General features: G+C 42.6%; 3 protein-coding genes across 6 annotated transcripts; 1 reads left to right on the forward strand and 2 right to left on the reverse strand.

Moving 5' to 3' along the window:
* The first annotated feature begins 4,084 nt into the window (after window positions 1-4,084).
* On the forward strand, window positions 4,085-84,771 carry ALMS1 (ALMS1 centrosome and basal body associated protein). Its single transcript, XM_063457546.1, has 19 exons — window positions 4,085-4,125; window positions 32,733-32,870; window positions 41,178-41,337; window positions 46,631-46,751; window positions 47,030-49,121; window positions 49,508-49,667; window positions 50,175-51,407; window positions 52,434-52,570; window positions 59,385-60,807; window positions 62,574-62,690; window positions 62,884-63,036; window positions 64,004-65,193; window positions 66,137-66,236; window positions 72,663-72,833; window positions 73,498-73,751; window positions 74,615-74,789; window positions 77,097-77,160; window positions 78,271-78,370; window positions 84,538-84,771. Exons 1-19 carry the CDS (start codon window positions 4,093-4,095, stop codon window positions 84,580-84,582), a joined length of 7,866 nt encoding a protein of 2,621 aa, XP_063313616.1. The 5' UTR covers window positions 4,085-4,092; the 3' UTR covers window positions 84,583-84,771.
* Window positions 84,772-85,103: 332 nt separating this feature from the next.
* AP5S1 (adaptor related protein complex 5 subunit sigma 1) lies at window positions 85,104-166,060 on the reverse strand. 4 transcript variants are annotated; one of them, XM_063459782.1, is made up of 3 exons: window positions 166,038-166,060; window positions 87,231-87,420; window positions 85,104-86,093 (listed from the first exon to the last, which is right to left on the reverse strand). In XM_063459782.1, the coding sequence occupies exons 2-3, from the start codon at window positions 87,410-87,412 to the stop codon at window positions 85,667-85,669; spliced, it is 609 nt and encodes a 202-aa protein (XP_063315852.1). In that variant the 5' UTR covers window positions 87,413-87,420; window positions 166,038-166,060; the 3' UTR covers window positions 85,104-85,666. The 4 variants fall into 4 exon arrangements, with proteins under 4 accessions (XP_063315852.1, XP_063315853.1, XP_063315851.1 ...); XM_063459783.1 differs by lacking the exon at window positions 166,038-166,060 and adding an exon at window positions 165,317-165,335; XM_063459781.1 differs by lacking the exon at window positions 166,038-166,060 and adding an exon at window positions 91,472-91,548.
* A 2,134-nt stretch (window positions 166,061-168,194) lies between these two features.
* Window positions 168,195-183,200, reverse strand: CDC25B (cell division cycle 25B). The gene is made up of 16 exons (XM_063457548.1): window positions 182,826-183,200; window positions 180,302-180,396; window positions 179,726-179,777; window positions 175,345-175,386; window positions 174,928-174,964; window positions 174,676-174,786; window positions 174,246-174,368; window positions 173,852-173,992; window positions 173,485-173,559; window positions 173,182-173,364; window positions 172,662-172,757; window positions 172,271-172,333; window positions 172,052-172,150; window positions 171,729-171,862; window positions 171,374-171,485; window positions 168,195-170,839 (listed from the first exon to the last, which is right to left on the reverse strand). Exons 1-16 carry the CDS (start codon window positions 182,978-182,980, stop codon window positions 170,699-170,701), a joined length of 1,659 nt encoding a protein of 552 aa, XP_063313618.1. The 5' UTR covers window positions 182,981-183,200; the 3' UTR covers window positions 168,195-170,698.
* Window positions 183,201-288,358: the final 105,158 nt, after the last annotated feature.

Below are 288,358 nucleotides of genomic sequence, written 5' to 3' on the forward strand. Positions count from 1 at the left end.
ATTAAGGACGCGTCTCCTGTTCGCATATCGGGAGGTGCACCAGGTATCCACAGGATTCTCTCCGTTTGAATTAATGCTTGGACACAGGGTTAGAGGACCCGTAGACCTTGTTCTGAAGCACTGGGAGGGAGAGGGGGAGCAAGAAGGGACCCCCATCGTCACATATGTGCTAGAGTTTCGGGACCAGCTGGAGGGAACCTCCAGGTGGAACAGAGGCGACAGCGCACATGGTATGATTGGGGAGCAGGAGCTTTCATGTCAGTCAGAAGGCTTTGAAACCTGTCTGACGCTACAGGCTACAGGCTGCCTGGCAGGGCCCATAACGGATAGTGGAACAGAAGTGTGACACTACCTATGTAATCGATCCTTGCTCGGGTCCAGGGGTTAGACACCTGTTACATGTTAACATGCTGAAGCCCTACCACGAACTGACAGAGGATGTAGCCACCATCTGTGCGCCCACCTCGGAGGATTTTGGTCATCTTTCCCTGACAGACCTCCTGGAAGATGGAGCTTAAGCAGGGTCCATAGATGAGGTCCACTTGGGGGACCGACTAACCGAGGAGGAACGCAGACAGGCACAACAGATGCTGGCTGCAAAGCGGGAGACGTTCTCCAACTTTCCTGGGTATACCTCACTTGCCACCCACCGGATAGAGACCCTACCAGCAACCTCTGCGGCAGACCCCATACAGAATACCAGAGTATGAGTCAAGAGATCCTAGGGCTCATCGAACCGTCCAAGAGTCCTTGGGCCTCCCCAGTAGTACTGGTAGCGAAACGAGACGTAGCCATGAGGTTCTGTGTAGACTACAGGAGGTTTAATGACAAGACGGTATCAGATGCGTACCCCATGCCCCGTACAGAAGAGCTGCTGGATAGGAAGGCCTGGGGCCGGTACCTCACCATGATAGATGTGTGCAAGGCATACTGGCAGATTCCCCTAGCGGCAGATGCTGTCCCCAAGTCGGCATTCGTCACCCCATTTGCTCTGTACTAATTTAAGGTAATGCCATTTCTCATGAAGAATGCCCTAGCCACTTTAAAGAGGATGGTGGACCGGCTATTGGATGGCCTCCACGACTATGCCTGTACATACCATACAGCGACACTTGGGAGGAACATCTAGTACATGTAGGAACTGTACTACACAGGATTAGGGAGTTGGGATTAACTCTAAAACCCAGTAAGTGCCACCTAGGGATAGCAGAAGTACAGGTATTAAATTGATAAGGCTGTATTAACATTAATAAGGCAGTATCAACATTGATAATGAAGTATTAACATCGATAAGGCGGTATTATCATTGATAAGGCGATATCATCATCAGAGCCGTCTTTAATGCAGGGCAAAAGGGGCAGCTGCCCCGGGCCCTGTCCCTGCTGGAGGGCCCAAGACAGCTGCTCTGTTTGCCCTCTGCCCGCAAACTATGGGGGCCTATTGGGTGGCCCATGCACTTAAAGCCACCCAGTGGGCCTGTGTCAGCAGGGGCCCAGTCGGGCGCTGTGGCGCTTTAACAACGCGACCGTGCCCTTGCTTTTTGGCAGCACTGGGAGGAAGTGACAGCCGCGCGTCACTTCCTCCCACAGAAAAAGGAGCCGCGCGGGAGGAAGGAGGACCAGCTGCTCAGGAGGGGACCAGGCCGAGAGAGCTTAACTCCCAGCCACCCCAGCCAGCCCACTGGACCCCAGGGAAGCCACCCTCCAGGAAAAGGTAAGAAACTGGAGTGCATGAGTGCCTGAGTGTGTGTGTCAGTATGTCTGTGTGTATGTGTGTTTCAGTATGTCTGTGTCTGTGTGTATGTGTGCCAGAATGTCTGTCAGTGTGTCAGTATGTCTGCGTGTGTGTGAGTCTGTCAGTGTCTGTGTGGTTCAGTATGTATGTTTCAGTATGACTGTCTGTGAGTGTCAAAATGTCTGTGTGGCGAAACCAACTTCGCCACTGTGAACTGGAGAAGCCTGGTTGCTTGCCTGCTTCCTTTGGACTATGGACCAGACTTTAAAAAGCTTATTTTCCCCGCAGAAATGCTTATTTGTGCCTTTTCTGCCGGGGTGTTCGGTAGATTTTATCTACCGAACAAACTAACGAATGCGGGACCACCTGGGAGCTGGAGTGTGCCGCCAATTGACCACCCTGAAGCTGCGGTTAACCGCAGCTTAATTGACGAAGGCATGGTGGTCTTTGTTCGTCGACTGAACACGTGGCAGCGGCCATTTTACAAGTACCGTACGGCCAGCGGTGTTCGGCACCTAACTTATGGAACTGTAAACGGGCACTTATTTGCACGAACACCGCTGAGCCGTCCGTCTCCTGGTTCCTATTCGTGGGGATGTGGCCGAACAGCCGTTCATACGGTAGTTTATTTCATGTGAATTGTAGTAACCCAGATAGCTATGCCATGGAGCCTATTTGTGTGATTAAAGACTTTGGCTCCATGGCGATTTAACTGTATTCGTGTGGTCTGGGTGCCATTCCCCTAATAATGTGCACCCAGACCTGAGCTATCTGGGGATATGTAACATGTCTGTGTTTGGTGGAATAAAAGTGACTTTATATATTTTAAAACATAATACTGCATTTAGGTCCCCACATGTGTAATGGAGTTTTGTCTCTGACCTGGGAGATAATTGGATTACTTCTCCAATTATCTCCAGGGCAGAAGGGAGGAAGCCAGGATGCATTGTGGGAATGTTTACTGCTGTGTGTCTGTAATTGGTTTATGTCTGTCCTTTGTTACAGTCTTCCATTTGGTCCCCTAGGGGAGTGTCCACCAGGTGGGAGACCTGCATAAATACTGGGCAGGTAGCCCTGAGTAAATGAGTTCCTGCTTAACCCTCAAAGCGATGTGTCGTCTCTTTCTTGGGGAAAGGGGACTGTATGCCGATTGCCAGGAGTGTAAGCTGTTCGTATTGCTTTTCCTGTTCGGCTGCTTGCAGGGTTCGTGTATCTGCTGTTCGAGAGTTGGTGAATACGTGCAGTTTGGAGTTCGTGAGATTGGTGCTTGCAGTAGCTGCTGGTCTATGGAAAAGGGGATTATCGCCTAAACTGGGTTTTATCCTCTTGTAAGTGAAACGGTCCGTTACAGTCTGTATGTGTGTATGTCTGTCTGCCTTTGAGTATGTGTGACAGAATGTCTATGTGTGAGTCTGTCAGTGTCCGTGTTTGTCAATATGTCTGTCAGTGTATGTGTGTTTCGGTATGTCCATCTGTCTGTGTGTATATGTGCCAGTATGTCTGTCAGTCTGTGTGTGTGAGTCCGTCAGTGTGGTTCAGTATATGTGTATGTGTGTATGTGTGTTTCAGTATGGCTGTCTGTGTCAGTACGTCTGTCAGAATGTGTCTCTGTATTGGTATGTTGTCCATTTGTGTGTGTCAGTGTTTTTATCTGTATATCGTCATGTGTGTCAGGTTGTGTATCTGTGTGTATGTATGTGTGTCGGTGTATCTATATGTAGTCAGTGTGTGTACCTTTGTATCTGCATGTATGTCAGTGTTTGTATCTGTGTCTATGTGTGTATCTATATGCGGTCAGTGTGTATCTGCATGTGTCAGGTAGTGTATTTGTGTGTATCTATATGTAGTCAGGGGGCCCAAGTAAATGCTTGCCCAGGGTCCAATCAAAATTAAAGACGGCCCTGATCATTGATAAGGTGATATTAAATTGATAAGGCGGTATTATCATTGATCATGTGGAACTAGAACGCTCTGATATGGACACCACGGGCGTACTGCACAGACATTCCTGGAGGTGGCGCGATCCAACTATAACGTTGTGACACCTGTAGATGGCGCTGTACTAGTGCTGCAGTTCCTCCGGTCTCCTGAGGTTGTCGCTGTAGTACCAAGTTCCCGCTCTGGGTTGGCGGGAGCGCGCGGTGAGTTCCCGCTCGGGGCTGGCGGGAGCGCGCTGTCGGTTACCAGGCTGCGTCCCTAGCAACAGTCCGGGACTGCGGCCTAGCAGGCGGGAGAGACCGGGCTCTGAGTACACGGAGAGACAGACAGACGGAGCCCGGGCTGTGAGTACAGAGACAGAGACAGACAGAGAGCCCGGGCTAGGAGTACAGAGACAGAGAGAGCCCGGGCTGTGACAGGATGGAGGGAGAGACACCAACTAACATCCCCCCTGTGAGTAACATACTGAATATACCGTGTAATATTATATTATATACAGACTGATATACTGTGTAATATTATATTATATACAGACTGATATACTGTGTAATATTATATTATATATACTGACTGATATACTGTGTAATATTATATTATATACTGACTGATATACTGTGTAATATTATATTATATATACTGACTGATATACTGTGTAATATTATATTATATACAGACTGATATACTGTGTAATATTATATTATATATACTGACTGATATACTGTGTAATATTACATTATATATACTGACTGATATACTGTGTAATATTATATTGATGTGGGATTATTTAAAAAACCTTATTGTATTTGTATTCAATTATTGCACTAACTCCATTCTAACCTTATACTGTGACAATCCTCCATTTTGTCCCCCTAACCTGACTTCTTCAATCCTCTATTTTGTCCTCATAACCTAACTTGTTTATTTTAAAATCACCTTACATGACAGAATTTCCCAGCACATCTAATACAATAGAACAAAGACTGTATTTTCTATAAAGATATGATTAACACAGGAATTGCTGACTTTTCCTTAGATTTGCAACAAAGTATAATTTGAAGGCCATGCGAACACAGTAGTAATGAAATGTTCTATTCATAAGAGACCTTGCACCTGGCCACGAGGCCTGAGATCACCGACCGTGTAAAATGACGCTCAAAACCCCTTGTCCCCCACCCGTGTCCAGAACAATCCCACCTCTTGGTGGGTGGACACGGGATTAACCACTTAGTCTTTTGAGCCAATTAATAATATTGATAGGTGGACACTAATCCCGACACTTGACAATTAATCCAATTAATGATGTTTATTTACTGATATTCTAATAAGCAATGATGACGTAAAATGTCTCTTAAAAGGACCTGCGTGTCCGCTTTTTAATCACTTGCCAATAAATTTTCTCGAAGTTATTTTAACCTGAACCTTGTGTGTCAGACTTAATTACTTCAGCGTATATACGCAATTTATTTTATTGATTTGGACAGGAACAGATAGACATTTAAACATTTTGGTTTACTGCAAAAAGTACCATAACAACTTGGCTGCCCAACGTGGGGCACCGGGCTATGTCTGGCCGGTGAGCCGTCCTAAGGAAGACGCTGTTGGACGGAGGAATCCAGGGGGAAGGAAGGGAGATTGATCACCTCCAGATACACGGTAGAGACTTCTGCAGAGCCACCGGTACGTTCCGGCCCCTTTGATTGACCCGTCCACGTGTCTGTGACTGCTTCCCGGGAGGACATCAAAGACAGGTAATATCTTGCCCGGTGTCTCGTTACTCATTTGTTTACCTGCATTTTAGTCTATCTGTTGCCTGGGTGTGTTTGAATTGTGTTTGAATTGTTTGCCTGTTTCCCCATTTTGAGATAAAGGGGGGGTGGACCTGCAGGGGATTTGCCTGGGGTTCTGTCTTGCTTGTTTTCCCCTTTTTGGGATAAAGGGGGGTGGACCTGAGGGGATTTGCCTGGGTCTTCTGTTTTGTCTGTTTATCTGTTTGTATTTTGCCCCTTTTGGGATAAAGGGGGGGTGGACCCGAGGGGATTTGCCTGGGTCTTCTGTTGCCTGTTTTACTCCTTTTAGGAACCACGGTGCCGTGGTTGTAGGGAAAAAGGGGGGTTGACCTGTGGATGCGTTCCTGGGGGTCTTCTTTGCCTGTTTACCTCTTTTAGGAGCCTCGTGGCTGTGGCTGTAAGGAAAAAGGGGATTGTTGGAACTGTGGATTTTGTGTAGACTCATAATTTCCTGTGATCCTTCTCGTGACACTCTGAGAGCTTAGCTAGCCTCATTGTGCACGTGGTAACCCACAGTTTCGAGTACTGGGGCTAGTGGAATTCCAATTTTGGTAACCACTGTCCCGAGTACCGAGGCTGGGGGGATTCCAGTTTTGGTAAACCTCAGCTTCGGCTGGGGGGGATTCCAGTTTTCTCTTGGTAACCGCCGCCCTGAGCGCTGGGGGCTGGTGGAATTCCAGTTTTTCTGTTTATTTGTGGTAGTGAGACTTGTAAGTGGGTTTTATAGGGGCACTACGGGGTTGAGGGAGGTGACTTTGGAGTAAGCACATGAGTAAAGGAAAGGAATTACTGTTGATTTCATTTGAACTGTGATGCATACACTGTATTTCAACTGTATTGTTGTCTTGTTTGTTTAATGAGGAGTCTCATGTACTCCTGTGTCTGTCTCTAAGGATTTTTCCTTGCCTTTCATCTTTTCTACACTTTCTATATTATTATACTATCCACTCCCATTCCTCTTAAAAGAGAAGTGATTGGTCACACACTTCTCACCTCGCTCCAATCCGTGTCTACCACCCCGGGTAGGCGGATTAAGTGACTAGTCTACGTTTTGGGAAGACGCACCTGAGAAAGTCCCAAGATTCTCGGGTGGCAGTCGAGCATTGTAGACGTTCTTGTTCAAATTTCCCTCTCTCTCTCTATATCTAGGACGCTGGTATAGGGGTAAAGGGACTATGGGACAGGATTTAGATAAGCCCAGCAAGGGCTGGTTAGCATGTGATTTGGTAGAGAACAGAGAGGGTGAAGAGATGGTTAAAGGTGTTGAAAAGATTGCAAAAGTATGTAAAATTGCTGTACCGACATGTGGGAGATTGCAACCAGAAAGTTGGCGCAAGTTACTAGCAGAAATGAAAGGCAAGCTTACAGATAATGGTTTATTAAAGACTGCTGAAGCATGGTACAGAGTAGCGAAGGCTATTCAGTTAGAAGGTTGGGTTGAGGAAGAAGTAAATCACAAAGGTGTAAAATTGTTTGTGTATCATAAAAATTGTGTTGCTGGGGTTTACCCTCAGCCAGCGCCCCAAAATGGCGCCCAGGGGATGTCCGTCCCCAAGGTTCAGTCAGCCATAGGTGATAGCCAGCTGACTATGTTCCCCACTCCCGATCCTCCCGAATCCCATCCCATCACCTCCCCTGTCTGCCCGGTCCTGAATTCTGATGGATCTTTCTTTACCCCTTCCCTTTCTCTAACGGTCCCATCATCCTCAGCCATCCCCACGCTTCCTTCCATGCCTAATCCTAACATCTCATCTGCCGCCTCCTCCCTGCAATCCCTCTCTATGGTTAATCCCCTTCCATCAGCACCCGTCCAGCTAACTACCCCTCCCTCCCATGCTACGAATCCTCTTTCTGCATCCATCCCTACTAATCCTGTCCTGTTTCCTCCGATAACCAGCTCCGCCCCAGTCCAATATCCTACCTCCTTAACCGTACCTGCCCACCCTACTCTTTTGCCCTCCCCTGCCTGGCCCTACCCCTTCCCATATCCCATGGCCCTGCCCTACCCCGGTTACCCTCCCTTTCCCCAAGCCACTCCCCAGGTTCCGGTCATGCCCAGTCCGGCCCAATCTACCCCGGAAGTGCCCATATCAAATATGGCCGCCGCTCCTTCCCTTAATCCTGAAGCAACTCCTTTCCCCGCCTCCAATATGGCGGCTCCCAGTTCAGCCCTGATGCCAGTAATTCCCGGCGACTACCTGTCCCCAGGTTACGACTCGCTAGCCACCCCTGCATCTGGGGCTCATTCCCAGCCACCGACCCTTTCACCTCACGCGGGACCTGCACCGCGTAGAAGAGTCAATATCATAGAATTCGATGATGACGAGATGGACAGGGTGTCCCATGTCTCATCGGAACTTGCTGCAGGAGCCCCATCTCATCGTTCTATCGATGATCCCTTCGGCCACAAGGGTCGGGGAGAACAGGCCCCTCCTAAATATGTAGCTTTTAACCCCACTCAAGCTAGTGCTCTGATGAAATCACTCCCGGACCCAGAAAAGCAGCCCATGCCCTTCTACCGAGGGATAGTTCAAATTCAAAAGACTTATTCAGCCGCATGGCGTGATCTATTGAGCATTTGTGCTATTAAAGCAGGGGATGCATATTGGCCAAGTATGGCCCGACACCTCAGTACAGATCAGCTCAACAGTGATGTTGATTACCCCTCTGGAGTAACTTTTTGCACCCAATTAAAAGAATGGGCTAAGGACAAACTTGCAGATCAGGCTGCTGGCCTTACTGATGTTATTCAAGATAAAGGAGAATCAGTGGAAAGGTTTCATGCAAGACTGTATCAAATGTTTACAGATTTGGGGTTTGATCTTACTGACAAAATTCATTCACAAATGCTGTCAGGTGCGTTTGTCCAAGGTGTTAAGGACTCTATACGCAAGGGAATCATTGCTGCACGCCCTGAATATAAGGTTGTTCCCCTGGACACCCTACTTTTAGTTGCTAGAGGTTTGGAATCCGCTCAGACCCCAAGAAGATCCACTTCAGCGCCTCTCATGGTATCCCGCTCCACCCCAGTCCCAAAAGGTACTAGACCGGAGGAGGGGGGACATTGTTTTAATTGTGGAGCCAAGGGGCACTTTAGAAGTGACTGCCCAGAACCTAAAAAGGAGCCAAGGGAGCCCAGAAAGCCCTCCAAACCTGCCCCAGCTCCCAAAGCCACCAAACAGGTTCCGATAATTGAGGAACCAGATGATTAGGAAATTGGCAAGCCTGTGTCTGCAACCCCTGTTATGGCAGTGTCTACAGGGGATAAGGGGGGGCCACTTGCCACAGTGACTTTGCCCATTGAAGGCCACCCTACCACATTTCTAGTTGACACAGGTGCAGCCCGTAGTGTTCTGCGAGAACAAGACCTGCCAGACCCATCCTTTCTGTCAAATATTGACGTCTCTTGTGTTGGAGTGGATGGCCAGCCAAGACATAGCCCTTTAACAACTCCATTACGAGTTGGCTCTAGCCTGCTTGCTCGCTTTGTGGTATCCTCCACATGCCCAATTAACCTATTAGGTGCTGATGTTCTTTCACGCCTGCAAGCATCCATCACCTTTACCCCGGATGGGCAGGTAGAAATGTCCACACCTCTATCTGAATCAGACACCTCAGCCTTGTGCTCCTTGCCTCTAATGCTGCATTTAGAAAAGCCCCGTGAGAAAGCAGCAGAATTAAGGTCCAATTTCCCAGAGGCATTAAAAACACAGGTGCCCGCCAAGTTATGGTCCTCAGGCCCAGAGGACATAGGTCACCTAAATGTTCCCCCTGTGGTGGTAAAGCTTATTCCAGGGGCTAAATTACCAAGAAAACCACAATATCCATTAAAACCAGCACAGGCTGCTGCCATTTCTACCCACATCAAGGCACTCTTGGAGAAGGGTGCCCTAGTGAAATGCAAATCTGAATGCAACACCCCATTATTCCCTGTGAAAAAGAAAACTCCAAAAGGTGAGCCAGAGAAGTACAGGATGGTTCAGGATCTCCGTGCTGTTAATGAAGCTACCGTCCTGGACACCCCTCTTGTACCAAATCCCCATACTCTGCTCTCTGGAGTCCCACCATCTGCAAAATTTTTCACAGTCATTGACCTAGCAAATGCCTTTTTCAGTGTTCCACTGGACCCATCCTGCCAATACCTGTTTGCTTTCACCCATGAGATGCAACAGTATACCTGGACTGTCATGCCCCAAGGGGCACAAAATTCACCAAGTCAGTTTGCAAAGGCCATGGCCACCATCCTTGACCCATGGCAAGCCGAGCACCCAGAAGTTGTTCTGCTTCAGTATGTGGATGATTTGCTGCTCTGTGGAGATGATATACCCACTACTGAAAAGTGCTCAATTAGCCTGCTTTGTTATTTGGCAGAACAAGGATGCAAGGCTTCCCTCATCAAACTACAGTTCTGCCAACCCTCAGTAATTTTCCTTGGACATTGCCTATCTCAAGGTACCAGACATCTTACCCGGGACCGGGTAAGAGCCGTTCTGGATATTCCAACTCCAAGAACTTCAAAATCTCTCCATGCCTTCCTAGGCCTTATTTCCTACTGCAGAGCATGGATCCCAGAGGCCTCCCTGCTCATGCAACCTCTCTATGACGCACTTAAGTCTGACCCTTTCTGTTTAACTAATGAAGCAATAGACAATTTCAATGCTCTAAAACGTGCCATTGCTTCTGCTCCTGCCTTGGGCCTGCCTGATTACTCCAAACCTTTCAAATTATTTGTCTCTGAAAGACAAGGCCATGCAACAGGAGTTCTCACCCAAACTAATGACTTAAGAGGCCGCCAAAGGCCTATTGGATATTTCTCATGTCAACTGGACATTGTGGCCAGAGGGACCCCTTCCTGTCTCAGGGCTGTTTTTGCTGCAAGAGAGCTCATAGAAAGAACCTCAGACCTGGTCCTTGGCCACCCTCTGGTTGTTTTGGCCCCTCATGACATCTCTGCCATCATCAACCAAGTCCAGCTCAAGCACGTGTCTCCTGCCAGACACCTACGCCTACAGTGTCATCTTCTTCTACCTGACAACATTTCCATTCAAAGATGTCAAGTTCTTAATCCATCCACTCTTCTTCCACTCCCTGAGGGGGGTATCTATTATGGATTTGTCACAGATGAAACCTACATTTACCTGCTTTGTGGATGTATCAAGAAAGTCATGCATCCACATTTGACATTTTATGAAGATGAAAAGCCTCTCTGTGAAGGCCCAGATTACGCCTTCTGTACCATGTGGTACAAACCAAACATTACTCCCGAACCTTGCTATGAAGATGAGCTTTACCACTGGACTGATGTGAAGCTCACTGCTCAAGATTTCTATTGTGACTCTGAAGGCAATAGCATGGTCTTGGTCCAACTACCTCAACAACTTATCTACCTCTACCGCCATTGGGATACTGCTATCCCACATATTCCTGTTACCAAATTGAAGACAAGGTCATGGAATGACCTTGGGCCCATGGCAAAGCTATGGGCCACCATGGATGAAGAACAGCTACAGGAAAATGGTATCGTCAAATACCCAACAACTGACCTTCTGGAAGCATGGCCGCGCCACTTCCTAGAAAAGGAATTCCAAGATCTGGTCATAGTGAATGATTATGACCCCGAAACACCTCATGACTGTTTTGAACAGATGAAAATGGAGACAGTACACCTACCAACTGTGCATGAGAATCCATTACAAGATCCAGATTTTACCCTGTTTGTGGACGGCTCAAGATATGCTGATGAAGAAGGAAGATATCATACAGGATATGCCGTAACCACAACAGACGAAGTTATCAAATCATCATCCTTACCGCCAGCAATGTCTGCGCAAGAAGCTGAATTACAGGCTCTGACTTCAGCATGCAAAATTTCCGAAGGAAAACGTGCCAACATCTATACAGATTCAAGGTATGCTCTAGGCGTGGCACATGACTTCGGCCTCATCTGGAAGACAAGAGGATTTCTTACCACCGCCGGTACGCCAGTCAAGCATAGTACTGCAATCAAGGAACTAATGGATGCCCTCCTACTCCCTAAAGAAGTGGCCGTTTTGAAGGTAAAGGCCCATGGGAAATTGGATACAGATGAAGCAAAGGGCAACCATTTGGCTGATCAGGCTGCTAAGCTAGCAGCCAGGGATTTGCAGGAAGTGGATGAAGACGTGTCCGGACAAGAAGAAGAAGAAGTCCCTATTTTTACTCTGCAAACTCTTCCTACTGATTTGCGAATTTTGCGAGAACAGCAAGCTGTAGTCACTCCTGAAGAAATCCAGAAATGGAAAAAGAAAGGAGCCGTCCAAAAGGATGGAGTATATTACAACAACTTCAAATTCTGTCTCCCCAAAAACTTATATCCAGCAGTGGTCCAATGGGCACATGGGCCTGCACACTTGTCAAAGGAATTAATGGCCGCCCTCATACAGAAGTATTATGAAGCACCCGGAATCACAACATTGATCAGCAGCTTCTGTAAGGCCTGTGTCATTTGTGCAAAATGCAATCCAGGAAGACCAATCAAGGTGCCTGCAAAACACCTGGCAAAGCCCATGTACCCCTTCCAGCGAATCCAAATTGACCACATCCAAATGCCCAAGAGTGGGCCCCATGAATATGCACTAGTCATAGTGGACATGTTCTCAGGATGGCCAGAGGCCTACCCAGTGGCCAATATCACTGCAAAAACAACCGCAAGACGCCTACTTACAGAAATAGTATGTAGGTTTGGACTCCCAGAAGTCATTGAAAGTGATCAAGGCCCAGCCTTTACAGCAACAGTGACTAAAGAAATTTGGACTGCTCTAGGGGTGACCCTAGCCTTCCACACCCCTTACCACCCACAAAGTAGTGGTAAAGTAGAGCGCATGAATGGCACTCTAAAAGCCAGAATGTTAAAAATGTCACAAGAAACAAAGATGCCCTGGCCAGAAAGCCTGTCAATAGCTTTATTCAGTGTTAGGCACACACCTAGAGGGAAGCATTCACTGTCCCCATATGAGATTCTATTTGGGACAGCACCCAGACTAGGTTGTTATTATCCGCAGCAGTTACAGCTCCAATCAGATGTTTTAGTAGATTATGTAACTGAACTTGCAAGTGCCTTAAACAAAATACATGCCCAAGTTTTCTCTTCAATTCCAGATCCCGAATTGGATACAGGTGCTCATAACCTGCTCCCCGGAGATTGGGTTCTGGTCAAGAAGTTTGTGCGGAAAAATACCCTGGAACCAAGATTTGACGGTCCATTCCAAGTTCTCCTGATTACCGCAACTTCCGTCAAACTGGCCGGTAGGCCAAATTGGATCCACGCTTCCCACTGCAAGAAATCTCCTGCCCCAGAGGAAGCAGATACCGCACAAGCATGTACCTCTGGCACATCTTCTCCTTAATCAGCCTCATAAAGGCCCAACAAGTAGCCATCACCAAAGATATTAGTGGGTATACCTTCTGGTACAATTCATCATGCACCCATGTGGCTACTTACACCTTTGACTATTGTGATATTGTAGAATGCCCGTTCCCCACATCACAAATCCAGAGTATTTACAGAGATATCCCTCATTCAAAAGATCCATATGTTTGTGTAGTTGACAAGCAATGGGGGCACAATTGTAATCATTGGGGGGCGGCGGGATGGAATGCCGGGCCTGCCTGGGGTTACAAGCCAAAAAGTGCCTTATCTAAAGTAGATGATCAAGGTAGATCCCTTCTCCAGAGAATGACTTTAAGAAAGCCTGGGGGGGGTACACCAATGAAATTAATCCGGGGGGGTACACCAATGAAATTAATCCTTAACATTGAGCATCCAAGCCCAACGGATGCAGACCAGTATGTGATGGGAATGTATTGGAAAAAGGGTTCCTACCGTAAATTAGGGCATTTCTTCTTAAAAGATATGTGCAACTCTTCTGAGTGGCAAGGGGCCACCCACATGGTCCCTAACCCATTAAAACCTCACATCCAGACCTTTCAAGACATGATGGCCATTGCTAACCCCACCTTTGAAGATACCATGGCCGCTGAAACAGGTTTTAATGATGTAAATCTATGGTTAGAATGGATGAAATATAATGCTAATAAGCATAATAAGACTGCATGTTATGTGTGTGGTGGTGCCCGGCCTCACCTGGGTACCGTACCTCTAATCCTGCCAGTAGATATAGAGGAATGTGTTTTAAGCCTTTTTGCCTATCACTATGATTTTAACAGGTCCATATGTAGTGCATGGACAAAGGAGTATCCTCTCCTAACCAAGGATGTCAAACCCCCAGACGGTATTACCGTGTATAAAGGTAATTACACTTGTTATGCTAATTATGATGGAATTGGTAGATTCTTGGGTAACTTCTCTAAGGGATATTGTGCTACCTACAGGAGTGTCTCTATGGACTTGTTGCAGTTTCACACCAGGTCATTAGGGGATATCTACTGGTTGTGTGGGGATTTACAGCTGAGATCCAGAATGGACAAGGAGTGGTGGGGGGAGTGTACTTTGGCTAAAGCTATTATGCCTATACATATTATCTCTGACACACACCTCGTCACCCATGAGTCCAGGCACACTAAGGTTAAGCGTGACGCCCCAGTAAAAGGAAGTTTTGATCCTCATGTCTATATTGATGCCATTGGGGTGCCTAGGGGGGTGCCCAATGAATTTAAAGCAAGAGATGAAGTTGCTGCAGGATTTGAATCACTTTTTGCCATAGTTACCACAAACAAGAATTTAAATTGGATAAATTACATTTATTATAATCAACAGCGTTTTGTTAATTATACCAGAGACGCCCTCCAGGGATTGGCCGAACAATTGCAGGCCACATCCCAAATGGCTTTCCAGAATAGAATGGCCCTAGATATGATCTTAGCCGAAAAAGGAGGAGTTTGTAAAATTTTGCCCGACACCTTGACATGTTGTACCTATATCCCAGAAAACACAGGCCCTAATGGTAAAGTTACATTAGCCATAGAGAAATTAAATGACCTGTCTATAGAGTTGAAAAGGAATTCTGGGATACAAGATCCCTGGGAAAGATGGTTTGGTTGGATGACAGGATGGCAAAAGGCTTTAATGCATATTGGTATGGCTATACTAATTTTTCTTTTTCTCTTTGCTCTTCTCTTTTGTTGTATTCTCCCATGTCTGAGAAAATCCCTCCTGAAGACTGTTGACCAAGCGGCACCCACTTTCGCCCATCTTGAAGTTGATGACCAAGATTTCCAAGACATCAACTCACCCTGTCTGCCGCTGCAAACAATCCCTTTTGTTGATAAAGTGCAGGAATTCTAGGAAGGGACTAGCTCAGGGACAGCATCTGTCAGTGAATGGTAAAGGCCCCATGTGGAGAAGTGGTGGGTTAGCTGCCATGGGATACCCTTGGGTGTGAAGTGTTCGAGAGCCATACTGACGGATGAGTTAGCCTATTAGGGTCAGATCTAGGGACAGCCTTGCACTTTGCATTAACACCTAGCTAGCGGCCACGGGGTTTCTGTGCCTTTGGGTTAACACGTCTTCCTGGTACTAACTTAATAAAGTTTTATCTCTTAGAATCTAACATTTCATAGGGGGGACTGATGTGGGATTATTTAAAAAACCTTATTGTATTTGTATTCAATTATTGCACTAACTCCATTCTAACCTTATACTGTGACAATCCTCCATTTTGTCCCCCTAACCTGACTTCTTCAATCCTCTATTTTGTCCTCATAACCTAACTTGTTTATTTTAAAATCACCTTACATGACAGAATTTCCCAGCACATCTAATACAATAGAACAAAGACTGTATTTTCTATAAAGATATGATTAACACAGGAATTGCTGACTTTTCCTTAGATTTGCAACAAAGTATAATTTGAAGGCCATGCGAACACAGTAGTAATGAAATGTTCTATTCATAAGAGACCTTGCACCTGGCCACGAGGCCTGAGATCACCGACCGTGTAAAATGACGCTCAAAACCCCTTGTCCCCCACCCGTGTCCAGAACAATCCCACCTCTTGGTGGGTGGACACGGGATTAACCACTTAGTCTTTTGAGCCAATTAATAATATTGATAGGTGGACACTAATCCCGACACTTGACAATTAATCCAATTAATGATGTTTATTTACTGATATTCTAATAAGCAATGATGACGTAAAATGTCTCTTAAAAGGACCTGCGTGTCCGCTTTTTAATCACTTGCCAATAAATTTTCTCGAAGTTATTTTAACCTGAACCTTGTGTGTCAGACTTAATTACTTCAGCGTATATACGCAATTTATTTTATTGATTTGGACAGGAACAGATAGACATTTAAACATTTTGGTTTACTGCAAAAAGTACCATAACAATATTATATATACTGACTGATATACTGTGTAATATTATATTATATATACTGACTGATATACTGTGTAATATTATATTATATATACTGACTGATATACTGTGTAATATTATATTATATATACTGACTGATATACTGTGTAATATTATATTATATATACTGACTGATATACTGTGTAATATTATATTATATACAGACTGATATACTGTGTAATATTATATTATATACAGACTGATATACTGTGTAATATTATATTATATACTGACTGATATACTGTGTAATATTATATTATATACTGACTGATATACTGTGTAATATTATATTATATATACTGACTGATATACTGTGTAATATTATATTATATATACTGACTGATATACTGTGTAATATTATATTATATACAGACTGATATACTGTGTAATATTATATTATATACAGACTGATATACTGTGTAATATTATATTATATACTGACTGATATACTGTGTAATATTATATTATATACTGACTGATATACTGTGTAATATTATATTATATATACTGACTGATATACTGTGTAATATTATATTATATACTGACTGGTATACTGTGTAATATTATATTATATATACTGACTGATATACTGTGTAATATTATATTATATACTAACTGATATACTGTGTAATATTATATTATATACTGACTGATATACTGTGTAATATTATATTATATACTAACTGATATACTGTGTAATATTATATACTGACTGATATACTGTGTAATATTATATTATATACTGACTGATATACTGTGTAATATTATATTATATATTGACTGATATACTGTGTAATATTATATAATATACTGACTGATATACTGTGTAATATTATATTATATACAGACTGATATACTGTGAAATATTATATACTGACTGATATACTGTGTAATATTATATTATATATACTGATATACTCTGTAATATTATATTATATACAGACTGATATACTGTGTAATATTATATTATATACAGACTGATATAATGTGTAATATTATATTATATACAGACTGATATAATGTGTAATATTATATTATATACTGACTGATATACTGTGTAATATTATATTATATATACTGACTGATATACTGTGTAATATTATATTATATACTGACTGGTATACTGTGTAATATTATATTATATATACTGACTGATATACTGTGTAATATTATATTATATACTAACTGATATACTGTGTAATATTATATTATATACTGACTGATATACTGTGTAATATTATATTATATACTAACTGATATACTGTGTAATATTATATACTGACTGATATACTGTGTAATATTATATAATATACTGACTGATATACTGTGTAATATTATATTATATACAGACTGATATACTGTGAAATATTATATACTGACTGATATACTGTGTAATATTATATTATATACTAACTGATATACTGTGTAATATTATATACTGACTGATATACTGTGTAATATTATATTATATACTGACTGATATACTGTGTAATATTATATTATATATTGACTGATATACTGTGTAATATATTATATACAGACTGATATACTGTGTAATATTATATTATATACAGACTGATATACTGTGTAATATTATATTATATACTGACTGATATACTGTGTAATATTATATTATATACTGACTGATATACTGTGTAATATTATATTATATACAGACTGATATACTGTGTAATATTATATTATATATACTGACTGATATACTGTGTAATATTATATAATATACTGACTGATATACTGTGTAATATTATATTATATATACTGACTGATATACTGTGTAATATTATATTATATATACTGACTGATATACTGTGTAATATTATATTATATATACTGACTGATATACTGTGTAATATTATATAATATACTGACTGATATACTGTGTAATATTATATTATATACTGACTGATATACTGTGTAATATTATATAATATACTGACTGATATACTGTGTAATATTATATTATATACTGACTGATATACTGTGTAATATTATATAATATACTGACTGATATACTGTGTAATATTATATAATATACTGACTGATATACTGTGTAATATTATATAATATACTGACTGATATACTGTGTAATATTATATTATATACTGATATACTGTGTAATATTATATTATATACTGACTGATATACTGTGTAATATTATATTATATACAGACTGATATACTGTGTAATATTATATACTGACATACTGTGTAATATTATATAATATACTGACTGATATACTGTGTAATATTATATTATATACTGACTGATATACTGTGTAATATTATATAATATACTGACTGATATACTGTGTAATATTATATTATATATACTGACTGATATACTGTGTAATATTATATTATATATACTGACTGATATACTGTGTAATATTATATAATATACTGACTGATATACTGTGTAATATTATATTATATACTGACTGATATACTGTGTAATATTATATAATATACTGACTGATATACTGTGTAATATTATATTATATACTGACTGATATACTGTGTAATATTATATAATATACTGACTGATATACTGTGTAATATTATATACTGACTGATATACTGTGTAATATTATATTATATACTGATATACTGTGTAATATTATATACTGACTGATATACTGTGTAATATTATATTATATACAGACTGATATACTGTGTAATATTATATTATATACTGACTGATATACTGTGTAATATTATATACTGACTGATATACTGTGTAATATTATATTATATACTGACTGATATACTGTGTAATATTATATTATATACTGACTGATATACTGTGTAATATTATATTATATACTGACTGATATACTGTGTAATATTATATTATATACTGTGTAATATTATATTATATACTGACTGATATACTGTGTAATATTATATTATATACTGACTGATATACTGTGTAATATTATATACTGACTGATATACTGTGTAATATTATATTATATACTGACTGATATACTGTGTAATATTATATTATATACTGACTGATATACTGTGTAATATTATATTATATACTGACTGATATACTGTGTAATATTATATTATATACTGTGTAATATTATATTCTATACAGACTGATATATACTGTGTAATATTATATTATATACTGTGTAATATTATATTATATACAGACTGATATACTGTGTAATATTATATTCTATACAGACTGATATACTGTGTAATATTATATTCTATACAGACTGATATACTGTGTAATATTATATTCTATACAGACTGATATACTGTGTAATATTATATTATATACAGACTGATATACTGTGTAATATTATATTATATACTGACTGATATACTGTGTAATATTATATTATATACTGACTGATATACTGTGTAATATTATATTATATACAGACTGATATACTGTGTAATATTATATTATATACAGACTGATATACTGTGTAATAATATATTATATACAGACTGATATACTGTGTAATATTATATTATATACAGACTGATATACTGTGTAATATTATATTATATACAGACTGATATACTGTGTAATATTATATTATATACTGACTGATATACTGTGTAATATTATATTATATACAGACTGATATACTGTGTAATATTATATTATATACAGACTGATATACTGTGTGATATTATATTATATACAGACTGATATACTGTGTAATATTATATTATATACTGACTGATATACTGTGTAATATTATATTATATACAGACTGATATACTGTGTAATATTATATTATATACAGACTGATATACTGTGTAATATTATATTATATACAGACTGATATACTGTGTGATATTATATTATATACAGACTGATATACTGTGTAATATTATATAATATACTGACTGATATACTGTGTAATATTATATTATATACAGACTGATATACTGTGTAATATTATATAATATACTGACTGATATACTGTGTAATATTATATTATATACTGACTGATATACTGTGTAATATTATATAATATACTGACTGATATACTGTGTAATATTATATTATATACTGACTGATATACTGTGTAATATTATATTATATACTGACTGATATACTGTGTAATATTATATTATATACTGACTGATATACTGTGTAATATTATATTATATACTGACTGATATACTGTGTAATATTATATTATATACAGACTGATATACTGTGTAATATTATATTATATACTAACTGATATACTGTGTAATATTATATTATATACTGATATACTGTGTAATATTATATTATATACAGACTGATATACTGTGTAATATTATATTATATACTGACTGATATACTGTGTAATATTATATTATATACAGACTGATATACTGTGTAATATTATATTATATACTGACTGATATACTGTGTAATATTATATTATATACAGACTGATACACTGTGTAATATTATATTATATACTGACTGATATACTGTGTAATATTATATTATATACAGACTGATACACTGTGTAATATTATATTATATACAGACTGATATACTGTGTAATATTATATTATATATACTGTGTAATATTATATTATATACTGACTGATATACTGTGTAATATTATATTATATATACTGATATACTGTGTAATATTATATTATATACAGACTGATATACTGTGTAATATTATATACTGACTGATATACTGTGTAATATTATATTATATACTGACTGATATACTGTGTAATAATATATTATATACTGACTGATATACTGTGTAATATTATATTATATACTGACTGATATACTGTGTAATATTATATTATATACAGACTGATATACTGTGTAATATTATATTATATACAGACTGATACACTGTGTAATATTATATTATATACTGATATACTGTGTAATATTATATTATATACAGACTGATACACTGTGTAATATTATATTATATACTGATATACTGTGTAATATTATATTATATACAGACTGATATACTGTGTAATATTATATTATATACAGACTGATATACTGTGTAATATTATATACAGACTGATATACTGTGTAATATTATATACAGACTGATATACTGTGTATTATATTATATACAGATTGATATACTGTGTAATATTATATTATATACTGACTGATATACTGTGTAATATTATATTATATACAGACTGATATACTGTGTAATATTATATTATATACAGACTGATATACTGTGTAATATTATATAATATATATACTGTGTATTATATAATATATACTGATATACTGTGTAATATTATATTATATATATACTGTGTATTATATAATATATACTGATATACTGTGTAATATTATATTATATATATATATATACACTGATATACTGTGTAATATTATTATATACAGACTGATATACTGTGTAATATTATATTATATATACTGATATACTGTGTAATATTATATTATATACTGACTGATATACTGTGTAATATTATATTATATATACTGATATACTGTGTAATATTATATTATATACAGACTGATATACTGTGTAATATTATATTATATTATATACAGACTGATATACTGTGTAATATTATATTATATACAGACTGATATACTGTGTAATATTATATTATATACTGACTGATATACTGTGTAATATTATATTATATATACTGATATACTGTAATATTATATTATATACTGACTGATATACTCTGTAATATTATATTATATACAGACTGATATACTCTGTAATATTATATTATATACAGACTGATATACTGTAATATTATATACAGACTGATATACTGTGTAATATTATATTATATACTGACTGATATACTGTGTAATATTATATTATATATACTGAGTAATATTATATTATATACAGACTGATATACTGTGTAATATTATATTATATACAGACTGATATACTGTGTAATATTATATTATATACTGATATACTGTGTAATATTATATTATATACAGACTGATATACTGTGTAATATTATATTATATACAGACTGATATACTGTGTAATATTATATTATATACTGACTGATATACTGTGTAATATTATATTATATACAGACTGATATACTGTGTAATATTATATTATATACTGACTGATATACTGTGTAATATTATATAATATACTGACTGATATACTGTGTAATATTATATTATATATACTGATATACTGTGTAATATTATATTATATACAGACTGATATACTGTGTAATATTATATTATATATACTGATATACTGTGTAATATTATATTATATACAGACTGATATACTGTGTAATATTATATACTGACTGATATACTGTGTAATATTATTTTATATACTGACTGATATACTGTGTAATATTATATTATATACAGACTGATATACTGTGTAATATTATATTATATATACTGATATACTGTGTAATATTATATTATATACAGACTGATATACTGTGTAATATTATATTATATACAGACTGATATACTGTGTAATATTATATTATATACTGACTGATATACTGTGTAATATTACATTATATACTGTGTAATATTATATTATATACAGACTGATATACTGTGTAATATTATATTATATACTGACTGATATACTGTGTAATATTATATAATATACTGACTGATATACTGTGTAATATTATATTATATATACTGATATACTGTGTAATATTATATTAAATACAGACTGATATACTGTGTAATATTATATTATATATACTGATATACTGTGTAATATTATATTATATACAGACTGATATACTGTGTAATATTATATACTGACTGATATACTGTGTAATATTATTTTATATACTGACTGATATACTGTGTAATATTATATTATATACAGACTGATATACTGTGTAATATTATATTATATATACTGATATACTGTGTAATATTATATTATATACAGACTGATATACTGTGTAATATTATATTATATACAGACTGATATACTGTGTAATATTATATTATATACTGACTGATATACTGTGTAATATTATATTATATACTGACTGATATACTGTGTAATATTACATTATATACTGATATACTGTGTAATATTATATTATATACAGACTGATATACTGTGTAATATTATATTATATACTGACTGATATACTGTGTAATATTATATACAGACTGATATACTGTGTAATATTATATTATATACAGATTGATATACTGTGTAATATTATATTATATACTGACTGATATACTGTGTAATATTATATTATATACAGACTGATATACTGTGTAATATTATATAATATATATATATACTGTGTATTATATAATATATACTGATATACTGTGTAATATTATATTATATATATATATATATACTGATATACTGTGTAATATTATATTATATATACTGATATACTGTGTAATATTATATTATATACAGACTGATATACTGTGTAATATTATATACTGACTGATATACTGTGTAATATTATATTATATATACTGTGTAATATTATATTATATACAGACTGATATACTGTGTAATATATTATATACAGACTGATATACTGTGTAATATTATATTATATACAGACTGATATACTGTAATATTATATTATATACAGACTGATATACTGTGTAATATTATATTATATACTGACTGATATACTGTGTAATATTATATTATATATACTGTGTAATATTATATTATATACTGTGTAATATTATATTATATACAGACTGATATACTGTGTAATATTATATTATATATACTGATATACTGTGTAATATTATATTATATACTGACTGATATACTGTGTAATATTATATTATATATACTGATATACTGTGTAATATTATATTATATACAGACTGATATACTGTGTAATATTATATTATATTATATACAGACTGATATACTGTGTAATATTATATTATATACAGACTGATATACTGTGTAATATTATATTATATACTGACTGATATACTGTGTAATATTATATTATATATACTGATATACTGTGTAATATTATATTATATACAGACTGATATACTGTAATATTATATTATATACTGACTGATATACTCTGTAATATTATATTATATACAGACTGATATACTCTGTAATATTATATTATATACAGACTGATATACTGTAATATTATATACAGACTGATATACTGTGTAATATTATATTATATACTGACTGATATACTGTGTAATATTATATTATATATACTGAGTAATATTATATTATATACAGACTGATATACTGTGTAATATTATATTATATACAGACTGATATACTGTGTAATATTATATTATATACTGATATACTGTGTAATATTATATTATATACAGACTGATATACTGTGTAATATTATATTATATACAGACTGATATACTGTGTAATATTATATTATATACTGACTGATATACTGTGTAATATTATATTATATACTGACTGATATACTGTGTAATATTATATAATATACTGACTGATATACTGTGTAATATTATATTATATATACTGATATACTGTGTAATATTATATTATATACAGACTGATATACTGTGTAATATTATATTATATATACTGATATACTGTGTAATATTATATTATATACAGACTGATATACTGTGTAATATTATATACTGACTGATATACTGTGTAATATTATTTTATATACTGACTGATATACTGTGTAATATTATATTATATACAGACTGATATACTGTGTAATATTATATTATATATACTGATATACTGTGTAATATTATATTATATACAGACTGATATACTGTGTAATATTATATTATATACAGACTGATATACTGTGTAATATTATATTATATACTGACTGATATACTGTGTAATATTACATTATATACTGATATACTGTGTAATATTATATTATATACAGACTGATATACTGTGTAATATTATATTATATACTGACTGATATACTGTGTAATATTATATAATATACTGACTGATATACTGTGTAATATTATATTATATATACTGATATACTGTGTAATATTATATTAAATACAGACTGATATACTGTGTAATATTATATTATATATACTGATATACTGTGTAATATTATATTATATACAGACTGATATACTGTGTAATATTATATACTGACTGATATACTGTGTAATATTATTTTATATACTGACTGATATACTGTGTAATATTATATTATATACAGACTGATATACTGTGTAATATTATATTATATATACTGATATACTGTGTAATATTATATTATATATATATACTGATATACTGTGTAATATTATATTATATATATACTGATACACTGTGTAATATTATATACAGACTGATACACTGTGTAATATTATATTATATATATACACTGATATACTGTGTAATATTATATAATATATATACTGATATACTGTGTATTATATAATATATACTGATACACTGTGTAATATTATATTATATATATATACTGATATACTGTGTAATATATATATATATATATATATACACACACACACACACACACCATCTTCGTGTACAGGCTCTGGGTAGCCATGGTCATTTACTAAACTTTGAATTGCCGTGGATTTCATATATCAAGCCATAATGGCCAAGTCTTAGCTATTTTGTCCTAAATCGGATGTTGCACTGCAGAATCTTTTTCACCATGCTTGACAGACTGGCTAAACTGTACAAGTGTGATCTGTGTAGAGCTCACTACATTGTTTTGTTCTCCTTGTAGACACAGTGTTAAAGACCCAGCTTGGATTTTGTTTCCTAGGTTTCCAGGTTGAGCAGGTTCTCACATGGCTTGCAGTACTAATTAATCCCTGTAGATTATAAAGCGGGCCCTCTGTTTGGGATCCACATCAGATCAATACACCTGACCATGTGTCTGTAATAAAACACACTACATATCAGGACTCTCCTTGCACATGTTCAGTTTGCAGTTATTTCACTTGTGCGATTTTTGCCAGAAGGCCCGCTGAATAGAAGCTTTCTTGATTATCCATCCTTGTACAATTGATGTCCTCTCTCTTTCTGAAGAAGTTTTGTGATCTCCCGATGGTAGCTGTTCATTGTGTTAGGCTGGCAAAATGAATATATATTTATTGAAATGTTTAAACCTGTGGTTAAATTGTATGTATGGGATGGGAAGAAGTAGCCGACCTCCTCTGTTCTAAGTGAAACCCGCCAACAACTAGAATACATCTATCTGTCCATTACCCGGAGCTAAGCAGCAGACTAGTGCATTGGTAGACCAGTCTACCAGTTTTAAGACAAACTGCATAATACAATATGTTTGATTACACCATAAGCATGTATCCGTACTCTGTGCCGCACTATGGGTCAGACATGTCTTTACGCCTCACATACTAGGAACTTTTCTATCAAGGTACTACACACTGAGAACTTGTAATGCCTTATTAGGCCAATGTGTGTTGTGTAAATAGAGTACACCATAAAATATAGTGTGGGTATTCAGGAGCTTAAATATAGAAGGGATAAAATACAGATAATTGGTTCACAGATAAAACAATCCAAAGTAATATAAAAGTCCTTGGTGAAATAACCATAGCATAAATAGAAAAGTCCTATGTGGAGTACCTATAGAATAAGTGCTTGTGAAAACAACACAGGGCTGATGGTACTTATGTCAGATAAAATACGGTATATAAAAGATAATTATGATATGTAACAGAGCATATCAGTATAAGGAACTAATTGCAATAGTGCCATATGAGTAATCCATGACCTTGACCATAATTGACCCCCCCTGCCATTGCGGCTGTCACAGCAGCTGTCACAATAGTTTACCATTACGTGTAGTTAAGAAAGTCCACCCTATGTGTAGGTCTGCCATGGCTTGGTTGTCTAGGGACAGCCCCTGATCATCATGCGGGAGTGTGGAAAAAGCAAAGTGGTCTGAGATGAAAGCGCGGCCTGCGGTATGATGCGCATGGCAAAATGTAAAGAACCTGGTAGGGATTGTAGTTCCATGCGGTTGCAAGTACCAAGCAGGAGGTGGTAATTGGTGTTGTTGCGATTGTTCCTATTTCTCTCGTGGTAACTTGTTGGCATGGATGCAGAGTCAAGTTGTATGCCCAGGAATGTAATGATAGTGTCTGGGTTTTCTGTGACCTTAGGGTATACTGGGACACCCAAGTGTTCAGACATACTAATGGCTTCCTTGAAGCTTCTAGATGGAAAGGCGTTCCCTTTGACCAACAAGAAATCATCTCGGGAATGTATGACTGTGGGGCATCTGGATATGTTTAACCACAACCAGCAAAGAGTTCAACGAATATATTGAAGATTGTGGGCTGCTCTTGACCTGAAAGTTAAGTGGGAGAAGAAATATTAACTGCTGCCCATAAATGTCCTGTAAGTGCCAGTGTAGGGTGGATGGTGGCAGTCTGATAGCTGTAATGGTATGAACAATGGTGGCATACTGTAATGAAAACTCCTCGGAGGGTATGAGGGAGTTGAGACTTGGGGTAGCCGAGGCGTGAGGTGCAAATACGTCTATGATCACTTACAGTGTGGGTGAAGATTTCCTTTGACAATCCCAATGGGATTGCGTCACGCTGTAAATGGTGTAGATCGGAGAGGCCCAGGTAGAAATCTTTCTGCCATTTCTTGGGCCATGAGTGTATTGCTAGCTGTTGGATGCTGCTGTGATGACTGCAAGTTAGGGCATTCTAGATTCCCTCAAAAGTATATGGCAATACCTGTCCGGAAGGCCTTTAAAATCAGATTAGGAAATCAACTAAATGTCTGGAAGGGTGATGAGTTAGAAAGTACTGGAAAGGCATAATGTTTACAGAAATGAAGTAAGGTTCAGGGTACATTTATTGGGACACATGGTTTTTGCATGTGCCCTGACATATTGAGAACATGTCTGCATGCACTGAAACTACATGTGCCAACATGGAAATTGATGCAAATCTGGGATTTGCCACAGATAATGAGACAAACCCAATTTGTCTCTGGTTAAAAAAAAAAAAAAAAAGTGATCGTCCGCTGTGTTGGGACAAAATTGTCGTGTGGGACTAGCAACATCTTCTCCAAGTGAAAGTGTGTTTTCTCTAGCTGGAGTGTTAGGTAGAGAGAAATCCTTACCACCTGCTTGATACATACTAAAAAACATGAAGATAGCCATTATTACAAATGGAAATTACACTTTTAGATGGTGTTAAACGGAAATGACGTATCGGCCTGAATACCGGAAGTCACGTGACCAGCAAGAAACATCCGGATAGCGCAGCCATCATGAGAAGGTCGACTTCTACAGACTATATGGGAAAAGGACTCCATATTGGGAGGGAAGGAAAACGGGAACTCCCATATATGGTATTGAGGGGCGGGTTTTTGTATTTTTACACATGTGTTTGGAATTTTACAATTTTGTATTTGATATATAAGCAAGTTATTGTTACATAACATTATTGCACCTGAGGAAGACCAAGAGAGTGGTCGAAACGCGTTGGTTGTGCTTGTTCAGCTTTTATTTCCAATAAAGTATTTTACTTTTTGCATTTTTTATTTTTGCAGTGACATACAGGCAAGTGGTACCCCAACGGCATTCCACTTTGCAGATAAAACATTGGTAACAGTGGGGTATGAGATATGTCTTGCACATTTTTTAGTATATAGGTTGCGGTTGCATCAATAACATGTAAAGATAGGTTGTGGGTTTTCAGTGGTTTGGGATAAGCATGCTAGTTAGGTAGTCAGAATACATAAATCAACGTTAGTTATACTTTAGCTTAAGTTATAGTATGTAGAGTACATGCTGTAAAACATAGCAGCGATAAGAAGAGAATATAACATTTGCACATCATATAGCTTGACTGTTAATTATAGGGTTAAATATTGGCTGTGCTTGTGTCTTGAGACTTCTGGAGTAGTTAGGGAAAGGCAGGGCATTAGGGAGCAATAATTCAGGTTATGTGAAACAAGTGTAAAAATTGGGGACTGTGTTAAACTGCGGTGGAATGAGTCCCTGTAGCTGCTAATCTTCACCCGATGCCTTTTATGTGCTTGAGCAGGTAGTCCCTTTTTTGACCCGTTAGGGGCACTCCGCCATCTCGCCTTGCTATGGAGGCGCAGAAGCCTCTTCTGTATGGTCTCCGGGTCTGGCTGAGGTTATAAGGCAGGCGATTAGGGGCAGCCCGGTGGGATTGTGGCAGGTTAGTGGGTGCTTTTACCACTTTTCTTGCGCAGGGCTGCCTGGCTGCGTTCCGGTGGGCCGCGTGTGAGCGTCGTGTGGTCCGCCATTTTCGGGTTCTCTGCACCTTGGTCAGCTTGGGTTTGTCACTGGATCGGGAGGGTGTCTTTTGAGGTGAGTGTTCTGGCTTGCCTTGTGTCTGAGCCTGTTGGTGACTCATTTCTAGTTTTTCCCCAAAAAGCTGTAAGCAGGTTGTTAAGTTTAGCATTAAAGTCCCAGCATGTGGCGGCGGCCATGTTGCTTAGCTGCATGTTTTCCGGCTGCTCCCATAGTCCTGGGGGGGGAGGGGGGAGCAGGGCTTTGGTGGGGTAGCACCTGCAGTGCATGGGCGAGGAGAGCGGCCGCCTCTCCCCGTTTCCATTATCCCGTTTCCATCGTGGGTCCCCGAACCTCCAGACTCTCGATGTGGGTCTCAGGTTTATCACCAAGTCGCTCCTGTTGTAGGTGGCAGGTCCCGGTGTGTTTTTGTCTCGCTTTCGGCAAGTTTTCTGTCGGGTTCTTGGAGTTTTAGCGGGAGCCCAGCTTACATGCGACTTCTCGGCTTGCTGGCTTGACCCTGCCCCCCAAAGTATTTTACTTTTAAATGTATTTTGGTTCCTGATTGCATCCAGACGAAATTTGATATCCGTTTCTGGGGGACCATCTTTTATACAGCATCTTTTTGGAAATATTCTACATGCCTTTACAGTAGAGAGCAGACTTATATGGCTCTCTAAAGTATGAGTGCTCCAAGTTACTTTTTATACTATATATTGGTTTTAACATATTGCCCTATGATAGCCGTTTATGTTACAGATCATATCATTACTCATCCACCGTGTGCGCAAAACCTCTTCTTTTATCCAATTATTATATGAACCCACAGTGTGCTAGTACTGGCTTGCTAGCTAAAGCCGCATGGCTAAACAATTAATCCTTTGTTTGGTGACAGATGAGGCCCTGCTAGTTGCCAAGTGGCTTGAGAGGCTCTATCTATGCAATGGCACGAGGGGATTTTTGTGGCCACCAAACGTAGTGGCAGGATGTTGGCCTCTCGGTGACTAACCAGAAAAAGGGGAAGAGAGTGACAGGTGAGGCCCTCTCTATATACCATGCGAGGCGGCTAGCTCACGAGTGGCCCGATGGGTGTTTGCCTCCGAGCGTTGAGTCTGGATGTTGGCCACTATACGACAGGCGTAGATGCCAAGAAAGGAGAATACCTATAGTCCCTAATTGCCAGTACGCTAAGGATATACCCAGGGGGAAACAGAAAATGTATGTATATACAGGTGTATGTACCTGGTAGTATGATTAGATACCCTTACTGGTCGTAAGGGTTATTAATACCTGTATCCCAGACGGGTAAAACAATGTATGAAAATTTAATATTGACATTTAAAAGCGTATACCCATATGTGTGTTATGCAAGTTTAATAGAGCAAAATGGTCAGTCCCAATGTTTATTGTATGCTTGTAATGCCCCTGTTTGAAGAAAATTAACTTGTCGGGAGTGTTATATCATCTGTGATATGGAATACAACTGTACCCCGAAACATGAGTGTAGTGAACCATGACTGGCAGCTGAATAACCGAATATGTGAAAATACGTAATTGGAAGGACTTATATTTTAAGCGTGCAAAACATGCAAATATTCCGTATTAGCCTCTGGAATCCTGCATAGTGCATTCTTGGGTAAATGTATGCGCATTGTTAGTAAATGTAACTAAATGCCTATGTAGGCAGGTATGATTATATCATAGCAAGCATGAGTTGTAAGGAAGTTTTATTGTGTAATTATAATTATAGTGGGAATGTAATGAGGGGAATAACCATATGTCTGAAAAGCCTGTAGTATACCGTTTGACAGATAGGAGTCAGTATAAAAGTGAAAATGCTATAGTTTGTTTGCTTATGAAGTGAAATAATGTCCAAGAAGCCTGTAGTACACCGAATGACTGATAGGGGTCAGTGTGTAGGTGAAAAATGCAGTGGTTCGTTGGTTTCTACATGAAATGCAATAATGTCTGAGAAGCCTGTAGTACACTGAATGACCGGTAGGGGTCAGTGTGTAGGCGCAAATGCAGTGGTTTGTTGATTTGTACATGAAATGCAATAATGTCTAAGAAGCATGTAGTACACCAAAAGACCGGTAGGGGTCAGTGTGTAGGCGCAAATGCAGTGGTTCGTTGATTTGTACATGAAATGCAATAATGTCTGAGAAGCCTGTAGTACACTGAATGACCGGTAGGGGTCAGTGTGTAGGTGAAAAAAAAGCAGTGGTTCGTTGGTTTGTACATGAAATGCGATAATGTCTGAGAAGCCTGTAATACACCAAAAGACCGGTAGGGGTCAGTGTGTAGGCAAAAAAAAAAAAAATGTATTTCGTTTGTAGTTTTAACCCAACAGATTTGAACCAAAACAGATTTTAAACAGATTTTACATGAACAGCTAGGTGAGTATAAGGTAACGAAATAACCGTGCAAAACGTAAGGAAACCGTAAAGTGAGGACCTGTGCTGTGCTGAACGCCGTGGGAACTAATCCTGGCGCAAAAGGTGGGTCAACTTACGGTTTGAGAGTCCCTGAGACACCAAATGCGATGCTGACTGGAGAGAAAGCCACTGGATTAACGGAAAGCCCTGCTGCAGGATTCCTGGACACAGCTTTGAGTAGGAGACCTCATGGAGCAAATGTGAAACCAAAATGGCATCTTGTATGACCTGGAAGTGGATCTCATGCAAATGCTGACCTTGAACAGTTTTTTCGTCTGACCAACAAAGGTAAGTAGGGAAAGGGGGGGGGGAGTCCCTTTTATAGGTCTATAGCCCCTCCCACAACTTCAGGCCATGCCTTCCAATGTATACAAGTATATTATCTGACATAAGTACCATCAGCCCTGTGTTGTTTTCACAAGCACTTATTCTATAGGTACTCCACAATGGCAGGGGGGTCAATTATGGTCAAGGTCATGGATTACTCATATGGCACTATTGCAATTAGTTCCTTATACTGATATGCTCTGTTACATATCATAATTATCTTTTATATACCGTATTTTATCTGACATAAGTACCATCAGCCCTGTGTTGTTTTCACAAGCACTTATTCTATAGGTACTCCACATAGGACTTTTCTATTTATGCTATGGTTATTTCACCAAGGACTTTTATATTACTTTGGATTGTTTTATCTGTGAACCAATTATCTGTATTTTATCCCTTCTATATTATTTTAGCTCATGGATACACACACTATATTCTTTTTCCAGTTTTAGAGCTAATCTATTAACTTTGTCTTATTCCCTCTTACTTTTCTGTAATATTCAGTTTTGGAATACCAGAATGTGTATTGTATAACTGCTAAGAAATATCATTGGTAATGGAAGGGTGTCATATTCCCTCTTTACAGGAGAATTCTTCATTATTTGTGCCATTTGTGGTTCTGGGTATCTAGGTAAAATCTGCAACCTTCTATCTGATGGGGCCGTTCTACCCCAGAAATTCAGTTGGCAGAGACCAATGAGGTCTAACGACTTTGTTGGAAATGTGATAAAAAAACCTCTGGGGTGCCAAAGTTAGCTGTCACTGGCATATACATGAGCTCTTGCATGTGTATCTGTTCTGCTGAACACTACTGAGACAGATATGTTTAAATATGTGAAAATCATCTTCCATGTATTTCTTTTTTCTTTTAGCCAATTGCTACTACACCTCCAGCTTCTAGATTAGGAGCCTTGGAGGACCTTCATAGTCAGACCAGCAGCCCTGGGACCCATATCTCCAGCACCAGTGGCATTTCTTTGGGCGAGACCATACGGCACACAGCCATCCAGGTACCACCTGCTCATACCATACCATTGTGGCACAGTTCCCTGTGAGATGTCGCACATAGAGGTCGATCTGTTTAAATTGTAGCTGTTATTCTGGAATTTACACCATTTAATACAACATTGAAAATCACTTCTAACTTGTGTTGTAACATACTCCTAGGTGATCATCAGATTTATAAAGTATAGGTCTATCTCGACTGAGCCACACCAGGAGTACTCATGGAACAATCAATGATTAGACTATACAGTGTAGACAAGGCAAAACATGCTCAAGGTTTAGTAAACAGAACAAAGGTTGTAAGCAATAAAGAGGAGTCTAGGGAAGTATCAATAACTACCGATCAAATATTGACAATTATTAAAGGAACATTATAGGGTCAGGAACACAAACATGTATTCCTGACTCTATAGTGTTAAAGCCACCATCTAGCACCTCCAGCACCCCCTCCCTAAATATAGTAAAAACTTACTCGTTTTCAACTCTGCAGCTGCCTGTCTGCCTCTCACCTGCCTTCTGTCTGCTGACATCATCAAAAGTGGTGGTCTGAGCCAATCACAATGCTTCCCCATAGGATTGGCTGAGACTGTCAAAGAGGCAGATCGGGGCAGAGCCAGCAAATGTCAAACACAGCCCAGGCCAATCAGCCTCTCCTCATAGAGATAAATTGAATCAATGCATCTCAATGAGGAAAGTTTAGCGTCTGCATGCAGAGGGTGGAGACATTGAATGTCAGTGCTGCTCACTGTGCAGCATTGCCCCAGGAAGCACCTGTAGCAGCCATCTAAGGAGTGGCCAGTGGAGTTATCACTAAGCTGTAATGTAAACACTGCATTTTCTTTGAAAAGAGCGTATTTACAGCAAAAAGCCTGAAGGAAATTATTCTACTCGCCAGAACAAATACAATAATCTGTAGTTGTTTTGGTGACTACAGTGTCCCTTTAATGAGCAGAATGGACAGCTCATGCAAGCAACATGGTGAAAGCTTGTAACGGATGATAGCTCTAACGTTTATCGTAACCCTATTAATGTGTGTTAACCTTTTTCACAAGATGTTTACTTTTACATTTAAATTACCGTAAGGGTTTAGCAAAGGCAGAGCAAACAATAGAAATACTGGTTAATTTAATGTATTATTTCTCTGTGCTGATGGCCAAGTGCAAGGAACAGAATTTATAACAATAACTAACATGGAAGCGCCAGTAGTAGGATGAAGAATTGTACATTACTATACAGGCTGGCAATACTGGGGAAACATAGTGGCACACACTGAAAGGCTCTTTTATACAAACCATGTGACCAGCATTGAGAGTATTGCACTGGTAACATCAAGTGAACTTTCTCGTTACAGTGCTCTATGGAAAAATATTGCACATAGAATGGAACACAGGAATGCTTTGAGTTCTTGCACTGTTCCCAGTGCAAATGTTTGTGTCAATATTTTCATCTGCTTTCAGAAGAACTTTGTCTTATGCAAACGTGGATAATTCCCATCATACATTTTAAGGGACACTATAGTCACCAAAACAGCCTTAGCTTAGTGAAGTGGTTTTGGTGTATTGGTTGTGACCATGCAATCTTACTACTCAATTCTCAGCCATTTGGGAGTTAAACCACTTAGCTTATACTGCCCTAGCCACACCTACCTGCATGTGACTTTCACAGTCTTCCTAAACACTTCCTGTAGAGATAGATCTAATGTTTAATCTTCCTTTATTGCTTATTCTTTTTAATTAAAAAAATCTTATTTTCTGATCTGTAAATAGCCTTCTATGCCCTGCAGGAGTCTCATGTATGTTATTAAAGTTCAATTTACAGAGCAGGAGATACAAACTTATAAAACAAGTTAACATCTTAAAATGAAACATGTAGCTAGGGCTCTATGGACAGAAACAAAACTGATCTAACTTCTAGATGGCACATAATTGAGCAGGGAGCCTGCAGGGGCATCTATACACCAAAACTGCTTAATTAAAGGCAAACTATAGTGCCAGGAAAACAAAGTTGTTTTCCTGGCACTATAGCTCCAAACAGTGCTCCCCCCCCACCCTCCACCGGTTGTGCAGAAGGGGTTAAAAATGATTTCTGTCATGTGCCGATGTCCCTTGGCGATGGCTGGGCTCCGCCTCAGCTCCCCCCTTCCGACGCCAACCAGCGGGGGAGACCTAATATGCATGTGCGTCAATGGCCATGCTCGCATTAGTACTTCCTCCATAGAAAAGCATTATACAATGCATTCCTATGGGGTTTCATGTGTTGCTGGATGTCCTCATGCATAGTGTGAGGACGTCCAGAGTCAGTTAGGCAACCAAAAGTCGCTTAACAACCCGGAAGTCCCTCTAGTGGCTGTGTGGTAGAAAACCAGGGACCCGGTCACAGCAGACCAGCTTAAAAAGATGCTGGCAGATCTACGCAAGGACCTGGTGCCTGACATGGCCTATTACAAAGGAGCTATTGAGAGAGCCACCTCTAAGATCACACAGCTTGAGACCTCTACAAGCACGCAAGACACCAGAATCACTAAGGTGGAACAACAGGTGGCAGACTTCATAGGCCAGCAACTCGCCACCTCTGGCAGATTGGACGCACTAGAAGACCAAAGGAGAAGGTACAACCTGAAGGTCCGGTGCATTCCCAAGTCGGTTGAACTCGCTGCCGCCTAAAAAGGTGAAATCCCTGAAGCTGGATGGAATGTTTTGGTTACCAAAAACGGCTAGGGTGCCAGTGTCTGCCACTGTGGATCTCATACTCCTATTTCAAGCTCATCAGGACAAAGCCTCACTTCTTGCTGCTCTCCGAGGGAAAGCCCCTTTGCTCTTTGAAGGTTCCTAGCTATAAATATTCCCAGACCTCACGAATAGCACTCTAACCTGGGCGAAAGTCGCTGCAACCGTTTCTGCAAACTCTTTGCACTAGAGAAATTGCCTACAGGTGGGGGACACCACGAGCACTACTATTTACGCATAATGGGACTATGTATAGAGCACATCGTTTTCAGGAGCTAGAATCGAATATAAGCTCTGCGGGTATTTTGAGGCCCTCGATGACCACTGGAACAGGCCTGTCCCAGCTGAATCCAGCCAAAATGTTGAAATATACTGCTATAACACCTCAGCGAGTCTCAGCTGCCAGATTGCCCACCTGAGGGAATAGATGCCGATTTTTTTCAGAAGACTCCAACTTCCACCATTATTAACTGCCATGTCTAACATAGAGATTAGAGATTGTTTTAATTTTCTTTCCCACCGATTACTGTTACCATGGTTTTTTTTCTTTCTTTATTTTTATGCTATTCTGTTTTCTCTTATTGAGCTCCGTGGCAGACCAGTGAGTACAGGATCTCACAATACATTTTTACCGCCCCTCTATAGCCAACCTAGATATCCACCCAATACAACTGGATACTATCTTGCCATACTTGTTAGATTTCCCCCAGGGAGGGGTGCAAAACCAAGGAGTTGGTCTGACTCCCCCCTGAACATGCATAAATGGGGTGCTGCTGGGGCCAATTCATACAATACGCAGGATTCATCCACTAAACTGCAACTTCAAAGCTCACAGATTGTATTAGCTTGTACTGTACCTACCTTTTACTGCAGAGACCCCCAGATTAGGCTGTCAGAGTAGGACCTGCCAAGAATGGGGTACATAGATGTTGTGGTAAGCTTGTCCAATGTATGATCGTATACAGGGCCGGTGCAAGGATTTTTGCCCCCCTAGGCAAAAGTAAAGTTTGCCCCCCCCCCCATCACAATGCCCTACCCATATGATCTGCCATGTTAACTAACGCCAGTGCTGCAGTGCCGCCGTGTTTACATTAAAAGGCCTGCAGGGACAGGCTATAGACACCAGAACCACTACATTAAGCTGCAGTGGTTCTGGGGACTATAGTGTTTGTTTAATGTGAGGTAAATTAGAGATTAGTGCCACGAATAATATACTAGATTGCCTACTTACAACCAGATGAGGATGATGATGGGCTCTAGCTGTAGTCTGGCTCCACTGGTCTGGTGTAGAACAGGATCTCTGGAGGCTGTTTGTAACTGTGGTCACAAAAATCAATGTTCTGGGAGAACGGGAAGCAGCTCCCTTTTTTGGGGGCCCTTTACACAGCTCAGGGTCCACCTTCATGTTCCAGCAATGAGTTTGTTCACAGGGGGTGGAGTGTGTAGGGGGATGTCCTGATATGTGTGTAAGGAATGCATTGTGTGAATCTGTGTTTGTATGTGCAAGGTGTGTTTCTGTGTATGTACGGGATGCAGTGTGTGCGTCTGTAAGGGGTGCATTGAGTGTGTGTAAGGAATGCATTGTGTGTCAATCTCTTTCCCCCCCTCCCTCCCTTGTCACTCTCTTTCCCCCCTCCCTCCCTTGTCACTCTCTTTCCCCCCTCCCTCCCTTGTCACTCTCTTTCTCCCCCCCTTGTCACTCTCTTTCTCCCCCCCATCCCTCCCTTGTCACTCTTTCTCCCCCATCCCTCCCTTGTCACTCTCTTTCTCCCCCCATCCCTCCCTTGTCACTCTCTTTCTCCCCCCTCCCTCCCCACTCTCTTTCTCCCCCCTCCCTCCCCACTCTCTTTCTCCCCCTCCCTCCCCACTCTTTCTCCCCCCTCCCTCCCCACTCTCTTTCTCCCCCTCCCTCCCTCCCCACTCTCTTTTTCCCCCTCCCCACTCTCTTTCTCCCCCCTCCCTCCCTCCCCACTCTCTTTCTCCCCCTCCCTCCCCATTCTCTTTTTCCCCCTCCCCACTCTCTTTCTCCCCCCTCCCTTCCTCCCCACTCTCTTTCTCCCCACTCTCTTTCTCCCCACTCCCCACTCTCTTTCTCCCCCTCCCCACTCTCTTTCTCCCCCCACCTCTATTGTAGTGTGGCCGAGCTCTGTATGGTCCGCGGGTACAGGGAGCTTTTGTTTCCTGTACCCATCCGGACTAACAGGAAGTGCACACTGAGTGTGCACTTCCTGTTAGTCCGGCCGGGTACAGGAAACAGATGCTCCCTGTACCCGCGGACCATACAGCGCTCGGCCACGCTACAGTGAGGGAGTGACAGGAGGGAGAGCTGAGCGCTTCCCTCCTGTCAGCCCCTCTCCTCATGCTGCGCCCGGGCGGTGCGCCCTCATGGACGCACCAGCCTGGGCAAAGCTGCAGCTGCCTGAGGCTCTCTACAGAGCGCTCGGGAGGCTGCAGCATGAGGGGGGGGGGGGCGGCGCTCCGGGCGGCGCCCCCTCCCAAGGGGCGCCCTAGGCAGCTGCCTAGTCCGCCTAACAGGTAGCGCCGGCCCTGATCGTATACCCTAACTAAAACCCCATTAATTTTGCCTAGGTGAGTTGTTTTAAATACAACTGATATTAATTGGCCCCAGCAGCACCCCATTTATGCATGTTCAGGTGAGTGCAGCCCGCTGGTTTCAAATTTTGTTTTATCCCAACATATTTGGTGTAACACGCATGCAGTGTGACAAAAAATGATTGGATATGTTTGAATGCATAGTCCTGAGACCACATTTATCGCTAACATCTGTTGCATTCTGCTGAAATGATGGAGCCGATCTGTGTTTGAAACTTGATGATATCTAATTAATTAGCTGTTTTCTGACATTTCACACTCTACATCAATTCTTCCATCTTTATTATTTTGGCCTAATGAGTCATGCTTTTTATAATAGGTTTTTATTATTAAACCATAGTGCTTCTTGGCAGAAAACATTCTGATTTCCCTCAACAAATGACAGCTCCATGCAGTGTGTCTGTGTGTGGTGTTTTTTTTATGTTTTTGTTTTTTGTATTGTATAAATTATCAACTTATGTCATGTTTAAAGAACAAAGAAAGTGCAGAGAGCCGCATTGACTTGATTGTTACAAAAGAGTGAGTTAAAGTGTAGTTTGAAGTTCTGACATAGATGTATCTATTTGTAGGACCCTCAGACATAACATATTATTTTATTACATAATAATTAAAAAAAAAAAAAAAAAGGCTTCGTTAAGCGTCATCTTTTAAGTACCACTTTGTTCTGGATTTTGAATTCACTTTTACATAACCTTAACACTCAGGTAATAGGAATGATGTGTTTGGCAGATACACAAGTAAAATTACGTACTCTGAAGACATCAGTGTGATCATAGTCGAGTACTGAGCCAATCTCGTACAATGATTCTTTATTAGTTGCCACAGCAAATATATTCTGCTGGTGCATGTTAATACAAAGAAAAAATCTTTAGTTACGTTTTTTGCTTTTTGTTTGTTTGCCTTCCTTTCACCTGTGATTTGTTCTGTTTGTATTGATGTGTTTAGAACATGTTATGCTCATCCCAAGCATGCTTGTCAGACTTTGTTCTCTAGCGCAGCATTCATCTCGGATTCACTGTTGCTGTTTTGGCATTCTTTTCAAGACTACAAACTTTGATTGTGCTTATGGAAAGACCCAGGTGTACTGTATAATTTAACAGATGCCTCGTCCATGTAAGGCAGCATTTGTATTTTATTTTTTTGTAAGGAAATCTAAGATATAGATTTTTACTGCCATTTGAAGTTTGCAGTTAGTGGCGCTTATTTACTACGTTTTGAATGTGCATTGCCCACTTACGGTAAATTGAGAAATAATACCCACATTAAATTACTAAATCCTTTTAAAATATTTACTAAAGTCAGCTGGTTAAATGTTTAAAGAGTGGCCCCAAATGTACAGATTATGTAATGAACAAATCTGTGTCAGCTAATTTAAAGTTGGCATCCCAAGCAAATTATACAAAATTAAGCAGTGCATCAGGTACCTGCCTCTGAACTGGGCAGTTTTGTGAATTTCAGTTTTTATGCTTTTAAGCTACAACCATCTCCCAATATTAATAGTTGAAATTGGTGCCTGGGATTATAGAGCTAAATAATAAAAATACGAACTATAGATGAACTAGTAGTCATCCCCCAAAGCCTTGAACAGCAGTTTAGTTGGATATAACTACTTCAGGGGGTTGGGTAGAAGCTCTTGGTTGTTGTAGGGGGTTGGTTAGAGGTTCAGGATGGCTGTAGTGGGGTTGGACAGTAGTTCTGTAGGAGTTGGGTAGAAGCTCTGGGTAACCATCAGGAGTTGAGTACAACCTCTAGGTCACCGTGAGGGGTTAGATGAAATCTCTGGGTCGCCGTGAGGAGTTGGGTACAAGCTCTGGGTCGCTGTGAGGGGTTAGGTACAAGCTGTGGGTCGCCGTGAGGGTTTGGGTACACGCTCTGGGTTGCCGTAAGCGGTTGGTTAGAAGCTCTGGGTCGCTGTGAGGGGTTGGGTAAAAGCTCTGTGTCGGTGTGAGGGGTTGGGTAAAAGCTCTGTGTCGATGTGAGGGGTTGGGTAGAAGCTCTGTGTCAGTGTGAGTGGTTATGTACAAGCTCTGTGTCGGTGTGAGGGGTTGGGTAGAAGCTCTGTATCGGTGGGAGGGGTTGGGTAGAAGCTCTGTGTCGGTGTGAGGGGTTGGGTAGAAGCTCTGTGTCGTTCTGAGGGGTTGGGTAGAAGCTCTGTGTCGTTCTGAGGGGTTGGGTAGAAGCTCTGTGTCGGTGTGAGGGGTTGGGTAGAAGCTCTGTGTCGGTGTGAGGGGTTGGGTAGAAGCTCTGTGTCGTTCTGAGGGGTTGGGTATAAGCTCTGTGTCGTTCTGAGGGGTTGGGTAAAAGCTCTGTGTCGGTGTGAGGGGTTTGGTAGAAGCTCTGTATCGGTGGGAGGGGTTGGGTAGAAGCTCTGTGTCGGTGTGAGGGGTTGGGTAGAAGCTCTGTGTCGTTCTGAGGGGTTGGGTAGAAGCTCTGTGTCGTTCTGAGGGGTTGGGTAGAAGCTCTGTGTCGTTCTGAGGGGTTGGGTAGAAGCTCTGTGTCGGTGTGAGGGGTTGGGTAGAAGCTCTGTGTCGGTGTGAGGGGTTGGGTAGAAGCTCTGTGTCGGTGTGAGGGGTTGGGTATAAGCTCTGTGTCGTTCTGAGGGGTTTGGTATAAGCTCTGTGTAGGTGGGAGGGGCTGGGTAGAAGCTCTGTGTAGGTGGGAGGGGCTGGGTAGAAGCTCTGTGTAGGTGGGAGGGGCTGGGTAGAAGCTCTGGATCTGTGTAGGTGGGAGGGGCTGGGTAGAAGCTCTGGATCTGTGTAGAGGGTTGGCTGCAAGCTCTGGGTCTGTGTAGAGGGTTGAGTGTATATAACATTAAACATATGCAGGATGCCAAGTACACAACCACGTGTTGATGTGATTAGAAGTAAAATTCAACTGCATGAGAGACTCAAATATCAGAATATGTTGCTTAAAATAAAATGGCTGGTGATTAGAAATAATGTTTTCTGATGAATAAATATTATTTTCATTTAGGGCATGGAGTCTTGGTACCATCTCCCAGCAGAGGAGGATGTCAGTGGCTTTTTACCGCCATCTTGTGAATCAGTATCACCGGCTGAGCAGACAGAGTTCCCAACGATGGAAGGAGGAACCTTGCATTCAGAAAAAGGAACGGCTAACTCAATACAGCTTGGTAAGGCGAATTCCATGATACTCTATGTTCTTTGAATACAACCTTTAAAGAGACTAATTTAGTTGCATTCTTTCTATAAATCTCTGGGATTTAATCTCTTTCAACTAAGCCATACTATGGCAAAACTATCAAACTCTACTACTCTCCCAATAACACCAAGGTGAGAAATGTTGCTCAAGCACACAAATATTGCAACCACAAAAAATAATTGTAACATTTTAACGCTCTATGCAGCTTCAAGACAGGAAGGACAGGTAACTATTGGCAATTATAACTCCTGCCCTTGCTTCAACCTCTGGCTACTATAAAACAGAACCACACTTTAAACTCCCAAGTATCTGCCTTTCCCTCCTTCATTTTTCTGTCCAGCAGTGATGGAAACGTTGTTGCGTTCAGAGGAAACGCTCTACTTCTGGCTTTCTACCAATGTCTGCAGCACTCTGTGGTCTCTGTTTCCTCCATGCATGCTTGGCGCCTACGTGCCGGTCCGCTTAGCCAAACTAGGTGCTGGAAATGGAGTGCAATGAGCTTATTTCATTACATGCTGATCAAGGAGTGCAAATGGGCATGCAGAAATCGATCACAACACAAATTTGACAGGTTTCAGGATTCAGGACATTTGAGGCCAAAACTGCTGATCAGGCTGCCAGGCGCAGTTCCTGTTAGTTGCTAATGTGCCACCATCTTCTCCAAGCACACCAAGTATATTTTTAAGGTAGAACTATGCTGCCCTATTATTTAAAAAAATGTTTACCATACTTTCTTGACCTTTTTTTTTTTTTTAGCTTAGCTTTTCTTTTGTAATGCACCTGAATCCCCAGGAAATATAAAGACCGTTGGTAAGACCAAACACATAAGTTGCTGCATAGCTGAAAAGAGACATGTGACCATCAAGTTCAGCTTTTCTCACATCTGCTGTCAATAGAAAAGAAGGCAAAAAAAAACAATTTGAAGCACTTCCAATATTGCAACAATCTAGCAATCAGGGCCGTTTGAAGGAATTTGGGGGCCCCAAGCAAAATAGACATGGAGGCCCCCCCCCCTCCACGCCCTCCCCACCTTACGCACGCAAAGCCTACAGGAACCACAATAATTAACATACACCACCCCATAATTAATCCACCCCCATAATATACACCCCCCATAATTAATCCACCCCCCCATAATTAATCCACTCCCCCATAATATACACCACCCCATAATTAATCCACCCCCCATAATTAATCCACCACCCCATAATTAATCCACCCCCCCATAATTAATACACTCCCCCATAATTAATACACTCCCCCATAATTAATACACTCCCCCATAATTAATCCACTCCCCCATAATTAATCCACCCCCCATAATTAATCCACCCCCCATAATTAATCCACCCCCCATAATTAATCCACCCCCCATAATTAATCCACCCCCCATAATTAATCCACCCCCCATAATTAATCCACCCCCCCATAATTAATACACTCCCCCATAATTAATCCACCCCCCATACTTAATACACCCCCCATAATTAATATACACCCCCCATAATTAATATACACCCCCCATAATTAATATACACCCCATAATTAATATACACCCCCATAATTAATATACCCCCCCATAATTAATATACCCCCCCATAATTAATATACCCCCCATAATTAATACAACCCCCCATAATTAATACACCCCCATAATTAATATACACCCCCATAATTAATACACCCCATAATTAATACACCCCATAACTAATACACACCCCCATAATTAATCCACCCCCCATAATTAATATACACCCCCATAATTAATATATACACCCCCCATAATTAATATACACCCCCCATAATTAATATACACCCCCCATAATTAATATGCACCCCCATACTTAATTTCCCCCCCCTCCATAATTAATATACACCCCCCATACTTAATATACAACCCCCCATAATTAATATACACCCCCCATAATTAATATACACCCCCCATACTTAATTCCCCCCCCCTCCATAATTAATATACACCCCCATAATTAATATACACCCCCCATAATTAATATACACCCCCCCATAATTAATATACACCCCCATACTTAATATACACCCCCCCATAATTAATATACACCCCCCCATAATTAATATACACCCTTTAATTAATTAAATAACATTACATAAATTACAAAAACACATAAATTACTACTCACGTTTTGATGATGCCTTCCCTCCGAGACCGACCACTGGATCCTTGCGCTGAAGATCCGTGAAGGCGGATTGACGGCGGCGCTGCGTACGGCGTCATCACGCTGCGTCCCAAAGACTCCTCCCCCTTCTCAAAGGTGCGGCTGAGGCTGAGCGCAGCGTGATGATTGGGGCTGGGGGCGACACATGACACGTGAAGTCATGGCACCCCCCTGGACAGTGGCACCCGGGGCGGGCCGCTCCCCCCTTAGTACGCCACTTTCTCGTCGAGAAAGGAGTGCTGCAGCCGCCTGAGGCTCTCTATAGAGCGCTCAGGCGGCTGCAGCCTTATAGGAAGCACCGGCTCTGCTTGGGGCCCCAGGCCAGCTCAGGGCCCCAAGCAGTTGCTTGGTTTGCCTGTTGGCTAGCGACGGGCCTGCTAGCAATATATTCCTTCTTCACCACAGAGTAGCAGTCAGATATCTCCTTGCATCGAGAAACTGTTACCCCACATATTAAAAAAATGATATCCCTGTATATTGCTGTTTAAACATCTGTATAGACTCTGATAAAAGCACCTCTTCAGGCAGAGAATTCCACATCCGTATTGCTCTTACTGTGAAAAAAGTAAAAGGTAAAAAGTTGGTTATTTCTAAAATTGTTTATCCATAAAATACAAAACTGTGTCTTACAGCATGTTTAAAAGGAACATTTCACTTGCCAGCATTTTTAATATTCCGTTTTCTTATCCATATAGTTTATGTGATGAATATGGATTTGTGAAGTGTGGGGGAAAGGGGAACAACAGCACTGTAGCCTGTAACTAGGTGCCTTCATTTTGTCATTTATCGTTAAAAGTTCTGTCCTTTAAATAGGAATCCGTTTGTGTGCCTTGATTGAACTGGATTGTGATGTAATTTGTAGGATCTTGAATATAAATCTAAAAGAAAACAGAGTACCACTTGAACAAGTGAAAGGGTTTCTCTGAACTTTTTTCTTTCTTTCTTTAAATCTGTTAAATAATGCCTTATTGGCATTGTTCTCTAGAGTCCTCCCCCAAAAGAATGCTTGAAGGTTTTGGAATTATCCAGTGCCGGGTACAGCTTCTGGCGCTGCTTAGCACACCCCATCTGACATCACAGAAGCCGCACCAAGGTCCAATCAAAGACTTTTCATAGAGAGAGCCTGCCCGTCCATAGGACAGGATGGGGAGATGGCCCCAGGCGGCACTTATGGGCGCAACTAATGGGGGGGCAAGTGCACAAGCCCAGGGGTGCCCCCAGAGCGGCGCCTATTCCGCAAGGCCTATTCTGCTTACCCCACAAAGCAGGTGCCTACTCTGCCGATACATAACAAGCCGGGGGAGAGGAAGGCGGCTTGCAGCGAGGGAGCTCTCTCAACTTTGAGGTTCTTCTTGCTCCTCTCGGCTACCTCGCGCGCTCTCTGTGATGATGCCGGGCATCGGAATGTGATGTCATTCCAGCTTCCCATCACTAAACAGCGCGAGGATGGAGAGAGGAGCAGGAAGAACATGAAAGCAACTAAACCCCAGGGAGAGGACTCCTAAAGGTAGGGAGGCCTGATGGTCTAAAAAAATGAAATAAATCAACATAAAATTAATTTGTGAGTGTGTCTGCAAGAATGAGTAAGTGTGTCTGTCAGTGGCTGTGTCTGTCAGTAAGAGTAAGTGTGTCTGCCAGTGAGTGTGTGTCTGTATGTCTGTCAGTGTGTAAAATCAATGAGTGAGTATGTCTCTATCAGTCAGTGAGTGTGTGTGTCAAGTAATTGAGTGTGTGTCTGTCTGTCAGTATGTGTGGGTTCCCCTCCAATCACATGAGAAAAGGTGTTTTTACACATTTTTTTTCCCAGGCCGTGCCGGTCTTGCCGTTGCTGGCCCCTCCTCCATGGCTGAGATCATAAATTTTGATAATTTTAGCCAAAGCCAATGCTTTACCAAAGGAAAGCATTAGGAGTCTATTGCGCGTGTGCGGAAAAAACGCACGCTGCGACAATCATCATCTCCATATAGAGATGCATTGAATCAATGCATTTCAATGGGGAACTTTCAGCTTAGAGACTCTAAATGTAGGTTATGCACACTGCAGCACAGGACTCTGCCAACATAAGACTGGCGAAGAAAGATGGGATTCGTAGATCCACCATACTGACATTTGACCACCCTTGCCTTTAAATCTATATCATACATATAACAACTATAGTTTCCTTTTGGAAGCCCATTATTGAGTTTCATTTTAGTTTTTATTATTATGATCTAACATAATGGATATGGGGGAGGGGGAGAGATGTGCAGCATTTCATCCTTGGACCCAGGCAGCACAATGTCTTGGGCCAGCCCTGCTCATAAAGAAGCCTTTGATTTCATTATTTAACCAGATCAGGGCACATGCGCGTTTTCTGAGCTGGCAAGAGGAGGAGAATTGAGGGAGCGAGGTGGGAAACAAAAAATATTGGTTGAGATAGAGAGGTGGGAGGGCTGCCATTAAGGAAGGAGAGAGGTGAAAGAGGGAAGATTTTTAAGTCCGCAGCATGCAATGCATGCTGACAATAGATTTTTTTTAATGCACAGAATTGGCAGTGGGCAGCCTGGTACAGAGTTCTGAACTGCCTAATTTAGGTGGGCCAAGGGTGCCAATAACATGGATGTGCAGAAGTGATTCCACTGGTTTTATTCAATAGTGTAATTCTAGCAAAAGTCACATGCTATTTTTGGACGAATGCCATTTTTGTTATTACAGTCTGGTCCCTAAAGTCTCTATAAAAGAATGGCTTATTAGAATGGTTAGCAACTTTTATAATCAATGCTCATTCATTAGGCGCCATTGTGCAAACTCACTTTGCCTTACCCCCTACCTAGCTACAAATGGCCTCTCTTTAGTCCTGCCTGCTGTATTGGTTCTGGTATTCAGGGTGTCCTTTTAAATACCATTTCCATTATATGTTAAACCCTGTACAGTGCTGATTTAGGCGCTAGACCTATGTTAATATAATATTTTTTTAATGGTGCTATAAATGAACAGACTGGAAGCTTGTTTGTGTGATATATGTATCGTTTTCCATCCTTATCTCACTATGTTGTGTAACTGGGGATATCTATGCCTTTATTCTAACAGAAATGCAGGACAGTGTTTTGTCTCCATGCCTCCCTCTGCTAACATCCGCCTCCACTCAGGGACCAAGGTTTTTTGATGAGACATTGTACCAGCAAACAGAGATGGAATTTGCTCCTTTGAGGTATCTCATACTTTGTATACACTGTAATTTTCTAATTCATATTGTTGGGGTGATAAATCGTAATGAAACTGGTAAGAAATTGTAAATATTGCATGATTGCTCCTTGTAAGAAATAAAATGTCATCTATAAATTTTGCTGACCAAGATGTATAGATTCAGTTGCGCTTTTTTATTCAAGATATAAGTTTGTATTGATTTAGGTAAATATATTACAAAGCTAACTAAAGTTAGTGTTTTTGCACAGAATTACAGGCTTTTCTTTCTTTTCATTTTTCCAGCGGAACCCTAGACATGTCTGAATTTCCTGGACAGCCTTCCCTGCAGATGAGTGATGCAGTGGCACTTGCGAGCAAAGAGGTGTCTCTGGATTTAATTGGTGGAAGCCTCGCTCAGCCCATTTCTGCACTGGATGATGATGCCAGTGGCATGCACGATTTGACACAGCACCCACTTTTTGAGAGCCACACGCAAAGTGCACGATCTGCAGAACCAGGTTCCCAAGATGTTGCTGATGCAGATCACCCTGATTTAAGAAACATGAAAGTGGGGTCTCCTGGTGACCTGGACAAAGTTTTTAGTTGTGGAGATGGTTCTTTCTTGGACAGCAGTGTTCCTGCACCTGTCCTCATTGAGCTCTTAGAAAAAGAAATTGTCCTTTCTGGCAGTAGTCAAATGTCTTCTAGAAGTTCTTCTTCCCAGACATTATCCAGCAAAGAGACAGAAAACATTAATATGCCACAGCTGCAAACACAGAATATCTCAGAGCCTTACAAGCTAAGTGAAACTGCTAAAATGACGAATATTTCAACTGTGCCGGAAGGAGAGTCTTTTAAAGATTCCAGTGAAGTAGATTTCTTCAATGCAGAATCCTTTGATGACTATGAGAGGGGAAGTGGAGAGTTTAATAGATCAGGCCCATTAAATAACTCTGGTATTACTGTACGCTCCACAAGGCAGTCATCAGAGATTTTTAAAGCCGACCTTCAAAATCAGTTGTGTTCTGAAATCAAACAGCGATATCGTGAAAAAGAGATATTAAAAATTAGTGAAAGTCTAAGCATGAACGAGCAGAACAACATCCTTCAAACACAATTCATTCACCCTGAGTCTTTGACAGAGCCACCCCAAGATGAGACAACGGTCTTAGAAGGCCCCTCAAGCATTTCTAGGGATGAGCTGACAATTTCTTCTCATTGTAGCATAGAACGTGGCCACAAAGATACAGAAATATCACCTGCTGACAGCTTCCCCACAGGGGAGGCTTCATTTATGGAGCGCTTAACTAATCCTATTTCCCAGTCTACTCCTGGTACTTTGACAATCACTAATACAAGGAAGCAGCTCACTGGTAGGTTAATGGAAATAAAAGCCAAACTTACAGAGTCACACATGTCTTTAAATGAGGAACCTTCCAACAGTTCCACTACAGGTTACATTGATCCTTGTGGAGCACCACAGTCCGTGCAAAGCAGCCAGGGTTACCCTGCAAGCAGTGATTCTCAAAGGTCGTCTTCTCCTCCAAAGCGAAGAATACAGTCTCTGCCAACCTTAAATTATATAGAGAAAGTTGGAGCTTGGAACATAAACCAGTCTTTTGATGCCTTGGTCTTGCGTGGTTTAACAGGGATATCCCCTAAAAAAAAGGCCTACAATGCAGTGGCTGATTCTTTAAATCGTATTCTGTCCAAACAGACAAGCAACAGCTCACCTAAGAGAGGGCTTTCAGCCTCCTTTGCCGGACCATCTTCTATGACCAACTTGAATATCATTGAAAAAGAACATTCTAGCAGTTCACACCTAGCCAGGTCTCAGTCTTACAATTCCGTGATCACTGTGGGTATAGAGAGCACCACAATTAAACAGACAGATGCAGCTATTCAACCTGCAAAAGAAAGGGATGAAATAGACAGATCCAGTGCTACTCAAAATAGTGAAAACTTGACCAAGGCTGGAGAAATACAGAGTATGGACTCTTTAGCAAGTAGCACAGAGGTGGATAATGATACGGTGAAGCACGAACTGCAAAATCTGCAGGAGAATACGCTTTCTGAAGGCCACAAACACACAGTGACTAGTACGAGTGGGGCACGGCTGAGCACTAGACTGGATGTTGATGAGGAGGCACATAACATTCATCCTGGCTCTAGTAACCTGACAATCGGTCAATTCAGTGATGTGTCTCTTGACAATGACTTCACTATTAGTAGTGCTTCTCATTCTAGTGAACCCATCAACCAACTTTCAATGGATTCTGCAACGGCTGCTTCAATGCACTCTCTAACCAGTTTAGAAGTGGATAACTTTGTACCTTATTGGTCACCTACACAATCAATAGATAAGAAAGAGATCAACATTGAAGAAAGAATACCTGTAAGTAACAATTTATTGTCTTTTTTTTTTTTTGGTAGATGATTTCTGTGGACCCTTCTAAATACTCCTCTTATCCTACTCTAACACATGCAAGGTTGCAGACTTTTAGGGTGGATGATTCAGTAAACATTTTGGGGTGGATTATTATTCTAATGTATGTGTATTACAGGGCTTGACAAATTTGCTTAGAATCTAGGAGCCAGCAAAAAAATGTAGGAGTCAAAAAAATAAAATTCTTAATGGGACACTATAGTCACCTGAACCAGCTTAGTATATGGGATTTGAGTGCATTATGTGATGTCTCCCCCAATGATTTGATTTACTAGAATAATTCTTGCTAATATTTTTCTGAAGATTGCTTAATTATATATATATTTTTCCCACAGACTTATCTTCGCAACCTTGGCATTGATCAGTCTCCAACTACAATTTTAACACCTTTTGCTCCAAAAGGACCAATAAGAGAACCAGAGTTTTCACCATCTGAATTTAGAACAATTAAAGGATCTACAGCTACCCCTAGTAAAAGCATGCGGCTGTCAGAAGGTGATCTAGATTGTTTAACTATTTTACACTAAACGTGTTCAAATGTAATGTGTTGTTATTGAGAATTATGGAGATTTTAGAGACTATTGAGATATTGTGTCCTGGTGCTTTAAATAGGCATTTGCTTGCTCTCATTCTATCTTGTTAGAATACATGTTATCCTCATGATAGCTGCACTCTGTCACAAATTATCACTCTCAGGTGCCTGATGAGGAATCAAGCTTGGAAGACTGCTGTTTAACCCACTAGGAGATTTGTTCACAAAGTTCTTCTTTGTGCAGTCTGGCTATATAGTGTAGGGAGAGAAAGCTGAAATATAACAAAGCACACTCAGGTGTATGTTAAATGGTATATCTCCATTCCTCTATTTAAATAAAAAAAATAACATTCGATGCAAACTGTCTTATGTGAATAAATGCACTTCTAAGATGAAGTATCTAATGCTGGTTTAACCTTGTTGGGATGTATGACGCAAATTGAGGTTGTGTTTGTATTTAATTATTATAGGAGGCTCCCAGAGTGCTGTAAACATCTCTCAATCAAGCATTTATTCAACAGCATCGACCACAAGTGTCTCTATACCCATGGGATCTGATGCTGAACAAGAATCCCTATTTCCCACAGAATTATCGCCTTCATTCAGCTTGAAATCTGCTGGTGACAGACCAATTAGTCAGTATGATGTGAGTTCACACCCAGCTACATCCAGCTCACAGCTTCCTCCCATAGAAAAAAGTAATGAAAATGCTTCAGAGATTGTGTCCCACGAGCAGGAAATCAATGTAGTTCACACAACGCAGTCTGTACTGCCAGAAGTACCACCTGAGCCAGGTGAAGGTTGTGGATCAGAGCTAAAATATGTTAAAACATTGATTGAGCAGTTTGAATCTGGAGACTTCTTCTTGAATAAGGGGAATAATTCTTTAGATGAAAACCAGTTTGGTGTCACATCAGTACCTGAGTTCTCAGAACCAAGGCAAGCTATGGATTCCACAAATGATTCCTTCGTTGGGTCCAAAACCCTTAAAGAAATCCGTAAACTATTATCAGAAGCAGATATTGTTGGCCTTGGTCAGTCTGGTGCCACTTTCCCCCCCTTAAAAGATGTTTATGGTCTGTCACCTACAGTGAGGCTAAATTTTGATGATTCGCTTAAATCAGACGGTCTACATAACATATCAACAAGTTCACTCGATCGTCTGGTGAAGGAGATGTCATGGGATGGTTCATTAAACAGTAGTATGGAAAGTGACAGCTCGGTATTGAAAGGGAGAGCAGATTTAAACTGGGATACTTCTTCAATCCGTAAAGAACCTGGAAAACATGTCTCTCATTTAGAGGAATTTGTGGAGAACCACAAGCAGCCGGGAGTTCCAGTTACCATACAGAGGGACCTCGGCAGGTCTGAACCGGAAGGATTTAATGAAGCAATAGAGGCTGTGACAATATATGATGACCAACAGACGAACGAAACAAGCCACGACAAGGGCAGCCCTAGAGCATCGTCTCAGGAAGCTGGTTACAATGAAGAGTTATTGAATAATGTTGCCAATGCAGTCGGAGGTTTGGAGCAAACCTTGACCAAGACTGGTTTTGAATACTTAACAGGAAGACAAGAAGTTCCAGAAAGTGATGACAGCAGTGCCGATTCTCTTGCTGCACGAGTTACGAGTCTCTTAAAAAGTAATGCTCCATTGACCCAAGTTGTTCAGGGTGGAGAAGAGGACAGGAGAGCACGAAGTAAGTGTGCCAATTCATACTAACATCGGCATTGTTTATGTTGTGGCCTGCTGTTTGCTTTTCATGAACAAATCCTGTAGTTTCCTTTAAAATAGATGAATATGATTACTTATTGCAGATGCTGGCATTGCAATTCAAATGTAATAATGTATTTGTCTCGAATACAAAATATGTTAAAGGGACACTCCACTGCCCAATTACAAAATAAATAAAAGTCACACCTCAAATAAAAACTTGCATGCATTTAATTATGTATTTTATCATTGGAGATATATCTAAAATCAGCTTCCCAAACCTGCAGATCTCGTCTGGTGCCTTTGCAAGCTCTCCCCTTCTAACCCCGCTCAGATTTTCTGTGGCTGTCCAATCACAGACTTCCCATTGCAGCTCAATGAGAAGTCTTTGTAAGACAGGTGCTCTAAACAATTGCTGCCTCTTGAGGTCAGCTGCCTTGAGAAAACAAAACCAGGAAGTAACACTGCCTGTTGTCTGCTTGAAAACCAAGGATGTGTAACCAGATTAATTTATAAATGTGTCAATTTCTACTGAAAGCTGCACTTTTTTGCAAAAAGAGGACACACTCTTCACACATAAAGCTTTTCAGTAAGCTAAAGTTGTATTGGAAACTGGAGTGACCCTTTAAAGGAAATTATTGCCAAACAACCCAGAATCTTTTACTGATTGTAAAAATGTTTTCCAGGTAATAGTGATTGGTAGAGTACATTCTATACAATACAATAACAATGATTGTCTCATATTGATTGTCACTTTCCATGCTCTGTTAATTCGCAGTGTATTTTTCACAAATACAAAGATGTGCTGTTTACCAAAGTAGTTTAGAGATTATGCAGTTTTATTGAGTACTTTGTGGTTAACACCTTGTTACATTGATTGGCAGAGTACTTTGCAGGTTATTCCAATTTACATTGATTGGAAGGTAATATTATCTAACATTGATTGACAGAGTATTGTTAATTGTCTATTGGATTATGGACTATGTTTGCAGTAACTGCATGTTGTTAACAGGTTCCTTGAAGCTGAAGTTGACTAGTCAACCTGTGCTCGCAGACACTGACCTTAATGAAGAAGATCGAAGGCGAATTGAAGAGATCAAGCGAGAATTACTTGAAGGGACAAAATCACCTGCCGTACATCTTGAAAAGGTGTGTACAGTGCTGTATTTTGGATTTATGCTGCCCTAAGCAGGATGGTGCTCGGGCACCCCCTCTAATTTAAATTGCCCTCACCCCTTCCGATCAAGGCCGCACTTTGACTGACAGACATACACTCTCACGGCAGGTAGGGAGCGGACAGACTGAATAGGTGGCGAAAGAGCTCTGATTTTCCTGCTCAGCTCCCTCGCGCGCCGCTTAGTGATGCCGAGAGCCGGAGTGACGTAATATTCCGGCTCCCGGCTTCATTAAGCCGCGTGGGGGAACTGACCAGGAAGAGCTCAGGTGAGCATGCTCCCTCGCTGCTCGCCACCCCCGCCTCGGGGGGGCTCAAAAGTGGGCAGCTCTTGAGCCCCCCAGGACACGAGGCAAACAAGGGATCTGCCTGGGCGTTTGGGGGCCGCTTTTTTTGCCACCCCCTGCAAAGTGCCGCCCAAGGCAAATGCCTTGTTTGCCTCACGATGGATACATCACTACGTGTGTATACTACAAAACAAAGTGCCTGCTTTCATCTTCAGAATACACATGGATAGTTTTACTAATTGTTTTGTTGCTTCTAAAATATATCACAAACCTGTGATTGTAGTTGATGAGTAGACTCCTCATTATGCTGGAGCCCTTACGGTCAGTATGTTAAGCTAAAATGTAAGAGATACAATATTTAATGACTGAGTGCAAATGAGCTCTCACCAAGAGTTTAAAGGAGAGACCGTTTACCACCCTGCACCATCTTATGTCTAAAAGCCAGTTCACAAATGGGTTACAGCAGCTGGCAATATTGGCACATAATTTGAACAATGGGCATGTACCCTTTGCTACAAGACACGTTGGGTTGGATTGTGTGCCTGTGTGTTGGTTTTTCTTTTTACTGTCCTAGACTGCTTGGAGCTAGCAGTTTTAGATGAAAACCCCCACACACATATCACTGGCTAATTTGATACCAATGTACCATAGCAATGGAGTTTGCAAACTGTGATTGTTCATCCAGCTTCCTGTGAACTAACCTGTTTGATTCATATAGAGCCAGACCGGTTCACTGCTGTCCATTAGAACCATTGCAGTAAAAGCTAAATTTTGGCAATACCATGTTACTTCACACTGTGATGTCATTGTTTTCCTAAATGCTCTGCAAGGGTATATTGATTTCTTAGGTTTAGGAGTTACGAACAGTTAGAGGAAACTTAATAATATAAAGAATTATTAAGGTTGAGGGACTTTGGGATCTATCGATATTGGCTTAAAGGAACACTATAGCATTAGGACAAAAAAATGTGTATTCATAATGCTTTAGTGCCCTAGTCACTGATGAGGTGACTTGGACCCCGATGCCAGTGGAGAGCAAAAAATGGGGCGCAAGAGAATACTGAGAACAGGCAGCAGGGTTAAATAATGTATTTAACTCACCTTTTTGTCCTTCGCTGCACGGTCTCCCTGCTCAAGCTGAACCTCTTTGGTATGCTGCAGTGGTTGTGGTGCTTGGAACATTCCTTATATTATACCCAGTAATTCAATCTAATCAATGTATTCTATACTATCTTTATTGCCCTTCTAATGGCATGTTGTGTGCCATCTTGTGCTCTTCATTGTGCTTGTATTCCACCTACTAGGGGTTTCATGTAGGCCAAATGATAACAGATAAACTATGTGCAGCTCTCTAAGTGAGTGCTGCACATAGATCTTTAAATTCATTGCACTCAGCTGCAGTACAATAAAACTTGCTTCTAGGCTTTTATTGTCTTTCCCCACCCCTGCAGTATCTGAAAATGAAATATTTTGTCTAAACTTTTTGATAAAATATTTAAAGGGGACCTATTGTGCCCCAATTCTCATTAAATTGAGCATTGTGCTAGCAGTTCTGCTCTCCGCTCATAACATCAACAGCACATGTGCTGTGGCTGTTCTGGAAACTCCGTAGCCAGTGCCTGCAAGGAGTGAGGTGGCGTTACTCCGTGCAAATTGAGGAGATCAAGTGAGAATTACTTGAAGGGGCGAAATCACCTAATGTATACTAAAAAAAAAAAAAACAGTAAAACAGTCACCTAGCGCATGCACTATGGTTGTAATGGAAACTCCCTAGCCAGTGCCTCTAGTGCCGGCTAGGGAAGTAGAGGAACGGAGTGATGTGGCAACGAAGCCAGAGTGCTGACATCACTGGAGAAATGTGCCCTCCGTGGGGATAAATCCAGAGCAGGGCAAATCAGAGTGCAGGTGGGGCGGAGTAACACCCACAAAGTGGCGCTGGAACAGAGGAGGAGTGAGTAAACCTCTATATTTTACATTGAGTACACCATGGATCTTTGTGATATATTGCGTATTCAGTGTACATGGGGAGCATAATTCACTCTTTGCATTATTTGTTTAATAACTTCTAAAAAATTTATTGAAATTTTAACAATCTTAATTTTAAGATTTAACAATGACTTATCTATTTTGCGTTCATTTTCTTTAGCTGCACTTAGAAATTACTGAATGTAAAACTTGGAAAAAATGTTTGTTTTGTTTGGGGATTTTTTCACCATTTTTTCAACATATTTTATTCAAATTTAATGTAAACATCTAGGGTATAAAAAGAAAGCAATATTTCTCCTTTACAGAATAAATGTACGGGCGCACTTAAACAGAAAGGGTAGTAAAATAAACTCATGGCAAAAGTGCCAAAAAGGCTTTGGTCACAAACACGTTGCATCTCAAAAGAGCCTTGGTTCTTATTGGGTTAAATTAACATAAAGAGGAATTTAGAACAATTGCCACTTTAACTACAGCAAGGGTCACTGTAAGCACCTTAACGTGTTTGCCCCTCTGAAATACTGTATGTTAACACAATTATTTGTATTTATTTATTTGATATCGGGTCATTTTCAGCATGTTTAGAGTGAATTCACTGGAATGAAATGGTACTTTGTTACCAATTAATTGAGCTATCTGGTTTAAACTCCATCCCATTCCATTTGGTAGGTACTCTGTGTATACATTTTGTCAGACCGTTAATATGGAACGAATCTGCCTGTATAACACATTCGGACCGCATGTTCAGAATTTTTTTCTTCTGCCAGATAAATCCTCTGATTTTACCTCTGAACGCACTGCTTATGTGAAACTGTATCTCTATCCAGTACATTTTTTCCAGGACCAGTAAATTTGTTGGCTTTCACTTTAATTATGTCTCAAAATGTCTTTATTGGGCAATGTAGCTGAGCAAATAAGGTCTGTTGTTCTTGTTATTCAGGTCTGTTGTTATTTGTGTATGTTTGTGTATGTTTTACTTGACCAATAAATGTTTTAATAAACCGTTTTATAATTGTTCCATCGCAGCGATCTGCCAAAGGCTAAGTAAAGGTGAGTTATTGTGTTGAGCTGTTGGCATGTTCTTCGTGTACACAAGTCCAGGCAGGTCATATCGCAGGACTTTATTGTCCTAAGAATAGCCATGGAGTGGGATCCATGCTTGAGTAGGTTCTTGGCATTCTCAGCTGGAATCCTGGGCAGTAGGAACCAATAAAAAGCACAGTGAAACTCCTTGGATACATAAGATTTTAAAATTAATTAAACTATTCCTTTGGGGAACATGTAGGCATGATATACTTTTAGTTAAATACATGAAAATCCCCTACTCTTGCCTGAAACAAGTGAAGAAATGGCAAATAAGTGTTATTTTCAGACTCTTGCTGGCAGTTTTTGTAAAGATGTTGCTGATAATGAACATTTCTACATCACATGCGCTATATAGCCACTCCAGACACAGCAGCGTCCCGCATCGCTCGCTGGGGAGATTATGTGTTAAAGACATGACTTGGAGCTCTCATTACTCCTGCTCGTACACTGTATTTTATCTGCTCTTCACACTTTCCACATGAAGCATGAAGTGCATACTGCTGATAATCGCTACCTTAAAAAAAAAGAAAAAAAAAGCTGTAGTTTTTCCATCTGTTTTTTGAAAATTAATAAAAAATGTATTAAACAAACATAATAATCATCAGCAACATAAGTCTGCTTTAAACAAATAATTTTCATAAATTTCCCTGCACTGATCACATATCCTGCATGCTTTGTGTGCTGTGCTGTTGATGATATTTTACCTGTGTTCTGCCTTTCTCTGTGTGAATCCATTGTGTGATGTATTTAAGCTGCTTATTTGCAGGTGGCGGGGTTATCAGGCACACAATAAGTGGCGGCCCTGAATCTTGTGTTGGGTGCCCCTCCTGCCCCCACACTCCCTGTCCAACCAGCATTCAATTTAAACTGAAGTTGCATAGAACGTCCAACATAATGAATAATGGTCATTTAGCAGGCTGGACGAGGAGCAGAGACTAGCTAAACCACATTGCCGACTGTTCATGTGAGGGAGCGCAATGGAGCTCAAACAGCTACACTGGTAGATTTTCCATGCTAATGGACAATGGAGTCTTAGCTCCGTGTCAGGTGCCCTTTCTGTCCTATTTTTGCTGCAGCCTGTGTTTGCCTCCCATCTTCCCACACAGTTGTTTGATCAGCAAACATTGGGGATGTCGAGGTCAATGCCCATTAATCTGTAAATCTCTGCCAAAAATATGAAACGTGGTGTCAGGGAAGGAGGTTATTCATGTCATCTTAATGTGTTTACATAAAATAGCTGGTGTAGGAGCGACGGGTTCGAGGATAAAGCAGCCAGCGAGGGAGTAGGCGGATGATAAACCAAACTTTATGGTTGTAGAAGGTAACGGAGTCAGTGAGGGGGCAGGGGTGAAAAGCTTCTATCGAGAGATCAAAATGTATCTGTGCCCCCTCACTAGATAACCAGGCAAGTAGGGGGGTTGCATGGCCTACGATCCTGGCTGCACACATCTTTTGATATTTCTGCTAAAATGTTATGTATTCATTGAGCCATTGGAATCACCAACATGTCTGTAGATAGTATATATTTACCTGAAGCACACTCTGCAGCAAAGGATTTTGGCAAAAAGTTTGGGATGGGAAGATCTATGCAGAGTAGCATGCTAAAACACTGCTTGATTTGTGTGACGTGCACTCAACAAAGACATTTGGAGGACAGCTTCTTATTTTAGGAATATCATTTGTTTAATTTAATTAACATGATAAAAAAAAGTTTAGCTTCCGGATTCGACAGGCATCCAAGGTAATGAACTCATTTTGTGCGTAAAGCGACAAAGTTTGCGAGATGGGTCTTTAACCATCTCTATAAACTGACGTTTAGTTGACGCTTTCATTATTTATCCAACGCCGTGTCTCTTAACTAAATGGATTTTTCTAAGCATGTAAGCATTGAATGGGGTATTCTCTAACATGCTCTATATAACAATGTCCTATTTCAGGCACATTCAGCCACAAAGCACACATAAAACAGGAATTTTCTTAGCCTTGGCACTGTAAGCCCGGAAGTGCTATTTTTAGCTATTTCATTGATAGATGAATTTATGTGTTTTCTGTCACAATATAACATCTCTGTGGTTTCTGAAATAAATACATTTTTATTAAACCTTCAGGAAAACATATATATATATATATATATACACATAGACAATTGTGGTTTACTTTTTAAACCTCTATAGTTATTACGTTTAGAAAAGCAGGACCTTGAATACAGGAGAAATAAAACACAGCTAGCGTAATAGTCCTTGATGTTGAACAAGTGGGTGGCCATGAGAGTTTCTAGTCTAGAAGCGATGATTGTGTGAGAGGTAGAAGGTGAAGGAACTGCCTGCTGAATGGTGATCAGGGAATGGCTTCTATAATTTTGTGGGGAGTACGGTTTACCGAGTTCACATGGATATAGACTAGTGATTCTTTATTGTATAGACAATAACCCAAAACTATAACAACTAACAGATGTGGATCCCTGAGAGAAGGAAAGAGACAGCTTGAAATGTGTATGTTTTATGTATACTGTTTTTAGGAATGGGGCATACAGCATAATTGAGTCAAAGGTTCTGTAGGGACTGGATGTATGTATGGCCTGTATGGCCTGTATGGTACTGTGTCAGTCTGTATTTATAGCAGATTCGTGGTAATCCAGGAAGCAGGGTGTATTGAAGCCTACGATGGGCACATGGAGTGGCAAATGAGCTACTGCAGGCGATTCCCATAATGATAATGACAAAATCCTGATATAGGACAGAGCGTGCAATCAATCACTTAGAATATAAAAAATAAATAACCCAATACTCTGTGCACTTCTATACCTTCTGCTATATTTGGTAAATTGTTTTTAATTTTACCACATGATTCAAAATCTTCCACTACCTAAAAAGCCTATGGATATCATCTGTCAAGTATCCAATAGGAAAGGAAAACAGACAGGAACAATGTAGACTTCCCCTCTCTACCTGGTATTAAACCTCAACTTTCTACAGATCCTGGTGGAGCAGGTACCACTGAGCTATATGTTGTTTAATAAAGTGTGTGTATATATATATATGTATATGTATGTATATATGTATATGTAATATATTTGTGTGTGTGTGTGTGTGTGTATTTTTGCAGTAAATAAACACGTTGAAAAATTCCAAAATTGTGAACAAATATATCTTGTTCTATGTGTTTTTGTCTTACATCCTGATAAATACATTACAAGTGTCCCATGCATTGTGTTTTACAAAATACAATAGTGGGGCGATTTCCCAGAGACCCACAGAGTTAGTGGTTTACTATTTATTTATTTATTCTTTCCTTGTAAAATGTGTGATATAAAACAATCTGGTCTGTAAAAGCATATATTTTTCTCTTTTTTTATTATTTATTGTGAATTAAAGAATGACACATTAATAAACATATATTAAAGTTTGTTTTAGCTAATGTCTTTTATTTGCAGAATCCATGTCGCACTGGCTATCGGGATGATCATCGTGGAGAATGGAGGGATGTCAACTCATTCAGATTACAGATTACACCTTCACCAAACCTTAGTCAGTCACGTGACCTGAGAACCACTGCACAATTTTTGCCAGCAGCCATTGGTGGAGAGTATGACAGTAAGGGGAATATCAAAAGGTTTAAACCTGCATTCTCAGAACAATCTTATTTGACACAAGATTTAGCGCAGCTAAAGGAAATGGACGATTTTAATAGTGTACACTCTGGCATAAAAAATGTCTTTGACACAAATATTACATTTCTTCCACCCAAAACAATTGAAGACTCCAATAAGCCAATAACTTCCATTACATTTGCATCCCGCAAGCGGTTTTCACCTCTTTTGTCATCCATTGGTTCTGAAAGCGAGTATCAAGAGCAGTTTCCAAAAGTGGCACAGTCTGCAAGGTCCAGTGAAACTCCTCTGACCGACACACATATGAGAACAGAAACTACTGATTTCAAATCCATGTCAAAGGACAAGCCTAACCTTCATTTCCCCCCAAATACTCCAGAAGCACATTTAGCTCAGCAAATTGACATTTTAGATACGACTCCTGCCTTTAATTCTGAGGAACACCAAGAAACAAGTAATGCCCCAAGCAGGCATTTCCTTTCTCCGTCTGCTGCCTTGGACCAGGGGGAAGATCCTGGGGATAATGTAAATGTTAGACAGTCTGGCAGACCCACACCTGTGAAATATCAGTTGGAACTAGAACCATCACGTCATACTATTTCAGAAGAGGTGTATTCTAGGGCTAGTGTCGCAGATCAGAATTTCATAAATATTGAGAGCTGTCCTAGTTCACATCCCACATGTAAATATGGTGAAGTGAGTATGGATAGAACACACCAGTCTTCTCCAAACAATTGTGCAAAAATTGAACCTCCCACTACCTCTCCAGGGAGGAAAGCACTTTCTTGTATCCATGTCAAAATATCCCCCAAACAAGACAAACCTGAGCGAATTGAATCTGTACCTGTAGTGCCAGTTACTGTAAGTGTGTTTGCTAACAATGGGCACTGCGCAGGGAAAAGTGAAATGTCAGAGAATAAAGTGTCGCCAGGCTTTCAAGACCTCGCTGGTCATAAAGGAGCAGAGTCTTCTGCCACATCATACTTTTTAAATTCTCCTACAAATACTGATGGTGAAGGACATACTCAAGAAAGTGCGTCACGTGTGACACGGAAATGCATTCCATTGTCAGATGCTACAACTCAGATCACCACTGAAAGTCCTGTGAAAACAACTTTTTCTGCAGAAATTTTCATTGACAGCAGCCAGAAGGAAGAAAAACCTAGTGTTTCACATGTAAGGACTCGGGAATCTCCTGGGCAGTCTTCTTATTATCCTCAAATTTCTCAGCTTTCGCGGGCAACTGGTAAGTGAACATTTAAATCAAGGCTTCAATATTAATTAATATTGGCACATATTCAGAAAGTAAGCTTTTTTTATATTTATGGCCACATAGCCATAAGGTTGTATTAACCCTTTAAGGACTGCATGACTTCCCAAGCTGCCATTGCAAGTCACACATTTAGTGTCCGAGGACAGCATGGAACCTGCAGGACTAGGTCTAGAGACCAACACAGACTGATACATTCACACAGACCTTTAAACTGCCATTGAACCTCCAAATACAGCCATGGACTAATGTTGTCATTGGGTTATCCCTTTAAGAGAATGGAGAACTGCAGTGTCTAAATACCCCAATAGGGTCCCTCTGCAGCCAATCACACATCGCAAGGGTGACAACAGTATGTGATCAGGCTGTCAAAGTGCTTTAAATCTTACTGCGACAGCTTGTCATAATTCTTAGCAGCTGAGAGGGAATTAATCCCTTGCAGTGAGTGAACAGTGCAGAGCACACAAGTAAAGGGAGAGCTGTCCACTCATGTCATCCCTATAACAGCAGTTTGTTTTGGTTAGTGTTGGTATTCGTATATTTAGTATTTGGAGGTTATTTAGAGTCAGGAAATGCCCCCTAACCCAAAACCCTTAATCTTTGTAATATACCATACCATGTGCCATTAATGCAACAAGCATGGCCTCACAATAAGGCTGTTAAGTACTATATGAGATAACCTGGAGTGCCTCTTTTCCATGTTTTACATTAATGGATTCATTAGATTCTGTGAGGTGCTTTATATGCTCCAAAATCTCACATTCCATTTTCTATGTTTATTAGTAGCTATCTTTACAAAACTTGGCTAAACTATATGTAGGGGGCATCGTATACGGGAGATATAGATATTACCATAAACTGTTTTGTTTCTTTATTATACTTTATTTTACTTTATTATATATTAGGAGTTAGTTCTTTAATTTAAAGTGAAGTACCGTATATCTATTTGTTCATTAAAAAACAGTATTAAGTATGTGTGGGTGCAATGAATGTGAAAGAAGAAAATTAAGGTTGGACAGCGACAAGCATGCCAAAATTGCTGTGGACCTTAAACACTAAACAATCAAAATAAAAAGTTTCACTAACGAGTTAAAGTGGAAATCTAATCACTAAAACCACTACCGCTTATTGTATTGGTTATTGGCACAGTCCCCCAAATACGTGTTTTTAAATTTCTGCAGTGTTTATGGTGCCTTCTCGCAGTAAGTACCCAAACCATTTAAGAAAGGGCACATGTCCCTGCCCCCACTTGAGCCACAAGCTTCTTCAAGGAGCTTGTGGCGGCCTGTCAGAGTATCACCGCCAAGTATGTCCTTTTCCCATAATAACATACCAATAATCCACGAGGTATAATATCGCCGGTATCACATAATCCTCACAAACTTGAGCCAAGGTTTAATGCTGGGAGAAGACTGTTTATTGGCAAATGTATGCAGTCAGTAAACTCTAAGCTCTCTCAGCCAATGAGAGCCTCCCTGCACCACCATGTTTTGTTCACTGGCAGATCTACTGACTGAGCATTGGACATTTTTCTTTTATTAAAATGTTCCCAACCCATTCCAGGATTTTCAGTATTTGCTTTGGACCATCAGTTGTAAATGCCTAAATCCTGGAATGTTGAGATGCTTTGAGAAAAAGTGAGCCAATGCTTTAGAACAGAATGCACGCAGTGCCAGGCAATGTGACATTATGTGCATGCTATTATTTTTCTACGTTTATTCACTTTATTCTGTCCGAAACAGATCAACCTTTGCTCCTGCCATACAGACCTGCTGGAAGTCCTGAACTGTTCTATGTCCCGTATCTGGAAGGAGCCTCCAGAGTTTCACCTACAAGCACTGTAGAGAGTTCCCATCCAGGTAATACAGGTGTACTCTGAGACCAGTTCACTTATATGTCTTGTGTTACGTCATGGTTGTATTGCTGTATTGAGTGCTGGCAGTGCCTGTGATCGGCTGCCTTGTAGTGATTGAATTTAGCTGCTGGCAGTACTTTGTCTCTCGTCTATGTGCAGCTTCTTGTGATATACCTAATGTTTGGCTGTGTCCATAGGCTCCAACGATGCAGTTTCACCCAAGTTTCCAGCTGAAGTCCTGGGCTCTATCAGTGAAAATACAACTGAAGCTTCAATCCCCAAACACAAGGAGGGCATATACAGCAAGAACAAGGGGCCCGACACAGCATGGAGACAGTCAACTTCTGCAGGTCAGGAGCCTCCATTAATTATTTATTATAACTGTTACGGCAGCTACACTAGTAAAGGATAAAATATTACTGGCATATCGATATGGCTTTCAACTAAAAAAAAAAAGGTTTTCACTTCTTCTCTGGAAAAAAAGCAGCTTTCTGCTGAAGAAACAGATATATGTTTAATACAAATAGTACACAAACACTATTCATATAGCAAAGTCCCAGGAAAATCCGCTTTATTTCACATTGTGCCAGGCAGACAGCAGTTACATGTATAAGTCATTAATTGCATATTTTGTTTATAGTTTTTTTTCTTTCACTTGCACTTTTGGCTGCACAAAACCATACTGTGATGGTTCCAGTTCGCAGGATAGACCATACAACATGCATTGTTAAGAAATGCTTTAGCCTTGAGAAACGGAGGTTCTCCTGGAAGCTTGTCATTACAAAATTCCTTTAGTCCAATAAAAAAGGTATTACAAGATACGATTTTCTTCTGTTATTTTACATCTGCAACACTCTGGACTAATACAGCTACAATCTCTACTCTTATAATGGGTGTCAGCAAATAAGGTAACATGCACACAGACAGCTATCATCTAATATCTTGTCAATTTGTCAGTATCTGTGAATATTGCACAAGAAAAATAAATAGTGTGGTGCAAAAAATAAAATTGGGCAAAACTTTGATTGATTCGTTTTCTGGGAGCAGGTACTTACTATGTGGAAAGAGTTTGCCACTTGTAAAAGCTTGCAGAGAAACAGAGGATTGTAGTACTTGTGGACATCCCAGAGTTTATTCACTAAACACCCGATTGTAATAAACTAAACCCTCGCTATAGTTATAGCTTGACTATTTTACTATTATACATTGCAATGTATAGTCCACAACAATTAATTTTTTGTGCAAAGTTAAATAAATATTTACGTAGTTGAAGCAAACATTTTGCCAACTTTTCATGTGTGTGGTTTTTCTTTTAAGGATTTATAAATGGCTTGAAATTACCTACAAAACTCCATTCTCCGTCAGTGGTAGCGGAAAAGCGCACTTTACAATCTGATCCAGAGCATCACTATGGTTCCTTCATTGAACTATCTGTGGACTCACTCCATCAAAGAGGCTCTCGACAATATTCTAGAAATAGACCGGATAATTTGAGAGAAAAGACTGGCCAATCTTATTACCGGGAAGACAAGCAGTTCCTCCCCTTAAAGCCTGAATTTGATGATAGCATGGATAATGTAACACTTATCCACAAAACTGATGATGAGAGGTCTCAATGGGAACAAACAAAGACAAATTCGAACTATGTGAGTCTTCATACCGCTGGTGTCACTAGAAGAAATGAGCAGATCCAGACTGATCTGAACCACAAACCAACTGAATTCCAAAAATCCGATCTCCATGAGAGTCATAGAAAGGAGAAAGGTACGAGAAATGCCAACACCAGCTTTTCTAGATCTCTGGCATGTGATGTTCACAAAAGATTGCAGAAAAATGGGTCAGTCTTAACCCAAAGTACAGCTTCCACCGAGAGCTTGGATGATCTTTGGGCACGTTTCACAGATCGTAGGAAGAGCCAGCTCTCCGAGTCCAGTAACAAAGAATTATCGTTGGTGGATCGTCTGGATCGACTAGCAAGACTTCTTCAGAGCTCTCCTTCCCAGTCACTGGTGTCTGAAAAAGATTATCGTATGCAGAAGGGAACCAGAAAAGAGAATGGTGTAACACTGGAAAACAAAACAAGAGAAAGGGTGTACCAAAAGAAGGTTGCAGAAAGACAAGAAAGCTCCAGTGTGGATGAAACAGAAATCTTTGCACACCCACTGAGGAGGACATTGCATCAAAGACATTATGGAGACCGATTTAGTGAAGGATCCGTTGGCTCAGATGTTACTCCTGAGGTCAGAAGCTCAGAAGTAGAAATTGCTGTACAAACTGACAGTGAAGCTACAACTGAAACAGCGGCAAGTGGTTCCATATCGACCATCGATACAGTGCGACTCATCCATGCTTTTGGTCCAGAACGAGTCCGCCCATCTTCCAGACTCTCTAAACTATATGACACTATCAACGTTCAGAAACAACGCACTGAAAACAGACCAAGGAAAGCAGGCAGGCAGTCTTTGGCCACGGGAGAGAGGAATGAATTTCAGAAAATCCCCATTAAGGTACAAGTACCAAAGTTGTGTATTATGTAATGGGTACAGTGTCCAAATCAGGTGCCAGATATTTGTGTATCAGCACGCTATAAACTGCCACTGCTATTTATTGTTTGTTAAACCGTTTGATATATTCTCAAATTTGGTCAAGCACGGAATTTAGTTTTCTCCATAGTATCATCATTTTTGCCAGTTAAAGTTTAACCCTCCAGTGCTGAGAAAGCTAGTGAGATGATAAGTAGTTGACTTCTAACAGCATATATGATTTTAGAACCGTTGTATTTAGCTCTTGATGGCTGTATTTGTAAGTTCTGTATATTTTTCCTAATTAAAGGGGCACTCAAGGCTCTACAATGGTTTCATGTCATTGGTAATTGTGCCTGGAGTCCACTGGCACTGCCCATCTAATCAGTTTTAAATCATTTTTGAGCAGTTTAACTCTAATTAAGGTTCCCTGGCCACCCATAGCCTGACCTCTACTGGAGCTTATTGCTAAGGCAGAGATTACACACTTGCAATGAGCGCTGTGATAGGCTAAATGCAGTCAGCTGACACTGGCAGCCACTCATTAGCCCAAACAGCACAGATAAAAATTAAACATAGTTTAAAGCTGAATGGAAGGATGTGGCAGGGAACTGTAGACACAATATCCACTTTAATGGAGATAAGGCAGTAACAATGCCCCTTTACCTTCCGAACATATAAATCCATGATTATATACCCTGTGCTAGATTACATATTAATATTGTCACTCAATAGGATGATCAGAAGCAATGATATAAAGGGAGTGTGCACATTTACCACAATTAAGTATGAAGCATGTATCTTTTGCAATATATATAATATACAAACTTTCTGTGGGTTCAGTCCTTTGCAGTTGGTTGGTGCTTTGCTGCTGTCTGTCAGATCAGGAACAGGCAGTTTTTTAAAATGTGTCATCTTTGTTTTTAAGATGACTGATTCGGAGTCCTCATCAAGCAGCTGCTGGGAGACAAGCTCAGCTCTGACACACAAGAGGAGCAGCAAATTACTGAACAAGGGTATTCAGGCAGGTAAGTTATCATATACTGCACTAGGCATGGGCAGCAAATTAGAGGGGTAAGGATTGTTGGATAAGATGCCTGTGTCGAAATAAGCTAGTAAGAGTAGTATGTGGAAGAAGCAAACAGTGGCTGCAGGGAGAGTGGGCTGTGCTATGGAGACGAGGGCAGTGATATGAGCGAAGAAACACCCAGGAGCCTTCCTAAAGAGGTAAGTTTTCAATGATTTCGTGCAGGACTAGAGGCGAGGGGAGAGTCTCATGACACAAGGAAGCAAATATCAAAGGATTGAGGCAGGCCTTGAAAAATCTTACACATGAAGGTTGGGAGTAGCGGTGAGTCAGGAAGATGAGCCTGGTTGTAACATTCATTACAGACGGAAGAGGGGCAGTGTGGGTATGTGAAAGGCCAATGAGTAGTGAGTTATAATAATCAAGTCGAAAAATGATGAGTGCATGATTACGTGCTGTAGTTGTATTTTGCATTAGAAAAGGGATGAATGTGGGCAATATTTTAAGATTTGGAGACAGACTGCATGTGAGGAGAAAAGGTTAAACCTGAGTCAAAAGTGACACCTAAGCAGCAACCTTGAGAGGCTGGGGTAATAGGTGTCCCATTGACTTGCAGGGAGATTTATGGAGGACTATGTGAGGGCGGAAAGATGAGGTGTTCATTTTTAGAAAACGTGGCATCAAGTTAGAGATAAGAGAGGCAATTTGTGACGCATTCCAGAGAGGGGTAAATCTGAGTATCGTCAGCATATACAGTAAGGGAAAAAAGTAAAAACCAAAGAAAAAGTTACCTGCACTCTCTCCTATATCCCTATTTATATTTAAACAAATGGAGGTCATTTAGTAATGCCAATGGTCATTGGAGGGAATGCTCTGACCATTCAACTTGCTTCCTTCAGCTTCTGGCAATTATGTCTCTGAGACAGAGAGGGGTATTTTTTATATACACCCCTATATACTTATTAACCCTTAATTATACAAAAAGTGGCCAACTACAAGAAACATCTGGCCTCTGTGCCTCTGTGATTGGCAACAAGGGTTTTGCCACCAAGTCGAAGGGGTCAAATACTTATTTCACTTATTGACATGCAAATCAATTTATAACTTTTTTGACATGCATTTGCGGGGGGTTGTTATTCTGTCTCTCACTGTTAAAATACACCTACCATTAAAATTATAGACTGGTCATTTCTTTGTCAGTGGGCAAACGTTCAAAATCAGCAGGGGATCAAATTATTTTTTCCCTCACTGTAGATGGTTATGAAATCCAAAGGAATTAATATGGTATAGATGGAGAATAAAGAGGGCCAAGAACAGAGCTTGGGGAACACAAACTAATAATGACATTGGGGAGGAGGTGGCAACAGAGAAATAGGCACCAAATGTACGTTAAGAGAGATGGAAAGTACAGAGTCCAAGGTTGTGGAAGGTTTGAAGAAGAAGAGATTGATTTGACCGTATCAAAGGCAGCAGAGACATTGAGAAGAAGTAAGAGAGATTGAACAGTGATTAAGTCATTAGTTATTAAGTTGCTATGGGTAGTTACAGTAGAATGGAGGGAGCCAAAGCCAGGTTGAAGAAGGTCAAGGAGAGAAATAGTATTGAGAAAGTGAGTTAGACGGGTAAATACAACCTCGAGCTTAGAAGTGAAGGGGAGTAGTGATATGGAGGAGTAGTTAGAAGCAGAAGTAGGGTCAAGATTTTTTTTTTTTTTAGGATTGGATTAACTATTGTATGTTTTAGAGAGTTGGGGAAAATACTAGTAGGCAAAGAGAGGGTGAAATGATGCATTAGGGATGGCACCAGACTAGGGGAAAGCTATTGGACAAGGTTACAGGAGAGGGGAACAATAAGTCATAGGAGAAGTTTAGAAACGTATAGCTCAGAGAAAAGGAGAAATGAAAAGGGGTAAAAAGTGGAAGAAGGTACAGAATTGAAACCAAGTATTGGAGGGTAGGAAGAAAGCGGGCAGACTACATGCCTAATTTGGTTAGTCTTGTCAGACAAATGACATGCAATATCACAAGCTGTGAGCTAAGTTAATGGTGGGGCTGCAGTGGGGTAAAGAAGGGAGTTAAAGGTATGAAAGAGCAACTCAGTTTCCATCCTGAGCTAGATGTAAAGCAGTTACCATATAGTGTGCAAGATATAGGGCAGATAATGACTATACCCCAAGTTAAATACAATGGTGTGTAACTTACCATACACTGAGTCAGATATAGTGTGAGTGATATTGGACAGGTAACTTACCATACACTGAGCCAGATATAGTGTGAGTGATATTGGACAGGTAACTTACCATACACTGAGCCAGATATAGTGTGAGTGATATTGGACAGGTAACTTACCATACACTGAGCCAGATATAGTGTGAGTGATATTGGCCAGGTAACTTACTGTACACTGAGCCAGATATAGTGTGAGTGATATTGGCCAGGTAACTTACCATACACTGAGCCAGATATAGTGTGAGTGATATTGGACAGGTAACTTACCATACACTGAGCCAGGTATAGTGTGAGTGATATTGGCCAGGTAACTTACCATACACTGAGCCAGATATAGTGTGAGTGATATTGGCCAGGTAAATTACCATACACTGAGTCAGATATAGTGTGAGTGATATTGGACAGGTAACTTACCATACACTGAGCCAGATATAGTGTGAGTGATATTGGACAGGTAACTTACCATACACTGAGCCAGATATAGTGTGAGTGATATTGGCCAGGTAAATTACCATACACTGAACCAGATATAGTGTGAGTGATATTGGACAGGTAACTTACCATACACTGAGCCAGATATAGTGTGAGTGATATTGGCCAGGTAACTTACCATACACTGAGCCAGATATAGTGTGAGTGATATTGGCCAGGTAACTTACCATACACTGAGCCAGATATAGTGTGAGTGATATTGGCCAGGTAAATTACCATACACCGAGTCAGATATAGTGTGAGTGATATTGGACAGGTAACTTACCATACACTGAGCCAGATATAGTGTGAGTGATATTGGACAGGTAAGTTACCATACTCTGAGCCAGATATAGTGTGAGTGATATTGGACAGGCAACTTACCATACACTGAGCCAGATATAGTGTGAGTGATATTGGACAGGTAACTTACCATACACTGAGCCAGATATAGTGTGAGTGATATTGGACAGGTAACTTACCATACACTGAGCCAGATATAGTGTGAGTGATATTGGACAGGTAAATTACCATACACTGAACCAGATATAGTGTGAGTGATATTGGACAGGTAACTTACCATACACTGAGCCAGATATAGTGTGAGTGATATTGGCCAGGTAAATTACCATACACTGAACCAGATATAATGTGAGTGATATTGGACAGGTAACTTACCATACACTGAGCCAGATATAGTGTGAGTGATATTGGCCAGGTAACTTACCATACACTGAACCAGATATAGTGTGAGTGATATTGGCCAGGTAACTTACCATACACAGAGCCAGATATAGTGTGAGTGATATTGGCCAGGTAAATTACCATACACTGAGCCAGATATAGTGTGAGTGATATTGGACAAGTAATTTACCCTACACTGAGCCAGGTATAATGTGAGTGATATTGGACAGGTAACTTACCATATACTGAGCCAGATATAGTGTGAGTGATATTGGACAGGTAACTTACCATACACTGAACCAGATATAGTGTGAGTGATATTGGACAGGTAACTTACCATACACAGAGCCAGATATAGTGTGAGTGATATTGGACAGGTAACTTACCATACACTGAGCCAGATATAGTGTGAGTGATATTGGCCAGGTAACTTACCATACACAGAGCCAGATATAGTGTGAGTGATATTGGCCAGGTAACTTACCATACACAGAGCCAGATATAGTGTGAGTGATATTGGCCAGGTAACTTACCATACACTGAGCCAGATATAGTGTGAGTGATATTGGCCAGGTAAATTACCATACACTGAACCAGATATAGTGTGAGTGATATTGGCTAGGTAACTTACTATACACTGAGCCAGATATAGTGTGAGTGATATTGGCCAGGTAACTTACCATACACAGAGCCAGATATAGTGTGAGTGATATTGGCCAGGTAACTTACCATACACAGAGCCAGATATAGTGTGAGTGATATTGGCCAGGTAACTTACCATACACAGAGCCAGATATAGTGTGAGTGATATTGGCCAGGTAACTTACCATACACAGAGCCAGATATAGTGTGAGTGATATTGGCCAGGTAACTTACCATACACTGAGCCAGATATAGTGTGAGTGATATTGGACAGGTAACTTACCATACACTGAGCCAGATATAGTGTGAGTGATATTGGCCAGGTAACTTACCATACACAGAGCCAGATATAGTGTGAGTGATATTGGCCAGGTAAATTACCATACACTGAACCAGATATAGTGTGAGTGATATTGGCCAGGTAACTTACCATACACTGAGCCAGATATAGTGTGAGTGATATTGGACAGGTAACTTACCATACACTGAGCCAGATATAGTGTGAGTGATATTGGCCAGGTAACTTACCATACACAGAGCCAGATATAGTGTGAGTGATATTGGACAGGTAACTTACCATACACTGAGCCAGATATAGTGTGAGTGATATTGGCCAGGTAACTTACCGTACACAGAGCCAGATATAGTGTGAGTGATATTGGACAGGTAACTTACCGTACACAGAGCCAGATATAGTGTGAGTGATATTGGACAGGTAACTTACCGTACACAGAGCCAGATATAGTGTGAGTGATATTGGCCAGGTAACTTACCGTACACAGAGCCAGATATAGTGTGAGTGATATTGGCCAGGTAAATTACCATACACTGAGCCAGATATAGTGTGAGTGATATTGGCCAGGTAACTTACCATACACTGAGCCAGATATAGTGTGAGTGATATTGGCCAGGTAACTTACCATACACTGAGTCCGATATAGTGTGAGTGATATTGGCCAGGTAACTTACCATACACTGAGCCAGATATAGTGTGAGTGATATTGGCCAGGTAACTTACCATACACTGAGTCAGATATAGTGTGAGTGATATTGGCCAGGTAACTTACCGTACACAGAGCCAGATATAGTGTGAGTGATATTGGCCAGGTAAATTACCATACACTGAGCCAGATATAGTGTGAGTGTGTACGGTAAGTTACCTGGCCAATATCACTCACACTATATCTGGCTCAGAGTATGGTAAGTTACCTGTCCAATATCACTCACACTATATCTGGCTCTGTGTACGGTAAGTTACCTGGCCAATATCAGAGCCAGATATAGTGTGAGTGATATTGGACAGGTAACTTACCATACTCTGAGCCAGATATAGTGTGAGTGATATTGGCCAGGTAAATTACCATACACTGAGCCAGATATAGTGTGAGTGATATTGGACAGGTAACTTACCATACACAGAGCCAGATATAGTGTGAGTGATATTGGCCAGGTAACTTACCATACACTGAGCCAGGTATAGTGTGAGTGATATTGGCCAGGTAACTTACCATACACTGAGCCAGGTATAGTGTGAGTGATATTGGACAGGTAACTTACCATACTCTGAGCCAGATATAGTGTGAGTGATATTGGACAGGTAACTTACCATACACAGAGCCAGATATAGTGTGAGTGATATTGGCCAGGTAACTTACCATACACTGAGCCAGGTATAGTGTGAGTGATATTGGCCAGGTAACTTACCATACACTGAGCCAGGTATAGTGTGAGTGATATTGGCCAGGTGACTTACCATATACAGAGCCAGATATAGTGTGAGTGATATTGGACAGGTAACTTACCATATACTGAGTGAGATATAGTGTGAGTGATATTGGACAGGTAACTTACCATATACTGAGTGAGATATAGTGTGAGTGATATTGGACAGGTAACTTACCGTATACCGAGTGAGAGTAGTTCTACAACATCTGTGGATCTACCTATTGGGCAACCATGGTGTACACGGAGTTATTTAAAGGCCTCTAGTTACTGACTACAGTAAATTTAAAGGACTAATAATGGCACCCAATGAAATGGTCTGAGTGGGAGGGGTCCTGGACAAACAGTGTAAGTAAATCTAAGGTAATCAGGCTTGTATTCCTAACATTATAATGTCTGTTTAACCAGTGTTGGAAAGCAGTCTGTCAGGGGTATTTACTAAAGTGAGAATTCCCAGTGAATACAAACTGAATTTCAAATTTCAGCCAAAATAGATGACCTTAAAGCATAGGTAATTTAGAAAAATGTTCTAGTTTGGCTATTTTTCCCATAGATTTATAATTCACTTTGAATTCTCACTATCGTGAGTAGCCCTGTGTGTCTCCTGAATTCCCCATGTCCCTTTCATCTGAATACACCAGCTGGCATGGAAACTATAATTTGTCCTGTGATTCTTGTAGGAGACCTGGAAATTGTGACCAGTGCTACAAGGAGAAACACCAGGGATGTTGGCACCACTTTCCCCTCACCTGGTGGGGAGCAGCAGAGGATCCAAACAAAGAAAGAGCCCTCCTGGATCAATGGAGTCCTGCGTCCTAGGGAAAGGAAGAGCAAGGCGTATGTCTCTAAAGGTATGTGATATGAGGACATATATCAGATATGTTAGGAATACACTGGGTGAAATCATTTTCAGATACTCTGTGCTTTTAATGGGATAAATATACAAAATATCAAAACCAGAAACAAATAGTTGAAAATGTCTTGTCCATTCATCATCGACCTAGAGTTTTAAGCCAGGATTGAGTGACGGGAGAGCAGGAGGTCCCTCCAACAGCCTGTCCTGCTTTCCATCACAGATATTCTCTCAGCAAATTCCAAAATTATTTGAATGCATAGTCTATTAGAATTGTCAATGGTGCTATAGGAGCTGTCATATGGTAAGATTATCCTTTGATGACAGGTAACTTTTATTTAAAAGCGGGTAAAATTTGTATAATCATAATCACCATTACACTGTGATGTGAATTTTATTGAGGGATGTATAGAAAGATATTACATATGACAACAGAGTGTACTGTTTCAGAAATATGGAGAGCTAATGCAATCTGTTGGCATCTGATCACATTTGGGGCATTAAAGGACCACTAATGGCACCCGGATCTGTGTGAAGCGATCCTTCAGTTTTATCCCTGCAGGGTAAAGCATTACCATCTAATAGATGCAGACAATCTGGTGTGATCAAAAATAGTGCATTCTGTGAGTCCTATCTCCAGAGTCTGCCTTTACTTTCTGCAGGCCTGAGCTGGTTTGTTCCTGCAGAGGATCTAAAATCTGACTCCAGGAAGGAGAATGAGAGCTGCTCGCATAGAGGACCATCTGTAAATTGGTATGAACCCATGACAAATGCCAGGCCTTGGAGAGAGCCACTGAGAGAGAAACATCTGCAAGAACAGCCCGTGAGAAGATCTGGCAGTCTGCTGAATAGGTCTCACAATGTCACAGACACAGGGGACAAGTCACCAAGTCTGTTTATTAAAGTCACCCTGCAGGTGAGATGATGCTGTGTGCTGCAGAAAAATATCTAACATGGTTCAAATGTAGGCTTAACAATTTCACTGGATAGATTAACAATCTCACTGGATTAATTGGATAGATTAACAATCTCACTGGATTAATTGGATAGATTAACAATCTCACTGGATTAATTGGATAGATTAAGAATCTCACTGGATTAATTGGATAGATTAACAATCTCATGGGAGCTGCATATGACTTTTCTAATGTTGGAGAGACCCAATCCCAGTTTTAACTAATGTAGTCCAAGCACCACTTACTTTTCTTTAGGCCTCATAAGGAAATAATTTTAATGGCTCAGATGAAAATTGTATTATCCCAGTGTACATCTTTATTATCCTTTAATGCTTTAAAATTGTTTATAGATAAATAGACACTCAGTGGACCCGTATTCGGTACGTCAGCTCGTTAATGCAAATAGGTAAACAGTGAATCATGTAGTAGATATACAACATGCAGACATCACATGAAGTTTAGCTGTAATTGGCAAACAAAAGGCTCCAAAAAACAACAGGGCATTATTCGAATGCCACAGTGTGCCCACGCATTGTTGCTAACCAGCAAAATAAAATTTAGCAAGGGCACAATTTATGAGAGTGCTTCTATGGAGCTTCTTTCTTAGAGATAAATGTTTCTAGATTAATAGATACATCTCTTTGGTATGTTTCTGTGTACACACAGTGCTGTAATAGAAGATTTAGGTTTCCTAATACAATAACCAGAAATGAGAACATGTGACATCGCATCAGCAGGAGGCTTGCCATTTCTCAGCTCTGCGCTCGGTTTGGTTTACATTAAGCAGCCCATAGTCTGGTATTTAATGGATCTTTTATTTTAGGAATCCTTGCAGACCCGGAGACCAGATTTCATCTTCCGCTCTGGGGAGAGGGTAAAACGCTTGCAGCTGCTGGCCAGAGAACGCAGACTCCAGGCCGAGTTTCAGGAGGAACGAGACAAACTATTCAACTTGGCAGAGAACAGAGGGGGCAAAAATTACACTAAATCTTATAATGGTAATAGGAGCAACATAGCAAACTCGGCACCTGTTCTCTGACTTAATGGCTTTCATAATGGGGCCCGTTTCTGTTACAGTGGCTCTGCCACCACTAATCAACATTCTCTAATCTGCTACTATATAGTTCACTGTGTCTGGATCTCTTTGGGGTTTTCTTCATTTTGACAACAACTGACAATGGGTGGATCTTAAAGCAAGGCTCTGTTTCAGTTGCCAGAGTTTACCCAGAGTCCATTTGTAAAATGAGTAATGCGCATAGGAGAACAAATCACCCAGAAATTGAGACCCAGCACAAGGAAGAAAATATATAAATAGTTGCAAAGGGAAGAGTTTAACGTCTTTACGGCGTTCAATGCCGTCCCGCATTAATTGGGCTTTAAAACCATTGCGGCGGCATAGAACGCTGTAACGACTTTCCGCCCCTGGAAGTCTGCGGTACTTGCCTCCACCGCGATCCGCTTTGGGAGAACTGCCTGGTAGCCCTCCCACGGCAATTCACGTCCCTGGGGGCCATGTGATAGTTTATAGTTCTCACAGGGCGATCACATGGCAGACATGGCTGCCTGCAGAGGGACTGCCTGGGCTGTCAGGCATTCCCCATGCTGATGGGAAAAGTAAAAAAAATATATATATTATTACACAAACAAATATAACTACATGCAGATATTTGTGTGTGTGTGTATATATATATATATATAACAAAATACACTTAGAATGACATTCTATATATATCTATTTATAAATAAATACAAATAATTGCAAATATATATATGATTACATATGTTTACACAGAATATTTAAATACATATATGTATAAAAATTCTACATGTATATTTATGTAATCTTTTAACATAATTATGTTATTTTATTAATTAAAATTTGAGGGACGTGCCTGACAACCCAGGCAGAAAGGCCAGGGAATTTAGTTCATAAGCCCTATATTTAACCCTGTAACTTTTCAAAACACCATAAAACCTGTAAATGGTGGGTAATGTTTTACTCAGGAGACTTCCCTAAACACAAATATTAGTGTTTTAAAACAGTAAATTGTATTACAACTATAATATTGTCAGTGAAAAGTGATTTTTTTTTTTTGTTTTGCATTTTTCACACACAAACTGCACTTTTACTGGCGATATTGTTGTAATGCGTCTTACTGTTTTGAAACACTAATATTTGTGTACAGTGAAGTCTCTGCGTATAACAGTATCCCCCATGTACAGGTTTATGGTGTTTTGGAAAGTTAGAGAGTCAAATATAAGGCTTACATTCCAGTGTGTTTTTTTTTTACGTACAAGGAGTGGTGCAGCGCCTAAAGTGACCTTAAAAAATATATATATATAAAAGCAGAGAGAGAACAATAGGAAATATATAGTGTAGTATATCACTGTCCAAATAAATAGAATAAAACAAGAGAAACACACTCACAATTTCATGGAGCTAAAATTGTAGCTTCAACTTGAATGCCTGGGTGGAACAAATCCCGCCTATGGATATAGTGCGGTTCTTGGTGGTTGCGGTCACTCAAATAGTGGAAACATATAAGCAGCTCTGCGGATATGGGCATAGGATTTTATAGTGTAGTGCCCACTTGTAAGTATAGATGGTGGTCTTTTCCTGCCAGAAATGTAGGAGAAAAAGAAAAAACAAAATAGTGTGTACCGTAAGGCACAGAATACAATTAAAATGGTAAGATATTTACTCACATTTGATGGAGCAGATGTGGACTGCTCTAACCCTCGGGCTTGGGTGGTACAATCCCCACCACGGATACAGTAGTTCAAGCAGAATAGCAGCAAAGGTTGGTCCAATAAAAAAGTACTTTTATTTAAAGGTAATTAATATAAAAATATAAAACAAGAAAAAATACACTCAAAGTGAGGTAGATAATAATAAATACACTTAACGCATTTCACCTGGCAAGAGGCTTTCCTTAAAAGTGTTTTACAGACATGGGGAAACCTAAGCTGCTTAAATGGAGGGGGGGAGGAGGGGAGTTAAAAATACTGGTTCTGTGACATCACAGGTTACATGACTGAAAATAATTAACATAATCCATCATACAAAAATATTAAGACTAATGGTTTTACATGTGAATCCTGATCTATGTCTTGGAGAACAGCACGAGAAAACATTCTGTTCGTTCCGTAAAGGTGGCTGTACCATTAGAAATTTACTCTGCTTACCTAATTGCAAGACAATAGCTCTCTTACACTTTGAATCTCTGGTGTTTGAGGAGAGGTTTGTAAATTAATATGTTTTTCCATGTTATCACTAACCCACCAGTATGTTACTATTTCTACAGGTTCACAAATAACCCAGAGAGACAGAGCCATTCTGAAGAAAGAGATGGTGCAGCGGTCCAAACGGTGAGTTCATCTCATTAGCTGATATGATGCAGACCTCGGACAGGCCTAAGCAGCCAATGGCATGAGAAAGGGCTTTCATGCTGCTAGCTAAACCCTTTAATGCTTCTTCCTGGGGGAGGTTTAAATGGATAGTTAGGCAAAAAAGAGAAAAGGGCAACATTTTCACTCGTCAGTGGCTAGTGTCGAGCCCACTTCTCTAGCTGACTTTTAGGGTACTCAGACACCTCTTTCATATAATGGGTAACATAGGCCATACGAGCACGTAATGCCATGTGCATAGTTATTATCTATTCCCATTATTTACTATGCCAACAGGAGTAAGTATGATGAGTCATGTCACCAACTGTGAAATCTGAATTTGATGTAGTTTAAAGTATGTGTAATATTGTTATGGTCAATTGTTTTCCTATGCATTTTCTGCACAAATTATAAAATGGTACAAAGTATAAACAATACATTTTATAGTTCTAAATTTACAAAACATAGGTATAGATCCCTGTATTTTTATGGTTTCTGAAGCTAAAGTGAAAACATAATGTTCATTTTAAACTATTCAATATGAACACTGGAGAATTTTCTCCTTTTTCTTTTCTGAATTTTGTATTTTCATTGTTTTGATTTAGTAAATCTTATTTACTAAAGATGCATTTAGTTTAAAAAAAACAAACAAACATATTTCTGAGGGTAAGTTACAGACAAAGTCTCCTTGATATTTAAATTCAATGAAAATGTTTTGGCACCTGTGTATGCAATGCTAGCAGATATGGGGCTTTTTGAAGTGGTCATGGAGGTGGAAGTCTGGAAGTGCAGAGTTTCAGCATATATTGGTAATTGTGTGCTGGGGTCTAGCTGCACCCCCAGCATATGTGGCATAGGCAGCCCAAAATAATGTTCTGGGTTGCCTAATATCAATTCTGTCCTCCCACACTGATCGTACCCCTCCCAGCCTTCTATTCCCTCTGCTATATTTATTTTCCCACTCCGCCTTACCGCCTCCTCTTTCTCCTAACCTTGCGGACTCTGAGTGTGCAGACGTGCACTGAGCCCCTCAAATCAGAGACCTTAATTGGAATAAATGTTAAATAAATGTTTACTAACCCTCGTTCTTAGGATATATGAGCAGCTTCCAGAAGTCAGGAAGAAAAAGGAGGATGAGAAGAGGCAGTCGGAATATGAGACCTATCGCTTGAAGGCACAGATCTTTAGAAAGGTTTGTTTTTAGAATTACCTTAAACACAACATTTACATTGATTGTCTGCTTCCAATAGAGATATAAATGCTGTAATGGAAATATCTCGAATAGAACATGCTAAAAGTTCTTTTTAAACCTATATGGAAATACTATGTAAATGTGTGTTAAGAGAAAGTCTATCAAATTAGTTAGAAGGGAATGTAAAATAAATATTGTATAAATATATTGCTGTACGCTGATTGCGTCTTTTTTAGCCAATCAGGATACTAGAATTCTTATCGCGGTGACTGACCAAAATAAATAGTTAGTTAGTTAATAAATAATATATACAAAGAAAAGACACTGATCACTATTTGCTCTGAAGGACACGAAGAAGTCCTTTGGTAAAAGTGTTTCTTGGGCCACTCCACCGCAATCTGCTTTTTGGAAAACCAAAAGGAAAAAAATGTGTATAGCTCATCAGAGGTGAATAATAAAGCAGTACAACCTGTATATAACTCGTGGAGTACACTATGGAAATATGTATTAGAGGTTGGCAAAAATCAGGCATGTCTCCCTCCAAATGGAACACGAAAAACGTTTGGGATACGGCTGTATAAATCTACTCACAAGATGAAGGCGTTTACTGCGCTTACGGGTGCCTCCCCGATTTATTTTACCATTTGTGGGTGATTGTTCACCTTTTTACAATAAAGCTGCTTATTTTTCATACCTTTACCTACTGGAGTCCTGTCTCATATCTACCCTATTGGACCAACAAAAGGGATCAATAGACCCCCAATAACATCGGAGGAGGCACCTTTGAGCACAGGAAACGCCTTCATCTTGTGCGTGTATTCAATTAAGCGCATATTTGTTTATAATAACTGTATTACACTATATATTGTTTGTTCCTCATTTAGATTTATACAGCCGTATCCCAAACGTTTTGGTTTTCCATATATGCTACAATATAAGGTCATTCTCTGGGTAATGATCTTGGGAGGCTGTTCAATTTAATGTAAAAGATAAGTATATTTTATACTTGGTATTTACTATACACATTGTTTATCTGTATGTCTCCCTCTATGATGGAGAAAATCTTCCAAAAAGGTTTCTTCATACAGGTATATCTTCGTAAGTGGCAGATTGTATAAAAGTACCGTATATACTCGAGTATAAGCAGAGTTTTTCAGCACATTTTTTGTGCTGAAAAACCCCAACTCGGCTTATACTCGAGTCAATTGTCTGTATTATGGCAATTTGCATTGTTTCATTACATTTTTTTATTTTATTATAATTTTTTATTTAATTATTATTTTTATTTTATTATTTTTATTTTTTTTATTATTATTGCTATATATAAATTTTTTCGTCCCCCCTCCCTGCTTGCTAGCTGGCCAGGGAGGGGGGCTCTCCTTCCCTGGTGGTCCAGTGGATGGGCACTGTGTAGGAGGGGGCTGTGGGGGCTGCAGAGAGATGTTACTTACCTTTTGATGTTACTTAGCTCTTCTGTCAGCTCACAGTGTAACTCTCGCGAGAGCCGCGGCTCTCGCGAGATTTACACTGGGAGCTGACCGAGGTGCTGAACGGACCGGCGGAGGAGGAGAGAGCTGACAGGAGCTGCAGGAAAGGTAAGTAACATCTCTCTGCAGCCCCCACAACCCCCTCCTACACAGTGCCCATCCACTGGACCACCAGGGAAGGAGAGCCCCCCTCCCTGGCCAGCTAGCAAGCAGGGAGGGGGGACGAAAAAATTTATATATAGCAATAATAATAAAAAAAATAAAAATAATAAAATAAAAATAATAATTAAATAAAAAATTATAATAAAATAAAAAAATAATAATAAAAAAATGTAATGAAACAAAAAAATATTAAAATAATTAAAAAATAAAAATGCCCACCCCCCACCAAGGCTCTGCATCACACTCTGCATTACACACACACATACACACACTGCACTCATACACACACACACTGCACTCATACACACACACTGCATTCTCATACACACACACTGCATTCTCATACACACACACTGCATTCTCATACACACACTGCACTCATACACACACACTGCACTCATACACACACACTGCATTCATACACACACACTGCATTCATATACACACACTGCACTCTCATACACACACACTGCATTCTCATACACACACACTGCATTCATTATATACACATACTGTAAATAAATATTCAATTAATATAATTTTTTAAGGATCTAATTTTATTTAGAAATTTACCAGCAGCTGCTGCATTTCCCACCCTAGTCTTATACTCGAGTCAATAAGTTTTCCCAGTTTTTTGGGGTAAAATTAGGGGCCTCGGCTTATATTCGGGTCGGCTTATACTCTAGTATATACGGTAACACATTTATGAATACAATTATACGATTTATATACAGGTTGTACAGCTTTATTATTCACCACTGGTGATCTATACACATTAATAAATATATGGCAGCCCCCTATCTGTAACAGGATGCAAATTTACGAGTGACAGTAAAAATAGGCAATACGTGTTTCAGCGTCAGGAAGTATATTCCTGGCAAGCATTACTATCTCCGTAGGAACTTGTACGTTTGGCAATAATTCCAAAAGCTCAAAGTAAAATGTATTTCACCAATGAAAGATAACACTCCACTAAAAAAATAATGATTGAACATCCGCTATCCCCACATTCATAATAAATCCCCCGGCCTCTGATCCAATCCCCTTCAACCACTGTTCTAATCAGCCTGTGCAGAATGAGGAAAGCCTGTGTGTGTGTGTGTGTGTGTGTGTGTAATGTAGCCAAAGTGGTTTTCATTGGAGACTGCACATTTCTTCCTTAGAGTTGCAATTATCCCCCTTTAACCCCTTATTGACTGTTGGCGGACCCGGTCCATCATGCAGGGGAAGCACTTAACGGCGGATGACGGACCTGGTCAGTCATGTGCTAAAATTAACCCCAGATTGCGTTAATCACGGGGTTAACGCTCCTCCGGTCTGCCTCGGTATTCGAGGCAGACCGGGATCACCCGATCGCGCTGTCCCTGCAGCTGTGATCGCTCTGACAGGCTGTCAGGGACTCCTGGTCCGCCTCCCTGCACTTCCGCATTCAGTGTGACATGCAGGGAGACAGAACAGGGCTGATCTTCTCCCTACAAAAAACAAACAAACAAAAGTTAATGCTAAATCCCACCCTCTTTCTCCCCTCCTTTAATAAAATTAACCCCTTCACTGCCATTTGATCACTAACTACAGTATTTTACTATGATCTGATTTATTATTATTTTAAGTTATAATAATATATATAATAATATATTATTATAAGTTATTTTTATTAATTCATCTAAATATTTTAAAATGATATATTTAGCTAGCTGGGGTGGGTGGGTGGAAGCTACTGGGGAATTTGGTATTAGGCTAGCTAGGGGTTAATGTTAAAAGCTTTTAAAAAAGCTTTCAAAAGTAAAAAAAAAAAAAAAGTTTTAATAACATTTTAAAAAAAATTTTTAAAAATCCAACCCCCTTCCTGCCAGTTGATCACTGCTCACTGTGATCTAATTTTTTTATTTTATTTTTTACCCCTGAGGGTTAACTTTTATTATAATTTTTTAACCCTCATGGGTTAAATATATTTAATTAATTGAATATTTTAAAATTATATATTTTGCCAGCTGGGGTGGGTGGGAGGTATGGGAATTTACTGTTAGTGCTGCTTACTGCTAGTTAGGGGGTTAACGGTAAAAAAAAAAAAAAAAAAAAAAAGTTATAAAAATTGTAAGTGTAAAAACGTTTTAAGAAAGTTTAAAAAAGTAAAAAAAAAAACCATTAAAAAAATGCTCATTACCACTACACCTGGAACAAACTAGCGCACAAATGACCCCACACTAAGGTTCAAAATATGCCTTTTGAATTACACCGGGGTGTATTCTTTAATAGTATGTGTTTGTGGGGAAGTTTGAATAACCAACCATCTAAACTACTCCAAAATGAAACATGGACACATTATTTGGGGGATTTTATGACAGTGGCACATATGAAGTGTAAGAAATACTAAGCAAAAATTCTATTTTTTTTCCTCACCACAAACATTGACATAAATTGGTGAATAAATGGTGACAAGTTAAAGGGACACTATAGTCACCTGAACAGCTTTAGCGTAATGAAGCAGTTTTGATGTATAGAACATGCCCCTGCAGCTTCACTGCTCAATCCTCTGCCATTTAGGAGTTAAATCCCTTTGTTTATGAACCCTAGTCACACCTCCCTGCATGTGACTTGCACAGCCTTCCATAAACACTTCCTGTAAAGAGAGCCCTGTTTAGGCTTTCTTTAGTGCAAGTTCTGTTTAATTAAGATTCTTATACCCTGCTATGGTAATAGCTTGCTAGACCCTGCAAGAACCTCCTGTATGTGATTAATTTAGAGATTGAGATACAATTATTTAAGGTAAATTACATCTGTTTGAAAGTGAAACCAGTTTTTTTTTTCATGCAGGCTCTGTCAATCATAGCCAGGGGAGGTGTGGCTAGGGCTGCATAAACAGAAACAAAGTGATTTAACTCCTAAATGGCAGTGAATTGAGCAGTGAAATTGCAGGGGAATGATCTATACACTAAAACTGCTTTATTTAGCTAAAGTCATTTAGGGGACTATAGTGTTCCTTTAAGGCACAATATACGCCATATAAGATACCCTGGGGTGTCTGCTTTCTCAAATGGAAGCCCTTTGTGGGTTTATTATAACATTGATACTGCTGTAATGCCACAAAAAGAGACATAAGCCCATCAAATCCATTTACGAAAATTCTAACTATAGAAACTGAAATAGCCTTGTTTCTTTTATGGCATTGTAGCTTCACAGCATAGTGCCAAAGGCATACAATGGGGGTATCGTTATAATCAGCAGATATAGCTGAACACAATATGGGGTTCTGTACAGGAATAGCACACATCAACTTTACGAAATACACATTGCAAAAACCTTGTTATAGGTATATATGCCAAAATAGAGAAAAAACACAATTGTACTCCAATATTTAGCAGATATTAGCGATAAAATAGCCATGTTAAAAGTGTAAAAATAACCTAAGGTAAATAGCCTGTGCTGTCTACTTTAAACATATAGTTTTTCTGTGGTGGCTACTAAACCTACAAGACAAACATACCAACTTCTTAAATTGTTTCAAATTGAAATTTTATTTTAGTCTGAGTATTTTGTGACCTGTCACTTTCTAAATAAGCTGAAATTCTATACATATTATGTACTCTATAAATCAAGGCACAAATTAATTTATTTTGAATTACTTTTCCTAAGCTGGACATATTATGCACACATTATTATTGCCTAAACTGTGAAAAAAAAGTGTTTCGTTTTTTCCCCCCATTTCTTGGCTTATTTTTCTATTTTTTTTTTTATACTTAATGAGAATTTATATATGTATATGTGACATCAAATTAAATCCCTTTTTGTCCCCTAAAAAACAGTATATAATATGCGTCGGTGCAATAAATGAGAGAGATGCAAATTGCAGTTGAACACAAACAGCAAAAAATGCAAACATTGCTCGTGTCCTTAAGGGTATGTCCAGCTTCTGAAGCTGTGTCCTTAAGGGGTTAATGCTTACACATATTTACAAATACATATTTGCACTGTATGGAAAATGGCTAAACATTGCCACCTTCTGGCGAATTGTGAAAATGCACATTAACTCTCCAAATTGGCAACTGCTATCTCCCACCATTCTAAAAGAGACTGTACACATTATGGCAATCTTGGACTCTATGAATGTAAAGATAATCTGTTAACATGACAGGAGCAGAAAAGGGTTTATACTCAGAATAGTGGAAGTAATAACTCTAGGAAGCACATAAGGATTAATGCAAAAAAAATGGTATTTTAATGTTTTAGCTCACTTTCTATTATTTCGCTCTTCAATATAACACAGAAATGTACAGACGTGTTTTGGCTTTCTATGGTAGAGCTGTGTGTTTACCTTTATCCCTGTAATAGCGTCATTGACTGAACCCTGCTCATGCTACTACTTAGAGTAGTAACTGTGATATACACTGGGTAGAAGGAAGTGTAATGATATCCTAAAAATGATCATGTTGTGTCTTGATAGATTTAGGTACTGCACTTTGCCTTTCAGAATAAATTAAGATCTACTGATATTTTTAACTTGTTTTTCTTTTCTTTTAGAAAGTCACTAATCACATTTTAGGAAGAAAAACACCATGGAATTAAATTAATGTTAAGAGATTATTTTTTTTTACTTTAAGCAACATATAACCATGTTCCTACCTTGTGATGTGAAGACGATAGCCAATATATAAATGTTGTATGTGATGTGAGTCTAATTATGTGTGGCATTTTATGATTGTCATAGATCTATTTTTTTAAATTATTTATTATGAGATACTTGTATATTTTGGTTGTAGACTCTGTATTTTTTTCTATCTATAAATGTGTAAAGTTTTGATATTTTTTATTTACCTGGAATAGTGGAATAAAATGTAATTATTAACTTCTAAACAGGTCTCCACAGTACATTTTGTGTTTAGGTGTGGAAGGTTGCCCTATATCTTGCAATAAATCAACTGCTTTTTCTAAATACATTTGCCAGTAAATAGTCTGATTAAATCCATTGAATACTATTCTCAGTCTCAGTCCAGAACATGTAAGTGACCAGCTCTGGGCCACGACACTCTTTCCCAGTGTATTAAAATGGGGTTTATTACCTTGTGTATTTGTATCATTGATTTTTTTTTTCCCCCTTGGTAGTAATTTCAGTCTTTGTTGTGTGAACACAGAATAGAAATTGCCCATTAGATTTTGTTTTTTGAATATTTTTTTCCTTAAAGGGACACTATAGTCACCAGAACAACTACAGCTTAATGTAATTATTCTGGTGAGTTTAATCATTATATGTAGGCATTTTCATGCAATCACTGCCTTTTCAGAGAAAAGGCAGTGTTCACTCCTCAGCCACTAGAAGTGCTTCCTGGCTCAGGGCTGCACAGTAGGCAGCTCTGCATGGGGACGCTTAATTTTCCTCATAGAGGTGCATTGATTCAATGCATACCTATGAGGAGGTGCTGATTGGCTGAAAAGGTGTTTAGCCCCACCCCCTTGCCGATTTTAGCCAATCCAATGCTTTCCCCTAAATGGTGGGTTTAGCACTATAGGGTCAGTAATACATGGTTGTGTTCCCTTAAATGAATTACCAGTCAGTATTAATCACCCTCACAATTCATATAAAGACTATACAGAATAACACTGTAAGATACTACATTGAAGCCATGGCCTGTTGGTCTATGTTAGGCTGCAGTTATAGAGTCATACTCCCACTCAGTTCCTTCTCCAAAGCCTGCACGGCCTGGTGATTCAAAAAGAGCAGCTGTCCTTGAGGCATGAACTTGTCAATGCTCATCTCAATCATGTCTGCTCTCAGTAGTATATTACTGCTGTGTGTCAGCAGCTTCATGGACTCCACTAGGTATTTCACAAGCATCCTCAGTGTGCTCTCGGCCAGGGTCAGGTTCTCCTGTGCGTTGCAGATTAATGAAAAGCCAAATGAAAACACAGCCACCCACAGGACAATCTTCTCGTGTGGAAATGGGTCTCCGGAACCCAGGCTGTAAACTCCCACATCCTCTTCTTGCAATAAGATGGACTCATCGGTTAAATGAACGCTATAGTCACTCGCTGGCTTCCCAGACACCTGTCGCCTCAACAGACACATGGACTCTGTCTGCCTGCGGACAAAGAGCAGGAATTTATACCAACAATGTCACACACACACATATAATACCTACACACACAGCCCGAGAGGAGAGCTGGCTGAGCCAGTCAGGTGTAGAGAACTGGGTGGCTGAGAGTAAAAGAGAGCCAGGTCAGTTAGGCATTTTTGTGAATGAGAGCCCCCTCTGTACAGGTAGACCTGTAAATAATAGAGGGCCCACCACGGTAAAGAATAAAATATATAAATAAGGGGAGTGGTGGGTGGGATGACTTGAGACGGAACGGCCCAGGTATGGGGGGGATAGGGTTTATGTAAGTCAAACTCCTCCCACAAATACACGCCAATTACACAATCAGGGAACGTTATGGCATTGTATTCTACATACATAGACATTAATATGTAGTGGGTCCCCATTTAAAGCTACAACAGCCTCCACTCTCTGGGACGGCTTTCCCTAAGATGTCATTTGTGTCCATTTCTTTATGGATACTTGATTTTATACACCTGTGGCAATGGGTCTGATTAAAACACCTGAATTCAATCATTAAGAGATAGAAACATAGAATGTGACAGCAGATAAGAACCATTAGGCCCATCTAGTCTGCCCAGCTGTGCATGTATCTATATATAGTATATAAAAGTGGTCAAATCATTTTCCATGTACGCCTATTTTTTTTACAGTTTTCTCACCTGCAGAAACAAGGATTGTCAGAGTTGCTTCCTTGGTGAACATTGACCCATATATGACATTCCCACTGGAAAGCTCTGTTTGCTGCAGTGGGTGCCAATCATGGTTTTATTGCATGGCTGCCACTGCATTGGTATAAGAGGACTGACATCCAGGACTTTGGGATTCAGAAATAAAATATCATGGTTGAAATTGTCGTGTTTGCGGTAAATCTCCAAGATGTGCTGTTACTGCAGTGAGCTTTGCCTAGGTCAATTCTCAGCCAATTACAGCCCTGCACAGCTTTATCGCCAGAGAAATGATTTTTGGGAATTGTAGTTCTGCTGTAAGTTTGTAGTGCAAAACACTACTGAACTACAACTCTCAAAACGAAGGCATGATATGCAGAAAAGAGAATATGGTGTGTTGGCAGGGGGAGAAAATGTGGATGTCATACCATTATGACAAGCCCAGTTACCTTACCTGGCTACTACAGCAACCCGCTCCTTCCGCCTGAGTCTCACTTTATCCAGACCATATTCCTCTGACTGCAGCTTGTCATCTGGCAAATCACAGCTGAAGATCCTAGAATATAGCACTTGGCTTAACTTGGGACTTCCATTGGGCCCAGGGCCCAGAGTGTGAATGATGAATCCGTAGACCATGGTGTACTCTGGAGGAAAATAGAATGATTAAAAACAAACAGTGTACATTCACCTGTGTGTAGATAGCAAACACACTTAATGGGTATTGGGTGAAACACACACACAGATTACCCTTAAATTAACTGTATTGTAGACAAAGGATTCCTCTTATATCCTCAAGGCAATAACAACAAAGTACCAAAGAAATGGCAATCTACAATACAGAAATAATAGAGGAGGACATAGCGCAATACTGTTGCAAACTAATAAAATTGTGGTTTAAATGATTGCACTCACAAAAGGCAGTTTGATTGAAGGCACATCAAATATACTGCTCTGACGAGTTCAGGACTTGTAGACCATCAGAATCATGCATAAGAGGGAAGAAATAAAAAATATAGTGCAGAGTATCCGAGTAAAAAAAGACACAATTTATTCACAAACGCACTTACAGAATTGCAGTGTCAAATAGGCACATCAAGGTTTCAGATGAGATGATACATCCCAGTGGAGAAATCCAAAGGAGCAGAAAAACCAGGTGCATAAATAAAATCAACAATATAATAAAAATTAAAAAAACTCTAGCACTAAAGGAAAAGCCCTACGCGTTTCGTTCATAGAATGAACTTCCTCAGGGGCATCAGATATGAAGTCCTCCAAATGCAGGCATGAAAAACAAGTCCAGGGACCTTCCTTTTAAATCCGTCCGGTTTGGCGCGAAACAGCCGACTCCGCCGCTTACTTCCGGGTTCGGACTACTTCCGGTTGCGTCATGCGTTCCGGAAATGCTGTCCAAGCCTCGGTTTCGTTCCGTTAGTCAGTTCGGAGTTAGGACAAAGGGAAAGTCCCGTTATACTTGGGCATTTAAACCCACAAGTCCATAATGAAAGAAACATATGTATTAGATAGAATAGCAGCATATCAGATTATACCAGGAACAGTAGATAATGCAATTACAAAACTGATACTAATGTAAAAAACCATTGTGGAACCCATAATTGGTGTAAAAAACCTTTGGGGGAAAAAGTGAAAATAATAATAAAGTATAATAAAGTATCTGAATAAAAATAATAAAATATATATAAATTAAGCCTAATCTGTTCAATTTATAAAATTTAAACAGACCAAACCCAACGATATATAAAAAATTAACAACAGATGAGTAATAAATAAAAGTGAAAAATAAAATAAAAATAAAAATAAAAATAAGAAAAATTGAACAAATAAACAATTACAGAAAGCAAATCAAATCAAAATCGACATTTAAACCCATTGGTATACTTTATTATTATTTTCACTTTTTCCCCCAAAGGTTTTTTACACCAATTATGGGTTCCACAATGGTTTTTTACATTAGTATCAGTTTTGTAATTGCATTATCTACTGTTCCTGGTATAATCTGATATGCTGCTATTCTATCTAATACATATGTTTCTTTCATTATGGACTTGTGGGTTTAAATGCCCAAGTATAACGGGACTTTCCCTTTGTCCTAACTCCGAACTGACTAACGGAACGAAACCGAGGCTTGGACAGCATTTCCGGAACGCATGACGCAACCGGAAGTAGTCCGAACCCGGAAGTAAGCGGCGGAGTCGGCTGTTTCGCGCCAAACCGGACGGATTTAAAAGGAAGGTCCCTGGACTTGTTTTTCATGCCTGCATTTGGAGGACTTCATATCTGATGCCCCTGAGGAAGTTCATTCTATGAACGAAACGCGTAGGGCTTTTCCTTTAGTGCTAGAGTTTTTTTAATTTTTATTATATTGTTGATTTTATTTATGCACCTGGTTTTTCTGCTCCTTTGGATTTCTCCACTGGGATGTATCATCTCATCTGAAACCTTGATGTGCCTATTTGACACTGCAATTCTGTAAGTGCGTTTGTGAATAAATTGTGTCTTTTTTTACTCGGATACTCTGCACTATATTTTTTATTTCTTCCCTCTTATGCATGATTCTGATGGTCTACAAGTCCTGAACTCGTCAGAGCAGTATATTTGATGTGCCTTCAATCAAACTGCCTTTTGTGAGTGCAATCATTTAAACCACAATTTTATTAGTTTGCAACAGTATTGCGCTATGTCCTCCTCTATTATTTCTGTATTGTAGATTGCCATTTCTTTGGTACTTTGTTGTACTCTGGAAACACATTAATATCAGTAAACAATACTTAGAATCACATCACAGTCCTATATTAGCTGTCGTGTACCCGGAAGTACGTATTAAATGAGAATAGAAAGCTTATCTTTGCTCTGAATTATGAAGAACCTGTATGAGATTACAAATACTGGCAATGTGCGCCGGCACCGGGCATAGTTTGAGACAATGTGCATGTTTTCACTATACTCACTAAAACAACTTTAGTTTAACAAAGCTGTTTTAGTGTATAGATTGTGCCTCTGAAGTTTCACTGCTCAATTCTCTGCCATTTAGGAGTTAAATCACTTTTGTTTCTGTTTACAGAGCCCTGGTTACACCTCCCCTGGGTGTGACTGACACAGCCTGCATGAAAACAAAATGGTTTAATTTTCAGATGTAACTTACTTTAAAAGTTTGTACCTCCTGTTCTGGAAATTGAACTTTAATTTCATATAGGAGGTTTCTGCAGGGTCTTACAAGCTATTAGCAGAGCAGGAGGTAAGAAATTCTAAATTAAACAGAATTTGCATTAAAGGAAGTATAAACATTAGATAACTCTTTACAGGAAGTGTTCAGGAAGGTTGTATAAGTCATAAGCAGGGAGGTGTGACTAGGGTTCATAAAAAAAGTGATTTAACTCCTAAATGGCAGAGAATTGAGCAGTGAGGCTGCAGGGGCATGATATATACACCAAAACTGCTTCATTAAGCTAAAGTTATTTTGGTGATTATAGTGTGCCTTTAAGATAAGTGCAGGTAAGTGGCTATTCCTTCCACAGAGGGCTAGATGAGAAGGAGATGCAGAGAGAAGATGTAAACATAAATAGTCATTACAAAGTAACATGTAACAGGGTCAGATTACATGAAGCATTATATATCGCAGGGTTAGCTGTCTGCTTGGGCTCAGCACGTTCTGTTGATGACATTAAGGTTACTAGCTGATCATTGGGCTCAGAGAACTGAATGGACACAATGTTAATCTGACCCAATGTCACACAATCCAAACAATAAACAGTATTACCAGTTACTCAGTAATTATTTATTATATCATCATTTTATAAATTACATCCATGGGTCTTATAGTCACCGAACTACAATTATAGTGAATGTTTAGAGCTGTGTCTGGCAAAGGGTTATAGGTGTTGATGTGGTGTGCACGGGGTTAGAGTTGTAGTGAACAGCAGCTGTGACCTGTGAGTGATGAGAGTTGAATTAGTGAGCAGCAGCTGTGAGTGATGAGAGTTGTATTGATGAGTTATCGGAAGTACAGTGCTGGGGTATGTGGTAGTGAGCAGTAGCTGGGAGTTGCAGTAAAAAACAGTCAGGATGATGGGAGTTGTAGTAGTAACCAGCAGTCAGGATGATGGGACTTGCAGTAGTAACCAGGCAGCAGTCAGGATGATGGGAGTTGCAGTAGTAACCAGCAGTCAGGATGATGGGAGTTGGAGTAGTAACCAGCAGTCAGGATGATGGGAGTTGCAGTAGTAACCGGCAGTCAGGATGATGGGAGTTGCAGTAGTAACCGGCAGTCAGGATGATGGGAGTTGCAGTAGTAACCGGCAGTCAGGATGATGGGAGTTGCAGTAGTAACCGGCAGTCAGGATGATGGGAGTTGCAGTAGTAACCGGCAGTCAGGATGATGGGAGTTGCAGTAGTAACCGGCAGTCAGGATGATGGGAGTTGCAGTAGTAACCGGCAGTCAGAATGATGGGAGTTGTAGTAGTAACCGGCAGTCAGAATGATGGGAGTTGTAGTAGTAACTGGCAGTCAGAATGATGGGAGTTGTAGTAATAACCGGCAGTCAGAATGATGGGAGTTGTAGTAATAACCGGCAGTAAGGATGATGGGAGTTGTAGTAATAACCGGCAGTCAGGATGATGGGAGTTGTAGTAGTAACCGGCAGTCAGAATGATGGGAGTTGTAGTGGAAGATCTCACTCACGCGGACGTTCTATTCTGACAGCGGGAGTTGCGATACAGACTGCGAGTCACATGACACGGTCAGCTGATACCCGTGACGCAACCGGAAGTGTGTGGTGCGTTCCAAGCTTTGTACTGATCTGCACATACAGCTCAACAATATCTCCATGGTGATAACTGACAGGATATCAGCGCCCCCTGCTGGTTACTGAGAATAAATCAGCGCCCCCTGCTGGTTACTGAGAATAAATCAGCTCCCCCTGCTGGTTACTGAGAATAAATCAGCTCCCCCTGCTGGTTACTGAGAATAAATCAGCTCCCCCTGCTGGTTACTGATAATAAATCAGCTCCCCCTGCTGGTTACTGATAATAAATCAGCGCCCCCTGCTGGTTACTGAGAATAAATCAGCTCCCCCTGCTGGTTACTGAGAATAAATCAGCTCCCCCTGCTGGTTACTGAGAATAAATCAGCGCCCCCTGCTGGTTACTGATAATAAATCAGCTCCCCCTGCTGGTTACTGATAATAAATCAGCACCCCCTGCAGGTCACTGATAATAAATCAGCGCCCCCTGCTGGTTACTGAGAATAAATCAGCGCCCCCTGCTGGTTACTGAGAATAAATCAGCGCCCCCTGCTGGTTACTGAGAATAAATCAGCTCCCCCTGCTGGTTACTGAGAATAAATCAGCTCCCCCTGCTGGTTACTGATAATAAATCAGCTCCCCCTGCTGGTTACTGAGAATAAATCAGCTCCCCCTGCTGGTTACTGATAATAAATCAGCTCCCCCTGCTGGTTACTGATAATAAATCAGCTCCCCCTGCTGGTAACTGATAATAAATCAGCTCCCCCTGCTGGTTACTGATAATAAATCAGCTCCCCCTGCTGGTTACTGATAATAAATCAGCACCCCCTGCAGGTCACTGATAATAAATCAGCTCCCCCTGCTGGTTACTGAGAATAAATCAGCTCCCCCTGCTGGTTACTGATAATAAATCAGCACCCCCTGCTGGTTACTGATAATAAATCAGCTCCCCCTGCTGGATACTGATAATAAATCAGCACCCCCTGCTGGATAATGATAATAAATCAGCGCCCCCTGCTGGTTACTGATAATAAATCAGCGCCCCCTGCTGGATAATGATAATAAATCAGCGCCCCCTGCTGGTTACTGATAATAAATCAGCTCCCCCTGCTGGTTACTGATAATAAATCAGCACCCCCTGCTGGATAATGATAATAAATCAGCGCCCCCTGCTGGTTACTGATAATAAATCAGCTCCCCCTGCTGGTTACTGATAATAAATCAGCTCCCCCTGCTGGTTACTGATAATAAATCAGCACCCCCTGCTGGATAATGATAATAAATCAGCGCCCCCTGCTGGTTACTGATAATAAATCAGCTCCCCCTGCTGGTTACTGATAATAAATCAGCACCCCCTGCTGGATAATGATAATAAATCAGCGCCCCCTGCTGGTTACTGAGAATAAATCAGCTCCCCCTGCTGGTTACTGAGAATAAATCAGCTCCCCCTGCTGGTTACTGATAATAAATTGCACCCCCTGCTGGATAATGATAATAAATCAGCTCCCCCTGCTGGTTACTGATAATAAATCAGCTCCCCCTGCTGGTTACTGATAATAAATCAGCACCCCCTGCTGGATAATGATAATAAATCAGCTCCCCCTGCTGGTTACTGATAATAAATCAGCCCCCCCTGCTGGTTACTGATAATAAATCAGCTCCCCCTGCTGGTTACTGCTAATAAATCAGCTCCCCCTGCTGGTTACTGATAATAAATCAGCTCCCCCTGCTGGTTACTGATAATAAATCAGCCCCCCCTGCTGGTTACTGATAATAAATCAGCTCCCCCTGCTGGTTACTGATAATAAATCCGCTCCCCCTGCTGGATACTGATAATAAATCAGCTCCCCCTGCTGGTTACTGATAATAAATCAGCTCCCCCTGCTGGTTACTGATAATAAATCAGCACCCCCTGCTGGTTACTGATAATAAATCAGCGCCCCCTGCTGGTTACTGATAATAAATCAGCGCCCCCTGCTGGATACTGATAATAAATCAGCTCCCCCTGCTGGTTACTGATAATAAATCAGCTCCCCCTGCTGGATACTGATAATAAATCAGCTCCCCCTGCTGGTTACTGATAATAAATCAGCTCCCCCTGCTGGTTACTGATAATAAATCAGCTCCCCCTGCTGGTTACTGATAATAAATCAGCTCCCCCTGCTGGTTACTGATAATAAATCAGCTCCCCCTGCTGGTTACTGATAATAAATCAGCTCCCCCTGCTGGTTACTGATAATAAATCAGCGCCCCCTGCTGGTTACTGATAATAAATCAGCTCCCCCTGCTGGTTACTGATAATAAATCAGCTCCCCCTGCTGGTTACTGATAATAAATCAGCTCCCCCTGCTGGTTACTGATAATAAATCAGCTCCCCCTGCTGGTTACTGATAATAAATCAGCTCCCCCTGCTGGTTACTGATAATAAATCAGCGCCCCCTGCTGGTTACTGATAATAAATCAGCTCCCCCTGCTGGTTACTGATAATAAATCAGCTCCCCCTGCTGGTTACTGATAATAAATCAGCTCCCCCTGCTGGTTACTGATAATAAATCAGCACCCCCTGCTGGTTACTGATAATAAATCAGCTCCCCCTGCTGGTTACTGATAATAAATCAGCCCCCCCTGCTGGTTACTGATAATAAATCAGCTCCCCCTGCTGGTTACTGGTAATAAATCAATGCACCCCTGGTGGTTAATGATGATAAATTATTGCATCCCCTGGTGGGGGACCACCTGGGGGCATGCTGATTTATTATCAGTAACCCCCTTGGGACGTGATGATTTATCAGTGCATGCCCTAGTGGTTATTGGTCAGTACAACAGCGCACCTCCTGCTGGTTACTGGCGACCATACAGTGCACTCCCGGTGGTTATTGGTCAGAATATCAGTGCGTTCCTTGGTGGTTATTGATAGAAGTCACTTCGGTCACTTAAGACGGGATTGTTAAAACACATAGAATCCTATTCTGTCACCCCGAGTAACTGGACGACACAAGGTTCAAGGGGTACAACAACAATTGTATTGGCCACACTCAACTTTATACTTTTTTCCCATGCAAAGGTTGGACACCACACAAGGACATTGTCCCCTCCCAGGATCCTCCCCCTCCAGGGGTCCCAGCGCTGGACAGGAACTTTGGTCCCTTTGTCCCTTGTTCCCGCCACCCCAACACAGGTCTTCCCACTTCTGGTGACAGGGGGTCTTCTTCCCATAATCCTCTATGTGGGAGAGGGAGGGGTCGTTGTCCCTTTGTCCCCAGACACAGAACTTCCGCCACTCAGGGTCTTCTTCACAAGAGCCTCTGTACCAGAGTGTCCCAGAGCGGGAAAGACTCCCGCCTCTTGGGCTCCAGGCACAGAAAGCCTGTCAAACCTGCTATTGTCCCCAAAGGATGTCCACACCAAGCCCAGGGACCTCCACAACGGTACCTGTTGTGAACAGCCCCCTGTGGCGAAACCGACCTTGCCACGTGTCCTTGGAGGGGGCTGCTTGCCCGCCTCTTGCCTTTGGACTATGGACCAGACTTTATGTGAATGTGTTAACCCAGATAGCTATGCCATGGAGCCCATTCGTGTAGTTAAAGACTTCGGCTCCATGGCAATTGAACTGTGTGAATAGGATCTGCGCGCTATTCGGTAGTTTTGTGCGCTCAGATCCCAGCTATCTGGGGATATGTGAAATGTCTGTGTGTTATGTGTAAAAGGTGACTTTCTGTATTTTAAAGTGTTTTACTGTCTTTGTGTCCCCATGTTCTCAATGGAGTCTGTCTGTGTCCTGGGAGGTAATTGGATTACTTCTCCAGGAGAGAGGGCTCTGTAAAACCGGTCTGAGCCGGAAAGCCATGCTGGCAGGGGTTTTAAAAGATACTTTACTAACTTTTGAACCCCTGGTCTGATTCCCCTGAATGGATTGATTGTGGATATGTATTTTTATGTGAATGTGATGTATGGTTTTAGAGTTATGAAAGTTGGGTAGAAAGTATGTTTTAACTGTATGTATAATTGAGTTTCCTCTCAGGATAAGGGGAGGGAATATGTGGGATGTAACAGATGTGTGAGTGGTTGTTTTATACCTCCCTGTGGGTGGACCTGTATTTGTAACAACTGCAATAAAAACCAGGCTGAGTGTGCCAGCACCTCAGATTCTGCTTGACCCTCAAAACAAAGTGTCGTCTCGTTATTGGGGGAATTGGATTGTATGCGGACTGCCAGGAGTGTAAGCGGATTATATGCTTTTCCTGTTCAGCTATTCCAGGGTTCGTGTGTTTCCAGTTCGGGAGTTGGAAGATTTGTACAGTTTGCAGTTCGGGAGATTGGTGCTTGCAGTAGCTGCTGGTCTATGGGAAAGGGGATTATCGCCTAAACGGTTTTTATCCCCTTCTGAGCGAAACGGTCCGTTACACTCCCGTTCGCAGGGTCCCTGTGTGAAACCAGGCAAGGGAAGAGTCTCCTTTGTGGATGCGAATGGTCCCCCTGGTCGGCGCCCGTTTATACGAACGGCAGCCACCCGTGGAACCACTCATTAATTGCTTCCCTTGTGGTTTCACACTTTTTGCAAAGTGTTATTGTGGTTTCGCACTTATGTTGCAACTTGTAGAACATTCTAATTGATTGGTGTGAACATTCCAATGGGCCCTGGGTGGTCCTCGCTCAGAAACGAACTGGGAAAGTTTGGTACACGAACGAGGAGGGAAGCAGTTCACAGATGCTCCCCTTGGATGGCGGCCAGCGATACAAACGGGCAGCCACCCAGGGGAGACACACACCAAGGCTTCCCTTGCAATTTTGGCAGCAGGTCGAGGTGTGAACGTTCTAAATCAACATTCTCAATGAGATATTAGGGTGGTCCCCGTTCAGGAGATGAACGAGTTCCGTTCGTATGAGCTCCCCCAAACAGAGAGCAGGCAAAACACACGAATGGTCACAAATACATGGGGAAAGGAAATACAGGCAATAACATTAAGACAGATCACAGACAGGTAGCGGTCTCACCACAGAGCTTATTCGCCAGAACAACATAAAACCTCACTTGGTTACAGTTCAGATTACCAGTTTATGTATGGGATGCTTGGATGGATAGGTGGCTGGGTAGATATATTTATGGGTGGATGAATGGGAGGGTGGGGCGGTGGTTGTGTTTGTGGATACACCCCAACTGCTATGAAGGGTGGAAAGCACAACCGTATGGGAGTTGAAGTTCTACAGGAAGTCTACAACCAGAGTTTGGTGCAGGCACGCTTGATAAAGGCCTCTGTGTAGGCCAAAACGGTGCAGTTTTTGTTTCAATAAATCTGCCTTCCTGCAGTGCCTGGACCTAAATTATTTTATCTACAAAAACTGGTGTGGCGGACCTTATACTATCGCATTCAGTTGCCCGTACCTGTTCTGAAGTTTTCTGAACATACCCTCGTTTTGCAGCCTAAGTCCGCTGTATAACTTTATTTGACTGTTCGTACCCCTGTTCGTGGCCCGAATGGAAGATGTGTGGTCCCCCCTTTTATACCCTTTGAACACCGACCATCCCTGGCTCATTAACTTCAAAGGATAAATTAGTTTGAGTGCTTTTCTTGGTTATTCATATAACCGAACACATGTGCTCTAGTGAATGGCGGTCATTTTGTCTCCCGAACACAGGTTATAGGGGTACATGGCAGTCGAATGTCTGGACTGGAACTCTTTGGCAGCTACACGATCCCGCGAACTGCAGAGAAAATTGTACCACTGTCCGTTTCTCTCCCAGACAAGTTAGGAGAATGCTGTTCGGAGGAAAGTCAGGGTGAACGTTCATTCCTGTAAAACTATTTGGGGCGTTCACCTCATGACTGGCCGGTCAGAACTTTACCCAAATGGTGATTCAGTTCTACGGAATGGAAGATAACTGAAAGATAATGGAGTTATCCTTCTTTTGACTCCATTATCTCCCAGACAAAGACACCTGGGAAGGGTTTGTGCTAAGTTTAATAAAGACCCCATGCTGGGGGTCTGCGCATAAAAAGCCAGTTGCGGCTCAATAAACCTCAGTTGACTCCCAGAACTGTGTGTCATCCACTGGGGAAATGGGCTATAATCACTAAGTAGCGCTTTGTTCCAGCTCAAGAGGACTTCAGTGGAGGAAGTCGGTCTCAGGATCGCAGCTCCGCTACAACTGGGATTTGCCAACCCTGGCCCTGATAAGCACCTGGATTCCTAAGTGTGAGTGCAGTGTCCGGCGTTTGGGAATTACCACAACCTGAGTTAGATGGTCAACCTTTCCTGGACCGTATCCGATATGCCCACTAGATGGCGCCATAACCCACAGCATGTCATGCTGGAGGCCTGGGATCAATACTCAACACTTATAACATGCACAAACAGGAAGAGCGCTGGTTGGGGAAGGGTTTATTTTAGCAGAAGTGTTTGTTGTTTTTGCCTGCCCTGATTACCAAAGGAAGGAAGTTGTTGATTCAACAGTTAGCGGTTTCTGTGGATTTCAAGCAAAGTCCTTTCATGGGGAGAATGGAGGTTGTAAATCATAGAACAATGACTTCCAGTAACAGACATGGCCACACTGTTAACCCTACGAGTACGTGTTATAGAGAGGGATGGCTTCACTCACAATTAAAAATGTCTGGGATTTATCATTTGTCAGTATAAAAAATAATAAAACTAAAGCACTCGGTGACATGAGGTGCAATGTGGGTTAATTCAGCCATCAAACAAAGCAAGCAACGTTTCGATACGCTGTGTGTCTTTTTCCAGCCATCGTCAATGAGTTAAAAATTAATTGTAAATTGTAGTTACTATGGAGGGATATCAGCCACTAAATGTGTTTGTCTATGATAATAACAAGGCCGATCGCATTTTGGAACAAGTCGATACCCAAGTCGATTTCTTGTATACCCCGTCGGATGAAACACCGAGCAATGAATGGGAGAAGTAAAAGTTAATTGGCTGTAAATTCTGTTCTCTAACATTGGCCGAATACCTTAAAATGCAGAGATCTATGTGTCACATTAAAAGCAACCCTCAATTATCGTAACAAGTATGAAAGAATACAAAAGACGAGTTGAACGTTTTCTTAAATGCAATTGAACGTTTGATGTATTAGAGCTCACAAGATAAAGATGATTAAAAGCATCCATGTTGGGGGCGGGGCCTTGGATCCAACATGGCTGGACACATTCCCCAGTATACGCCCATGGTTACTTTTTGCAGAAATATCTGTGTGAAAAACTTGATTTTTGCATGAGCCTTGAAGAGCTACTGGAGAATGTTTGTAATGCCCAGCGCATCCTTTTGATCCCGGTTCGGGGAGAGCTGTTGATTACAATCCACAGCAGAATCTAAGGCTAATTGACACAGAAGCGCGAATAGTTGGGGGAAGCGTCCGTCTCCAGACAAGAGGCGCACCTGTGGCGAAACCAACCTCGCCACTGTAAACTGGAGAAGCCTGGTTGCTAGCCTCCTTCCCTGCGACTATGGCCCTGCAGGCTAAGCCTTTTATTTTCCCTGCAGAAAGGCGTATTCATGCCTTTCTGCCGGGGTGTTCGGTAGATTTTATTTACCGAACAAACTACCGAATGCCCGACCACCTAGGAGCTGGAGTGTGCCGCCAATTGACCTCCCTGAAGCTGCGGTTAACCGCAGCTTAATTGACCAACGCTGGGTGGCCTTTGTTCGTCAAACGAACACATGGCGGCGGCCATCTTGAACTCCCGAACAGCGGTGTTCTGCCGTCGAGTGTCTGGAACTAAAATCGGACACTCGACTAGGCAAACACCGCTGAGACCTCCAGACTTCCATGGGTTCGTGCCAAAACTACCGAACGGGCCGCGAGGGGATTACAATGAAGGCAATCAACAGCTATTGCATTCGGTACTTTCAGCCGGTTATACCCATGAACAGAGACCAACCGCAAGGCCAATCCTTATGGAACTATTTTTAGCTACTGTTGCCTGTGCGGTCGGTCATATCTTTCAACCTCTATAACTCCCTAACTCCTGGTCCGATCTGGGTGATCTTTGAGTATGCTACTCACCCAGATCAGGGCTATCAGGGGATCCCCTATTTAGGAGTGTACTCTAGGTATTTGGGGTACATACAGAAAATTGGGAAGTAATGTACATGATTGAGGGGATTATGTGTCATGCTGAGGGGAGGAGATGTGTGGGAGGTAATTCATGTGTGATTGGTGCATCGGGTAATGACTGTAAATCCCTCCCTTGCATGGGAGAATCCTTTATAAGCCAGTTGTGTTAATAAACAAGAGATTCCGCTTAACCCTCAAAACGAAGTGTCGTCTTGTTATTGGGGGAATTGGATTGTATGCTGACTGCCAGGAGTGTAAACCTTTCGTATGGTTTTCCTGTTCAGCTGTTTCCAGGATTCGTGTAGTTTGCAGTTCGGGAGATTGGTGCTTACAGTAGCTGTCTGGGCATCCAAAGGGGGAATATCGCCTAAACGGTTTTTAACCTCTGGTGAGAAAATCAGTCCGTTGCAGCACCTTTTCACATTGAGCAGTGACAGCCCCGTTATCCTGCTTTGGACCTGCGGTGGTCATCCCAGTCCCCACTGGGTCAATAGACTTTGCACTCAAAGCCTGCATTATCGTACAGCATGGTACGCCCAAGACTGGCGCCACTCTGCAATCTCAACCAGGCCAGTGGGTTATGGTAAGCCTGCAATGGGAAAACCGCTTTAATACTCCATTTGAAGCAATCTGCCAGAAAGTTTGTCAACAGCTAACTTACGCCTCATGCTGCACACGACCAAGAGTTTGGGGACCAAATCACAATCACCTTGCAATCAGAGGTTCTAGGCATGAAGCAACACATGCCACGTGGCACGACCAATATGGCTACCACACTATAATCTCCACAATGCCGACTGAGCTCAGAGAGCCAGCAGTGGAAGGATGGCTTTAATGTACTACAACTCAATATGACAAAACTTCTGGAGGCGATTCAATAGCAGAACTCCTTTGTTTACACCTCAAGCTTCTGGATGCTCCTAAGGCATCAACTCAAACACTCATCCTCTTACTGGGCCAGGGGCCCATTTGGAGACCTCTCCAGACCACCGTCCATACACCCATGGGGACTCCCATACCTCGGAGAACCTGTGGGCCTGGATTCTGCCTCCCTAAATACAGGGAGTGCAGAATTATTAGGCAAGTTGTATTTTTGAGGATTAATTTTATTATTGAACAACAACCATGTTCTCAATGAACCCAAAAAACTCATTAATATCAAAGCTGAATATTTTTGGAAGTAGTTTTTAGTTTGTTTTTAGTTTGAGCTATTTTAGGGGGATATCTGTGTGTGCAGGTGACTATTACTCTGCAGAATTATTAGGCAACTTAACAAAAAACAAATATATACCCATTTCAATTATTTAATTTTACCAGTGAAACCAATATAACATCTCAACATTCACAAATATACATTTCTGACATTCAAAAACAAAACAAAAACAAATCAGTGACCAATATAGCCACCTTTCTTTGCAAGGACACTCAAAAGCCTGCCATCCATGGATTCTGTCAGTGTTTTGATCTGTTCACCATCAACATTGCGTGCAGAAGCAACCACAGCCTCCCAGACACTGTTCAGAGAGGTGTACTGTTTTCCCTCCTTGTAAATCTCACATTTGATGATGGACCACAGGTTCTCAATGGGGTTCAGATCAGGTGAACAAGGAGGCCATGTCATTAGATTTTCTTCTTTTATACCCTTTCTTTCCAGCCACGCTGTGGAGTACTTGGACGCGTGTGATGGAGTATTGTCCTGCATGAAAATCATGTTTTTCTTGAAGGATGCAGACTTCTTCCTGTACCACTGCTTGAAGAAGGTGTCTTCCAGAAACTGGCAGTAGGACTGGGAGTTGAGCTTGACTCCATCCTCAACCCGAAAAGGCCCCACAAGCTCATCTTTGATGATACCAGCCCAAACCAGTACTCCATCTCCAACTTGCTGGCGTCTGAGTCGGACTGGAGCTCTCTGCCCTTTACCAATCCAGCCACGGGCCCATCCATCTGGCCCATCAAGACTCACTCTCATTTCATCAGTCCATAAAACCTTAGAAAAATCAGTCTTGAGATATTTCTTGGCCCAGTCTTGACGTTTCAGCTTGTGTGTCTTGTTCAGTGGTGGTCGTCTTTCAGCCTCTTACCTTGGCCATGTTTCTGAGCAGGGCCGCCATCAGGGCATGACAACCGCAACGGTTGTCATGGGCCCGGCGGTCCTGGGGGGCCCGGACTGCTCAAGTCGTCCGGGCCCCACATTCAGTGGGTACATACCGGGTCGCAGGGGGCCCTGCGACCCCGGTATGTACCCACTGGGCCAGCCTCTTCTCCTGGGGGGCCCAGTAGCCGGTCACCTCAGGGCCCCCCAGAGGCTGGCCCTGCTGACACCCGGCGGGCGCGCGAGGGAGCACTCTCCTCTGAGTGCTTCCTCTTCAGCTCCCTCGCGCACCGTACTGATGCCGGAGCCGGAAGATGACGTCAACTTCCGGCTCCGGCATCAGTACGCGGCGCGCGAGGGAGCTGAAGAGGAAGCACTCAGCCAGGGAGAGTGCTCCCTCGCGCGCCCGCCGGGTGTCAGGGAGAAATTTGAGTGAGTGGGGGTGGGGGAGAGGGAGGGAGACATTTGAGTGAGTGGGGGTGGGGGAGAGGGAGGGAGAAATTTGAGTGAGTGGGGGTGGGGGGAGGGAGGGAGAAATTTGAGTGAGTGGGGGTAGGGGAGAGGGAGGGAGAAATTTGAGTGAGTGGGGTGGGGTGGGGGAGAGGGAGGGAGAAATTTGAGTGAGTGGGGTGGGGTGGGGGAGAGGGAGGGAGAAATTTGAGTGAGTGGGGGTGGGGGAGAGGGAGGGAGAAATTTGAGTGAGTGGGTTGGGGGAGAGGGAGGGAGAAATTTGAGTGAGTGGGGGTGGGGGGAGGGAGGGAGAAATTTGAGTGAGTGGGGGTGGGGGGGAGGGAGGGAGAAATTGGAGTGAGTGGGGTGGGGAGAGGAAGGGAGAAATTTGAGTGAGTGGGGTGGGGGAGAGGGAGGGAGAAATTTGAGTGAGTGGGGGTGGGGGAGAGGGAGGGAGAAATTTGAGTGAGTGGGGTGGGGGAGAGGGAGGGAGAAATTTGAGTGAGTGGGGGTGGGGGGGAGGGAGGGAGAAATTTGAGTGAGTGGGGTGGGGGAGAGGAAGGGAGAAATTTGAGTGAGTGGGGGTGGGGGAGAGGGAGGGAGAAATTTGATTGAGTGGGGTGGGGAAGAGGGAGGGAGAAATTTGAGTGAGTGGGGGTGGGGGGAGGGAGAAATTTGAGTGAGTGGGGTGGGGGAGAGGGAGGGAGAAATTTGAGTGAGTGGGGTGGGGGAGAGGGAGGGAGAAATTTGAGTGAGTGTGGGGGGGAGAGGGAGGAAATTTGAGTGGGGGGGAGAAGGAGGAAATTTGAGTGAGTGGGGGTGGGGGAGAGGGAGGGAAAATTGGAGTGAGTGGGGTGGGGGAGAGGGAGGGAGAAATTTGAGTGAGTGGGGGTGGGGGAGAGGGAGGGAGAAATTTGAGTGAGTGGGGTGGGGGAGAGGGAGGGGGAAATTTGAGTGAGTGGGGGTGGGGGAGAGGGAGGGAGAAATTTGAGTGAGTGGGGGTGGGGGGGAGGGAGGGAGAAATTTGAGTGAGTGGCGTGGGGGAGAGGAAGGGAGAAATTTGAGTGAGTGGGGTGGGGGAGAGGGAGGGAGAAATTTGAGTGAGTGGGGGTGGGGGAGAGGGAGGGAGAAATTTGAGTGAGTGGGGTGGGGGAGAGGGAGGGAGAAATTTGAGTGAGTGGGGGTGGGGGGGAGGGAGGGAGAAATTTGAGTGAGTGGGGTGGGGGAGAGGAAGGGAGAAATTTGAGTGAGTGGGGGTGGGGGAGAGGGAGGGAGAAATTTGATTGAGTGGGGTGGGGGAGAGGGAGGGAGAAATTTGAGTGAGTGGGGGTGGGGGGAGGGAGAAATTTGAGTGAGTGGGGTGGGGGAGAGGGAGGGAGAAATTTGAGTGAGTGGGGTGGGGGAGAGGGAGGGAGAAATTTGAGTGAGTGTGGGGGGGAGAGGGAGGAAATTTGAGTGGGGGGGAGAAGGAGGAAATTTGAGTGAGTGGGGGTGGGGGAGAGGGAGGGAAAATTTGAGTGAGTGGGGTGGGGGAGAGGGAGGGAGAAATTTGAGTGAGTGGGGGTGGGGGAGAGGGAGGGAGAAATTTGAGTGAGTGGGGTGGGGGAGAGGGAGGGGGAAATTTGAGTGAGTGGGGGTGGGGGAGAGGGAGGGAGAAATTTGAGTGAGTGGGGGTGGGGGGAGGGACAAATTTGAGTGAGTGGGGGTGGGGGAGAGGGAGGGAAAATTTGAGTGAGTGGGGGTGGGGGAGAGGGAGGGAAAATTTGAGTGAGTGGGGTGGGGGAGAGGGAGGGAGAAATTTGAGTGAGTGGGGGTGGGGGAGAGGGAGGGAGAAATTTGAGTGAGTGGGGTGGGGGAGAGGGAGGGGGAAATTTGAGTGAGTGGGGGTGGGGGAGAGGGAGGGAGAAATTTGAGTGAGTGGGGTGGGGGAGAGGGAGGGAGAAATTTGAGTAAGTGGGGTGGGGGAGAGGGAGGGAGAAATTTGATTGAGTGTGGGGGGGAGAGGGAGGACATTTGAGTGGGTGGGGGTGGGGGTAGGGAGGGAGAGGGAGGACATTTGAGTGGGTGGTGGTGGGGGGGAGAGGGAGGAAATTTGAGTGAGTGGGGGAGAGGGAGGAAATTTGAGTGAGTGGGGGTGGGGGGGAGAGGGCGGAAATTTGAGTGAGTGGGGGTGGAGGGAGGAAATTTGAGTGAGTGGGGGTGGAGGGAGGAAATTTGAATGAGTGGGGGGGAGAGGGAGGGAAGGGAGGAAATTTGAGGGGGGGGAGGAAGGGAGGAAATTTGGGGGGGGGAAGGAAATTTGAGGGAAGGGAGGAAATTTGAGGGAGGGGGGAGAGGAAGGGAGGAAATTTGAGGGGGGAGAGGAAGGAAATTTGAGGGGGGAGAGGAAGGAAATTTGAGGGGGGAGAGGAAGGAAATTTGAGGGGGGAGGGAGGAAGGAAATTTAAGGGGGAGAGGAAGGAAATTGGAGGGGGGAGAGGAAGGAAATTGGAGGGGGGAGAGGAAGGAAATTGGAGGGGGGGGAGAAGAAGGAAATTGACGGGGGTAGGGGCAGAGATTGACATCCATCACACACACACACAATGCACCCCTCGCACACAGAAAAACACACAATGCATTACACACAGACACACATACACAAGCAATGCATCCCTTACACACAGCAACACACAATGCACCCCTTCCACACACTCAGTGCATCCCTTACAGACACACACACTGCATCCCATACATACACAAACTCGCCTTGCAGCCCTTACACATACAAACACAGATTCACACAATGCATTCCTTACACACATCAGGACACCCCCCCCCCCCCCACACACACACACACCCCTGTGAACAAACTCATTGGTGGAACATGAAGGTGGACCCTGGGACCCAGACCTTGAGCTGTGTAAAGGGCCCTCAAAAAATGGAGCTGCTTCCCGTTCTCCCAGAACATTGATTTTTGTGACCACAGTTACAAACCGCCTCCAGAGAGCCTGTTCTACACCAGACCAGTGGAGCCAGACGGCAGCTGAAGCCATCATCCTCATCTGGTTGTAAGTAGGCAATCTAGTATATTATTCGTGGCACTAATCTCTAATTTACCTCACATTGCAGCTTAATGTAGTGGTTCTGGTGTCTATAGCCTGTCCCTGCAGGCCTTTTATTGTAAACACGGCGGCACTGCAGCACTGTGTTAGTTAACATGGCAGATCATATGGGTGGGACACTGTGATGTCACATGGGGGGCGGCAAACGTAACTTTTGCCTAGGGCGGCAAAAATCCTTGCACCGGCCCTGCAGACACTGCATCCCTGTGGGCGCACTCAGGGGGGGGGGGGGAACTCGGGTGCAGGCGCCGGGGGGCCCAGACCTTGAGCTGTGTCAGGGGCCCCACAATTTCTGATGGCAGCCCTGTTTCTGAGTATTGCACACCTTGTGCTTTTGGGCACTCCAGTGATGTTGCAGCTCTGAAATATGGCCAAACTGGTGGCAAGTGGCATCTTGGCAGCTGCACGCTTGACTTTTCTCAGTTCATGGGCAGTTATTTTGCGCCTTGGTTTTTCCACACGCTTCTTGCAACCCTGTTGACTATTTTGAATGAAACGCTTGATTGTTCGATGATCACGCTCTGCAAGATATCTCACTATTTTTGACTTTTCTTAGCATGTCAAGTCCTTCTTTTGACCCATTTTGCCAAAGGAAAGGAAGTTGCCTAATAATTATGCACACCTGATATAGGGTGTTGATGTAATTAGACCACACCCCTTCTCATTACAGAGATGCACATCACCTAATATGCTTAATTGGTAGTAGGCTTTCGAGCCTATACAGCTTGGAGTAAGTCAACATGCATAAAGAGGATGATGTGGTCAAAATACTAATTTGCCTAATAATTCTGCACTCCCTGTAGAGGATCATCCAACTCCGCATATGGACACAAGAGAGAGTCCCACTCTGCACCACATTGACTTCTGTTATCAGCTTCCATTGAGACCTGGGGCCGAAGTTATGGGGACCTGAGGCAGTGCGGTCAGCTGATATATCAGCAAAGCCTGGCTCTTCCAGTGTTTACACAAGGAAGCAGTCAATGTGGTGCAGAGTGGGACTCTCTCTTGTGGCCATATGCGGAGTTGGATGATCACTATCAATGACCTGTGTAGTTTAGTGCACCATTTGCAATAAGTTGTTATTTTTACCTATTACATTCTGATCTCCTACTATCTAAGAGCCAGTGGCATTAATACCTCTTTTCTTACCATTTGTAAGTTTAGATTGACCCATATACTCTCATGCCTTACCACTTGCCCAACTTACTTGATACCTGCTTAACTACTTTACCCTCGTGTTACCCAACTCTTACTATGTATATCCATAAAAGTTAAAAACACGGTGCAAGATACTGAGAACGGACAACAACTCAATTAGCCTGCCATTCGGTGGGTCCCACTCAGATCTCAAGCTGGTTTTAGCTCATCTTGTGCCATTACAAAAGGAACCCTTTGCATATCAGACTGATCCACCCAAAAGGGCAGAACAGATCCAAAATGCAGGCCCTCTCTCGGCACGAGAAATACAGCAACCCCAGAGGATCATATCAGCCTTCTTAGGCCTTGTCAGATCTCAAGCTGATTTTAGCTCATCTTGTGCCATTACAAAGCTTGAGATCTGAGCAGGGACCCACCGAAGAGCAGGAAATTTGAGCTGTTGTCCGTTCTCAGTATTCTCTTGCACCATGGTTTTTGCTCTCCCCATGTTAAAAGGGTAATCCAGTAAGGTGGTTTTCCTTTGAATTTACTACATTGAGAGATCAATAAGCTTAAAGGGATTCCAAGAGAGGAACTCTGGACTCCATGAGTTAAAGGAACACTTTAGTGTTATGAATACAAGATCTTCATTTTTCAGCCCCAAAAAAGGCCAAATAGAAACCATAATAGCCATCGAACTTGTAAAAAATAAAATAAAAAAAAAAACAGAGTGCAAAAAAAAAAAGAAAAAAGAAAAATCAGACAAAAAAGAAAAAACCCGACGCTAAAAAATTAATCCATCTTCACCCGGCGAGGGCCTGGTGCAGACTGAGCTCCACAGGGAGGGGAAAGGATTATAAAGCCTTCCCACATCCTGCAATTAGTCTCAGAGCACTCTGATTGGTTGGCTTAAATCAACTATAGTGCTCTGACAGGTAAATGAAGAGACTGATGGTAAATCTCTACATTTACCGGTCACAGTACTCTGATTGGTTGGCTTGGAATTCAACCAGAGTGCTAGTCATTTTACACAGCGTGGGAAAATTCCAAAGAACTTTCCCATGCTGTGTAAAATGACTAGCACTCCGATTGGTTGAATTCCAAGCTAACCAATCAGCGTGCTCAGAGTCAAATTTTCGGGGGCGTGGGAAGGCTTTATAAGCCTTTCCCCACCCTGTGGAGCTCAGTCTGCGCCATGCCCTCACCGGGTGAAGATGGATTCATTTTTTTGCGTCTGGTTTTTTCTTTTTCGTCTGAACATTTTTTTTTTAGTTCTTTTATTCCCCCCTCACTATTTTTAGGGTGAGGGGGGTAGGTAGGGGTTTGTTTTTTGGGGGGTGGGAGGAATGACTAGAGGCTTGGGGACCCCTAGTCACCTTGGGGGGGTAACATTTTCATTTAGGGCCCCCACCTGCTGCTCAGGGGTGGGGGCTGGGATGGAGGACATTAGCTCCCCACCCCCCTTGTTATTTATGGCCCCCACCCGCCACTCAGGGGTGGAGGCCGGGGGGGGGTAGGACAAAAGGTCCCCTCCATTATTGTTATTTATGGTCCCCACCTGCCGCTCAGGGGTGGGGGCCGGGGAGAGGACAATAGGTCCCCCCACATTGTTTTTATGGCCCCCACCCGCCGCTCAGGGGTGGGGACCGGGGAGACGCTAGGTCCCCCCTTCAGTTTAATAGCCCCCACTCGCACGGCACGGGTGGGGGCTCTGGAGGGGGGGACACTAGGAGGTTTTATTTTAACAGTGAGCAGCCACAAGCATAGCGAGTAGGGGCATTCGGGAGATTTCAATCTACCTTATGCTATTATGGGGGTCATATGGACATGGGAGGACATGGTGGGCTTAGGAAGTGGCAGTGAGCACTGCTCCCTAACGCTTCTATTTTTACATTTTACAAGGAGCGAGCTGCGCTGGTAGCTCCCTCCTTGTGATAAACTGAACGAACAAACGAACACTGATATTCAGGTGTTTGTTTATTCGTCTGACTTTTCTATTTATTAATTCGTCTGTCTGACGAATGAATGGATGAAATTCCCGTTCGCATGTCCAGGTGTTTCACTGGGCATGCGCAGGAATTTCACAGCGCTCTCTAGTGTGGGCAGATGACATGTCCAACAAGGACTTCATTTACCCACACAAAGATGGCGGCGCCCAGAACCTAGGTCCGGGTAGAAAATAAAGTTTAAAAACTAGGTAATATGGGTGGCTTAGGGGCATTTGGGGGTGTCTAGGGGGTCAATTAGATGTAGTGGAGTCAGGAGGGGGGTTAAAAAAAACAAACAAAAAAAAAAACGGGATTCGGCCATGACAGTGCCGCTTTAAGAGAAAACAGTTATATAGAGAGTATTAGATGATCAAAAATGTACCTATTATTAAAGAGGGTCAATATATTTTTATATATTCTTTATTACACATGTAGAATGATGCACACATTTTCATTGCCATTCTAATGGTTTCTCTCAGTACAGAAGAGATGATTGACAGCAGATAATTGTGTCATTGTACTTATCCGAAATTGACGTCATATTTTTTTGTTAATTACACTGTGATTATAGAACATTACATGCAGATATCTGTTGAGCTTCTTACTTTTGGAGTACAATAGTTATTGCCTTTTTAAAGGAGTATACAAAGAATTGAAATTAAGCTATAAACCTAAAATGTCACATTATTCACAAAAAATTCCATTATTAAAATAATTATAAATATAAGTGGCAATGTATGTCATTTATAAAAATAATGGGGACAAAACTTACATACTTTATTAGCACAAATGATAATTTGCATATAAGCTAAAATGTAATAGAATTAAAATGTAGCTAAAAATAAAAATAAATAAAAAATATAAAAAGAAAATAAAAAATAAATAAAAATAAAGTTAGGCAAAAATAGTATGTGATAATTACAATATGTGGGTTCTTTTCTAATTAGGCACAATGTGTATTATATTATAGATTGTTATATGGAGTGTAAAAAACATAAAAATACTGTATTAACATTTATTATTATTATATTATGATATATGCAAAGATATTTTCACTATTTTGCTTTTGTATAAATTACATTGTGGATTCGAATTACTCCCTCATTCTGCTTCTATATAATTAGTTGAGACTAATTTTTATTTGTTTTATATACACATCACATATAGTTATTTTTTATTGTCTTGTTATGAAGAAATAATGTCCAGGACTTATATTTTATATACGATACAGTGTATAGGACATATTAGGACAATGTTCCTTTAAGAAACAATAGTATACATTTCTTTGTGGTTTTTAGACGCTCCTTCGGAAGCGGTAGTCAGATGGTTAACTAATCACTACTGTTTTTCGTTTCCCCATTAAAAGGCCCAAACAGGGACAGGGTCGGAGAGGATGCAATGTGTGTTTATGGGGACAGTAGGAAAATGGCACACAGCAGTCACAATACAAAGTCAGAAATGTATTGTCAGGGACATAAAAACCGTCTCGTGGCCTTAATCATGTACGAATAAAGCAATACTAAAACTTAAATAGCCGTGATCCACTACAATTGCAAATACTGACACACCAGCCCTGGACTCAGGACTTTGGATTAGCATTGTGTCTGGGCAGGAGTCTTGTCTATACTGCCTGCTATGCATATCGAGTGAGACCACAGGTATTTCTATATATTCTATGGCCCCGTTTATACATGATTAACCAAACTAAGGACCAAACTTCTGGAATAAAAGGGAACCATGACATGTCACACATGTCATGTGTCCTTAAGGGATTAAAGGAACACAGTAACGTTATTAACACTAACGTGTAACCCTACGCTATTGTGCCCTCTCAGCGCTTTAAGTGATTATCCTCCTCTTTTTGAAAAAACAAAAAATGACATATCTTGTCTCCCTTGCATCGATCGCCTCCCCCCCTCTTCCTTGTCAGAAATCATCAAGATCAATGATCTCAGCCAATCCAATTCTTTCCCACGGAAAAGCATTGGGAGGCTTGTGCGCATGCGCAGGAAAACGCTGCGCTGTGCTGATTAGATGGCCTCTGAGTTTTACTCTGCTATTTCAGCCTCTAGAGACATTTCAACCCTGCAATGTAGCCATTGCCATTCTGAAGTGGTCTGAGTGTGTATGTAGTGTGGGGGGAGGCACAGTTACTGTAATGTGTGTGGCACAGAATAAGGCTGGTGTGTCTGTTTGTGGGGGTGATAGGGGCTGTAGTGTTTGGGGGAGAAACCAGGGCTATAATGTTAAAATATTTTCAATTATTAAAATTAATCTTTTGGACCAGGGAGGGGGGAACATTGATCCCTGGTAGCCGGGTAGCCCAGTGGATTGTGCATCCAGTCTGGACCTCTAATGTGTGCAGACTTTTCTCTCCTGCTGTTGCTGATGTCAAACTTGAGTAGTTATTCACTTGGTCTATACCCACAGTGGGTGCAGACCAAAAACATGGTTTGTCAAAATTAACCCCATCGTTCCGGCGTGATAGTGCCTCTCAGTGGGTGAAAGCTGGTCATTATATCAGAGGGCTGCTTGACTCAGGGGTTTATTCTCTAAATGGTGAGAACAACTTCCAAACATTTAGGCTGACATATCCTAGCAGCTCTAAGTCGGCTGTTCTGCCTTACATTTTTTAGATACTTCACAACAATTCACTGATTATTGATCAAAAGTTAGAAGAACGTACTGGGTCATGGAGTTGGGAAATAATCCATATAGATATAATTAAGTTCTAATTAATAAATTAAATCTATCCCTCAGCATTTGCTTGAAAACTATTTATTATTATTATTAACATTTCTGGGACAAAGCATAATATGTAGAGATTAGACATTTATATCATTATCAATTAGAGAGCACCAACATGTTCTGCAGCGCTGTGTAATGGTAAACATATACATTGTGACAAACCAGAGATAATGAGAGCCCTACTGAAGTGAGGTTTTAGTCTATAATTAAACTGTTCCATATGTGAAGCTAATCAAGTGTTAGAGAATAAGCAAAGGTCACATGCAGGATGGAGAGACAGAATGGGCATTTCCTGTAAATTATACACAACATGTAATTTGGACCACACTTATTGTAGCCCAAGGAGCAGCGTAGCTAAGGGGAGTGGGCCTTGACATTGACAGGAGACAGGCTGCCAGTGGTCAGTGGTCTGGGATTGGCCTAAGGATATGGAGTGGGGTGGAGTTATAAGGGGAGTATAAGTAGCGGCCATTTTAGATCTAAGGATCACTTTTAATCGAAAGTTACACCTACCTCCTGTTGTGGCAGGATTTGTGTGGCTTTATCTCTTCTTTTGTCTCCTCTGCAGGTGTCAGCACGATGGAAGATTGTCTGGAAGGAGTCAGGGCTGCTGTGCAAGAGAGGGGTGTCGAGTGTCTGAGGGACCGTCTTGGCGATGCGCTGCCATCCGGATCTGGAAGCTCCCAGGGTCAGAGGCCGGTTAGGAGGACAAGGCCCCCGCAGAGATTGAGCCCCAGCGTGGTTCCAGGCTCCCGGCGTCCGAGGAGCCTGTGGCAAACCTAGCCACTTCTGGACTATAGTTACTAAAGGTTGTCCGTAGGCTGAATGTGTACTGTGTATGTTAAACTGTGTATGTGATGTATTATGGCCGTTCGCATGCTGGCAGCCGTACGCTGCCAGCATACAAAACCTTTCGTTCGACGAAACACGGCTATCCGGGCCGTTCACCATACGAATGCGGGCTCCCCAGGTAGACCACCCACTCACAAGTCGTGTGGCACCAATTAACCGATTGCAACAATGTTGCAATCGGTAATTACGGGCTCTCCTAGGTGGCCGTCGTTCGGCTACCGACCATGCGGCGGTCGGCCATCTTGGATCCTTTGTCTCTGCAGCGGTGTTCGGTCATCGAGAGCCTGGAACTGAAAACGGCTACTCAATGATCCGAACACCGCTGGACTTCCAGAGCGTTCGGGAGTTCCGCGTTCGGCACATTCTGTTCCCCATCGATGTTCGGTACTTTTAAACCGAACTCGATGGTTTAATGTATTTAGTGCGGCGTTCGGTTAGTTTAGCTGGGATCGGAGCGGTATTCTCACTAAATGTGGCCGCCGACCCCAGCTATCTACCGAACGGTCATTCGTCTAAAAGCGAGTAAAATTGTGTAAAATATAGATTTCTGTATAAATTGCCGGTTTTGCTGCACGAGGGGAAAATCCACTTAATCGTCCATTTTAGTGGGAGTATCCCTCTCGTGCAGCAATGCCTGTTGGGATAATCCTGTTGCCTGATGGGAGAAATCCCCTGTACTATCTGTAAGGAAACCCCTTGCAAGGGGAACTGCATAAATATGGAAGTCTGTGAATAAAGCAAGTTAGTTGACTCCCAGACTGTGTTTCGTCCGGTTATTGGGAGGATTGGTTAACTTGTCTTACTTTTCAGCGCTGACTGTGGATGTACCTGTGTAACCAGCGGATATCGGGGATTTTACTATTGCCCTCCGCTACAATTGGTGGCAAGCGACGGGATCCGAACTTACAGCCGAAAGCGCAATTCGTGCAAATTGCAACTGCCGAATGAGAAAAGGGAATGGCAAGCAGAATCCAACGAAAGAACCGACTGCCGAAGTGAATGGAGACGGAGTACTCTAAACTAAAGAAACAGACATTAAAGGAACTACTGGAAGCCAGGGGTAAAGTAGCCAGCAGCAAAACCAAGGCGGTACTAATTGCCGAGCTGATGGAGGGAGACCAAGCCCGCAGCGCTACACCCCCAGCAGTCATGGAAGAAACGCTCTATGAAAGAGAGATGAGGACCAGGCTAGCATTTCTGCCGCAGCCTATATCGGAGGCCATGATGCATATGGTGATGGCAAATGTGCAGGAATACGTAATGGCACACAGCCCGCAGCACACCCTGACTCGAACCGAGTCCAACCCAGGGTCCCTCTACAACCCGGTAAAGCCCAAGATCCCGTACCAGGCCTTCAAAGCATTTAGCGAGGAAAAAGATGAGATCGATGGGTAATTGCAGGACTTTGACTGTGTGATCTACATGAGTTAGAGCGTACAGTATGGGTGCAACTGCTAGCAAGCAAGCTAGCAGGTCGGGCAGCCGAAGCTTACCGTGCTGTGCCCAGTGAGGACAGCAAAGATTATGAAAAGGTGAAGCGAGCAATCTTGGAGAGGTATGCCATTACTCCAGAGGCGTACCGGCGCAAGTTCAGACACTTGCGCAAACCAGAGCGAGATTCGCACGCAGAATGGGCACACAAACTAGATCAAGCCTCCCAAGGGTGGATACAGGCCAGCAAATCCACCACAATGGAGGAATTGCGCCAGCTGATGTTGCTGGAGCAGTTTTTTAATGGACTATCCCCGGAGACACAAGAATGGGTGAGAGACAGGAAACCCCTTACCCTAAATGAAGCGGCTAGATTGGCCGACCAACACTTCGATGCACGGAGGCACCAGGGACCTATAGCCAAAAGCTACTCCCGACCCACAGGACTACCTAGCGCTACACCACCTCCAGCGCCCACCGCCGCCCCGTTCCGTCCTTCACAAGGGAATGTACCTCCACCTTCCAGATACAACGGGCGGGCAACATCCAATGCCACTCCTGTAAACAATGGGGGCATATGGCCCGAGAATGTACCCAAAATCGTGGCAAGCCCACCTGGAATCAGGGGCGTCCAAACCCAGTGCCCAGGGCGGCTGCTCACCATTACCAGAGGGAACCAGCCACTCAGGAGTTGTGGAGTGTTCATGCGGAGGAACCCCTGGGCATATTGCATGAGGTAATGTCGGTCCGAGCCACCGATAACCGGCAGCATCACCGGCAGCTGGTAACTCTTGAGGGGAACGAGGTTCAGGGACTGCGGGATTCGGGAGCTACCTTAACCCTGATAGCACCCCATTTGGTATCTGAGGGCACGCATACTGGCGGATCTGTGGCCGTTCGGGTAGCCGGGGGAGCTGTATACCGACTACCCACGGCGAAAGTACATTTCAACTGGGGTGCGGGAGAGGGGACAGTAGAAGTGGGACTAATGCAGAACTTACCGGCAGATGTTGTTCTAGGGAATGATTTGGGCCAGATGACCTCTGCCTTTGTTCCACAGGCTCCCTACCAGGAAGCCCATCCAGTAACTACACGGCAGCAGGCTCGCACCACTGCTACCCCGATACACTCTGAGGCTCAGGTAAGAGACCATGACCCCCACCCGACTCACATGTCTTGGGATACCCCGACTACCTTTGTGACCGAAGTACAGACCGACCCTGCCTTACAAGTATATAGGGACCGGGCACTCACTGACCAGGCAGGGCTAGAGGGGGAGCGATACACGTGGGAGAAAGGGTTATTATACCGTGGCACGGCAAAAGACGTGGGGGGGTCTGTCACCTTGACCAATAAACAGTTAGTGGTACCGCAGAAATATAGGCAGGAGCTGCTTCGAATCGCTCATGATATTCCCTTGTCAGGACACCTAGGGATGACCCGCACCCGATATCGCTTAACGCATGCGTTTTTCTGGCCCGGGATTTCTCAGGACGTGCGCCAGTATTGCACCTCCTGCGACGTCTGCCAGCGAGTAGGTAAACGAGGGGATCGCCACAAGGCCAAGCTATGTCCCCTACCCATTATTGCCGAGCCCTTCAGCAGGGTAGCTGTAGACATAGTAGGGCCCCTGCCAAAACCCAGTCCCTCTGGCAAAAAGTACATTTTAACCATAGTGGACTACGCCACCAGGTACCCCGAGGCTGTGGCCCTCACTAACATTCATGCTGAGACCGTAGCTGAAGCCTTGATGAAAGTGTTTTCCAGGGTAGGGTTTCCCCAAGAAATAATATCGGACCGGGGCACCCAATTTACTGCCGAGGTCACCCAACATATGTGGAAGGTATGTGGCATTAAGCCAATAGTCAATTCTGCCTACCATCCCCAGTCCAATGGACTATGTGAAAGGTTCAACGGGACGCTGAAGCAGATGCTTCGGACGTTCTGGGAAACCCACAAAGACTGGGAGAGGTTCCTGCCTCACCTACTCTTTGCGTATAGAGAGGTCCCCCAGGAGTCGACCGGATTCTCCCCATTTGAACTACTGTTTGGAAGGAGAGTGCGAGGACCCTTGAACTTGATTAGGGAACACTGGGAGGGAGAGAGTACTACTAACAAAACCCCTATCGTATCATACGTACTGGAGTTCAGAGACCGTCTGGAGGCGCTAACTCAGGCTGTACACACCAACCTCCAGGCGGCGCAGCAACGCCAGCGACGCTGGTACGATAGAGGAGCCAGAGACCACAGCTTTCAGGTGGGACAGAAGGTTTTAATTTTAAAACCCGTCCGCACAGACAAGCTGCAGGCCATCTGGCAAGGCCCATACCAGGTAGTAGAGCAGCGATGCGACACTACCTATGTGATTGGCCCCTGCTCAGGGGTAGGGAAGAGACGCATGCTCCACGTGAACATGCTCAAACCCTACCATGAGAGGATAGAGGATGTGACGGCGATCTGTGCCTCCACCTTAGAAGATCAGGAGAATCTACCCCTACCTGACTTGCTGGAACCGGAGGAACCGATAGAGCCCTCCCGGGGAGTTCAGCTGGGGGAGCGGCTAAGCCCTCACGAGCGTGCCCAGGTACAAGCGCTGATTGTAGCTAAAGGAGCTACCTTCTCCAATTTACCTGGGTACACTCCACTAGCCACCCACCGAGTCGAAACCCCGGGACAGCTACCTATGCGACAGGCTCCATATAGGGTTCCGGAATCAGTCCGGACCCATATGAAGGCAGAATTAGACGAAATGTTACAGCTAGGGGTTATCGAACCCTCGGATAGCCCCTGGGCATCGCCGGTAGTCCTGGTGCCTAAAAAGGACGGCACCACCCGATTCTGCGTCGACTACCGGAGGCTAAATGACAAAACGGTGTCTGATGCCTACCCGATGCCTCGGATAGACGAGCTGCTAGATAAGATGGCACGGGGTCAGTATCTCACTACCATTGACTTGTGTAAGGGATACTGGCAAATTCCTCTAGCCGATGACGCCATCCCCAAGTCGGCGTTTGTCACTCCGTTTGGCCTGTACCAGTTCAAGGTCATGCCCTTCGGAATGAAAAACGCTCCGGCTACCTTTCAGCGGATGGTAGATCGGCTACTGGACGGCTTTCAGGAGTATGCCTGTGCCTACTTAGATGACATAGCCATCTTTAGCCAGACCTGGGAAGACCACCTACGTCATATAGGGGCGATCTTAGACCGTATTGGGGAAGCCGGGTTAACGTTAAAACCTAGTAAGTGCCACATAGGTATGGCCGAGGTGCAGTATCTGGGACACCGAGTAGGGTGTGGGCAGCAGAGACCCGAGCCAGCCAAGATTGAGGCCGTAGCTAAGTGGCCTACCCCAAGGACTAAAACTCAAGTGCTAGCGTTCCTAGGGACTGCCGGATATTATAGAAAATTTGTTCCCGACTACAGCACCCTGGCCAAACCCCTGACGGACCTGACCAAAAAGAACCTTCCCCGACTGGTTGTCTGGGCCCCAGAGTGTGAACAGGCATTCCAACAACTCAAGACAGCTCTGACTAATGCTCCCGTATTAACTGCTCCTGATCCAACTAAAAGATTTCTTGTCCACACAGACGCTTCAATGTTTGGATTGGGGGCAGTGCTGAGCCAAGTGGGAGCCGATGGCGGAGAGCATCCCGTAGCCTACTTAAGCCGAAAGTTGTTGCCCCGTGAAGTGAGCTACGCCGCCATTGAGAAAGAATGCCTGGCCGTGGTGTGGGCCCTTAAAAAGTTACAGCCGTATTTGTATGGACAACCTTTTTCCTTACTCACCGATCACAACCCGTTGGTGTGGCTGAACCGTGTGTCTGGGGACAATGCCAGGCTGCTGCGCTGGAGTTTGGCGCTGCAGCCCTTTGACTTCACCATCCATTACCGCCCAGGAAAACAAAACGGTAACGCCGACGGGTTATCCAGACAGACTGAACTCGAGAAGTGATCTGTGAGTACTCTCCCGGACATCCCCAAGCCGATCCGTTGGGATCAGACTGTGTATGCCGGCTTGGTTCTGGGGGAGCATTGTGGCAAACCTAGCCACTTCTGGACTATAGTTACTAAAGGTTGTCCGTAGGCTGAATGTGTACTGTGTATGTTAAACTGTGTATGTGATGTATTATGGCCGTTCGCATGCTGGCAGCCGTACGCTGCCAGCATACAAAACCTTTCGTTCGACGAAACACGGCTATCCGGGCCGTTCACCATACGAATGCGGGCTCCCCAGGTAGACCACCCACTCACAAGTCGTGTGGCACCAATTAACCGATTGCAACAATGTTGCAATCGGTAATTACGGGCTCTCCTAGGTGGCCGTCGTTCGGCTACCGACCATGCGGCGGTCGGCCATCTTGGATCCTTTGTCTCTGCAGCGGTGTTCGGTCATCGAGAGCCTGGAACTGAAAACGGCTACTCAATGATCCGAACACCGCTGGACTTCCAGAGCGTTCGGCACATTCTGTTCCCCATCGATGTTCGGTACTTTTAAACCGAACTCGATGGTTTAATGTATTTAGTGCGCCGTTCGGTTAGTTTAGCTGGGATCGGAGCGGTATTCTCACTAAATGTGGCCGCCGACCCCAGCTATCTACCGAACGGTCATTCGTCTAAAAGCGAGTAAAATTGTGTAAAATATAGATTTCTGTATAAATTGCCGGTTTTGCTGCACGAGGGGAAAATCCACTTAATCGTCCATTTTAGTGGGAGTATCCCTCTCGTGCAGCAATGCCTGTTGGGATAATCCTGTTGCCTGATGGGAGAAATCCCCTGTACTATCTGTAAGGAAACCCCTTGCAAGGGGAACTGCATAAATATGGAAGTCTGTGAATAAAGCAAGTTAGTTGACTCCCAGACTGTGTTTCGTCCGGTTATTGGGAGGATTGGGGAACTTGTCTTACTTTTCAGCGCTGACTGTGGATGTACCTGTGTAACCAGCGGATATCGGGGATTTTACTATTGCCCTCCGCTACAGAGCCCCTCTGGAGGTCGTCTGGGTGGCAGTGCGGCTGCTGGCGGGAAGGCCGCAAGTGCAGGAGGTTGAGGGCGCCGTCGCAGTGTGGCCGTACGAACCCGCCGTCAGGCGAGGCTGGAGATGCAGGCTGCAGGTTCGGGAACCGAATCGGAGACTGCCGAACGTTCGGGGAGCGAACGTGGAGGTAGGAGTGTCGGTGATCGGTCTGAAACTGCCGAACGTTCGGGAGAGGAACGTGGAGGTAGGCGATCAGGCGAATGGGCGGAAACTGACGAATGTTCGGGAGACAAATGTGGAGGTACCTCTACTGCCGATCGTTCGTTTCCCGGACGGGGAGGTAAGAATACTGCCGAACGTTCGGGAGTTGAACGGGGAGGTAGCTATACTGCCGGCCGTTCAGCTGCCGAACGTGGGGGCAGCAAAACTGCCGAACGTTCGGTTTTTGTGTCCTCTTTTGCAGGAAGGGAAGGAGAAGTGTCTGCTGGTGACAGGAGTTTGGAAAGGAGGCCAGTGCAAGTGCGGGCCAGCGGAAGAAGGAGGAGCGGAACGGCAGGCTTGGCAGCGGATTCTGGGAACGCTGGAAGTGCTGTTGGGAGACGTGGAGCAAAGGCTGCGCATTTCCCGGGTGAGTCGCCCTCTGACGCTACTGCCCCTTCCGTTGCTAGCCCACGGGTTGCCCCGGGGGTGGGTCCCGGTGCTGGTATGGTTGGTGACGACAGGGTGGCAGGTGGCAGGCAGAGGACTGCTAGGGCACGGAGGGGGCCGGAAGGATTTAGCGCCAAGAGACGGAATAGAGGGTCCCCAGTCAGCGGGCGGGAGCGCAGCGCTTCGCCAGGGTCCCCCATACGACTAGGCCAGGGATGACGACAGGCTGGTCAGGAAGGCGGGGAGGTCTCCGAAGGGAGTGACAGCGAGGGACAGCGCAGGAGGTCGGCACCCTCTAAAGGGATAGCGCGCAAGGCTATAGCGAAGGGTGCGCAGGTTGCTATGAGGTACAGATTCCGGAGCAGCCACCGGAAAAGGGCGGACGGAGACGACAGGGACCCCTGCGGGGTGGACCACATCCGGGGGCGGCCTAGGGTGCCCCTGGACAGGGCTAGGGGATGGACACAGCAGGACGACAGTTCCATGAGCGGGAGTTCCCCGGAGGGAATGCGAACTGCTGCGCAGGCTCTTGCCCCTCGTAGGCGGACGTCTAGAGGGGAGTTGGGTTACAGTTTCCGGGACGAGGGGGGACGGGGCGGGGTTTCCACGGCCAGCCTACCCAGGATATCTTCTCCTTGCAGGTCTGGCAGACGGTCGCCCTCCAGGAGGGTGCGACCCCACGCGGGGTGGACTTCAGGACGGTCGCCGGCAGGCGAGGTGGACCAGGCTACAAGGAAGGAGTCGTCAAGGTCGCCCGCGGATCGGGTGAGACCCAGCGCCACAGGACTACGCCCGGAGCAGCGAAACGCTTGGGGCAGGATATCCGCAGCCGGACGGCAACCCCACGGCCTTCGGCGGCAAGGGGTTCGGAAGGTGAGACACTGTCATTACTACAGTCGGGGGAGCTGTTAGCGGGCATTAGACAGTTAATTGATTCCTGGGGTGGGGGTAAGGGGAAGGACGGGGACTGTAGCCGGGTTTGGGCTCCGCACGGGGAGGTCTCCGGGCCTAGTCCAGGGGGGGGGTTTCCGGGGACGGGGGCGTAATAGTTGGGGACGGGGGCGTGATTTCCGTGGTGGAGTCTCCCGGACCGGCGAGCGAGAGGGAGAATTTGCTTGGGGGGGTCCCGGAGGCTGCGCGGCATAACGTGCATGTCTCATTCGCAGGTCCTTTGGGCTGTCACCTCAAGCCTGAGGTGAAGGAGAAGATATGGAAAGGGGAGTTTGTGGAGCTCTTTTCGCTTCTCCCCCTTGAGGAATACATTGACCTCAAGGAGGAGGATAAAAAAAGACGCGAAAAAGGAGGAGGAGGAAAAGAAACGGCGGTACAGGAAGATCCACAAAACGTTTGGGAACTGGCTAAGGGCGTTCTGCATCTTGGCCAGTGTGATGGGCGAGAAGGCGGCGGAGAGCTGTTCGCAGCTCTTCTGCTACCTAGACGGGGTTTGGGAAGCATACCGGACGTATGGGGGACTAGCGTGGTGGCGGTATGATGAACAATTTCGGCAGCGTCTAGCCACTAATCCGGGGATGCGATGGGACCAGATGGACCTACCGCTCTGGATAAAACTGATGATGGTGCAGAAAGCGCCACCCTTTCAAGCAGGGGCCGGCACGGGCGCTTCTACCGCCGTGTCGGCCAACCAAAAGCGGGGCTACTGTTGGCTCTACAATGAAGGGCAGTGCAAATGGGGGGCCACCTGTTATTTCAAGCACGAGTGCTCAGGGTGTGGAGGCACTCACTGTCTCCACAGGTGCTTTAAGAAGGGAAGGGCAGCCTCCGCAGCGGGGGAGCTCGGTGGTTCGGCCACGTCCCCTGCCACTGGGAGCAACGCCAGTGAAGGTCGGCGCGATGCTGCCTTGGCTAAACCAGTACGCTAACAGGGAAGACGCGGGGTTACTCGAAGAGGGGTTTTCCAAAGGGTTTGATACCATTCCGGGACCGGGATGTGGCTCATCGGCTTTGCAATCTGAAGTCGGCTGGGGAATTTACAGGGGTGGTCAGGGAGATGTTGTTTAACCCCTTAAGGACCAAACTTCTGGAATAAAAGGGAATCATGACATGTCACACACGTCATGTGTCCTTAAGGGGTTAAGGAAGTGCAGTTGGGCAGGGTGGCGGGGCCGTTCAGCGAGCCCCCTTTACCTAACTTGAGGGTATCACCGTTGGGGGTGGTACCTAAGAAGGACCCCGGCAAGTACCGCCTGATACATCACCTGTCATACCCCAAGGGGTCGTCTGTTAACGACGACATCGACAAGGCCCTTTGTTCGGTGTCGTAAGCTTTGTTCGACCAGGTGGTGAGTCTGGTGCAGCGAGCGGGCCGGGGGGCGTTGTTGGCTAAGGCAGACGTTGAGGCCGCGTTTCGCCTGTTGCCAATTCACCCGACGTGCCATCACCTACTGGGTTGTCACTTCGAGGGGGCATACTACGTGGATTTAGGTTTGCCCATGGGGTGCTTGATATCGTGTGCGTACTTCGAGAAGTTTAGCACGTTTCTGGAATGGGTGGCGCTTCAGTCAATGCTAGGACGGCTAAACTGCGCCTGTCGGGTGATCCCAGTCGGTAGGGTTTTTAACAGGTTCCTATCCAGGGCAACAGGGGGAGTGGTGTTCCCGCACCACCTTATTAGGGTCTCGGCGGCTATGAAGGCCGATTTGGACGTTTGGGGGGAATTCTTGCGGGATTTTAACGGGAAGGTGTTCTTTCGGGAGCCGGCAGCTTCATCACCGGAGCTGGAGCTCTTCACGGACGCTTCAGATAGCGTGGGGTTCGGGGCCTATTTCTCCGGGCAATGGTGCGCGGGGACTTGGCCAGCGGAGTGGAGGGTCAGCCCGCTGATCCGGAACTTGGCGTTCTTGGAGTTGTTCCACTTAGTCGTAGTGCTGTCACTATGGGGTCATCAGTTGAGGGATAAGAAGGTGGTATTCTGGGGGCGTGGTCTGACCGTCGATGAGACTAGACGTGTCTCACTAGAGCTCCCGGCGAAACGCGCCCTTATAGCTTACAAAAGCGACCTTTTGCCTGAATATCTACCCTGAGGAGGTTCCTGAGATGGATAGGAAGCATACTAAGAAGCTGCAGAAGAGGGGCACCGACTCCGGAGGCACAGTTCTCGACCTCATGTCGGCGCAAAAACAGGGCCGCGTGGGGACCCAAGATGGCGCTGGCTCGACCCCGCAGGCTTCGCCCCGTACTGACAGGGAGGCTTCCCCGGATGATCAGGACACAGTCCTCGCAAAATTAGCGGAGGTAAGGGCTTTCCTTGCGGGCGAAATCGCTAAGTCTACCGCAGTCCTGCAGGCTGAGATCGGGGCCCTGGGTGAACGTACCGCCAAACTCGAGGACCGAGTGGAGGCCTCAACGCAGGCCCACAACGCTGTCGTGGAGAGGGTGAACAGCATCTCGGCACAGATGGTGGACATGAACCTTGCCTACGAAGACATGGCAAACCGGTCCAGGAGAAACAATATTCGCCTGAGGGGCCTGCCAGAGGGAGCGGACGAGGACCTACAGGGGATCATACTCACCATCCTGAAGCCTCTGCTCCCGCAAGTTCCGGAAGAACACTGGCACATGGAGCGGGCTCACAGAGCCCTGAGGGGCCAGAGGAACGATCCAAATACCCCACGGGATGTCATCATCCGATTCCTGTACTACCGCACCAAGGAAGCACTTATGAAGAAGAGCCGCGAGGTACCCATACGGTATGATGGCAGGGTGGTGTCCCTCTTTCACGACCTGGCTCCGTCCACATTACAACGAAGGCGGGACTGGCGGCCTATTACTGAAGCACTACGGACTGCTGGCATAAAATACGCATGGGGATTCCCCTTCAAGTTAATGGTGTTTCGTGGCGACCGGGCTCACATCCTTACGCCGGGAGGGGATCCCTGTCGCCTACTGAGCGGCCTTGGAATTCAGCCGCCCACTGACCTTCCCAGCGTGGCTCTGTACCCGGAGGACCTTCCTCGGATGTCCTCGGAGTGGCAGGGAGCGGGAGCGGGAAGACGCCGATAACTACTGATGGTATCGTATGAAATGGCTGCTGGTGTCCCTTCACTCTCTCTCCCCTGATGACATGGGGCCCGAGGGAGGCTGTTCTCCGGATCTTTTCTGTTTTACTTGGGGTGGGTGACGGGGAGAGGTTCCACTTTGAGAGGTTGGGTTTGTTTTTTTTTTTTCTCTCCACCGTGGGTCTTCTGGAACGTCCCCCCCCTCCCATACTCGCCTTTCTGCCTACAGCTTGAGATTTTGGGGGATGCTCGCCTCCCGTTACGCCGGGGCTGCGGGGAACACCGATACCGCACCGCCAGAGTGGGGAGGTTTACCGGGACGTGAGGCCTATTTTTGGCCGCATTTTGCATGGCTTGGGAGGGGGAAGGGGTACAGTACTCGCCTGCTCTCGGTAGCGGCATGCTTCTGGCCTGGTTTCCTATGGGACTCCCCTGGTGAAGTACTTTCAGCGAGTGAGGGGTTTGGTCTTCCGCTTGGGATCTACTTGAATTTACCAATGCAGTGTTGATTGTTTTGTGTTTGATGTCTCTGCTCTCCCCTGGGGGGCGCCCTTGTCCCTGGCCGCGGCTGCGGGGGGCCCCGGTGGGCCCTTGCTTCTCCTCCTCTTGTAGTCGCATCCCCGCAGTGTTGGCCCCTCCGTTCGGTGGCCGGGGATGACGGCGCCCACGGGGGAGAGGAGTCTAGTGGTCGTGTCTGAAAACAAGGCTTTCATTTCAAAATGTTAGGGGAAAAAAAAAAAAAAAAAAAAAAAAAAAAAAAAAAAAATGATAAAAAGTGTTAACAATCGATAGAATTATTATTACAGTGACCATCCAGTAAGAGGGGGAGAATAGATAGAGATAAAAGCTGACCATAGCAAATTAACTGGAACATTTTAATAACTTCAAAACCCTGTTAGTTGAACATTGAAGTACACAATAAGACATGAGAGAGTAAGCACATTACAAGCACACTAAGCAATGATAGCAAAGGCCGGGCGTTCAACCTACTGTAACCTACTATACATATGGCAATATATACTGTTACTTTTCTCTGCGTTTTGGGGGTGGGGGGGCAGTTTACGGCATCTCATGTCTAGACTCTTCGGCAGGAGGGAGGGGGGGTGACGGGAACGACGGGGGACATATTAGTTTCGGTAGTGCACATGTTGAAGATACAGTTTTCTTCTCCCTGGGGGGTTACCACGGCATGCCTATCACGACACCCAAACAATAGAGCTATCATCACGTAGAGGATGGGTTAGCGTAGACGCGGATCTTACTGCACCAATGGGATTATGTACACAGATTAAGATTCGAAACTGCGCAGGTACAAAGTGTCTTGCTTTCAAGGGTCCGATAAAGCTGGATTCAAATAACAATGTTGCACAAAAAAGAAAATGTTTTAATTAATAAAAAAAAAAAAAAAAAAAAAAAAATAATAAAAATAACAATAGAAATAAAAACGCTAATAATTAACACGTAAATAACGTACAAAGCATTAAACAACAAAAGGAGGTGAAACAAAGCTCAAACACGATGATCCCCCAAAAAAAAAAAAAAAAAAAAAAAAAAAAAAAAAATAATGGAAAAAACATATAATTATAAAACTATGGTTCATGTTATGTTGTATTTTTCGGGCCATGTTTGATCCTGGTTTATCCTAAGACGGGCGGGTTTCTGGGATGGTACTTTAATTGTCGTACTTATTATTGCCGTGATTACGGTCCTACATATTGTTGGCTGCATTCTTGCTTGTGCTCCTCTACAATTGCTCCCAAGCTTATATAATTTTTACGAAGCTTCTAGGGCACAGGTGGTCGCCGGCATGCGCCATGTGACTATATACTGGAAGGTGTACTGCCTATGCTTCAGTAGCTTTTGCCTGCCTCGAAGGGGAGAGAGGGGAGCCTTAGGAATTGGGGCGGCTGCATCATATAACGAGATCAGGTGGTGGGAGGAGGGGGGTTCCTTATCACTCCTCCTGTGTCCCGAGTGCCCTATGGTAGCATCAAACTATAGAGGGACCTCCCTCGCTTACTGTACACCTTAGGTCATTAGGCCAATTGGGATATTGTCCGTTTGGGTAATAATAGAGAGTGAAAGTTGATGGATGGGACCCCAGAGAGGCGGGGTAGAGCAGGAGCCTCCTTCCACAGACTCCAGAGGGGGGGGAGGGGTGGCGGGAGACAGGGTCTGCTTCCTGTCCGTATGACAGGGGAATGTAGAGGGAAGGGATTCCAATTCTGGATACCCAAGACGCTATGAGGAGGTCACCACTGTACTCCCCATCTTTGGGAGAATTGAGGACGGCCAAGGGGTTGACTAGCAGGGACATGCAAGGGTCTCAGTAGATCGTGTGGGGCGCGTAGGGGTCGGGGCTTTAGGGATTCTCGGTTCCCTCTGCACGTAGATCGTGAGGGGGAGGTGGGAGCACACTACCCACTGTTTTCTGGCAATTGGTAAGACCAGAATTTCTCTTACATCGGACGTGGTCCAGATGTTTTTTTTGTTGTTCTTTCCTTTCCCTTTTCTTTGTCTCTCTTTTCCTTTCCCCTTTGTCCCCTTCCTTCCTTTGACCCCGGGGGGGGTGTGCAGGGGGCTGGCTCCTTGGTGTAACCCTAATGTCCGATTGATGTTTACTGATCTATGCAAGGGAGATATTGTCTTAGCAGGGGTCACCATGTCTCTGGATGACGATTAAACTTACATCTCTGAACGTTAAGGGCCTCAATGCCCCAAACAAGAGACGGCTTATGTTCAGGGTGTTAAAACGGATGAACTCAGATATTGCTTACTTACAGGAGACTCACCTCCCTAGACAGGCAACTTTTAGACTAAGTGACCATGTATATACGGGTTCCTTTGAAGCTAGATCTCACCGTAAAAGGAACGGGGTGGCCATTGTAATTAAACGCACTTGCCCCTTCCAGATGGTGGCCCAAGATGTTGACCCGGAGGGACGATACATAATCGTTTCCGGAACCTTACATTCCCACACCACTCATTTAGTAAATATTTATGCCCCGAATCAACCGGACGCTGAATTCTGGGCTATGATCCGAGGGAAGGTTGCAGCGTTGCCGCATGGCATGATCCTCATGGGAGGTGACTTCAATGCTACCCCGTGCCCAGCGATAGATAGAAGCTCGAGAGACGGGGGCCCGAGGTCGCATGGTAGGGGGAGGCAGGACCGTCTGCTTAAGGCTTTTATTGCAGATACGGGTCTGGTAGACGTATGGAGGGCGCAACACCCGCTGGACAGGGATTATACGTTCTATTCGGCCCCTCATGGAACCTACTCTAGAATCGACCTCTTTTTGGTCAACGCGGCGGGTATGGCTAGGCTCTTGAGATCTGAAGTCGGAAATATCTCCTGGTCTGATCATGCTGACGTCTCTATCACCCTTGGCAATCTTTGTACCGCAAATCCCTGGTCATGGCGACTGAATACATCGTTGTTGAGGGACCAGTCGATCACGGAGAACACTCGTACGGCTCTGACGGATTACTTTGCGGAAAATACCACCCCGGACGTGAGCATTAGCACAGTATGGGCGGCGCATAAGGCGGTGATAAGGGGGCACTTGATCAAACTGGCCACGAGGAGGAAGAAACTGAAGCATCAACACCTGGAGGCCTTGCTCAAACAATTACGGAACCTCGAGCAGAAACACCAAGCTGCCCCGGATAGGGAACTATTCCGAAGACTGGAAGCTGTTAGGAGGGACATCCGTTCCCTTCTACTTGATGACACGGCTCGGGCCATGACGTGGTCCAAACGTACGTATTTTGATAAGGCTAATAAGATGGATACGCTCCTGGCTAGGACGTTGCGGCCCAGGCAAACCAGACCTCATATCACGGCCATCAGGCACCCGGATGGCACGATCAAAACGAAACCGACGGATATTGCACAGGTCTTCGAAGATTTTTATAAACACCTGTATAACCATACCCCGGACGGACACGCCCAGGAGGGACGAGGGGAAAACGACATCTTGCATTACCTGGACGGATTGGGTATGACCAAAATTACGCGGGAGGCAGCAGAAACCCTGGCTGCGGAGATCGGTATAGAGGAGGTTGACAAAGCAATCTCGAGTCTGAAAGGAAACAAGGCCCCTGGTCCGGACGGGTTCGATGGGACATACTACAAGGTCTTCAGAGAGGAGCTCGCACCTCACCTAGTGATGCTCTTCAATTACCTAAGGCAAGGGGGACGATTGGGCCCGGAGATGGCGTTGGCCACGATTGTCCTCTTACCCAAACCAGAGAAGGACTTGCTCCTACCCGAACATTACCGGCCGATATCTTTGATAAATCACGACTTAAAAATCTTAGCTAAGATACAGGCGGATAGACTAAACCCCCTCTTGACCTCACTTATCCATGCTGACCAGGTGGGATTCATACAAGGTCGGCAGTTGTTTGAAAATACCAGGCGGACAGTCGACCTAATCTGGAAACAAGTAGCAACTGGAACGCCTTCTCTGGTAATCTCTATCGACGCGGAGAAAGCCTTCGATAGGGTTAGGTGGGAGTTCCTATTTGCGGTACTGAAACACCTTGGATTTCCGGAGGAATTCGTGCAAGTTACAAGAGCAATGTATTACGATGTGAGGGCACAGATACAGATAGCAGGGGCACCACTGAATCCTTTTAGCCTACATAACGGGACCAGACAGGGGTGCCCCCTGTCCCCCCTCCTATTCGTGCTGGCCTTGGAGCCTCTGCTTCAGGCGATACGCATGCACCCAAACATTAGTGGGGTCACGGTTGGGGGGGAGGAATACACTGTCTCTGCTTACGCAGACGATGTCCTCCTCACTGTCACAAACCCAATTGAGTCGATTTCTGCACTACAGGGTGTCATCCAAGAATATGGGGCCCTGTCGGGTTACAAGGCGAATATGCAGAAATCCAGCGCGATGTCTATAGGCTTACCATTGGCGGATGAAGCATATATAACGGAAACGCACCATCTGAGGATGGAACCGAACTCACTAAAATATTTAGGGGTATACTTGACGGCGGATCCAACCCGTCTATATGCTAGCAACTACGATCCTATGTTTCGGACTTTGATGGGTGATTTAGAAAAATGGGCGGACAAGCCTATTTCTTGGCTAGGGCGCATCCACTCTGTGAAGATGAATATCCTCCCGCGAATACTGTTTCTTTTCCAGGCTCTCCCTACTCGTGTCTCCAAATCCCAACTGATACCCTTGCAGAGGGCGATATGTGATTTTGTGTGGCACAATAAGAGACACAGAATAGCCAGACAAATTTTGTATAGGCGAAAGGACAGAGGGGGCTTGGGACTCCCGAACTTGTATTACTATTATTTATCGGCTCAACTGTCTCAAGTAGCCATGTGGCACTCCCCTGTCGGGGAACGGAGGTGGGTAGACCTTGAATCGCTGATGGTGGGCATAGATATTCCCCAATTTACGTTGTGGGTCCCTAAAGAACACAGGCCCATGATACGGGTGACCTGCCCGGCCATCCTTAACTCTCTCCGAGTATGGGATGCAAATAGCGTTAAATTTAAACTCGCCTCCTACCCTTCCCCTATGACTCCGATACTCCGAAATAGGGAATTTCCACCGGGAATGGCCCCCAGGAACTTTCGAAACATAGAACAGACTGGGTTACAACGCCTTTACCAACTATATAGGGAAGGGGATGTCATACCCTTTACAGACCTCCAACAGGATGCCCACCTGACTCCAGCAGACTTTTTTAGGTATCTCCAGATTAGAGACTTCGCTAGAAAATCCCATATAAAAGCAGCAGCCCAGAGACAGCTCACTTTTTATGAGAGACTGTGTAGAGAGGGTTATAACCCTAAGGGAATGATCACACTCTTGTACGCTCATCTTAGCACGGAAACAAAAGAATGGGGTAGCCTGAAGTATACTGATAGATGGGAGTCGGACCTGGGGGAGGTGCTGGAGGGAATAGAATGGCAGGAGATCTGGGAAGCTACCAAGAGCGCTTCTGTGTGCGTCACGCAACAGGAGCAGGCATGGAAAACCATGCTTAGGTGGTATACTACTCCAATCACCTTGCACAAAATGCGCAAGATAGATACGGACGAGTGCTGGAGGGGGTGCGGACTCCGAGGCACGTATCTCCACATGTGGTGGGAATGCCCGAAACTCCGTGGTTTCTGGAAGGCGGTCGAGGACCTGTTGCGTCAGACCTTTGGCAGACCCCTGGCCTTAGACCCGTGGATCTACTTGTTAAATAGAACTATTGCGGGATGGACGAGAGGAGAGCAGAAACTAGTACGGGCGATAACTTTAAGTGCACGCAGAACGGTAGCAACGGCATGGCTCTCACCTGAAGGCCCGGAGTTTGGGGGGGTGATCTCTAGGATAAAGGAAAGCAGAATCATGGACGATCTGACCGCTAGATTGAGAGGTACAACCATGGCCTTCCAGAGGACATGGGCACCCTGGGACAATAGTGTTATGGGCTCCAGTAACGAGTGACGTGGGAGGTCTCCAGTTTGATTCGGGATTTGGCCCCATGGGGCCATTGCAGGACTGAGTCGCTTTAACCTCACGCACCCCCCCCCCCTACCCTCCCTACTCCTGTCCTCGTATCCTTCTCTTCCTTCTACTTCACCTTCTCTTCTTTAACCTTTTCTCTCTTCTTTAAGTTTTTTTCTTTCATTATTCTTGTTATACCCTTGATTGACAAGGGTGCTATTCTTGTTCTATATTCTTTCGTCTCTTATGTTATAGGCTATGTTGTCAATATCGAATTTCATCACCCAGGCATGAGTATAGTGATTGGGCATTGAAGATGCCTACAGTACGGCCTCACGTAGATAGAGACAGGGCTCCTCTATAAGATAAGCAGCCTGATTATTCCTTACGAATCCTAGAGGGGAGGCAAGTTGAACGACCTACATGCTGAGGCTGGGAATATGGGCTGATATCGAATGTTATATACTCAACTCTGATCTTTTGCACGGTGGCTTCTGCGCAAGCCACGCGGTCATGTTACTTTTGCTATGCCTATTTTCTATGAGCATACGGTAATTCGATAATATAGCTGTACAAAAACATAAAATCCTCGATGGGAGGCAAGTTGTTCAGAATGTATAAAACGATTTATCTTATGGGCTGATGCCAATTCTTCTGTTTATAAGTTTGATGTTTTATATTGAGGCTTCTGCGTAAGCCAAAAGGTTGTATTATGCTTGCCTTACCTATCGTGTGCAAAAATAAAGAATTTAAAAAAAAAAAGAAGGTGGTATTCTTTTCGGACCATATGGTGGTGGTTGACGCAGTGAATGGGCTGTCGGCGTCCTCTATCCCGGTGGTGCGGCTTCTTCGCCGTTTTGTATTGTTTTGTATGCGTTTTAATATTGTTTTTCGGGCCTGCCATATGCCGGGAATGTTGAATGTTATTGCCGATGCGTTCTCGTTTGCAGTGGGAGAGGTTTTGCCAAGCGGCACCTGGCGCACGGGAGGAAGGGAGGTCTTGCCCTGACGAGATGTGGCGGCTCGGAACATCATGCTTGGCGGACTGATCAGGGACTCCCTGGCGCCCGCCACATGGACAGCTTACAGTAAGGTGTGGGGGGAATGGGACGAGCTGGTGCAGCAGGCCGGAGGCCAGCTATCACGGGAGGCCCGGTTGGACACGCTGTTGTGGCTCGTGTGTAGGGCGGTTACCACAGGGGCTTCGGCCGCGGTGGTAGGTCGAAAGCTGGCAGCGCTAGCTTTCTTGTTCAAATTTAATGGATGGGAGGACGCCACAAAGCATTTTCTGGTGAGGCAGGCCCTAAAAGGTCTAAGGAGGGGGAAAGTGTCCGTGGATTCCAGGAGGCCGGTGTCGTTCGAGTTGCTACTGCGGGTGGTCGGGGTCCTGCCTGTGGTGTGTTTTTCGGGTTATGAAGCTAAGTTGTTCTCTGTGGTTTTTAGTTTTGCCTTTTTCGGGGCCTTTCGGGTCAGTGAGCTGGTCAGCAGCAGCCGGCTTCAGGCAGCGGATGTGGAGGTGTGGAGTGACAAGGTGGTGATCAACCTGAGGCGGTCCAAAACGGACACAATGGGGAAGGGGACATTGGTTACGCTGCGGGAGCTCCCAGGCGGGGACACGTGCCCGGTCAAGTGCGCCACGGCCTTCCAAGAAGTCCTGGCGACGGCTCATATTTTCAGCATGAGGACGGCTCTTCCTTATCGAAGACCCAAGGCAATTTGGGACTCATTCCTTTCGGATTGGCGCGGCTACGGAAGCGGCGAGACTGGGTTTGGGTGATGATCGGGTAAAAAAGATCGGCAGGTGGGAATCCCTGAGGTTCAGGTCTTACGTTAGGCCATACAAGTTGGTGTGGTTTAAAGGGGTGGTTTAAAATGGGATTGTTACGTTAATGTTGTGTCGTGGTTGGAATTGTACTTTCTGTTTTCCAGGTTGGACGGCATGGGTGGTCGGCCACTCATATATATACTGGGCACATCGGAGAGCTTCAGTTCAACATCGGGGTCTACAGCTGGGCTTTCCGAGTTCCATGGTGCAGCTCCGGTGGTTTGGATACCGGGGTTGGGGTTGGAATGCTATCTGTGAGGAAATGTTTTGTAAAATTCGGTCGGGTCAGGTTCCGGACATGGTGTTGCTTCATGCAGGAGGCAATGACGTAGGGTCGTTGCCACAGAAGGTATTGCGAAAATGAAGGGGAAGGTTAATAAAGTCATGGCAGCGTATGTGAAGCGCTTGGGGGGGGGGGATAGTAATTAGGCACAGGGAGTTGGAGGACATGCTTCCAGGCTATTATAGGAAGGACGGGGTTCACCTCTCCGAAGTGGGCTTAGATTTCCTGTTGCTGGGTTTCCAGGAGGGCCTCCAGAGGGCACTTTTTTCCCTGGGGGGGGGGGGAGTCGCTCAGGAGCTCGAGGAGTCGAGCTCTGAGCTGTGGCGGGGGATGGAGAGTAAAGTTGGGGGGAGAAAAGAGTGAGATGGGGAAAAAGTTTGGAGTTCAGGGCTAATAGGTAGGCCTTTGGACTGGTTTGGTAGGTTCGAGCTCGTAGGTAGCTCCGAACCAGGGTGTGTAGGGGTGTATCGGTATGCCCCTACACTGGTGGTGCCCTTTGGTGGCAATGGTCATGTTTCAATGTTAAGTTAATATGTTACAATGTTTGGGTATTATGTTACGTGGGGGTGGGTCATTGTCAAGGGGTTAAATTGTAAACTGTTGTGGTAATTGTGCAGGCCAACGTGGGCCTGATGTTGACAATGACCTTTATAATTTATGTTAATAATAAATAAAAGCTATGATATACTTTTGCCAAAACCCTGGTGTCAGTGTCTTTTATGGGAATGGGTATTGGTGGGGGGTTTTGTGCATATGCCGACAAGGCGACTGTGCACATGTCATGAGAGGTTTCTAGGTGAGGGACAGAACCTGGAATTTGATGGGCACAAGCAGGACTATAAAGAATGAATTCCAATGTATGGGTGGGTGCTCTGGCTCCATCTAGTGTTACAGAGGAGTTAAGACATGCAGTATTTTTAAAGGGACACTCCAGACACATAAACACTTCAACTCTCTGTCATTTATTTTACAGTTTATAAAAGTATCCGTTTCAATAAAAATATTGCTTGTTTCTCAAACATCTTCATTTCCTCCCATCTCCAGATTCCCTCCGCAACCAAGCCATTAATAGTGCTATCACTGACCATCCACCATCTGACTGTTTATTGCAGGATGCTTTCACCATTGCATTACCTCCCCAGAACCCATTACTTCAAATACCCTGCAAATCGTTGTGTCACCGTCCCCACTACCACCCTTACTATATTTATTAGATTGCAAGCTCACGGGTTATCCTCAGGGCCGTATTTAATATTGATTGGACCCTGGGCAAAGCATTTGCTTGGTACCCTCTCCCCAGGTGTGCAATCACGTCCTCCATCCCAACGCAGTGGCAGACCTAGTAGAGAAGTGCAAGAATTTTTTTGAGCCTCCCAATCGCACGGGTGATTAAAAGGTAGTTCCCCATCTGTCGTGCAACTCAAGGATTGCATTGACAGCTGGGGCTCTACCATTTACCCATGTTTGAAGGTTTGTATTTAGCACTAAGCTGTTTTCATGTGTTTGAATGTAAATAGGTTTTTGTATGGAATATGCTTGTATGTGGTGTTGGCGTACTTGCTGTTAAGACCTGCAGGGGTGATGGTGCTGCGGTCTCCTGTTCCTGTCCCAGCTGCTGAGTATAAGTGATTATAGCTCCAGCACTGGGTAGAGATGAATACAGCTTCCCAGACAATCCTTCCCAGTGGATAGAATATTCCTTCCCCAAACATGAGCCAAGACTTCATGAAGGGTGTAACAGAACTAAAGCTTTATTGAAACAGGCTGGCTTTTATGGGGGATCCTCATGCAAGAGGACCTCCCAGAACAAACAAATACATTTACCAATCACTGTACAGTATTTTCCTAATACACGCCCTCCCTCTGCCTGGGAGATATTGAGATAAGTTAAGGAGTAAATCAATTATCTCCAGGCAAAGGGCACACATTTTCCCCAAAAGTTGGAACACCCCTTTCCCCACAAGGTATCCCCACAAAATACATATCCCTGATAGCCCCGATCTGGGAGGCAAACATATCCAAATTTCACCCAGATCGGTTCAGGGGTTCTTAAAAAGTGTGGAAGTCCTGTTTTACCGACCACACACGAGGCTCCTGCCCAAAACAGTTCCACGAATTCAGCGTGTGCGGACGGTCAATTGGGAAAAAGATGAAAAGCGGTCAAAATACCGAATATACCCTCCTGGCTCATAGTAGCGATTGTTCCCCTGGTCTGTACGAACGTAGGAGAAGCAGGAGTTCGGTAGTTCTCAGCGGTGCTTCGTGCGGTCGAGTGTCCGATTTTACTTCCAGACACTCGACGACCAAGTCCCGCTGACTCGCCTCGTGCGAACAAGATGGCCGCCGTTTTCTTTTCCACTTGGCGTTCGGCTATACGAACAGCGGCCACCCAGGGAACACTTAATTGACGGTGCTTTTGATCATAACAAGCCAGGAGGGAGGCGGGGGTTCGGTAGTTGCAAACTGCCAAACTAATAATCCATTGTAGGCAGGAAAAATGAAACAAAATACAAAGAAATAGAAAAAGGTCGGATAAAGTCCCTTTTTCTTCACACTTGCATGCATGTATTTATGTGTAGTGTTGGTTTTTGAATGCAGGGGTGTGTTTACATATAATTTTGGTGTGTAACTGTGGCGAAACCAGCTTCGCCACTGTGAACTGGAGAGGCCTGGCTGCTAGCCTCCTGCCCGCTGACTATGGCCCCTGGACATATTGCACTTTAAAGACTATATTTGGGCAGGTAATAATTTGTATTGCTGCTGCTGGCCCTTTAAAAGCAGCGATGGACATATTGGAACTTTTGGGACTACTGTACCTTTAAGACTGTGGAACGTAGTACAGTAATCCTGCCTTTAATACTTTAAATGTCATGTATGTATTGTTGTATGCAGTTAACCTGGGTTATATATATATATGCAGCCTTCATCTGATTGTTCGGTAGAATCACTCCATTCATTGTATTGAGGAAACTACCGAACAACCAGACCACCCAGGATTAAGTGTGCCTCCAATTACCGTTTGCAACAATGTTGCAAACGGGTAATTGGCAATCATGTAATGTGTTCTGTGTCCTCTGGGTGGCCGCCATTCAGGAAACCAACACGTGGCGGCGGCCATCTTTAACTACCGAACAGCGGTGTTTTGCCGTCGAGTGTCAGGAACTGAAATCGGACACTTGACTAGGCAAACACCGCTGAGACCTCCAGACTTCCAGAAGTTCGTATGGAAACTACCGAATGACCCCCCGTTCGGTAGAAAGAACCCCACAAACAAGGGAATTCATTCAAACCCTCTCCAGGCTCTATAACACAGGCAATTCGTCTGTTTTCATTCCCTTGTTTGTGACCGACCGCAGGGCCAAAATGCATGGAACTGTTTTCGGATACTTTACCCATGCGGTCGGTCAATACTTTAAAGTTCCATAACTCCTGAACCATTTATCCGAATGGGCTGATTCTTGCATATGTTGTCCCCCTGAATAAGGGCTATCAGGGGATACCTGTTTTGGAGGTGTAGCATATGTATTTGGGGTACATCCAGGAATTGGGGAAAAAGGTGTACAGTATAATTGTGTTAAGTGTTAATCTAAGGGGAGGAAATGTGTGGGAGGTACATCCATGTGATTGGTTAATTTCATCCTCCCCCTGGGAGTGTCCTGTATGTACTTGTTGGTAATAAAAGCCAGACTGGGTGTCCCAGTCTTGAGTTCCTGCTTAACCCTCAAAATGAAGTGTCGTCTCGTTCTTGGGGGGGATTGGATTGTAAGCTGACTGCCAAGAGTGTAAGCCGATTGTATGCTTTTCTTGTTCAGCTGTTCCAGTTCGGAGTGTTATTTCGTATCCAGATCGGGAGTGTGGTGTTCTGCAGTAGCTGTGCCTGTATCCAGAAAAGGGGATTATCGCTTAAACGGATTTTTCCCCTTTTATGCTGAAACGGTCCGTTACAGTAACACAGACGTGTGTTTGTACGTAATTTTGGAGTTTGAAGGCAGGGGTGTATTTGTATGTAGTGTTAGTGTGTGAATGCTGAGATGTATGCACAGATACACACACATAGAGATATATATATATATATATACACACACACACACACACACACACACACACACACACACTGAAACACACGCAGACACACAGATATACACACTGGCACACATGTAGATATACATACACATATACACACATGCAGATACACAGACACACACAGATACACCGAAACACACAAAGACAGCATACAGATACACACGGATATACAGACACATAGACAGACAAACTGACACATACATACATACTGACATATGGACACCGACACAGACATGCTGACAGACACACACACAGACATACTGACATACATTCACAGACACACACACAGACCTACTGACAGACACACAGACCTACTGGCACACACAGACATACTGGCACACACAGACAGACATAGTGGCACACACAGACAGACATAGTGGCACACACAGACAGACATAGTGGCACACACACACACACACACACACACAGACATACTGATACCCAGGCAAACATACTGGCACACACACAGACAGACCTACTGACAGGCACGCACACAGACCTACTGACAGGCACACAGACAAACTGACACACACACAGACCTATTGACAGACAAAAACACAGACCTAGTGACACACACACACACACACAGACCTACTGACAGACACAAACACAGACCTAGTGACAGACACACACACACACAGACTGACACACACACAGACTGACTGACTGACTGACACACACAGACTGACTGACATGACACACACAAACAGACCTATTGACAGACACAATCACAGACCTAGTGACAGACAGACTGACACACCCAGACAGACACACACACACCTACTGACAGACATAAACACACACATACTGACATACACATGGGCAAACTGTAAAGCCCCCCTCCAGTTTCCTACCTTCCCTGGGGTTCAGTGTGCTGGCTTGGGTGGTTGGGAGTTGGAGACTGGCTCTCTTTGCTCAGTCCCACTCCTCGCTGCCTCCTGGCTCAGCCTCCCTCCCACGCGGCTCATCATCTTTGAGGGAAGAAGTGACTCGTGGATGTCACTTCCTCCCAGGCTGCTGTAAATCAGGAGGCCCGGTCGTGCTGTTAAAGGGCCACAGCATCTGACCGGGCCCCTGCTGAAAAGTGCTCACCGGGTGGCCCTAAGTGTATTGGCCACCCGGTGAGCCCCCTTAGAGTATGGGCCCCGGTGCAGCCGCAATACAAGCACCGCGGGCCCATGGGTGGGGAAGGAAATTTTTCTTATGCAGGCTATGGGCGGTGGGGCCACGGGGCAGCTGTTTTGGGCCCCCCAGGCGTAACTGGGCCCGGGGCAGCTGCCCCGTTTACCCCGCGTTAAAGACGGCCCTGGTTATCCTGCCAAGCACTTCCTATAAATTACTATATTTATTAGATTGTAAGCTCCCCGGTTATCCTGCCAAGCACTTGGTATAAATTACTATATTTATTAGATTGCGAGCTCACAGGTTATCCTGCCAAGCACTTGGAATAAATTACTATATTATTAGATTGATAGCTCACTTTGTGTCTGTATTCCCTCTATTGTACAGTGCTAAGCAATATGTAAATACCAAATAATATTGTAATTTGCTAAATCTTTAATATGCATTTTAAAAGAAAACAGGGGAAAAGGGTTAACACAAGTTATAGCTGAAATACAAAATGGAGAAATAAAGTAAACAGAGTGCAGGTCAGGAGTCCGGATACAAGTCAAGGGCTCATGAGCTGCACCACTGTAACCACCTAATAGGGAGCTCCAATGAGGGGGTAACCCTCCAAAATATGTAGGTAATAGGAGTAGGTGATGTGTAGAGTCCCACAAGGGAAACCAACATCAGGAGAGCTCCACTGTATAAAAAAATGAGGAAGGGAGGCCCTACCTTTAATCAATCTAAGGATAAAAAGGGATATGCAAACAAAAAGTATAACTTGAAAAATAGGGAGATATACTAAACGGTGCCCAGGGGATCAATTGTCTGGAGTACTAGCTAGCATCTAAGTTCCAGTTCCCCTAGTGTCCAACTGACAGGAAGGTAGTGTAAGTGAGGTTAGGGAGAGAGAAGAGGCACAGGGTCCCCAGAGAACAAGGGACCGGGTAATCAGGTCTAAACACAGATGAAAAGCCTCACACAAAAAAAATAAAAAAAATAAATAAAATAAAATAAAAATAAATAAATAATTCTCTCAATTCACCCTAAAAGTTACCTCGACACCGTGGTCTAAACACTAGTGTCTATCTGAACCAACTCTCCCTACTAAAGTTATAAATAAAATAAATAAATACCTAAAAATCAATAACCATGGTGGTAACAAAAATAAAAAAGTGCTACCAAGTGCAAGATTAAAGAAAACGAAAACGCTCGACGCGCGTTTCGGCATGTTCAAAATGCCGTCGTCAGGAGCCTGTGAACATGAGCAGCTTGTTGTTCCATTTAAATACCTATTGCTGATGAAACATGGCCATCAGCTGTTCAATGTGGGAGTTCCTGAGGGGCGGAGTATCTAAGCTCTATTCTGCAGTCCACCAGAGGTGTGGCACGTCGTCACATATTCTACATCTCAAAAACATAGTGAAGACGCACCCTGCCAATGACATAGCTTAGCTGGCAAAATCCCTGACCACAAAGCCTGCTTTTTATCCTTAGATTGTTTAAAGGTATGGCCTCCCTTCCTCATTTTTTATACAGTGGAGCTCTCCTGATGTTGGTTACCCTTGTGGGACTCTACACATCACCTACTCCTATTACAAGTTATAGCTGATTTTCAATGGTTTTTTCTATGAGATGTGACAGTGGCGCTGCTGTAAAAACAAAACAAAAAAAGATTTTTCAAATCGAATAAATATTTCTAGCTGTTCTGGACCTCATTGGAACGCAGGCCATTCATAACCATCAGGTAATCAAATGCTAATTTCCATTTCCTACACAGGGGAATGCTGGGAATTAAACAGCTCAACTTTCTGAATCACAGATTCCGATTGGTCGATTATATATATTTTTTAAATGTAGAAGTTATTGATGGTTTTAGATTGTGACGAAATTCTTTGACAGCTGACGCCACAAACAAAAACTGGCAGATTTCAAGTAATAATTTCAGCTAAACTTACTATCAGGGGTATTTAATAAACTGAGAATTCAAAGTGAATTTAAAATCTCAGGCCAGACTAGCAGAACTGAAGGCATACGGGACACCGAGAATCTTGGCTAATTTGACCTGAAATTTGAAAGTCACTCTATTCAATAACCCTGTATTTGTTGTTTAATTTATCACTCTGAGCCTATCGGAGATTGTGAAATACACTGCTTCTTGTTTTATATTGCCTCTCTGAATTCTCAAGCATGTTTCTAAAATGAACAGGATATGACTTTACTGTATGTTCCTGTTTAGTACTTTTTTTTCTGCTATCCGTGTAATTTTTAAATTTCAGAAATTTCTATATTTTAAGTCACACTCCAGTCTGAAGCCGACTGCCCATTTTTAATATTTTCTTAAAGCACTATGTATATAATGCATTAATAATAAAAAATAAAAGTGGGGGGGGGCGGGGCCGAACCGCTGAGCTGAGCGGCAGCAACCTTCATCAGCTCCTGCACACAGCGACTGAATAATCGTTAAAACCCTACTGAAACGGCGCTTAAAAGCCAGACAAGGGCCACCGGGTGCTGGGGGAAGTCGGGACAAACAAAAAGATGCAACTCAAGCGACAAACAACCCGATCTACACCGTACACCCCGGTGAGGCCTACTGACCTAATGGGAGCAGGAGAGGCGGCTGCTATCCTGCTGCCGACATCGGAGGACAAGTCTCTGAGCCACCGTTCCCCCCCCCCCCTTGGACCGGCGGGGGATATCCCGGTCCAGCCTTGCAAGACCAACCGGCCACACAAGGCTCAAGCGACAGAGCCACAAAGCCCAGCAACCGTGAGGGAGGCCTGCAAAATGGCGGTCGACCCGCGCTCCACTGCCACGCACTCAATCAGGAGGGAGACTGAGCTCCGATATGAACGTATGTTCCGGGCTGCTGGGAAAAAATGGTGGCTCTTCTGTGGTCTCCGCAAGAGGATGCCTCGCCTGGCGGAGCGCTTCGGAGACCGACTCATGTGAGCAAGGAGAAGAAGGGGAAGACCCCCACTCACAAAATGGACACTTGCAAAACAGGTACCCGAGCTCCTAGCATCAGGAGGCCGACCCCACACAAGACTCGGGACCAAAAGGAAGCCTCACTACCCTCACGGCTTGACCGCCCACCAAGATCCATCCAGGTACCAGTCGCTACATTGCCGCGACGCCTGACGAGGCAGCCCTATAAATGGCGCCGAAGACGCCGCCACCACTCACTCATGAAACACACGCGACCATTCAGAGAGGCGGCTGTCACCCGACCGAAGCTACCGACACCCCGGTCCAGTATACAGCCACAGATCCACAAGAGGACCCTGAAGAACCAACGTCCTTACCTACACGGGTTTACACAGGCAGCGAAAAGGATCCGACAAGGCCAGCCGGGAAGGCCCGCCTATGATCGTTCTTACCCAACTTACCGTTTTCCATGTACAGCGGACTTCCCGATCCGGGGGATTGGCTGAACCGCAGACACTCCCAGCACAGCGGACACTGCAACTAAATTCGGTGCCCGCCAAGTTGATGGACGCCATCTTGTCCAGTTACGCCATACCGTAATTACCAAACCATGCCCCAGCGATTACCTCACCCAGCAACTGATAAACGTGTGGCTTTATACTCTCTTAATGCCCATATCATAGTCTATTATTCTTTCAGGCCACCGCCGGCTTGCCAGTATAACGTTGTTTGTGGTACCTTGTTTCTAGTGCCCTAATACTTAGTTGAATCATATCCAATAGAGCAGGCTAGGCCCTGAGTGGATAGAAATATGTCTACACAGCAGTGGCAGGCTTTAGCAATGTTAAATGTTGGTTATATGTTGTCCCCCAGCCTGTATACACATATTACATCTCTGAGGCACACTCTCTCAAGTAGTTACTGCTAATATGCTATTTGTGCCCCTACACTATGACTTATACAATACAGCAAAATAGGATTGACAACTAATCGTCAGTATACCTTATAATATTTGAGTTCATCTAATTTTATCAACCTTTTTATCTGTTTGGTTAAGCATGTTTTAAAAATAACAAAAATTGTGCGTACTCTCATGCCACTGTCAAACGGTTGTGAACCATGTGAACCGCTGTTGTGGCGACCACTAAACATACTGTAACCACCCGCACAACAAAAATAAAGAATTTAAAAAAATAAATAAATAAAAGTGAATAATAAATATTAACGGAACACAATATCTATATTAAATGACTCAGTACCATAGTAGCAATTATTACTTTTGGAATTAAATTTCTAGCAGCCGAGGTACAAGTCCCTTAAGCCCCTGTTATTCAGTAAAGTGAGAATTTAACGTACATTTTAAAGTAAAATTTAAGACTAACAGCTGGACTAGAATAAAACCCTGATACTCTTATCAACTACTCGAACATAAAAATCTCTACAATGAGGGGGGGCTATTCCGCAGGTACCAGCAGCCCCCTCTGGACAGAGTATCTAACCTGGCCTGGGTTCCCCCTTCCACCTGCCCTTTTCAGTCCGCGATCATCATTGTCCAGGCTGGCTATAACATCACAGACTGTTTTACAGCTATTACATCAGGAAGTTCAATTTTTGCTTACTGAACGTGATTTGAATAATCACTGAATTTTAAAACTCTAAGCAGCCAATCAGAATTCAGCTCTGATTTTTAAACGTGTGTTATTTTTTTTTTTTTTTTAATGGTTGGTTTCTGCTCTCGCTGCCTTTAACTGTCATTACCTGCTTCCTCTATAGCCTTACTGTAGTCATTGTGTCAGTATGCCATTTCCCATAAAACCCTGCCTTATGAAATAATGAGTGAGGTTTAAAGAATCATCCGGTTTCCATTCTGCATGTTTTGTGACAATGATGTCAATATGAATCCTGCTCTGTGCATGTGGTTATCAATCATTCAGAACAATTCTCTAAACTCTAAAGTGACAATGTCAAATTTAAGGTTAAAATAGCCAAACTGGAACAATTCTCTAAGTCAGTGAAATAAAAAATGTCAGCGCTATATACGGTAGCCTATTCAATGAGGCAACCTATAAAAATGTGCAAAAAAAATCAAACAGATCTCTGTGAATTAGTGGTATACAAATAGAAACACTTAAGTCCCACAGTAGTTTAGATTTATGCACAAAAAGATAGCATCAACTTGCTTAAGAGTCCATACAGTATTATAAGAGAGTCTTGAAGGGGTTAATCTTGTATTGTAGTGGGAGATACACTGTAGCTTTTACCTTCAAAAGATACAAAAGAAAACTTGCATAGTGTAAAACCGTTTTAATAAATCACAAGATACCCTCCCCCCCAAATAGGAACCCTTACGTTAGCAAGTGGTGATACTTGTTTCCAAGATATCACGAAATACACATTGTATAGTCAGAGGCTGTGCAGCCGTTTACCGTCCGCTGCTCTCAGCAGTTTCAAAGTTCCCGCCCGATCTCAGCGCTGATACGGTGGGTTCTAGCCTGCAGGATCATACCCATATGAATCACAATGTGTATATGAGGGAAGTCCAATAGTTACTATAAGTAACTGCACAATGTGTATATGAATCATACCATCTACCTCTTGTTTTATAATGTACTCTAATTTTCTCTGCATTAATACAACCTATGTATTATAATGTTTCCTCCATAATGTTTTTTTAATATTTTATAAACTTATATGAAGTATGTGTATTTTATATATTCTCGTGTTAAATAAGGACAGGATCCTGCTTATCCTCTGTATTTTACGTGTTAAAGACTATTAGTCGATCAGCAGTTTATTATTAGTTGATCAAATGAAATGTATTTAAAGATGTCCTGTTCATCCGATACACCATCTTGAAAAAGCCCGGCAAAGCGGGCGAAACGCGTTGAAGTGTTATCGGGTGCAGAGGTCTGATGTCCACAGCCGGCTTAGAATCAGCCACACGCTGATGCTCCCATCCTGCAGGCTAGAACCCACCGTATCAGCGCTGAGATCGGGCGGGAACTTTGAAACTGCTGAGAGCAGCGGACGGTAAACGGCTGCACAGCCTCTGACTATACAATGTGTATTTCGTGATATCTTGGAAACAAGTATCACCACTTGCTAACGTAAGGGTTCCTATTTGGGGGGAAGGGTATCTTGTGATTTATTAAAACGGTTTTACACTATGCAAGTTTTCTTTTGTATCTTTTGAAGGTAAAAGCTACAGTGTATCTCCCACTACAATACAAGATTAACCCCTTCAAGACTCTCTTATAATACTGTATGGACTCTTAAGCAAGTTGATGCTATCTTTTTGTGCATAAATCTAAACTACTGTGGGACTTAAGTGTTTCTATTTGTATACCACTAATTCACAGAGATCTGTTTGATTTTTTTTGCACATTTTTATAGGTTGCCTCATTGAATAGGCTACCGTATATAGCGCTGACATTTTTTTATTTCACATACTCAGGGCATGATCGTTAAGGAGTTTTGCTTTATGTCTAGCTGCTAAATTTTATACCAACATATTCTTATTTTATTTTACCTTATTGTATTTTATTTATATCTATATCTACCTTTTAGAGGTGCGCTCTCCTGTATTTTATAATTTATTAATTCTCTAAGTCAGCTGTGCTTTCCATTCAGCTAGTCTGGCCGTAAATTTGAAATTCACTTTGAATTCTCACTTTAGTGAATAACACTGATTACGTTGAGGCAGAGGCACTTCACAGCCTTTTATAGAGTAACATTGGTGGCGATGTGTGATCATGGGACCAATCGCATTCCTTCTTATTTAGCAGACGATGAAGCCAACTATATAACCAGCTGCATTGTGGGTAACGCTATGTAAAAACTGGCCTCAGAATTATAGAACTTGCAGTAACAGGAGCCCATCGAGGCTGAATGTTTCCGTTCTATCTGTACACATTGTATCTACACACGGAACGTTCCGCCACAGAGAGGAACCACATTGCACATTACTCAGCGTATTCTATAGAACAGAGACGTGGGGAGTTTTATTAATAAGCTACAAATTTCAGACGGAATTTAGTGATTAAAAATTGGGGTTAATTTAGCTTTCTGTTTTTGTTATGTTTTCATTATTTGTTTGACATGCACTCTGCTCACTAATACATGAATTGAACTCTAATTTCTAGCAACACGCTTAAAAAATGTTTCCTAAAAGGAAAGAGATGGATCTGCTAGAACGGTAGACGTGCTGCTCTTTATGTCAGTTTTCCATTTCCGTTAACAGCGTTATTTATTAATATAGTGATAATCCAAAGTGAATTTAAAATGTAAGGCCAGAGTAGCTGAATTGAAAGCTTAGCCGTCTTACAGAGTTTTCCAGTTCCGCTATATTGACTTAGATTTCAAACTGTCTCTGAATTCGGATTTTATTGAATAACCCGGTTAGTCTTCTGTTGTTTTTGGTAATATCCACCACTCGCACGACGCACACTGAGAATCCATGTGAAAAAACAAACTACACGTTATGACAGATTATCATCCTTGCGGCTGCTAAACTGACCGTCCTGGGATTGCTGTCTGCCCTGATCCAGAATGCCTGCTGTCTCTCTCTGAATTTGTCCTGAACAAGTTATGTCTTAAAAGAACACTATAGTGCCTAGAACACAAATGTATTTCCAACACTATAGTGTTAAACTACCTCCTTGAGACCCTGACCCATCTTAGATTGCTCTGAAAAGGGGTTTAAACTCGCCCCTTTTTCTGCTAGGCCCTGCCTCAATGGCTGAGATCATCAAACTTGATGATCTCAGCCAATCTAGTGCTGTCCCATTGGAAAGCATTGGGAGGCTATTGCGCATGTGTGCCAATCAGCATCTCCTCATAAAGATGCATTGAATCAATGCATCCATGCAGAGTATGGAGACGATGAACATCAATGCTGCACATTGTGCAGAACTGACCCAGGAAGTATCTCTAGTGGTTGTCTGAGTGACTGCCACTAGAGGTGTTACTAGGCAGTAATGTAAACATGGCATTTTCTCAAAAAATTAAAACCCTTCCAGACATATAATATTAGATAGTATCCTGCCTATGGTGTGGGGAGTGGGACTGGCAAGCGGGATACCTGAAAAACTACAATTATAACCTTTGAAACCCCTTAAAAATCATTGGCCTTCTCCACCATGAAACAAGGTGATATCCATCAAGACAAGCACACACGCTCACAAGGATTCTAGAATCTAGACATATACGCTTTCACAGCTGCATTTTCTCAGACACAAACTGTACAGCTCTCACTCCTACAGAAAGCCTTCACAGTTCATTTGACAGGCCTGCCATAAGAAATGATGGGGCTTCTTACAAACCCATTGTCTGCCTCCCTACTACTACAGGCACACAGAAACAAACTCTCAGCCATGCACACCAGTTTGCAAGAATGCATGATACATACTCCCACACACACACACACACACATCTACACTCCCAGACACACACACACACACACACCTACACTCCCAGACACACACACACACCTACACTCCCAGACACACACACACACACACACCTACACTCCCAGACACACTCACACAAACATCCACACTCCCAGACACACACACAAACATCCACACTCCCAGACACACACACACAAACATCCACACTCCCAGACACACACACAAACATCCACACTCCCAGACACACACACAAACATCCACACTCCCAGACACACACACACACACACACAAACATCCACAGCACAGTGAGAGTTAAAAAGTCTGAGAATTTTCAGCTCACCCATTCCTCTCCTAATCTGAAGCCCCCAAATCTGCATCTGAATTAGTCTTGGGGACAGTTACTTTTTAAGCCTGGTGCTGATAATTAAACTGTAAAGGTCCTCATAAATATGCAAAGTAGAGGGGACAATAGCCAGATTGTTAACGGATTTACATTTCTTGAAGTTCAGCTGTTATACATTTTGATTGCAGCTTAGTGACTTAACCCCTTCCAGTCTGATATATTAGTAATGACACAATGTAATAATCAGATCACATTGGTCAGAACATTCTCTCAGGACATGTTAATATATCTGTGGCAAGTTATAAACACTAAAATATTATCAATCATGCTATTAATTCTCTGTAATTTCATTTTTGAAGACAGTCTTCCTATTAAAACGACACTCCAGACCCCTAAATTACTTTTTGTCCTCATTTTACAAAAAGTGCAGATTTCAATAGAAATTGGAACTTTTATCAATTAACCTTGTTACACCCCTCTAGCTGTCAGACAGACAACCAATCCTGTTACTTCCTGGTTGGTTAGCTCAGTGGAGCTAAACTCAAGAGGAAGCAATTGCTCAGAGCACCTACCTTGCAAAGACTTATCATTGAGTTGCATTGGGGAGTGTATGATTGGACAGCCACAGAAATTCTGGGCGGGGTTAGAAGGGGAGGGCTGGAGATCAGAAAATTGCAGATTTGCAAGCTGTTTTTAGATATAACTCCAATGAAAAAATGCACAATTAAATACGTGTGTTTTCATTGAGTGTATATTTACTAAACAGTGATTTAAAGATTCTTTAAGGGAAGAAAGGGGACACAGACAGAGTCTCCCCATGTACACTGCTTATGTGGATATCATACTGCTTTACAATACCCAAATCAATTTTATTTACAGTGCCACCTGCGCGATATTAAAGCAGCAATTTAGAGACTTTTTAAACGGTGTTGCATGGTTGAATGAATGTTTGCAACTCATTACAAAACCATTGGCATTGCTATAGACCTGGCAGCCTCCCCCGGCAGCCATGTTAGAGTATTACATTATATCATAATGGCTCCAGTCAGCCACAAGCATTAGTGAGGATGGGGGCTGATATTTGGAGATTAGGCCTGGCGTGTAGTCAGCATTCCCATTCATACAGGAATTGTCTGATGTGGCTGAGGTCAGGACTCTGCTCAGACCAGACAAGATCTCTCACACTGATATCATGAACTATTCACAGATCCATCTTGAGTGCACAGGAGTACAGGAGTGCTGCCATGCTTATACAGGGAGCGCCAGCCCAAAATCAACTATAAACTCCTTGTATGTCCATTGGCTGGCCTAGACTAGTCTATTAAAGAGTGTGTATAGAAAATAATGGGGATTTCATTGCAGTATACGATCATTCATTGTATAAACCTGATACAAAGCAGGCACATTTCTATCCGGTCCTCTTCCAGCATACCGGCTCCCAAGTGTCCCTATTTAGGGCCGGATTTCCAAATAGGTAGAGTGGATACCTGCATACAGACGCCTGTCCACTAGGGGGTGGACGTTTGAAGCACTTAGAATGTGCCTTTATGAGCTTAAAGGAACACTACAGTGACAGGAATACAAACAAGTATTCCTGTCACTATAGCTGTGAAAACAGTTTAGATCCACGGCCCCCGTGTCAGTAAAGTAAAAGGTGATTTTACTCACTTCTTGGCTGAGATCATCAAACTTGAGGATCTCAGGCATTCTATTGCTTTCCCATAGGAAACCATTGGGAGGCTTTTGCACGACCAAACTCACTGCCAATCAGCATCTCTCCAAAGAGAGTTATTGAATCAATGGATTTCTATGAGGAACATTCAGCACCTCTATGCAGAGTGTGGAGACGCTGAACCCTAACCCCTCTCTAACCTTAAACCCAATACTCCTAAATAGTCCTTATACGACAACTTCAACCCCTCTCAAGCTATTAATCTTATACACCAAACACCATATGTAATATTACCCCTATTTAACATTATACCCCCTTTACCCTAATCATATGGTACACTGCATGCACTAACATAGCTGCATTCACTCATTATACATATATTTTCAGTTATATTAAGGTTCTATGCTGCAATGTCCAGTGTTTATCCTACTTACATGCCTTTTTTGTGGCACCTCACCTCGCCTATTTTGGACCCAAATCCATCTGTCCCTCTTTTCTAGGAGCTCTGTATTGTTGGTGTGTCTGAGTGTATAACAGAGCTCCACATGAATAATACTCCCAGTAATGTGTCTGAGTGTATAACAGAGCTCCACATGAATAATACTCCCAGTAATGTTACTGAGTGTATAACAGAGCTCCACATGAATAATACTCCCAGTAATGTTACTGAGTGTATAACAGAGCTCCACATGAATAATACTCCCAGTAATGTTACTGAGTGTATAACAGAGCTCCACATGAATAATACTCCCAGTAATGTTACTGAGTGTATAACAGAGCTCCACATGAATAATACTCCCAGTAATGTGTCTGAGTGTATAACAGAGCTCCACATGAATAATACTCCCAGTAATGTGTCTGGGTGTATAACAGAGCTCCACATGAATAATACTCCCAGTAATGTTACTGAGTGTATAACAGAGCTCCACAGCAATAATACTCCCAGTAATGTATCGGAGTGTATAACAGAGCTCCACAGCAATAATACTCCCAGTAATGTGTCTGAGTGTATAACAGAGCCCCACAGCAATAATACTCCCAGTAATGTTACTGAGTGTATAACAGAGCTCCACAGCAATAATACTCCCAGTAATGTATCGGAGTGTATAACAGAGCTCCACAGCAATAATACTCCCAGTAATGTATCGGAGTGTATAACAGAGCTCCACAGCAATAATACTCCCAGTAATGTGTCTGAGTGTATAACAGAGCTCCACAGCAATAATACTCCCAGTAATGTATCGGAGTGTATAACAGAGCTCCACAGCAATAATACTCCCAGTAATGTGTCTGAGTGTATAACAGAGCTCCACAGCAATAATACTCCCAGTAATGTGTCTGAGTGTGTAACAGGGCCCCACAGCAATAACACTCCCAGTAATGTGTCTGAGTGTATAACAGAGCTCCACATGAATAATACTCCCAGTAATGTTACTGAGTGTATAACAGAGCTCCACAGCAATAATACTCCCAGTAATGTGTCTTTAAACTACAATAAATGTGTTTAGAAATCAGTCCTAAACAAGATACATTGTTCTTCTAAATTACATTTTAATTGTATAAATTATTAGCAAAGCACCTAGAATTTCTTAAAACAGCCCCACACACCTTTATCCTTTTGAAATGTTGGGAGGTATGAATTCCCACAACCTAATGCCTGCTCTTATCAGATTAATCCACTTACTTGGGTAATCCTTCCTCCTGGGAATAGGGCCCTGCAACGTGACTGGGAGGGGTTGGCCTGGACTCTCAGATATAGGTATTTTTGAAACCAAGAGGCTGCACTCACCTGGACGTGCATACATTAGAGGGTGCTGATAGGGCCAATTCATACAACATACAAAATACCAGCTTGTAATAATGTACGCATGTCTGGAGTACAACCTTCCTGGTTTATATGTATGCACACACACAGTATTTAGACACACATACATGTATTATTATTTAATGTGTATGATATTAAATTATATAAAATAGGTGTGTATTAAAGAGCATTAAAGTCCATCTACACATTGTGGTAGGAGAAATGCTAGCAAGTGTAAAGATTTTAACGTAAAGGTCTTTAAAATATGGTCCCGCCCAACAATTAGTCAATCAAATCCTCATCATTACACCTCTTTACCACACATGTACCAATGTCTGCCCCTTACACCCCACTCCCTTTACTCACCAAAGCCACTATTACCCTTCCTGCACCCACTACAGCCCCTATCCATCTCCTGCACCCACTACAGCCCCTACCCATCTTCTGCACCCACTACAGCTTTAACCTCCCCCCATTACCCTCTGCAGCCCCTATTACCCCATACAAGCACACACACAACAGCCCCCATTACCCACTAGAGACCCCATTACACTTGTACCAACAAAGCCTACCCTCTACCCAGTACAGCCTATACCTCGCTTGCACCCACCTAAGCCCCCTCTACCCACTACAACTCTTTCCCCCTTACACTCCTTCAGCCCCTATTACCCCCTGAACCCACTACAGCCCCTATACCCCCTGCACCCATTACTGCCTCTATTACCCCCTGCACCCACTATAACTACTACCACCACTGCATTCACTGCACACCGATGCCCCCTATGCCCATTACAGTCCATATACCCCCTATCCCTCCCCTGCACCCAATGGAGTAAGGTTACTAGATATTTTAAGGATACTATAAAGTATTAAGTAAATATAATTTAATTTGGGTCTGTCTGGTTACTTTATAAACACTTAAATATTATTTAAAACATTATTTTTTCCTCATTTGTCTTTTGCTGGGTTGAAGAGAATAATTAAACAGCAATATATTTTTAATTACAGACGTATGAACAGCCATTTGGCCAATGTCAATACAGATGCTGACACGTTATATAAATGAGATATTGGAGGTATATTAGAAGAATCTGCTCTGGTTTATCCTCGAATTGTCATGTTAAAGAAACAGTTTACATCACAAGAGGCAGTTGTCGTTTTTAAGCTTTTCCAAGGAACAGCTGAGATGAGAAGAGCTCACCGTGTGGCCCCAGCTGCTTCAGCAGACATTATGCAATAAAACCACAGGTTCTTGTTTTTTATTCGTGACACTTTAGGAAGACAATTTACAAACATTTTCTCAGATGCCTGGAAGCCACAGACAACTGTGAGAAACGTATACTGTTAGCACTAACCAAAAAACAATTCACAATAGCTTTACAATGTGAGAGCTTTGGATCAGAAGAGCTCTGTGGGCGTTGGGCTGAGGGCCATGGAAGGCCGTGGACAGCAGTCCAAACATACCGAGCAATAAACACCCTCCATAGATTCCTAGAGGAACGTCAACTAATTAGATACAACATTTCCAATCCACACATGTGGCAACTACAGGTATAAACATTGCCACCTCTGTGAATCGCTATAAACTGACACTTAGCTGCTTAGTTACATAACTGTCTAGGTTGAAAAAAAGACTAAAGTCCATTAAGTTCACCCTTTAAAATTCATTCTTTTATGCTATTAATCCAAAAGAAAGCGAACACTCCAAATGTAGCAATTCCCAATTATCACCCCAAAAAGGCATAATCAATGACGGCAATCAGAATTCTCCTTGGATCAACAATATGTTTACATACACATCAATTATATCCTTGAATATCACGCTATGGAACTTGTTGGCGCTTTATAAATAATGATAATTATTTATTTATGCAAAAAAGCTTAAAAAAAAAATCTCTGTAGAATCTGATAATACAACCTCTTTAGGCAGAGAATTCCACATCTTTATTGTTCGTATTGTAAAGAACCCTTTCCTCTGCTGTAAGCGAAAACGCCTTTCTTCCACTCTTAATGAGTGACCTCTTGTCCGTTATATATATGTGCGTACTCCTGCTAATAAACAGTTTAGAACATAGCGGTTTGTACAGACCATGTAAATATTTTTATAGAGCTATCATATCCCCTCTGAGGTGCATTTTTTTTACTAGCCTTTTTTTTTCATCATAACTAATATTTTCCATCCTCCTTACTAAATTTGTAGCTTGCTTCTACACATTTTCTAGATCTGCAATATCATTGTTTAAAACAGGTTTTCTTTAAAACTGTTACATAATATAAGAATGTCGGAGCTTGATCTTAGAAGCCATTACCTAGGGAGCAGCCCCTAGAATCAGCTGGATACAAAAACATATAAAATATTGAATGCGATGGATGATAAGTGATGCTTCTAGTCCATCCATTATGAAATCTCATGATGATATTAATAACCTTGCCTAGCACAGTGGCGGAACCGAGGGGGTGAGGGAACAATGGGGCAATAGTAAAGTGCCAAGGCTCTCCCTTGCTCTCTCTTGCAGGGCCAGTGCTATCCAATTGCCAGCCTTGCTGTGTGCTTTCACGGACTGGAGGGGAGATCACAGATCTCCATCACTGGCCCACAGGCACTGAGATGCGGATGTCAGCAGTGGAGGGCTTCACCGGGTTCCTCTTGCGAGCTCGGAGCATTGCCACAGGTACCATGGCAAGGATCTGGATCTCGCCAGAGTGAACTCTAGCCCCAGGAGCTGCAGGGTAGAGCTCATTCACCACTAAGACCACCAGGGCTTGCATTGTGATGTCCCCCCTTCCTGGGCAAAGGTATTTATTTTAATAAATAAACACATACATTTTCTTTAATCTTCCCACCTACCCCCCCGCGCCCCCACCACCAACACACACAATAACTCCCTACACATTTACACACTGCCCCCATACACACACACTGCACCCCATACACAGACACTACACCCCTCTCATACACGCACTAAATCACACACACACACACACTACACCCCTCACACACTGCACTCATCACACACACACTGCATCCCAAACACATACACACGTCATGCCCCCCCACACACACACACACTGCACCCCTAACACACACACACACACACACACATTGCACCCCTCAAACACACTGCCCCCCCAAAACACACACACTTCACCCCTCACCTACCTTACACCCCTTCACACACACAGACTACTGTCCCCATCTCCTACTACAGGACCTATCCCCTACTACAGTGGGATCCAATGAAGAAGCTAAAATACATATTAGTTGTGATGGTCACTGAGAAGAAAGTCGTGCTCTGTAATGACACAGGTAAGAAGTCCAAAATTAACATGAAAAACAGGGTATGAGACAAATCCAGTCTCCACAGTGACCATAGAATTGGTCACAAGATGGTTCCAAAATGGCTAAAGAAAGAGAATTGTGTGTGAGAATTCCTGGTCCCAAAGCAATTAGTTAGAACTACATGATACAATTTTAAAATACACGCACCCATCCCTTCAACTTGCACAGAAGATGAGAGAGAACAAAGCAAACACACCTTCTTGGAGAGAACCCTCGTCTCTTCTTTGCTCTCACAGATGTACTCGATATTTGATGCTCATTTGCTATAAGAAACAAAATGCTTAAATCCCTTGCGTTCCCATCACCAGTTAATAATAGGACCCTCCAAGCATCTAAAGACCGTGGCATGGGGAATCGTTAAGGTTTTTTGGGTTACTGTGAAATGCATCAGCTTTTCTTTTTATTCCAATGGGTAGAGGGAGATGGGTTTCAAACCACCTCTCATGTATTTTTGGGAATTGTTCTCTCGTATAGGTACCTTAATATTATTGGTATTATTATTCTTTATAGCATGCCAACATATTCCACAGCGCTTACCTCCCAAAAACGTATAGGGATAAACGTTTAAGTGTCCTTTTCTCTAGTTAGAGAGCCACCCCCTTGGTGTGCCATGAATATAATAAAATAAAGCTTTTTTTCTTACCGTTTTCCGGCACTGAAGCACCTTCTGCAACATGATTGATTAGGCATGGCCTCCTCTAACGATGGCCCAATCCAGTGATCTTCATAAAGGAGCATTGGGGACTGGATGTGCATGCGCTGTGAGCATGTGTATCCGGACCCCATGTTTTACTTGTCCGTTGCAGCAGAGGAACCTTTAATGGCTGTTTGGAAGACAGCCACTCGAGGTGTGTTTAGCCCTTCAATGTAGACATTGTCATTTCTTCACAATGGCAAAGTTTTACCTTGAATGGTTAAATTTACCATATCACTGCATCCAGCCTACATCATTAAGATCAGGTGGCCTGAGTGATTTTAGTGGTCCTTTATTGTAATTAGACCACATGCATTAATATGAGAATAACAGATTATCACAGTGTATTACTGGGAGAAGTCTTTACTATTTTATCTCATTTTCTATCACAGTGTATTTAGCATAAAGCAGTCTAACGAGAAAAAATATTCTTTAATATTTTACTTCAATTCCTTAAATATAACATGCTTTCCCTGAATTAACAAGTGATAACAATATTTAATTGTAATCTTATGGCCTTCATTCCATTATAGGCATTGGTTTCAGTCACAGGGTTTACAGCAAACCCAATGTAACAAATATAAATAATTCATTAATAATATTATTATACTAATTATTTTTTTTCAATTTAGTTTAAATTTATCCTTCCTGATGTTAAAAACATCGAGGAACTCGAACATGACACTTGTAATAAAATTGGGGTATGTTTTGCCATTCCAAGTTCTCCTCCAAAAGACGATTTGGGTTTAATTAGCTAAATAGAGAATTGTGAACTGAAAACGGTTCTACAAACATTAGACAAAAGGAGCCAAGTCGTATCTGTAGCAGAAATTGAGAAGCAATTTTTGGCTAAAGTTGGCAGTTTATATTTTCAATTCATCCCAAGTCAGTTCTTTGTGTTTCTATTTAAAAAATATCTTCTGGTGACGCCAGTAACGTTTCAACAGATGTTAATCTGTCTGCCATTCTTTACAGAATATTTTGTCAGTGAATCAGAACTAGAAATACAGGAAAACAATTCTTAGTTCTGACTTCTGACAAGAAAATAAGTATTTGCCTCTTGCTGAGACTTGACATCTAAACATGCCCGTTTTCCTCCGAAGCACTCGGCATGCTGGGAAGGCATTTTATGGACCGAGTGACGCCATTTGAGGCAGCGAGGGTCTTAGACGTTAACAGAAATCATAAACCACTAAACGACGGCTTTTAGCACCAGTAGCAGCAAAGTGGGCTGAATTTCCGGATGCAACAGGGCTGAATCACTGATTTGGTAATTGTGGAAAGCTGATGAGAGCTTTGCAAATTTTAGGACAAATTAGCCAAAATGGAAGAATTCTACAACTCAACTATTTCTCCAGATTGACTATTTTGGAATTATCTCGTCAGTTCTCCACAATATTCACTTTACTGAATAAACTCCAACATTGCACATTCATCGCTCTCTCTGTAAATAAATCCTGGAGGCAAAAAGTGATGAAGATAAAAAAGGCCTAGAAGGGGAGATGGAGCCAACAGCCGCATGGACTGGGCACGTCTTTGAAGAGCTCTATGAGTGCGAGGGAAAATTAGCTAATTTACACAATAATACCTACCGCACCAGCCTCCAAAGTAAGCATCTTGCCTTGCTGCAGCTATGGGGCACAAAAGTAAGAAGTACCGGGCAGAAACCCCCCGGTCCACTGCCGATATCGGCGATCTGCTGTGGAGGCTGCAGAATCCCACGAGGCCTGTCATGGCGCCCCTCTCGGACCCTCAGCAAAGAGTCCATATCAGATTTGCGGAGTCTGGAATTATTGGAGGACACACAGAGAACGGACAGGCTTCTATGGCAGGGCAGGCCTCCAGTGACTGAAGAGAAACTGAAGGCCTTACTAGAGGATCTTTGCCATAACATTGCGGGAGATATCAACTTATTTAAAGAGGAAATGAATGGAGTATATGTGCGCCTGCATGATGCTGAAATTAACACTGCTGCCCAAGAAGTCCGAATTACTGGTCTAGGGAATGAACTGACAGAGTGGAGGGATTATTGGGAGGGGCTGGGGATGACCCAGCTGACATGGTCCATATTGGTACCAATGACAAAGTCAGAGGAAATGGAAGGTCCTAAAGAGTGAGTTCAGGGAACTAGGAAGTAAGCTAAAGAAGTATTACCTGTGTCAAGCGCTACAGCAGAAAGGCAGCGGGATATTAGAGAGGTCAATGCGTGGCTGCAGAGGTGGCTCTAGACTTTATGAGGCCTTAGGCGAAACTCAAACATGAGGCCCCACTAACAAAAACGTGGCAAAAATAGAGTTGCATGTGTCACATATACACATTGATGCACAGTTTACCTGTGTATGCGCCTGAGAGTGTGTCTGACAGAGAGTATCCTTGTGTGTGAATGTATGTCTCTGCGAGCATGTTTGCATTTTTGTCTGGGACCGTATGTTTATGGTGTAGCTGCTTGAAGTGTGTTGTGTGTATGGGGGTCTGCCTGTAGCCTTTGTGCATTGTGTATATGGCAAAGCTATGTTTCTTGACTGTGTGTGTATGATGAATGTCTTCAGCTGGTGACTGTGATAAGGTGAGTAAAGGGGTACCAATGGCAGGGAGAGTGTGACAGGGCGAGGGAGTATGACATGGTTTCTCTCTCACAACCCCCCCTCACAATGGATGGGGGGGGGGGGTTGTGAGAGAGAATGAGGGACAGGGAGTATGACATGGTTTGATGAGGGAGTGTGACAGGGTGAGTGGAGGTGTGTCAGGGCAATTGTGGGAAAACTAAGGGAAATCAATTACTGGTTAGGATATGTTATAAACAGGGCCGGTGCAAGGATTTTTGCCGCCCTAGGCAAAAGTAAAGTTTGCCGCCTCCCCCCCCCCCCCCCCCCGTGACATCGCAATGCCCCACCCATATGACCTGCCATGTTAACTAACGCTAGTGCTGCAGTGCTGCAGTGCCGCTGTGTTTACATTAAAAGGCCTGCAGGGACAGGCTATAGACACCAGAACCACTACATTAAGCTGCAGTGGTTCTGGGGACTATAGTGTTTCTTTAATGTGAGGTAAATTAGAGATTAGTGCCACAAATAATATACTAGATTGCCTACTTACAAGCAGATGAGGATGATGATGGGCTCTAGCTACAGTCTGGCTCCACTGGTCTGGTGTAGAACAGGCTCTCTGGAGGCTGTTTGTAACTGTGGTCACAAAAATCAATGTTCTGGGAGAACGGGAAGCAGCTCTATTTTTTTGGGGCCCTTTACACAGCTCAAGGTCTGGGTCCCAGGGTCCATCTTCATGTTCCACCAATGAGTTTGTTCACAGGGGGTGGAGTGTGTAGGGGATGTCCTGATTTGTGTGTAAGGAATGCATTGTGTGAATCTGTGTTTGTATGTGTAAGGGCTGCAAGGTGTGTTTCTGTGTATGTAAGGGATGAAGTGTGTGAGTCTGTAAGGGGTGCTTTGAGTGTGTGTAAGGGGTGCATTGAGTGTTTGTGTGTGTAAGGGATGCATTGTGTGTAAGGGTTGCATTGCGTGTGTGTGTGTGTAATGCATTGTGTGTTTTTCTGTGTGCAAGGGGTTCATTGTCTTTGTGTGTAAGGGGTGCATTGTGTGTGATTGTGTGTGTGTGTCTGATGGATGTCAATCTCTCCCCCCTCCCTTGTCACTCTCTTCTCCCCCCCTCCCTGTTAGTTCCCCCCACCGTTAGTTTCTTTCCCCCCTCCCTGTTAGTTTCTTCCCCCCCACCTCCCTGTTAGTTTCTTTCCCCCCACCTCCCTGTTAGTTTCTTTCCCCCCACCTCCCTGTTAGTTTCTTTCCCCCCACCTCCCAGTTAGTTTCTTTCCCCCCACCTCCCAGTTAGTTTCTTTCCCCCCACCTCCCAGTTAGTTTCTTTCCCCCCACCTCCCAGTTAGTTTCTTTCCCCCCACCTCCCAGTTAGTTTCTTTCCCCCCACCTCCCAGTTAGTTTCTTTCCCCCCACCTCCCAGTTAGTTTCTTTCCCCCCACCTCCCAGTTAGTTTCTTTCCCCCCACCTCCCAGTCAGTTTCTTTCCCCCCACCTCCCAGTCAGTTTCTTTCCCCCCACCTCCCAGTCAGTTTCTTTCCCCCCACCTCCCAGTCAGTTTCTTTCCCCCCACCTCCCAGTTAGTTTCTTTCCCCCCACCTCCCAGTTAGTTTCTTTCCCCCCACCTCCCAGTTAGTTTCTTTCCCCCCACCTCCCAGTTAGTTTCTTTCCCCCCACCTCCCAGTTAGTTTCTTTCCCCCCACCTCCCAGTTAGTTTCTTTCCCCCCACCTCCCAGTTAGTTTCTTTCCCCCCACCTCCAAGTTAGTTTCTTTCCCCCCACCTCCAAGTTAGTTTCTTTCCCCCCACCTCCCTGTTGGTTTCTTTCCCCCCACCTCCCTGTTGGTTTCTTTCCCCCCACCTCCCTGTTGGTTTCTTTCCCCCCACCTCCCTGTTGGTTTCTTTCCCCCCACCTCCCTGTTAGTTTCTTTCCCCCCCACCTCCCTGTTAGTTTCTTTCCCCCCCACCTCCCTGTTAGTTTCTTCCCCCCCCACCTCCCTGTTAGTTTCTTCCCCCCACCTCCCTGTTAGTTTCTTTCCCCCCCACCTCCCTGTTAGTTTCTTCCCCCCCCACCTCCCTGTTAGTTTCTTCCCCCCACCTCCCTGTTAGTTTCTTCCCCCCCACCTCCCTGTTAGTTTCTTTCCCCCCCCACCCCTGTCAGTTTCTCCCCCCCACCACCTGTCAGTTTCTTTCTTTCTTTCCCCTCCCTCCCTCCCACCCTGTTTCTTTCTTTCCCCTCCCTCCCTCCCTCCCTGTTTCTTTCTTTCCCCTCCCTCCCTCCCTTCCTGTTTCTTTCTTTCCCCTCCCTCCCTCCCTCCCTCCCTGTTTCTTTCTTTCCCCTCCCTCCCTCCCTGTTTCTTTCTTTCCCCTCCCTCCCTCCCTCCCTGTTTCTTTCTTTCCCCTCCCTCCCTCCCTGTTTCTTTCTTTCCCCTCCCTCCCTCCCTCCCTCCCTGTTTCTTTCTTTCCCCTCCCTCCCTCCCTCCCTGTTTCTTTCTTTCCCCTCCCTCCCTCCCTCCCTGTTTCTTTCTTTCCCCTCCCTCCCTCCCTGTTTCTTTCTTTCCCCTCCCTCCCTCCCTGTTTCTTTCTTTCCCCTCCCTCCCTCCCCGTTTCTTTCTTTCCCCTCCCTCCCTCCCCGTTTCTTTCTTTCCCCTCCCTCCCTCCCCGTTTCTTTCTTTCTTTCCCCTCCCTCCCTCCCCGTTTCTTTCTTTCTTTCCCCTCCCTCCCTCCCTGTTTCTTTCTTTCTTTCCCCTCCCTCCCTCCCTGTTTCTTTCTTTCTTTCCCCTCCCTCCCTCCCTGTTTCTTTCTTTCTTTCCCCTCCCTCCCTCCCTGTTTCTTTCTTTCTTTCCCCTCCCTCCCTCCCTGTTTCTTTCTTTCTTTCCCCTCCCTCCCTCCCTGTTTCTTTCTTTCCCCTCCCTCCCTCCCTGTTTCTTTCTTTCCCCTCCCTGTTTCTTTCTTTCCCCTCCCTGTTTCTTTCTTTCCCCTCCCTGTTTCTTTCTTTCCCCTCCCTGTTTCTTTCTTTCCCCTCCCTGTTTCTTTCTTTCCCCTCCCTGTTTCTTTCTTTCCCCTCCCTGTTTCTTTCTTTCCCCTCCCTGTTTCTTTCTTTCTTTCCCCTCCCTGTTTCTTTCTTTCCCCTCCCTGTTTCTTTCTTTCCCCTCCCTGTTTCTTTCTTTCCCCTCCCTGTTTCTTTCTTTCCCCTCCCTGTTTCTTTCTTTCCCCTCCCTGTTTCTTTCTTTCCCCTCCCTGTTTCTTTCTTTCCCCTCCCTGTTTCTTTCTTTCCCCTCCCTGTTTCTTTCTCCCCCCCCTCCCCTACCTCTGTTGTAGCGTGGCCGAGCCCTGTATGGTCCGCGGGTACAGGGAGCTTTTGTTTCCTGTACCCGGCCGGCCTAACAGGAAGTGCACACTCAGTGTGCACTTCCTGTTAGTGCGGCCGGGTACAGGAGACAGATGCTCCCTTTACCCGCGGACCATACAGAGCTCGGCCACGCTACAGTGAGGGAGTGACAGGAGGGAGCGCTGAGAGCTTCCCTCCTGTCAGCCCCTCTCCTCATGCTGCGCCCGGGCGGTGCGCCCTCATGGACGCACCAGCCTGGGTAAAGCTGCAGCCGCCTGAGGCCTCGGGCGGCTGCAGCATGAGGGGGGCCGGCGCTCCTGGCGGTGCCCCTGGTTATAAACCACCTAATGTAAATATTAATGAGGAAGAACTGCTGTTAGAGCAAATTGAGAAATCTGCAAATCGGGGTAACACGTTTTTAATTACCTGGACATAAATTGGGATAGAGGGACTAGTACTTCAGCTAGAGGAATCAGTACTTCAGCTAGGGGAATCAGTACTTCAGCTAGGGGAATCAGGTTTTTGAATGTGTTAAATGACACCTTCATGTCACAACTAGTACAAGCACCAACTAGAAAGGATGCTTGTCTGGATCTCGTTATAACAAACAATGTTAATCTTTTAAACAACATTCAAGTAGGGGAGCATTTGGGAAATAGTGATCACAATATGGTAATTTTTTTAATAAACTCAAAAAATCTAAAACACATGGGGTATACTAAAACGTTTAATTTTAAAAATGCCAATTTCAATAAGATTAGGGCAGCTCTACAACATATCGACTGGCATGAACTCCTTAGTGATAAAAACAGTGAGGATAAATGGAAACTATTCAAACAAATATTAGAAAGGTACATTTCTCAGTATGTACCATTGGGTAATAAATATAAAAGAAACAAACTGAAACCAATGTGGCTTAGTAGAGAAGTAAAACAAGAGATTAAAAATAAGAAAAGGGCTTTTAAAGCATTTAAATCGGACAAATCAGAGGCATCCTATATAAGATATATCAAAGCCAATAATGCTTGCAAAAAGGCAATTAAAGTGGCTAAACTAGAAAATGTGAATTTTATAACCAAAGAATGCAAAACCAACCCCAAAAATGTTTTCAAGTACATCAATTCTAAAAAGACAAAAAAATGAAAGTGTAGGTACACTGGAAACAGAGATGGGTCTGTTAGCTAATGAAGACCAGGGAAAGGCAGAAATTTTAAATAACTATTTTTCTTCAGTATATATTAATGAGGATCCTATAGCAAGAGATATGCAAATGATTGCTGCTAAATACTTGCCAATTACTTGTGATTGGATGACTTGAGACAAGGTGCTACAGCATTTAAAGAAAATTAATGTAAATAAAGCTCCGAGGCCTGACGGTATTCATCCATGAGTACTTAAAGGGAAACTCCAGTGCCAGGAAAACGATCCGTTTTCCTGGCACTGGAGGGTCCCTCTCCCTCCCACCCACCAATCCCCAGTTACTGAAGGGGTGAAAACCGCTTCAGTGACTTACCTGAGGCAGCGGGGATGTCCCTCGCCGCTGTCTCCTCCTCGTGATTGCATCGGCCGGTGGGCGAGACTGATCTCGCCCACCGGCCGAGGAGACCTAATGCGCATGCGCGGAAATGCCGCGCATGCGCATTACGTCTCCCCATCGGAAAGCATTGAAAAATCATTTAAATGCTTTCCTATGGGGTTTTGAGCGACGCTGGAGGTCCTCACACAGCGTGAGGACGTCCAGCGACGCTCTAGCACAGGAAACCAGGAAGTGACCTCTAGTGGCTGTCTAGTAGACAGCCTAATAGACAGCCACTAGAGGTGGAGTTAACCCTGCAAGGTAATTATTGCAGTTTATGAAAAACTGCAATAATTACACTTGCAGGGTTAAGGGTAGTGGAGTTGGCACCCAGACCACTCCAATGAGCAGAAGTCTGGGTGCCTGGAGTGTCCCTTTAAGGAGCTAAGTGGGGAAATAAGTGAACCTCTGTATTTAATCTTTCAAGATTCTTTTGTTTCAGGTATTGTACCGGAGGATTGGAGGAAGGCAGATGTTGTTCCTATATTTAAAAAGGGTTCAAAATCCTTACATGTTGGTATTCAACATTGATCAGTGTTTGTGTGTTTGAATGTAAGCATGTGTTTGTATTTAGTATATGTGTGTGAATGCAGGGGTATATTTGTTTGCAGTGTTGTGTTGAGTGTTTTATGCACTGTTGCTATATAAAAGCAGTGGTTTACTTGTGTGTAGTGTTTGCCTACACTGTTCGTGACACTCCTCATGGCGATGTTGGAGTTTTCATGTATGGGCTGAACGCATGCCATAATACTCTGGGCCTATTGGGGATATCAGGGCAAATTGCAGGATTGTTTGTTTTCTCTGACAATTTCTCAGTGATTCATGATTGAATGAATAAGCTGCTGGTGTTATTGTTTATCAGTTTATGTACAGATATTCCCTCATGTTACAGAGCCGCCAGGAGAGATAGCTAGCCTCGTGCTGGGTGAAGGGATGATACAGGCCCGTGTTGCTGGGACTGAAGGATAAAGTTATCAGCTGTCTCTGTGTGTACAGGAACACAGACACCCTCCAGAGCTGGCCTCGGATACAATGTCACCATTTATTGAAGACGTAACAAGTTACATACAATTATTAATTGACAGAAACCAGGAACCAACGGCTCTGACAATTCACCAAAAACAGAATATTTATTCTCAAAGGGTTCCTTGCTTAGAACAGCAGGTTAGGCTTTCTTGAAATCATCCACTATGTTAGGGCATACCACTTCTGCAGGATGGCTATTCCATGTACCCACTACTCTTTCTGCAAAAAGAATTTCATAACGTTACCAATACATTTCCTCTTCCTAGACTAAAGCTACTAGCTGTTTACTTCACCCCATAGTAACATTGCCAAATTCTGTTCTCTTCAATGTCCCATATCTTGAAATAATCTCTGCGATAGCACATTGAAACATTAATCAGTGTCCACACATATCCCTGGGGTTTCAGTAAGATTCTAGGTGATGGGGGTACAATGTGAATGATTTAGCAATCTGTTTTCCAATTCCCCTCAATTTCGGTGTTTAGTAAATGAATCCCAATAAGTACCAGAACGGAATTTCTAGAGAAAATCGAAGAAAATAATGTGTCCGTCCAACTTGCATACAATGACACTGACATCTCAAACATCTTGTCTTTTCGATATAAAGAAAGCCCCGGCACTGAAAGGATTATAAATATCAGTCTTTTGATCCCCACGTGGAGGCGGAGACGGTTAGATGTACTCTAGAAATGACAGTGTATGTTATACTTGGATTTCCTGTCTCTCACACAACAAAAACAATAAACAGAAGCGCTCCCTTTGATCCGTATTATCTGTCACCTTCCTGCCATAGCAGCAGCGAGATTCTGCTTGTAACCATTAATGCGTAACTAGAACTGTGCAAAAAAAAAAACTGGTTTTATTCGTACCTGAGACCTTTCTAAATGAGTTAACGCTTAGATCCTCCAAAGTGGACTCGCTTACAGCTGACAAATTACAATCTGCCTTTAAAGTCTGCGGTACGTTGTGGGGCGAAGCAAGAACCTGACTGCGTCATCGGAGCCGACCCAGTGTGGCATGTTGTGGGATCCAATCCGTTTAGATTTTCTGGACACCCATCACAAATATACAGCCATGTAAAAATTCTGCAATGACTTCTGGGTCGGATCTTTCCAGAATTCAGTTCCTGTACCCGCCATCCCAGGTGTATTCCCTAATGTCTCACATCAGGGGACACAATGGAATTTCCCCATTAATTATCAAAAGTGCTTGGTACACGTAGAGTAACCAGCCTAGGCTTAGAGTGCTTCTACAACACTCCGAGCGTGGGCTGCCCTGAGTGGTGGTGACAGTCCATATTTTTGGATGGCCCACTAACTTTGCAGGCATGTACCCTGTTTATTATCGCCTCCCCCCTCTGTCCCTTGTGAATGCCTCCCATTGTTGGCTATGCTATAAGGGAGAGGAAGTCAGGTGCCAAACAAATAGTTTGCTTCCCAGATTTTCCTTCAAGTATTTTTCATTCTTAAAGTTTCCTCGTCCCTTGCTTTGCCTGTGGTTTGGTGACATTTCTGTCCATTTCAGTCTGTTTGTCCTTGCCTTGCTATATCTGTAACAAGGGGGGTTTATTCAGAAAGCGGGGATTTGTGGAGAATTGTCAGAGTATTCAAAGTATGAGACTAACTTAAAGGAGCTGGATAAATAGCTTGTGGCAAAGATGCTTCTGCCACAAGCTCCTGAGGGAGCCCGCTGGCTAGCATCCTGCCCAAGGACTATTGGCCCTCTTACTAACCTATAAAAGACTTGGTTCCTATGGTTTCCCTGTATCGCTCAGTAACCGAACAAACCCACAAACTGCGGACCACCTTTAAACTTGTTAACCACTACTGACCTCGCCTGACACCTCCATCATCGTTTTTGCACTATGGACTCTAAGTGTTCGGCTGGGTGGTCGCCGTTCGTATGCACAAACACATGGGAACTGAGTGGGCATCCATCTTGTTCGCACGAATGCAGGCAGCAGTGTTTGGTCATCTAGTGCATGGAACTAAAATTGGACACTCACTCTAACTGGCGAACACCACTGAACTCTGACGAATGCCTGCTTCGTTGCTATTCATGTCAGGAGAGTGCCATCCGGTAGGATTGTTCGCATGAACTAGACAAACAATCGCTTCCTAGGAGCCAGAGGATCGGTTCTGTATTTTGATCGAATTTAGACTCCCGAAATTGACCGACCGCTAGCACTTTTCTTATGGAACTATTTTGGGCCCATGACTTCCATGGAAAATCCATACCACCGACTCGATCTGAAGTGGTCACTCAGATCAGGGCTATCCCGGGATGTGACTCTGGAGGTGTTTCCATGGATTTTGGGGGTACTTTTGGGGTGTTGTGAAATTGTGTGTTTTTCTGTGCCTGGAGATAATGAGTTTGTACAGTTCCTGACTCAATTATCTCTCAGGCACAGGGGAGGAGCTTACTGTGTGTATACATTCTGATGATTTGCCTGCATTAAACAGATCACTTCCCAGCATTAAGTCTCGGCTAATGTGGGGGGGGGAATGCCATACTGGCTATAATTACTACTATACAGCTATACTCTATGTGGGAGAGCTTTAACCACCGGGAGCTGGATCCAGGACTTTGGTCCAGGGTGGAAAGAGACGGTGAGACCACAGCCAAGCTGCGGTGGCTAAGGGGCTGAAGTGCTTATGGTGTCCCAGCAGAGGTACCCAGTCGGGGTATCACACACATAGTCTGCCACAGAGCTCATTTAAGAATATTTCAAGTTTGATTATTTTGGCCTTACCAGCTCTATTGTCCATTCTTCATTGTTTGCCTGTTTTGTCAGCATGTTACATTGAAATGAGCTTCAGGGTTATTCACCAATGTGAGAATTGTCAGGACCTAAAAGTGATTTTCAAATTTAAGGCCAGAGTAGTTGAATAGATTGAGAATTTTTCCAGTTCCTTAAATTTGAAATTTACCTTAAATTCACCTTGAATTCTCACTTTAGTGAATGGCCCTGCATGTGTCTTCTAGTATAATGTGAGGAAGCTTTGTTTAGTTTCTTGTGGTGTGAATATTAAAATTATATCATATTCATAATAATCATATAACATTTAGGAGGGGATAATCGAAATGAGAGGGCATGGCTCTGAGGCAGCGTCGCCTGTCACACAACCTGCATTACTAGTAACGCCCTTAATGGGTAGCCCAGCACGCTAAAGCCTGCCTGACGGCCCCCAGGAGCATGCTATGAGCACTGCACACAGCTCTGTGCTGCCTGCGGCTGTCTGACTGACGATCATTTAAACCGCCCATTGTAATTATTGCATTTCCTGCAGAACAGCGATGATTTACAATGCAGGGTTACAACTAGGGGGACATGACACCAGTCTATAGTGTTACTTTAAATATTCCACAATAGAGAGCCATTGCTCTGCTCATAATAACCTGCTCAGCACGTACATTTAGGGGAACATCATGATTGGCTGAGTCACTCCTTGGTCTGGATCAGGGATAGGCAACCTTCGGCTCTCCAGATGTTGTGGACTACATCCCCCATAATGCTCTTACACACATAATGCTGGCAAAGCATCATGGGAGGTGTAGTCCAAAACATCTGCAGAGCCGAAGGTTGCCTATCCCTGGTCTGGATAGACCTCACTGCAGATGCTGCAGAGCCTGGTTATTTACAGCAAGTGCAGGAACTTATAATGGGAGTATGTTTTTTATTAATCTATTGTTTTTGCATAACATGCATAATCTCTGCTATTTCTTAAAATAAAGAATGGGCCAGCTTCACCCCTAAAAACCCCTATAAACCTAATTAAATTGATACTGCTACATTGTCATAGAAGTCAGCACATTGTTTAACTCACCAGGGACGCAACTCCCAACAATTCCCACAATGCTCAGCCACAGGTTTAATGGACACACATAGTAAAAGGGCAGCTGACAGGTGAAAACAACTGAAAGATACAAAGCCAGGAAAATGCTAAGGAAATGGGTGAGATGAAAAACAAGGAAAATAAATTGTCCCCTCCCATTACGATAACATTGCAGAGCTTTGATTGGAAATTCTATATTTAGTTTTTTTTTAAAGTGATTGTGGTTTGCTCACGCTGAGCTATCACTCACGTATGTGATATCAAAGTGACCTTCAGTAGAAGAAAGGACATGTGAGACCATTCTGAGCTGGGCTGGTTCATCTGCATTCTACAAAGCAATTTGTTCCACACCCCAGTGGTTCTCAAGTGGTTAATGGTCAAAACTCCTTAAACATCATAGAAAGCCTCCAGGACAAATATGCTGGTTATTTCACTATGTTGATCATTCAGAGGAAGCAATCACTGCTGGCCACATATCTACTTCACATATTTACCAAGAGTAAAACATTCCAGGCATGCTTGCTGCTGGGGACTGACAGCTAAGCAGTCTACTAGGTGTAGGTAACACAGGGTTTCACTGTATAATAGAAGACTTACCAAGAGCTTTGTTTGTGCCGCATATAATCCCATTAAATTAGAGCTTCAAACAGGACAGATTAAAATAAAGTGGCCGTGAGCCACACATCTTTTCCAAACATGATCTGAAGGTCACCTGTGATCAAGCAGGGAATTCTGAAAACTCCAAAACATGAACTTTCGTGGAGTTGTCAGTGGTATTTGTTTAGAATGATCTAATTATTAGCAGCAGACAGTCTGAGCCAATAATGATCCCACCACACCCTCCCACAAATTTCCCAAAATATGCATGTTGGAGGTCTGCCGGGCCTGTGTTTGTGCCTTTTTTTTTTTAAATAAAATAACTGGGGGGGGGTCTAGACATAGACACTCCATCTTCCGTATAAAAGTTGGTAGGCACTATAATACAAGAGGTGCGCGATTAGCTCCTTCCCCTACTATCACATTGCTGAGGGGAGGTAATGAGAGGTCCCCAATATTAGATATGAAAGGACCAGGTGTTTCCAATCCAGGAGCTCCTCATATGCTAGGGCATGGGGAACATCTTTGATCCTAAGTGTATAACCCCCCATTTGTATCCCTGTGGTCAAAGGTCCTCAAACTCACCTTATCAACATATATCCCCTCACTGGGTTCACAATAGGTGTTTAGTTCCAAACTGATTTTTTTTTTTATTTTTTTTTTACCAAAATTTAGAATTCAGATGCTTTCAAATTCAGAATCTGAAAAGAACAGAAAAGGAAAGAATTTGTAACAAATAGATCCAAACTGTTTCGGATTCATTCGTTTTAATTAGTTAGAACTGCAGGGACTTATTTATTAATTAACCGAAGCAGCACAATTTAAAAAGGGCTTTTTCCCCCTTAAATTTGACCGTTTGGCTGTTTTCTAGATAGCTCCTTAATTTGGTATCCTTACATAAGATTGAAATAATTAAGGGTACCAAAAGCCACAACTAAACACAATTTAATAAAAAATATTAAAAAATAAAAACAAAAATAGCAAACGTAATCCTTTTTTTAATTTTTTCTAAATAATTGCATTAAGACCTTTACTGTTTTACATATTATGGATATTTTAATGTGCAAACGATAAGGATGACATTTATTTTTATTTTGCTAAAATAAACACGTGGGAAACTCTGTTTAGAGATAAAAACATTGCAGCTTCAACGAATGTAAGAGAGGCATGTCGATTTATCTGGCAGCCTGAGATAAGATGATAGTTTCACATGCCAGAGATATCAGGTAATCGATCAGCATATAAAGAATAGCCTGTATTTATACAGTCAGTGTGTTTATGTAAGGAATACTATCTGTTTTTTCACTAAACACTGTATCATAGCAAACTAAAAGCACGAATGAAAATTCTGGCTAAAATTGCGGGCACTAAGCTGATCAATGTTTGCAAGTCGGCACTAGTTTCTAAATTTTGCAATTAAATGTTCAATCCATTAACATTCAGGGTTTATTGAGCGGATACTCCTTTTCCAAAAAAATCATGTATTTTAAGATTTTATTCTTGCAGAGAGATATATTTTATCCCTCTCCACTCTCAACCTCTCCCCCCCCCCCCTCCCCCAAAAAATTCAAAAAAATCAGAACTCAAACAAGGATTTTATTTTTCCCTGAAATTCAAATATTTAAATGTGCGCACAATAATGTGGTAAGGAGAAGCTTGACATGTCAGTCACTCATAGCACGTAGAAAAACACACCATTAAACACAGCATACATTATAATTATAACATTACGTTAGGGCCAAACTCAACACAAAAAGTAATATTGCGGTTCGGATAAATGGCATTTATCTCTCCTATATCGTTTAAAGAAATAGATTTGATATAAAATGTGCATAAAAATAAATACATTTTGTACGGCGGCATTATAGTGGGAATCTTCTCTGGGTACATTATAAATAAAAGAAATATTTAGAGATTGTAGTCATTTAACGGTAAAAAAATTTTTTACAAAAAATTTTTGCTGTGAAATGCCACAATCTATAAATTATCCCTTTTCAATTACAGGTTCTGATTTTCCGAATGTTACATGGGCAGAAGAACATTACATTTATAAGAAACATGCCAAAAGAAACCGCACATACTTGGGGAAAATAATAATGAACTAAATGATGCTTTTAAAGACACAATAAGAATATTAATAAGTCAGATTTAAAAGACAATAGCTGAATATATATTATAGGGGCATAATAAGATATTAAATAGCAGGGCAATAGAGGAATCTGGTTACTTGTTTTTAGAAAATGGCAAAACAAATGAAAGTGCTTTCTTAGCGAACCTTGGAAAGTGTCTGCAATGTAGCAATTCAGGATAAAGGGCACTGTCGGAGTTCTCTGGTTTGTTGGTTTCCAATGCTGCATTGTAACATTGTACCCTATCCCAGTGGTACACAGAGAAGGCAATTGGAACCAAGCTTTTGGAACCAAGCTCCTTCTGGTGTGTCCACTTGGATATGGCGAACTAGTTAACCATAGAATAATCATAGAATAAACCCATAATATCTCCTATTTGGGTACCTGTCATTTACGTCCTTGCCCAATTCATTTGGAATAGGAATGTACGCACCTGTGGTACTCAATGAGCTAGAATATAGATTATCAAAAAACCTCTGGGACCTTCATTTCTACCAATTTATTTCTAGTTTCTATTTTTTTAGAGTGTTTTGAACACTATGGGAATATCCACGTATTCAGCTCCTAGGAGCGCCTTGTTTAAGACATACTAATTTGGAGTGGCAGGTACTGTACTGCATACTGCAGCATCAGACAGTAAAGATTAATGATATGATGTTTTAGTTTCAGTAATAGCCCAAAAAATGTTTCAAAATGAAACCTTAAAAGGATTTATTTATTGCACCCTTTCACATCTTTAAATATTCCTGAGTTGCACATATTTCTAACAGATTCACATACAAGAAACTGATGTTGTAGTTGAGGGTGAAATGCGTTGGTAAGGTTAATCGTATTTTTAAACACCAAGATCCTTTGCTCAAATAAAAACATGTGTCTGGTTATTCACAGTTTGTTTCACCAATCCAATAATTAAGAATAGATAAATGGACAGGTTTACTGTTCTAGGTGCAGTAAATAAGGCCTTTATTTACGGTTTTCACTAATTTGTTTAATTTATTGATCGGCAGACAGACTTGGCAGTATATATTTGCGAAGCACGTGACGCATCTGCAACATTACTTATTGTATGCCTGCCTGTATCTGCCAAGGGGTAGTTTACAAAGGGACTGGTCACCTTCCCTAAGTATTATTTACACTTAAATCCTCTGTATTTGTCCCAAGTTTAGCCCTGGCTGTAAAATGTGCAAATTCAGGGTGGGGACAAACGTTTTAGTTGCAGGATCTAATTAACTACGTGTCTGAATAAACAGCAACAATGTTTGGGAAACGAAGGCGTCTGTGCAAAGAATACAGTCTAGCGATAGTGAAACCTTGCCATACACAAATCACCCATTAATTACAAAACTAAAAACTCAATAAGTTGGTTTGAAATGTTTGAATCAGCAGCAGATTAAACAACGGGCCGGGAAAGTCAGGACATGTCGCTTCTATTATGAAATAAGTGGTCCAGTCCCTGGCCCATGTCCTATCACTCCGGGCCGCCTACCTGTTATGTTATGCCATTAATAGGGCACTCTTTAAATCTTCTGAATTATTATTATTTATTTTTTTTGCACAGCAAATGAATAAAGCATTATTGCTATTTTGTTAAACAAAATGATTCGCAGTTGAGCAGCACAAAGCTTGGATTTGTAAACTACGTGCGTATGCCATAACTAATGTCATTATTTTGGAGCGTTAAGTAATTTTAATATTATTATTTTTTTTGCCATTGTTCTGGAAACAAGTAAAGCACGCTGATATATTCAATATTCCCATTTAATCACCAATATTAACAGACATCAACTCCCTCCTGGCTAATACACATCATTAAGCAGCTGGGGACACATCTTTACGCTATATACAAATACACATACATTAACACAAACGCTGCACACACAGACCCATGGCAAACTCCGTAATAAATGCGGGAAGCTGATTGGCCTCTTAATAAACAGAGAGCCATGCATTGCCTGGAAAACCTCTTCAGTGATTGAGAGGTTAATAAAAGTGCAAGTGCAACAAGTCATACACAGACACTCATTCCACACACAAACACAGACACACAAATTATAAAGGAAATGTAACGCCATTCCTCGGCAGCAAAGACATAAAAAATATCCAATAACTGGTTAATGGCAGAGCGTGGGAAGCTTCAAGTGTCTCTTCCTAACCGGAACTGGTCCATTGTTAGGATACTAAAAGATATGTCTGACGCTGTGTGGCAGTGAATGTCGGCGATCCACTGTAAGTAGGATTATGATTGGAAGCATAATTCATCCTCTGCGTGATTGTCCAGTGAAGTCTACGTGGGGGTTAATGTTGGTGTAAGAAATCCTTCCTTCGTGGAAATAACCCTTTTTTCTTTGCTGGCAAACTGTATCCGTTAAAAAGAGACATAAAATGCAGTCTCCGAACAAACAATGTTTCTTCAGCCAATAAACAAACATTCCAGAGAGAAAGGACGAGCTCCGTGCTGGGGGGCTGGAGATAAACCAAGACCATCATCCCCATTGTGCAACAAGTCGAAGAACGAAACCTTGTAGATCCATAGATAGACCATGCGTGAAACATAATCCAATCTGGCTATTTCATAAAACTGTGGTTATAGGGACCTGCCCTTTTTTGTTTAAAATTTTTTTTTTTTTTTTTTAAAGATCTCGATTGTCTACAAGTGTTTCAGTCTGTTGTACATTTCTCTTTTGCTCTTGTCTCCAATCCACGTTCGGCTCTTGGAACGGAAAAGTTTCAGATGCTCCCTGAAGTCCTCGTGGTGCATTGGTCTGTACGCTTGAGGCTCGCAATGGCTCTGTTAAAAGAAAACGAGGAAAACATTATTGAATATTGTGTACATCGTGTTTCATTCACTGGACAGCCTACTGAAGGGCTTTTGATCTATTTATTTAGTTGTGTTACATTACAATTTAAACATGGGTCATGGAATCTGTTTGGCCATTTATGAATGGGTCATCAACCATATCTATAAGAAAGATTTAGAAGGTCTGATGTGATTTGCTTGCAGTAAGATACTGACTGCTGATACATCCCACTGTACAGTCTGCACTGGTCTCTGAGGGCTCTATACAATATTACATTTCCATTTACACCAGTAGACGTGTTAAAATGCTGCTGATGCTCAGTAAACAGAAATAAAATAGACGGCGACTCCTCCTCTTAGATAGATACATTTTTACACCAATAGAATAAACGATTTATCGCATTCCGTAGTTCTGGAAATAGTGCTTCTGCGTTTTTGGTCTCAAGTGGATGTTTTGTCATGTCAAGAACGTTGGGTAATGTCTTTGGTATGTGCCTTGTAAGAACCATTACATTCTCTACTAACCTGAAATTCAGGGAAGAAATCCTTGTACCCTCCCTTAAGGACGTAAAGCTCTGGATAGTGTAAGTTGGGATATTCATTGCTGTTTCGGTCTTGTTTTCTGACAAATCGGCACCTGTCGCCAATGGAAAAAAGAGGTTAATAACTTTGCATTTACAATAGCTGAATAACTTTCTTAAGTAAACTGAAGGTGTTATCTATACGATAAGCATGCACATTCCGGACTACAACTGGAGTTTGTGATCACAGAATCTCTGCTAATCGCACTCCAATGTGTAGGCTTCTCAGCCTGCACTTATTATTGTTTAACCTTGGTACAGGTGTTAAAGCAATCAGAGTTTATGGAAAAGCCACTTACATCCTGGGTCCTCGTTCGGAGGAGAATTCACAGTGAAAGATTATGATTACTCTTTTGTCTTCACTTGTTGGTAGAATTGGTTTCTTCAGTAGGAAATCCTCAATATCATGCTCCAGAGGTAGGTTCACTGCACCCTGAGAGAAAACAGACATATTTAAATATTAATTACTTGGAAACCATTGACCCATAAACTATGATCACACAAAGTAACTGATTATCGCATTGCTGCAGATGAACAGGGCAATTTGATTAGTGTGTCAAAGTCCTTCCGTCTATATATAGTGATAGTATAGGGTTTTTTCTATTAGATTTGTGCCTCTCACCTTGATATGTCCTCCTTCATATTCGTACGGGTATCTGCAGTCTATGATTACACAACGTTCAATCACATCTTTATATCTTCCCCTCAACACAGCATCCATCTAACAGGAGGAAATAAGGTGGTTATTGATTATTTCGATCTGTCTACCAACTCTGCTGAGAGGCAGAGCCATGAATTCATCCCCAAAACCCCTGTACTTCTGTTTAGTGACGTCACTTACCATTTCTCCAGTTATGTATTTCAAATCTTGGTGCTTGCCTTCCACCGTCTTTAATAAATATGTCTACAAAATAAAACACATATTGAGTAAATAAAAAGCTATTAAAAAAAAAAAAAAAAAAAAAAAAACATTTAACCATGTTGACTGAGAAAAAGTGGAGTCTTTTAATACAATGGATTCTTTGAATAACAATGGGTTTGACATAAAAAGCGAGTTTGTGGGGAAAAATTCTAAAAGTGATGCGGTCACCATAGAACCCAATGGAATATTCCTGCAGATTGCTCTACGTTTAGAACGTTGCCGTAGAATAGAATTTTTTTTATATACAGAATTCCGAAGTATTTACTAGGATGAAGTGTAAATGTTCACAGTTATTATTATGTTCTCTCACCTTAGAGGAATCACCAATCAGCTCTCTCTCATCGTCATCCATCACTTCCTCAACCACACTAAGACACAATGACTTCGATCTTCCGATCTTCATTTTCTTAAAGGAAGAAACCATACAAGTACATTAGCAATGCTGTAAAATGAGATACAGAGCTACAGATCAATTCTTAGAGTCCGGCATCAGTCATTTAATCCTTTAGAGACCCAAGCAACAGGGATGAGACATTCATTCTCACAAAGCACGAAACCATCAAATCTTCTATCAATACACTCAGCAAAAATGGCTGCAGGTATAATGACCATTCCTGGTACAGCCAGAACCATTTTATTATGTAAAGGTATTCATATAATATTATAATCTAAATACCCCAAATTATTAGTGTTTTATTAATCTAACATTATTTGAAATATTTTATGGAAGGCTCGGAGATGGCAATGCACCGAACAATAAACACCAAACTCATCAACAAGGGAATAATAGGATAACAAACAAAAACATTTCTTTTCTGAGTTATACATACCGGTTCCTCATGTTTAGGTTCTTCTTCTGGGAAGCTGGCGGTCAGGTTCTTATGTCTCTTAGATTTCACAGGGGTGTCTTCATCCTGCGGCCGGTCCAGACGTTTTAATATGGGCCTAATTACACTAATGGGCATGGAAGGGGAGCGGAACAAACGCCGGCGTTTGCTTCTAATTACCAAATCCTGTGAGAGCAAGGAACAGAAAGGATCAGTGATACATACTATTTATATAAGAGCAGAGTTTGACATTCAGAACATCTAGATCAGCCTTAGAAGGTAGGTGCAGGTTTTAGGAACACTTACAGAATCGCTCTCTTCTTTGTTTACGAAAGGGGCTGTCAGCAGGTTTTCCATCCCAGGGGGAATGTCTGATTCATCCTGAAAAAGAAAACAAAAAACTTAAATTAGACACAAGGTCCTAAATAGTGACACAGAGTGGCTGGTGTGATCTATGGAAGTGCAGGGTATTTATACACTCTACAATATCTATACAATGTCTTTCAATGTTTTAACAACATTGCCACATCTTAAAGCGCTGGTATGAATCAAAGTTTAATAAACAGAGGCTTAATACACCATATCTCCAAAGACGAAAAATAAAATACACTTCATTACATCGGCCGTCTGCTCACGCTTTGCTGCATTAGTAATTAAAGCACTATGTGTGTACCTTTGCATCTTCATCATCCATAATCTCCATGAATCCATCATCTTCATCGTCGTTACATATGGAAAATGTGAGGGAGGATTTGCGCAGTCGGACGGGGCTTTCTTCTTCCAGTTGAGAGACATTTCTTGTGTTAGAGAACAGCTAGAGACAAAAGAAATAAACTCAGGTCAGACCTAATACCGGCATTTAGAGGGACAATCAAGATTTCATATTCTTTAAAAACTGGATTCCATTGTAATCAGCAGAAGCATTAACACAACGTCTGAGTGAAACTTCTCTCAATACTCGATATCTGTGCACAGTGAGCAGATCATATTCTGTAATCTCAGGCTAAACACTCCAAATATCAGGGAACCAGAAAGCTTGGTTTGCAAACAGGGGTTTTGACACTTACCACGAAAGACGGGGAAGAGTTAGGCCGTTCCGAGAACACTTCTTTTTCATCAGAGCAATTGGTATTTCGCAGTCTGCACTGAGGGAAGGGAAGCAACCACGGCCTCTTGAAAGAAAATACTTCCTATAAAATGTCAAGAAACAAAAAAAAAAAATTCATTTTTTTTTATTTAAAAATTATCAAATGTACTGGAGTAGCGTTTTGCTTTTTAAAGATGTGTCTAGTGTGCTTCCTGATATTTAGAAATAGAAATGCAGTGCTCCCATACTAACATTTCATTATGATCTAAAAAACTAATCTGGCATTCTGAAATGGCTAGAGGAATCATGAGAGGTCAAGGTGACCTTAAAGCCATCACACAATCTCCATCACTGGACAGATTATCTGTATTCCCTCTCAGTTCAGCACAAGGAACCTGAGCAAATCTTACATTTTCTTTGTTGTCTCTCGTCGCCTGGCTTCGTTCAAGAGGTCTCGGGGAATCCAGGTCACTTGGAAGAGAAAGTTTTCTTAAAGCTGGGCTGCCTCCTTGGATTGATACCTGCGAACCAAACATAGAGGTATTGGGTGAATGTGCATAGCTAACATAACACCGACCAAAGCATCTCATCAGTCATAACGGGTACAATCTACATGTTACCCTCAGACCCACAAATTTTAATTATGTAATAAATCAACTTACCGGCAATGAATATAGCCTCCTGATGGGCAAGTTACATCTAAAAAAAAAAAAAAAAAAGATCATGATTGGTCATTTGTGAGTCTCACAACATATTAACATAAGGTGGTTTAGTCATCAGAAATACACTTTCCACAATCAAATCTTTAGTCTTTGGCAGGTATTGGCAGCATATTGGGATATCTAATAATAATAATAATAATAATAGTATGGTTTGTATATCATTCACATGGAGAAGGTTTAGTTAATAGTTAATCTGGGTTGATGACTAATAAATGCACAGGTTGGTTTACTGTAGCTGGTATTTCTCTGGTCTTATCAAGATAAGAAAACAAACAAATACATTCCTAAATTAAAAACGAATCTCTGGTAATGGACACGTGCCAAAAGGATATAGTTTAAATGTAATGAAATACTTACTCATTGTCTAGGACGGACGTTTCTAAAATAGCTTTCTCAAATCTGCAAGGAAGGAAATGAAGAAAATGTAAGAAGCCACCCTGCGTGTTCTTTAAATTAAGGACAAAGTAAAGGAAGGAGGTCTCTCAGCAATGACAACAATGTATTGTTCTATAAATAACCAACACAAACATCCATACACGAGCCATCCAAATGCAAAGATAAATAAAAGGAAAATGTCCATACAGCGTGTATATACGCATGCATCACAACACTAAAACTAAGACATTGCAAAAATCACATCGATGAAGATTTCTCGAAATGAATGGTTAGATCTCCAGTAGGTAACTGTAACACTTTGCATTCCATTTTTTTCCCTTTTATATAATTGCCTTCATTAAAATTAGCGGGCGAGCAAAGCTCTAATGAAATAAATCAATAAAAACTGTATTCTTTTTTTCACAAATCCCAGATATGTACTGTTTAAAAGAGGCGGCATGCAGGTAGCTGTTAAGTGTAATGACCCGGAGATCTCATTTATCTTTAAATAATTAGGCAAATAAAAAAAATCAAAGATTAAACATTTGCCAAGACAATCCTAGAACAAAGCCATTAGCTCCAGCCTGGATAAATAGCTAGGGTGGCTGTAAAGAGCTTTATCACAGCTCCTATAGCAAAGCAGTCCCCTCCACCTGTATGCAAATTGCAGCCTTTGTTCGCTGGGCCATATGGCCAATGCAGGCACGGCTGGGCCCCCAACAGCTGTCTGCCTGGAGGATCAGGAAGGGACAAGTGTGGCATTTCAAAGCATCCATTCAGCCTATTCAGGCACAAGGCAGCATGTCTGCCCACCGAGCACGTGTTGAAAGGTCTCCCCGTCCCATTCAGGAGAGCACAGAATGGCAGATGGAAAGCACACAGAGCCCCAATTAACTTGAGCTTTTTGCAAGAAAAGAAAGATTATTTCTTTAGACATGCTTTGTGTCTTGGAAAAAATGTAAAACTCCACATCCTCCCCCCTCCCCGCCTTGAATATAGTCAGACGCCCCCCTCCCCCTTCCCATTTATATAGAAGACCTATAACCCCTGCAGTTATTTTGACAATTATTGTATTTTGGGGAATATAGATGAACTCATTAAACACAAACTAACCACTCGTCTTACAATGAAATAAAGTATTAAAAAAAAGGACAGTAAAGTAAAAAAATATCTGCTAAACCCATTATGGAGAAATAAGGTTTTTGGATTCAAGGTACAATAAAATGTCACTAAACGAGGTTAATTTAACTATTCTATTGTAAATTTTACAATTCAGTGGTCAATTCAAGATTAAGCAAATAAACCCCGACTTGTTTTGTTCGAGAAACTGAGCTCATTTTGGGACATCTCAATGTAACACAAAAACAGCGTTAAAATGAAACAAAGCAATTCTGGAAGATAAACCCCCAATGCTACCCTGCCTGGCTCGCACTACCAGCACTTAAAGCATTACAATGCAAACCAATTAAAAATAATGGATGTTGTCAAATGGCCTTAAAATTGAGTGAAGGATTTGTGGTTACACGGAGGGGTGAAAGGTGAAGGAATCTGGGCAGATGTTTGATGCTCCATGTCCGGGGTCTTCACAACTTTATCCCCCAACCAACGCCACCTGTCAAACAGTGGCCTATGTGACCGGTTAGCATGAGATGAGAACTGACCCGAAGGATTAAAGGGACAGGCGCTAAATAAAAGCGCACGAGATCTCTGAAAACCCATTTTGTGAGACTGCTCTTATTAGACACAAAACATAGAAAATGCAGCGTGCTGAGAGATAAGGCCTGGTGAATATCACAAAGCTGTCCTGTCTAAAGACCCACTCCCACACTAAAAAGAAACAACTATATGATCAGTTACTTATTGAAGATTAGAGCAAACACAGCTTACACTCTGCACCTGCCACCTCTATCCAGGTATACCCCACCTGCCACCTCTATCCAGGTATACCCCACCTGCCACCTCTATCCAGGTATACCCCACCTGCCACCTCTATCCAGGTATACCCCACCTGCCACCTCTATCCAGGTATACCCCACCTGCCACCTCTATCCAGGTATACCCCACCTGCCACCTCTATCCAGGTATACCCCACCTGCCACCTCTATCCAGGTATACCCCACCTGCCACCTCTATCCAGGTATACCCCACCTGCCACCTCTATCCAGGTATACCCCACCTGCCACCTCTATCCAGGTATACCCCACCTGCCACCTCTATCCAGGTATACCCCACCTGCCACCTCTATCCAGGTATACCCCACCTGCCACCTCTATCCAGGTATACCCCACCTGCCACCTCTATCCAGGTATACCCCACCTGCCACCTCTATCCAGGTATACCCCACCTGCCATCTGTCCAGAGCCAACAGGGCAAGATTACAAAGGATTGCCCTTGTGTGAAACACAAACGGTTTCTGCAGGTATTTGCCTGTGTATCCAGCTCTATATCTGCTGCTAAATTGCATGTGGCTCACATCATTTAACCAGTATATCTGGCCATTTAAGACAGATGACAACAAGGCGCCACTAGTTTTATTTGCTGCACCAACAACTTAAAAAACCCAGCATCTTAGCTGCAACAATACTCTGCGTCCTTTCAAGGTCACAGGGGCCAAATCCTACAAGAACATTCAGTGAAGATCCCAGGAGGCAGAGCTGAAACAAGTCTCCAATTTGGCGTCCCCATTTCCCAACCGTTAATTAAACATCAGACCCCATCACAAACTTCCGGTGCTAAGATTTCAAACAACGCACAAGTCGAAAGCCAAGACGTGCATTTTTTTTTTTTTGTTTCTCACAATCTTAAAATATCTTACCCTAAAGCTGTCACGCTGTGCAGATTCAAAAAACAAAACCTCAACCAAGGCAGGAGGGTTATCACTTACAGGAAACAAACAATCAGGTTTTTAATGGGTTAAGTCACATTGATGTACTTTGCCTTCTATGTGGGTAGGAATGCATTTATCACATTCCGCAATGCTCAGGGCAAGCGTAACAAAGGCCCGGCCTGTGTTACGAATAGTGAAACCGAAAGGATATTAACACCCACTCCATTCAGGGGCTCTGCGGTTTCAGATCTCAGTAACCTGAGTGTGCATTTTGTGAACTAACAATCGAGGAATCACATTATTTGGGGGTGGGGGGGGGGTCGGGTTGCTGCAGGTTGTGAGCCTGCACACTGTAAGGTGAGCCTAAGACAAGACAAAAGATCTATTTGGACAGGCCCATGTGAGCTGGGGTATCAGCCATATGCCCCGCAGTTGTTAAGGGATATCATTTAAATGGCCACCTCGGTGGTGCCGCATGGCATCTGTCTCTCACAGCAGCTGTTAACACACATTCCACCGGGGGACAGCTGCATGAAAATGTGAGCACCCCACCACGTCACTAAAAAAACCCCAACTAATATCGATTAGAATGACAATGGAGTCTGCTCTCCAAATAAAGAGATTAAATCGCTAATCAGTTATCTCTAATCAGGTGAGAAACAAATTGCGGAGTTTATACAAGAATAGCTAAGGTGAAGAATTTCTCAGTCTTGTCTGTTTTCACTCACATTTTACAGTGTGGTTTTTAACTTGTCACTACTCAGTGTCTAATGAATAAGGATCACAGTGGTTTATTCACTACACAACACAAGGGTTTCAAGATTGTTTGTAAAATTGGCAAACTGGACAAATTGTCCAATTGTGATTATCTGATAATAAGGGAACTCTCTTCCAGAGCTAAAAGGTAATTGTAACAGCAGCTAGTGAAATTGTAATTGTACGAGGATGGGAACTACTGACTCCAAATATTACAGCAGGTTCCTACTTAGAAAGTGACCATTATATCAAACACACAATAAAATTAAAGACAATATATTGCACACTATCAAAACATGGAATACCACCTAGATATGTTTGCGATAAGAGCCTGATCTTTTTTATTAATACATGAATACATTGTCCATATAAATGGTAAATAAATAATGTGTTTTTTTTAAAAACAAATTAGGGATGGCAAAGATCAAACTAATATATGATTTAAAGAAGAATGGGTAAAGTGTTTGGCGATTTCAGCAGATTTAAACACCTCTCTGAGCTTTGCAGAGCCTCTGCCACTATGTCTCTAAATTCAAACAGATACCGTAACTCTTTAGTTGACAAAATTAAGTGTTAATGATCCCTGCTGCAAACAGACCGATGAGGAGCAGACAGAGCAATGTTTTCAGCTCTTTTGGCAAATAAAGCTGAGAAACACGTCTCCTTTAAACAAGGAACAACTAGGGCTAAGTCAAATATTGATCGTGTACATTTCAGACACACGTGGGTACATGACTGCTTTCCTGCAGGTAAGTGAAGAAACTGAAGGCGTGAACTTACGTTTCGTTCGTGACACCTGGGTCCAGCGAGCTTGGAGAATCCAGGTCGAGACCTGAGGACATAAGAAGGGAGTGTTTTATTTACTAGGATGTGGACATGTCAGGGTCAAATTCTTTAGCACATCAGTGGTCCTTTCCTTATCACTGTGACGTTACAGCTCTGCAGCAGATAGACACGAGTCCAATACTCTAACAAGCACTATAACATGCCAATTAAATCTTATTATCTACCTACGTGAGATCTTCGTGGCTATTTACTAAACTGAGAATTGTTGGAAAAAATTACAACTTGGAGACTGAGACAATTTAATTCCCAACACTTCACAGTTCTCTTAATTCACTTTGCTTCCTTTAACACCATTTCTCTCATTATTATATCTATAAATATTCTGGTTTAACAGTTTAAAGGCATTCGACAGTACGAATGTAAAAGAAAGCAGTATTTTAAAAGGAGCCCGTTGTGGTAGCCTGTAAAATGTACAGAGTGTTACTAATAACATTATTGGAGACGAGTAGCACAATGCGTTCTACAGATACATCATATTTGTATATTTCGGTTTTGCCTCCAGACACGTACCAGAGTCAGCTGATTCGGAGGAAGACGTTCGGGACAGTGAAGATAACGGGGTTGGGAAGGACAATCCCAATTTCCTTTTAGGGGTATCACTGAGGCTGGAAATAAAACAAAAACAAATATTACTTGCTTATTTCTAAAACCATCTTACGGCTAAATAGCTTAACAGAGCATAGTTAGCATGGCATACCGCAAGCCTAAAAACACTCACTGGGTTATTCACTAACGTTTGAATACACAGTACTGAATTTCAAATGTAAGGCCAGAGTAGCCAAACTGAAACAAACATTTTCATATTGACTACTTTGGTCTTAAATTTGAAAGTCACGTTGAATTCTTACTTTAGTGCATAACTCTGTAAGAATATAAACAAGATATTTAGTATAAACAGCAAGCTAGAGCAAGGGTGCCCAAAAGTTAGATCCCTAAATGTTTTAAAACTGCAGCTGTCATTATGCTTTCTCATTCTAAAGGCACGCAAAGCATCATGGGACTTGTAGTTCTACAGCATCTGGGGATCTACCTTTTTGGCACCCCTGAGCTAGAGAGTGGGTATCCACTAAACAGTTTTTTGGGGGGGAGGGGACAAACATAAGAAGTGTAATTTTAGACAAAAATAGTCAGCTGGGAAAAATTTGAGTTATTTTGGCCTGAATCATTTTTTTTTCAGTTCTCCGCAATGCCTGATTGAGTGACTAAAATAAACCAACAGGAGACGCAGAGTAAAAATGACATTTTAGATAAATGTGTAACTGTTCCAAGTAGGGCAGACCTAGCTGAACCCTGACATGTACTGATCACTGGGTCATGTAACAGGACAGACAATAAAGGAGGTGTCGGAATTATAAGTGATTCCTTGGAATAACCCTTCCCAGCTTTGCCACTGATCTACTATCACTGTGTTCAGGAAATAAAGGGCCCTCAGGCAACAGATTAAGGGAAAGGGTAACCTGGATTCTTTGGTGGGAAAATAGCATTTAACATGCAATTGATGTGAAGAGCCATTGTATCTGTAATGCATTGAGTGAGTAGTCAGCGCATGGCTAGCTAAAGATGAGGAGATAGCAGAATAGAATGGTTCATATATATATATATATATATATATATATATATATAAAAGCAATGTTTGCCAATATAATACAAGACAAGGAGATACTAGCACTGAGTTTTGGCCCAAGCTTGATGAGAGTTGCAGTCTGCAGTTGCTAAAGGGCAAATAGTTTTGCTGTAACAAGATTTCTACATAATAAAAGATTTGGTTTACAGGTAATTACAGTCCCTATCACAGAGCCCAGTTTGGGGAGGTATTTGGAGATTGTTACAGACAACAAATTAAATGCACTGATAAGCATATGAATAAACTTGGATTTTAGAGACTTTGAAAGAGGCCTGTTTGAATAATCAATTTACACACCAATTACAAACATTTGCACATTTCCAGTATCTGGGGACAATATAAGATGCTCGATGTAAATTTAGACAGCGGGGCTCAGTTTGAGGCCTGAGGGGTGTCTGTCTTATAATTTGTGTATCTTGATTGCAAATTTATGCATAGACAGTAGAAATGTTATAGTTACCATTCAACTGCAGAATTTATCTCAACATGGCAGACAAGTTAAAAAAAACCAACAAACAAACAAACAACAAACAAACACTCTTCTACATACTGGCTATTTACAATAATCACAAATTAACTTGTACTTTTTTTTATTATTTAGGCAATTATTTCTGGAATAAATTTAAACTCAAAACACACAAAATACTTGTAAGTGGGAGCTGACATTTTGAAAAATATTTTTTTTTAAGGAAGACAACTTTATAAACAGCAATTCTCCTGTTCAGACAACAATTCCCCTGTAACACTGTATCTAGCCAACTTTTGGTGAACTACATTCTCTAGTGTAGAAGAACAACATGGCTGCCTCCAGTGAACATGCAGGCAGTCCATCTTATTACATGATTAGCAGCTACATAGTGACAAAGCAAACTTACTATATTACACAGTTAATAACATTAATGTCTATATACCTAATCCTACACTCCAACCTAAAGAGAATACATAGTATATAGAGATCAGGGATGGAAGCATGGAGCAGATACTAGAGGTGGTATAAATAGAATATCAAATACAGAACGTGGCACAGGATGGAAATAAAACATACAAATATATTACCAAAACCACAGTATGTGACAGCTATGCAGCAGCAACCAGGCCTAACACAGTACAAAGCATAACCCAGGAAACACACAGTAATAACCAGCCACAGGACCTGTCCCGAAGAGCTTGCAATCTAATACATGTATTCAAGTCACTGGAGACATGCAGTATCAGGCTGTAAATCAGACATTGCAATGTGCAATAGCCCAGTAATAGTTATAAATACACAGTATATAGATAGCTGTACCCAGTGATGATAATACACAGTATATAGATAGTATATAGATAGATAGCTGTACCCAGTGATGGTAATACACAGTATATAGATAGTATATAGATAGATAGCTGTATCCAGTGAGGGTGACTTACCTGCCCAGGCCGGTGAGTTGGGTCATGTTGAATGCCAGGCTGGTGACAGGGGACAGGACCCCATGTTCAGGGCCCAGGAGGGGGCAAGCCAGGCTGGGCTGGGAGAGCTTGTGGGTGAAATCATTCAACATGTGCTCCAGCTCCATTATATTCATTAATAATGTTAATCCAGGGAAATAATAATAATAATAATATAACCAGAGGCAAAAATGTGCAAAATCCGGGCAAGAAATGGAAGGGGAAAAATGTGCAAAAAAATAAAAAATAAGATAAACTCTGTGCAAAAAAATATAATAATAATAATAATAATAAAGAGGAGAAAAATAATAAAAAGCTTTCAAGCAAAATCAGCAATGGGGGTTACAGTAAGGGGGGGCTAACAGTAAGGGGGGGCTAACAGTAAGGGGGGCTAACAGTAAGGGGGCTATAGAGAGGATATACTATGGGGGGGGCTATAGGATGGGGGCTATACTAATGGGGGGGCTATACTATGGGGGGCTATACTATGGGGGGGGGGCTATGGGGGGAGAAGCAAGCTAATAGCAGCAGAGGGGGCAGGGTTGCTCCTGTTCCTACATAGAGCTGTGTGAGAGGAGGTGGTGAGGGTGTGGCTGAGGATGATGAGGATGATGGTGATGATGATTGACAGTCCGGCTAGCTCTCTCCCATGTCCCCGGCCGCACACTGAGCGCTCTCTGCTCTGCCAGCAGCTGCAAAGCTTTATATTCAAAAAATAACACGGCCAGCCAATGGGAGGGCCCAGACAGAGCACGGGGGCGGGGCCACGGGCTGGCAGTGTCACATGGAGGCGGAGTCAGACCCTGCCAATGTCACATGGGGGCGTGGCCAGGAGCTGGGAGGTGTGTCACTAATAGAATACTGGGCAGGGAGGGGGTGCATGATGTTATACTAAGCAGGGAGGGGATGCATGCTGTTATACTGGGCAGGGAGGGGGTGCATGCTGTTATACTGGGCAGGGAGGGGGTGCATGCTGTTATACTGGGCAGGGAGGGGGTGCATGATGTTATACTAAGCAGGGAGGGGATGCATGATGTTATACTGGGCAGGGAGGGGGTGCATGCTGTTATACTGGGCAGGGAGCGGGTTCATGCTGTTATACTGAGCAGGGAGGGGTGCATGCTGTTATACTGGGCAGGGAGGGGGTGCATGCTGTTATACTGGGCAGGGAGGGGGTGCATGCTGTTATACTGAGCAGGGAGGGGGTGCATGCTGTTATACAGAGCAGGGAGGGGGTGCATGCTGTTATACAGAGCAGGGAGGGGGTGCATGCTGTTATACTGGGCAGGGAGGGGATGCATGATGTTATACTGGGCAGGGAGGGGGTGCATGCTGTTATACTGGGCAGGGAGGGGGTGCTTGCTGTTATACTGGGCAGGGAGGGGGTGCATGCTGTTATACAGAGCAGGGAGGGGGTGCATGCTGTTATACAGAGCAGGGAGGGGGTGCATGCTGTTATACTGAGCAGGGAGGGGGTGCATGCTGTTATACAGAGCAGGGAGGGGGTGCATGCTGTTATACTGGGCAGGGAGAGGGGCAGGCTGTTATACAGAGCAGTGAGAGGGGGTGCATGCTGTTATACAGAGCAGTGAGGGAGTGCATGCTGTTATACAGAGCAGGGAGGGGGTGCATGCTGTTATACTGAGCAGGGAGGGGGTGCATGCTGTTATACAGAGCAGGGAGGGGGTGCATGCTGTTATACAGAGCAGGGAGGGGGTGCATGCTGTTATACAGAGCAGTGAGGGGGTGCATGCTGTTATACAGAGCAGGGAGGGGGTGCATGCTGTTATACTGGGCAGGGAGGGGGTGCATGCTGTTATACAGAGCAGGGAGGGGGTGCATGATGTTATACAGAGCAGTGAAAGGGGGTGCATGCTGTTATACAGAGCAGGGAGGGGGTGCATGCTATTATACTGGGCAGGGAGGGGTGAATGCTGTTATACTGAGCAGGGAGGGGGTGCATGCTGTTATACAGAGCAGGGAGGGGGGGTGCATGCTGTTATACAGAGCAGTGAGGGGGTGCATGCTGTTATACAGAGCAGGGAGGGGGTGCATGCTGTTATACTGAGCAGGGAGGGGGTTCATGCTGTTATACAGAGCAGGGAGGGGGTGCATGCTGTTATACAGAGCAGTGAGGGGGTGCATGCTGTTATACAGAGCAGGGAGGGGGTGCATGCTGTTATACAGAGCAGGGAGGGGGTGCATGCTGTTATACAGAGCAGGGAGGGGGTGCATGCTGTTATACAGAGCAGGGAGGGGTGCATGCTGTTATACAGAGCAGGGAGGGTGCATTATTTGTTGCACAGTGTAGGGCTATGGGGGCAGTATTGTTATACAGAATAATTCTGACTGACTTGTTTCACAGAGTGGGGGAGTGGGATGGGAAGAAGGTACAGGCATTCATATACAAAGGAGGTAGCTGGGAACTGGTTACAGGTAAAATTTACAGAGTGTGGGAGTATGTCAATGAGTTAATTATACAGGGAGAAGTGCAGGAATTAATCATACAAAGTGTGTGTGGGGGGAGGAATTAATGACACAAAGCAAGGAGGGGGTGAAGGAATGAATAATACAACACGGGAAGCGGGGGTGCAGGAATTAATAATACAACTCGGGAAGCGGGGGTGCAGGAATTAATAATACAATGTGGGAAGCGGGGGTGCAAGAATTAATAATACAACGTGGGAAGCGGGGGTGCAAGAATTAATAATACAACGCGGGAAGAGGGGGTGCAGGATTTAATAATACAACGCGGGAAGAGGGTGCAGTAATTAATGATACAACACGGGGAGGTGGGGCGCAAGAATTAAGAATACAACGAGGGGAAGCGGGGTGCAGGAATTAATAATACAACACGGGAAGCGGGGGTGCAGGAATTAATGATACAACGCGGGAAGCAGGGGTGCAGGAATTAATAATACAACGAGGGAAGCGGGGGTGCAGGAATTAATAATACAACGCGGGAAGCGGGGGTGCAGGAATTAATAATACAATGGGGGAAGCAGGGGTGCAGGAATTAAGGATACAACGCGGGAAGCGGGGCTGCAGAAATTAATAATACAACGCGGGAAGCGGGGGTGCAGGAATTAATAATACAACGCGGGAAGGGGGTTGCAGGAATTAATGATACAACACGGGGAGGTGGGGCGCAAGAATTAAGAATACAACGCGGAAAGCGGGGGTACAGGAATTAATGATACAACGCGGGAAGCGGAGGTGCAGGAATTAATGATACAACGCGGGAAGCGGGGGTGCAAGAATTAATAATATAACGCGGGAAGCAGGGATACAGGAATTAATAATACAATGCCGGGAGGTGGGGCGCAAGAATTAAGAATACAACGCGGGAAGCGGGGGTGCAGGAATTAATAATATAACGCGGGAAGCGGGGGTGCAGGAATTAAAAATACAATGCGGGAAGCGGGGGTGCAGGAATTAATAATACAATGCCGGAAGCGGGGGTGCAGGAATTAATGATACAAAGCAAGGAGAGTGCAGTAATTAATATTACAACGTGGGGAGGTGGGGTGCAGGAATTAATGGTACAACGCGGGGAGGTGGGGTGCAGGAATTAATGATACAATGCGAGAAGGGGGGGTGCAGGAATGAATGGTACAAGGCGGGGAGGTGGGGTGCAGGAATTAATGGTACAATGCGAGAAGGGGGGTGCAGGAATGAATGGTACAAGGCGGGGAGGTGGGGTGCAGGAATTAATGGTACAATGCGAGAAGGGGGGTGCAGGAATGAATGGTACAAGGCGGGGAGGTGGGGTGCAGGAATTAATGATACAATGCGAGAAGGGGGGTGCAGGAATTAATGGTACAACGCGGGGAGGTGGGGTGCAGGAATTAATGATACAAGGCAGGAAATTTGAAATTATACGACAGCTGGTAAGAAGCCATGTCTTTCTGGTTTTTAGAGGCCATTTGAATAGGCTGCCAACCAGAGCCGCGCTATCAGCAGTTGATAGGCCCAATCCTGAGAGGGGTCCAGGCCAGTCCAGTTGGCAATCAGAGGACACCAGTGAAATAAACCTGGGGTACCATAGCATGACTGTGGTCCCAAACTTGTACCATTACCCTGGTTTAGGGACAAACACAAGGTTTTTCTAGCCTTAAACTGCTGCAAAGCAAATCTTCATATTCTGGTTTAATTTACAAATTAATTAAATCTCAATTGCAATTATAAATGCCTGAAATCCAAGATTATTCCTGGATTTAGAAATGTGTAGGTACATTCAGCATTTATTAAATAATCCCCTAATATTCCTGCGGCAATGGATGTCAATGTCAAACAGAAATCGATTCACTTCACATTTACTTCCAACCACAAAGAAACCATTGGCTTTTCAGCTATTTTTTCAAATCGTGTCTTTGTGCTCCTGGCTACTTAAACCCCCCTGAGACAGTCAGATCAGGACAGTAAAATGGGAATTTTAAAGTGAATAATGTTCTGATTTAAATGCACACATACAATATAAATATATATATATATTCATTCAGTGACCCATTCATGGAGTCAATTATTTTGAAATGTAGCACAATGTCCTGCAATTGAATGTGGACACAACTAAAAAGACAGTTTAACAAGACAAAGCAAAGTCAACTATTAAACTTATTCAAATGAAGCAGCCACCTCCCACAGCAGATCTGCATTTAGTGGGAGCGAATAATAAATCCTCAATAGAGGTATTATATACTAACTATTGTGTTAGAGAGACGGAATTGTCAGAAAATCAAAGTGAACTTCAAATATTTCCAATTCGGCTCCTTTGGATTCAATTTAAAATTCACTCTGAGTTATTGAATATTCTCACTTCACAGGTAAAAAAACCCAAAACCCCTGATACACAGAATACAAACCGAATCCAAGAACAAAACACGTTTCGTAAAGTTTCTATACAGCAGTTTGATGTTTATAAATAGATGGTTTTATAATCCCTGTTGTGAGTTCAATCTCCAAACGCCATTAGGTTTGGATAATCGCTGTTTTGATAGGAATCTCCATTATGTTCATAGTATTAGAGTGATGGTCACCTATTTTTCAGTTGTAGTATATGAAAAGACACATTTTTGTAAAAGACATTATTAGATTAGATCCCAGCACCTTCTTTACATTAGGGCGCGCATGCTCATTGCCATATTGTGAAGCGCTACGGAATCTGTTGGCGCTATATAAATGGCAATAATAATAATAATTTCGCTGTAGTGGTTATTCAAGGAGTCTCTGGATTTACACGTCCCTCCTGTCTTGTCAAACCATTGTCACAGCCTATCATTTCCCTCTACATGTGGCAATGTTCGTACAGATAATGTGGACATTTCTCTACAAAACCTTCCAGAAAATGGTTCTCTCCCAGCATGCAAAACTCGGAGAGCAAAATAGCCAGGTTATAAACCACTCTAAAACAGTGTAAAAAAAAATCACAATCACTACAATAAGCTATCATTATATAGTAAACCTCAATTACTATTATTATTATTATTATTATTATAAGCATTTATGTAATGCCAACATGTTCTGCAGTGCTTAACAATTGTAAATACCAATTATAATACTAATAAAGAATGTTAATATTTGACATACAGAATATAACAGACAAGAGGTGAAGGCCCTGCCCAAAGGAGTTTACAATCTATATAATAAACTGCAGGGGGTTATGGTGCTTAGAGGGCCCTTAAAGTGACACGTGCTTAAATAGAGATTATTCCGTTTAAGATAACACATGTTAAATTATCAAAATGATGGTCTAATCCTTTGTAAATAGGCCTAAACCCATTTGTTAAAATGTACAAATATATATAGACTGAAGCTCAGATAAGCTGTATTTTCCCTATATTTGCTCATTTCCTTCATATTAAGATAAAAGATGTGTAAATGTATTTTATATAAATCAAAGAAAAAGGAGAGCTATTTTAGAATAGGATTGTATTGTCTGGCATTGCCAGGGGCCACTGAAATCACCATCTTCTGTAAACATCATTACTCACCCGCAGGCATAGGCAAGCTTCGGCACTCCAGATGTTTTGGACTACACCTCCCATGATGCTTTGTCAGCATTATGGGTGTAAGAGCATTATGGGGGATGTAGTCCACAACATCTGGAGTGCCGAAGGTTGCCTATCCCTTCCTTAGTGTTTTAATCATGGGGAGTATTTGGCGGCTTGTGGGAGCCTTTCAATCTGCTACGCTGCCGATATAATAATCTAATCCAAACACGTCATCTATAATGCCTTATTTCTTTTTATTATTCACTACCTTTTTTTTGGGTGCAGTTTTTGTTCCATTTCCTGGTAATAATTGTTGTTTTTGAAAGCAGATTTTAGTAAATTCTGCTCAAAGTGTAAGTTTGGTACAAATCTCTAGGATTTGATTTACAGCTGTGGTTTATAATCACTTGCGCTGTAATCGAATGAAAGCTACAATCCTACATTATTCTACATAAACGTCAGCATTGTGTAAGGAGAAGAATAATCAGACATTAATATATCGGCATCTACAGGCCAGCAGCCGTGGCCATTGCCGGCTGCTTTACACCGAGGGAGATTTATTACTCTAATCAAACAATTGAGGTGAATTGTGAGATTTAGACCCAAAGAGCCAATAAAGAAAAATAGTTGAACACAAGGATTTTCCCTCTACTCTGACCTACTTTTGCAATTTCCTCATAAATTTGTTAAAATGTAGTGTTTAGTGAATAAAACCCACTGCCCTGAAACGCCCCCTGGTCACTGGTAATTGGCCCCAGTCTGTGTTTTCTAAAACTGAGCCGGTAATTGTTTACACATGTGATATTATAGGAGAGCACTGCGCTGGCTGGAATGTTCAATGGAATGTTTATTTTTAAATATGCTACCTTCCTGATGACATATTAATTACAAGGTATTTCTACAAATTGTAATCTACCTCTTCCTTTGGAACTCACGCCGAGATTTAGCAAAGGGCGCATGCAGCGAGGTGAACCGCCAACAAACTCGATGTACCAACGTAGAAGAGTTTTTACTATTAATGCAAATAAACGACTATATTTATTATTGTAATATGTTACTGAATTTGGGTAAATCTCTTATTTTTCAGGGACCCATCTATCCGTAAACTGTCAGCTGCAGTCAGGTGACAAGTACCGGTACTTGGATTATTTTAGGTAAAAAAAAAATCAATTTCTGATGTAAAATAAAAACAAAAAAAATTCTACAAAATTTTGCAGTTGCAAGTTTCAATTTTTATTAATAAATCGACCAGCATATTCAGCAGTGTTGCGTGACCTTTAAAAACCGACCTAGCAATTTAAAATGCAGAAGACTTTTTTTTATCGTTTACTGTGTATAGTGGGTGATGGGGTTATTTGAAGATATTTTTCTACTGCATTGGTGACATTCGATAAATTGAATGTGAACGTAGGCTGCATAAATCAGTCTCTGACTTATGAGGCCTATAAGCTAAAGGGTAACTTTGGTCTAAGCTCTAAAAATGGAACACTCTGTATGGACATTGCTTTGGTTTCCATGGTGACAGCACCCCAATCAGACCATCACCCCAGAAGAAGTGATCTTCAGTCATAACCTTCTGTAGGGGTCAGCAAGGGCTGAGTTACAGTTGACTTGCAAAATTTAGGCCAAAACAGCTGATTTGGTAGAATTTTTTTTAGTTATTATTATTATTATTTTATTATTTATATAGCGCCAACAAATTCCGTAGCACTGTACAATGGGAGTTAGAGAGATCTTTTCCCCCTCAAAACAAGGCTGTCTTACATTGAATGATTTAAACTTTTTCAGATTGTATTAACATCGTTTGTCCATTAGTTTACACACATCATTGCTGGAGGGCTATGGGCTGATGTAGCCCTTAAATCAGGGCTGCCCAACTGGTAGGTCCCCTACAACATCTGGAGATCTACCTGCTGGGCTGCCCTGCCTTAAATGAATGATAATGGCTATTATAATAAAATATATTTACATTTTATGAATGTTAGTTGTTTGTTTCATCGATACTGTCCTCTGTCACATATTTCCCGGGAATAATCGCCAGCTAATCCCTGCACTGCTTCTGTACGGCCAAATAAGGATTCGTTATCAGAAATGTTATCATTCTGAAGTATTTTAAGTGGGGTTTAAGTGTGATCCGTTTCACTCAAACAATGTACTTGATTCTGATCCCATATACTGCCAGTATTTGGGACACCTGATAAGAGACAGAGACTGCTTGTGACAAATAATCCATTCTATGTATATTGATGACTCTAATTATTGTAATTGTGGAAGTGAAACAAGCAAGTGGTTGCAAAGGCCTGGCTGCATCAATTGTGGGCGAGAAATTGGGACAATGGCCCTTTAAACTGTATGAGTAGGTGCCCAACATTGTATAAAAAATACCTAGAAGGTATAAAAACCCAAATCTCAGAATTCATTTACATATAATAAGTTGCCAAAGGGAGATTAGTGACTATTCACACCTTGAATAAACACTATAGAACATGTCAAATAATATGTTTTATTGTGTAGTTTCTGGTGAAGTGTAATTATTGGGACGGGGAAAAGTGTCATGTGATTTCTGTGTCCCACAATAACAGCCATATTGGTCATGAATAATGAATAATGGCTAGAGCTACCATCTTCGCCAGTCTTTCCTAGCTGTGAGAACATGGCGCTAGGCCACACAGGGATAGCGTAACCTAGCAATATGTACAATTCACAGCTACCGATTTGAAATCAGTAAGTTAGCCATGGAATGGAGTCTATAGGAGCCTCTGTGAATGATTGATTATTGATTTGCTCTGGTAGCACGTTAAGGCTACATACTGCGTACTTCATGTACCCCAGACAGTGCATGACAGTTTATAGTTATGTGGGAAACCATGGCTGAGGAGGGAACTTTGATAATATTGTCAGTGATCCTCTTAATGTTCCTATACATATTATTATTTTGACTTTTTTTGAGACTTTGTCCAGGTCCTCAGACAGGGCTAGGCATCGAACAGGGGCAGGGACGCGGTACGGGATCAGTGATCTGAGAGACGCCCCTAGGCAACTGCCTACCTGATGGTAAATTCATGTACCTGTGCCAGCTATGCCCATATTATGATCACCTAGCTTGAACTCATGGAACACTGCCCATTGTAGGTTAAATAACTGTAACTAGTCCATTCTATTGTAACCTATCATTTGAATTGACCTAGTTAGATCCCATTAGGCTGACCCCATTCAGTAATTAATCCTGCGAATGTTATCTATATATGATTCTCTATGACACAGACTAGTCATGTACTAAATGATCTGCTATTCTGTGTCAAACCAATCCGTTAGAATGGTATTTTGCTAAAATGTATTGAAAATTAAAAAACAAAAACATATGCAAGTCTAGTTTGTATATCATCATCTGTCTCTTGTGTAAGAGACAGCCCCCTGATATCTTATCGCTGGGAGCCCCTCTTAACCTGGAGTCAACTGTCTGCTTATTTAACTGTAATGGATGATATAAGACTATTAATATATTACACAAGAAGTTACACTAAATAAAGTTTTAAATTAGAAATCAGTGGCTTAATTCGTTAACATAACATATAACATATAAAGTCCTTATATAACATGAGATAACAGACAGCTGTAGAATTAGAATCGTGGAGAGGGAAATAGCGGTAAAAGGAGGGAAAAGCCAGTTGAACGAGGGAGATCTCTGTTAGATCTCTGAAAGGAAGCTGTCATGTAATCAGAGTGTCTGAGGTTAAAGGCTATTGTGATGAATAGAAGACAAACGTCATTCCACAATACTACGACTACATTTCACAAAATCAGAATTCTTTGTTCACTCACCTGGGTCCATACAGAAGACAAACTCCTGCTCCCATTACCCTCGTCCAACCAATATGTTTTTCCCCCCCTTGATAGGTGATTGGGATTATAAAGTGTTATCAAATGCGGAATTAAAGATAACTATACAATAATATCAGGGAAAGTCTGTATAGATAATCTGTGTAGGCCTTGTCCAAATATCACGGCTGATCTTTATAAATCCCAGAGGCTCATTACATTTCAGTTATCCGATGAGAATTGGGTATAATAAATACCAATTGTTACAATATTACTATTAACATTTATATGGCACCAGCCTATTCCGTGGAGCTGTACAATTTAACAAATCAGATATAACAGAAAATAAGAGACAAGCTATTAGAAATGTTAACAGTAACACGATATTAATAAGAACACTTCTCAAATGACTTGACTACCTAGAAGAATATCCTTTAATATTAATAAAATATGGGTAAATGGGGGACCACAGTAATCCCTTAATTAGGGAGGAGATCATTAGTGTATGCAGTATTTTCACAGGTCTTTCTATGTGGTCTCAATCCATATGGTTTCTTACAAATTTTCTGTTTAGTTCATTATTGAAGAAACACTGCAGACACTATAATTACTTAATTTTTTTGAAGTTGTTATAGTGCATACAGCCCTAATCCCCTACCCCCCAACCTATCTCTCAAAATCTTAGGCACATGGCAGGGCTGCACATGGACCTATGGTCCTATGGATCTATGAGGAGCCCTGTATTAGACTGTCACCCTGGAGGCACACCTCCAGCATGACGTCACTCGAGGAGCAGGCTGCAGCATTGCCGAGGGAGACTCGTCGCTGGAGCATAGGTAAGTCATTTGTTTTATCGCTTTTTTTGTTTTTTGGGTGAGGTCACTGAACTAACTAGGGACATCAGGATTGTAGTGTTAGGATAACAAATGAAAGAATTATATTGGCTGAGATCATCAAGATTGATGATCTCAGCCATGGAGGTGGAGCCAGGGGCAGCAAGACAGGAGACAATCACATTTTCAGCGCGACTGGAGTAGAGCCGGATACCTAAAATTCAGGACAACACTGCTAGGAATACCTATTTGTATTCCTGACACCACAGTGTTCCTTTAACCTTTCTCCCTTCCTGGTCCATTGTATTGTAAAGGCACCATATGGCAGGTATTTCAGAACTATGTCCCTATAAGCAGCACTGCATGCTGTGTTTCCTTACAGAGCCTCGTTAGCATCTCACATTTCCAAGGACCAAAGACTCGGCCTGTTAACTCAGACAGGAGGCCTGTTACAGAGGCTGGGCACTCATTAACAGGCTGTAAGAGGTGTGTTAATGCACAAAAAACACCAACATGCCCTAAAAAAGGTGTCATCAGTGCAAGATTCAAGTCCTGGGGGGCTACTTACTAAAAACTGAGCTGCAGTGAATTAAATGTCGTATTCCAAACCAGCCACAGTTTCTTACATGTTGCAATTCATATTTCAATGTACTATAATAACAGATTTTATTTATATATTAATACCGGACAAAAAGTAACACGGGAAAATTACTTGTGAAAAATACTGTGAAAAAAAATACATATTTTGTGAACACATTTCCACAGTAATATAATTTGCTAAAAACTTGCTTTTTTTATTACTGAATTATTTATAGCGCAGTGATTTTAAACATTTTTGTAACATTATTAGAACATACTTTAGTTTTTCTTTTCTTTTAGTTAACTAGTACATGGCTTGCGTCATTTTCTTTTTTTTTTTAAATGTCATGAGTTCCACAATTTTATTTTTTTATTTTACGCATTCCATTATTTTCTTTTTTTTTTTTATGTTATTAGTGCATACTTCGTCTTTTTTATTTTTATTTATTGGACACATGCCTCCCAAGGTCTTTTACGTAAATAGCAAGGAACGGCAATGTTAGTGAAGAATCACCTACCTTATAAAAGGAGAGCTCACAATCTAGATGAGAAATACCATTATCTTTTTATAATCACTATATCCCCAAACTAACTAATTGTTGTTTGTAGCACAAGGGGACATCGGGACGACTACTCAAATGTGGCTTCCACCTGTTCTTGGACTTCATATCCAAGAATTCCGTGATTTGTAGTTCAAAAACAGCCTAAGGGCCAGGTCTGGACACCCCATAGTCTATATGCCTTTAGGCAGTGAGTAGATATACAGGAGAACTGCCTCTATAGAGCTGCGAGTTAGCCTGATTTGATTGATGGACATTAGATCTGTCTGTGTGGGAATGGGGGAGGAAGGAATGGGTATTTATCATTCATTAACCTTTCAACTACTATAGGGGTGACATCAACATTGACCCTCAAAGTGTCAAAGTGCAACTGTGTTTTTTTAAAAATAAATCAAAATAAGCCTTTTGTGAGAGTTGCAAATAGTTGTCCCAAGCCCTGTGAATAGCAATTGTGTTCTGGTGTGTGCGGGCCAGTATGAGTTAATAATAATAATAATAATAGTAATAATAATAATAATAATAATATGTCCCATAACTGTACATACTGGACAGGTGTCTAATCCAGGGGTTTATTCACTAAACACCAAATGCAAAATTAAGGCTAAAATAGCTGGGAATATAACTGAGTTGTAGAATTTTTCCAAATCAGCACTTTGTTTCTTAAAATTAGCAATTTGGATATCACACAATAAAAGTTAATTCAATCATACTTCCGTCTGTATTGGGTAAGATATGGCGTGAACACTACAATCTGACCTGCATTGCAGTATATAGGGTGTATGTGTTTCGGATTCAAATGGAGCCTTCCTCTTCCCGGCTGCTACAAGCCAAAGCCAGAATGGTGGTAATTCACCAAGTGCAGTTTAATCTGTTTACGGTGGAGCATATACCAGGCTAATACAACACTATTAAATACATGTTGTGATATAGCAGGTCTTATGTTTAATCAGGTAGCCCATAAAACCCTTGATGACATCAATATTATCATGTATCATTTGACTACCACTCCCATCAGCAGACTTGTTCCCCCTCAAACACATAGGTCCTTGCTGGATTGAATATCAGTATATCTTCAATAACTTCAAAGAACCAGACCAGTACTCTATGTTAAGGAGTGAGCCACACCAAATAACCTTCTAAAGATAACAGTCAGGCGGCCATACAGGCCCTTAGCCTAATGCCAGTCAGTGTTTATACGTTACCAGGGGCTGTCTAGTAAAGAACATGTTTAAACAAAAGACAACAATATAATAAAATGGCACTAATTCGGCAATCCATAAATAAAGCAGTTTTGGGTGTGTTTTTTTATTATAACACATTGCTGATATAAAGCCTTGTCATTAGACACAAACAATGTAATTACCAGTAATATATCACTTTACATATCATTTCTAAACAATGATATCAAAAGGAGAGATAAGAACAAATAAATCCAATGTCGCAGGGATATAAAATAACAGACTAAATTAGTATCTTGTAATACATCAATATTGGACCAACAGAATTTTGGAAGATCCTCACTTTATTTCCCCAAAAACGTGTTGTTCCAAAATTCTGTTAGTCCAATAAACAGTGTATGATAAGATACTTATGGGGTTTCGCGGGTTATTTTGCAGTCGTATCACTGGACTAATACCCCTACAATATTAACTCCAATGTTTAAGATATTTAAAGAATTTAGAGAAAATAGACCCTTGCATTATCAGTGAATTTAAAGGGGCACATCATTCACTGTAGTGGTTATAGTGCCAGGAGTTCCCTAGTGTCACTCCATTGTAATCAGTCAAACTGTTTTAAAATACAATATAGTGGTTATGGTAGTTAATTTAATCGACTATACATAGTGTCACGAGCGTGGGCTATTGGCCCAGCCGAGACAGTGAGGAGAGAGTGGAAGTGAAAGGGTTAATGACACCAGACCCCTGGTAAACTGTTGCTAGTCCCAGCAACCACTACATTAACCCCTGCAATACCTTCTACACTAACTCCCTAGTACACACTTTACTGCCACCACCAGGACTTTATATCCGGGCGCCTTCGGTTACCCCACACACAGTAGAATTATAGGATCACAACCTTACTTTACTGATCAGACATGTATAATTAACCCTTTTGGTAACGTGTTTACCCGCACTTTCAATACCTTTTACTATGCCCTATGTCCAGCTCTGGTGATAGTTATCTAGTAGTTGTATGGCTTAGGCCATAAGATCAAAACCTACAATAAATGTTATTCCAACGTTTAAAAAAAACAACTTATAACATATATCAAATGCCATGCTTTGGAAGGACACATAGGGAAACAAAATGGCTGCCTCCGGTATATTAGAATTCCAGGGGATGATTTCGAATCTATTCCTGCAAGCATAGCGGCGGGCAGCAGCCGTCTCTGCTCCTCACCCACTGCTCCCTCTTCTGTCTGTACAAATTACTCTGTGGATTTGCATTTTATTTGGTTTTGTTATATTGAAAACAGATGTGACTGTATGAGGCCATTTGCATATTTCATTGTTAGTTTTGTAATTAAAATCTGCAATTAGAGTATCAAGCAAACAATGAGTGCTCCCTGCTACATTGAATCTTGTGCAAATTTCTTGCTTCAGGTAGAAGCGCTTTGTAAATGAAGTTCTAAACAGATACTCTTTAACCCCTCAACGACCGAGGGAATTGTGCAAGTTCTGACCAATACAAAACAATTTACCTATTTCATATTAAGTACACCCACAGTTAATTTTTTATTTTTTTTTGTCAATCTTTCTTTTATTGAGGCATTGGTAGTTACGGTACATGAAAATGAAATGGAATTCTAACAGATTATCAGATGTTATCAACACAAGAAAATGCGCATTGAAATAATCTCCAGATTGACGGCCTCTTTTTGTTTTTTTTTTTGTTTTTTGCCGATTTGGTAGCGGTTTCCGATTAAACAGGCATTAAATAGACAAATTATACTAACTAACTATGTATGTCTGGACTAACAGATTATGGCATTCCGGGTCAGTACACAATTTTAAAGATAATCATCCACCGGCCTAGATTATACTTGCCTAGCTAACGGGTTCGGTGTGACTTTAGCCGAGAATGATATAGTGATTCCAACATGATACAAGTTGCTGATTTGCTTGGCTATCTGAAGTGAACATGCTTAACTGAACTTCAAATACAGAATACAGGCTTTAACTATTTGTGTAAAATCTATGGGTACAGGGAACCAAGGTGGCCTGCAGCTACAGTTAGCCTAATCTTTGGCTTGTGCCTCTTGCCCTGACAGCTAGCTTCACCCTATACCCATGCTGACTAGCAGAGTCAAGTATGGAGACAGTTCCCGGGTAATCCAAGATAGGCCACTCCGCTGGCCCCAGGCCGCCTTGAGATTTTCTAGGTCTATGTCACCTTTAAGGCAGTTTGGCAGACAAGGAAAGGATATTGCCAACATGATGGCGTATCATTTTTATAGTAGGCAACACATGGTATTAAAAATGTCGTAATGGCTGAGCTGAACGTAAACGGGAACAGGCCAAGGTCAGGTCAACATCTAACAAAGAATAATGGACAAACTGAGGTCGGAAATCCTTAAAGAATTAACAAACTGACAAAGTCCCATACAGAGTGAGTCAATAGTTCAGCTCCATATGGTAAACTCTGAAACACTCAGTTATGAATATGCAGTGGGCAGGTAGAGATGGGCAGGAAGGGCTGTAACAACTGGAGTCCACCCGTATGTATACATCTTTCTTATCTGTGAACCAAAGAGCCAGCACCTCATCCTGACGTAGAGCTGTAGAGGACCTGCTTCTACCACTTGTCAGGGTTTGGGGGAAGCCTTTGCTTTGTTTACACACTGTGCCACCAGCTAGGGTTTTGAAGCAAAATACACTGTTAAATAAATCAATACTGGCATAATAGTTATCAGCACATCGATGATAACCTTTATTTAACAAGTGAATAATCAGATCCCATACAATATTGCCATTTGTGCCCACAGAATCAGGGCATCCTAGTTGGTCAAGATGGCTATCCTTCCCTTGATAAATTCGAAACGCCCATGTATATTCAGTAGTGTCTTCACATAATTTATAAACATTTAATTCCATATCATGACTGCTTCAATGGGATATATTGTTTGACAAGCGGTCTACCTTTAAATATTTAAATCTTGGATATAATCTTGGGAGAATTTGTCAGACAAGAATTGGATAAGGGGCTGAATTTTGTAGAGCTGGTCAAACAAAGAGTCAATTCTAGGAGCACACATCACGTTATCGTTAAAATAAAGGAATTGCAGCATTTGTTTGTAGCGATCTCTCTTCATAACTCCTAGGAAAAGAGGGGTGCCAGGATGGGGTACTTGTGCAAGTGGGACATGACACTTTGCTTTTTCACTAGGGTTAGAGCCCAAATTTACAATTTCTGCGACATCAGTGGGGTGCCACGTGTTTTTTTTTCTGCTTTAAAGGAACACTATAATCACCTAAAAAACTTTAGCTTCATGAAGCAGTTTTACTGTATAGATCATGCCTCTCAGGTTTTACTGCTCAATTCTCTGCCATTTACGAGTTAAATTATTATTATGATTATTATTATTATTTATATAGTGCTGTCAAATTCTGCAGCGCTTTACAATGGGTGGACGAACAGACATGTAGCTGTAACCAGACAAGTTGGACACACAGGAACAGAGGGGTTGAGGGCCCTGCTCAATGAGCTTACATGCTAGAGGGAGTGGGGTAAAATTACACAAAAAGGTAAGGATAGTATTAGACTAGTGACAGTTGCAGAAGAGGAATCAGTCGGGAGCTATTAATAGTTTAATTGATACGCTTTTATGAAGAAGTGAGTTTTCAATGATTTTCTGAAGGAGTGGAGACTGGGTGAGCATCTAACGGAGGAGGGAAGCGAGTTCCACAGGAGCAGTGCAGCCCTCGAGAAATCTTGAAGGCGAGCATCAGAGGTGGGAGTACGGACAGAAGATAGACGTAAGTCTTCAGCAGATCGTAAGGGCCTAGACGGGACATACTTGTGTATAAGGGAGGATAGATAGGTGGGAGCAGCATTATGTAGAGATTTGAAAGCAAGAACCAGAATTTTAAATTGAGCTCTATATTTTATAGGAAGCCAATGTAGGGACTGACAGAAGGGTGAGGCATGGGAGGTGCGGGCGGACAGGAAGATTAGCCTCACCGCCACATTCATTATGGACTGTAACGGCGCAAGTTGGGAGCACGTAAGACCACTGAGAAGCGGATTACAGTAGTCAAGGCGAGAAAGGACAGTGGAATGGACCAACACCTTAGTCGCATCTGGCGTTAAGTAGGGGCAGATGCGCGCAATGTTTTTGAGATGGAAATGACAGGATTTGGCGATAGATTGAACATGAGGCTTTGTTTCTGTTTATGAAGCTATTGCCACACCTTCCCTGGCTCTGATTAAAAAAACCAAAAAACTGGTTTCACTTTCAATCAGATGTAGTTTACCTTAAACAATTGTATCTATTTCTCTGTAAATTTAACTTTATTCACATACAGGGGGCTCTTGCAGGGTCTAGCCAGCTATTAAAATAGCAGGGGATAAGAAAATCTAAATTAAACAGAACTTGCAATAAAGGCAGGATAAACCATAGATGAATCTTTACAGGAAGTGCTTAGGAAGGCTATGCAAGTCAAATGCAGGAAGGTGTGATTGGGGTTCATAAACAAAGTGATTTAACTCCTAAATGGCAGATAATTTAGCACTGAGACTGCAGGGGCATGATTTATGTACCAAAACTATTTCATTAAGCTAAAGTTGCTTTGGTGACAATAGTGTCCCTTTAATGTGAACCTGGGTGCACAGAAAGATACTGGCTGGCAAACAAGTTGGTGTGCTCAATCATCAGCTCAAATTATGTTGTCTGCCATAAAGACGCTAAAATTGTTCACTGGCTCACAAAAATCTACTGTTGTGATGCCAGGTATAAACACGAATGGGGGTATTTCTAGAACAGTTCAGTTTTGGGGTACCTAGTTTTTTTAAAATTAACCCTTAGTCCTCTTGATAATACCCCAGGCTAGTGTTTAAATTGGAGATGGTGTGGCCTTCAAGTGGATAATGGGAGTTACAGTCCTCGTTAAACTGAATTTAGGTATACCCCCTAACGGATGTGGATAGTACCCCTAATCATGGCTCCTGGGATTGGATGAAACCTAACACATCTGTACCCCATACCAAAAATGAACAGTCCCCTAACCCTAAATGTGGACACTTTGTTAGGGGTTAACCTTTGCTATCCTGTAACTGTATCTCTAAGTACCCTCAGAAATGGTCAAACAGGAGCTGTAATAATGATGTCCCTTTATAGATGGAGTCCCTGTTATCTTGCCATTTGGGGGCGTTGTTTTAGATGTATACCCTGATGTTGCCATAATAGGAGACATTTCTGACATTTCTGAAAATCCGTGTTTTATCTGCGTATCTCTTGTTGCATAGCATGCATGATCTCCGGTAAATGTTTTGTCTAGATGAAGCAAGACTTTTAAATGAACCTCCTGTGATATATAGACTGTGTTTGCACGTTTTTCCATTTATTGTTTTACCGAGATAAAGTATCATCCTGCGTTACCTCTTGGGTCATAGCTATTTTATTGCTGCTGTTCCTTCGAATACACTGTCATTAACAACGTACGATGCTATCAGTTTTATTGCTGTGGAACTCGGTGAAACATTCATGCACACTATACATTGCTGTGAGCATTCTTTCTATGGAGCTCTGTAATCTATTGAGCTCTCCTCGGAGGTTTGTTGCTTTTTGATCCTTTCACAAATGTAAACTGTACGTTTTTATTGCTGTGGATCTCTCTGGTGCAATCACACACAGTGTACATTATTGTGAGTTTTATTGCTGTCGATCTCTATGGTGCAATCACACACACTGTACATTATTGTGGGTTTTATTGCTGTGGATCTCTGTGGTACAATCACACACACTGTACATTATTGTGAGTTTTATTGCTGTGGATCTCTGTGGTACAATCATACACACTGTACATTATTGTGAGTTTTATTGCTGTGGATCTCTGTGGTACAATCATACACACTGTACATTATTGTAAGTTTTATTGCTGTGGATCTCTGTGGTACAGTCATACACACTGTACATTACTGTGAGTTTTATTGCTGTGGATCTCTGTGGTACAATCATACACACTGTACATTATTGTGAGTTTTATTGCTGTGGATCTCTGTGGTACAGTCATACACACTGTACATTATTGTAAGTTGTATTGCTGTGGATCTCTGTGGTACATTCATACACACTGTACATTATTGTAAGTTTTATTGCTGTGGATCTCTGTGGTACAATCATACACACTGTACATTATTGTGAGTTTTATTGCTGTGGATCTCTGTGGTACAATCAGACACACTGTACATTTATATTGAGCTCTGTGAGAGACACTGCACAATATTGCGAGTTTTAGTGTGGTGGAGCTATATCATATATGATATATATGATCAGGGCCGGCCTTAGGGGTGTGCGAGCTGTGCGGCCGCACAGGGCGCCATGGAGCAGGGGGCGCCCCCAGCGGCCGCATAGCTCACACGGCAGGGGCGTATTAGCCGCAAGGCAAACAAGGCATTTGCCTTGGGCGGCATTTTCCAGGGGGCGGCAAAAAAAGCCGCCCCCAAATGCCCAAGGCAAATGTCTTGTTAGCCTTGCGGCTAACAGACATGCCTGCGGGCTGCTGGGCGGTCGGGCGGCGCTGGTGGGCAGGCTGGCGAGGGAGCACTTCCTCTGAGCTGTCTGCTCAGCTCCCTCGCGCGCCGCAGAGTGAGGCTGGGAGCCGGAATATGACGTCATATTTCGGCTCCCAGCCTCACTTGAGGCGCGCGAGGGAGCTGAGCAGACAGCTCAGAGGAAATGCTCCCTCGCCAGCCGCCCGCCAGCCAGCCAGCCAGCACCGCTCGCCCAGCAGCCACTGGACCACCAGGGAGGAATAGACACCCCCCCCCAGCATTCCCAAAGGTAAGGAGGCTGGGGGGGTGTTTAAAAAAAATCTTTAAAAATGTGTTAATGTGGGTGAGTGTGTGTATGTCTGTTAGTGTGTGTCTGTCTGTTAGTGTGTGTGTCTGTTAGTGTGTGTGTCTGTTAGTGTGTTTCTGTTAGTGTGTGTGTCTGCCTGTGTGTGTGTGGCTGTCTGCCTGTGTGTGTGTGACTGTTTGCCTATGTGTGTGTGTGTGTGAGACTGTCTGCGTGTGTGTGTGTGTGTGAGACTGTCTGTCTGTGTGTGTGTGACTGTCTGTCTGTGTGTGTGTGACTGTGTGTGGCTGTCTGCCAGTGTGTGTTTGACTGTTTGTCTGTGTGTGTGTGTGGCTGTTTGCCTCTGTGTGTGTGGCTGTCTGCCTGTGTGTTTGTGTGTGACTGCCGGCCTGTGTGTGTGGCTGTCTGCCTGTGTGTGTGTGGCTGTCTGCCTGTGTGTGTGTGGCTGTCTGCCTGTGTGTGTGTGTGTTTGTGTGTGTGACTGCCTATGTGTGACTGTCTGGGCAGACTAGATGGGCCGAATGGTTCTTATCTGCCGTCACATTCTATGTCTGTGTGTGTGTGTGTTTGTGTGTGGCTGTCTGTGTATGACTGCCTGAGTGTGTTTGTGTATGTGTGTGTATATGGCTGTCTGCCTGTGTGTGTGTGTGTGTGTGACAGGGTGTGTGGGAAGGGGAAAGGAGTGGGGGAAAGTGGGACGGGAAGGGGGGGCGCTGTGAAGATTTTTCGCACAGGGCGCCCAAATGCCTAAGGCCGGCCCTGTATATGATATATGGCTATTTATAGAGCGCAACAACATATCATATCATAGAGCTCAACAACAATAAACCTCACAGTCATGTGCAGTATATATGAATGTATCACTGAGCTCCATAGCAATAAAACTCATGATAATGTTCTGTGTATATGTGTGTATTGTAAAGCTCCACAGCAATAGAACTCAGTAATGTGTTGTGTGTGACTGTATCACAGAGCTCCATAAAAGTAAAGCCCATGCTAATGTGTAGTGTGTGTATACTATATAGTGAACACCACAGCAATAAAACTCACAGTAATTTTCAGTGAGTTCTAAATTAATAAGAGTCATAGTAAAGTGCTCTCTATTATTATAACATAGTTTCACAGTAGAGAGCAGTGTGTATGAGTATCACAGAGCTCCACTGCATAAAAACACACAGCAATGGACTGTGTGTATCAGTATATTACAGAGCTCCACAGCAACAAAACTCACAGTAACGTGTGGTGTGAATAAGTCCACGACAGAGCTCCACAGCATCGAAACTTACAGCAATGTGCTGTGTGTATCAGTCTATCACAGAGCTCCACAGTATCAAAACTCACAGTACCGCCCAGTGTGTATGAGTCTATCACAGAGCTCCACAGCATCAAAACATGCAGCTATGTGCTGGAGGTATCAAGGCTCCACAGCAACAAAACTCACAATAATGTGTGGTGTGTATGAGTGTATCACAAAGCTCCATAGCATCACAACTTACAGCAATGCACCGTATGTATCAGTGTATCACAGAGCTCCACTTCTATACACAACGCTATACAATGTGCACAGCCTTCCCAACATTTGCAGACAGTACTCGAGAGTGCGTGTAGCTGGACTTGTATAGCACATGGCAAAGGACAGATAATAGGCGGCATATGGCGCTGCAAGAGTTGGAGTGCGGCACAAGGCTACACAAAAAAAGATGTACCATGGGAATCTGCAGACGGACAAGGCAGCAAACAGCTCTGCATAATTAAAAAGTCAAACAAGACTCTGCTGGGAGAAGCATGGAAGCTAAACGTATCCGAAGGGGGGAGGCTGTAAAAACACACGGCATTAGCATGACTTTACACATTGGAGAGAGCACGTTTTACATTTCTGAAGGGAGAGGGCAGAAAGGTTCTGCAGGCTACATGGACAGTGAGATTCTATTGAGACACGTTCCCTTGGTTCAGAAAATCATGTAAATCCATACATTGTCTAAACCCCTGCTTATAACTTCCCTGGGAATCAGATGCAGAGGTAATGACATAGAACATAGGTTGGCGTGAAAACAGAGGCCGGGTCTCTGCATGGTAAGACGGAAGTAAAAAGACAACACAGCATGTAACTCTGCATGATAATATAGTAGCTAGAGGCCCAACATGGATGACAGCAGGACACGGCTCTGCGTGATAAAATATTTATTCCGTTTGTTGTACCATCACCATTAGCCAGTAAAACAAGTACAGATTTTGGGAGAGCACGCCGAGGCCTGGTACACAGTGTGGAGCTATGGGCTGGAGAGGGGTCTGTTCAGTGTCTGAGTGGGGGTTCCAAACAGAGGATTCCATCCCCCAGAATCCTCCTCTGTGACCCCACCTGACCTCTCCCTTCATCTCGCATAGTGTGTGGCTTGGCGTCTATTCTCACCAACAAGCACTAATCTATTCTTTCCCTTCTGGCTTGGCAGAGCCATTATCAACACTGTATCCAACAATAACACCCAACCTCCACTCCTCCACTCCACGTAACCCTCCCAGCACTGCACACGTTGCCATCAGTCACTATTTAAGGTTTGATTTGCAGGGCTGATGATCAAACAGTCATACTGTAAATAAAAGCATACATCCAAGTTAGTAATGAAGCCTGTATAACATGTACTCAATAGCCATGATGCTGTCTGGTAATGATGTTGTATAAATCCTACCACCCAGCGTGCCAGGATGTGGAAGGAAATCCCTAATTTGAGAGTCGGGTGCCAATCATTTATTTTTTAAATTGAACTCTGCCTCTCAATTCTGGGGTCAACTATGACCACCACCCGAATGTATCATTGTTTGAATGTATCAAGTTTATTGCCATATTAGACCATCGGCAGGTATATCTGGCTAGAGAGGCCGCATGTTCAAAATAACTTTTAATGTAGGAGATACCATTTATAAAATAGCACAAACACAGAAATTACAGAGCAAAACACACGTTACGTACACAGTAAGCGCACCCCAGTACATGGCAAAGCAATATAGTGACACACTTACAGCACTCAGAGGGTTAATGATACAATCCTAATACATCCGTCAATTATAAAAAAAAAAAAAAAAACACAAAGGAATTATCTTGACTTCATAAAAACAGCAGCCACCTATCTCCAGTAAGATATAAGGGGATTTGATCGTATTTATTGTCCAACTGATGGAATGACTGTGGTCTCCAATAGCTCCCACAGGTTAAATGATTAAAGATTAACATTTGTTTAGAGATATTGTGAAATGTTGGAAACAGGTAAAGAAGACAATAGTACATACTAAATACAAGCCTTATATCTAAAATAAACAAAATGCATCGCTAAATATCATCTGGCGACTATCTGTTTTAATCAGGAAAACACACAAAAACATTTTTCTTGGTATAATCAGTAAAATTGAGGCAGGAGCCTCAGCCTGATCTATTTATTTATTTATTATGAGCATCATTTATTCAGTATAAGAGCCGGTGATTCTGTTATCTATATAGATAATATAATGTTATCTATATCTATAGAAATATCTCCAGACAAATAGAACTGGAAAAACCTCTGACCCGTTAAGGGTTAGTGTGAAAGGATTTTGGAGCAAAGAAACTTTTTAAAGGGACACTATAGTCACCTGAACAACTTTAGCTTAATGAAGCAGTTTTGGTGTATAGAACATGCCCCTGCAGCCTCACTGCTCAACCCTCTGCGATTTAGAAGTTAAATCCCTTTGTTTATGAACCCTAGTCACACCTCCCTGCATGTGACTTGCACAGCCTTCCATAAACACTTCCTGTAAAGAGAGCCCTATTTAGGCTTTCTTTATTGCAAGTTCTGTTTAATTAAGATGTTCTTATCCCCTGCTATGTTAATAGCTTGCTAGACCCTGCAAGAGCCTCCTGTTTGTGATTAAAGTTCAATTTAGAGATTGAGATACAATTATTTAAGGTAAATTACATCTGTTTGAAAGGGAAACCAGTTTTTTTTTCATGCAGACTCTGTCAATCATAGCCAGGGGAGGTGTGGCTAGGGCTGCATAAACAGAAACAAAGTGATTTAACTCCTAAATGACAGTGAATTGAGCAGTGAAATTGCAGGGGAATGATCTATACACTAAAACTGCTTTATTTAGCTAAAGTCATTTAGGTGACTATAGTGTTCCTTTAATGAATATTTTACATTTCTCTCTGTCTCTATATTGGAATCTTATCACTAGCGTGGGAAGTGGGTGAACCCATTTTATATATGGCTGCGAGCACAGTACAAAGAAATGTTCAATTTGAATTCCCCAGGTGAACTCTATCTTTTGCAGCTGACCGTTTCTCATGGAGATGCATTGATTCAATGCAACTCTATGAGGAGATGCTAATTAGTGCAGAGCGGTGTTTTCCCGTGCACGCGCAATAGCCACCCAATGCTTTCCTACGTCTGATGATCTCTGCCAAGTAGGCGGAGGGGAGCAGGGCAAAGAGACTTGCACAGCACTAGGAATTAGGTGAGCTTAACACCTTTTTTTTACAGAGGGTAAAGGGGCCAGGCACCTATTTTTTTTTTTTTTAAACTATAGTGTCAGGAATACATGTTTGTATTCCTGACACTATAGGGTTCCTTTAATGTCGCCTTTTTACATTATTTTCTCCTGTTTCTTTTGAAATCTATTTGTATGGGATGTTAGTCTAACAATTCAATTACTCTGAGTCTGCCACTTGCTAATTGAATATCTGGTTATTTCCTCACAAATAAGCCCGGTTATTAGCCAATCGTGTATCTGATCTGATGCCTTATGCTTACCCCTGATGTGGTCATGTCACATGTTTCACAATAATTAATGATTTTTTTGCAGCATTACTTTTTTCTTTGCTCGTATTATAAAAAAAATTTGGTTTTATTATCTTATCCGATTTAACTTTGCTGTACTGCAACTTACATTGCTCAATTGTCTATATATTTTAGGTCTTGACTTACTTCAACCTCAATAAAATAATGAATGACAAAAACACACAATTTCTCAAAATGTAAGTTGCAATATTTACTTTGAAACAGAATGCTTAGCTAGCAAATAAAAAATAAATATTAAATATTACAAATAAACCCGTTTAATTCATGAATTGCTGTTCACAAACATATTATACAAGTTTAAATCAGACATACAGTACAATTTTTTTGTACATCTTTTACAGAAATAGTGGTGGAGGGAGAGCATGTCTATTAACTGCGGGTTTTTGGGAGGCTGCACACACAGTCATTTCTCTTTTTGAAGGGTAATTCCGTGAGCTAATATGACGCCCAGATCCCTCTATGTTTCATCTCTTCTCTCCGTATCCCAGGCTGCTCCAATTCAACGTGTGCCATTGCTGTGCCAGGACTGAACTGGATTGTGATAACATTTGCAAAATCATTGATATACATTAAAAACAGAGCATCACATGAAAAAGGAGATTAATACAAGTAATAGGAGATTTTTAATATATGCATGTGGACATCAAACAGCTGTTAGTCAGTAACATTACTTTAACCATTTGTCAATAAATTAAATTTGTTGTGATCGCAGCTCAGACTTGAGATAAGATTAATTTAGCCTCTTCAAGGAGATGATCTCAGCTGGTAGTTATTTTGTGCTGAGTTAGTGTGCAATGTCCAAATATTTTAATCTTGTTACATACTGAGTGTATTAGAGGGGGAGACAGGTCTGAAAGAAGTGTTGCATTATATTAGTGGTTGGGGCCCCCGGGATGTTGTTAGTTTTCCCACCCCTCACCATCCTTGGGTCCAGAGTGAATGTAAGCTGCTTATCAGGGTGGAAAAGTCTGAGTCTCATATTTTCATGTTGAAAAAAGCTGAGCCATAGGATCTCGGGGTGAAAAGGTTATTCAGTCTGAATTTTCCTGATTTGCAGAAGACCTCCGATTCTTTAGCAATCAGGAAGTGCTTGAGAATCTTTGACCAGTCCGAGCTTTACTACCGTTCTAAATGAGAACACTGGGTGTGACACATAAAACTCATCACCAGTATTATGGAATAAATAGTTCAGCACATGACAGACCATTTTTACCATTTATTGGTCATGGGCATTCCTGCTGAGTAATTGGCATGTGTGTTTCTCTCAGATATGGCATACCAACCTGATATCATCAGGACAGGCCATATTTAGGGTTTCCTGCTATCCTGCTTTTGGGAACACCAGGGAACTGTCCCCCGGAAGAGTAATGCGTGCCCATCATTAGACGCACTTGTACAATGCTCATGCCACTAAGACCCTGCTCTTTCTGCATGATCCACCCTTAGTGGGTTATCCTAGGGCATTGATAGGCAGCTTGGCTGACCTACCAATCCTTCAGGTGGACCTGCTCCTTTCTGGGCTGATTCATCCCTTTTGGGCCGCGCCAGTGACGCGATTCCAACCAATGTTTTGGAGTGTGCTCAAATTGTCAAAATTCTGTTTTTACTGGATATGTTTTTGTTTGCATAACCCAGAGATTTAGATTTGGGAATTTCTTTGAAAGTGTTTACCTTAACCCCTTAAGGACCAAACTTCTGGAATAAAAGGGAATCATGACGTGTCACACACGTCATGTGTCCTTAAGGGGTTAAAACTACCGCACTCCTTCATCTAAAGACGTAAAAAGAACTACATCATTTGGCTGTATGTGCATCATGAGAAACCTGCTTCGGGTTATTTACTAAAATGTGAACTGGTGGGAATTAAGCAAGGAAATGTGACATTTTAAACCAAACAAATTACCTAATAAAATCCCAACAATAACCTAAATATCTACTAATTAGCCAAACCAAGACTATTTTGGGCTCACTCTATATGTTGCATGCTGGGCTCCATACTTCCAAATCTTTTTGTAACAGAACTTACTAGATCTCGAGAGAACTACTGTATAATGACTTCTAATTGAAATACTGTAATTCCTTCCCCTGGCTGTTCATTAGCTAATCTGGAGAGTGGAGAACTGGGGGTAGGGTTGGGTCAATAGGCACATTGATTAGCGGAGGCGGTGGGAATGTGGATCCATGGACACTGAACTGGAACTTATGCGGGAAAACCTTTGTTCTTAGTGAGCTTTCAGTAACACAATACCAGCCATCCAATAACCTGCTATGATCTGCTCTGTTTACATTACATTGTATGCAGGACAGAGGGAAAAGTCAATGACAAAAAAAACCTACAAACAATTAAAACAACCAGATAATAGATTAGCTCTCATAACATAGTCTATTATACATGTTTTAGAATTCCACCTTAGTACAGTGCTCAAAGATTTCACTCTGTACTAGCAATTGGCTCGCTGAAATGAACCCCCATTTAATGTGCTTCCAGTGGCAAGTAACTGGCTAGTAGCATAGGACTTGTTGAGCCCTATCTGCTTTGGGATTAGTATGAGTTACAGTCCAGAGCGCCAACTGCCGCCATTTTAATCCAGTTCATTCCCATGATTGTAATTCCTACTGTACTATCACTATTCTCTATGTCAGTACTAGGACATGTGTGCCCTATATTAAACTCCCCCTCTTACACTTACCGTTACACTAGCTCTAAACTTTACACTAACACTGACCATCGCCATCTGAGCAGGATTAACCATAAGATAACCATAGGCGGCTGAATATGTGAAGATTGATAGCTGGTAACTTGCCTGGGGCCCTGTGAGAACTTACTCCTTCTCTGAGCCATAAAACTAACCCAGGTTCTAGCCCTAACACTAACTATTTAATTGCAGCCTAACCAAAATGCCCACAGTAAAAATGGCGCCATTGTGAATTGTGCTGTAACGATGCTGCACGCTAGCTAATGTAGCGCTATTAAAGTTTCACTCCAACAGCGCTGGACATTTTAATAATAGATCTACATATTCAGCACTTTCTTCTAAACTATACAGAATTATCCGTGCATTTTTGATGGTCAATAGAATAACGAGAGGACACACCAAAAACATTAAAGGAACACTATAGTCACCTACATTACTTTAGCTAAATAAAGCAGTTTTAGTGTATAGATCATTCCCCTGCAATTTCACTGCTCAATTCACTGTCATTTAGGAGTTAAATCACTTTGTTTCTGTTTATGCAGCCCTAGCCACACCTCCCCTGGCTATGATTGACAGAGCCTGCATGAAAAAAAAACAACTGGTTTCACTTTCAAACAGATGTGATTTACCTTAAATAATTGTATCTCAATCTCCAAATTGAACTTTAATCACATACAGGAGGCTCTTGCAGGGTCTAGCAAGCTATTAACATAGCAGGGGATAAGAAAATCTTAATTAAACAGAACTTGCAATAAAGAAAGCCTAAATAGGGCTCTCTTTACAGGAAGTGTTTATGGAAGGCTGTGCAAGTCACATGCAGGGAGGTGTGACTAGGGTTCATAAACAAAGGGATTTAACTCCTAAATGGCAGAGGATTGAGCAGTGAGGCTGCAGGGGCATGTTCTATACACCATAACTGCTTCATTAAGCTAACGTTGTTCAGGTGACTATAGTGTCCCTTTAATTGTAGAAGAGAAATTTGTGAACTGATGTGGGAGAGATTTTAAAGTGGTTAAGAGAGAGAGAGAGAGAGAAAATATTACCAGTTCGCTTGGATTATCCAGTTCTTAACCTTAATCGTTCCATTATTTATTAAAGTCTACGAGGTTTAGGTCTCGGATATGATGTGTGTGTGTTTATTTATATCTAAAATAAAAAATACAACATAACACAATTAACATTCACCAGCGGCTCTACCTTGTGACAGCAGGCAGTTCCGCAAAAACATTTAACATTTTTTTTTTTTATAATTCTTTATTTAGAATGAACCAATGTAATACAAAAAATATTGTACAGTTAATGACACAATATGAAGGATAAAGGGTAGACAAAAATAGATTTTGCCCACATAGAGGTTGGTTCTAATTATTTATGGTGTTTGCTTAGACCTGGCTCACCTGCCAAGGCAGAGCCATCCTTCTATTAATGCTGGCACTGTGACCATCCAGCATCTCAATTCCTAATTGTAGACCCATGCTAGATATGTCTGGTCCTATAGGTGTGTCCAGAAGGCTGGATGCCTTGCTCCTTAAGTCCAAAAGGCTGTCTCCCTGTGTCCAGGAGGCTGGTCGCCCTGCTCCTTGTGTTCAGAAGGCTGGATGCCTTTCTCCTTGGGTCAAGAAGGCTGGAGGCCCTGGTCCCTGTGTCCAGAAGGCTGGAGGCCCTGCTCCCTGTGTCCAGAAAGCTGGAGGTCTTGCTCCCTGTCCCCAGAAGGCTGGAGGCCTGGTCTCCTGTGTCCAGAAGGCTCCCCTACTCCCAGTATCCAGAAGGCCCGAGTCCTGCCAGTTTCCTTATATTGAGTTTCCCTAATAATTTGTTTTGCATTTGTGCTTATCCATGTGTGTTCTTGTAACTAGTACTCTTGATTTCCTTTGTCATCGTTGTGTATTGTGGTTTATTGTCCTTTCCAACCAAAGCCTGGAACTCTGAAAGCTGATAACAGGTCAGTAAAGACTCGTCCCTGTGTACAAAGAATGGGCCCAACAAAAACATTGTTACCTCCCGAAAACTCACCACTAAAGTTTCAGGATATCAATGTAAAACCATCTGATACGGCTGCACAACAAATGCCTACTGGAACAACAATGTTTCAGAATATATCTCTATACACCTCAGACCAAATCCACAGCATCTATAAGGGCACATTGCACTGGGGCCTTTCATATTATCCTCAGCCAATAGGACTCCAAAGTCATGAAGCACCTCGCTGGAAATAGTTAACAGATCCCCACAGATCTGGAAGACCTACAAACAAAAAGTCATTAAGATATTGAACTACAGAGTTAATCCCAATACTTGCTTTACGACCCATTCCAAGAATGCAGACGTCAAAATACTGTAGGGAAATGGAAACTCTGTGGTCAAGCTTATTTCATAGAAAAAATGATCTTGAAATAAATATCGAAACACAGATTTTCAGTTCAGGTGTATTGGTAACACTCAAAATATCCGCCTTCACCATCAGCATCAGATATTTCTGGTTTGCTTCATCAGCATAGACAATGGCCTCATCAAAAGACATGTATGGTGTATTGCACTCTGCTAACTTCCTTGCCGATTCCATATGAAACCAAATGATAATTCATCAAAACTTTCACTGGCTCCTTCTTAGGAACCAGGCCCAATGGACAAACCCTCGGATTATGAAATTAAGTCCAGCCATCTTACTCAGAATAATATCTTTCTTTTCTAGAACCACTTGAGATATATATAACTAAAACTAAATGATCTCAAAAAACCTGGTTCAATACAAATATTCATAGGTGACAGGGGAATCCAAACCAAAAACATTTTTAGTCATGATCGCATCCGTTGGACACTTACGGTGACTGAGTACCTTCTCAGAACCCTTCCAAGGCCAGATGCCCGTCTTTGCAGGAAGATCATTTCTACTGAAACCGACAAGAACTGGCTGATTGATGGTAACTTTAGTTATTCTACACCAAATCCTGTAACTAAACTGGGTTACCCCAAAAAGGAATTGATGGAAATATAAAATTAATTGAATGTGAATTTCAAAACGTAGGCACCAATAGGTGAATTGGAAAAAAAAATATCTCCAAGTCAGTTCTGTTTTCTGTTCAGTTATTTTTGGCTTAGAATTTGAAATTCACATTTGATTCCTAACAATTCCCCCTTTAGGGAGTGGCCCTGTCAATCTTACATTGTCTTCCCCGCTGCATTTTGTGGCATGAAGCATTCATATGCTTTCTGTAAAATGATGTTGAGCTAGCAATCCTACATTTATGCACAATATTATTCTGTTATTGTGGCCCTGCTGCGTGTATAATTAATAAACGTCTATTTCTGCAGTGCTACAAGCAACCGCTTCCATTGTCACAAGGGTCAGAGCTGTCTGCTTTCTTTCCTAATGGTCCCAGCAACGGGGTATCCTTTCTAACATTCCATTCCCCGGCAGGCCTGGATTCCTAACTATTGTGTCCTGTAAAATCAATAGCTAAAGGGAGCTAGTCTCTCTGGATTCGCAGCCATCAATCATGCACTTGCAATTTAACCCTTTTACTGCCAGGCTTCAGACCATGAAACATTGCAACTAAACAACCAGTTAACACTTGCCGTCCAACACAGAAGCATTTTTATGGATTTAAAAGGGCCTGCTTAGCTCTCATTAAAACACAGCTGGATGATGCCATATTGTGAAAAAATATGTTTCAATGAGTCTATTTTTATGCATTGAGAATTTATTTGAATTAACGGATGTTATATAAAACAATATGAGGCCAGTAAAGGGGGAAGGGACGAGGGTAAGATAGGCACGTAATGTGTGTGGTCGTAAATGACATGCCTCACAATGGCCCAATTTTGGGAACACATCCCTTTGTCCCAATAGAAGCTCAGTAATCTTGATGTGTGCTCCGCAGCCAGGGCCACTATCGGGGGTACAGGCAGTCTTTACAATGAATATTGCTATATCTATATGCAGGCACAGGGAGAGAGAGCAACAAACTCCCTCCCCATACCATTGCAGGTTTACCCTGCTGGAGAGGGAGCCCGGGACGCTGTTCTTCAGCCTCCCTCTCTCTCAATCCCAGCTGTCAGAGCGTTGCCGCGGGTTACCATACACTCTGCGGTGGCTCGCAAGAACAGCGTGGGCACCCGGCAGAGAGAAAACTGGAGTCACTGGACCACCAGTGAATGCCATGTCCTCCCTCCCTCGCCAGAGGTAAGCGCTAGGGAGGGGGGGGAATACTATTTATTATATAAAATAATTTAATAATTTATACAAAAAATTATAATTAACTGCCACTCTCAACCCCCCACAACACAGCACCTACCTTAGCTCACAAATACACACACTGCATCCACTATACACAAACTGCATCTCTTACACATGCACACACTGCATACACTATACACACACTGCATACACTATACACACACTGCATCCACTATACACAAACTGCATCTCTTACACACGCACACACTGCATACACTATACACACACTGCATCCACTATACACAAACTGCATCTCTTACACACGCAAACACTGCATACACTATACACACACTGCATACACTACACACACACACACACACTGCATACACTATATATAAACAGCATCTCTTACACACGCACACTGCATACACTATACACAAACTGCATCTCTTACACATGCACACACTGCATACACAATACAAATACTGCATACACTACACACACACTGCATACACTATACACGAACTGCATACACAATACACACATTGCATACACTACACACACACTGCATGCACTACACACACACTGCATACACTATACACGAACTGCATACACAATACACACATTGCATACACTACACACACACTGCATACACTACGCACACACTGCATACACTATACACAAACTGCATACACAATACACACATTGCATACACTACACACACACTGCATACACTATACACGAACTGCATCTCTTACACACACACACACACACACTGCCTCCATTATACACACACTGCATCCACTATACATACACTGCATACACTACACACAAACTGCATCCACTATACACTGCATCCACAATACCTACTCACATAGAGCATACAAACACACACTGCATACACTATACAAACACACATTGCATACACTACACATTGCCAACCTTACACATATACTGCATCCACTATACAATTACACTGCACCTACCACACACACTGCATCCACAATGCACACAAACACAGCATCCACTATAGTCACACACTTCACCTACCACACACACTGCATCCACAATCCACACAAACACAGCATCCACTATAGTCACACACTGCACCTACCACACACACTGCATCCACAATGCACACAAACACAGCATCCACTATAGTCACACACTTCACCTACCACACACACTGCATCCACAATGCACACAAACACAGCATCCACTATAGTCACACACTGCACCTACCACACACACTGCATCCACAATGCACACAAACACAGCATCCACTATAGTCACACACTGCACCTACCACACACACTGCATCCACAATGCACACAAACACAACATCCACTATAGTCACACACTACACATACCACACACACTGCATCCACAATGCACACAAACACAGCATCCACTATAGTCACGCACTGCACCTACCACACACACTGCATCCACAATTCACACAAACACAGCATCCACTATAGTCACACACTGCACCTACCACACACACTGCATCCACAATGCACACAAACACAGCATCCACTATAGTCACGCACTGCACCTACCACACACACTGCATCCACAATGCACACAAACACAGCATCCACTATAGTCACACACTGCACCTACCACACACACTGCATCCACAATGCACACAAACACAGCATCCACTATAGTCACACACTGCACCTACCACACACACTGCATCCACAATGCACACAAACACAGCATCCACTATAGTCACGCACTGCACCTACCACACACACTGCATCCACAATGCACACAAACACAGCATCCACTATAGTCACGCACTGCACCTACCACACACACTGCATCCACAATGCACACAAACACAGGATCCACTATAGTCACGCACTGCACCTACCACACACACTGCATCCACAATGCACACAAACAAAGCATCCACTATAGTCACACACTGCACCTACCACACACACTGCATCCACAATGCACACAAACACAGCATCCACTATAGTCACGCACTGCACCTACCACACACACTGCATCCACAATGCACACAAACACAGCATCCACTATAGTCACACACTGCACCTACCACACACACTGCATCCACAATGCACACAAACACAGCATCCACTATAGTCACGCACTGCATACAATATACACACACGATGGTGAAATGGGTGGCAGGCACTGTGAGCCCCAGGGGCCTTGAGCTGTGTAAGGGCCCTTAAATTTCTAATGGTAGCCCTGTCCACATCAATAATACTCCCAGTAATATTTCTGTAAAGTGCAACAATTGTGTTTAGAAATCAGTCTGTGTAAGTAATATACACTGTTCTTGTTCTAAATTACATTTTAGTTCCCTTTTAAAAACGTTCTCAATGTGGGTGACTTAATAAAACAATTTATGTGACTAAATTGTAATGTAGAACAAAAACAATGTATCTCACATCCCCTGGCAGTTAGAAGAGGTTGGTTGGTGTGCTTAAAGGAGCATTTCATCTGGTCATACTTGAACAAGCGCTAAATGCTTAGAGCAACTGCAAGCCCATTTAGACATGTGGTCATGTTGCAGTTTGCTTGGCTGCCCCCTGAAGTGGAACGCCAGACAGAAAAAAACAGGATAGTCTTTCCTAGAAAAAAAAATCGGGACTGCCCAGCTGGAATTGGGACTGCTGGCAAGTATAGTTAATGATATATCTAAACAGAAAATCCCGAATAAAAACAAACCTGCTTGTTCATAGTTTACTGTATCTTGTATTAAAGTATTGCACATTATACATTTATATAAAAGGGAGGACGAGAGATGATAAAACAGGGGGGTAAGGGAAGAAAACAACAGAAAAGGAAACAAATAATGGTAGGATAAAGAAAGTAAAAATCAATTCATCTTGAGAGTTTAAATCGATGAAGAACACGTAATCTGTGAATCCCACCATCCAATCCTCGGAGGATGAGATATGTTCTTATACAGGTTTTATCTCTTTAGTGTGTTCTACGCATTCCTGAAATGAAAAAAATAATAATAATAATATATATATAGTATATTTTAATGTAAGGCCCACTGATGCACACAAAGACCTCGGGTGACTTGCTAGTGGCCGAGGGATGAACTGAATGAAACACTGGTATTCCCAAGCTAGCAACAATATACACTAACTTTAAACTAACTCATTGAACTGAACCAGATACAACTTTGCAAACAAAAATAAATAAAGTAATTGAATAATGATACAATAGCAACAACATTAACTGCAGTTTATATATTGTACACTCGGCCTTAAAGCGGCACTGTCATGCCGAACTTACCTTTCCTCAATCTCTTCCTCTTCTCCCCCTCTCTCAGGATCTGTTATTCTTTTCTTCCTGTCTTCTTTAGTTTTCTTTATAATCATAAGACAAAGTAGGGACTCTTTGCCTTATGGGGGATTCCTCCGCTTGACCAGCTCTGACCAGCGGAGGAGCAAAGTGTGCTTCATTTCCGCTGGTCAGAGCAATTTTCCCATAATCCCTAGCTTTCCTCCCTGTTCCCACGATGCTTCCTGTCATTTTAGACGAAACTGCCGAATTGCGTTCTAACTGAATGAGATAGGAGTTTGTTTTAGAACGCAATTCGGCACTTTGTTCGGATCGGAATTCCATTCTAATTAATGAAACTTCAATCCTATTAGTGCTGTGGCTGCATCTTGCAGCCGCTTAGTAGATAACTCCCTAATTCCCACGGTATCAGGGAGCTATCTACTAAAAGGCTGAAAGACCTAAACTGGTCTTTCAGCCACATTTACTAATACTAAGTAAAGATTACTTAGTATTAGTAAATAATATGCCCCTACTCGCTATACCGCGAGTAGGGGCATGTCTAGTAAGCAGTGAGCAGCCTATGGTTGCTCACTGTAAAAAAAAAACAACCAAAAAAACAAAACAACCTAATAACCTCTCCCCCTACTGTCCTCCCCCCCGGCCCCCACCCCTGAGCAGTGGGTGGGGGCCCTAAAAAAAACAATAAGGGGGGACCTACTGTCCTCTTCCCCTGGCCCCCACCCCTGAGCGGTGGGTGGTGGCCCTAAAAAAACAATAAGGGGGGGACCTACTGTCCTCTCCCCCTGGCCCCGAGCCCTGAGCAGTGGGTGGGGGCCCTAAATAAAGATAGGGGAGGGACCTACTCTCCTCCCCCCCGGCCCCCACCCCTGAGCGGTGGGTGGGGCCCCTAGATAAGAATGGTGGGGGGGACCTACCGTCCTCCCCCCCGGCCCCCACCCCTGAGCGGTGGGTGGGGGCCCTAAAAAAACAATAAGAGGGGGGACTTAAGGGGGGAGGACGGTAGGTCCCCCCCACCATTCTTATCTAGGGCCCCCACCCACCGCTCAGGGGTGGAGGACTGTAGGTCCCCCCCTTATTATCGTTATGGCCCCCACCCGCCGCACAGGGGTGGGGGCTGGGGGGGGAAGGACAGTAGGTCCCCCCCTTATTATCTTTATGGTCCCCACCCGCCACCCGGGGGTGGGGGCCTGGGGGGAGGACATTAGGTTCCCCCCCCCCGCTCATTATCTTCATGGCCCCCACCTGCCGCTATGAAGTGGTGGGGAGCACTGCTCCCTGCCGCTTCTATCTTTACATATTACAAGGAGGGAGCTGCGTGCCGGTAGCTCCCTCCTTGTAATAAACCGAACGAACAAACGAACACTGATACTCAATGTTTGTTTGTTCGTCTGACATTTCTATTCATTCGTCTGTCTGATGAATGAATAGGTGAAATTCCCGTTCGCATGTGTCACGACAGTGACCCCTTCACGCAGAGTGTAACCTAACTATAGAACGTATACCGGACCTTAGAATGGCCGGGCTCACGTTAGAGTAGTCAAATGGGATAGCCAGAGGTCAAGGGATGACAGAAGACGGAATAACGATTAACAAGCCAAAGTACAGGGAACCAGAGAGTAGAATAGTCAAATAGAGTAGCCAGAAGTCAAATACCAGGAGAGAATACCAATAAACATAAAGAGCACTATGGGAACCAGCAAGAACCACACTAGGGCGTCTTACTGCTGTCAAGACAGCCCTTTTATAGTGTGGTGTGTTTTGCTTTAAAACCACGCCCCCAAAAGGTCCGGGTGCGTGGTTGCGTCATGATCCTGTCGGCTTCCAGCCGACGGCAGTGGCGCGCATGCGCCGAAGTTAGAAATTCCGCTCTGAGTGAGCGGCCGGCGTCAGAGGTGCCGTGCCGCTCAGTGAAGGAGGATGCTGTACTGCGTGGGTCCGAGGTTGACAGGTAAGGTATCGTGACAGCATGTCCAGGTGTTTCACTGGGCATGTGCGGGAATCTCACAGGCTATCTAGTGTGGGAGATGACGTGTCCCACAGGGACTTCACCTACCCACACAAAGATGGCGGCGCCCTGAATATAGATCGGGGCAGAAAATACAGATTTAAAAATAGGTCATCTGGGGGGCTTAGGGTATTTGGGGATGACTAGGGGGTCAATTGGATGTAGTGGAGGCGGGAGGGGGGTTAAAAAAAAAAAAGGGATTCGGCATGACAGTGCCGCTTTAAAATGTACTCGCCACTGAGTCACCAGCTGTAAATTTCTACTTGCCAAGGTTAAAGTTTCACTAGCCGATGACTGGGGGTCGATGACTGTTATGATGACTGATGACTATATCTATAAAGCAAACACTTACAAATACATAGTGATCGCTAGATTGTCACCCACAAAAACCAATGGAACCCCAAGATTTAAAACAATGATTTGATGTGCGGTGGTAAGGTAAGTGCTGCTAATTTTATATGAGATGAGCTAATACAGTGAATATATTATCAATACTGCATCTACATCAATTGATTTTCATCATAAAAGCTGATGCATTCTTTAGATTTTTGATACTTTGCGAATATTTCAAATGGAATTTCTTTAACTGTTAGAGCTATTGTTGGCAGACGATTAGGATTTCTACATTAAACATAGAAACATAGACTGTGACGGCAGATAAGAACCATTCGGCCCATCTAGTCTGCCCAGTTTTCTAAATACTTTCATTAGTCCCTAGCCTTATCTTATAGTTAGGATAGCCTTATGCCTATCCCACGCATGCTTAAACTCCCTCACTGTGTTAACCTCTACCACTTCAGCTGGAAGGCTATTCCATGCATCCACTACCCTCTCAGTAAAGTAATACTTCCTGATATTATTTTTAAACCTTTGTCCCTCTAATTTAAGACTATGTCCTCTTGTTGTGGTAGTTTTTCTTCTTTTAAATATAGTCTCCTCCTTTACTGTGTTGATTCCCTTTATGTATTTAAATGTTTCTATCATATCCCCCCGTCTCGTCTTTCCTCCAAGCTATACATGTTAAGTTCCTTTAACCTTTCCTGGTAAGTTTTATCCTGCAATCCATGAACCAGTTTAGTAGCCCTTCTCTGAACTCTCTCTAAAGTATCAATATCCTTCTGAAGATATGGTCTCCAGTACTGCGTACAATACTCCAAGTGAGGTCAGTGAAAATATTACCTTTCAGTTCATGGGATTCATATGATCCTGGTATAAACTCAATGACTGAATCACTGCCAGTATCCCAAGGGCATTTAAATAAATGATATCACTCCAAGAGGACATCCATCCCATGTACTGCCAGGCAGCATTCTCAAACTGACCAACAAAGCACCCAACAAAACCAAAATCATAAGCAAACTGCAAAAAGAATACCATAAGCGTCTTGCAAAACAGAAATTGTCAGAATTGAATAAAAATAGACCGGAAAGAAAAAAAACGTGTCTGTCAGTGTGTGTGTGTGTCTGTCATTGAGTGTGTTTGTGTCTGTCATTGAGTGTGTTTGTGTCTGTCATTGAGTGTGGTTGTGTCTGTCACTGAGTGTGTCTATCGGTGTGTTTAGCTGTCAGTGTGTGTCTGAGTGAGTGAGTGAATGTGTGTGTCTGTCAGAGTGTGTCAAATCAGTGAGTATGTTTGTGTCAGTGAGTGTATGTCAGTGTATGTGTATCTGAGTGTGTGCCTGTCAGTGAGTGGGTGTGTCAGGGTGTCTGTCAGTGAAAGTGTGAGTTGTTTAAACAATGTGTGTGCCAATAATTGTGTATTTGTCAGTGAGTGTATGTCAGTGCATGTGTCAATGAGGGCGTGCGTCTGTTAGTCAAAAAAGTGTCCTTGACACAAAGTGGTGGGGAAAATTTAGATTGGGGGGTGCCCGAATTTAGTCATGCCTAGGGCAGCAAAAATCCAGAATACACCACTGTCCTTCCCCTCCCCCCGCACACTGATTTGTCTCCTGCAATTGTTGTCAAAAAAACAAAACACTAAGTCTTCAGTGGATACTCTTTTACCAACCTAATTTTTACTACTACAACCCTTACATTGTGTCACTATACCCCACTCCCTCTAACATGTAAACTCACTGAGCAGGCCCTCAATCCCTCTGTTACTGTGTCACTATACCCCACTCCCTCTAACATGTAAACTCATTGAGCAGGGCCCTCAATCCCTCTGTTACTGTGTCACTATACCCCACTCCCTCTAACATGTAAACTCACTGAGCAGGGCCCTAAATCCCTCTGTTACTGTCACTATACCCCACTCCCTCTAACATGTAAACTCACTCAGCAGGCCCTCAATCCCTCTGTTACTATGTCACTATACCCCACTCCCTCTAACATGTAAACTCATTGAGCAGGGCCCTCAATCCCTCTGTTACTGTGTCACTATACCCCACTCCCTCTAACATGTAAACTCACTGAGCAGGGCCCTAAATCCCTCTGTTACTGTGTCACTATACCCCACTCCCTCTAACATGTAAACTCACTGAGCAGAGCCCTCAATCCCTCTGTTACTGTGTCACTATACCCCACTCCCTCTAACATGTAAACTCATTGAGCAGGGCCCTCAATCCCTCTGTTACTGTGTCACTATACCCCACTCCCTCTAACATGTAAACTCACTCAGCAGGCCCTCAATCCCTCTGTTACTATGTCACTATACCCCACTCCCTCTAACATGTAAGCTCACTGAGCAGGACCCTCAATCCCTCTGTTACTGTGTCACTATACTCCACTCCCTCTAACATGTAAACTCACTGAGCGGGGCCCTCAATCCTTCTGTTACTGTGTCACTATACCCCACTCCCTCTAACATGTAAACTCACTGAGCAGGCCCTCAATCCCTCTGTTACTGTGTCACTATACCCCACTCCCTCTAACATGTAAACTCACTGAGCAGGCCCTCAATCCCTCTGTTACTGTGTCAATATACCCCACTCCCTCTAACATTTAAGCTCACTGAGCAGGCCCTCAATCCCTCTGTTACTGTGTCACTATACCCCACTCCCTCTAGCATGTAAACTCATTGAGCAAGGCCCTCAATCCCTCTGTTACTGTGTCACTATACCCCACTCCCTCTAACATGTAAACTCACTGAGCAGGGCCCTCAATCCCTCTGTTACTGTCACTATACCCCACTCCCTCAAGCATGTAAACTCACTGAGCAGGGCCCTCAATCCCTCTGTTACTGTGCCACTATACCCCACTCCCTCTAACATGTAAACTCACTGAGCAGGGCCCTCAATCCCTCTGTTACTGTGTCACTATACCCCACTCCCTCTAGCATGTAAACTCACTGAGCAGGGCCCTCAATCCCTCTGTTACTGTGTCACTATACCCCACTCCCTCTAGCATGTAAACTCACTGAGCAGGGCCCTCAACCCCTCTGTCCATGTGCGTCCATCTCATTTGGTTACAATTACGTGTCTGTTAGTCGACCTATTGTACAGAGCTGCGGAATTTGTAGGCACTATATAAATAATAATAATAATAAAGTGATATTATCATACTTTATTCCAGATTTTGATATCTATCTATACCACCATAAGCTCCTCATAGTTTCTAACTGATTACAAGTTTTTCTCTTTCAGTGGTTACAGTTAGCTTTTTATGGAGTTATGCTGCACTTGTGTCGTTTTCCTTTCCTCCTATATTATTTAATCACTATGTTGGTACACAAGTTTTAGTAAAGATTTTAGTGTATTTTATATTTGTTTAAAAACTACAGAGCATAGATTTGCTCACAGACATGTGAGTATATTTTCATGTGTGTTGTTTTACACATACAGTATGGTTCTTTGGTAACATAGAACACTGGGTTAATATTGTTTCTATTCTTTCCATCTGTTAATGGACCATTTCACCCATCTTTAAAGTTACTCCACAATAATCAGCTCATCTTATTCCACTGGCTGTATTCCACTTGCATTGCACTTTATAACTACTCTATTGTTTTATTACTTTTCTCTTCCCAACTGAGCTGTGCTATTCTCCTTCTTCCTTGAATGCAGAGCACTTTGCCTTCCACTTTGTCTTGTCTCTGTAGCCGAGGTTGGGATCACATGAAGCAAAAAAGTGTAGTAACAAAAGATTTAAAAAGGTTAGCAGGTCACTCGTAAATTCTCACTTTCATTGGTACACTATGACTGATTTGTGGTGTGGTTGAGCCTTTTAAGTTGGCCCCATTACATTATTTATAATAGTTACAGACCACACTTAGCTTGTTGTGCAGACAGATTTCTAACATGTATTGATAAAATTATTGAAAATGCAGTGATTATTATTAGTGTCTGATGCAGTTTGGTTATTCGTTATTGGTATTTATAAAGCACCAACATATTCCACAGCGCTGTACAATTGGGAAAAAGACAATATAATAAGAACAGACCGATATAACAGGTAGAGGGCAATGAGTAGCCAATATTCTGTCAGGCAATGCTGCAATTTATCAACCTTTTTTTTGGTACACTCTGCAATAAACATGCAGTGTATATCGACAGCATCGAAAGGAAAAAAAATAATGCGCAGCGTCTGTGTGATGTGAACTTGTCGCTCTGTGTTTGCTCCTCAGGGCCACAGGACCCAAATCATGCAGGACTATAATATCAGCTATACAACATCAATCACCCTCACATCCTTAGAGGAGAAATGCATTGACACACATCATAGATACAACACCCACTAACAACATCTGCATCATCCACCAACCACACACCACTGATTTATCAGTCCAATATAAGGCGCAAGTCATACCTCTTTTATCAACCGGTCTCACATTTATCAACTTTGCACAATTTCCAGGTATGTTGGTTAACTGTAAGATTGTTTTGTGAGATTATGTCTGTTCCTCCCAGGGCTGATTGAGGCCATGTGTTGTGTTCAGATTAAGGAATGCAGGTTATTGTAGTAAGAGGCTGTGCCCCTACATGAAGCTAATCTAATCTGTTTTTTATAAAACAAGTGTAACATTACCTGCTGGGCAGGTTTCCTAGGTTTAAACTCGTCAGAAAATAAACAAAGCTTAGAAAAATGAGCTGACGCTGTAAATATGATGCCTGAATCGTGGGAAATCTGGGAAAAAAATGGCAGGTTTATGGCTGTGATTTCAGTAGAATTATTAAAGAGATCAATGTCTTTCTCAGCCAAATCTTTATAGCATTGTGACATGATAGCATTGTGGGGATAACATTTAGTAAACGTATTTCTCGCCTGTGAAGCATGCAACACTTATCACTCTGTCCATTAAACCATTTAGCCATGGGGGGAAACGAAATCGACAGCCGGTCTGAAAAGAGAGGGTGAGTGCCTGGGCTGGGCTGAAGGCACTATGGACTAACTGCCCGGACCACTCAGGGTAGACCATGGTGAGTGCGCTGTTTAAATGCTCAGTCATGACCTCAATGCCATAAATGTCTTTTGCTCCCTGTTATAAAATTTGTGATTTTTTTTTTTTTAATGGTCTTTGTTCCTACAAACATCTAATATATGTGACTTTGAACATCGATCACACTATTGATACTATAAGCACCAATGAATAATGTCCAAAGTTGCACAAAGTGTATATTGCTAATGCTGAAGTGTAAACTTCCACCTTAGCATATTAATGTGGAGGACTGTGATGCTTGACAGACCCAGGTAACTGTTTGCAAATTGATTGGCCGTTTTCTGCCACCATTATCATTACAGATTCCATATTATTCCACACAAGATCTGCAAACAATCCCACATGAGGGCTGGAATATATTCCACAGATGGCCTGGAAGAAATTACTCACAAGGCCTAGAAGATATCCCACGTGTGGCCTGGAAGAAATCCCACACAAGGCCTGGAAGATATTCCACACAAGCCCAAGAAGATATCCCACACTAGGCCTAGAAGATATCCCATGTAAGTCTGAGGAGATATCCCACGCGTGGCCTGGAAGTTATCCCATACGAGGCCTGGAAAATATTCCACACAAGGCCCAGAAGATATTCCATGCAAGGCCCAGAAGATATTCCAAGTGAGGCCTGGAAGATATCACACATGAGGCCTGGAAGATATCCCACGTGAAGCTTGGATGATATCCCACACTAGACCTTGAAGATATCCAACACTAGTCCTGGAAGATATCTGTCAGAATACACTAAATGCCCAACTTAAGTAAAAACAATAAATGAAAACCTAAGGCGTATTACAGCACCTTAGAATGTCCGGATTTAATGTAGAATCAGTGACTGAACGGTTAACTTGGAGCCATAAGTTGAGCCTTAATAATTGCAGACACAGCTGCTGCATGAAGAGAGGAGCACGATGCGCACCCGTCAGGACCAAGACCATGCTCGGAGTGGGGCCACAGGAGTCAAGTACGTATCATCTAGCAACGTTCTCATTTCCACCTCAGACAGGAGCGGATCCGACGTGCCGTGACAATATCCCATGCGAGTCCTGGAAGATATCCAACACTATGCCTTGAAGATATCCCAATCGAGTCCTGGAAGACATCCCACATGAGTTATGGAAGATATCTCATTTGTGGCCAGGGAGATATCCCACGTGAGGTGTGGAAAATAAACCACACTAGGCCTGGAAGATATCCCACACTAGGTCTGGAAGATATCCCACACTAGGCCTGGAAGATATCCCATACTAGGCCTGGAAAATATCTCACGCGTAGCCAGGAAGATATCCCATGACAGATACATGCCTAGCAGATGCTTAACAGATACAACACATAATTATATGATATGTATCCCACACAAGTTAGATCATTTACTATAATGCAATAATGCTTCTTCCAAACCCAACTCAGCCTTTAAATCTCTGGCAGAATGGGGGTATGTGGGCTGCTACAGCTCTGCTCAATTCTCCGAAATATGACAGACATAGAAGAAATGGAAGAGATGTAGAAATGTGGGTCAGAGTTTGGAATCTTTGATCACAGACAGAGTATTTATCCTGCTTTGTTACAGTCCTGTTTTAGAAACAATATTTTTCTTTAAGTTCGTGTTGTGTCTTATACACACAATCAAGGCTTAACTGGCCCCATAATAATCTCTAATGAACAGATAGAATTCATTGCTGCCCAGGTATTGGTGAGGGGGTTGTGAATGAATTATGGGCTGTCACAAAGCCTTGGTAAAGGTATAATCCAGGCATGTTATTGTTTCATTGCCACTGGGTGTAGTCTCTTTTACACCTACACACTCCTTGTCAATGGAAGCAAGGTGTGTCTCTCATTGTTGGCTTTAGAAGCCTCAGTGAAATGTAATTCAGAACAGGGACTGGTATTTGCAGAACTGCCAGGTCAGTGCACAGCCCCAAGGCATAATAATGGAAATCTGAAAATGAATCGCATGCAAAGGAACTATATGGATCTGCTGTCCTACAGCTATAGCAAACACTACCTGTTATCCAGTGCTTGGATCACACAGCATAGCAAAGACAAGTCCCACTGTCCAAGCCCTGTGTCTCTGAATGCATGTCCCTGTATGTGCCAGCTTCCAGCTGGGTAAAAACAATTCACTTTAAAAATAACATGAATTAAATGTTGGCATTAAAGAAATCACAGAGCTCCATCATCTGGCTATTTATAACAGTATGTATCATTACAGTGCAGTATGTCAGAGTACCTCATGCTGTCATTTAGTGTAATCTGACCACAGTGACCCCTATACTTTGTGGGCTGAATATTCTGTGCACCATCACTGACTGGCTGTGAATAATGGGAGTTACAATCAACAGCTGGTCGAATACAAATCTTCCTTAAACCAAACCATCCTAGCTATAAATCACCCAATTCCAGGAGTCCCAGCCATCCAGATTCAGGACAGTCCTTATTTACAATCCTATCCCACCGTCACCAATTTTGTAAACACTGGAAAACTGTATGCAGAATTCTTAGTGCAAGTGCATCATTAGCCACGCTCGTGCTATGTTTAGGGCTCTGGAGCCCTACCCAAGTGAGAAATATGTTTAAAGTTTAAACTGTGAAGAAAACAAAAATGTTAGTATCGTTTTAGCTCATTATACGAGATGGGCGGATTAGAGGAAACCTGAAATTTGATGAATAAAGTGCTGACTTTCAAGTCATATATACAGCTTGAGCTCAGACACAGACAGCGATAAAGACCCAGGTAATCCCTTCCTGCCCACACCCCTATCTAGCCACAAAAATGCTGGAAATGATGGCCCTGTCATATGAAACAGTTCCTGAGACAATGAGCTGACTGAACGATGCACTATAAAACGGTACTTGTGGGGGACTGGGATCCAGCACGCTGAAGGCAACTGCGTTTTAAGGAGACGTAAGAGTTTATTTGCTAAAGTGAGAATTTACAGTAAATTCAACGGGAATTTCAAATTTAATGCCACATTAGCAAAACTGAAGGCCTAGCTGACTTATTGAAATTATTTTTTAGCTCGGCTATTGTGAACTTAAATTTAAAATTCACTCTGAATTCTCACTTTTAAAAACTTTATAATTTTTAAAGTTATAGTCTTTAAAGGGACACTCCACTACCCAGGTCAATACACTCCACTACCCAGGTAGATATACCCCAAATGAAAACTTGCATGCATTTTATTATGCATTTTTTTAATTGGAGTTATATCCAAAAACAACTTGCAAAAGCTGCAGATCTCTTGTCTGCAGCATTTGCAAGCCCTCCCCTTCTAACCCCGCCCAGACTTTCTGTGGCTGTCCAATCACAGACTTCTCAGTGCAGCTCAATGAGAAGTCTTTGCAAGGCACGTGTTCCTGGCAATTGCTGCCTCTTGAGTTTATCTTCAATGAGCTAAACAAACCAGGAAGATAAAGGACTGGTGTCTGATTGACAGCCAGGGGGGTGTAACAAGGTTGATTTATAAACGTAAAGCATGCCTGGAGCCAGAAGTGCGGTGGAGATAAGTTTTTTCATACTTACCTCTCCTGCGTTCCTCACCCTAATAAAGGCAACAATAGCATGGCAGTGAGAGTAATGTGACAAACTACTAGTGCGGCGGAGCAAAAAGATACAGAAAAAAGAGAAAGTTCTTCTAAGTAATCAAATGAGTGCAGATAATGCATATAATGTTTGTATTGGTTTTCATGATTGTCTATTGTTTTTTATCTAACTGAACTCGCCTTCTGGTCAAAGGGACACTATGGGCACCCAGGCCACTTCATCTCAATGAACAAGTCTGGGCGGCATGTCTCCCCTGTTTTAACCCTTTTAAGCATTGTTTTCATTGCAGGGTCTAAGTGACTCTAGTGTCACTTAGACAGCCACTAGAGGCGCCTCCACAGAAATAGCAGAAAAACTCTGCTATTTCTATTGGATGGTCTTAGAGAAACTGATTGGTGCAATGTTTTGCTGCCCATGCGCAGTAACTTCTTAATGTTTTCCTATGGGAAAGAGTGGGTTGGCTGAGATCATCGATCTTGATGATCTCAGCCAAGGAGGAGGACCAGATGCGGAGACCAGCACTGCAAAGGAAAAAGTAAGTTAAACAACAATTTTTACTCTTTGTTGTTGGGGCCCGATAACCTAAACAGCCACCATGAAACTATAGCATTAGGAATACACATTTGTATCTCTATCACTATGATGTTCCTTTATCCACTTCCTGACCTTGGACGTATCATGTATGTCCAAAAAAAAATGGTCATAATCGCTTCCAGCCGCTCTAACGGTATTGTGGCGATGCCTCGATGTCGAGGAATCCTGCAATACCCCCCCTCACTGCCGGGCTGCCGAGTGATTGCTCCCCTGGAGCGATCTCTTCCGGGTTGCCTCACGTGGCTTCCTGGCAGTGAGGCAGAGCATCAGAAGCCATCAGACAGGCTTCCGATGCTCTGCCTGTGCTGAGTGCTTCAACGGGTCAAGGGACTCAGTGAAGAAAAAAAGAAATATTAAAAAATAAAGAAAGAAAAAAAGATTGATTAACACCTTCCCTCCCTCCATCCCTCTCCTTCCATATGTACTTACCCAATCACCGCCATTCCCCCGCTGGCGATCGGTCTTCTTCTTCTATGGGGGGACTGTCTGACAGCCCAGACAGTCCCCCCTCTGCAAATTAGGATCCTCAGGGGGCCATGTGATCTCTCTGAAAGAACTGCCTGAACCGACAGGTAGTCCCCCTGCTGATGAAAAAAAAAGTAAAAAAAAAAAAAAAAAGTTAATGCATTTAAAAAATATATATATATGTATATATGATATTTATATATACATATATATATATAAAAATATATATATATAATTATATAATGTTATATATATATATATTAATATAAAAATACACTTAGAGTAAAATACACATGTATGTATATAATATATATAATAACTATATACATTGTGTATATATATATATATATATATATTAATATAAAAAAGAAATAATTAAAAATAAAGTAAAAAGGGGCGTGGCTTGCTGAGTAACCGAGCAGTCGCTTTGTTGTGAAGCTCTGCTGCAGTGTTCCGAAACAGAGACCACTAGCTCTCTAGAGACACCCAAATGCAGGAGACTAAGGGTCAGCTGGAAGAGCTCAAAGGCCAGGTCCAACAGCTAAATCAAGCTGTGGTACTCCTGGAGACACGACGCAGACGCCGAAATATCCGTATAAGGGGAATCCCTGAAGAAATAGGTGAAGGGGATTTGTTCCAATTTGTGTTGGTTGCTTCTATGAGCATCAGAGGGAAGCCGGATCCACCATATACTACGTCAGTGTTCCAAGTCCGCAAACCCGCCACCGCTCCTATAGGAGCAGCCAGAGACATAATTGCTGTTACAAGAGACATAGCGGCAAGATCTGCCATAATGAATGCTCCAGAAACATGGGCACTGTGCACTTTGAAGGACACTCGACAACGCCATACAGCTGCCTTCCGTTCTCCATCCTTATGGAAAAGAGAAAGTTGGCTCTAGTCGCCAGAAGTCTACGTGACAATTCCATCAAATACCAATGAAGGGATGATGGTCCCTCATGGGACTGAAACACTGACAATGCAGAAGCGTTCTTTCGTGCCTTGGGCATAAAGGCCCCTCCGGTTAGAGAGAAGGCAAAACCAGAGATATCACTAACAGAAGCTATCGAGGAGACGGCGGCTTGAAATACACCAAAAGGCTGAACAGCGGCATCATACGTAGGCTAACCTCAAGGCCTCTGCAGGCCGCCTGATCCTTGATGACCACAGTAGCATTAGTCTTCCTCACTAGTATAAGCATTAATCACATATGGACAATGCTCAATATGTTTGTTTTCTTGCTTTGTCTCTACTCGCTTTAATCTGAGTAGAACGTTTATGTATATGCTCCCACAAACACTGTATGTTTTGTTTTGTTTTTTATAATGATTTTCAGAGATATTGGAAAAGCATTATATTGTGTGCATAAATGCTAAAAAAATATACATTGGAAAATAAATAAATAAATAAAATCTAAAAAAAATAAAAAATATATGTAATTTTATTCTAACTGTATTTTGATATTAATATATATATATATTACTATCAAAATACACTTAGAATGAAATTATATATATATATATATAGTCCTATATAAGTAAATAAAAATAATACAAAATATGTCCATATACATAATTACATAAATAATTTAATAAATATACACGTAGACTATATGTGTATATATTTAATATATGTGAATATATGTGTATATATTTAAATTCTACATGCATATTTATTTAATATTTTTACATAATTAAGTAATTTTATTGATTGCAGTTTGAGGGACCTGCCTGACAACCCAGGCTGAAAGTCCAGAGAATTTAATTTGCTAGCACTATATTTAACCGTGTAACTTTCCAAGACACCCTAAAACATGTACATGGGGAGGGGGGTACTATATTACTCGGTAGACTTCACTGAAAACAAATATTAATGTTTCAAAACAGTAAAGCTTATCACAGCAATTGTATTGTCATTTTTCACACACAAACGGCACTTTCACTGATGATATTGTTGTAATACGTTTTACTGTTTTGAAACACTAATATTTGTGTTCATTGAAGTCTCCCGAGTATAACAGTAGCCCCTATGTACAGGTTTTATTGTGCTTTTTTAAAGCTACAGGGTCAAATATAAGGATGTTTTTTCACATTAAAATTTGCCAGATTGGTTATGTTGCCCTTGAGAGCATATGGTAGCTCAGGATATATATTTTTATATTTTTAAAATTTGGCATAGATTGGTGGTAAAATGGTTGCATGAAAAGAGTCAAAATACCCCAAGTTTAATACCTCAGGTTGTATTCTTTTAAAAACGATATACATGCAAAGGGTTATTCAGGGATTCCTGACAGATATGAGTGTTACAATGTAACGTTTATTAAAAAAAAATGGTTTGGAAATAGCAAAGTGCTACTTGTACATATAACCCTATAACTTTAAAAAAAAAAAAAAGCTAAGAACATGTTAACATTGGATATTTCTAAACTCAGGACAAAATGTTGAAATTATTTAGCACAGGTGTTTTTGGTGGTTGTAGATGTGTTACAGATTTGGGGGTGAAAGTTCAAAAAAGTGTGTTTTTTTTTTACATTTTTCATCATATTTTATAATTCTTTTTATAGTAAATTATATGATATTTGTGAAAATACTGGCATCTTTAGAAAGACCATTTAATGGCGAGAAAAACGGTATATAATATGTGTGGGTACAGTAAATAAGTAAGAGGAAAGTTACAGCTAAACACAAACACCGCAGAAATGTAAAAGAGCCCTGGTCCCAAACGGTAAGAAAATTGAAAAACGGTCTGGTCACTAAGGGGTTACTATTTCATTGTTTGAGATATCTGAAAGCTTGTTCTCTTGTTTTAATGTGGGCACTCAATGACTGCTTCCTTGAGATGCAGGAAAGATGAGCTGTTGACCAGTCCCCCATCCAAACATAGACCTACAATTTATATCTGTTTAATTTCCTAAATTCTGTCGGTTACTATTTAGCATATTGAAGGTTCCTTGTGATATTCACACCATATGGTGGCCATACATCAAGATCCATGCTTTAACTATAAGATAAGACTATTTTATCGCATTGCCCCACTATAATTCATTAACAGATGGATAGTCTCGTTAAATGTCCTACAAATGCTTGGTTTTAGCTGTGGGATTAATAATTCATGTGGTTTCTAGATGGAAACGGTTACGTTTAATTATACAAACACAGTGTTTAGGATTTTCAGAATCTGTCCTATTGTAATGCTGGAGTTTTAGACTCAGATCTCCAGAGGGAATTATATCCAATCTAATTTCTACAGCTGAGTACCAAATTAGAGCAACGTCTGTGATGGGTGAGGGCTAGATTCAGCTCAGTAACTGTATGCATGTGCTGATCCACTATATATATATATATACTGCTATATAATGATGTAATAAAAATAAATATATGTAAATATATCAATATAAAGCCGTACCGTCAGGATTATTCAATAACCATGAAAAGTCAGGAATTAACAAGGAAATGTCACATTTTGGCAATAAAAGATCTATGTCCCAGGTATATTTCCCAGCCAGCTGCCTTATAATTCAGGATTTTTATGGCTTTAGTGACCTAAAATCACAATTTAATTAAAGACAGGAGGTGCGTATAATGATTTACTCTTTGCTGCGCTAAAAAGCTGCACATGTCAAATGCAACAAAAATTCAACAAAACGTAAATCACTACTAAACATGATAATATAGAACATATAATTCAACCCACCAGGAACAGTCTCTCGATATATATAATGCCGCGTCTCAAGTGTCTATTCCTCTTCTCTGACTGCGATGTAAGCTGAGCGAAATACAAGCAATCTCAGGGAAAATTCTGATTGAAGAACTTCTCACAGAAGAAACAGTAGAGTAACAATGGAATCAATGAACAAATATACCCATAACCTGTGGAAAAACAAGAATTATCTTAACGTAGACAAACAAACATGACAACATCTACAAATTACTGTGGTGGGACATTAAAAGGGCGGGATAATACTCGCCTCCAGTCTTGAATCCTGAATTCTGAATTTTTCCCACAGACATCGTATGCTCATTTAAAGCTAATAAAATCTCATGACTGCTGATACCTCCGTGATAATATATATACATAATCCCGTTGACCTTATCCCCAATAAACAACGCAACACCATAGTAGTGGGTAAGGGCAACGGCCACAGCTTTATTTCCATTACAACCAGCAACCTTACTGTCAGCTGCTGGTTTTACCCAGCAGACAGATAACCCAACTTTAACCAGAGCCTCTTCAGTCTGTATCGTGATCCACCAACTCAGACTGCGACTCCCCAAGCCCATCTAAGCAATGTCCTTAATCCTTGCTGGCGCAGGAAAACCCGCCACGGCAGCCTGGCCCCTAGACTGGGGAATGGCTGCGTCCCCCCGAAGTCAGCACTGTCTCAATTACGGTTTGTAAATTGACATTAAACACATCTAAACCAATAGGGTTAAGATGAACCCCATCGAACCTCATCATGCTCCGATTGTCTCCCTCCAGGTCAACATGACGAACAACCAAGCCACCGAGACCACGAACGAATCAGGAAATCGTCATGTTGAGCCGGCGTCGAGATCTTTCCAGCACCTTAGCATTGGGCAATGCGATCCAACAGGGACGGGGAATTATCTCGGACCAGATTAAGACCAAATGAGGAAATACGGCAAAACAATGTGCCAAGTCATGCTTCATGGCGTGGATTAAGTCCACTGTTCTACCACATCCCACATCATTGCCACCTGCATGGATGAGTAAAGTCACTGGGCCTGACACAAAACGCCTAAGAGCAATGCATTCCGGGTAAACCTGATGCCATCTGAGACCCCTTATCCCTCTCCATTTTACCCTGACCTGATCGTATGAACATCCCAGATTCCTGCTGTATGGTCTCTCTTCAGCCCGCCTGGCTGCCTAGTAAACAAATGAGTGCCATAGTATCCAAAGAAAACAAACCGGTCCAGGAAAACATAAAAGGAAATTAACAGACCCCCCCCCCCCCCTTAGTTCCTTACAATAGATGCGGGCGCACATATAATCGAAACCTCTGAGAGTCCCACCGGCCCAAACGCTGTATAGCGGCATCCGTAAAACCTAGTCTGCTAGCCTGAGTCGCTGCACCTATGTGGAACGAATGGGGGGAATAACCATTATCCTGGATGCCCAGAGCGTGAAGCGCTAACTTGAAGACACTAGCAAACTGCGGGCACGTGAGTACCGATCCATTCTCATGAACTAAAAAGGTACCCCCTTGTGATGGGCGAACCCGAAGGTAGGAGCCAACTAGAGAAATAGGGCACCATAAACCGTTTGTAGCCTCTATGCGAACATTGCGAGCAGACCCCAGCTGGTCGGTTTTTGATTTTCTAATCCACAATTCCACTGAGGATCGGGAACTGGAAACATCCGAAATGGACATAGCAGACGCAGAACTTGCTCGAGGAGCAACTCACCAATACGCAGGGCCGCATAAAAACACAGGGAAAAAGCGACCTGAAACAGAAGAACCTCAAAAGGGGAGAAACAGACTGAGGGTAGAATACCACATAAGTCCTCCAGCAGGTGAACAGAAAGTGGACGACGAGAATCAGCCAACTTTTCTCTCCTCCAACCCCGAAGAATCCTCTGAACTATGAAGGACTTAAAAACATCCTCCCAACCCATAAACCTCATGAGAAACGAAAGGGCAGCCATATTCCGTTCTACCGAAGCCACGGAAGCTCCCGCAGAACGCAAGGTGGACAGAAAAGCTAGAGTAGCGCACAACCTACCAGTTGATGACTCCAAGTCAAACTCCCTAGACGAAGGAAACCAGCGCTCTCATACCGATCTATATGACTGCCAAGAGGACGAAGCCAAAGATCCCTGGATCAGTTCCCCTAGATTCCGAAATTGAGGTTCCATAAGCAGGTTGGACACGGCAGACCCGTCCCGTCGGCTCCCAGAGCTAACTCCCGAAAACGATCCCACTGCAGACGAGATAAGGAATCCGCAATTGCATTATTAACTCCAGGGACATGAACAGCGCGAAACCATATATTGAATTCTAGACATCGCAAAACTAAGTGCCGCAAGAGAGCTAAGACTGGAGGGGACCCTGACGATAAGCGATTTACCACATGAACTACACTCATGTTATCCATCCAGAACAGAACCTGAGTATTAGCGAAAACCGGACCCCACAGTTCCACAGCTATAACGATAGGGAATAACTCCAAGAAGGTTAGGTTACGGAGCAAAGTCCCCTCACACCAATCCGCGGGCCATCGACCCGCACACCAGTGACCCTGGAAATATGCACCGAAACCAGACCCAGAAGCATCCGTAAAGAGCTTGAGGGACAAGTTAGAGACAGATTCGCTACGCCAATATGTGTGACCATTGTACCCTACTAGAAATTCCCTCCACATGCTCAAATCAGCTTTTAAACTACGCGTTATGCGTATGAAGTGGAAAGGAAGTCGAATACCCACCGTTGCCAAAGAGAGACGACGATTAAAGACCCGGCCCATCGGCATGACCCGACATGCAAAATTTAAATGTCCCAGAAGAGATTGAAGCTGTTTAAGCTGGACTTTACGAGAACCTTTAACCAAGTTCACCATGGAGCCAATTACCAAAAGAACGGGGGATCTGCTTACCCTTATCGCACTCTACTAAATCGCCACGACGCGGTCTGTCCACTGTTTCCTTATCCAAAGGAACCAGGGACAGAAGGTCAACAAATTCAACCTTAATTATTTTCTCCTTAACCTCTGCTGAAACATGAAGGCCTAACGGAGACACCTCGCAAACTGGTCCGAGCGAAGGGGGATTAACAGGTGCCTCCGAGCCTAAAGAACACAACGTAGCTTGAGTCAGTGATGGACCGCTGCTAACTGCCTGCGCTGAGCCAGAGGACAATCTATCTAGTACAGCTTTAAGCAAATCTAAGACTACCCTGACTGTGGCTGCGCTGATTGCCATGCGCGAGCGCAATCATACTCACGCGCCTGAAGCAGCGAGTGCGGCCCATCCATCCTCTGAATCACCAAACTGAGCGTAGTATTCCTTTCCCCCGGCCGACTTGCACTTGTCGCAGACATTCGGCGTGTTTCCTAGTCCGAAACCTGTGGTCTAAGTTGATCTGGAAGTAAATCTGTTGGTGAATCCTGTTGTTGAGGAGTAGCCAGCCAGTGCACTCCTGTAGATCTTCCCCGTTCGGCCCCCGAATGGGCTCCATCAAGCGAATCCCTATCTGATTCACTGAAGTTCGTCAAATAAACAGAATCCAGTTCACGAATGCCATCCATTCGTCTGCGTTCGGCATGAACCAACTCACGAACACCTTCTGTTCGGCTCCGTTCGCCACTGGCACTCTTCCGAACCTCCTGACGACCAGCTCATTTGGGACTTTGCAACTCCCGAACACGTTCCGACCTTACCCGTTCGGGAACATTCGTTCGTCTAGTTGCGTCTACAACCAGGGCCTGTGACGTACGTGAAGACTCCCAAACGGACATCACGTATGCGCCCCGTTGACTTTGCCAAACAGCCGTTTGCCGATTAGAGTGTGCGGCCGCACACCCCTCCGTCACTTCCTGTGAAACCGGAAGAGAAGAGCGCGGGCTGCGAGACCTCTCCAGCCCTCCAGCGCCATCTTGCCGATTGGGACAGCCATCTTGGGAAGGAATCACCTGCCTGGAACCCCAACGCCTGGAACCTCTACCGGCTTTTCTTCTGCCACCGGAATTAATGGAATCCTGCCGCAAACCAGCATCATTCGGTTCCGGACTTCTGGGAGCCACAGGTGCAGCCCTAGGACGCCTCACAGGACTTGGAGACAGTCTGGAAGGAGGCCTGGAACGACGTGTACGCCTACCAGCACGAGGGGAATCCACTTCAGGCACCGGTACCATGGGTTCAGAATCGGGAAGGACCCCCTCCAGCAAAGAGGCATAGGAATCAGCTCCATGGGTCCTATGGAAGGACTGTAGCAGGGCAAGTAGAGTCTCCCTAGGCATATTAGCTTCACCAGCCATTGCAGAGTGGATAAAAATTAACAAGGAATATTGTAAAAAATAATTAATTAATAAATATTTCTGACAGGGAAACTGCACACAGAAAAAGCACCACCAGGATCCCTCGGCTGTGCAATAGCAGTACTCCCAGAGTTCCTTGCACTTAGCTCCTGCAACATAACTTGTAACAATTTTTGTTACCATGACAACTACTCCGGCCAGCAGTCATGTTCCCCCCTCCTTATTCAGTCCGTGGGTTGGCCTTTAACGGAACACTATAGTCACCTAAACAACTTTAGTTTAATGCAGCAGTTTTAGTGTATAGATCATGGGTCTCGGGTTTCACTGCTCAATTCACTGCCATTTAGGAGTTAAATCACTTTGTTTCTGTTTATGCAGCCCTAGTCACACCTCCTCACACAGCGTGCATGAAAAAACAAACTGGTTTCACTTTTAATCAGATGTAATGTATATTAAAGGACCACTCTTGGCACCCAGACCACTTCAGCTTAATGAAGTGGTCTGGGTGCCAGGTCCAGCTAGGGTTAACCCATTTTTTTTATAAACATAGCAGTTTCAGAGAAACTGCTATGTTTGTGAATGGGTTAAGCCTTCCCCCTAATCCTCTAGTGGCTGTCTCATTGACAGCCGCTAGAGGCGCTTGCGTGATTCTCACTGTGAAAATCACAGTGAGAGCACGCAAGCGTCCATAGGAAAGCATTATGAATGCTTTCCTATGCGACCGGCTGAATGCGCGCACAGCTCTTGACGCGCGTGCGCATTCAGCCGACGGGGCGGAACGGAGGAGGATCGGAGGAGGAGAGCTCCCCGCCCAGCGCTGGAAAAAGGTAAGTTTTACCCCTTTTCCCCTTTCCAGAGCCGGGCGGGAGGGGGACCCTGAGGGTGGGGGCACCCTCAGGGCACTATAGTGCCAGGAAAACGAGTATGTTTTCCTGGCACTATAGTGGTCCTTTAAACAATTGTATCTCTTGCTCTGTAAATTGAACACATACAGGAGGATCTTGCAAGGTCTAGCAAGCTATTAACATAGCAGGGGATAAGAAATTTAAATTAAACAGAACTTGCAATAAAGGAAGGATAAACATTAGATGACTCTTTACATGAAGTGTTTAGGAAGGCTGTGCAAGTCACATGCAGGAAGGTGTGACTAGGGTTCATAAGCAAAGTGATTTAACTCCTAAATGGCAGAGGATTGAGCAGTGAGACTTCAGGGACATGATCTATACACCAAAACGGTTTCATTAAGTTAAAGTTGTTTTGGTGACTATAGTGTCCCTTTAAATACTCAGTCTAGAAATATGACAATGTTGTTTGAAATAAATTAAAGTGAAAGTGGACTGAGATGACCAATTAGCCGCTTTATTAATATCGTGTAAACTACCACCTGCTTAATAAACCTGTCGCCATAGCGGCCCTAGAGGACCGTGCACCAAATGTTTAAACATTAGTGCCTCCTAACCCATCCTGACCTATCTAAAGTCTTAGTAGCTACAGGAACAAAAGGTCTTCAAAATAAATTAGTAATTGAGAAAAACTTGAATTCTCAACACTTAAAGTTCTTTTTGCATACATTTTTAAACACTGTACTATATATAGTTTTGGTTTATCTTAAAGACAAGGATAAAAAACAGATTACATCATAGTGTCAGGAGTAAAATGTCTATTAGTAATATGTAATGCTTCAACATCTGATATACTTATAAAATAAATCAAAAGACACAGAGGGGTTGGGCGGGCAAAGAGACACACAGAGAGGCTGGGGACACAAGGAGACACACAGAGAGGCTGGGGGGACATAGAGTCACACAGAGAGGCTGGGGGACAAAGAAACCCACAGAGAGGCTGGGGGGACATAAAGACACACAGAGGAGCTGGGGGGACAAAGACAAAAAGAGGGATTGGTGGGACAAAAATACACAAAGTGGGGTGAGAGGAGACACAAGGAGGCACACACAGAGAGGCTGAAAGGGACACAAAGAGAAACACAGTAGGACAGGGAGGACACAAGGAGACACACAGAGAGGCTGGGGACACACAAAGACACATACAGAGGGGCAGGAACACACAAAGAGACACACAGAGTGACTGGGACACACAAGAGACACACAGAGTGACTGGGACACATGCAAAGAGACACACAGAGGGACTGGGGAGACATAAAGAGACACACAGAGGGGCTGGGGATAAACACAAAGAGAGGAGAGGCTGGGGAGGGGAAGAGAGGCTGGGGAGGGGGAGAACAAATAGACACACACAGGCACTGGGGGGACAAAGTAGTTTAAAGTTTTATGCCCCGGTATATAAAGTGACACACTCACACATATCTCTGCAGAGAACAATATAGAAAGGACACGGGCAGCTCAATGAGTACCAGACGTCTACTTCCACAGTAACTTCAAGTAACAAGAGTTGGCATCCATATTAACCAATTGAGGAACTAATGCAGAGAGGGCCCAAGAAAGTTTTTTTCTAGAGCAAGGGTGGTGAAAAGGTAGATTCTCATCTGTCGTACATCTCCCACAATGCTATGCCAGGTGGGGATCTACCATTTGCCTATCCTTGCAGGGTTGTATTTGTGAGCCGTGTTTGTGCGTTTGAATGTAAGCATGTTTTTGTATAGAGCGTATATGGGCATGTAGGGTGTATTTGTTTGTACTATTGCCATTGAAATGGTGTCTTTATGTGTAGTGTTTGTGTTTGAATGCAGTGGTGAGTTTGTATGTAGTGTTGGCTTTTAAATTCCGGTGTGCTTTTGTGTGTAGTGCTGGTGTTGGAATGAAGGGGTGCTTGTATATAAAAGCATCTTCGCCTGTGTAGCCACAAGTCCTCGTACGGGCCCTGTGCAGAAGTGCCTGCATTGAACTAGGAGCTCTGGTTAACTAGGGGGATGTTTTATTGTCTGATTAGCAGTGACATACTGTTTGCTATCTTATCACTGTCAGCAAGGAGCCCATAACCTCTCAGGTATGTTTGGAAATACCTCATGCTGATTTCAAAGCTAGGTAGTCTGCATGTGAATACATTGCCCTCTCCTTAGAGACAATGCCCTGCTTTGAGCCCCAGCCCTTAATCAGTCAGTGTGTTCCCAAGCCTAGAAACCCCTTCCTCCCAGTCTGGCAATGCACCCAGTAAAACAGGACCAAGGAGGCCGTAAAAACCACCCTACTGAAAGCCAACGATTTCTCTGTGTTTAGCTGATTTAATAGGTCAGGGGATGGTCGTTTCTGGAAAAGGTCAGCGTGTTTGTAAGTTTCCATGTGAAATACAGTTTGCTCAGTGGTCTCCAAACCTGTTTCTGAAAAACAAAGATGGGGGGGTGTTCACGTTGTGTGCCTATAAAGAGGATATTGGCCGTGTTAACCCAATGTCTGGTCTGAGTTTCCTCCTAGGTTAAGTTTTGGGAAATGTTGATACAGCATTGATATATTCACTGGATGGCTGACTTAATTTAATAATCTGCTGGCTGGGAGTAGGACAATTTGGAACTGGATATGAATGAATGGGTCTGAAAAGTCAATGCAAGAAATGCACAGTGTGATTGCAGTCTTCGTTTAAGGGTTTAAGGGCGATGGGCATTAAATCCCGGTCTAAGGAATTGGTCTATATAAGTGATGGGCATCACATGCCCTCTCTCCTCTTTCAACAAAATGCTGATCTAAATTATGTAAGAATGATGGCCTGATGAATTGCTGAGAGTGACGGGCATTCAATCCAGGTCTGAGGAATTGCTAAGAGTGATAGACGTATTGTTGAGAGTGATAGGTGTTGCAATCCTGGTCTAAAGGGTTGCTTGGCTGATGGGCATTGCAGTCCAGGTCTAAAGGATTGCTTGGAGTGATGGGCATTACAATCATGGTCTAAAGAATTGCTGAGAGTGATTGGTCTTTTTACCACACTCTCCTCTTCTACAGATGTCACCCCACCCTAGTACCCCACGTTTCCCCGTCTACATCTACATACATCTGCTATAGTGTGATGTAATTCCAGTAAAATACAAGTTTAGCAGGCTAAGATTGCCACAAGGCATATGTATGTATATGTGTTTGTAGTACACGTAGCTAAGATACTGTTATCACTGTACTGACCAGGTGCAGGAATGTAAGAACTGGAATTACGCGTCCCTCTCCTTTGTATCAGATGAGCCACGTGGTTAGACCGGATGGATGAGTTTAGACTCTATTCATTAAATAGGTTAAGGGTATGTGTGGGTGTAGTTAATTGTGGGAGGAGCTACAGTGCTATATAAGGAATGTACTCTATGTATTCAGTACTCAGACTTTGCTGTATTTTGGTGACGCTAGTCCCTCTGAGTCCCGATCGGTGATCCAATAAAGAATCTCTTCCTTCCTGAAGAAACCTGTGTCCATCTCTCTGTGCTTGGCTTCCGTCAGTTTCTCCGGTATCATTTGGTGCATTGGCCGGGAAGCTCATCGTTCAACGGTAGCTGAGAGGCAGAGGCGTGAGACGGTCTATCTTTGCCCACGTTCTCTACGGCTGCACCCCTGAACTTCTGCGTGGACCTCCCTTCGTCTCGGCGCCACTGGTCTGTTGTCCAGGAGATCATCGGCCTCTACGTGAGAAGTGCTGGGGTGTCCCCGTCGATGAGTGTGAACTCAGGTTCAGGAACGAGGAGGTAAGACAACTGCTGTTTTAGACGGCAGGACCCACTAGGGGTATACCGATTGTGCGGTAGGCCCAAAGGGGTTTTGAATCTGTGTATCTGCCCCCTCTGTCGGAGGGAAGGAGCGAAGGCGCACCGCTCGATCGAACGCTCTTTAGTCAGACCGTTTGATTTGGTTAGTCAGGCGGGGTCCTGGTGTAAATAGCCCTAGCCGGACACCGGTGTCTTGTCTAGACTAGCGTTCTAGGGTGTATATTACGTTCGCTAGGTCGGAGGGACCGGGAGACTAAGCGGCGCCTGTGTAAATTCGGTTCGCTAGTTCTCATCCTATCTGGGCTAAGTGGGAAGGCGTGTAAATTTGGAACCCACTAGACTTTTGATAGTGCGACTAAGAGGCGCCTGTGTAAATTCGGTTCTCTAGCTCGCTATATATGTGGTGATTGGGCAGTGTGGCTAACCAAAACGGGTGTATATAGTTTTAGGTAGTCCATTCAAGGTACTGGCCAATAGTTTAGTTGGGAATTGTAAATGTGTTAACGATTGTTTTAGTAAAGTGTATATCTTGTTAGATAGCGCGAGCTCAGCCGTCTAGCGAGAGTGTTAATAGTGTGTTGCTGTATTATAGTGCACGGTACCATAACCCTGTATATTTACTGACATTATATAATAAGTACTAATCATTGTCGTCCATTGCATGTTTAACACCATAACCACTAATAATTGTATTGTGACCTTAACTTGTGCTTTGACCTATGCTAACCGTACTGTAACCGCTATTTGTAAAAGACGATGTTACTGGGGTGTGTTATAGACGGGTAATTCGTATATAGAGAATTATAGCGTGGGTGACTGTATAGTTACGCCAAAGGGCATAATATTGATTATATAGTGACTGGTGTAACAGCTGTGTGTGTACGGGAATTCCCTGAGTGTTTATTGTTATTGTGTACGTTTCACTTGGTAACCGTACCACGTGGTGCTGTTGCCAGAGGAAACGGGTGTGACTGTTGAATAGTACGCGTGTATAGTATTCGTTGTCGACGACGTTCCATTGTTAAGTATGGGTGCGTCGCAGTCAACGATTCCGGATCCCTTAGGATGTATGGTTAAGAATTTTAAAAAGGGATTCAAAGTTTGTGATTTTGGGGTAAAGATGTCTCCTGTACGTTTGGTCACTTTGTGTACTAGGGAGTGGCCTACTTTGGTTGCGGCATGGCCGCCACGTGGCAGTTTGGATCCAACTCTGGTACAGCGCTTACACGTGGCTGTATCAGGTAGGCCTGAACTTTACGGCCAGTTTCCTTATATTGACTGTTGGAGACAGGCCGTAAATGACTCGCCAAAATGGCTCCAGACATGCCACGAGGAGCAGTGTCGCCTCATGGTAGCTAGGACTTGTTCGTCCACTAGGACTGGTGTTAGGCCCATTTTGGACACGCCCCCTGAGTCCGAGATCCCTTTGCCGCCCCCTTACTTTCCGTTAAGAAGAAGTGACGCAAACGCAGGAAGTCCTGCACCCCTCCCCTCATTACCCTCATCCACTTCCGCTTCCTCCTCCAGTACAGGATCCACCCCCCCTCGTACTAAATCTCCCCTTCCGGAACCAGAATCCACCCCCATTAGAAACGAATATCCTGATTTGGCGCCACTTCAGACTTCCGGTCAAGCTTCATCTAGCTCGGCTCGAAGTGTTTTATTTACGACCTTTTCCCAAAACCGACCTCCCACATCCCCATACCCTATCTCTCCCCGACCGGAACCCATGACTGACGCCTCTCTACGTAGCCCCATCCAAACCCGACAGTTGACTGGTGCCCAACAATTAAAGCACTATCAGATGCCTCTTCGTCTGAATCCCGGGTCAGCTTATATCGATGCCGCAGGTCAAATGGCACACGCTGACCCAGTCTTCGTATATGTCCCATTTACCACAACCGATCTTTTAAACTGGAAGAAGTGCTGAAAAACCGGTTCTTAAAAGTCGACTCTGTACATTGGGAGGCCACGTAGTAAAACACCAATTCCTTTATATGCCTGAATGTCCAGTCCAATTGCTGGGACGTGATATGCTATCAAAATTACAAGCGCAGATTACGTTCCTACCAAATGGAACAACATCCTTAAAGTTTAATGGACCTTCAGGTATTATGACTTTATCCGTACCAAAGGAAGAAGAGTGGCGACTTTATACAGTGTTGACTAGCCAAAACCCTAGGAGTGATGAGACATTGTTTAACATACCAGGAGTTTGGGCAGAGAACAACCCACCAGGACTGGCCCGCAATATTCCACCAATAAAAATTGAACTGAAACATGGGGTTTATCCAGTGAGCCTAAGACAATATCACATTCCGCAGAAGGCTAAGAAGAACATCCAATCCTATCTGGATAAGTTCATACGGTATGGTATCCTAAAATTCTGTACTTCCCCCTGGAACACCCCATTGCTGCCTGTTCAAAAGCCCGGTACAGATGAGTATCGACCTGTACAGGACTTAAGAGCAGTCAATGATGCGGTTGTTAGTATACATCCAGTTGTACCCAATCCATATAACCTGCTTGCTTTAATTCCGGGCGGGGCTACTTACTTCACAGTTTTAGACCTCAAAGATGCCTTCTTTTGCCTCCGAATTGCCGCAGAAAGTCAATGTATTTTTGCTTTCCAATGGGAGAACGCTGTAACGGGCTCAAAACGCCAAATGACTTGGACAAGACTGCCCCAAGGGTTTAAAAATTCACCTACCCTATTTGGTTCAGCTCTAAGTCAAGATCTACTGGATTTCGAGTCTATCCCAGGAGAATGTGTATTGTTACAATATGTAGATGACTTGTTGATAGCAGCAGTTACAAAAGAAAAATGTCAGCAAGCAACGCACGATCTACTACATATTCTCTGGAAGGCAGGATACAAGGTGTCCAGGAAGAAGGCTCAGTTGTGTTTGCCAACTGTCAAGTATCTAGGATTCCATATCTCTGAAGGTCAAAGAATTATGGGGCCAGAGAGAAAAGAAGCTGTCTGCCAAATACCAATACCCAAGAATAGAAGACAAGTGCGAGAATTCTTGGGGGCAGCAGGCTTCTGTAGGATATGGATTCCCAGCTATGCGATACTGGCAAAACCTCTGTACGCAGCCATCAAAGGTACAGAGCACGACCCCTTCTTATGGACCCAAGAACAGCAAACGGCATTTGAAGATGTGAAGAAGGCTTTGATGAGTGCCCCAGCATTAGGTCTACCTGATCACACACGACCATTCTACTTATATGTACACGAGCAAAGAAGAATGGCTGTGGGAGTATTGACACAGTACTTGGGATCATGGCAAAGACCTGTTGCCTACATGTCTAAGCAACTGGATGCAGTGGCCAGCGGACTTCCACCTTGTCTAAGAGCCGTAGCTGCAGCCGCCCTGCTAGTAGCTGAAGCCGATAAACTCACTCTGGGTCAAGAACTTTATGTACGAGTCCCACATGCAGTACAGACGTTGTTGGATTACAAAGGAAATCATTGGTTTAGTAACAGCCGTATGACCAAGTATCAAGCAATGTTGTGTGAAAACCCAAGAGTGCATTTAGAGACTGTAAACACCTTAAATCCAGCTACCCTTTTGCCGCAACCTACTGAAAGTCAACATGATTGTTTGGAAGTAATGGATGAAGTATTTTCAAGTAGACCAGATCTTCGTGATTTTCCCATCCAGAACCCCGATGTTCAATATTACACCGACGGCAGTAGTTATGTGAAAGAAGGGATCCGCTATGCAGGATATGCAGTGACAACAATAGACAAGGTGATAGAAGCTCGGCCACTGGCGAAAGGAACATCAGCACAAAAGGCAGAATTAATAGCACTAACACGAGCGTTACAATTGGCTGAAGGTTTAAGAGTAAATATCTATACGGACTCTAAGTATGCGTTTTTAACCACTCATGCCCACGGAGCTTTGTATAAAGAAAGAGGACTACTGAATTCAGAAGGCAAAGAAATCAAGTACGCAGCTGAAATCCTACAACTATTGGAAGCAGTGTGGGAGCCGAAAGAAGTCGGTATCATACATTGTCGAGCGCATCTGAGAGGAGATGGTGATGTAACCAAGGGAAATCGGATGGCAGATAGTGCAGCTAAGCGTGCTGCTGAATCAGGAAGACAGGAGTATGTGGGGCATATAGCTGCTCTTATACCAACTCCACTGTCCCAATGGACTCCAGTTTATACAGCTCAAGAAGAGGAGTGGTTAAAGACTGAACCGGGAAAGTATCTGGAGAACAAGTGGTATCAGCTAGAAGATGGAAGAATAGTTATACCAGCATCGCTAGCGGTAGAAATTGTCCAAAATTATCACAACGGGACACATTCTGGGAGAGACAGTACTGAAGAATCTCTTAGAAAACATTTCTACATACCAAGATTGTCCAACTTGACTCAGGCCATTGTACGCAGATGTGTAACGTGTGCTAAGAATAATGCAAGACAAGGACCAGTAAAGCCACCAGGAGTCCAGTTTATGGGGGGACTCCCCATGTCCGATCTACAAATAGACTTTACAGTAATGCCTAAATCGGGTGGACATCGTTACCTGTTGGTAATTGTGTGCACCTATTCAGGCTGGGTAGAAGCATGTCCTACTCGTACAGAGAAAGCAGGAGAAGTTGTAAGATTCCTGCTACGAGAAATAATACCCCGATATGGACTACCCTGTTCTATAGGATCGGACAATGGTCCAGCTTTTGTTCACCAGTGCCTACAACAACTGACTCATATGCTTGGTATAAAGTGGAGGCTTCATACTGCATATAGACCCCAGAGTTCTGGTAAGGTAGAGAGAATGAATAGAACTATAAAGAACCAGTTGGCTAAAATGTGTCAGGAAACCCAACTTAAGTGGAACGTTCTCTTACCCATAGCTTTATTGCGAATCCGCAGTACCCCTACCAGAAGGATGGGCCTCTCTCCTTTTGAAATCATGTATGGGCGACCACCTCCCGTACTTGGTAACTTAAGGGGGGACTTGAGTCAGTTGGGAGAAGGAATTACCCGGCAGCAGGTTGTAGAGTTGGGTAAGACTATGGAGGAGGTACAGAAATGGGTACAAGATAGATTACCTGTGAATATTTATCCCCCTGTTCATAGTTATCATCCAGGAGATCAAGTGTGGATTAAAGAGTGGAATAATGTACCGTTAGGGCCCAAGTGGAGAGGTCCTTATGTTGTTCTTTTGTCTACCCCTACAGCAATAAAAGTAGCAGAAGTGACTCCGTGGATACATCACTCCAGGGTTAAACCAGCAGCAGTCGATTCTTGGCAAATTACAGCAGATCCAGAGAATCCCTGCAAGATCCGGTTGAAACGCACTACTCAGTCGGAGTAACGAGGAATTATTGTGGATTACAAATTTTATTGTTACAGGTGTGAGTGAGAAGGCCATAATAAAGCCTGTCCGCTTACCAACACATAGTGTATAAGCCAGGAAAGTCTCGAAGGGACACCTGTGAAGACGAGCAGAACTCCATTCCCTGCAGCCCTCACATCCTGGAAGCTGAGGCGCCATCGCACGGACGAAGACTGAGGATGACGGCGAAAGATGTGCTTTTGATTGTGTTTATTTATATGTGTTTTTATATTCAGGAAGGTAGAGGTACCGACACTCCTAGCTGTGAGGTATGCATTAAGACTACGAGAACAGGTAACCATATTTCCCAAACCCTAATTTGGCATTCACAATACGAATGTAAAGGAGAGGTATCAAGATGTAGATACCTAAATATAGACTATAGTGTGTGCCATTTAGGAGTAGGAGAACCTAAGTGCTTCAGTCCAGAGTATCAACCTCGTACAATTTGGTTGACTCTCAGGAATGGAGATCCTCAGGGGACCCTAATTAATAAGACGGTGTTAGAATCCGTACATTCTTCGGGTGTTCTGCTATTTGATGCATGTAAGGCGATATCAAGTGGTAGAAAACCGTGGAATGTATGTGGGGATCTTAGATGGGAGAGGACGTATGGGTCTAATGATAAATATATTTGTCCCAGTAGTAAAAATAAATATGTGAGTCCTAGATGCCCAAATAAAGACTATAACTTTTGTCCATATTGGTCTTGTGTGGGGTGGGCGACTTGGGGACAGACAGTAGATAAAGACATGATAGTGACTAAGTTGCCGACTAGCCCTTATTGTAAGTCTATGGAATGCAACCCAGTCCATATACTTATTAATAACCCCGACAAGTTCCTAGATAAGTATGGAAATTTATTTGGGTTTCAGATATACGGGACGGGTTTAGATCCTGGGACATTATTGTTTATAGGAATAGAGACTGATACGGTATCCTCCCAGACTCATCAAGTATACCATTCCTTTTATGAAGAGATGAGTATAGATAATAAGATCCCCCATAACGCTAAAAACCTGTTCATTGACCTAGCTGAAAGTATTGCCGGTAGTCTTAATGTTACCAACTGCTATGTGTGTGGAGGTACTAACATGGGAGACCAATGGCCTTGGGAAGCAAAGGAGGTAATGTCCGGTTCTGAGGCAGTTGACCAATTAATATCTACACAAGCCGATTATCATATGAGTGTTAGAGGTAAATCTGAGTGGAGATTAAAGACCTCCATCATAGGTTATGTTTGCATAGCAAGGAAAGGAATAATGTATAATACTTCTGTAGGAGAATTAACTTGTCTAGGGCAAAAAGCTTATGATGATGATACAAAGAATACAACTTGGTGGTCGGCTTCAAATGTCTCAGAACCATCTAACCCGTTTGCTAGATACGCCAATTTAAAGGATGTGTGGTTTGATCTATCCATCACATCTACCTGGAGAGCCCCAGCAAATTTGTACTGGATCTGTGGTAAGAAAGCCTATTCGGAGCTGCCACAGGACTGGGAAGGGGCATGTGTGTTGGGTATGCTCAAACCATCCTTCTTCTTGTTACCGATTGAAACAGGTGAGACTTTAGGTGTTAAAGTGTATGATGTGAATCATAGGAAGAAAAGGGGACCCATAGAGATAGGTACCTGGGAAGATAACGAATGGCCTCCCCAGCGTATCATAGATTATTATGGGCCAGCCACGTGGGCAGAAGATGGTACCTTTGGTTATAGAACCCCAATTTATATGCTCAACCGTATTATAAGATTACAGGCGGTGGTTGAGATTATTACTAATGAGACCTCACAAGCACTCAATCTTCTAGCGAAGCATAATACCAGGATGAGGACAGCAGTGTACCAAAATAGATTAGCCTTGGATTACCTTTTGGCAGTAGAGGGAGGTGTATGTGGGAAGTTTAACCTGAGCAATTGCTGTCTTCAAATAGATGACGAAGGGCAAGCAATAGCTGAGCTTACTAGCCATATGATTAAACTAGCGCATGTGCCTACTCAGGTATGGAAAGGGTATAATCCAAGTAGTTGGTTTGGTAGCTGGTATGAGTGGTTTGGAGGGCTTAAGGCAGTGGTAGGTGGAGTCCTACTAATTTTAATGTTGTGTCTACTCCTGCCGTGTCTTATACCCTTAGTAGTTAGGTCTGTGCAAAGCCTGATAGGAACTATAGCAGAGAGGAAGGCTGCTGCACAGATAATGGCCATATATAAGTATAAGGCTTTAGATCAGGGAGAAACTATGCAGGAAGATGAGTGTTGAAAAGATTCACATCATAAGATAAGTCTGGTTTGGTTCAAGGTAACTTGCGGTGTAAGCAAACCAAGGTTAAGTGATGCCTCAAGTAATTGTGAAATATCAGAGGCATCAAAGGGGGGAATGTGATGTAATTCCAGTAAAATACAAGTTTAGCAGGCTAAGATTGCCACAAGGCATATGTATGTATATGTGTTTGTAGTACACGTAGCTAAGATACTGTTATCACTGTACTGACCAGGTGCAGGAATGTAAGAACTGGAATTACGCGTCCCTCTCCTTTGTATCAGATGAGCCACGTGGTTAGACCGGATGGATGAGTTTAGACTCTATTCATTAAATAGGTTAAGGGTATGTGTGGGTGTAGTTAATTGTGGGAGGAGCTACAGTGCTATATAAGGAATGTACTCTATGTATTCAGTACTCAGACTTTGCTGTATTTTGGTGACGCTAGTCCCTCTGAGTCCCGATCGGTGATCCAATAAAGAATCTCTTCCTTCCTGAAGAAACCTGTGTCCATCTCTCTGTGCTTGGCTTCCGTCAGTTTCTCCGGTATCATTAGCAAATAACAGAACAAAGTGTGTACTGAAGGCGCTCAGGCCTGCTATAGGTCTGCTCTGGGTCGACTTCCTGTTCATGGATGGGTTCCATGCAGACGCTGTAAATCCTGACCATTCAGTAAATGCAGCCATTTTGTTCTCTATTTATTTCTGTTGGATTATGTATGCATTCTCTTTTAATGCAGGGTTTAAATGGTGCCTTACAATGTGGGTCAGCTTTTCAATGTCCCTTTAATTATGTATTTAGAATTTTACGCTATATTCTTTCATATGTAGTGAGCTTTATTGGGATTCAGAGATTGCCGCTCAGATAGCTGAACATTATCTGGGAAGGCTTCCCACAGGGAAATCACTTTCTAAATCCTTTCTATCTTCCAAGGGCTCACGGTGGCCATGGGGGCTCCCCCTACTGTGTTTGTTTTGCTGAGCCAGTAAAGGACAGCAAAGGGACTGGAGGGAAAGTGGGAAAAGTAATTGAGGTATTTCATTGCAGGTTTAGAAAACACTCAGCTCTTCTCTCCCTTTAATGGTCTCTTTTTAAGACCTGCCATAAAGATTAGACTTAACTCGTGATGCCACCAGTCATGGGAAACTTCGACTTGTCAAAGATGGCTTCCATCCCAGAGCAAGAGAATGCGGTGGGGGCTTTGTGGTGGAGGCTTTTATTTACATTTTAATTACACAATCAGATTAAATAAAACATTTTTGCGCATAAAATTGCGCATAATATACAAGTTTTGAACTTTCAGTAAATACCATATTGTATTAATTTTAGGTGAAAGATTATTTAAAGCTCTGTTGTTATATTTTTATGGTTTTAGACTGAAAAACTTTAGATATACAGTAAATTCTGTACAATATATTTTGTTATTGTATAATCAAAATTTATTTGTTAACCCCTTAAGGACACAGCTTCAGAAGCTTGTCTTACGCTTAATGACACAAGCAATTTTTGCATTTTCATGCTGTTTGCGTTCAACTGCAATTTGCATCTCTCTCGTTTATTGCACCGACACATATTATATGCTGTTTTTTAAAGGACAGAAAGGGCTTTAATTTGATGTAACATATATATATATATATATATATATATATATATAAATGCTTATTTATTATCAAAAAAATACAGAAAAATGCAATAAAAATAAAAACAAATGTTTTTTTTTACAGTTTTTGCAATAATAATGTGTGCATAATTAGTGCAGGTTAAAGAAAGCAATTAAAAATAAATTAATTTAGTTGTTCTGATTTACAGAATATATAATGTGTCTGGGATTTTAAGTTTTTTTTGGTAGTTACAGGTCACAAAGCACAAGGAGTAAAATAAACTTTTAATGTGGAGCAATTTTAGAATTTGGTATGTTTGTCTTGTAAGTAGTGATGTACCGAACGGTTCGCTGGCGAATAGTTCCTGGCGAACATAGCGTGTTCGCGTTTGCCGCGGCGGGCGAACACATGCGCGGTTCGATCCGCCCCCTATTCGTCATCATTGAGTAAACTTTGACCCTGTACCTCACAGTCATTCCAGCCAATCAGCAGCACACCCTCCGTAGCAGACCCTCACACCTCCTGGACAGCATCCATTTTAGATTCATTTGGAAGCTGCATACATTTTTTATTTATTTATTTTATTTATTTATTTATTTATTTTTATTTTAAATTCTTTATTTTTGCAGTGCATGGAGGTATAACAAATGAGCATGTGGTACCCCAACGGCATTCCTCATGCTTTTTAAGTAAAAATTGTAACAATAGGGTATATGTTAATACCGTAGTCTGCGCGGAGCCCTCCATGGGTGAAGATGAATTTTTTTTTTTTTTTGCGCTCGGGTTTTTTATTTTATTTTTAAGTTCAACGGGTATGATGGCTTTTTATTTGGCCTTTTTGGGGGCTGAAAAATGAAGATTTTAGAAAAAAGAAGAAGATTTTAGAAAAAAGAAGACGTTGAATAGTAAGTTGAATTTTACTTTACAGGGTAGTAATTTTATTCCCCCCTCACTATTTTTTAGGGTGAGGGGGGTAGGTAGGGGCTTTTTTATTTGGGTGTGTGACTAGGGGCTTGGGGACCCCTAGTCACCTTTGATGGGGGAGGTGGAGATTTTCATTTAGGGCTCCCACCCGCCGCTCAGGGGTGGGGGGCTGGGGGGACAGTAGGTCCCCCCCCTTATTGTTGTTTAGGGCCCCCACCCGCAGCTCAGGGGTGGGGGCCGGGGGGAGGACAGTAGGTCCCCCCCCATTATTCTTTTATAGGGCCCCCACCCGCAGCTCAGGAGCCATGTTACTCTGTATATAGAGGAAGCCATGTTTACACTGTATATAGAGGGAGCCATGTTACTCTGTATATAGAGGGGAGCCATGTTACTCTGTATATAGAGAGGAGCCATGTTTACACTGTATATAGAGGGAGCCATGTTACTCTGTATAAAGAGAGGAGTCATGTTTACACTGTATATAGAGGGGAGCCATGTTACTCTGTATATAGAGGGAGCCATGTTATTCTGTATATAGAGGGAGCCATGTTTACACGGTATATAGAGGGAAGCCATGTTACTCTGTATATAGAGAGGAGCCATGTGTACACTGTATATAGAGGGAGCCATGTTACTCTGTATATAGAGGGAGCCATGTTACTCTGTATATAGAGGGGAGCCATGTTACACTGTATATAGAGGGAGCCATGTTATGCTGTATATAGAGGGAGCTATGTTTACTCTGTATATAGAGGGAGCCATATTACTATCTGAGGTGGTTAACTATGATTGGCCCTGGCATGTTTGTTACTCTGGCCTGCATTGTTGTCTGGCATGAATAAAAGTAGCATGTTTCAACTATATTATTAGTTAGACTAGTTTGCACTAAAACATGTGCAAATGGGGAGTTTGCGGTTGTGCAAATGGACTGTTTGCGGTTGTTTGCGGTGCGTTAAACGGGGAGTTTGGTCTGTCACTGTGAAGTGGGCGTAACCCTTACACTACCTGATCGATACAACATCATACCTGATGTTTTAAAGCACGTTATTCCAAACAATTTAGGAATGTTAGGTGATTTATGCCCTTTATGAATTAAAACCAGACTCTGCATCAACTATGTAATTTTCCATGGGAGTTTTTCCATGGATCCCCCTCCGGCATGCCACAGTCCAGGTGTTAGTCCCCTTGAAACAACTTTTCCATCACTTTTGTGGCCAGAAAGAGTCCCTGTGGGTTTTAAAATTCGCCTGCCCATTGAAGTCAATGGCGGTTCGCCCGGTTCACCGGTTCGCGAACGTTTGCGGAAGTTCCCCTTCGCCGTTCGCAAACCGAAAGTTTTGTGTTCGCGACATCACTACTTGTAAGCTTAATAGCCATAAAAGAAAACAAAATTGCCACACAAAAGTATATATTTATGTAAAGTAGACATCACAGGCTATTTACCTAAGGTTGTTTTGACACTTTCTACGTAGTCATTTCACTGCCAACCTCTGCTAAATATTGGAGCAAATTTTTGTTTTTTGGGTTTTTGGCACACAAACTTATAACAAAGAACTTCTCATGTGTATTTTGTAAAGTTGGTGTGTGCTATTCCTTTACAAAGTTTTATTTTGTGTTCAGTTACACCTCCTGAGTAAAATTACACCCCCTTTGTATGTCTTTGGCACTATTTCGTGAAGCTACAGTGCCATATAGGAGACCTGTCCTTTTCAGTACTCACAGTAGATTTTTGAGAGACGGATTTAATGAGCCAATTCTTTTATTTGGGGTATTATAACAGTTTGACTGTACAAAAAAAAAAACACAAAGGCCTACCATTTGTAAAAGTAGACACTCCAGGGTATCTCATATGGTGCATATTGTGCCTTAACATGCCCCCATTTTTTCACCAATATATGCCAAATTATGTGGTAAAAAATAATTTTGGGTATTTTTTACATACGGATTACATTTTTGCTGGGCCTTTTGTATATTTCATATGTGCCACTAAGTTCATCCCTACCAAATTATGCTCAGCTAAGTCTTCTGAGTAAAATGACAACCCCATTGTATGTCTTTGGCAATATTTTGTGAAGTTACAGTGCTGTAAAAGAGACGTGACAAGTTTACGTTTTTAAGTGTGAATTTTCATAGAGGGTTTTGATGTGTCCGTGTTCCACTTTGGAGCACTTGAGCATGCTACCTATTACAACTACACCATAAAGGCATACCATTTCTTAAAGAACACATCCCAGGGTATTTCAAAAGGCATATTTTGAACCTTAGCGTGGGATCATTTTTCCGCTAGCTTGTACCAAGTGTAGTGGTAATAAGCATTTTTTCTGCCTTTTTGACACACAAAGTGATTTTGTACAGTATATTTTGCAAACCTTATGTGTGCTACGACTGTAAAATACTTCATATGTTGCTCAGCTATGTTGGCTGAGTACAGCAAAACCCCCGTATGTACCTTTGCCAGGTATATGTGAATGTTGAAGGGGCACATTTGAGACGCAGCCATTCAGTTTTTTTCTAACTTTGAAGTTTTACGCTGTGCCCATGTTCCATTTTGGAGTAGTTTAGATGGTTGGTTATTGAAACTTCCCCCCAAACACATACTATTTATTAAAGAATACACACTGGGGTAATTCAAAAGGCATATTTTGAACCTTAGCGTGGGATCATTTTTTCTCTAGTTTGTTCCAGGTGTAGTGGTAATGAGCATTTTTTTAATGTATTTTTTCACTTTTTTAAACTTTTTAAACTTTTTAAAACTAGTTTTTAAACTTTTGTTTTGCTTATTATTTTTTAAAAACTTTCTAAACTTTCTTAAAACTTTTTTTTTTACAGATTTAAATTTTTTTAAAGCTTTTTTTACCGTTAACCCCTACCTAGCAGTAAGCAGCACTAACCGTAAATTCCCATACCTCCCACCCACCCCAGCTGGCAAAATATATCATTATAAAATATTTACATTAATTAAATAAATTGAACCCCTGAGAGTTAATAAATAAATAAAAGTTAATCCTCGGGGGTTAAAACAAATGAGATCACAGTATAATACTGTGATCTGTATTTTGATCACTGTAGGCAGTGATCGACTGGCAGGAAAGGGGTTAATTTTTATTTGGACTGGGTAAAGGGGGGTGTCTTTTTTATTTTTTACTTAAATGTTATTAAAACTTTTTTTTTAAAAGTAATTTTTAACTTTTTAAAGCTTATTTTAAAACTTGTTTTAACGTTAACTCCAAATCCCCAAATTCCCCACTAACTTCCACCCACCCCAGTTAGCTAAATATATGATTTTAAAATATTTAAATTAATTAATCAAATAAATTTAACCCCTGAGGGTTAAAAAAAATAATAATTAACCCTCAGGGGTTAAAAAATAAAATCAGATGACAGTAAAATGTAATCCCTGCCAATTGATCACTGTAGTCAGTGATCAATTGGCAGGGAAGGGGTTAATTTTTTATTAAAAGGGTTAAAGGGGGGTGGGATTTTATTAAAACTTAATTTTTTTTTACACAGGGGGCAGAATCAGCACTGATCCGTCTCCCTGCACTTCACACTGAACCCGGAAGTGCAGGGAGGCGGAAGGTGAGTATACACAGCACATGAGCTCGCTCTGACATGCTGTCAGAGTGGGTACATGTGCTGGGGCAGCCGGATTCGGTGCTCCCGGTCTGCCTCTAATACAGAGGCAGACCGGAGCACCATTAACCCCGCGATCACCGCGATTGCGGCAATCTGGGGTTAATTTTACCACGTGACGGACGAGGTCCATCACCCGTCGTTAAGGGTATCCCCAGGATGACGGACCTCGTCCGTCACCCGTCCTGAAGGGGTTAAAGGGACACTCTACAACTCAAATCAAAATAAATAAATACATATCACTGTTTTTAGATATATTGGGTGTATATAAAAAACAAAGTACATGTATAAATGTACAAATCTTGTCTGCTGCCATTGCAAACTCTCCCCTTCTAACCCCGCACAGAATTTCTGTGGCTGTCCAATCACAGACTTCCAAATGCAGCTTAGAGCAATAGCTGAATCTTAAGGAAACACACAGCTAACCATGACAACTTCATCTAAATAAAGTTGTTATGGTGCCAGGAGGCTCCATGGGTGCTCTCTTACCTTAAGGGGTAAATGCATTCTCAGCTAATGCTCTAGGCCAATCAGTAGCTCCCCATTCACAAAAAAGTACAAACTCCTCTATATTGCTCATGGAAGAGGAGAAACCAATAACATATTTGTATTCTCCATTTCTCTGGGACTTTGAAGCAAATCTGTCACCTTCTGGGGTCTTTGCATATTTTCACATCACTACTTGGTGTAGGATGGCCCAGGGGTGCAGGGAAAGGTAGGTTTTACTTACCTTAAGCTGTCCCTCATGGCCCCAATCCTCTTCTTCTGCGCGTATGTGTGAAAGTACAACACATATGTCTATGGAGGATCCTGTAAGACAGCGGGAGACTCCATAATATTTTCCCCCAAAAGCCATCACTAGCGATGGCGGGGGAATTGACAACACTCGATGGCGGTAGCTACAGCTTTTATCATGTTTGTCAAGCGACAGAAAAATACATAAGACAATGTAGTCCCTACTTTGTTTTGTGTCTTTAGATTGTGAGCTTGTTTGGGCAGGGCCATCTTCACCTACTGTTCCTGAAATGTTTGTCTTGTTTCCTATTGTACAACGCTGCGGAATATGTTGGCTCTATAGAAATAATTGCAGTTGTACAATGTGAGTATTTCATAAATAAATAAAAAGTTAAATCTTTATTTTTTAAAAATTCTTTATTTTTGTAGTGCATAAGCTAGTAACAAAACAGTTGTGTGGTACCCCAAAGGCATTCCTCCAACGCATTATTGACAGGTGAACATAGAGGTACATGTGAAATTGAGCACACATTTTATATTTAAGGGTAGTTTGATCAGTAAACAGCAGAGGATCTTATCGCTAGATCTGTCACATAACTGAAAATAACACCGCTGGGTTATCTAGACATGCTGGGTTTATGCTTTCCAAGGGTTAACTATGTATTGTGAGGTGTACCACTGGAGTCTAGTTAGGGCGAGAGCCACTTTACGTTAATATGCTGGTGGTAGCAGGGGGGCCTTTTCATCACGGGGTGTGCAACGATTAATAACATCTTTGTAGTAAGCTGTCGTTAGAGTTAGGGGTGTTCCAGGCTGAGTGTTAAGGGGGGCGGGGTAGATTGTCTGTAGGTAAGTTGCTTGAGGGCCGTGGCGCCAAGGAGAGCAGCCGCCTCCCCCCGGCTCCTGTCCGTAGGCCGCATTTGAAGCCTCATGCTCCCGGCCCCGACAGACCTCGGGGTGGTATTGGTTGTTTCAGTGGTGCACCCCCAACGTGGGTGGTACACCCAGGTAGGTCTTTGGGCCATATGGCCCCCGCTTTTGCCCCATTTTTAGCCCGTTCGGCGGGAGCTCGTGGCAGACACGTCTGCACGGCTCAGTTTCCAGGCTCCACCCCCAGATTTTACTTTTTTAGTCAGAACTGAGATGCCAATAATACCCAGTGTGGTGTGTTCTGATTAATTGGTGCGGACGTTCTAATGGGTCGCTGGGAAAGTCCTTGTTCGGGGAGCGAACGGGCTGGGAAACAACCCACGAACCCCCTTGGCATTCGGCTAACGAAATAGCGGCCATTAATTGTTTCCCTTGCGGTTTGTGATTTGTTGCAAGGTGAGAAAATTGTAACCTAATATTCTAAATGGGATATCTGGGTGGTCCCCATTCAGGAGGGGAATGAATTCCCTTTGTGGAAACACTCCCGAATAGGGAGCGGGCACAATACACGAAAACATAGGAAAACACACGTAATATAAAAAAGGAATCCACGAACAGGCAAGGGTTCAGCCACAGAGAGTAACTCCCACTAATCTCAGGCAGACCAGGGCATGAATGTTGAAGAGAGAGGGACAATGCCCGGAGATGCTGCTGAGCATTTAAACAAGTAATCAATTTCTATGTATATACTTATATGTCAGTATTTGGGGATATTAATAATCATCTTAGATTTTACCCATTGGATAGCAATGAGCCTTCGTATTGCCATCAATATGTTACAGCATACAAGGGTGTAGTTAGAGCCCAATAAGTAAGGAGGCAGAACAAAAATCCAAGGTTAAATTCTAGCACCAAACACCTTTAACCCCTTAAGGACACATGGCATGTCATGATTCCCTTTTATTCCAGAAGTTTGGTCCTTAAGGGGTTAAACTTCTCCAGTCACCACTACAGTTAAATGGAAACTATACTGCCAGGAAAACAAACTTGTTTTCCTGGCACTATAGCTTTCCTCCCCCACTCCCTGTGGTGCAGAAGGGATTAATAACCCCTTCTGTCACTTACCTGGGTCCAGCGCCGATGTCCCTCGGCAATTGCCCAGCTCCTCCTACGGTCCTCCCCAGCCGACGTCCGCTGGTAGTCGGAGACCAAATGCGCATGCGCAGCAAAGGCCACGCTCACATTAGGATCTCCCCATAAAAAAGTATAATTTAATGCTTTCCTATTGGAATTCCGGTGAAGCTAGAAGTCCAGCGCCATTTAGACAACCAAAAGTTGCCTATCTACCAGGAAGTCCCTCTAGTGGTTGTCTGGTAGACAGCCACTAGGGGAGGAGTTAACCCTAGCAGCTAATTATTGCAGTTTATAAAATCTGCAATAATTACATACTTAGGGTTAAGGATGATGGGAGTTTGCACCCAGACCACTTCAATGAGCTGAAGTGATCTGGGTGCCTACAGTGTCCCTTTAATGTTTCCGTTTCAAATAAAACTTTCTACAGGGCGCTCCGAGCTCCTAACTCCGTCCCTTTAGCGGCACTTATTATGACAAAAGTGTGTAACTTGTTATCATGCAAGACTACAGCTACCATTCCCCAATTTAACTGATGTCCACATAATTTTAATCTTTTACACACTGAAGCATTATAAGAAAAAAATAAAAGTAAATTAACCTAACACTATTCTAGAGTAAAAATGGAAAATAATGAGAACAACAAAAGTTCTGAAAAATATTAAAAAGAGAATTTGTGTGATTCTATGTATTTACTGTTTGAGAATACAGACTAAGTTCTGGATATTTTGATGAACTGTTAATGGCACATCGTACTTTGTCCTTATTAGAGAAATGGGTGGGTAGCCCCACGTGTCTGTATTCACACAGAACTTATCAGTAGCTCTCTCACCTCTCTGTGTTATCAGTATGGGAGGTCTCTGTCTGGGCGATAACACTTCCAGAAGGAAGGCCATAGAGAGCTTAGATTGGAGGAACATTGTGTTAATCCCAGGATTCCAGAGGACCATTGCTAAATACCAAGCGGGTAGTGTGATAGTAATATAAACACTGCAGGCATTCTCAGATATCACTGGGGAACTGCTGCAAGTCTTCATTTAGAACGGCACCTTTAAAATGTATAGTATCGATCCCATGCCACTTGGAGATATTAGGGCCACCACGTAATCGGCCAAAATCCATGGATCTAAGGAATTAACTAACGCCAGTGCTGCAGTGCCGCCGTGTTTATATTAAAAGGCCTGCAGGGACAGGCTATAGACACCAGAACTACTACATTAAGCTGCAGTGGTTCTGGGGACTATAGTGTTTCTTTACTGTGAGGTAAATTAGAGATTAGTGCCACGAATAATATTGTCTACTTACAAGCAGATGAGGATGATGATGGGCTTTAGCTGCAGTCGGGCTCCACTGGTCTGGTGTAGAACAGGCTCTCTGGAGGCTGTTTGTAACTGTGGTCACAAAAATCAATGTTCTGTGAGAACGGGAAACAGCTCCATTTTTTTGGGGCCCTTTACACCGCTCAAGGTCTGGGTCCCAGGGTCCACCTTCATGTTCCACCAATGAGTTTGTTCACAGGGGGTGGTGTGTGTAGGGGATGTCCTGATATGTGTGCAAGGGCTGCAAGGTGTGTTTCTGTGTATGTACGGGATGCAGTGTGTGCATCTGTAAGGGGTGCATTGAGTGCGTGTAAGGAATGCATTGTGTGTTTCTGTGTGTGTAAGGGATGCATTGTGTGTCTGTGTGTGTAATGCATTGTGTGTTTTTCTGTGTGCAAGGGGTGCATTGTGTGTGATTTCTTTCTCCCCCCTCTCTCACTGTAGCGTGGCTGAGCTCTGTATGGTACGCGGGTACAGGGAGCTTTTGTTTCCTGTTCCCAGCCGGACTAAAAGGAAGTGCACACTCAGTGTTCACTTCCTGTTAGTCCGGCCGGGTACAGGACACAGATGCTCCCTGTACCCGCGGACCATACAGAGCTCGGCCACGCTACAGTGAGGGAGTGACAGGAGGGAGCGCTTCCCTCCTGTCAGCCCCTCTCCTCAAGCTGCACCCGGGTGGTGCGCCCTCATAGACGGAGGAGGCCGAGTGAATAAGAGCTGGCAAGGAGTCGATAGGTTTAAACTGCTCATGAATGGATTTCAATGAAGTTGTTATGGTGCCCAGAGTGTTCTTTAAGGAAGATGAATGTGTTATATGTCTCGTTCTCCTTCCTATAACTCTCATCACTCTCAGCCCAGCTAAACCATTTTTGGTGGAGTTACTGTCACTAATGTATTGATGATCTAAAGCCCTACCATCTCCCTCCAGCAGAAGAAAGATCACATGCGATGACTGTCCATCTGGGAGAACAGACGATGATTACTTTTATTCTAGATTATTTTTTTCTAAATATAGTATATTTTTTTAAGGGATTGTGTTGTCCCAAATCAACAAAAAGCCTAACTACACTCATTCCCTGCATCCCTCCCCTTCCCCCCCAGTGTCCCCAGAGCATTGTGTTATAAAGTATCACTTTTGAATAAAAGTATTTTGTTTATCCGACGCCCACATGAGTGGTGTACGGCTTATCGAATAACATTGTATTTCTTTCTTTTTTTTTTTTTATTTCAAGCTAATTTAGTGACATATGACTATAGAGTTAATCTAATTTACAACAATGTACGAGAATGCAATAAACGGTTTATTTTATGTAAAATATTGCAATGAAGTACAACGAGAAATGACAGAGGTTCTCATAATAAAATGACACACAAAATAATTCAGGCCCCTAAATAATCCTCTCAGATCACTGAAAAATGAATTGAATTGGCGCTCGCTATCAGATTTTAATACAGTGAGAATCAAGATCAACTATTTTAACGTGACAATGATTTTATATTGAAATTTTCTTTAAAGAGAAATAAAATACTGAAATAGCTTTCGTTTGATGTTATCTCAGGACCAATTTAGTGAATTGAAGCACGCTTATTTTAGCTTCACAGGTTTGTACTTGGTTTGTACTTTGGTGCATTGGAATTAGCATGGGAGAGTTTATACTGACTTGCACAATGCTAATTATCCTTATCTTTATCACTGTGGGAGGGTGGGGGGTACACCGAAAAGACTCAGGACCACATGGAGAGCTTGCTAAATAATGGATAGTGTCAGAGGGTAATACATCAGAAATAAAATATGGGATAGTTATGATTTTTTTAGTTTGGCCACTACTGTCTACAGTTATAAGGTTGACATGTTGAGCTAGAATTGCCAGAGATAATGTCCAGAGTCATTGAGTTGTCTGGCCATTCCATGTCATGTCATGAACGGCGTAGGACACTATTTTGGAGACCTGTTAATGGGTGATGAGCAGATCGTTTATTCTGATGTTGAATGTGTAGTTATGTCATGTGAGGTGTATTATTCACCAGTCCGTATGTTAGGATGGAAGTGAAGTGTTTACAGCTGATGATGTGGGATCATGGCTTCATTACAGTGTTGAAGCCACATGTGTCCAGCTATGGTGTAACTGTAAGCCATAACAAAAGCACATCCTTACTTTGTTCTACACTTAGAGGACACGTTAATATTTGTGGAAACCACATTGCAATCCAACTTAAAACTAATCTTCCAGTTGGCAAGTCATTTGGGATTTATCTATCTGATATACAAAACAAAAAACGAAAAAAAAAAAAAAAAAGCATTTTATTTAAAATCAAAATCCTTCATGCAAAATGTCATCGATAAGAGCTTCCTTTAGAATTGCACAACTTTATGAAGCAAAGTATTTTTCTCTTGCAGATTATTATTATTATTTTATTGTTTATATAGCACCATCACATTCCGTAGCGCTGTACATTGGGTGGACTAACAGACATGTAATTGTAACCAGACAATGGGACGTAGAGGAACAGAGCGGTGGAGGGCCCTGCTCAATGAGCTTACATTCTAGAGGGAGTGGGGTATAGTGACACAAAGGGTAAAAGTAGATTTGCAGATAAGCAGAATTCTCTCGCCGTGGAAGGTGAGGGGAAAACCGTTGTCCTGAAAGCAGTTGCTTCGATTCCAGAGGAGAAGGCAGTGACAATCACTAGCCAGTCAGCCCCTTAAATCACAGGCCACAATTACCACCATAATAAGATAGTAGAACAGCTCGTACACAGAGGTGCAGGGAATCTGGTTATATATTCAGGAAAATATAAAAATTAATTTCCGCATTTCCTTTTGAATAAAGGGACATTTCTTTCACAAGAAAGTGCTGGAATGTATTCGTACACAACTTCCACCATGACTGGGCTGGGCTCTTTGATAAATCCAAATGTGTCATGCAAACAATGCGTAGACACTGCGGTGTCTGTATACATACAATAAATAACCAGCACTGCTGCCATATTAGCATGAGAACAAATCATCAGTTCCCCTGGGCGTGGAGCAACAGGGCCCCAGTAAAGCAAAACACAATGCAAACAAGGCTCACGGGGTGTTTAGAGGGCCCGTTAGTGTAGTCTTTGGTTTTTTGAAGAGCCGCAGGGTAGCATTCAGGCAGAAGCTTTTCATAAATGTAAATTTACACATTGAACCACTCATTTATAATGAAAATAAGACGTGCATGTAGATGCCATGTTTATTGTTATCCGTTTGGTTTGTTATGTCTGTTTTGGGATGACACCATGTCATGTGGGATGCCAACAATCTCACACAGGGTAATAGGAGGCCCTGCCAGATGGTGACCATGATGGGAGGTGGCAACTATCAGGGTTCTTATTTCATTATAAGTAATGCAAACTATATAAAAATAGGATTATTGGGGTGGAGCCTGTCAGCCAAGCAGCCCAGACGTGCTCAGCATGTGCTCCATCGTCTGACGACCAAAATTGGGGTGCCTTACCTAGCAATTTGCACTCACGGAGCACAGCTTCCACTGATTCTACTTGGGAGAGGTCGTTGTACCCAGCGGTACCTTTCCCGGGCTCGAACGATGCCATACCGACCCACTTGAGGCTTGCGGCGTCCACGAGGCTGAGCCACGGGGAGATGGCCGCTCTCCTGGCTCTTAAGCTGAAGCCGGGACCCCAGGGAATCACTTCCCCCCCACCGATCAACCCCACTCACCTGGCTGGACGCAGGCAGCTAATTCTGCAGGATATCGAGCTCCAGCACTCCCCACCTCAAAATATCCGACGCCCCTTCTCCCTGCAAGCCTCGGCCACAGTCAGCAGAGCCAGATGGGTGGGCCACACTAGAACGAATGTTGAGGCATCTAGATTAAGTTTTTGCCCATTTCTGGGAGCAGCTGAAGGCACGAACGGCAGCAGCAGCAACTGGGAGACAGAGGAGTGGACGGAGGCAGGCAGGAGATGGAGTATGTAGGCCCCCGTCGGGCGCAACCTCCCACCAAGCATCTAAGCCTCACGCACTAAGCCCACTTGGGCTGAGAGCAAACAGGGACTTTCTCCCACTGCATCTACCACAGCGGCAGAAGCACATACACCACAAGCAGCGACCGACCACCCAGAGTTTCCGTCACCTCCCAGAGAGGAAGGACTCGGACTCGATTGTGAGACCCCCAGTCCGTGGCACTATGATGCAGGCCCTCAACAATGCCTGGGGCTGTAGAGGGGCCACACATAGCCCATGCCTGGGACTGCCTCCGGGCTGCCTCTAAGTATTTCCATGCCTTGGTATAGGCTGACACTGAACTCTCTATCAAGGGCTAGCTTCACAGAGCGTAGCACTTACCCACATGCCCTGAGCACGTAATTTCCAGGTCTGGGTATTGGTTGAAACTTACAATCTTCCATGGAGCAACTTGTCAAACTCCCATGCTCCCCTGATACCTGCTAATGTTGTTACTCCATGTTATGCCCTTATCCCTAGCTAGATTTTTTTCTTTATTATTACAGTGAGCGCTCAGGATCCGTGGCCACATACTCCAATAAATATGCCCTAATATGCAATGTTCCTGTTTAGAGTCAGCCATCATGCCTAGCTACCTTACCTTGTTCGCAATAATTGTGTATGCTATTAGCTTTGACATGTTGGACCAGCCTGTGTTATATTTTCATGTCTCTAACTTAAAATGCAGTCTTGACAGCGTGTGTCGGGCTTCGGTGGCTTAACTGCTATGCTTAAAGGACCACTATAGGCACCCAGACCACTTCAGCTCAATTAAGTGGTCAGGGTGCCAGGTCCATCTAGGGTTAACCCTTTCTGCTGTAAACATAGCATTTTCGGAGAAACTGCTATGTTTACAATAGGGTTAATCCAGCCTCTAGTGGCTGTCTCATTGACAGCCGCTAGAGGCACTTCCGCGATTCTCACTGTGATTTTCACAGTGAGAAGAAGCTGCTGTCCATAGGAAAGCATTGAGAAATGCTTTCCTATGGGCTGACTGAATGCGCGCGCATGCACATTCGGATGATGACGTCGGAAGAGGGAGGAGAGTCCCCAGCGCTGAGGGAGCCCAGTGCTGGAGAAAGGTAAGAGTTTAACACCTTCCTCCCTCTTCAGCCCGGCGGGAGTGGGACCCTGAGGGTGGGGGGACCCAAAGACCCTATAGAGCCCGGAAAAAGAGTTTGTTTACCTGGCACTATAGTTGTCCTTTAACCATATTCTTAATCTACCTAGCATGTAATGCAATCGTTTATTCTCATTTACACTATTCATTTAGTCAGCCAGTATAGCCTGATCCTTATAATCTGTTGTTTCATCTCTCCACTGACTATTTCTTCTGCTATTATAATATACTCCCTCTAGCATGTAAGCTCATTGAGCAGGGCCTCAATTCCTCTGTTACTGTACGTCCAGTGGTCTGATCTCAATTATGTGTCTATTAGTCCACCCATTGTACAGCGCTACGGAATTTGTTGGCGCTATATAAATAATAAAATAATAATAATAATATGACTGCTATGTCAATGATTATAATGTCTGTTTTCACTATGCTTGTGATTGCTGTTGTGGCTTCGCAAGCTTTTTGTTATTCCATGCACAACATAAAAAAAGATTGACAAAAAAAACTAAATAAGATTATTATGAAATTCATTCAGAAGGAACTTCTGCTAGGCCAATGCCTCAGGGCTCTGCTTGGGTTCTGTCCAGTACAGAAGGACAAATGCCCCCCGTTGAATTTGCTGTCAGTGTAAAGGTTTATGATAATTGATGTATGGGGCATAAAGTCCACGTAATGCAGTATGCAACGTGGCACTGCGCGGCGGGTGGGGGCCCTAAATAACAATAAGTGGGGACCTACTGTCTCCCCCATCGGCCCCCACCCTTGAGCGGCGGGTGGGACTCTAAATAAAAATGAACCCCCCCAGGTGACTAGGGGTCCCCAAACCCCTGGTCACCCCCTACATAAAAAAATAATAACCCCTACCTACCCACCTCATCCTAAAAATAATGAGGGGGGGACCCTTATCTAAATACCTGTAAAAAAAATAAAAATAAATAGACTTACCATTCGATGTCTTCTTTCTTCTAAACTCTTCTTTTTTCAGCCCCAAAAAAGGGCAAATAAAAATCCATAATAAACGACGCACTTTAAAAAAAAAAAAGAAATCCATTTTCACCCGTGGAGGGCTCCGCGCAGACTGAACTCTGCAGGGCGGGGGAAGGCTTATAAAGCCTTGTCCCGCCCTGCAATTAGGCTCAGAGCACTCTTTAAGCCATCCAATCAGAGTGCTCTGACAGGTAAATGAAGAGACTGACAGGTAAGTCTCTACATTTACCTATCACAGCACTCTGATTGGTTGGCTTGAAATTCACCAGAGTGCTCTGTGTCACTTTACACAGCGTGGGAAAGTTCTTTGGAATTTTCCCACGCTGTGTAATTTGACTCATAACACTCTGATTGGTTACTTAATCCACCAATCAGAGTGTTATGAGTCAAATTACACACCGTGGGAAAATTCCAAAGAACTTTCCCACGCTGTGTAAAATGACACAGAGCACTCTGATTGGTTATCTTGAAATCCAGCCAATCAGAGTGCTCTGTGTCATTTTACCCAGCGTGGGGAAAGTTCTTTGGAATTTTCCATGTCCATATTCGTGTCATGTCACCTCTAAAATGCAGGTGGTTGTGATTTGGGAAAACTGTTAGCCGTATGATCCGGTCAGAAAATGTGCAGAGAGAGCTCTGTACTGTGTGTCGTAGGCATTGGCTTCATACGCGTCACATATTGGGCCTGTCCCATCTGATCTGCAACTGTTGGGTAGTACAAGCAGTAGAATAACCCCCGCAAACCGAGGCTGTTCTGAAATGGTAGATTATGCTAGCTGTAGTGTACATATAATCCTAACTTTATTACGGACAGGAGGCCAATATTTTGCTTATATTTCTTTACTAAAACTAGTCTGACTTGTGCTGCTATGGAGTTAGTAAAGAAAGTTAAGCAAAATATTTGTCTCCTGCCATGTAATAAAATTCATTCTATCTCACCACAAACCGTCTTTAGACACAATCATACAAATCAAGAAATCAAAAGTAACATTAATGAATCGTACATACATGTATCTTATACAGAAACACATCTAGGGTGTGTGGCATCCAGAGGAGATTTATCTATTGACATCTCCCTGAAATTTCAAAATGTAAATGGATACAGTAAACACTTAGCCACGGCAGCTTATTGTATTATTACAGCTTATTGTATTATTACAGTTTATTGATTTATTACAGCTTATTGTATTATTACAGCTTATTGTGTTATTACAGCTTATTGTATTATTACAGCGTATTGTATTATTACAGTTTATTGTATTATTCCAGCTTATTGTATTATTACAGTTTATTGTTTTATTACAGCTTATTGTATTATTACAGTTTATTGTGTTATTGAAGCTTATTGTATTATTACAGCTTATTGTATTATTACAGTTTATTGTTTTATTACAGCTTATTGTATTATTACAGTTTATTGTGTTATTGCAGCTTATTGTATTATCACATCTTTCTATATCATTGTAGCCTATTGTATCATTAGAGTTTATTGTATTATTGCCGTTTGTTGTATCATTATAGTTTATTATATCTTTACAATATATCCTATTATCGCAGCTCATTGTATGATTGCAGTTATTGTGGTGATTATGTTTTAGCAGTCTATGGATAAGGTCAAAAAGTGGTTTTAAAAAATGGAAGTTTCACTGTCATCTAAAGCCCACACCCTCTGATATGGATAACATACTCAGTAAATGTCTCATTATCTGTCCCAAAATAATGGTATATGTTATAACATGATTCTAATGCACAGATTCTCTGCCACATTTCCAGCTGTCGGAATCACTGTTACCTTTTTTATTGCTGTGTTGATACAGAGTCTCTTTGTATGTAGGACATTGCGCTGCCTGGTTCCAAGATTCAAATGCTCCCCCCCCCCCCCCCCACCCACACACACACAGTCAGGCAAGCACACATAAGTACATTGACACAGCCACACATACAAATAGACACATTCACTCACAGACGCATTCATTCACACACACTCACTAACACACACAGATACACTCAAATACTGACACACTGACAGAAATACACAATCACTCACAGACACACAGAAACACACACACACACACACACACACACACTCACTCTTACAGACAGGTAGACAGACTCTCTTCCCCCTACCATCCATGTCTCTCTTCCCCCCTACCATCCATGTCTCTCTTCCCCCCTACCATCCATGTCTCTCTTCCCCCCTACCAGCCATGTCTCTCTTCCCCCCTACCATCCATGTCTCTCTTCCCCCTACCATCCATGTCTCTCTTCCCCCCTACCATCCATGTCTCTCTTCCCCCCTACCAGCCATGTCTCTCTTCCCCCCTACCAGCCATGTCTCTCTTCCCCCCTACCATCCATGTCTCTCTTCCCCCCTACCATCCATGTCTCTCTTCCCCCCTACCATCCATGTCTCTCTTCCCCCTACCATCCATGTCTCTCTTCCCCCCTACCAGCCATGTCTCTCTTCCCCCCTACCATCCATGTCTCTCTTCCCCCCTACCATCCATGTCTCTCTTCCCCCTACCATCCATGTCTCTCTTCCCCCCTACCAGCCATGTCTCTCTTCCCCCCTACCATCCATGTCTCTCTTCCCCCCTACCATCCATGTCTCTCTTCCCCCCTACCATCCATGTCTCTCTTCCCCCCCTACCAGCCATGTCTCTCTTCCCCCCTACCAGCCATGTCTCTCTTCCCCCCTACCATCCATGTCTCTCTTCCCCCCTACCATCCATGTCTCTCTTCCCCCCTACAATCCATGTCTCTCTTTCCCTTCTGTCCATGTCTCTCTTTCCCTTCTGTCCATGTCTCTCTTTCCCTTCTGTCCATGTCTCTCTTTCCCTTCTGTCCATGTCTCTCTTCCCCCCTACAATCCATGTCTCTCTTTCCCTTCTGTCCATGTCTCTCTTTCCCTTCTGTCCATGTCTCTCTTTCCCTTCTGTCCATGTCTCTCTTTCCCTTCTGTCCATGTCTCTCTTTCCCTTCTGTCCATGTCTCTCTTCCCCCTACCATCCATGTCTCTCTTCCCCCCTACCATCCATGTCTCTCTCCCCCTACCATCCATATCTCTTCCCTCCTCCTTACACATCCCCCCTCATTCCCAAGTGACAGTCAGCTGCCGCCATTACAGAGCCAGCACCCTAAGCAAAGGTATTATAGGGCCGTCACTGAGTGTCATTGTGTGTGAATGTAGTTGGATTGTGCGCACTATGTATGACTTTGTATGTCCCCTACATTTTCTCTGACTCTTGTTTCTATGTCACATCTTACTAGTCATATCTCCCCCACTTATCTGTACTTCCTTTTCCATTTAGCCCTAATCCCCCCTTTCTTCTTATGTGTCCCTCCCGTGGATCTTTTCACCTTCCACTGCCCCCTATTGTGTCTCTCCACCCCCATACCAGGACGTGTTCTCTGATATCCTCACCGCATGCAACGCTACACTCCCAGATATCTCTTCGATCGAACATGCTGCCAACCCTCCCTGAGTAAAAAATCCAATAAAATATTGCCTCTCAACTCGAAGAAAGAAAAACATTAAAAGGCAAATATTTATATGTTTACTCGCTAAACCCTGAGATTAAAGGGTTACTCCAAACACCATCAACACTTCAGTGATTTGAAGTGGTGATGGTGCCTGGAGTCTGTATGTGCAGTGTTTCCCTATGAAATGCACAAAAAAACAGGTTAGTGAATGGATGATGTTAGTCTTGCTTCAAGGAGACCTGGCACCCAGTGGGCTGTGGTCATGCTTGGAGTAACCTTTTAAGAAAACTAAATACAACCCCCATTATACAGGACCATGCAGATAGCACTGCTGAAACGCCTTCTGCAGGATTCTAGTACCTGCCACAAAGCGCAAGTTCGTTTGTTGTGCTGCCGGTGAACAGTTCCCTCTTGTCCCAAAATGCAGGACACAGCGGGACTGGACCCTAAAATAGGGACTGTCCTGTCTAAAGTGGGACCGTTGGGAGGGCTGTGTTTGCATATTGCAGTCAATGGAACAGCAAGGATTTCTATGGATTGTCTGATGTGAATAAGACTTTTGTCCCTTTTATAAAGGTAACCTTTCATTGCGCTCCATTGCACAGCGCTGCAGTTATGTTAAAGGCTTTATAAGTAATTGTAACATTGTTAACTATAGCATCCATGCCGCCATCCCATCACCTTTATAAACAGTGGACACCACCTGCTCTTTGAAGTCCCCTTGTACAAAAAGGAACCCAGAATGGGACACTTGAGTGACAAAGCTCCAACAGGGACTGAGATGCTAAAGATGGTTCTGCAAGGCCTCGGGATATGTTTCTGTTAAAGGAGCTTGTTAAGGAATAAGAACTAATTGGCTTTCTAATTAGCTGCCTTGGAATGCAGGAGGGACAGGAAAAATTCAGTTATGCGTGGTCTTAACCCCTTGAGTTCCACCTGGCTATAAATATAATGCATCAAACACCCAATGGCCGGCATTCGTACGGTTAACCTCCTTCTTGTACTTCCAGTAAGCCTAGGTGCCCAATTCGAACCCGTTAAGCATTTAACTACATTACAATAAGCTAAGATCTCACTGTGTTTGAAAGCTTTACACAACTAAAAGCAATTCATTTACATTCTGTAATTGTCTCCGGGGTAAAGAGAAGGTGGGTTCAGATTAGAAGATTGTGCCGGTCTATTTAGGGGGAAACAACAAAGTTGCATTTAAAAGCAAATTAGATTAAATAATGCACATTGTAAATACTCCGACACCCAGTGAACCTGTTTTTCTCTAAAGTAATGATAGCAATGTCTGCTTAAAGCTACAGCACAGCCACATTATGTCATAATGATGCCATAATGATGTCATAACATTCTTCCGAGGAATAGACAGAAGCTATACTATACCTACCAAGGAAAAGGCACCACGAGGTGGATTTGACATATAGAATGAATACATATTATATCACTATATTTCAAAACAACACTGAGATTTGCTGATTTTGAAGCAGGAAACTGGATTGGAGGGAATCATTGGGTGAAAACCCCTGGATCTAGAAAATGTAATAGATGTGAATTGTTATGTTGGTGAAAATCTGGTGATTTTCAACTAATATTACTTATCCAGTTTATCGTCATACTTTATTGAATAACACTGACACTTTGAATAACCAAACTGGAAACTGCAAACAGGCCTCCCAACATTCATGCTTTCCATGGACAGCACTCCCTGCATGGTCCTGAAGGCTGGGGGCTAGCCTGGCTGGGGTAGAGAGGCGGCTCCATCCATTATTAGTGTCCCCTCAAGTCTCTGCCCACCATGGGAGGTAGACTCCAAATCTTTTCTGCATTTCAGATCGGCTACTCTGGTGTTAAATTTTAAATTCTCCTTAAGGTCACTTTGAATTCTAACTTTTGTCAGCATCCCTGTTAGTAAATAACTCTGCACCTGGATTCAAAGTGAATTCAACATTTTAGATAAAAAAAAAAGCTGAACTGAAAACAGAAATGCTTGTAATTCGTTTTTTGGCATAAATTGTGGAATTCTCACTTTAGCGAATAAACCCTGTTTGAAATCCCAACAAATCTCACTTCAATGAATAACACTGAAAGTGAATTCAAAGTCAAATTTCAAATTTCAGGTCACAGTAGCCATATTGATTAATTTTTTCGGTTGAGCAATCTGGCCTTAAGGGGACACTATAAGCACCCAGACCACTTCTGCAGTGCGGTACAAATTGGGACAATCAAGGAATTGGTTCGGTGTGCAGGAAGTGAGGGTGTTGATGAGCATCCTGTTTGGGAGAGGGTATGATTGTACAATTCGTCCTGTTCTTGGGTGCCCTTTCTGACCCGGGGCTTGTTATTACAATGGGGTCTCTGCTTCTGCCTGCTGTATGGCACACTGCGTCCCCTGGGTAACCGTGCCATGTGGTGATACACCACAAATCCTGCTTTGGTCTATAAAGGGAGTAGAGACTTTTACCTGCTATAGTCTGTCCTCTCGCCTGCCGTAGACACGTCCTATTAACATATGCTGGTCTTTAACACATGGAATGCCTGACGGACAAATTAATATACTCCCAACCAGCATTCTTCATCTCCATAAACTGTGCTGTGTCATCTTTTCAGAAAGTTATGAATGGAGGGCACATAGAAAGTGTTACATCTAGTTTAAATAAAGTGAATGAAAGGGGAGAGCAGCCATTCATAGAGACACGGATTTGGGGCAGATGCCAAATTATATATGCTGTCTAAACCTATTGTAAATGGGAAGTCTACAACGTGCTCTGCTGACTTATTAGAGACGATTGCCAGCTGTCCCCAGACACTCCAAGAACCAGGCTTTCTTCTTAACAAGAAAAGGAACATCAAAAACACGCTAAATAAGAAAGGACACCCAGTTATCTAAAACTCCTTCAAACGTAGAATTAGAATGTATCCTGGGTCAGACTGTAACCTGTGTTTAAACACTCCAAATTACCAGGGAAGTAAAACAGGCAGATATGGAACATAAATCAAGATTTACAGATTTTATTTTTTTCCTTTAAGAACGCACTTCCTGGCCCCTTTTTACGAGTGTGGTTCAGTGGATGAATTGCCGTAAAGTTTGATCCAAACTGTAAAATTTGGGCAAAAAGAACCAAGTAGTGGCTGTACCTGAGTATTTCTAAACCAGCTATTTTTACCATTCAGGATTCAATCTGTTACAGTTCAGAGTTTAGGAAATGAACGGCTTGCTGTGTGTACTCCGTTGGAAGCTCTGGAAATGGAAGCTACAAGAAAATCATTTAAAAAGGGTCAAAATAGTGTCTTTCTGTATCATTTTCCTGTTATCAAAAATAATTGTTTTTGAAATCTCTTTTCAAATCAGAATGGAAATGGAAAAGTAAACTCTTTATTTTTCTTTATTTGCAAAACCTTGAAAATGTATGTGTTTGTTATGTTTTGTTATTTCTGTGTGTGCAGCGTGATAGCCTGTTTAACGTTTCCTAATGTGCGCGACATTCACCCTTCCCCCGTTGAATTAATTTAGATACACGCCATAATAGCTCTGCGTCACTCGCAGCTTTATATTCTATTGGGGTCAAACTAGTATTGGGGAAATGGGGAAAGACAGAGGAATTGACCCCCCCCCCCCCCAAAAAAAATAATAATAATATTTGTATAACTATTATATTTGAATTATTTGGAGCATGGCCGCAAGCTCAGAACACCTTACTGTTTAGTGAATAGGCCCTATTGTGTGCATGTAATTTATTTAAAAAGAAATGACTTGAGTCCTTGGCTTCATATATGCCAGTGATTCCTTCGAGGATCTGGTTCATGATGACACAATAGCGTCACGCTGTTGCTTGGCTGTTGCCTGTTTGGCTGATGTTCATCCATGCATCAAATCTCATGTCACCGCATCCCAAACGTTTATTAGACTGTTACACAGCCTTCAATGACCAGCTGAATGCCATGGATTGTCTTTCCTTAGGCCACAAATAGAGTTCAGGCTGGAGCTTTGGGGCTTCCTCTGTTCTAGAATAAGGACTCAGAGACCCGAGGGAGACATCCTCTGTAAGAGATGTGTTTACAAGGACACAGTAAGGAAGGTTGACACTGTAGCTGTGTCATTAATGACACCTCTCCACAGGAGGCAAACATTGACAGCTGATAACAGAGCCTCTACTGTATCTCTCTGTGCAGGCCTGGCTGTGTCCAAACCAGCAATGCTCATCAAAACGCCCAGTTTACACAAAAAACAAAAAATACTGCCCAGTTTACGCACAAAACAAACAACGCCAGCTATTATTTTGGAATCATACATTAAGAAATATACCATCAGATTTTAGCAGGATAACTCGGGTCCTATATAGTGACCATTGAATGGGAATCAAAAAGAAGGATCTGTTAGATGTCATACGTGTATAGATTTGGCAGAATCACCCTGGTTTCCTAGAATCAAGCTTTTACTAGAATCCCAAACTGGCAGGTTTAAAAACACCTGGAATCCACAGTATGAACAAAGGGTTTAGGACAATTTTATCACCACCGGACCAGCATGAAAAGACCTTCGCGGGCTAATGTGAAGACACAAATGATTGTATTTGTCTAATTGATAGCAGACTTTCTCGACGTCCAAAAAATAAAAATGACTTCTGAAGCTGTAAATAACATTGATCTTGATGGAGTCTTAAATAGTCAATTTAGGCTGAGAGCATTAGCCTAATGAGCCAACCATCACCTTCAGATCAGGGACAATATATGTGGATAAATGTAAATTCAACATTATCAAGGAAGCTGATGTAGGATCAGTCTCTGGAAAAACCCTGGTTTTCATATGTCCTTATAGCTACCTTGTTATGATAAATGGGCTTTAAGAGAGACAAACCCATGTACACTCGCTGCACAATTACTACCAGTGTTGATGGTATTGTGATAAAGCAGAAAAAAAAACATGTCATATACGGCTGGTACCCACCAGTATACTTTGATCTCTTTATGTAGGCTTATTCTGGATTCAGGCCAGCTGGACACTGGTTTATCCAATGGTCATGGGAGAACTGACTCTTGATCCACTGGTGTACACAGATAGCTAGCAACCTAATGATAACCTCTGGCCAGATTAACATAGGGGCTGATGGAGCTGCAGCTCCAGGCCCATGCCCATGCAATAGGCCCATTGCTAAAAACTGCTCTTCACATGCTCTTGCTTAAGTATGGCAACTTAAGAGGGATATAGAGGAACAAACCTGGTGTTGACTGGCTGGCAAAGACATTAGTTAAGGAAAAGCAGATTTTGCGCACTATGTAAATGCTCTTGCTGCGTCAATCTATCTAACACTGTGGCATGTCCCGTTTCTTCTACACTCACTGCATACACTTTTTTCTCTGTCCCAGACTGTATAACAGGAGCCTCTGCCTGCTAGTAAGAAGGTAAGGAGAGGAGTGGACCAGCAAGTGCTAGGAGACAGTCCTTAGAAAGCATAGAGATAGCACATCATTAGACGTATTTATTCCAAGCTCAGGGCACTGTCTGTATAATGCGCCCATAGTTGACCGACCTGCATGATTGGCAGGCAGCCTGAAATGCATTCACATTCACATACAGCCCTCATCATCCTTCCGGTTCCAGCATATATCCCTCGGTTGGGATTGTTCCAACTCAAGTTCTTCATACCAGAGCAGGACATTGCTCTGGGTAACGTACGCAGGATATTTTCCTCCATCAATGCCAATTGTTTGTATATACTATACTGTTGGATTTCCTATTTTGTCTTTTTTCACATATACCTATTCCATCTTGAAAACCAGCTCCAGAGACTCTCCACTTATATCCATAGACTGGGATTATTCCATCCAGGCCTTCATAATAGAGCTGAGACAGCTCTAAAAAGTGTGAGTGTACACTTTTGCCAATTTGCACTCCCTTCACAAACATCTCCTGTACTGCACCGTAATCTGTTTCTTGCTTTGTACTTATAGATTCATATACTAAGAATATCATCTGTATCGTATGTATATATAATCTTAAGCGCTGATCACCTCCTGTCTGTTATCTATACTATCCACTTCACAAGGGTGGAGAGAACCCCTTGTTGGTGATTTGCTGCTAATTATAGATTTTGAGCCCTTATACTCACCAGTTTTTTCCATATCTTGAAATGCATTCATGCGAGGCTGGCCTTCCTGGCTTTTCGGGCAGACATGCCACCTTTTCTGGGCATGTTTGCCCCTTTGGGCTGTGCCGGTTATGTGATTCGCGTCAGTGGCCCATCCTTTTATCCCACCCATCGACGTCCTGCTTCACTGGACACTGCTGTTAGGGCGTATGGATTTCCTTGAACGATGAAAGTGAGAGATTAGCATAGGGCATGTGTTTTCTGATAGCTATATCCTGTGAGTTTCCCTCCAGCACCATCTCCACCAGATACATGACGCTTGAAAAGTATAACTGGTTTAGTGTTTTCTGTCGATACGTTTCGATAATTGTCAGCACCAAGTCCAATGGGCTCTTAATCTGGCCCTGCCTGCTCCTATCTCTCCTCAACCCCCCCCCCCCAAAATCACTCCAGTCACGATTCTTTATTGTGCAATTAAAAAAGTATCTATTTTGATCTTTGTAACGATTATTAATATTTATTTAAATATGTGAATTTTAACCTGTCTAAAGGACACATTGTGCTCCTTTAAGGAGTCACCAAAACAACTTTAGTTTAATGAAGCAGTTTTGGTGTATAGATCATGCCCCTACAGTCTCACTGCTCAATTCTTCAATATTTAGGAATGAAATCACATTTGTTTCTGTGTATGCAGCCCTAGTTACACCTCCCCTGGCTGTGGCTGACGAAACACTTCATGTAGAGTCATCTTACATAGTTACATAGCTGAAAAGAGACTTGCGTCGATCAAGTTCATCAGCTGTTGTTCCAAAAAAAGGCAAAAAACCCAGTCTGAAGCGCTTCCAATTTTTGGAAAAGCCTTCTAGGCCCTGCAGGAGAGGCGTGTTTGTGTGTGATTAATGTTCAGGTAAAAGAGCAGGAGATTAAAAACTTCTAAAGTGAACACTCTGGGCTGACTGAAAATGAAATCATTTTGTTTTAATGCTGGCTGTGTCAGTCTCCTGCAGGGCAGCACAAAAAGAAACAAAACTGTATTAACTAGTGCCTTGCAATGTGTATTTTACCTTATTAAAGCATCTTTGACTCAGTCTAGGATTTCCGGATCAAAAATGTGCAGCACTAACATATTCCACAGCGCTGTACAAACATACAATATATACAGTGTATAAACTGCCCAAACACTTCATCACTTAAAGGATATCACTTCCTGAAGACCACAAGGAACTGTTTTGATATGTTAATTTCTCTCTGGCAGCATAGGAATGCTATGTACTACAGGGCAGAACTTTTCATGTGGAGTCCTTTCACATGTAGTAGTGATATGTGATCAAAAAAGCATAGAGGGTCTGGAAACCCAAGCTCCAGCACCCCTCTCTGGGAACTCTACTCTTTGCAGTTTAGTAATTAATACTGAATTATTGAAGTTTACCAACAAGACTTTGTATCTGTTTTTATTAATCTTGGTAACTTGCATTTAATACCAGGTGATAAAATAACTGGAAAACTCATTTTCTAAAAATGTAACTTCTCCTCAGCAACATTCAGTGGTTTTAGTTTTTGAACCTCAGAGTCTGTTCTGCCTTCCCCGAGCTTTCCTTGATTGCCTCTTCTATAAACAGGAAGAAAAATGTGATGGGAACCAGCGTTTACCCAGAGACACATAGGGGACCTAACCACTCCAGCACAATAAGCTCAGTGTTCTCTGGTCAAAGAGGGAGAGTTACCTTATTCCTGTCCCTTTAAATGCCATTGCCACGTCACCGGTAAACATTTTAAAACACTGTGTGAGATGTTTTTTGGTCCCCTGGACTAGAGGTGACGTGTCAGGACTAGGCTAACTAGGGCTAAACCTGAGACTTTTTCAATATTCACTATAGCGTCTGACTGCCCTGGTGAGGCCTTCTGCTTTCCAACGCCATTGACAGATAATCTCACACTGCAGATGTTTTGTGAAGTACCATTCCCATGATGCTTAGCTAGCAGTTAGGGTAGCAAGTTCCCAAATATCACAGCTCCCCACTGCCTCTGAGTCCAATACATCCTCCTTATGGACCCTTCCCCCCCCCCTTCCCATGACAGGGGGAAACACCGGGGACACGCGAGTGGGCGCTTGCTGCCCCCGGGTTAGTGCTGGCCAAGGCAAATGCCTAGTTTGCCTTGGGCTAAATACAGCACTGGGGATAGGCACCCTTTGGCACTCCAGATGTTGTGGACTACATCTCCCATAATGCTATTTAATTGGCAAAGCGTCAGGGGAGATGTAGTTCACCATATCTGGAGTGCCGAAGGTTGCCAACCCGTGACATAGATACTGATTCCAAACTACAATATCTTCCCAACCACAACTCGTAACCACCATCTGACGAGTTTAACCCCTTAAGGACACATGGCATGTGTGACATGTCACGATTCCCGTTTATTCCAGAAGTTTGGTCCTTAAGGGGTTAAACATCTCCAATGGAGAATAACAGAAGACGTTAAGTTATACTTACAGACTTTTTTCAGTTTTAACAAAATATTACCGGCACAGCTCTTGAAGTGTAAAGATATATAACATTTCCTAGCCATTTATTTGTTAGGAAAACAGGCTGCGGGCGCAACAGCGGTGCTCCACTAGTTACGTAGTAAAATATATTTTTTACTAATAGCTGCCCAGTGCTTGGCCCATACTGTGCTCAGAGACTGGGCTTCACGTAGTGTGCGCAAACTCACAGCCAGATATATAACATCGCAATCAGGAAGGAGAGTTCACAGGCCATGTGGAGCAGCAATGTGTTTTACACACTGAGTACACAGCTAGTATGACACAGCAATGGAAACATAGCTTATCTCATTAATATCATCACATTATACAGCTCCAGCCACATGGAGCCCTAAACCCATCTCGGATAAAAAGTTATGTTGAATGCACAGAAATAACAAATATCATTATTACCTAAACAATATGTTGATACATAGATGAAACACACAGGAATAGAAATGTCAATCACTCATTCAATGCGAAGGCAGTGTACCGTTATAAACCACATGTAATTGACATGATTCTCGTGGGGCTGTCATGATAGCAGCAGATCTAGCAATTCAGAAACCTATCAGATTTTCAAAGTAGATTGGATTCGTTTTTCCGGTTATATTATAACTAATTTTAAATGGAATGAGGCAAAAATGTGATTCTTTGTTAAACTAATTTGCATATGCCCACCCAGAATCCTTTGCGGTAGTAACATCACTGCAGTTTTGTGATTTCTGTGGGAAAAGCAAGGATTAAGGCTTGACTGGTGTGCAGATTTTGGTTTAACATTGTATTAAATATCTTTATTATGTACATATAAAAAGTTTTATAATCGTAATTGTAATATTGCAGCAATACACCAACCAATATGCCAACTAAACATGTATAATATGTAATAATCTAGAAGCCTCTATTAACTATTGGGGACACTGCGACACCAGGGATACTGAGAGACATGGGGACACGGAGACACCAGGGACACTGAGAGACATGGGGACACTGAGACACCCTGGACACTGAGAGACATGGGGAAACTGAGACACCAGGGACACTGAGAGACTTGGGGACACGGAGACACCAGGGACACTGGTTTGGAGACATGAGGACACTGAGACACTTGGGGACATTGTGTCCCTAGTGTCTCAGTGTCCCCATGTCTCCAAGTGTCCCTAAGTGTCTCAGCGTCCCTAGAAATCTCCCTGTGTCCCCATGTATCAGTGTCCCCAAGTCACCCAGTGTCCCCATGTCTCAGTGTCCTCATGTTTCCTTGCAGCCTTTACCCCATCCCCCCTTCCCTGAGCTGTAGTCTGTCTCTACAGGCTGGTAGCTAATGTCTGGTCTCTTTGTCCTGTGTAGCTGCTGCCCGCAGATCAGTGAGTAGAGAGATGCAGGTATATGCTGTAACTTCCTATCCCTGCCTCTCTCCACACACGAGGCGACCCCTACTGGCCGGTAATGGTATTGCAGAGTAATCTCTGTTTATAATGAGACAATTACGGCATTTGTATTGCCGGTATAACTGCAATATCGGCACCCTCAAATAGATACCTGCCAGCTGGCAGCCCTAAGAGTAGTGTGTAAAAAAACATTTACATTTTTTTTTTAAATCAATGGGCCTACTCCATGGGCCTGGACCTGATGATGCAGCTCCATCAGCCCCTATGTTAATCCAGCCCTGAACACCATGCCCAATCAATATACCAACATCTTCACCGCCTTAACTACATCCCTTCCTAACACCATGCCAAATCAATATCCCAATATCTTCACCCCTCTTGCCCACAGCCCTCCCTAATTCAAGTGGTTCAATATATCAACCACTTCACTTCCCTTAACCATGTCCCTCCCTAGCACAATTTTCAATTTATATCACAATCTCTTCCCCCTCCTTAACCATGTTCCTCCCTGACGCCAGCCAAATGTATGTACCAATCTCTTTACCCCCAAACCATGTCACTCTCTAATACCATGCCTAATCAATATATTAGTCTCTTCTCGTCCTTACCCAAGTCCCTCCCTATGTACAATGAGGAAGTCCCTTCCAGAAGAAGGACAGATACATAATATCTGATTCTACAGCATTAAAACCCTTCAATGCTATCTCCTACTTTCAGACCCAGCACTGAATGATCATTATCAATGCCTAAATAAAACAGTGTCCTTTAACTGCCTTCAGCAAACACACTCAGGATATCCAGATCTGATGCTAGGGCTGCTATCAGCTGTCTCTGGCAATGATTAATAGGCGACAGATTGGAATGAACAACTGATGTCACTGGCCACTTGTAATAACCAGGAGGCCACATGGCTGAGTGTGTGAAGGGTTATATAAATTATCCACACTCTGCGGCGGCCTGAATACAATAAAGACTGCAGGCAGCTGCCCACATCTTACTACCAGCATCCCTGAAATAGATATATTTTACAAGAATCTCTGATATTAATATTATTTATGTAGCGCCAACAAACTCTGCAGCGCTGTACTATAGGTGGACTAACAGACAAGTCGTTGTAACAAGACAAGCTGGATATAAAGGAACAGAGGGTGCTGAGGGCTCTGCTAAAATGGGCTTTCATTGCTGATATATTCGATAATGGGGAGATCATGGTCAGAGGTGGGAACCACCCTACATCCAGTCAATGTATCACGCTACAAAGTACCAGGGTTAATCGTTGCTGAAAATCATTGTCGAACTGAAAACGAATGCATATCAAATTACACATGTCCCCAAAAATCATATAACTAAAATATAAAGTGAAGCTTATCAGCATTTTAAGACCAAGAGTCAGAGCGTCTCTATCACTGGGGAGTGCAGAGTAACGAGCTTATTATGAACAGCTGCCCACAGCCCAATTGCCCCTGTTCACGGTGGAAACATTTGGTTAAGCCGGAAAAAAAACAAGTTTGGTTTGGTTGTGAGCCCGGTTAGGTTAATGTGTATTTCATCCATTCAAGTTATTCAGAAAAACTATTTGGGCACACCAAAAGGGTGCGAAAATTGGTCAATCAAAATTGGACAGCAAAATATATACATCATATTTAAATGTAGTATAAATAGATTGAAAGTCATATTTTCTGAAACTAATTCAGGTTGACTGAATTCTGACAGAATTATAACTGGTTAGAATGGGATTTTGCCTTTCAAATTCGGTTCACAATCGTTCATTTGAGCATTTGTTAACTTTTGAGCATTTGGCTGTAAATGTTTGGTCTGGCTGACCCCTGTTTTATCAGTTCTTATTTGTTTTTTGGTATTTATTGATTTTTATCTAGTGGCTGTCCCCTAACCATCAATCATCACTTTTTTTTGGCGCTACTCTTAATCGTGAATAAACCTAACCGGTTGACCGTTGTTCAGTTTAGTTTATTTGTAATTCAGTCATATGGCGAATCAGAGTTACAGAATTCAGACAAACTGCCGATCACCCAACATTCGGTTGATTTGCAATTCGAGATGAACGAAATGCAGACGTCTACTTATCACCATGATGACATGCCTCTGCAGAATATTGCGAACCCACTGAAATCGTATGAGTATCTCATTTTGGGTAAAGGCCCAGGGATTAAAGGAACACTCTAATACTATAAATAAACATATGCATTAACTTCCAACCTTTCCTGGTATAAAGAGCTGCGCACAATGTGTTTCTGTACGACATATTGTTCCATTTTATACCTTGTGCCAACATTGAACCCAGTAAATACCAATATAAGTGTAGGACAGACCCAGGATCCAAGTCTATATCAGATAATGCATTGAGCCCTTTTGTTGTTGTATTACAGAAACAATCACCAAGTTTTTCTCATTCCCCAATCCTCTCATTTCTTGAATAAAGTTTATTAATGTAAAGCGATTTATTGTCTCTTTATGCTGTTACATTTTGCTGCATTGTGTCGATTTGTTTAAAATGAAATAAAATGAAACACCAGGACCTCACTTGGTGACTCATTATCCAGAGTTATTCTGCTCATCGTTCAGCCAGTGTCACCTGGAGATGGTCTCTTCAACTTCATCCATTCTATAAACATTTTCCACCAGTCAAACTCAATTACATCTTCTATTCTAACCCTTCCACCCTACCCCCACTCCGAGCATCCCTAGCAAACTCACTTACTGTCCTACATAGTGCGGCACAGTCACTTAATTGGGCACTCGCTGCCGTTATTATGTGTTTAATAATCCATACTCACTACCATATGCAAAGTAATTATTCTGTGTTGTTAATTTACAAATCCGTTATTCACACAATTGCAACAATTACGTTTTTCTTGAACTGTAATCATTCATAAAATTCACTTAAGAAAATTGGTTCAAATAAACTTTGTGCAGATTTTGGGAATATTAGGAATTGGGAGGGATTTATATATATATATAGGTACAGGCACTCCTCACTTACCGACCGGGTTCCGTTCTTACGACTCGGTCATAAAACGAACTGGCTGGTAAGTGAGGATGCGGTACAGAGCATGCGCTCCAGTGCAGGTCTATGTTAAGGGAAATTTACCCGAACGTAGACAAACCCACAAGAGCAGGGAATCCCTCTAATCTATGTTTGGGGAAAATTTCCGAACATAGACTAGCTCTCTAACGTGGGGAATCCCTCGAATACCCGCGCTAGAGAGCTGGTCGTAAGTGCGAGCAGTCGTTAAACACGTATGTCATAAAATGAGGACTACCTGTCTGTATATATATATAGTGTCTTTAGTGTCTTTTAATTTGATTTTGACTATTGTTTGGTGATGTATGGAATCCAGATGATGTAATTTTAACACAGTCGGAGTAAAACAGATATTTTAACTACAGCTGTTGTATATCTGTGTGTGTGGATCTGAACACATATTTGTTTTGTTTCATTATCGATGCCGTCAGACTAAGCCAATCGGGTGAGCCAATAAAAATGATTTATCCATTCTTGTTTAGTAAAAATGTATTGTTTATCTTTTCTCGATCTACTTCAGAAGTAAAAGGAGTTTAATGTGTTTTCAATGTCAATGTGGATGAAGAAGATACCACTATAATTAGCTGCCTAATCCACTTCCTATCCAGCAATGTAACCACGAGAACAGCCGTGATATTTGACTGTAATTGTTTTGAACTTAAGACGCAGAGCGTGCAGTAGATTTATGATAAAACGGTTTGAATGGAGGTTTCTACAACTGCCAGGTGTTTCCTGGAGGAGTAAATGCCACCAGGGCAAATCAGTATAACGGCAAACACTGCTTTAGCTAAAAGGATGATTAGATCTAAGTATAAAGCCATTCCTTCAGTACAAAGACTTCCTGTTATCTCTGCACATTGTGAGCAGCAATAACAAGCACATCCCTCTGTTAATGATGTAAGAAGCCCGGTCACCATGCTGGTGGGATAGAACCCCATGTATCACAATGCAGGTGGGATAGAACCCCATGTATCACAATGCAGGTGGGATAGAACACCATGTATCACAATGCTGGTGGGATAGAACCCCACGTATCACAATGCAGGTGGGATAGAACCCCACGTATCACAATGCTGGTGGGATAGAACGCCACGTATCACAATGCTGGTGGGATAGAACCCCACGTATCACAATGCTGGTGGGATAGAACCCCACGTATCACAATGCAGGCGGGACAGAACCCCACGTATCACAATGCTGGTGGGATAGAACCCCACGTATCACAATGCTGGTGGGATAGAACCCCATGTATCACAATGCAGGTGGGATAGAACCCCACGTATCACAATGCTGGTGGGATAGAACCCCACGTATCACAATGCAGGAGGGATAGAACCCCACATATCACAATGCTGGTGGGATAGAACCCCACGTATCACAATGCTGGTGGGATAGAACCCCACTTATCACAATGCTGGTGGGATAGAACCCCACGTATCACAATGCAGGTGGGACAGAACCCCACATATCACAATGCTGGTGGGATAGAACCCCACGTATCACAATGCTGGTGGGATAGAACCCCACTGATCACAATGCAGACGGAATAGAACCCCACGTATCACAATGCTGGTGGGATAGAACGCCACGTATCACAATGCTGGTGGGATAGAACCCCACGTATCACAATGCTGGTGGGATAGAACCCCACGTATCACAATGCAGGCGGGACAGAACCCCACGTATCACAATGCTGGTGGGATAGAACCCCACGTATCACAATGCTGGTGGGATAGAACCCCATGTATCACAATGCAGGTGGGATAGAACCCCACGTATCACAATGCTGGTGGGATAGAACCCCACGTATCACAATGCAGGAGGGATAGAACCCCACATATCACAATGCTGGTGGGATAGAACCCCACGTATCACAATGCTGGTGGGATAGAACCCCACATATCACAATGCAGGCGGGACAGAACCCCACATATCACAATGCTGGTGGGGGGATAGAACCCCACGTATCACAATGCAGGCGGGATAGAACCCCACATATCACAATGCTGGTGGGATAGAACCCCACATAACACAATGCTGGTGGGATAGAACCCAACGTATCACAATGCAGACGGGATAGAACCCCACGTATCACAATGCAGGCGGGATAGAACCACACGTTTCACAATGCTGGCGGGATAGAACCCCACGTATCACAATGCAGGCGGAATAGAACCCCACATATCACAATGCTGGTGGGATAGAACCCCACGTATCACAATGCTGGTGGGATAGAACCCCACTGATCACAATGCAGACGGAATAGAACCCCACGTATCACAATGCTGGTGGGATAGAACGCCACGTATCACAATGCTGGTGGGATAGAACCCCACGTATCACAATGCTGGTGGGATAGAACCCCACGTATCACAATGCAGGCGGGACAGAACCCCACGTATCACAATGCTGGTGGGATAGAACCCCACGTATCACAATGCTGGTGGGATAGAACCCCATGTATCACAATGCAGGTGGGATAGAACCCCACGTATCACAATGCTGGTGGGATAGAACCCCACGTATCACAATGCAGGCGGAATAGAACCCCACATATCACAATGCTGGTGGGATAGAACCCCACGTATCACAATGCTGGTGGGATAGAACCCCACTGATCACAATGCAGACGGAATAGAACCCCACGTATCACAATGCTGGTGGGATAGAACGCCACGTATCACAATGCTGGTGGGATAGAACCCCACGTATCACAATGCTGGTGGGATAGAACCCCACGTATCACAATGCAGGCGGGACAGAACCCCACGTATCACAATGCTGGTGGGATAGAACCCCACGTATCACAATGCTGGTGGGATAGAACCCCATGTATCACAATGCAGGTGGGATAGAACCCCACGTATCACAATGCTGGTGGGATAGAACCCCACGTATCACAATGCAGGAGGGATAGAACCCCACATATCACAATGCTGGTGGGATAGAACCCCACGTATCACAATGCAGGTGGGAAAGAACCCCATGTATCACAATGCAGGCGGGATAGAACCCCACGTATCACAATGCAGGTGGGATAGAACCACACGTATCACAAGGTGGGGTAGGAATCCCGGTCACACACCCTGCTGGTGGGATAGAACCCCACGTATCACAATGCAGGTGGGATAGAACCCCACGTATCACAAGGCAGATCATGTAAGAAGCCCGGTCACACACCCTGCTAGCGGGATAGAACCCCACGTATCACAATGCAGGTGGGATAGAACCCCACATATCACAATGCTGGTGGGATAGAACCCCACGTATCACAATGCAGATCATGTAAAAAGCCCGGTCACACACTGTCATGATGTGCTCTGCTCTGTTCTATGTCTGGACTTGGCTTCTGGTATCCAGTACTCCTTTTACTATTCTTGTTTAGTATTTCTTGGTTTTTGGTTTTCGATTCTGTGTCTGGTTTTCCTTATTGCTGGGTTTCTGGGTTCATTCTTATATTCCGTCCCTGGATTTCCCAGTCTCTTGGTTTCATTTAAATGTTTGTTTTTTTTGCCACACCTGTTGTTTTCCATTTTCCCTTTGGTTCCAGAGTTCCTGCAGGCGGCTGCTCAAGTCGTCTGCCCTTTCTTGCAGGTAAGTACTATTGGTCTAGTATGGTTCTTTTAGTGAACATTAGGCAGTGTAGGACCTGCCGAATATAGGGTACATTGGCGTTGTGGCAGGCTTATGCAATGTATGATCATATAGTGTAACTAAATCCCCATACTTTTCTCATTAGTGCTTAGTTATGCCTCCTCTTGTTTTTCCTAATATATCTTGTCTTGTTTTAGTTTGTATACCCAGTCCATGTACAGTCCTGTCCCATGTTATGTTCATGTTTTCCTCGTGTCTTGTGTATATGTTCTGGGTTTAGCTTACTATCCTTCTCTGGTTCTGGGTTCTACTAGTTTTGTCTTGTTTTCTTGTTTGGTGTCTATCCTAGCTTTTTCTTGTTTCTAGTACTGGATACATCTCAGCATATGTCTGCTCTGGCTTCCACTAAGCTGCTACAGGGTCTTGGTTTGTGGCCGCACAAACGCTGGTGCTCAACACCAGGGGGCGTGCAGTCACCCTGCTCCAGACCTTGCTATTCTACTTCCACACTGTGACTCCTACTCGGATCATCAGGCATATTGGGTCCCGGTCCACGCACCGCCGCCCGGACAGTGTCTAGGTCCCGGTCACCGGACCGCCACCATGACACTTCACTGCTTTATTAAATAATAAGCAGGACATTATATAAACATCAACATTTCAGTATGGAGAATTTCATCAGGACCTTTTTATTCTAGTGATTAGGGATGTGCATGGGCCAAAAAATGTTTTCGCCACTTCCGAAATTCAAGACTTCAGCAATTTGGCACTTCGGTTCGGTTCGGCACTTCCAAAATTCGTGCCTACGGCAATTCGGGTCTATGGCAATTTGGGACTTCGGCACATCGGGAATTCGTAATTTCCCTAACCCTAACAGGAATCTAACCAGAACACTACTCCTAACCCTACCACTAACCTTACCCATAATCCTAACCCTAATCCAACCCCTAGGGTTAGGGTTAGGGGTAGGGTTAGGGGTAGGGTTAGGGGTAGGGTTAGGGGTAGGGTTGGGGGTAGTGTTATGGTTAGATTCCTGTTAGGGTTAGGGGTAGGGTTAGTGGTAGTGTTAGGGTTAGATTCCTGTCATCATTTCCTTAATTTTCCCTTCCTCTCCTGTTTTACCACTTTTCAGAAATCCGAAGCAGTTCGGCACTTAAGAAATTCGGCAATTCAGATATTCGGAAGCATCCGAATGTCCGAATTGCACATGTCTACTAGTGATTATTGTGAGGGTGTAAAATTGCAGCTTTAGAGTTATTGTATTTTCTGTAAAAATGATCATTCTGTGAATTTGATTTCCTGACAAAATAGGCCACTTTTTGCACTATATGTTTTTCTGTGCTCATTTTTTTTTACCTATTGGGCCACCTGGGTGGGTCTAATGGGGTACTAGCTCTGAGGTCCTGTGCTTAGTGAGAACTCACAGGAATGAGAGCTGTGATTAAGTGGCTCTCGCCATTAAAGGATGTGGGACAGATGGAGATACTGTTGGTTGGCAGTTGGCAGAACCGGACTTCCCATTAGGCAGAGTATGCACCTGCCACTTGTCCTCCAGGAGGTGCCTGTTTTCAACATTTAAAATGGGCCTTTCGATCTTCCTCACAGTCAACGGCACAACCATCAGCTCTATCTCCAAGCTCGCTGATTAGATGATCTCTTTGATGCCAACCTCTCCTTCAATCCTCAAATCCTGCGGCTTCCATCTCAAAAACATAGCTTATTTATTTAGTGAATTTGGGGTAGGCCATATGTGTTCCGGTCACATATAATGTTCTTATTTAGTGAATTTGGGGTAGGCCATATGTGTTCCGGTCACATATAATGTTCTTATTTAGAGAATTTGGGATAGGCTATATGTGTTCCGGTCACATATAATGTTCTTATTTAGAGAATTTGGGATAGGCTATATGTGTTCCGGTCACATATAATGTTCTTATTTAGAGAATTTGGGATAGGCTATATGTGTTCCGGTCACATATAATGTTCTTATTTAGTGAATTTGGGATAGGCTATATGTGTTCCAGTCACGT

Source organism: Pelobates fuscus, chromosome 6 (assembly GCF_036172605.1).
Source record: "Pelobates fuscus isolate aPelFus1 chromosome 6, aPelFus1.pri, whole genome shotgun sequence".
NCBI classification, from domain to species: domain Eukaryota; kingdom Metazoa; phylum Chordata; class Amphibia; order Anura; family Pelobatidae; genus Pelobates; species Pelobates fuscus.

What these genes read in the sequence shown, in the direction of transcription:
- ALMS1 (XM_063457546.1), top strand. Translation starts at nt 4,093, where the DNA reads ATGGAGGGAGAGACACCAACTAACATCCCCCCT. An exon ending in TACGGCACACAGCCATCCAG is followed by an intron (nt 32,871 to 41,177) that starts GTACCACCTGCT and finishes ATTTTCATTTAG; the next exon opens with GGCATGGAGTCTTGGTACCA. An exon ending in TCAGCTTTCGCGGGCAACTG is followed by an intron (nt 60,808 to 62,573) that starts GTAAGTGAACAT and finishes TGTCCGAAACAG; the next exon opens with ATCAACCTTTGCTCCTGCCA.
- AP5S1 (XM_063459782.1), bottom strand. Translation starts at nt 87,412, where the DNA reads ATGGTCTACGGATTCATCATTCACACTCTGGGCCCTGGGCCCAATGGA. An exon ending in CGGGTTGCTGTAGTAGCCAG is followed by an intron (nt 86,094 to 87,230) that starts GTAAGGTAACTG and finishes CTTTGTCCGCAG; the next exon opens with GCAGACAGAGTCCATGTGTC.
- CDC25B (XM_063457548.1), bottom strand. Translation starts at nt 182,980, where the DNA reads ATGAATATAATGGAGCTGGAGCACATGTTGAATGATTTCACCCACAAG. An exon ending in CAACTCACCGGCCTGGGCAG is followed by an intron (nt 180,397 to 182,825) that starts GTAAGTCACCCT and finishes TTTTATTTCCAG; the next exon opens with CCTCAGTGATACCCCTAAAA. An exon ending in TGGATGATGAAGATGCAAAG is followed by an intron (nt 173,560 to 173,851) that starts GTACACACATAG and finishes TTTCTTTTTCAG; the next exon opens with GATGAATCAGACATTCCCCC.